This window comes from Ixodes scapularis, unplaced genomic scaffold, assembly GCF_016920785.2.
Source record: "Ixodes scapularis isolate PalLabHiFi unplaced genomic scaffold, ASM1692078v2 PGA_scaffold5__190_contigs__length_132052651, whole genome shotgun sequence".
Taxonomy (NCBI): Eukaryota; Metazoa; Arthropoda; class Arachnida; order Ixodida; family Ixodidae; genus Ixodes; species Ixodes scapularis.
The window spans coordinates 30,809,964-31,085,159 of NW_024609880.1; the positions used below are offsets into that span (position 1 = coordinate 30,809,964).

The window sequence follows — 275,196 nt, forward strand, 5'->3', positions numbered from 1 at the left end:
AAGTTGGGCGAGTTGGTTGATGACCATATTGAATCGGTTAAAACAGCGCAAAAAGACGAAAGACCAGTAAAAGGAAACACACAGACTCAGCGCTGTGCCTGTGTGTTTCCTTTTACTGGTCCCTCGTCTTTTTGCGTTGTTTTAAGCCATTCTTTTTTTCTTTTCTTTTCTTTTTTTTTTGCGGAATGACGAAGTTGAATTTGATGGAACGACTGTAGTATGTTTCTTAAATCATAGTTCGAAGCTGAGTGGGTTACACCTCGAGACGCCGAGCGTCAGCGCTTGGAGTTCACGCGACTTCAGCAGGCTCGATGGAAACCCTAGAATTCGCAGATACCCTCTCGAACTGCAAATTCTGCAAACTATATATAGACACAACTGCGATTTTCGTGAAAAAAAAAATTCAAATCAACAAGGATAAAGAGCAGAGTGATTCTGATAAAAGCATCGCATAAAAGAGGACACTTTAATGTGATGCTTTTATCAGAGTCACTCTGCTCTTTGTGCTTGTTGATTTGACATCATCTTTTCACGAAAACTGCAATGCTTACTGAGTTTCAACAGTGGCACTCTACCAGTTGACATTAAGGACGTCGCAATGGCTCTCAAATTGCCATATTCGATGAGCTCACCAGAATTTTGCTTGATGCACATATCATGAAATCTAGGGGACGAGTTCCACCGCTACACTGCAGGAGTCTGCACACCTACGCCTAGAAAAATTTTACACAAAAAAGAAACAAAGAACTGGATGCATTGCGTACTACTTTTTCACTGCCTAAGAAGGGTCATTTCGGCAGTCCACTGAACCAAAGTTTATTTCTACTAAATAGAATTCCAGAGAGGGTAGAGGATTAAGCTTCGAAAGCCTTCATTTGACACCCTGAGACTGTTTGTAATAAGTTGGTAACAAAGTCTACGTACAGCAGTGAAACCCTCTCTTCCCCTGACGTCACTTTTCCATTGCTGCCAATATAAAGCCTTTCACTCGAAAAAAAAAAAAGAAAAACAAAATGGTTAATTTAAAAACATCGCGAAAAAAAAATATTTCGACCCAATATTTTGGTTACTACTTCAGCGACGTTTGTTGGCGCGTTTAGCAAATTTTCAGGCAAATCGGGGACACTTGTCGACAACTTTTTTTGAGAGTACACATAGTTAATTGCGCGTATATGGTCAGACTGCGGGAAGAGCCACTGTGGGCGCCTCCGGTATGGATGAGAAATTTCCCCAGTGCAGTACTACCGCTATCCTGCTTTAACATGCATCATCCAGCGGTGGTATACACGGCATCACGCCGGTACGATCCAGTTTCTAAACGGGCAGATACCCGTTTAGAAACTGGTAGAGTTGCTATAGGGCAGTGCCAGCTTTCTCTTCATGTGCTCCGAGCTGCGGCCCGCTAACACACCATGAGCCACCGATGATACCCTCGACATGCTCGGGGCGTAGTTTCCACAGTGTTGGAGCCCCGCAATGCTCCGAGAGCACGTGACTTCGACTAACCTCTCGCACGAGTGGCTTTACACAACATTTGGGGCGCTGGGGAAGGTATACACGCCATATAACGCCATACACAAGAGGCTGACGCCGAGTAGTTTCATATTTTTTTTTTGTGTGTATAACAGACAGCTGCAATTACAATGCATCTCGTCGGACCTAGAGTCCCTGCATAGGCTCCCCACGGGAGCCAGAGTTGCGCGTTCATCCCCGTAGCGCCGTCTTTCCTGCGTGGCATGTTGATCCAGCTCCTCATATGGCTGAATTCGGCGAATAGCAGCGCCGCGCGTTCGAGGCGCGTGGCGCGCTCAAAAGCAGGGGAACGTTCGGCGGGGCGCGCGCAACGTCTACTTTCCTGCAGGGCACTTGATCCGGCTCCTCACGTGATCGGATCTCAGCGAATAGCGGCTCGGCGGCACGTGGAAAACAGACGCGCAACTCTGGCTCCCGTACGTGAGGAAACTCAATTTTCGTTTTCTTGTACAGCCATCGCACCTGACGCAATCCCAATAAACATCGTCATCTTCTGTTTTGGTTTTGTCAAAACATGGCGTACGGCTCGTTCCTCGCGGCGGAGTTCTAACATTCGGAGCGAGGAACCCAGGGATCCTGGGTTCGAGCCCCACCCCTGCCCGTTTCGATCTGGATGAGCATCGATCGTACCGGCGTGCGGTCGTGTACCACTACCACTACTGCGTGGTGCACGTTAAAGACCCCAGGCTAGCGGTTGTACTGCACTGGCTAAATTGCTCAATACAGCTGGGAGACTCGTCGCCCCTGTGAGGCAGACCAAGTTCTAGGCTGTAGAAACACACACACAACCCAATTTTTATTTTTTCGGAACGAGGCTGCTCAATGGGCAACAACAACATCGGCTGTCCATTTACAAGACCCGGTGCATGGATACACGCACAACTGACCTTTCCTCTAAAATAAAACTCCCTTTTTTTTCTTTTTCTTTTATCCAAGGGGAATCGCGGTGCATTCGGCGCGCCCGTATACCTTCGAAGACTCGAGACGATATATGACACAGCGCCGGCGGCGCATTATCCGCCGCTTGGAAGGAGGTCGTCTAATATTGCTGCAGATATATCAACAAAACGTTACGCGGGGAATCTAGATTTCGGAGTGGGAGCAACTCGAGCCACGGAGGGCGTTTGCAATTTAATGGCGGACGCCAGCTAGGTAGATTGGTCGCAGGTGCGCATGCGTCGCGTCGTCGCCTGACTATACGGAGCGCGAGTTCGTCTGCTTCTTTTGCGGGGGTTGTGGTAACGTCATAAAGACGCCGAGCTCTAATTGGTTCTGAATGAAGGATAGTGGGTAGACCTCAAGTCAGCTTGTTTTGAGGTCTACCCACAATCCTTCAATCGGAGCCAATTACAGCTCGGCGTCTTTATGACGTCACCGCATCTCCTGCGCAAGAAGCAGACGACTTTGCTATCCACATACGAGTATAGACCTTTTCCACAAGGGCGCCGCCATCTTGAATTGTCGTCACTTCCAGTTTGGGCGAAAACATTGTTTTGCCGTCGCCACACCAATAGAAGACATTTAGGGTATAAGCCTAACCGTCACACATTCTCGTTTTGGCTCCCCTCTATTTTTTTGCTAGTTACAGGTTGAAACGTTTTATTATTTTGTCGTCGCCCATACTGGAAGTGACGACAATTCAAGATGGCGGCGCCCTTGCGGAAAAGGTCTATAGAAGGGAGGCCGGGGGAGTGGCGGAGACGCTTGCGAACGATCAACGCTTGCCTCACCTCCTCGCAGCTCGTATCGCGAACGCGGCCAACACCTCAACAAAGAGATGTTGTCATCAGCGAAGGCCAACGCTGATCACCGATCGGACACGACGATTGCGTCAACGTTCGGCTCAAACTTGACTCGAAGCGGAGCGCCGACGCAGCATTCGTTTCCAATCTGTGTCCAGCGTCCTTGGCCTTCTCTGATGAGGCCATCTCATTCAGCACTACGGCTTTGTTATCTAGGTGGTGTTGACGGGGCCCGTTAACCAGATGACCCCCAACGTGCAGTTGGAAACACCCTGAAATCTAATCTAAGCAGACTAACTTTACATCAACCTTCCGAGATATCCGTATCAGACGCCGTCTATGCTCCGCCGTAGACTTTAAACAACGTGCATGATTCATCCCGCGTGCGTCTACGTCACATGGGGTAGTTTCCCTGAATGAAACATCCTCTCGGTTGGCTAATTGTTTTATTCTTGGGCCGAGCCAGAGTTTCTTTTTACTTTTCGCTTACGGCTGCGACACTGCTCCGTTCGGACTCTGCGTGATGTTTGAAAATGCATCCCGCGTGTGGGATCATGTACGGGGCGACTCGTGCCAAGTATTTCTTTTCTCGGAGTTTGTTTTCGAAGCGCGCACGACCGTGAATACGGGAGGAGGCGGCGAGGCGATATCGTTAGATTCGTAAATGAGGGATCGAACTGCTCGGGGCACCTCTTCGTTTTCAGGTATGGACTCCTCGTCTCCTCTTCACGTGGGCTGCAACACTTTAGAATGTGCCTTGGCTTCGCACGAACGCACGCGTGGGAGCCTTCGCTGCTGGCCATGTTGGTCATCATAGACGCCTGTCCAACAAAGAAGATCCCTTGCCGTGGCGTATATATGCAGAGGAGGGGATAAAGAAAAGCGTTTGGGACTAACTCCTTGACCACCATCACCACAACAAAGAAGTTCAGGGGGGCTATGTTGCACGTTTTGGACCCCCAGGAGACTAGGGAGAAGGAAGTGACGTCAAAGGAAGTGACATCCAAAGAGTGGGTGTGCGCAAGCCCACCCACTCTTTGGATGTTGATTGGTGGAGTCGCTGATGACGCGTCGCGTGGTGCTGCTAAGATTCGTTAATTCACACCTACGTCACTTCCTTCTCCCTAGTCTCCTGGGAGTCCAAAAAGCGCAACATAGGGCCCCTGGTATACTAGCAACGCAAGCAGACAAACGTTTTCTTTTTTTTTTTTTTTTTTCTTTTTTTTTTTTAGGGTGGGCATGCAATTGTGCTGTGTTTTATGAGTATGTTTATACAGCCTAGAACTTAGTCCGCCTCAACTGGCGACTTGTCTCTCAGCTGAAGATGAACAATTTAGCCAGCGCAGTACAAACTGCTAGCCTGGGGTCTTTGCCGTGCATCACGCAGTAGTGATACATGACCGCACGCCGCTACGATGCTCGTCCTGATCGAAACGGGCAGGGGTGGGGCTCGAACCCAGGATCCCTGGGTTCTGCAGCACGAGCTTTCGCTTCACGTGCTCCGAGCTGGTGTGCGTAAGTGTGCGCAAGCCCACCCAGTTGAGTTTGCGCCATAGAAAGATGACCGCAGAATCCACTTTGAAGCCACTTTGAGCTATGAATATATGAGCAACTATAAATGCGGCCTGTTTTATTTAAACTATTACGTTGCCCAGGTGTGCCAAGCAGGGGAAGAGTAAAATACGAAGTTCAGTGCATACGAGTCCTTATTAAAGGAATACTTCTTAGACTGTTTATGAAGAAAAACGGTCTCTTATCTTGCACGTGACATGGAAACTTGGCTTATTTATCACGTAGAACAAGTTATGGTAAGCGAATAATTAAACGTAAATTTCCTAAATTCTCTCACTTTTGAAAATCGCAATGTACGACTAAAGACTAGATTAAAAAAAAAATTAAAAAATGTATGATCTTATTTTCTGCTGATGCGATAACGATTAGATAAAAATTGCAGCGTTTGAATTGATTCATAGTCACACAGTGAAGAATAGTTATTTTTTAATTGTGATGTATATTTTTTATAAGTGTGCTGGCTATATTCTATACTCCGTTTCATCTCATGTTGTACCGCGCAGAGAAGGCTGGAAGCGCGAGCTCACAGCGTTGACAGCTGCCCTTACTGCACGAGAGCTTGTGCCGCCGAGACGTGCCTCAGAGCAAAGAGCTCGCGCTTATAGCCTTTCCTGCGGTACATCATAAGGTGAAACAGAGTATAGTTGTTTTGCTTGTTTTTGTTTATTTGATGCAGAGTGTATGAGCGGAATGAACTGTGTTTCGTGTTGCCTGCACTACTTAAATTAAAAACAATATATGTATTGTGTTATTTTTGGAGAGGAAGAAAGTCATGAAGCTGGTTTTTCTGCTTCCCCCCCCCCCCCTATTTTCTCTCATTGCTATGATGGGAAATAAATGGATTATTCTTATTATTATGTGCGTTAAATAACTTTAATAGCGGCCATCAAAAGCTTGTAAGGTGTGCCTCATGAATGCCTTTCCCTCTAACGTCCTTCTTTTTTTTTTTTTTGCAGCTCCATTGCGCTAATCCTTAACTTCTGAAAATAATAACTAAAAACAAGAAGTTCCCAAGGTATTTTGATCATTCCCCAACGAGGCCGATATCGCTGGATTGCGACCGCCTGAAAGCCCGTAGGGCCGCCCGAGAACGTAGATATCGAAGGAATTCTTGGGCAGGGGAGCTCCGCGCTTGTTGTATCCTAATATTTTATCACGCGAAATGCCTTAATGGGTTGAAAGATACATCGACCGTGCACATTTCACTACACCCTGTTAGCACGAACAAGCAATCGCCGGTTGTCTCTGTTCTTTTGCACTCGGTATCCAAGGACCGACATCTGGAAAATTAACGAGAAAAGAGTCAAAGTACAGGCTAGCTGGTGGAAGTCAACCATTTCGTCGTTTACCCTGAGACTGGGTTTTTTTTGAAGAGCAGAAGTAACAGAAAAAACAGACAGGTCTCAAGTCTCAAACCCAGTCTCAGGGTAAACGACGGATCTGGAAAATGCTCAGTTAGGGTGTACTAATTCCTTAGTGGTAAATTTTGATGCCCGTCAGTACTCTTCCGAAATAAATTACAAAAAAAAATGAAAGAGTGGTGATCGCACCAACGTTGTATACGTTTAATTAAACTGCAAAACTAACCCCTGAAAAAAAAAAAAAAAAAAAAAAAGAAGTTTAAAGTGGAAAACAAATTACATATCGGACCCTTCTTTATCGAGACTTACATTTGGGGACATTTTCTCCTAGGTCATTAAAACATGCACTCTATTCTCCGCTCCTAACCGTGCTCACAGTGTGGTGAAGTTTAGTCGCTCGGGGGACCGGTCAGCCGTCGCTCTTGGATCCCATCTCCCTGTGCATATTTAGGCGCCGAGCGAGCGTGGTCAGGCGACGAAAGGAGGGCGATTGTGTGGCCCGCGGAATCGTATCTATCTTCCACCGTTATGTCAGCTAAATGGTGGAACAGAGCACCGTATTTTCCGCACTCTATAGTTCACATCACACACTATAGTGTTGTAGACGTTCCTCAAAAACAGGAACGAATGCTCGTTCCTCGTTCCTTTGTCAATCTTGGAACGAGTTCCCGTTACGGGTTCCGGTGACTCGAGAAAAAAAAAAAAAAGCGTTTCCGTTACCTTTCGATGGTAGGGACGTGTGGTGACTTGAAGCTTACATTTGCCGCTTATTTTTAGTACAATAGTGTGGCGGATAATCCGTGGATAACATTAAGTGAGCGGGTGACAATATCCACATCGAACTTATCTGTCGTGCCGTCCGTCGCCAGGATCCCATTGATTCCAGTTCTTCGTTTTCGACCATGTCCCGGACACAGCACCAATCCCTTCGAGTCGAAGGTTTGAAATATTTTATAATAACGAGCCTAGATGTAGTATTAAATTCTGAAAAAAAAAAATGTGTTTTTATTTTTTTATTTTTTTTTTTTTCAGGAAGGGGGAGGGACGTAATTAGTTTTTGTTTCAGTTCCACCGATGCAAAATAAAACAGCGACGTTCCTCTGCACGTTCCGGAAATTCTCGAAACGCTGTTCCGTATAACACCAACCTAAAATGTCGGCTAAACACACACACACACACACACACACAAATGTTTTTTTTGTTGTTGTTGTTGTTTGTTTTTTTTAGATAGTTTGCACCCGGTGCATAGTTTACCCCTGATGTTCGGTTCGCAACTAAAATATTATCATGCAACGTATAAACTTGACAAATGGCCGCTTCGTTAGTTCAGAAAGTAGCATGTCTCATTCTAAAATCTTTATTAACATACTCTGTCATTCGGAAATTCCGCCACGTCTCGTTACCACAAACAATCTAGGGGAAAAAAATATATTGTGCGTGGTCACATGATTTATTGAGAGCGCCTGATTGGCTGGGACGAATAGTAGCATGCGCTGCAGTAGCTCGCTTCACGGTTTCCCGGATAGAAGAAATCGACACGCTATGAAAAAAAAAAAAAAAGAAACTGGTCCAAAGAATGAAGAAAGAAGTCGGGACGTTTATCCTCTGGGTTTCCTTCCCCCCATTTTGTACTCTTTTTTCTTCTTTAGACTTCAGTCTTTAACCTGCCACATATTTCTTATCATCACAATCGTTGCAACTTCCTGACAGCGTGTCTCATTCTTTTTGTCTTTTTTCTTTAAAGGAGCTGTGCAACGATATTCAATTGGAATGCTTTTCTCTCTACACGAGCTTACTGGCACACCTGGGACTCAAGGATACTCACACGCAACGCCACTGGCCAAGAAACTCCTTTGTTGCGGTGTAATTTCAAGGACAAAAGCGATCATTTTCATTCAATCTCTCCTTTGCAAAATTTGATGGCGTAACTCGGGGATCGCAGTACACCCAAGTGACGATATTTGAATGCGGTTCATAGATTGGACCCGAGCATTGCGTGGGCACTCGACTTGGGCTCGTGACAATAGCTAGCTCGAGAAGCATTCGGGTTGTGACCCGTGTCCAATCGCTGCAGCGACGACAACAGCCGAGCCATAACAATGTCTGGAACTCAGCGCGTGTCCTGCGCTTTGCCAACCCCAGCGCGTGGCTGTGATCAACACTGGCGGCATATAATCGGCTCCAGATCACGTGGCCACTTGTTCTGGCTGTGAGTTGAGGGGGTGAACGCTGCTCGTTTTTCTTAAATTTCTTTCTGGGACTTCTATTGCGTGGGGTGAAGAACGAACGGGTGTTTCACAGGTCATTAACGTATAGGGATCCGTTTTAAGCGGTATTTGCGCAAAGTACAAAAATTGTTGCATAGCTCCTTTAATGTTCTTGTTAGAGGTACCCGTTGTTCTAAGCACATATGAACTGTCATCGCTCTGTCGAGGGCCGATCGAGTGTCCAGATGAAGTACGTGGATAACTTTGGACAACTTTCCGCGGCGTTTCTGCTGACGACAGAAATGTTTGCTTGCTACGTCGTCCGGTAGCTGAGTTTTAGGTTCGTCTAAGATTTCAAACTTCTTCTTTCGGGCGTACACCATTCCATACAAATCCACGGACCAGCATGCGATCTCCACACTGCCCAGCGCGACCGTGATCGCCACTTCGGAATAATAATAATTGGGGTTGTGTGGATACTTGAACAGCGCGTAGTCGGGCAGCCATTTCAAAGTTGCGAAGAGTCACTCGCTGTAGATGAGTAATTTAGCCAGTGCAGTAGAATCGCTAGCCTGGGAGTCTTTAACGTGCATCACGCAGTAGAGGCACACGACCGCACGCCGGTTAGATGCTCATCTGGATCGAAACGGGCAGGGGTGGGGATCGAAACCATGATTCCTGGGTTCTGCAGCGCGAGCTTTCGCTGCACGTGCTCCGAGCTCGCCACTTCGGAAAGCGAACGCTGAGAGCGTCAGCGGCCAGAAGCCCTTTCATAACGCCTAAACTAAACAAACTTTTTATATTCCTTTTTTAGGGATTGTGTATTTTTTGGTAATTTTCCCAAAGCGCAACCAGGACACAACCTCATCTTCGTAAATTCATGAAAAAAGAATGGACGTCTCCTTTCTTTGAAACGCGCCAGAGTTTTACCAGATGAACTTTGATCACTGAAACACGGGTTGTCGGGACAAATTTGTGTCGCTATTATAGGTCGGGCGAGACTCATGTCATTTTCAAGTAAAACTCATTAAGAAAAAAAAAAAAAGAAAAAAAAAACAAGGTCGCGGAACGTTTATAATTGAAGCTATATGCCGTTGTTTTCGAACGTAGCATGACTCAGACCAGCTGCCGCTCTAACGGACCTCGTGTCAGATTTCCCGGGCACCGAGAAGGATGTTGGGAGCGCACGTACGCACACGCTGCACACGCTCGCTATAATAGGTATAAAAAAAATATCGAAGTAAATGTTCAACATAAGGCGTCGACAAAAGCGCGTACGAAGTATAGAGAGTAAATGGGCACTTTTAGAATAGGGGGCGTCAACGCTTCGGGTCTCCCGACCAGCTCTGGACTGCGCATGGGCAGTGTGAAGCCGCAAGCTGTTTGGGGGACCCAAAACGTCGACGATCCCTATTCTTAAACTCCCTATGGTGTTGTGTGTATATTTAGACAGCGGGAAATGTAACAAAGACCAAAACCAAAAGATGGTCTAGCGGGGCGCAAGTTCCTCTGCCTCTTGCACAGGGGTTGCGGTGACTTCAGAACGACGCCGAGCTGTGATTTGTTTTGATTGGAAGGATAGTGAGTAGACTTGAATTCCAAATTCCCTGAGGTCTACGCACTATTTTTTTTTTTTAATCAGCCAATAAGAGCTTCACGTTCTGACGTCATCTCAACCCCTGTTCAAGAAGCAGACGAACTTGCGTCTTTTGGTTTTGGTCATCGTTGGAGGGGTGTCCCTCCAAACCGGAAGACTCCCCCGGCTTCATTTCCGGTTGCGTCATGTCGCCTCCAGGAGCTCCAGACGTCGTCACTCGTGGATCCACGCAGTGCCGCCTAGCTCGTGCCAGCATCGCCACCAGCGTGTTTTACAGCGTGAACGCCTCAACGTGGCAGACTTGGCGACGCCGGACGCACGCGTCTCGCGGTTTCTAACGTACTCCGATGGAGTTTCACGGGTTGTCGGTGGATCCCGGGTCCGGGATCCACTGGCAATGACGTCGTACGCGAGCCATCTAGGCGATAATGGTTTAACTACACATTCGCAACATGTTGGGTAAAAGGCGTATTCGCGATTGCGTGCCGAGTTATCGCACCATTGCTGGTGGTCATGCCCACTTGTCCTGGACGAGAAAAACAAAGTGGGTATATATAGTGTGAAGTGCATACGCTATATAGCTGCACGAGGCACGCCCTCAACAGCAAAGCCGCCACAATGACCGCGGACGTGACGTCACTGCGAGTCATCCGTTTACTTGTGGTGCAACAATCCTCAGTTTCGTATACGTATACGAAACACATTCGTTTCACCCGCGTACCGTTTCCGCGTGCTTCCGTGACTGCTGCGCTGGTACGCTCCTTCGTACGAATCCGGTGTCTGCGCAAGCGCATTGCACTGGTGGCGACAAACGCGGACTTGTTTGTAAACAGCTGATTGTCTATAGAAGGCGGCGCGGTCAAGACACACGACAGAAAGAAAACGGGCGACCGAGGCTCTGCCACCCGCATGCGAGCGTTCCGCCTAGCAAAAACAAACTATAAATAGAACGCGAGTCACAATGCGGTGCGCAGCGAACGCCTTGACAACGAATTCCTCGCTTCATCAACTCACTTACTCACTCTGTACAAGAAAGTGGCCGAGCCAATCACCGAAATCAAAATGAATGTCTTTTTTTTTTTTTTTATGTTGTCATTGTTTTATTTTCCTTCCTGGCTTTCGCTATCGCTGCACCACACGAGGAAATGAACTGCCTGCTGCTATCAGGCCAGTTACACAAAGGAGCTCGAGTTTCTCGGTTTAAACGCCCTCCCCCGACATTGCCAACGCGAGTGTCAACACACATTTGCATCGAATGCACGCTCGAACGCTCCGCGCGTGCGTTGCAGGCTGAGGTGGCTGAGGCGTCATATATACGATGATGACTCTCTGTTCGTCCTGAGAGACACTCGTATTCGTCATCTGTTTGGGGCACCGTGGTTTTTTCCGCTTTTTAATTTCGACGACTTCGTCGGGTTGGTCCTTTTAGGTCCTATATGTATATATACAGATGTGGCTGGCGTTTCTGGACTTGTCTTTTATGGAACATGTGTTATTTTTCTTCGTACTTCCGTCGTCTTTTTTTTTTTTTTTTTTTTTTAGGCAGCGAAAGACATATCTACATTGGTTGACTATAGACATACTATCCGACATAAATCTTTAGGAGTCGTCTGGGAGTGTTGCCGTCGCTCGCCATATAATCATTCTGAAAAAAAAAAAAAAAATTTCGAATTGTCCGCAACAAGGTGCGCTTATTCGCTTGGCTAAACGAAAGTCTTACCAGGAAAAATTCTTCTTGAAAAAAAAAAAAAAAAAACTCATCTAAAAACTTGTCAATAATCAATAAATCGCGATATGTAGAAAAACAAAACGACAACATTCTACACGACGCTTTTGGTCCTAATTCACTCGTAATTCCCATTCTTTTCAATGCTTTCTTTGCCACCTCCTCTGGTACAGTACGGCAAAGCACCAGTTCTTTTTCTCATTCTTACACAAACTCGTGCTTCCGCTTTTCTTCCTCAAATGACAGCCAGTGATTTAGAATCTATAATTCTTAGCTTGAAAGCAAACGAATCGCCAACATTTTATGGTCTAATAAGGGTGAGTAATACCCACAGAAATTTCAGTTGCATTCGGGACACACTTCTCCTACTGTTCAACAGTATAATCGAATCGTAGTAAGGTTGAATGAAAACTATCGGCGCCTATTTGGAGTTTGCCATGCCTAGTGAAAATTTCGCAATTCTTTCGTTTATAGATGAACACAACGTAATGGCCCTGAATCTGTATGGCTTCATTGCTGGTCGAGGCACACAGCCGCCCCTGGACGCTCACGCCGACCACCTAAATTCTCACGCCGACCACCTAAATTATGGCTATGAACCTTATATACTTGTGCGTGCTTTCATGACGTTTCAAAAGTCTTTGATACCGTTATTCACTCCATTTAACTCAACAAACTTTCGGCTATCGGTTTCCGTGGTCCTTTCTCTTCACTCTTCAATAGTTTCTTGTCTGACCGCCCACAAGCGGTTCTTCGGCATTATATTGCTGATATTTATTATGCAAATAGACTTTTATTTCCATCACAATTTGATGGCGGTGATCAGGGAAAAAAGCTGCATACTCAGCTTGGCGTGTCCTTGACCGCGTACAGTGCGCAGCTTTGGGTTTACAGCAGGAAATGAAAATATAGGGAAAAAGCAGTATATAAAAGTCACCATTACAAGTTCAGGAGATATTAAATTCAACGACAGTATAAATGAAGCCACCGCATTTAGTAAACGGCCTTGTCCCGGACGTGAGCGTTTTGTATGCTTTCCTTCCAACACTCCCGAGGGTTAGTCCGAAGACTCCGAGCAGTGTCGAAGGTGTTGGATTTTTCTCTATGTCGTCTCTAGAGGACCTGCTTGTTCTGGGAACCCATTTTATATGCGAAAATTTCGAGATTCCAATTGATCAAGCGTGCAATTCTCATCTCCAAACGCCTCATTCCCGGTATGTAATGATGGAGGAAATGATTAAAAACCCACTTAAAAAACGCGAGAAAGCGTGGACCAAATTATTGGCTGAATGCACTAGGAAGCCCAGCTGACGCCCAACTTCCAGGACGAGGATCAGACTTCCGGTGGCTTCATCCGCTCCCGGCTCGAACAGCGGCGACGCCATCCATGGTCTCCCAAGCGCCCCGGCCCGCGCGCGAGGAATTGTGGGCGACACTGTCCCTCGCCTGTCCACTCTGCCTTGAGATCGCATTGTCTGGTCGCTTGCCTCCTCTTAATCCTCTGTTTTTCGATTCCATTACCTATTTTATCTATTCCAGTGTATTTTTTACTGCTCCTAAGTGTTTCTAGTCACTTCTGCGCGCGATATTTCTTGTATATATATATATATATTATTTGTGTCTTTATTTTACCTTTTTCGACGGGAGTGCCGACGGACAACACGCCGCTTCGCGCGTCGTTCCCCGGGCGAGCACTACCGTTGCTACCGATTCCTATCGCGCTGTTAGCTGTTCATTTTGTTTCATTCGACCCGCGTGCAGTCGAGAAGAGCCGTTTATGAACACCCGCGCACATGTCATAGGAGTAGGCAGAGCTCTCAATCAACAATCGCGGCGCGAGAGCTGAGTGCGCTGTGATTCGGCCGCCCGCGCTCGCTCCGTTGACTCGCACTGCAGCATATGCCTTCGAGTGCCGCTTAACTTGACCAAGATACAGCACGCCGCTTTGCCGTCACGAATCATTTGTCCGAATGCCTGCGAAACCGTAACACCGTTCGGCATATCCAACGCTGCAGCGCCTGACAACAGCACGCAGCGTCGCGAGCCCTTAGCAAGCGCCGGCGGTTCAACGTCGCGGCTTGTATGCGCCTTTGGCATGCATTCATGATAAGTCTCTTCGGCGGTCGTCAGTTGCCGACATCTTGACTCGAGCATCAGCTGACATCTTGACTCGAGAAATAAAATTATCGAAGGAACTACCAGTTTCAAGATGACTGCCTGGGTGACAGCACATCTCTGCACTTAAAAAAGGGTGTTTGCAACTGACAACCGCTTAGCAGATAGATTAAGAAGGCATACCATAAGCGCATACAAGCCGCGACGTTGGGCCACCGGCACTTGCGAAAGGCTCGCGCCGCTGCGCGCAGTTTGTCAGGCACCGCACGTTGGATATGACGAACTGTGTTACGGCTTCGCAGGCAATCGGACAAATGATTCGCGGCAACACATCTCTGCACTTGAAAAAGGGCGTTAGCAACTGACAACAGCTTGGCAGATAGATAACGAAGGTATGCCATTCAAGACGCGACATTGAGCCGTCGGCGTTTGCGAAGAAATCGCGCCGCAACGCGAAGTTGTCAGGCGCCGCAGTGCTGCATATACCTCAGCTTCGCAAACATTCGGACAAATGGTTCGCGGCGACAAAGCGGCGTGCTGTATCTTGGTCAAGTATAACCGGAACTCGAAGGCATACGCTGCAGTGCGAGTCAACGGAGCGAGCGCGGGCGGCCGAATCACAGCGCACTCGGCTCTCGCGTCGCGATTGAATTGATTCCGAGCTCTGCCTACCCCTATGACACGTGCGCGGGTGTTCATAAACGGCTCCACTCGACTGCACGCGGGTCAAATGAACCAAAATGAACAGCTAATGGCGTGATAGGAATTGATAGCAACGACTCACCCGGGGAACGACGCGCGAAGCGTCGTGTTGTCCGTCGGCACTCCCGTGGAAAAAGCAAAATAATTAAAGACAAATACTATATATGTACAAAAACTATCGCGCACAGAGGAGAATATAAACACTAGAAGCAATAAAAAATACACTGGAATAGATAAAAATAGGTAATGGAATCGAAAAACAGAGGATTAAGAGGAGGCAAGCGACAAGACAATGCGATCTCAATGCAGAGCGGTCAGGCGAAGGACAGTCTCTCCCACAATTCCTTGCGCGCGGGCAGGGCGTTTGGGGGATTTCGCAAAAGGTCTCGCGACGCTCTGCGTAGCGCAAAGTTCGTCTGCTGCTTTTGCAGGGGTTGTGGTGACGTCAGAACGCTGAGCTCTGATTGGTTCTGAGTGAAGGATAGTGGGTAGACCTCAAAGAAAGCTTGTTTTGAGGTACACACCCACTATCCTTCAATCAGAGCCAATCAGAGCTCGTCGTTCTGACGTCACCACAACCCCTGCAAAGGAAGCAGACGAACTTTGCGCTCCGCATAGCGTCGCTCTCGTCGGCCTCCCACGACCGGTCAAACGCTCGCTATGGGGTCTTGAGTATTCGATGAATTCGACTTTCATCGATGGAAATAAGGGGAATGTCAGGCTGTCGATTTTGATATGGGCCTCTGGCCGCGGTGCCATTTTCATCCGTTCCTGCATAAAAATCGCGTTGTTTGCTCGGTTTTCTAAGCGACCAACACGCGCGTGCTGTGCTGTGGAGATCGTACGCTGGGCTGTGGATTTGCAAGGCACGGAAATGGTGTATGCTCGATGACAACTTTTTTTTCTTTTCTGGCATTTCAGAAGAATTTAAGATTAAGCGTGCACACCTTTGACCCGCACTCAAGGTATGCTAGCGCACGGGTAACCCATCGCTTTCACTTTATGGCCAGGAAATTCCTTCAACCACCAAGCACGATCTCGAAGCAGGAAGTGTATACCACATAAAGAAAATACTTCTCCTTCGCAAACTCCGCTATTATATATATATATAAAAACTAGCCTTTTTTTTTTTTTTTTTTGCATTGATGCACACGGTCAAGGTTATCCTCCTCATTCCCGTCGCTGACTCGACTACACACTGACACACACAAATAAAAGCAAAAGGGCAGAGGTCGTGTCACTTCCATATTGTGTTTTTGTGAAATATAGTTTGTGAGGCTGACCTATTTTTGTTGGTTCTGGGGTGTTTAAGACTCAAATAATGTCAATATATTAAAAAAGAGACCGTCTTGTTTGGGAGCTGCGGATCTGCTTTTCCACTCATCCATCACAAGTGAGCGTGTCTCGTGACTCTATAGCTGCGCAACAGGTTCCTCGACACCCTCGAGCGCGCATGCGCAGCCAGAGCACGACGGAAGGCGACAAGCGCGTGCTGGAGTCCGGGCGTATGGAAGAAACGCCCTGCCGTTCTTATCGTGTCAGGGGCGATATAGCAAGTTCCATGGTGTGACCCGATGCACGCATCATGTACCATCGCGAAGAATATGAATTGCAACAGTACTTGATCCCTTCTTAGCGTACCTGCCAATTCCCCCCCCCCCCCCCCCCCCGCCAAAAAAAAAAAAATATATATATATATATATATCAGTGTGTCGAACCGAAAAAAATACGGGTTCGGTTACGGTTCAGGTTCAGGTAAATTAATTGTGTTCCGGTTCAGTTCCGGTTCCATTAATTTGATCCGCGAACCGGTTCGCGAAGGCGCTGAACCGGTTCGCGAACCGGTTCGGAAATTATAAATGACAAATTGCAACATCAAAATAAATTACAAATAAAACATCTGAAATCAGCACATACGAAACGGGATACATCGTAGTGAAAGGCTCAGGGATTTCTACCAGGAATGGTTTCTTTATGTGCACTCAAAGGTTACCTCACCGACGTTTACGCATTCGGACTTCATCTAATTGGGTCCGACGCAGTAGCTGTAAAATCCGCGACCTCCTTACAAACCCACTTACAAGTAGAACTCGCTAACTATCCCGCCACCTCGGCGTGTAAGCAATTGAAGGAACAGTGGGGAGAAAATGCAGCTTTCTTTATTTGAACTAGCCTTCGGTAACTCAAATTAGACCCTTAAAGAAGTTTTCATTAAACAAGATACGGAATATGAAAAACACTTCACCGAACGCAACGCCAGAAGGACATAATAGGATAAATATTAAAATAGAAGAGTTCGCTGTCTCACAAATATGTTGGCTTCTAAGTGCCTCTACGAAACCGGATGCATTATTATCAAACTCCACAGCCTTTTCTTTTCTCATTCCGATGGAAGCAAGCTTCAAGAACTCGCGCGTTCTAGAAACGTGTTATGAAATGAGCACACAGCAGCATTTAGGATTTACGACATTGTAGAAAAATGAAATCCCGTGACGCGATTTTTTTTTTTTTCACAGCCTTCCAATCTTCTTTCTTCCGTGCAAGCCGCGACCAGCGCAATACTGGTTCCTATGTCAAGATTCATGGATGCAGCGTTTGTCAAGATTCATGGATGCAGCGTTTATATTCCTAAGACTGAGTGGAGAAGAAAAATATGTAAGCGAGGTGTGTGTCAGTTGACGGCACTTAAAAAACAAATGGCATTCATAGCACATTCGTTGTCAACAGCGCGTGGCCGAACCGTTTTGACATGAGCCAGTAACCGTTATTTTTTTTTCCGGTTCGGTTTCGGTTCGGGTTCATCGCGATAACAATATAACGGTTCCGGTTCGGGTTCAGTTCCGGAAAAAATACCGGTTCGGTTCCGGTTTTCGGTTCGGTTCGGTTCCGGTTCGACACCCTGATATATATATATATATATATATATATATATATATATATATATATATATAGCTTTGTTTTAAATTGTTAGATGGAACGTGAAGCTTAGTTGCCATTCTTTGAACCGTATATGGCAAATCGAGAGACAATGTAAAGTTGTGGACATTGCGGTCCACGCAACCGTAAGAAACGTAAGGGGACGGAATAGAAAGCAATAAAACTGAAAGGCACACCCTTCATTGCTCAAATACTACAGTGTGCAACAACAACACCAAAATAAAGCAAACCAAAAGCACTATTCTAAAGAAGGTTGTCGCTAATCACGGAGCTACTTTCCAAGAGATTTCAAGTTCAGCCAATTGGCAAACCAGCTTCCTGCGTGGGACATAAATATGTCGAAAGTTTGTGCCTGTTAAAGAAAAAAAAAAGTTGATTGTTACATGTTTATATTAAAGATCAGGTCCACCCTACCTGACAGCGCCAGTAATGGGGCCTAGGTTTTTTCTAGATACATTTATATTCACTTTTAAAGAGTGCCCGAAAGTGGACGTATCTTCAAACTGGTTCTGCATTTAAACAAAAAAACACACACACAAAAAAAGCTTGTCCGCATTGGGCTTTTGTCCGTTTTTGACTATCGCCTCTCTTTTATATCCTTCTCTCGCGTAATTGTTCTCTAGATAAGATCAGTTATTAAAGGAACCAGGCCGCCACAGCCCGTTCAAAGTGACAGAAATATTCGATATAACCTTTATTTTGTAGATTTTCTTCTTTGCTTCTTCGAAGATGCGTAAGCAACGCGAGTCTCTAATCCTCGTTGTTTGGCCTTCAAATCGCAAGTCGGTAAACGTGCAAAACTACAGCATAAAGATGGCTCATTAGCCTATTTGATCTGGAGATTTGTGTTCTGTCCTAGTTTCTTCCACGGCGGTGGCACAGGTGGGGCGCGCGCGCGCCCGCTCTGCGGCGTCTCTAAATTTTATCTATAAAGTTACTAGAAGCAATACATTATCAGGTGTTTTCTGCAAAACAAAAGTAGTCCTAGATAAACAATCGCACTATTGAGCATCCAATGGCCGTCTTTAATGACTCCACGAATAAAAAATAAAAAAATTGCGAACAAGATTGAGTGCTTTCCGAAGGAGTGAAGAATGGTTCTCATCAATTCTGCTCCTTCGGCTTACTCGACCACGTTCCACTCCCTAACAAAAAGAAAACAAAAAAAAAGGGTTTGCGGGAATTTTTTTATTTACGTCCGACAGAAATATACACGGCAACAACGCCGTGTGTATACTACACACATGCGGTTGTTGCCATGTGTATTGTATAAACACACCAATTAAGTGTCCCCGCCAAAGCAGGGCGGGGAAATTGATGTCACGCGACCAGGGTTGTCAGCTCAAAAATAGAAAAATAGCCGCAATCTCGAAAAACTGCTAAATTTTAGGTGCAAACAATCTATATTGCTATAATTAGTCTAGAGACAGTACAATATATAAAAGAACCCTTAGGAGGGAGCTACGTTGTTTAAAGCAGATGGTTTCCATGTACAGAACAATTTCCATTGCATGACCTTTGAGGTGTTATCAGGTGTACTGTCTGCCATACCTGCCGACGTGCGCCTCCATCGTTCCAATTTTTAGTGCAACATTTCGTGGCACATCAAAGTTTTAATGACCGAATTCACATATGTTGTCAAAAGCTCTATTTTTTCCAGAGTATCGGACTCGTCAAACGTCGCTTGAAGCTTCCAGTAACCGGCCTTGAAACGTAGAATCCGATTGCCTTCACGTTTTCTGAATTTTTGTGCATACTTCGCTGGGCCCATTTCATCTGGCAGACTCGGAAAACAAATTCATACATCCCGCGTTCACGCACAAAACAGTTGAAGGGCTGCTTCGCGGTTTGCCAACGGCCGCCCGCAAAACGGCCATTTCTCTCGCTAGACGACTCAGAACACCGCCAAATTTAGCGGGAAAACCACTAAATTGGCAACACTGCACGTGACCTGACCTAAGGCGACATACAGACCAATTCAGTTTTCCCCGCTAGATTTAGCAGAAAATTTACGTAACATGACCTGGCGTCACGTGACCTGTACACCAGGTCACGTGACGTGACCTGGTGTACAAAAAAAATAAGAAAAATATGTATTTATTTCTTCTTTTTTTTTGTATGACCATTTTGGCAGGTATGTCGTGCAAGAAATAAACTCGCCTCAGGCAATAGAGTTTCAGGGAATCGTCTTTGCACACCCTATCGTACGGTACTGTGGGCCCTCCGGTACGCACTGCGCATGCGCAACCACGGAGGACTCGCTCGCACATGCGCAGTTCGTATACCATAGGGCCTATCGTACAGTATCGGACGTGCAAGAACGGTTCCCTAAAACTCCCTAGTAGAGAGTTTTAGGGAAGCGTTTTTGCACGTCCGATACGGTTTAGGGAAACATTATAGAGTTTTAGGGAACCGTTTCTGCACGTCCGATACGGTTTAGGGAAACATTAGAGAGTTTTAAGAAACCGTTTTTGCACGTCCAATACGGTTTAGGGAAACATTAGAGAGATTTAGGGAACCGTTTCTGCACGTCCGATACGGTTTAGGGAAACAGAGAGATTTAGGGAACCGTTTTTGTACGTCCGATACGGTTTAGGGAAACATTATAGAGTTTTAGGAAACCGTTTCTGCACGTCCAATACGGTTTAGGGAAACATTAGAGAGCTTTAGGGAACCGTTTTTGCACGTCCGATACGGTTTAGGGAAACATTAGAGAGTTTTAGGAAACCGTTTCTGCACGTCCGATACGGTTTAGGGAAACATTAGAGAGTTTTAGGAAACCGTTTCTGCACGTCCGATACGGTTTAGGGAAACATTAGAGAGTTTTAGGAAACCGTTTCTGCACGTCCAATACGGTTTAGGGAAACATTAGAGAGCTTTAGGGAACCGTTTTTGCACGTCCGATACGGTTTAGGAAAACATTAGAGAGTTTTAGGAAACCGTTTCTGCACGTCCAATACGGTTTAGGGAAACATTAGAGAGTTTTAGGAAACCGTTTCTGCACGTCCAATACGGTTTAGGGAAACATTAGAGAGATTTAGGGAACCGTTTTTGCACGTCCGATACGGTTTAGGGAAACATTAGAGAGTTTTGGGAAACCGTTTCTGCACGTCCGATACGGTTTAGGGAAACATTAGAGAGTTTTAGGAAACCGTTTCTGCACGTCCAATACGGTTTAGGGAAACATTAGAGAGCTTTAGGGAACCGTTTTTGCACGTCCGATGCGGTTTAGGGAAACATTAGAGGGTTTTAGGAAACCGTTTTTGCACGTCCGATACGGTTTAGGGAAACATTAGAGAGTTTTAGGAAACCGTTTCTGCACGTCCAATACGGTTTAGGGAAACATTAGAGAGATCTAGGGAACCGTTTCTGCACGTCCAATACGGTATAGGGAAACATTAGAGAGCTTTAGGAAACCGTTTCTGCACGTCCAATACGGTTTAGGGAAACATTAGAGAGATTTAGGGAACCGTTTCTGCACGTCCGATACGGTTTAGGGAAACAGAGAGATTTAGGGAACCGTTTTTGTACGTCCGATACGGTTTAGGGAAACATTAGAGAGCTTTAGGGAACCGTTTTTGCACGTCCGATACGGTTTAGGGAAACAGAGAGTTTTAGGAAACCGTTTCTGCACGTCCGATACGGTTTAGGGAAAGATAAGAGAGTTTTGGGAAACCGTTTCTGCACGTCCAATACGGTTTAGGGAAACATTAGAGAAATTTAGGGAACCGTTTTTGCACGTCCGATACGGTTTAGGGAAACATTAGAGAGTTTTAGGAAACCGTTTCTGAACGTCCGATACGGTTTAGGGAAACATTAGAGAGTTTTAGGAAACCGTTTCTGCACGTCCAATACGGTTTAGGGAAACATTAGAGAGCTTTAGGGAACCGTTTTTGCACGTCCGATACGGTTTCGGGAAACATTAGAGAGTTTTAGGAAACCGTTTCTGCACGTCCAATACGGTTTTGGGAAACATTACAGAGATTTAGGGAACCGTTTTTGCACGTCCGATACGGTTTAGGGAAACATTAGAGAGTTTTAGGAAACCGTTTCTGCACGTCCGATACGGTTTAGGGAAACATTAGAGAGTTTTAGGAAACCGTTTCTGCACGTCCAATATGGTTTAGGGAAACATTAGAGAGCTTTAGGGAACCGTTTTTGCACGTCCGATACGGTTTAGGGAAACATTAGAGAGTTTTAGGAAACCGTTTCTGCACGTCCGATACGGTTTAGGGAAACATTAGAGAGTTTTAGGAAACCGTTTCTGCAAATCCAATACGGTTTAGGGAAACATTAGAGAGATTTAGGGAACCGTTTCTGCACGTCCAATACGGTTTAGGGAAACATTAGAGAGCTTTAGGGAACCGTTTTTGCACGTCCGATACGGTTTAGGGAAACATTAGAGAGTTTTAGGAAACCGTTTCTGCACGTCCGATACGGTTTAGGGAAAGATTAGAGAGTTTTAGGAAACCGTTTCTGCACGTCCAATACGGTATAGGGAAACATTAGAGAGCTTTAGGGAACCGTTTTTGCACGTCCGATACGGTTTAGGGAAACAGAGAGATTTAGGGAACCGTCTTTGTACGTCCGATACGGTTTAGGGAAACATTAGAGAGCTTTAGGGAACCGCTTTTGCACGTCCGATACGGTTTAGGGAAACATTAGAGAGTTTTAGGAAACCGTTTCTGCACGTCCGATACGGTTTAGGGAAAGATTAGAGAGTTTTAGGAAACCGTTTCTGCACGTCCAATGCGGTTTAGGGAAACATTAGAGAGCTTTAGGGAACCGTTTTTGCACGTCCGATACGGTTTAGGGAAACATTAGAGAGTTTTAGGAAACCGTTTCTGCACGTCCGATACGGTTTAGGGAAACATTAGAGAGTTTTAGGAAACCGTTTCTGCACGTCCAATACGGTTTAGGGAAACATTAGAGAGATTTAGGGAACCGTTTCTGCACGTCCGATACGGTTTAAGGAAACAGAGAGATTTAGGGAACCGTTTTTGTACGTCCGATACGGTTTAGGGAAACATTAGGGAGCTTTCGGGAACCGTTTCTGCACGTCCGATACGGTTTAGGGAAACAGAGAGTTTTAGGAAACCGTTTCTGCACGTCCAATACGGTTTAGGGAAAGATTAGAGAGATCTAGGGAACCGTTTCTGCACGTCCGATACGGTTTAGGGAAACAGAGAGATTTAGGGAACCGTTTTTGTACGTCCGATACGGTTTAGGGAAACATTAGAGAGCTTTAGGGAACCGTTTTTGCACGTCCGATACGGTTTAGGGAAACATTAGAGAGTTTTAGGGAACCGTTTCTGCACGTCCGATACGGTTTAGGGAAAGATTAGAGAGTTTTAGGGAACCGTTTCTGCACATCCGATGTGGTACGATGGGCCGTCCTGTCCCTTGTATGATGTACGAGCAAAGTGCGAAACAGGGTTTGAGCCGCAGTCGTACTGCTCGTATACATCGCACAAAAGACGCGGTAAACACGCACACCAATCACCGCGATTATGTTCCGGCGCTTGTACATGCCGCAACTTGTGCGCGTGCGCTGCGGGATGGAGTATACGAACGACGAGAATTAAAGTTTTAATCGGTTCCACGAAGTTCTCACTCCAGCTGCAGGGAGGACGGTGCGGCGTTTAAGTTCAGTTATCAAGCTTTTATGATCGTATTAAAATGCCGCAATAATCACTCGCAACGGCCGTGCACGTTTTCATGACGCTATTGAATACCTCCGTGCGTTTTGTATAAAGTCGCGTCACGTTAATAAGAACCTCGTTAATGTGGACGCCCCGCAATACGAATATAGATAACATGTTTGGGGGGACGAACTGGGTAAATACGTACATATTTGTCGCGTTATTCTAAGCAGCTCATTATATAAACTCATTTGTGTGTGTGCGGGGGGTGGGGGGGGGGTGTTTATAATAATGATCCGCTACTGTATCGCGACATTTGGAAGTTAAAACGAAGCTTTCGCGGGTAATTACGAGAAAAGTAAAATACTCCGTCTCGCACAGAATTTTCAATCATCGGCTCTCATGCGTGCCAAAAAAGAAGTGATTTTTAGCTAAACTTTTTCACCTTGACGGCGACTGGACAACCCTCGTGATGTTATTAGCTAATGCTTGCAGGCTAACAAAAGCTTTTCATTTCAATTTCAATATTTTTTGGCTAACAACCGTAATTGAAAACGCATCCTTGACGACTCGCCTAGCCGAGCCGTATTGCCCAAAAAACAGTATAAAAAAAACTGTAGAGGGTTATACGAACCAAACCGGTTAAATCACAACAAAAACCTACCATTGTCATTACTGCTAATAACGCGACTGCGTAAGGAGAACCCCCTCGCCCATGGCTCTGTCTCTATAGAGGACATTTCCTCAGCGACGAAAACATGCATGGACTGTGATTATGGCAATAATTGATAGTTCACACTATGAGCCCGCGGCATGCAGGCCTGCCCTAGTGCCTGGGATCAAGTGCTGCGAAAAAAGAAAAAAAAAAAAGAATTGTTCCCAAGTAAGAAGTTATCCGCCGCGTGTGCACGGGTGTAGACATTGGTAGACCCCTCTCACTTCGCGTGTCAATCGCGCTCCATCGCTCCATCCATTTTCGTGTCGACCTCGGTTTGTCTGCTCAGGTCAGAAAGGGCCTCGCCCGAATTTATTGCCCATATAGGGCGGGTGTACATTCATCATGTCAGTATCCGGCAGATGGGGGGGCGCCTGCATAGGTATGTATATCGTGCGCATGCGTTGTTCTAGATTAATTTTATAATGACTTCGCCTTTATGTATAAGCCTTTCAATGAAAATCAAGCAGCCGGTCGCACATTTGTCTCGGTCAAAGAAGAATGATGTTGAAAACGACGATAAGGGCAAAAAAGATACTGCCATTCCTAGGTATATTTTAAAGATGGTCTAATTCCATAGCATTTATATGTCTTCTGTGACGTCGTGGCGCCACGTGGCGTTGTGTCACGTGAGAACGTAACGCGACGTCACAGTGTCGAGTGTCATATGGTGTCACGTGGCGACCGTCACGCTGATGGTGTCACGTGAACACCCCGACGTCACAGTCAAGGCTACATGCCGCGGACACAAAAGCACTATAAGCTGGCCCTATAAATGCTAAACAATTTAAAAAAAAAACACGGGCAAGTTGGTGAGCTAAATTTAGCATAAACCTTATCGACCTTTTTATCCTCCGTCGCATGGGCGCTGCCATCTTGGAATCATGTGACGCGGCCGCCATTAGGTTGCTTTGACTCGTCGGTCCGAGCCTTGGCGGATGTGTTGTATTTTTCGTCGCGTTTCACCGCGCTTTCTTGCCTTATTCTGTAAAGTATAGTTTGATACTTATATATCTACGACCTAATTGCGCTGCATCATGATGTGCATAACTTCTGCCGTTAATTTTGTAGCACGATTTGACTATTTTTAGCGTCGGCGAACCCAATCCGTGAGGATGAGGCACGGGAATCAGCGTTAGCACTGAGCTACACTGATTATGTAAAGGACTAAGACAGCGCGAGGGTTAAAAGGTCAATTACTTATGTAAACTCAGGTTTGTTTATTAATAGGGGCGGAACATTCGAAATTAGAATCGCGTATATATTTATGATTTAGGACTGGAAGGATAGTCAGCGTAAGGAGCCTATATGTGTGCTCTTGAAAGCATCGTCCTTTGTATCATCCATAATAGATCGAAAACAGTTTTTGTTGATTATTTGAGGGTGCTCGTGGAGAAGATAGGGAACGCACGTTTCACTCGCATTTTATCTGGTGCTAGGAATAATGGTACGTTAACATCAGGCGATTTCTTTTGTTCGTAATATCACACCGACATGTGTATGACGTTCCTGCGCACTAACAAGAAAGTATCTAGAGAAAGACCGTACCTGACGCGCCATAACAACTTGCATCTGTCAAAAAAGCAGTAACCATGCATGCCGGTACCTAAAGACATTAGGTGGAGATAGGTTTTCGTACTCAATCTTATTTTGTTTGTGCAAGTTTGGAACGCTAGGTCCCGATTGAGATAGACTGCTACGGCGCAAGTGCTCAGGGAGATTCTAACGTACGGAATATTTCGGCGTGCCCTACGTTGTCGTAGCCTGAAATCTTACACTCTTTAGATAGCGTGCAGTGGGGTGGATATGAATTATCAAAGGTCACTGTAATCTAGTCAAATACGGCAGACCATGACATCATGCCAAAAGAGGCCTATCTATTATCTATCTATTGTCTATTTAAAAGAATGGATCCCGTCACTTCCCTGTCGATCTCATATATCTGTCTTACTTTTTTTCGTATTGTTTCCTTCTGCGGAATCCTCAATAGGCTCACTGCAGAAGCGTAACTCTGCGTTGAGCAATACAACGCCCTCTATAGTGCTATATTTAACACCCCCCCCCCCCAAAAAAAAAAAAAATATATTTTTTTTGGTACATTTACTGCGTTCAAAGTAATAATTTCACGGATGTTACAGGAACAACAAAAGCGATTCGAAGATTACTGCAAAGGTAGTTGATACCATGTGCCTTGTTCGATGTTTGTTAACTCCTTCTGAACAAAGGACGAAGATAAACGGTCTATTATGTTTTCGTGTTTTCTTTCCCCAACTACACAAGGTGTATATATTTGAAACCTAACAAACTGTAAACAAAAAAGATAAAAAAACAAAAACAAAAAAACAGTGAAAGTTACATAAATGCAGTTTGGGCAGGTGAGTTATAGGGCTTCGGGGGGGGGGGGGGGGGGCGGTTATTGGTCGCGATAAGTTGAATAATTCTACGAGCGATTCCCATATAAGGCAACGCAATCAGGCCGCCCCTGATATGGAGGGCTTGACGTCTCCCCGTAAAACGCATACACCTTGTGTAAGACCCCTGAGCGCGTCTTGCACGTGAACGTCCTCCGTCACGTCATCGTCGAGCGCGATAACCGCCGGAGATAAGGGTCATTGTAAAGATCCACATATTGCGAGCATCCGACGCAAGCCGAGAACACAGATAGCGACCGACGTCGTATACCTTTACGTGCTCTGCTTTCTGCCGAGCAGCGGTGATTCATTGTACTGCACGCTGCCAGCTTGCAGTCATTGTCCTGTCTGTGCGTTGTGAACGGGAAGTTTCGACTTTGCCGAAGCGGTGAATGGGGGCCGACGCGCTCTTGCGAAAGCGGCGCGCATCCATCACACGGTTCGTAAACGTACGCGAAAAGGAGAGCGTTGAGGTAGCCGTTAGGAAGGATGGACATCTGGAACGCCGATTTGTTTATTACTGGCTTCCCTGAATCGACCGGAGCGCTCGCTGCGGCCCAGAACGAAAACTGCGCGCCGTTTTACACGTATACCTGACACGCAGCGAGGGCTGTGGGGGCGAGGTCATCGCTCTAGAAGGTGGTCAGATCGCACGAAACTTGAACGCGATCTGCGTAGCATGTTCTTCGGTAAAAGTCACGAGGTTTTGTTTCACAGTGTTGGCGCCTACGAATAACAAAACCAGGTGTCCTTGTTACAGATCCAACGTCCTTACTGCAGACTCGGTGTGCTTGATTTGATTTTAAGGCCGAAATTAAAAAATAATAAGAGCAAGGTTAGAGTGCTTTGATGCTATAAAATTCATACGCGAGTCAAAGATTTCACCTAAAATAAAATATAGCTTCAACTCACCTTCGTATATTCACAGGGGCACTACGAAATACTACGAAACTTTGAAAGATGTCCTGTTCTCGTCCTCGTCCTCTCTGTTTTATACTTTCAAGTTTTGTACGAAATAAAGCAGACACTTGTCAGAGACTGGCTTGTTGATTTTGTAGTACCGAAACACTTTCGTATTTTGATATATTATTAACTCATTCATTCATTCATTCATTCGGTCATGCATTTTTTAAAGTTTTTTTTTGTCCTCATCAATAGCAGATGCCTAGCAATGATTGTATTTGTGTACTCTGGTAATTTTTATACACAACCATTAAAAGATCATAATCAAACTTTTATTTATTAAATCCTTCGCGTTTTGCACTGCATTTTTTTTACCGCTGCCATATTACCAATGTGATTAAATGTGATTGATCCACGCAAACGTTTCGGCACCCATCTCGCACAATCTTCTCGAAACGCATTTGTCTGACGTGGATCTTTGCGTAGGCAGAGGCTGATTTGAGAATAATTTTCCCCGTCGTGTACACCTCGCCTATTCGACAGAGCCAGATTCAGGTGCACGCCCAACGCTGTCATATCCATCGTGGACGCGGACTGACGCCCGGCTCCTTCGTGGCTGAACCACTCAAAACACACTTCTTAGCGACAAAACACTTTCTTCGTAGTGTGCGCAAAATGTCGGCATCACCAGACTTGTACATGTTACTAAAGAAAAGTAATGGATTATAATTACAATTACTCTCGCTTCAAAAGTATCCCATTCACCTACTAGCTCTAGAAGAGTCGTAATTTGACGATACTTGAAAAAGTAACCGCTACTTCTCCGATTGATTCCGATCTTTCAAAATGACAGAGTTCTTTGTCGGTTTGAAAACGGGTTTTTCGTACAGTCCATTACTGTAGTGACAATCACCAAATTATGAACGAATTATCTTTATGAATCCACCAATTTTGGTAAACCGTCCTTCGGTCGCAAATTTGTTTCGAGGATTTCTTGGTAGAAAACTTGTACACAAGAGGGGAAAAAAAAAGTTACCGTTCCACGTAATTTTAGTACTTCCAAAAGCAATCAGATTACTGTTGTGATTACTACCTAAAAAATGTAATCAAATGATTACAGTATTACTAAGAAAAGGAATCGATTACAAGTAATTTGATTACTCGTAATGGCGGGTACCGTACAAGTCCGCTCCAGACCCCCCCCCCCCCCCCCCCCCCCCACCTTATACTACAAGAAACGAATCACCGTTATAAGATAGTAAGGGTGCAGGCGAGCTGGTGAATGTTAACCATGTTGAAATCAAGTACCTTCGACTTATTTGTTCACTTCTGCCCCAGTCTCAGGTTATTCAACATGTCGAATCACTGTATACGTTGCTCTTTCGTGCGATTCACAATTGGGGCAGCCATTGTTTCTCGCACACCTTGGCCACAACTTTATATACAGTATTTTATTTATCCGACAATACTGCAGGTACGGTCAGAGAGCTGAGGCAGGTGGGGAACACATGAAAGGGCATCATTATGTAATAAAATACAAGTGACACATCTTAAACACAATACGTGAGCAATAACAAATAAAAGAAACATTTAAAGGGGCAAGCTCCGTGAGTTCATTAAGCTGAAGAAAAAAGTTTTCGTGCGATGGGCTGTCAACGGTCTCTTTCGGTAGGCGATCCCATTCAACGATGGTTCTTAAAACAAAAGTGCTTTGAAAATGTTGTTGCTGTGGCATACTTCTAAGCAGTCTAGTGTGATTAAACAGCGCGTGGTTTGGCGTGAAACAGCAGTGATTGGAGTGAACGACAGGAGTGCGGATAATCGTTTAATCACTCTTATATTTCTGTAATCTATTTTCGCACTATCGTTATTTACTACGCAATTCGATACTACAAGTGTGTACTTTTTTGCAATGTTTCTCCACTAATTCATCATTATATTACACTTTTCTACGCTATTCGTGCACTATTACGAAACTTTTCAATTGTGCGCTTTGAGAAAGAGGTAAATAAAAAAAGAAGGAAGAAGGTTGTAAAAACTACCAGCCTCTAAAACGGCGCAGGCTATTAATTAATGCGCTTTGATATTTCGTGAAATTCATTTGATTTCTGTTACAAGATACGGTATATTCTTGTTGTTCTAAAAATCGATCATTAAGTGATTTGTTATACGATAGACAAATTATAAATTACATGTTTTAAATTATTCCTACTTTCTATACATTTCAGTACTTGTATGTACAGAAAGGTATTGCGTTTAACAATTCAGCTTGGGCGAATTGGTGAATCATGCTTACACTTCACAGCGCACAAAAACAACGCACTCTAAAAAATACACACACACGGAGAAATAAGTCTCACGCAGCGCTGAGTGTCAACTCTGGTATATATTGAACATCATCTTCGTTATGTTCTACTCCTACGCACTAAAAAAAAGGAAATAAAAAAATATCCGAGGAATTTGTTAATTTCCTCGATTACATTTTTTATTTTATTTTTAGTACGCAAGAGTACAATATAACGAAGATTATGTTTAATATATAAACCAGAGCTGACAGTCAGCGCTGCGTGAGACTTATTTCTTCGTGTGCGTGTATTTTTAGAGTGTGTTGTTTTTGTGCGTTGTGAAGTGTGTATAATCGTGCATAAAATAGATTTCATCATCAATGACAGAAATATGGCGAAAAGTTTTGAATGGTTTCACCCCCATGGAAGAAATACTATTCTAGATCGCCATAAACTAGCAGCTGAATTAAACAATAAATATTCCAGTCAGTTTTTTATAATGTACGTAAGATTGCTCATACAAGTAATGTATTTTTCTTTTTGTGATTTGACTAGCCAACATGCGGAAGGCACCTTACAAGTACAAGTTTGGGGGTAATGTAAAAGCATTGTAATGTAAAAGCAAAGTTATATGTAAAGGCAAAGTATATTTGCCCTAAAAATGACCTAGGGTGTTCCGGTTACTAGTCTGTACGAACACAGCCGTGGCCACTGTCCATCGAGGGGGTTACTATTTACAATATTTCCTCGTACACATTGATTAGCTTATAATGTGCAATAAAATGTTACTTCTTATACGTGACATATACAGAAGTTCAGTGATCAACGAAGAAGAGAAATTTATGAGGCGCAAGTCATAGCAGCTAAAGGGGATACATGCATAAGTGCACCGTCGGTAGCCTTATCGGCGAAGGAATTGCACTACTTACAATATTTTGTGTGAGAACTTCGTTTAACTAGATTGATTTTCAGAGTTCTCTTTTTTCTATTTTTTTTTTTCTTTCATTTATTGGAGTAGGTTTTTATTTGAAATTTTTTTTGTGTATTTTTTTTAATTTTTACCGTACTTTTTTCTTATTTCTTAATTTTGAAGTCAAAGATACTTGTTGCTTTCTTTCGTTTTGGTTAGTCTCCTTTTTCATTTCGTATATGTCCTTTCACTTCTGCTTTATCTTCCTTTTATTCTTCACTAAATATCAGTTGCGAGTCAGCGCCTGTCCGTGTCTGAGGGGGGATCGGTGGCCGAGTGGGCTAGCGCACACCAGCTCGGAGCACGTGGAGCGAAAGCTCGCGCTGCAGAACCCAGGGATCCTGGGCTCGAGCCCCACCCCTGCCCGTTTCGATCTGGATGACCATCGTACCGGCGTGCGTTTGTGTATCACTACTGCGTGGTGCACGTTAAAGACCCCAGGCTAGCGGTTGTACCGCACTGGCTAAATTGCTTATCTACAGTGGGTAACAATGTCGCCATGTTCTGGCAGACTAAACTCCTGCTGTATAAACAACTAACGACTAATTTGTTTTTGTTTTTGTCCGTGTCTGTGTCTGTGTCCTCGTCTTTTCGCTACTTTTAAAGTGTCCTCGTCCTCGTCTTTAGCGCTACTTTTAAATTCGTAATGTGTAACCAACTTGCCCGTCACATGATCCTTATGACATATATAGTGTTGCGAACTATGGTGTAACTTTATTTTTTCGTAACCCGGAGAATTAACATCTTCATCATCACAAAAAAAAGGAAGGAAATTTTTTTTTTGTTATTTCAACATTATTTGAACGAATAAGTATTTATTTTATATAACGAAATACTCATTCGGTGTCAGAAGAGTTTCGTTATATGAATGAAGCAGCATTTCGTTTAAATAATTAATTTTTCGTTCGTTGTTAGAAGTTTTTCGTTATAACTAATATAAATGAAGAAGTATTCCGCTCATAAAACCAATTTCTTGTTCGATGTAAGAAGAGTTTTGTTATACAAACGAGGTATATGCTAATAAAAAATGCACCCTACCAAAAAAAAAAAGAATGCAAAAAAGCGGTAAGAGAACACCAGTGTGGGATATGGACTGAACTGAAACTATCCTAGGCACGTGCCCTTCACACAGGAAAGAATCGGAGAGTAAGTTGAGATCTAACGATGACCCTCGGGGAGTGGGACTTCCTCCGCCAGCCACCGCCATCCAAGTTCTTCCGCTCCGAAGCAAAAACGCCAACACACAAAGACGGAAACTACGAGTGAATTATAGATTTAAAGATTTCCCCGCCACTTGTAACAGAACGAGAAATGTATCCATTGCAGTAGTACGTCTTGGTTCCTCGTTGCTGGCGGCGTTATCGTATATATGCAAAAGGAGATCGAATGGCCTCCAACAATGTAAGAGACCCGCTCGAAGCTTGTCACCGAGGTGAACCCTTTCGTGTTGCTTTGAGTCGTAGTCACACTGCTTAGCACATAGTACAAAAGACAGTGTACAGACAGTCGAGAGTTTTAGGGAACCGTGTTTGGCACATCCGATACGTACGATGGGCCCTACCACACGAACTGCGCATGCGCGATCCTCGCTGCGCGCAGTTCGTACCGGAGGGCCCATCGTACGTATCGGATGTGCAAACACGGTTCCCTAAAACTCTCTACTGTCTGAGGCGTGTGCTCCTGCCTTCTGTGAAGCTGCTTTCACACTGGCCCTGTGCAAAGACTGTCTGTGGACATACATGTTCCATTCATAGGCGGAGAGCAAGTCGTCTGCTTCTTCTGCAGGTGTGCCGGTGACGTCAGAACGACACCGAGTTCTGATTGGCTTTGTTTGGAAGGATAGTGGGTATGTATACGTCAAAGCAAGCTGCCTCGAGCTCTACCCATTTTCTTTCCAATCGAGCCAATCAGCGCTCGGCGTCGTTTTGACGTCACCACAACCCCTGTAAAAGAAGCAGACGAACTTGTATACTACGCATAGATATATATGTGCGAAGAAGAAACACGTATGATTCTAACTTGCTTGAGATGTGTGTCAGCAGATAATAAACCGATCTCACCACGCGTTCGGCGCATGCGTGAAGCCGCCATAACTTTAGTTCATGGAAAGCAAGTGGCGATGCCCGAGGTGGCTTGCGCCATCTCGTGTACGAGCAGAAAGACTGAAGTTCCCTCGATGCATTGCAGCAGCGGTGGCGTAGTCGAACTGGCTGGTGGGATAGGTCTATTATATCATGTCGAGACCTGTAGCGAACAACCTGTTTTCTCGTTTGTTTGTTTCGTATCTTTTGTGAACTTTTAATATTATTTTTTGATGAATTAAGCGGTCTGACTGGCGGCTTTAGGGACTGTATACAGTCAGCGGCAATACTACCTATAGCTGCCTCAGTTTAGTGTTAACCGAAAGGGCTGAAATGACACACGGTGTGCCTCCTGCAGGCTCTTCTGTGAAACCGACAGCCGTATTTGCGACAATGGGAAATGTGGCAATTCATTCCCACCTTTTTCTCTTTTTTTAGCAGTTTGGCGCATTTGGGGTGTGCCGGGTATCTCTAGTCACACCCGGGCCTGGACGCCACTGGGCAAGCTCATACCGCTGCACTTTGTACCTATACGATGATAAGTTCGGGCCAAGTTAAGTGTGGTGTGACTACATAAAGACGGCTATGTTTATCCATTGAACTAAATTTGATACGATCCCTCAATGGGAGCGGCAGTGCGAAATATAACGAGATTTTTTTTTTTCGCTGATGTAAGATTATATGCGTCGTCGATAACATATTTAAACAAAATATAGCCTAATTAAAAAAAAAAAGAAATTTACGCAGAACCAACTGCTGTCTAATTAAGCGATTAGCTGCAGACCTAATTAAAGGAACCGCGGCCAATCACGTGTAGATATTCCGCTAAATTTAGCGGGCAAAGTGAATTTGTGGGCAGGTCACGTGGCATCAAACCAGGTATGTGACGTCCTTTTCTCCGATAAATTCAGCGGGAAACTGAATTGGTGTTAAAATCATGTGACATCAATTTTTCCGCTAAATCCTAGTGAGGAAACTGAATTTGTGTATAGGTCATCTCACATTATGTGACGTCATTTTTCCCGCTAAATTTAGTGGACAAAATAAACGGCCGCAAACAACTCAAAGTGGTCTGAATACCCTAAGAAAGCTAATCACTTTTAAAAAATGTAATCGGCCATACGAGCGCGGTAGAAGTGGGATGCTAAATAGATCTCACGTTCCACCTTCGGGAAGCGCTTGAGTGACGTGTTAAACGTGAAATTTCTTCCTCGATTGGTGTCGCACAAGCTGGCTTCTGATACCAACGCGAAACTTCTCCTGTTGCTACCGTTGCGAAACACCGTAGCCTGTTGTCTGCCGGCGCCCAACGCATTTCTCAAGTCTCGTAATTCCCGAACCCTCTCTTCGAGCATTTGGTTTCGTACAGACGTTTGTAAACAGCCGCGCTTCGAGAGCTAGTCTGGCCACCGTGGATGGAAAACGTTTTGTTTGGGCACCAGTCTGGAAACCATAGGTTGGCCTCAGCAACGCTTGACTATCAGACAGATCGTTTGATAGTCAAGCATTGCTGAGGCGAACCCACGGTTTCCAGACTTGCTCCCAAACAAAGCGATCCACGGTGGCCAGACTAGCTCACCCACACCAGCAGCAAGATGGCGGCACCCAGAGGCCGTACTTGCAAACGTTTCTACACGGAGTTTCAGCTGACTTGTGTCAAGACTTAAAAAAAGCTCCCGCACGCTACACGTGTTGAACCTCCGCAGCGTCGTTCAGTCTGCCCTTTGTTACCCTTTGTCGTTTGATGGCGCCATCTGGTGTCGATCTTTTTATACAGATTTTAACGGAGAAATCCGCCACGCATACATGTATTTTTTTAATATATTTTAGAATGCTTAGAGTCCAGATATTGAGTTATGACTATAAATGGACTATCGCAGAAAATGGTTTAGTGCTCGTTTAAGGCTGTAAAGGAATTTAGTGAGAGTACACACTAAATTGTTGTATACCCTTAAAGGGTGTAAAACTATTTAGTGCGTACACTCCCTAAACTTTTCTACACCTTTCAACAAATGAAGGCTGTTCTAGAAAGCAGCACCCTGCTCTACAATTAGCGTATATTACTCGAAATATAAGTGAATGTAGCCATTCTTGCAAGTCTCTTAATGCTCTATTTACACCCTGGATGGTGTAAAAGTTCTCAATGTCAATCAGGGGTTGCGCGGCGTTGTGTTGCGTATGCGAAGCGCCGGAGCAAGCTCCGCGTGGGCGTCAACCCTTCGGCGTCGACCTGGGGGCCAGTGTCCTCACGGGCCCGAGTCCATGGAAGGGCTGCTGCCCCTTCCCACGCCGCGCCCGGAATTCCAAGGCCCCAGACGTCAGCTGAGCCCACGGCGCGTTTGCGTCATCGGCGACGAGGCGGGCCCAGACCCCGGAGTCGAGCCGCCGTCGAGCGCGAGCTTCCAAAGCGGGTCCAGCGGTCCGTCGAGGAACCCGAGCTCGAGGAGAGTCCTGCCTTCGGACCGATTCGGGCCATCGGCTGTCCCCCGGACACCAGGTTAGGACCACCGATGATCGATATAGGACAAGGTAAGCGTAAAATAGTATCGGGATGAACCTTTTTTTCTTTTCTTTTTTGCTCTTTGGGTCTGGGACGAGTGTATGCCGGGGAGAGGAAGACGGGAGCAGAACGCGGCAAATCCTGAGCGTTGACATCGGGAACAACAAGGAGAGCGACAGAAGAGGTGATAAAGAACTATAGACGAAAGGGTAGGTGTGTTCGTTTTTGCCGCCACGAGTGGAAGTTGCCCGAGCGCTTGTCAACTTTATCTTTATTATGCACGATTCTAATGTTTTCCGACAAAAAAAAAAAAAAAAAAAAAGGCAAATAATTTACACGCGATGAAAGTCCGAGTCTATGCCCCGCCGTTCCAGAAACGGCCCTCAATACCGAGTTTACGCATGCTGCCGGCGCCCAGTGTGTATTCTCTCTGCGGGGCACTGATTCTTCAGACCCGAGACCGCTGAGAATAAGGCCGGTGCATTCTTGGTGTATTTTTCCCACGTCGTCCACTTCTTAGCGCTATGTAATTTTTTATAAGTCAGAGTGTAGTGAAACGTCACGATAGATACAACGACATCGTTTTCTATCCATAAAAAAAAAAAGGACGAGTTATTTTCTATTGAAGCAGGAGTAGTAAAAACTGACTTGTTTTTTGTTTTTCTTTTCGCGGGGGGGAATAGGTCGACTCACGTGCTTGTCACAAGCGAGGTAACTGCACTCACCTCCCCTATTAAATGCGCTTCGTGATTGGTTTTTCGGGGCTTATATCGGTTAATGCCAATCTCGGATTGATTCGGAGTGATCGCATGAGATTGCCGGCACTGGCCTCGCCTCGCGTTTCTTAAAAGGGCCACTAAAGATGCTCGTTTTATGACACACCTGTCCGCCCCAAGTATATATCATATAGAAAACGCAAATTTACAACCATACGTGGACTGTTTTTTTTTTGTTTTTTTTTTCATTTTTTTTTTTTTCAGAACGTGATCGAACATCGCGACACGCCCCTTTTCCTGAGATGATCTCAGAGAATTGACGTGTCGCGATGATTAATCGCGTTTATTTTAGGACAAAATAAAAGGCCACGCGCGATTGCATATTGGAGTTTTTATATATAGGATGCTTGAAGAGAACGTAAATTAAGCTCGCGCCATAAAAAAAAAATAAGAGACCATCTTCAAATTTATTTTACTGCCCCTTTAGGCTGTCGACGACTCTACAATGACGCCGTTTTCTATCCATAAAAAAAGGGGAGTCGGTGGAAACTTTTAGCAGATCATACCGATAACTCCGATAACGATAACCGATATACTCCGCCAACAGCTTTACAAGTGCATCGATTCGTCGTCGGTATCGTTATCCAAGTTACCGGAACGATAAACGATATACTAAAGCTCCCTGTTATACTATACCAGTGTTTTCTTCTTGTCGATCGAGACATACTATTGTGGTTACTTTTCCTTTTGTGTGTGTGTGTGTGGGGGGGGGAAGGGGCGCTAACCGGTCTACTCGGCTGTTGTTTGTTACGAGCGAAGAACCATCCCTCATCAGATGCGCTCGACGCAGCTATTGGGAACTCGGTCGAACTGCTTACTTTGAGAACGGTAAGTGCGCAATCTCCTAAGCTTCCAGGTGCCTCTGGAGTCGCGCGCTCACTGCCAGAACTAAACGCGTAATTGTAGGTCACATCGAATTATCAATCGCAAGTTAAATACCGCGTAGCGAATTGTCAGCATCATGCAGGGTGACGCGCCCGATACAACTGTGAATACGCACAGCTTCCCAGTTCTCCGGCAGAAGCTATATAGAGAGCTATAGATCTAAGAACTCAGACCACGAGAAGAGCTTCCGATGCCATGGCGGACGCGTCTCGCGCCGATGAATCGCAAGTGCGCATGCGCTGCACCGTCACGTGACAGGGAGGAAAGCGGGCGGAAAGGTGGAGGCGTTTGCAAACGATCTAAACGCTTTCGTCGCTTCCTCGCAGCGCGCATCGCAAACGCGGCCCGTAAACCACGTGACACCAATCGAACAGTTTACACTCTCAGAAAAAAAGGGTGTAGTCTTACACCCCTTATCCTATATATAGTACACCACAAAAACTTCGGTTCGACGAAGCACAGCGCGTTGACGTCAAACCGCGACGGTACCAACTTTCACGAGGGGCTTGATAACCCGAGTGGTACAACTTATTGAAATAGCTAAGGTACGTGTTACTAACTGAAAATTTAAAAAAGGGGGGGTGGGGGGGGGGTTGCCCTAGTGCAAAACTTTATAAGTTATGTCGCATCGTTGTCAAGCTCCTCGTAAAACTTTGGACCGTCATTTCGACGTGAGTGCACTGTACGTCGAACTGAAGTTTCAGAGTGTATTACATGGGACCAAAAGGGTGTAAGACTACACCCTTCTCTCCGAGAGTGAATTAGGAAGAATCTGTAATCTAGGGCGCACCACTAATGGAAGCTAGATGCGCTCGCCGGAGCAATGAATCCCTCCTGGCGCGTGGGTATGGGCGCGAGCTTGATGATCACGAGGAGAAAGATATAGCTGCGTGACCGACCCAACAAGCACGTAGGTTCCACCGCACTGGCAGCTCAGTAGGGAGTTTTAGTGGATCGTTTCCAAAGCCTCCCGCTACCGCTACGGGCACGCGCTTCACAACATGCGTCGGAGTGGCAGAGCGAGCTCCCACTGCGAATATCGTGGCCTGAAAACACCATCTACTAAAACTTTCTAGTATATACGCAGCGGACGTCGATTAAAAAAATTAAGCCGATGAATAGCCACCTTTTAGTTGTTTAATGTTTAACTAATCAATTAATCGGTATCGTTAATTTCCACGCATAATATTTTAAAAAGTCGAAATTAATTGAATTTGTTTTGCCATTGCTGAATGTATATGTGGTAAAAGGCGCAATATACAATTTTCATTATGAATCAACCTCGATCTGTAGTTATAGGACAGTTCAAAGACACTCACACTCACAGATTATTACTTCAGTTGCATGCATGAGGCCAAGAGGTTCGCTGATATTCTCCTGAAAAAGGGACCCCCTTTACATCAATAAATCAATCAATCAATCCGAGCTTTATTGTGTCCCAAACTGCCTCATGAGGGTTACACTTGCACGAATTATTCACAATAGTCTCTGCAGGGCTAAACGGACATTGGACCGGCGTTAAACTGACCCGGACACGTGTAACCTTCTAGACCTTGTGAGGAGTTACAAATCGTGCCCCTACAGTTGACTCTATGGGCTAAAATTTGACCTCAAGTTTGCCCAATTCATACAGGTGTACTCGCCCGCGTCTGCGTGGTGAAAGCGTGTAATTTTTACGCTCTTTTCGTTCATCGAAATTTTACCGGCTAACCGGTTTAAAAGGAATCGCGTTCAAAGTATTAATCGATTAATTGGTAGGTTAAAAGATCAATTGCCCAGCCCTATAAATTACCCAGGCATCGAGGAGAATGCTGGGAATGTAATTCTACGCGCCGCACGCCCTCGCCTTCCCCGTATAAAAGATTCGAAGTGAATAACCAGAATAAGGCGTTGACAAACGCGCGTGCAAGTTGAAATGTATTTTAGGCTTTTTGCTTTAGAACATTTATACTACTGCAGACGCCATCACGTGCAGTGCGTGTAACTACACTGATGCCCCCTGTGCTTGGGTAATTTAGCGAGAGGTCTATTGGCTGCGACGACTCGTGGGCTAATCTCCGACCGATCGCAATGTGAAACGAAGTGTATACAGCCGCGAGACGAGGAAAAGGCTCCTTGGTGTGCACGCTTCTGAAACTCCGCGCACTCTGAAATTCCTCATTCCGAACACGATAACGCGTTCTCCGAACCGCCGATCAATTCAGGGCACGCGCTGCCCGACGCAAGTTTCAATTCTCGCGGTACTCTTTTACGGTTGGGTGTTTTGCGACACCGTCGAGGGGTGCATTGCTGGGGAATGCCTCCCTCCGGTATCCGACAAATGCTATACACGAAGTCGTAAATATATATATGCTGTTGCACCGTGAAGCAACAAACACCCCCCCCCCCCCCTTTAAAAAAAATAATAAAGAAAATTTTTTTTTTCTGTCGCCTCAGAATTTTATCATCTTTCATTACGATCTGTCACCTCTAGAGCTTGTCCGAGCGAAAAAGACATGACCATATATGGTGAAAGACCTCGTTGTAAGTGTACATTCCACGCCGACATTGTCGTCGCGAAAATGCCTTCTTCAAGCTTCTCCTTGTGCGTTCCTTTCAAGAGATCGACCTTCCTGAAACGAAATGTACACCCCGTTACCGCTGACAGAGCTGGCGCAGGGATCCAGAACAGGGTTCAAAAGCCCGTTCCAATGAAACTCCATACTTGTGTGTTTATCGTGTCATGCCAGCAGCTCGTGATGTCTAACTAGTGCACCAAAAGATTACAGTCGACGAACGATTTTTGTTTACCGCTTTTAAGCAACGAGGATGCAATTGTCGAACGCAACAAAGATGGAAGCGCACAAAAAGTTGCCAGACGTTCGATCAATTTCGCAAAAAAAAAAAAATTGGGTTGTGTGTGTGTTTATACAGCCTAGAACTTGGTCTGCCTTACAGGGGCGACGAGTCTACCAGCTGTAGATGAGAAATTTAGCCAGTGCGGTACAGCCGCTAGCCTGGGGTCTTTAACGTGCACCACGCAGTAGTGATACACGACCGCACGCCGGTACGATGCTCATCCAGATCGAAACGGGCAGGGGTGGGGATTGAGCCCACGATCCCTGGGTTCTGCAGCGCGAGCTTTCGCTCCACGTGCTCCGAGCTGGTGTGCGCTAGACCACTCGGCCACCGATCCCCCGATCAATTTCGCACAACACCTTTTGAGCAGTGTGCCAGTTATCGTCAGATCGTTTGCCCTGCCCTTCTCGGTTATAGTGACTACGACAATTTGAATAACGTCACAACAGGAGGAAATGCTCCGCTTTCCGCTAACATAAATTTCAACACGGAAATCGACTGAAAGGAATGCGACAATAACTGGCACGCTGCTCAAGAAGTGTTAGAACACTTCTCGCCTTTTGGAGATACGAATGTTTATTTGATTTCGGGCTGATTTTTACCTAATCTTCGAAAAGCTCCAGTTTGCCCGCACCCCTGTTGTCCTTTTCGTATGTCAGCTTTTTGTTAACAAAATAAAAATGGTAATGTTTTTTTTTTTTACAATATCAAGGCACGTCTTCGAATGAAAAATAATAGCTGACGTCAGTTTTTTGTTTGTTTTTTAGTATAACAGTAATGTTAGATTGCACATTCCCAAAGTGACTTTTACTTCGCTGTGGCTGGTGGAGGAACGCTGCCGTGGGGGGGGGTGGGGGGGGGGGGGGGGGCCTTATTTGGCATCTAGCTGAAAAACAGTGAGCGGTACAAGAGACCTGTGATACATGCGTTTTGGACGGCTTCAAGAAAAGGTATTGGCACGGCACACGTGAGTCTACATTTCCTTGTTTTTGTCGACATTTTATTTGTGTTTTATGAGGGAGCCTCTGATCTTTGTGTTCGTTATAAATTCATAAAAAAAAGCTACATCCTCTTATTCACCAACGCCTCAGCCAGGTCTCGAAACATGTTCAGAGCTAATGAAATATTAATATACAGGGTGTCTAAAAAGAAAATTTACGCGGTCTTTTTTACCACAAAACTAAAATAAGCATCGCCGAACGCTCATTCTCCGCCCAAAGGTAGAGCTAGAGGTCACAACCAGATGCCAAAGTTTCAGCCCGATCCGATAACTTAATCAAAAGTTGTAACTGATTTTCTGAAAATTTCAATGGGAAAATGGCGGCCGACGGAGTTTTCAAACACATGGGGGTCTATGGCACCAGAAACCGAAAGCGGGCAAAAATGGGCTCCATTTTCTCATTGAAGTTTTCAGAAAATCACTTATAACTTTTGATTAACTTATCGCATCGGGCTGAAACTTTGACATCTGGCTGTGACCTCTAGCTCTACCTTTGGGCGGAGAATGAGCGTTCGGTGATGCTTAGTTTATTTTTGCGGTAAAAAAGACCGTGTAAAATGTTTTGGGACACCCTGTAGAAACGTGATTTCAAATTGAATTGTTAGGCGTACTAATTACCGGGTGTTGCTATTTTCCTGTACCTCCGTTTGGCAATTATTGGCGGCTGAAATATGTTTAGATTTACGTGCATTGATTTTATTCCAGTGTGAATACTTGTATGACAAATTTTGCAGCTTTGCGATTCTAACAGCGTCGAACTCCGACTGTAACAACGACGCTTTCACGTGTCCCATCATTCGCCAGAAGTGCGCAATGAAGTGCGTCGGGCATTCGCGAGTGCCTCAAATGTAAGGCAGTTCAGCGTGGCGGACATCTTGATTCAGAAACGATGCAAGATGTCCGACGAGGCTTTCGAGAGGCAGCGGTTGCTCAAGGTCACAAAAAGTGTTACTGGCGGCAACAATAAACGCTTCCATAAGACTCTTGTGTTTTGTGTCTTATTCCAGGACAGCAAGGTTCAAAGTAACGCCGCGAAAGTAACGAATTACTTTGTTGAGATAACGGTCACCTACTTTTATGCAAAAATAATTGTAACTGTAATTAGTTAAAATTTAGCCTTGGGCGATTGTAAATGTGGTCACTTCCTTCTTTCTGTTTAGTAGCGTTTACAAGTCTCTGTGTAGGCTCTGTTTGATAATAAAACGGTGAGAAATAATATTTTCTTTACTAATTGTAATTAGTACACGACGGCGAGCCGCCTGCAATGACAGAAAAGCTGAGACAAGTACCTAACATTACTAGTTTTGAATGCTACCCCCCCCCCCCCCCACACACACACACACACACCACACTTTCCCACTCTCCCTCTCTGTCTGCATAGTCTCGAACCAACGCAGCACCAGGTCCACAACCACCGTAGGCCAGCTCGGGAGAGGCCGGGACAAGGGTGCTGAGACAGCTTTCGGCTGGAACTCACAGATTTGGCACGAGTTCTGGCCTATAACGCTCGATCGTCTCCAAATTTGTATGCCCCGCTTTGGCCTCGAGAAGACGCCGTACAAAAGCCAGCAATCTGCCCTCGGTATCTTGGAGGGGTTGTTTTGGGCGAAGACGATCGATGCACGTTCTAAAGTATCCCATCTCGATTTCCTTTATAAGTATATACGGGCGTTGTTTCCCGCATAGTTTCCCGTCGCCCGACCCCTTCCTCCGGACATGTGCACCCTCTCCATTTCTGTTTCCTTCCTTGCCGCCCCTTCATTTTCTGCCATCCTGTCCCCCACCCAAAAACAGAAAAGTCAGAGAGAGAGAGAGAGAGGGAGAGAGTTCCTGTTGGGACGCTTCTATCGGAGAGCCGACAACTGCCACTCGAGCATTTCCGATCGCGCGATTTCTACGGAGGCGCGCAACTCATAAACACCACCCCAGGGAGCGGGGTGCCGATCTCAAGAACGATGCAGCATCCTGCTGGGACGATGCCGCGACCTGCAGGTAGGTGCCAGAGATCGAGGGGTGATCCGTTACGCGTGGTGGTCGTGTCGTGAAACCTCCGCAAAGAGGACATTATTCGAGCACCGGAAGGATAATATCTACTAGCAACATCATAATAAATAGCTGATTCTGGATTGGTTTATACCTGTAAATCAAACCCCTCGCGCTATTCCCAGCAGGAGGATATAGTTACTATTTCTACTGGCTGATCACCAGTCTTGTTACTAGAAAACAAAAAGTAATTACAATTACTTTCGAGGAAAAAGTGTTCAATTAGATTACTCGATTATCTGAGAAGAAAGGTAGTTGGCTGTTACGTTTCCGATTACTTCATATTTTCTGCCTACTCAAAAACTGGTATTTCGCACTGTCCGTTACCAGCAACAAAAGTTGTATTTTTTTTTTCTTTTTTTTTTTTCAGATTGAGAAGAAACGTTTGTATTTTCGGGTGAGTTTTCTCGTATGTTTGTCAATGAGAGCGGTCTACTTCACACAATCCCTTGCTTACATTTATTAAATCATAATGATAATTAACCCATACCCTCCCCTTCGCCTCACCACGAACGGGATCCTCCGTTATCTTCTCCGATCCACAAGGAATCCGCGAAACACCGGTGATTGAGAACCCCTGTATCAAATATTCCGTTGAAGTCGACCGCTTCCCCCGTCTACACGTGTACTATTTCTAGTTGTATCATGAACGAACTCGTCTGCATCGCCGCTTTGATCCTGGAAAGAGGACAAAAAAAAGAGAGTAATATATTCACGAGTAATGTTGGTGGTTCCAAAAGTAATAAAATTACTCTCCTCGCTACTTCCTGAGGCTCTGTTGGAATCATTACACAATTACTCCAAAAAGTAATCGGTTACAAGGAATTGGATTCCTCGTAGTTACTACCGTACGAGTCTGCCGATCACCTATGGACGGCTAGGCGTCACCGTTCGGCTGACGAATGTTCTAGGATTCGGGCAACACGTCCAACAGAAGATGACAGCGTCATAAACTCGTAGAGCTATCGACCAACACACTGTATACAAACAAGCCCGCCTTTGTCCACACGGGGTGTGGGCAATGCGCGTGCGCAGAAACAAGATTCGGGCGAGGCCAAGCATCTGCGCATGCGCAGTTCAGACAGCAGCGCCACCGCAGTGGCGTGACGTCAGAGAGTTGAGTATCTACGTCACCTATCGTAGGCTAGTGCGGGGCAGAGATTGCACACAAGTAGCGCTTCAGCGTTCGGGAATGGGACTCGCGTCCTCGCCGATTGGATCCGAGTTCCAACCGAACGCTTTCGTAGTACTCTCGTCCAATGCTGTCCAATCAAAAATCCAGCGCCGTACTCGCAAAGTGTCGCTAAATATTTTCCGATCTAAAGTTGTCACGTGGTACCTTACGGTTTCTCACAACGGACATCATACACGAGCCATCGCAGCCAATCCGCAGCGCGGAGCGCGTCTCCTGACCTTCCGGCTGGGCGGAGCGAAAAGTCACGTGGCACGCGTGCAACTCTGAATCGCTTAACAGATGCTCGCATACAACGGTCGCGGTACAGCAAAAGGTGAATGTGATCATGTTGAAGGAACTATAAAATTAATTTCTAGCTAAACTAAACAATTTTATAAAATAAAGAAAACAGAAAAAAAAAACAATTTACGCGAGGGTAGAAGGCCAAAAAGCCTCCTTTCCTTAAAAAGCACTGGGCCTTTTCACTGGTGATCCATCCACGGTGAGCCGACCCCAGCTCACGCCATGGGCGCAAGCACTGCGTGCACTCGGACGTATAATCAATCCGTCGACGAATATTTGAATTCGCGATCGTGGCCAATGAGTGCCGTGACGACACCTATCATCGCTTGCGAATGACAAACAAGTTCCATGGTGTGCTTAAAAAAAAAAAAGAAGAAAAACACGGTGAAAGTAGTCATCGCATCCGGTGCCCAAGTCCGTCACGACCACGTGACTTCTCATTTCGTCTTTGAGTTGAGGAGGAACGCTGAAAAGGAAGAAGTTGAAACACCATTTCTTTAACGTGCGTCTTTAGCGTTCAGCTATTCTTATCGACATGTCCAATAGACCAATCACATTGTCCAGTTTTGCGACGCCGCCGCTGCCGCGACGAATTGAGAGAACTTTATACGGGTACAAGTTGAGGGAGAGCGCGCGGGGACGTAAGAGCGCCGAGCTTTGATTGGAATGATTAGAGGCTAAGCTAGCTGCCTTCGACTCGCTGTTCCAACGAGTTCGAACGCCGGCGTCCGGCATTCCGCGTTCGCATTCGAACAGAGCAGAGTCTTGCGTCATCCCACTAATCATTCTAGTCAGAGCTCGGCGCTCAGCCGTCCCCGTGCGCTCTCCTTTCCTCCTCTCCCGCAGTTTCTCCCCGCATTGGGAGCGCGCCATTGCGGAGAGCCAGTCGTCTGCCTCTTGCGCATCAGTTGTGATGAGTCAGAACGGCACCGAGCTGCGATTGGCTCTGATTAAAGGATAGTGGGTAGAGCTCAAAGAAAGCTTGTTTTGAGGCATACACCCACTATCCTTCAATCGCAGCCAATCAGAGCTCGGCGTTCTGACGTCACCACAAATCCTGCAAAAGAAGCAGACGAACTTGCGCTCAGCATACGGTCGGCGCTGTGTTGTTTGGTACGAGTCTCCCCCTCAAAGGTCTATAGACCTTTTCTTTGTACTCTCGTCCCCAGCCACCTAATAGGCGTATCCGGTATGGGCGACAAAAAAATACTAAAACGTTTCAATCTGCAAATAGTAAAAAAATAAAGGGGAGGCAAAACGAGAAAATGTGACGGTTACGCTCATATCCTAAATGCCTTCTATTGTCGTGGCAAAGGCAAAACAACGTTTTCGCCCATACTGGAAGTGACGTCAATTCAAGATGGCGGCGCACTTGCAGAAAACGTCTATAGATGGAAAGAAATCGAGCCTTGGACGCGACACCCCGGCGGGGCGGACCCAGGCAGACCGGAGGCGGTGCAGTTCCTGCGGGCGCAGACACAGGACGGACGCCCGACGACCGCCAATCTGCGGGCGTTTTCCGCCGGCGCGCACATGTGCCGCCGCGCCCAGAGAACATCCTGCCTCGGACGGAGTTCGTTGCACACCCAGAATCATCCACTCCTACTCGCGCGCCGGTGGCAACCACCCGCCTGCACGCGACACTTGGCTGTACTAGGTGTTTCTGAACTCTATTGGAAGCGCTAAAGAAAATCGTATAAGCAAAATTGAATTCCAAATCGTGCAAAAAAAATTCTTGTTTTAAAAATTTTTGAAAATAAATATTGATACGCTTGGCAAATTTTTCTTTGGGACAAAACTAAAAAACGCTTTTGCGTTTCTTTTTTTTTTTTTTTTTTTACTTTTGAAGGACTAAAAGGATTTTGGGATTTGAGCAAGCGTCACAGCTGTCGCGTATTTGGAAGCTTCTCCATGTTCAAATGCCTCACGCACAACGAAGAAACTTCTCACGGGGTTTTTAAAACTACGTTTAAAGCGCTGTATCTTCATAATATATTTGTGTTATTTCTTTTCTAAAAAATCTAGAATCTAGCCCTTTTGACGATAATTTACCAGGTTTGGATAATGATAACTTTTGTAACAACCGATATTATGACATAAATTATATATCAAATAAACGCTTAAACAAATACCTATTCAACGAGCACAATATTGTTATAATAAAAATATTATCGTGGTGAAAAACGCCTTTGGATAAAAAAAACACTAAAAGTACAAATTTCAACGCAACATTCCTAAAAAAAGTCCCTTCTAATATTTTTTATAGAGCCTTTGTATGGTCTACAATGTTCAATAAAAACCAGATGTAATGGACATATAGATTTGTACATTTAAACCATATAAACATAAACTGCCGCTCGCTCCCAAGCCGTGCAAGCGTGCCTTGTGTGGCCTACACCTGACTCGTTTGTAGCGATGGCTTTCCTGCTGTGATTTGCTTTCTTGTCATTGTGTTCCCAATAAACATATCCGGCAAAAATAAAAAAAGAACACAAAACTGCTTTGCGTGGCTTAGGCAGTAGCTTGTCTGGCTCACAACCGATTGGCCGTGGGTTCGAACTTTGAATCCTGCCAAAAATGCTTCAATTTTTCTTTAATGCAAATGAATTACTTGATAGAGTGAAATCATTTGACACGCGGCATGCATCCATTTGACATGCATTCTCATGAGTCATGACATGTCTTGTTTTTTAATCACTTGCATTCCACGCGTGACGTCATGTTTCACGTGAGCGTTATGGGTTGTTTAAAATTTCCGCGAGAGGTCATGTGGCTGTGACGTCATAACCCTATCGACCAATCAGGATTTTCGCGGCGCGCTACCGACGCCGGCTTTTGAGCCACGCCGCCGATTTTCCGCGACACGAGCTGTCGCGGAAAGTAGCGCCGGCCGATAAAGGTCCATACGCACATTCGCGTTTGAACGCGTTTGAGTGCGTTGCGGAGTCCTTGCGGCCAGGCCGGGGCTCCCTCTACGCGGCGTACGCCATCTGTGGGCAACACTTTTCACTGTGCGTGCATCATCATCTGGGAAGTGGCAGCGTATAGAATACCGAAAACAGCTTTACGTTTCTTTTTTTTCTTTTAAACCAGGTAAGTTTGCTTTTCGATTTTGTCACTATAAACTTCCACCACCTGATTGCATCTCTGTAGTAAATCGCAGCGCGATACGTTGAGAATCCGATTTTTGCACGTCGTCTAAAGTGCCTTAAATATATTTACTTTACACGCGCTAGGTCCGCAGCCTGCCGAGATCCAAGTTCGAACAGGTTCGACTCTACGAACTTGTAACGTGAAGTGCTACAGAAGTTCGACTGAAACTCGACTTTTGTGTGCATGCGTGAATATTGACAGGCTTGTAGAGAAAAAGAGCAATATTTACTGGGTATGTTTTATTGTTTCGCGTGAATAAACAAACTGAAGAGAATATCGTACTCATGATTGGTTTTATATTATGTAAAAATCGGTAGTCATTTTATAATATGTAAGCTCAACTGCTTTATAAATTACTGTTTTCTTAAAATTTGGCTCGCGCGCGCGCGTGTATGTGTGTGTGTAATATAGTCCGGAAGCACAAACCATGTAGGCTAAACCGAACTTCATCGAATTTCGCTAAAAGTTCTAAAGATTGCCGAAGCAGTCGAACCTCGACCTTCGACGTCGCCAAGTTCGCGACATCACTACACGCTGCTGGGCGTTCGCACACTCGACTTGTCAAGGCCGCGAAAGATTAGCCCACAAAGGAAACTCGCCTGATGCCGCGAGAGCCTGCATTACGTCATCTAAAGGGCGTCTACCAAACCGGAGATACCCGCTATTCAACGTCGACCTTGCCCGCGAAAGCGCCACTCTCGTTTGTTGACACAAGACTGTTTTTCTTTTGCTGTTGTTGTTTTTTTTTTTTTTTCGTCTGGACATTTTTTTTTAAGCGGCGTTTTTGCGTGTCGGAAAGAAAAATCCCGCGTGAAAGGCAACAGATTGATGGTGGTTCGCATTAAAGAAATATTACCGCTGATCTTGCTTTTTAACGGTAACCCCCCCCCCCCCCCCCCAATCTCTGTTTTGTCCGTCCGCCTGTGCATTTCCCGCTAAATTTAGCGGGGAAATTGATTTCACGTGACCTGCACACGAATTCAGTATCCCCGCTAAATTTAGCGGAAAGAAGGGCGTCACATGACCTATGCAGCAATTCAGTTTCCCCGCCAAAATGTCGCGAAAATTGATGTCTCAAGATGTCACTAACTGTTTCCCCGCTTAATTTGGTGAAAAAATGGATGTCTCACGACTTTTACGCATTTTCAGTTTCACCGCTAAATTTGGCGGGAAAAATGATGTCGGGTGACCTAAACACCAATTCAGTTTTGTGGGAAAATGTTTTTAGGGGGAAATTGATTCACGTAACCTGACGTCACGTGAACTATGCACCAATAACGTTTTGTTTATCTTTTTAGAACTCAAACATGGTGAAATAAAAACACTGGTTTGCGAGCTTGTCCCCAGGTGGTCCTCGTTCGTATATTTCTCCAAAATTATTACTTGCCGCGATTATCCTGCTCGTCGCCAGCCTCTACTATAGCGTTCTCGGCGTTTTTGCACCCAGCAAGCCTCCCGGGAGCGAGCTCGCAAATCAGTGAGCAGACGACGAACAGGCTGGTATAGGACACGGGAAATGCACGGCCGCCGTTTTTGTTTTATTTTTAATATTTCACCACATCGGAATTTAACTAGGAAAAAAAAAGTTCAGCATTTTCATTCTGGTGAAGAAGGAACAGCAGCGGAGCTGTAGCTTGTGTTCTCAGCGGTGGCTTTCCAGGCGAGCGATCTGCTCTTCTTTCGCAAGGGAATCTGAAGCGCTCGACGGCAGTGTAACTTTAGGCGATAGCGCGGTCTCGTTGCGGTTGCGGAACCATTCGCGCTGCTGCGCACATTGCCGCTCGTTCCGTTCCCGCTCTTGTTCCTACGAAGAAATGTTGCCGCCATCTATGAGCGACGGCGGCAACCAGAGTGTTGTGTCGACATTTGTTTCGTACCGGACACGATCCTGGGGAAACTATTGGCGACGTGCGCGACCGAAAGCGTCGCTGTGGTCGGCCTTCCACTATTAACGGCGAGATGTTTTAGTGGCGCCCTCCTATGGTTACCTTTCGTGACGTCATTACCTTGCGAACAACAAGTTTGATGGTGTTTGTAAGGAGCATGGTGGAAGCTTGAAATCATTGAGATCTTAAAACAACACTATACAACACCGTCAAAATTGAAGTTCTTACATTCCTCTTATTTCCGTTGATGAGAAATCCTTTGCTGACGTCATAGTCAGCATTCGGCCAATCGCGGAAGGTCGACCACAGCGACGCTTTCGATCGCGCACGTCGCCAATTGGCCCAGAAGCTGACTATGACGTCGGAAAGGGTATACCATCGACGGAAATAAGAGGAATGAAAGAACTTTAATTTTGACGGTGTTGGCAGTGTTGCTTTGAGAGCGCAATGATTTCAGGCTTCCACCATGCTATTTACAAACACCATCGAACCTGTTGCTCGCAAGGTAATGACGTCACAAGGGGAACCATAGGAGGGCGCCACCAAAACATCTCGCCGCTAATACTCCGTTCCACCTTATGTTGTACCGCAGCGAAGGCTAGAAGCGCGAGCTCATAGCGTTGGCAGCTGCTCTTAAGTCACGAGAGCTTGTGCCGCCGAGATGTGCCCCAGAGCAAGGAGCTCGCGCTTGTAGCCTTTCCTGCGGTACAGCTGTAAAAAAGTAGGCATAAAACCTGTAGCAAAACAACGTTCGCGCGCCCAGTTTCAGGTACGTACGTTTAGAAGTTCTAACTTTGCAAGGCGTGCCAAATGTGCTGGCCCTTACGACCTAACCCAGTACGCATTCTAATAAATAATAAATAAATAGATTGCACGAGAGCCGAACTTTTAGGGGCCGTTAAGGGCTTGGGGACTGACAGGCTGGAGATCGAGTTTCGGCTATATGGTGACGATGTTTAATGAGACACGGTTTGATGGTAGCGCTGGATGGTAAGTCCCATTTTGTATCCCTTCCGATCCAGTCCTGGTCCAGCTGACAGGTGGCTGTCGGCATCGATGACAATGAGGTCCAACAGCCCCTGTCATTGGCCCGGAGGTTTATGGCTTCGCTGCAGCAGCCTTTCTCGATGTTAGAGGAAGACGAAGACTTAATGGATGTTGGTCCCTTCGGCAGATGTCCGAAAGCCTTATGGCGAATTCCACTGGGCGTTTTGGAGCGCGCCTGGATCAGCTGACCAGATCCGGACTGGAGCAGACGATCCGAACGGGGTCGCGCCGCCTACGGATCCCCTGGAACGTGACCACTGCTCCGGGATCGGCGGATGCCTTCCCGTCATTCGACTGCCCGGGAATCCCCTTTCCGCGGCCGCCGCGGTCGTTCCGAAGACGTTTTCGCAATCGCGGCGCTAACACGCGTGTTCGACGCACGAGCGGCAGGAATGGCTCAGGCGCTTATAGCAAAGATTGCCGGAATGCCCGTAGCGCGGCAAATACCATCTCTTCTCCTTCCTGAAAGACGAACCGGCTGTCGAGCCAGGGGGTAAGCAAGCGGCCAGTACGAATTCTTCTCATGTCGAGACAATCTAGGAGCCCAGCCCGCGACGTGCTTCTTCTTCTTCTTCTGAGGCGAGATGGGCGAGATCAGGCGAGATGCCCCACGAGAAAGGAAGTCATGTGTGTGCGCCGAGGGCTGGCCCGGCTGGCTTCCGGTTGAATCCGCCGAAATCGTGGGAGCGACTTTTCTGGGATCCAGATTGAGATCTGGAGCGGGAGCTAATCCAAAACGACCAGTGAAAACGTCGGTCTTGATCCCGATCGCCCAGTGAAATAGGCTCGCTACAGAAAAGTCGATCCGGGCGCGCTCCAAAACGACCAATGGAATTCGCCATTAGTTCCGGGTCTTCGAGTGATTGTGCATGGACCGTCCCTGTAAGTGTGGCATATATAGACGCTTTGCACACGCGCCAGAATACAGCCGCCATTGCTGACCTTCTGTTGTTTTACCGAGATACCGAGCCACTGAAATTGGTGTGGACGAGCCTCCACAAAGGCCAATGCTGGGGAGAAAGACAGAATAAAATCTAGGATAGCAATGGCCTAGCCTGCTATGATAATAATGAAGGGAAGTAAACGTAAGAAGGGGAAACAAAAACTGAAGGTCAGTTATGGCGGCGCCCATGCACAGCAGCTGCAAAGCGTCTATACACGTTTGCAAGTCCGGCTTCAGGGCGCTGCCATCTTGCCTGTCTGGGGTGCGCTTGGACCAGTCATAATCCGATTACGAAGCCTTGCTAAGGCGTCGTAATCGGATTATGGCCGCTCCCGAGAGCGCACCCCACTGAGGAAGATGGCGGCGCCCTGAGACCGGACTTGCAAACGTGTATACACGTTTGCAAGTCCGGCTTTAGGGCGCTGCCATCTTGCTCGCTGGGGTGCGCTTGCACGCGTCCTAATCCGATTACAAAGCCTTGCTAAGGCTTCATAATCGGATTATGGCCGCGCCCAAGCGCACCCCACTGGGCAAGATGGCGGCGTCCTGAGCCCGGACTTGCAAACGTGTATATGGAGCACGGTCTCGCCGGGGTTGGGAACGTAACAGTGTGTGGATAGGCTGAGTTTAGCGTATGCGCGCCCATATCCAAAAATACCATTTTCATGAATGAACCATTATAACTAGGATTCCGTGGTTTCGGAGTTTATTTCTCGTGAAATTTGGAGGGTGTTTTTCGGAGTTTATTTTTAAATGGGGGATGCGGGGTGTATCAGAGTTTGTTTCTGTTAGATTCCCAATTCTTTAAAATTTAATTATTTATTTTATTGCGTAAAATTTAAAAAAAGAAATTAAAAAAAAAAAAAAACTAAGGTCCGGGTATTATTACTCGTTCTCCCGAAGGAACCTCGACGTGCTAAAAGGCAAACTCCTTTTGTCAGTAGTTCTAGATTTCAAAGGAAACTGAAGTGAACTCTTCTCGGGACCACTGACCTAGTGCTCTTATAAAGTTTAGTTGTTGCTGTTCATTTTGTCGCTGTAACCTCGAAATTCGGAGTTTTTCAGATAAATCCGAATTGACGGAAAATTTACCGGCGAGTGTTTTTCGAACTTATCCGAAAACCCGGAACCCTACGCATAACGTTTTACAAACATGTTCCTCATTGAAGAAAGCGCAGGTCAATTTGACTTTTGGCGATTGTTTTCTATCATGCGCACTTCCAATCAGATGGCCTATAAATGGCATTATTTTCTTCCACCGCGTTCTTTAATAAATTTCTAATTAGTGATACATTAACTAAACAAACATGGCACAGAGCACCTACAGTATTTTTTTATGTATATATATATACGTATAAAACAAGGGACGTTGTCAACGTAGTCTCGAACCACTTAAAAGATTGGAAGTCCGCACAACATATTTTTTAAACCCTTCTTCATACGGGTCTTATAGGGTACTATGGGTCGTATCGGTGCATATGTTTGTTTTATTGTTTATAGTAAGTAGGGCAAGCACGCTACACAACCGGAAGCTTTGTCGCAGTGTGATTTGAAAGATAAATGCAAAGAAGCCTGTGTCGACCACCGCGGTGACGCAAAAAAACGCTAAAGTCACGAAATTCGACTTTTTTTGTGTGTGTGTGTGTTTCCGTGGTGGGGAAACATCCGGTCCATGAATCAAGGCAAATTGGAAGTGGTCAAACAGGAGATGGCAAGAGTGAATGTCGACATTCTAGGAATCAGTGAGCTAAAATGGACTGGAATGTGTGAATTTAACTCAGATGACCATTATATCTTCTATGGTGGGCAGGAATCCCTTAGAAGAAGCGCGTCCCCGGTTGTCTCGCAGCCCCTTCTCACCCTCGCAGAGGAAACGAAATCGAAATTTTCGAATATCGTATTACGCCCGTCTGCACCTTGTACCCTCGTACCGCTTGGACCGTCACTCACGTCGACGAGGTAGCCCAAGTCTTGTGCGCTGTCGCTTGGCGGCTACCAGGCCTGGCCAGGCCAGCTGGGCGGCAGGCGGTGCAGTCAGTGACAGTGTGCGCGAAGACTTGGCCAGGGGTGAACATGCTACTGATGCTACGGGCAGTGCTTTGGTGTTGTTGTTGTTTTGGGGGTCGACAGCGGTATCGATCGTCGGTTCCCGGCGCGCGAGAAGAACCCGGAGGGGGGCATCGCGGTAACGTCAGGCCTCTGCAGCGTGTGCGCTCGTGGAGGAGTGTTGCGCTGAGAGGCATCTGCACAAGGCCCCCAGGCACGCACGAACTCTCCGGCTACAAGTGGCGACGCACGAGTCCGCGCGACCACGACCCACCTCCCTGAACCCAGGTTCGCGCCTCTAACGCGTCGTTTTTCCTCTCTTTTTTTAAATTTTATTTCTGAAGAGAATTATTTGGCGAGTAGATAATAATTTCTTTGTTGTGTCGGGATTGAGCACAACGTGATTTTAATTTTATATATAAATTGTTCACACTTGTTTGTTTTCAAAGATTTAAGTGAGTGCATCGATATTTTTGTTGTATTCTTATTTCTTTTGGATCAGCACCTTGGCTCTGTTCAAAACAAGGTTTTTTTGTTTGTTTTTATCTCTGTGTGATGTGTTTTTACGGTTCTGAGTGTCGCGTTGATTTTTTCTTCTTCTTTTAGTAAAGAACGTTTATTTCCTAACAACGTCTCTGACTCCTTCCTCTCACCTCATGGCGTGGACCTGTCCCCCGGTCGCGTATTGCCGCTTGCTCAAGGAGTAAAACCAAAGAACAAATCGAGGGCCCTGATTGGCCCATTTGAACGTCCCGCTCTGTAGTGAGCGGGAGGCGAGGGAGTTTTCGTAGATCGTTTTGGCCGTCCCGCAACGCTCTCCGCAATCCGATACGATACCCGGAACTCTACAGCCAAGGCCATGGGCGCGCAGGCGCAGTAGCGGCTTCTTCGTTGCGGAAGGCTCAGCGGTGGGGGAAACGCGGCCTACGAAAACTCCCTTGAGACCCTTTCCCGCTCGTTGTTTGAGATATGAAGACAACTCTCAATGAGGACGGCGGCATCTCTGAAGCGCGTGTTAACTTTCCCTTACCCGATCCCCTCGTTTACGCCAACCTTAGTTCACGGCACGCTGCTTCGCGGCGACAGTGTACGGCGTTACGTTACAAGGCGACACGATGAAGCGCAGCGCGCGATAAATATTTGGTCGTAAACAAAAGGAGGCTAATTTTGGCGGGGAATAGAAACCCCAACACGGCGTGGTAAATTACTATAAATAAGCGTCTCGGGCCTAACCCACGTGTGGAAGCAAAACGCGAAGATAATGGCGTCAGTTCCTGATAGGGCCGCAAGCAGCCGACCCAAGCCAGAGTAGAAATCCAAGCAAGCAGCCAGCCAGCAAGCCCAAATCTCTGGCGCTCGTTTTAACTCGCCGGAGGCGCACGCATTTCTGATACGTGCGACAAAAAAGGACGACCAGGGGCCCGCGAATCGGCCCATAGTTTGTGACATTTAAGAGTAAAGTGAAAGCTCCTCCCAGCTCTCTCCCTTTCGGCAGAGCGAACACTGGAAAGGAGGCGACTGTCTCTCCAGCGTTCGCTCTGCTAAAGTGGAAAAAGGTGGGAGGACCTTCCACTTTACTCTCAACCTGTCATCGATTCTATACGCTGCACGGTCTATCGAAAAATAAATTTGTTTTCATTAGAATATTTTTTTCTCTCTCTCTTAATTCTTAGCAAACTTGTGACAGCCAGCAATGTTTGGAGCACTTTCCCTGCGGAGTGCCAACCCCAACACGTGACTTTAGAGAACATTCGCGGCATGTAAGACGAAGCTTCTTTGCAGAGCGGAAACAGATTTACCGCTCGCCCCTTCGACGCTTGCCCACCCGTCGGATGGCTCCGGAAACACGAGACAGAAAATGAGAAACTGCAGTGGCGTAGCCAGAAATTTCTCTCCTTTGAATTCGCCGGTAGAATTGTAAGCAAGAGGGGACGCGTTCGAACACCAAACGCCGGTGTTCGCGTTCCCGTTCCAACTGAGAGTCGAGACAGAGGCAGCTGGCAGCTTTGCGTCTATAGTACAGTCTACCCCACCAATCATTCCAATCAGAGCTCGCTGCTTTGACGTTTCCCCGCACTCCCACAGGCCATCCTCCCAGGACGTGGACATCGCGGGCGTCTGGGATCGAGTACGACTACAAACAGGGCGGCTCCCCGAGATGAGAGACACTTGGCGTGCGTCGATATTTCGGTGCCTGTCCCCAGAGGACGCTCGGGCAGGAGGACAAGACACGCTTCTCGCTCCCCACCCTCCGATGCCTCCGAAATGAATGGGAGCGCAGCCACGTCTTCGGTCACTTGCACTCTCCCTGATTGCGGAAGTCAAATTTCGATAATCCGATCGCACGAGCGAGGGGCACGCTTTTATAATTTCTCTAAAAATATAAAATCCCAACTTTTTTTAAAATTTTTTTCACGAGGTTTGGTTAGATTGCGTGGCACGTCGCTTTGGAATTACCGTATTCTCCGGACTGGAGTCAGCGGGTTATATACGTTTACAAGTTTGCCTGCACGCCGAACAGGAGAGCAGCGTGGGAAAAGACACGGACTCACCCCCAACATGTGGTCAACGTATAGGTTGACCACATGTCATATAGGTGATATGTCACCTATATGACAAGGCAAAAAACTGTATACGCACGCTTCTGAATTTTAATCACGACGCTGGCTTAGAAGTGCATATACCGAATGTTTTTCTTCAGTCTTACTTTTTTTTTTTAACTTTCAGCCTTTTCATTTTGGTGAAGAAGGAACAGCAGCGGAGCTGTAGCTTGTGTTCTCAGCGGTGGCTTTCCAGGCGAGCGATCTGCTCTTCTTTCGCAAGGGAATCTGAAGCGCTCGACGGCAGTGTAACTTTAGGCGATAGCGCGGTCTCGTTGCGGTTGCGGAACCATTCGCGCTGCTGCGCACATCGCCGCTGATTCCGCTCCCGCTCTTCTTCCTTCGAAGAAATGTTGCCGCCATCTATGAGCGATGACAGCAACCAGTTGTCTGGCTGCCGAGGCTGGAAAGGTGGCCGCAATCTATGAGCGACGGTCGTAAGCAGACAACCGGCGAACACAACACTCTGGACAGCTACCGCCATCTATGAGCGACGGCGGCAACCAGAGTGTTGGGTCGACATTTGTTTGGTACCGGACACGATCCTGAGGAAACGAGCCCTTAACAGCTCCGCTGTAAAAGCCGTTGTAAAGCTGCGGAATGTTTACGACCTTTGAGCGGGAGAAGCTGTGCGCGGGGCAGGGAGCCCGTGGCGCGGCGGGCCGGGGCGCGTTCCGCTCCTCGCTCAGCTGTCTGCGGCTGGGAAGGCTTTCCGCCTAAGTGTTTTTACCTGGTGGTCGGCCAGTGCCACGTGCCACTTGGGGTTGTGCATGTTTCGAGAGTCGTTTGTTGCTCCCCTTTAACAAGTGTAGATTATTCCTTAAAAGTGTCTCGGGTGCTGTGCTTCGTCTGTCCGCACATGCCCCTCCAGTCGGTGTTCCGAGTACCAGGGATGATTTGTTGTGTCTGAGGGCCAGACCCGTCTGCGCCGTCTCGCCCCTGGGCTCGGAGCGCCGGATGAGAACGTTAACCCCCCACGGGAAATTGGGAAAGAGGGACAGGCTGCTGTCAATAAGAGCACAGGCGAGACAAGATATAAGTATTGGACCCATTAACTTTAAAGCAAGTTGTCCCGCCTGACCCGCTCACTGCCACCAAGGCCCAGCGCCCATCTCCCCTCCCTCTTCCATGTGGTCCTCCAGACCACCAAGGAGGAAGAACATCCAATCTAAGAAGCGATAACCTTAGTGCCGTGGAAGCTACACTAATGCACTCTGTGGAGGGGACCATAATATAACCATAGGGATAATTAACTAATATTTTCTAATTAACCTTTAGATAAGTGAAAATAAACATATGGTTCCAAATTAAAAAGCTTGCTCAGTGTCACCACTAAGGAAGTAAAATTTAGGAGATTTGGTGCGCGTGAGAAGCGCAGAGGTGCGCTAAATTTACTACTCGTGTAACAGGCGCAAAGCTGGCGGTACCAAAAACCCGAATGATAACAGACGAAAAAATCGCTCGCCCCCCCCCCTCCCCCCCCCCCCCCCCCCCCAGCCCTAGTTCTCACACCAAGAGCTTTGCGACAGTGTTGCACGAGTAATAACTTCAGCGCTTTCCACGTGTCCCGAATCTCTTAACTTTAGTGGTTTTCTATGATGCTCAGCAAGTTTCTAATTGATTAAAAAACGTTAATTAACAAACCTTAGTTAATTTACTGACCTGTCACGACGATTAGCACCCTATCTTATGTCCCCCTGGCTGGGTATAACTCAAATGCGCAGACCGCATTAATGTAGCTTTCACAGCTTTCTTCTAAAACAAATCTGACGAGTCAAAAAGTGTTTTGTACAGTTCTTTTCTTCTTTTTTTTTTTTATATACCGCGAGTTTAGGTCGGTCCAGGCCTCGGTGCAATCGACTCATTCCCTCCGTCCATCCTTAATAAACATCTTCTATACGCGTGGACACATCACCGCGTTGTAGGGCATCGTCAGATTCTAGCTGACCGCGTGCGTGAACCCGAACGTTGGGGCGGAGCCTCAAGAATCATTCTAGTTTGAGGCTCCGCCCCTTCTTTCTCGATACGTCACAACTCGAAAGGTTTCGTTTGCGACCAGAATAGCACCCCAGTGCGAAAGCCGAGTGTCCGGTCACCGGTGCCCACATTCTCCGCCGGTGTGACCACTCATTCAGTTCCCCCCCCCCCCCCCCCCCCATCGTCTCTCCCGTCACGTTTTCAGTGCCGAGGCTGGCATGGTTCGCTTGTTTACTGTACGTACATCCGTTGGTGTGAAGAGGGAAGAGGCTCTCGCCCGACTGATGCCGTGCGCTTCGAGGGGTGGGGGACAAGGGGGCTCGGCATGACCACGTGAGCAGGCAGAGCTGGTAGAGGAAAGGCATGCACGTCCTTGTTCGCGCTGGCCTAAAGCCGTAAAACTGTGAAAAAAAAAAAAAATGTTAAAGAAAGCATGTCTACAGAAGGCATGCCGTATTACTGTACGTGAATTTAAGACATTTTAAAGCACAGCAAGATCCATTGGGAATGCCTTTGGGAAACGTTAATACTGACCCCTACACTTTTGTTTCGGCTTTCGATTTTGCTGCCTCATTTTGGCTTCGTTACGGGGCCAGTGCTACCGCTCCCAAAGGGGGAACGTGTGGCGTTTCCCAAGGGTCATGCTAACACATTCCCTAAAAATCCACGAATGGATCTTCTGTTAATATTTTTCCCGGCGAAGCGGGCTCGCCGAGCCCGCTTCGCCGCAGCCCGCATTTCGGCCGTCCGAGCTAGGCCTTGCCTCCGTTCCTCTGTCTCGTTCGCCCGCCTTGCACGCTTATGGCGAATTCGGGTAGTCAGTCGCCGGCGAGAACGAGCCGGCGGAACCGGCAACCAGAAACGCGCCGGCGGCACACCACGTGACCCTCACCACCCGAACACGAAACGCCAGACGGTGGCAGTTTACTTCGCCTCTTGCCCGCGCGACACCGCTAGTGAGAGCCTGTCGCACCTGTCGCCGCCGTCACTCACGTCCCAACGACTTGGATTGACTTTCGTAGCGGCTGCTAATGTTACTTCAAATCAGTTTCCTTCTTTCGTTCATTTTTTTTCTCACTGACCTTCTCTCTCATTTCGGAAGTGACGACACCGGATACAGTCTGGCGCCCACTCGCCCGGCCGTTCGGAGCTCGGGCGGAAAAAGCGCCGGAAAGTTGCCGGTGCTTGCCGGAGAACCACCACCCGAACGGTGCGCGCCGGCCGGAAACTGACCACGCGAACACTATTGCCGGTTTTCCGGCAAAATAAGTTGCCGACGATTGACCACGCGAATCCGCCATTAGTAGCGGCATTTAGCGAAAAAATTTCGTGCTAGGTTTAGCGAGCAACCTTTTCTGCTGAATTTAGCGGGGAAAATTTTCCGCCAGATTCCGCGGGGAAATTTTTTGCTAAATTTAGCGGGAAAGTTTTCCCGCTATATTTAGCGGGAAATTTTTTCCGCTAAAATTAACGGGGAAAATTTCCCCCTAAATTTAGCGGCGAAATTTACCCATAATGCAACGCGCGGTGACGTCACGAGTGACCCTCGTGACTTCATCTGTGACCCCCGTGACGTCATTATGGGGAACATCCCATAACGCACCACGCGGTTACGCCGACGCCGCTCAAGCCGGGAACGGGTGCCGCTCTTCCTATGGAAACCCAGCGAAGCCATTCGCACCCAAATAAAGAAAACACAAAAAAGTCTAACAAGCGAGGGAACTAGGGAAGAGAAGAAATGGGCATCAAGTGGGGCGGTGTGCTGAAAAAGCTAGGTCGGCAGTTGGTTCGTAAAAAAGGGAAGACTGGCGGAGAGGGGAATAGGGTTGAAAGCAGAGACCCGCAAAAGCACATCGGAGAGTTCGCCGATTCAAATTGGAAAGAAACGTACGCTCAGCATCAAGAAAGACTATCCAAGGTATCGGTACTTGCATCGCAGGTTTTCTCGTAATTAAAAAAATGCAACTTCCCATAAGCTTTACAATGATTTTATGCACCAAGACAGCAGGAGTGTCACACGCTGAAACATACCTTACAAGGTGGCTCCAAGTGCTGAGAGTCGCAGAAGACGGCAGAAGAGCCGGAAGCAGAAAAGGAGAAACCAATGTTTATTCGATAGAAGAGCCGGCCACGAGCGGGGGCCCCTGCACGATGGCCGCGGTCCCCTCGTACAAAAGAAACGCCGCCGCGACTCGGCTCCCAAACTTGCGCTGGAATGCATGTCCCACTCCAACAGACCCTCAAGGCCCAGTGCAACAAACCTAAGGGGAAAAATGTCAGCGGCAGTAGCTCCCCACGCTTTGATCGGGTGAACAGACAAGGGCGTTCCTGGCTAAACTCTCTCCGTACCCCTCTCCCCAAAGGCTCGCAACACACACGCACGTCGAGGCTCCGTCTGGAAAGGAGGCAAGCAGCGGTGCAGCAAGCAGAACCCAGGTCGACACTGCGTTAAGTAGTGGCCAAATTGCAGACATTCTACCGTTGAAAGGTGCTCTTGAAGTGGCTGCTACATGAAGTGCCCGCGAGCTAAAAGGGAGGAGCACTGCATCCGTGTCGGACATGCCCAACACGCCGCTCGGTCGTCGCGAATACACCGCGCGTCGCGATTTCGGGGGTAGTACGTTGGCCGTTCTGCAAAGGCGGGAGCACAAAGTGTGCCAGCGTCCCCCGGGGTTCGGGGGGGTCAGACTCCGTCGAGAGAAGCACGCCGCTGTTGCCAACTTTGCAGCAGAGGCGGACGTTGCACACGCACGAAAAAGAACACATAACACGATACAAAAATAGTCTTTGGCTCAAATCTCGTCGCCCCCAAACCTATGGCCTCCCGTTTCGAAGCTTCCCCCGCGTTCCGTACGTTACGCTTCCACCCCTGTCTCCCGAGGTGAAGGCGCGTTACGGGCTGCCCCTCTGTGTCGCCCAGAAGCATGAGGTTGCTCCACTTTATTAAAGGCAAGCAACCAACTAAAAAACAAAACAAAAAAAAAAACCAACGAAAAAGTAGGGTGTAAAAAACCGTGGACAGGGAGGAAGCCGTCGAGACTCCGGCCGCCACACGACCCGGTGGCGGTTCTCCGAAGGCGCCTTCGGACGAAGATGGCTCCCTCCTCCTCCCTCGAAGAAGAGAGAGTCCGTGCTCTTGTCTAGTAGTTCGCTTGTGCCCTGACCAGAAATCCACCTCGGCGCACGCACACGTGGTTGCCGGACCGTCCAGTGGCTCCTCGCGCCTGCCTCCAGCGGCTGCCAGAAGCCCCCGGTCCTCTCGGCAAAGCGCGGCTTGTCACCTGCACCCCCCGCCCCCCTCCAGGCGCTGAGCGCAAGAGGGGAGAGAGGGGCGACCTTGCCTGCCGCGCGGCCGAGGGAGAAGGCCTGTAGGCTCCGCCGGCGACGACGGAAGCCGAGATTGCGCCCCTGCGCCGCCGTGCCAGGTGCTTGCGACTCGGGCGGAGTGGGGCGTGGCTCCGCCGTGCTCCGCAGGCGGTGGGGGGCATCTCCCTCGTTCTAGTCCGCCTTGCGGCTCTTGGGCCTCTTGTGGTCTCCGGCCTGGAGCATGTGGTTCTGCAGCTGACCAGGGGACTCGTCGCTGTCACTGCTTGATTCGTCGTCGCTGCGCAGGTCCTTCACCTGCGAGGGGACAACATGGGGCGCGTCAGCGCCGATCCCAGTCGCATCCGCCAAACTTTGCTCCCGGCGCTGGTACCGTTACGCCGACCAAGCCCCAAAGCTGCAACCTCGCCTTACCACGGGAATGTTTTTGAGAAATAATTAGCACCTGTCCATAAAATGCCCATCTCTTATTTTTCTTTTAGCTATCCCCAAATGTGTAGAGGATTATATTTCAAAATGCGAAGGCAAAACCTGCGTCCTAAGGTGCTGTTGCTCGACTTCAGAAATGAGGGTAATTTGTCCGTCCATTAAGAAAATTAATGATGAAAAAGCGCAACAAGACTAGGGACACAGCAAGAAGACACAGACACGGCACTGTGTCTGTGTCTTCTTCTGTGTCCGTTGTCTTGTTGCGCTTTTTAATCATTATGAATCAACAACTTGCCCTCAACTTGCTATCCTTGCAAGAAAATTAATTCCAATGTGTCCAAAAGGAACTAGGCTCATGTCGGCAACCCGCATTGCAGCATACTAGGTCGATTTCTGTACGAAAAAGCACCACTATTGGCGAGGGGTTCAAGCTACAGGAAGTGCTTTGTCCAGCTTGCTTTCTGCACAGCTCAGTGTTTACTGAACACAAGTAGTGTGCACTTGATGTTTATGCCACCTATCTCGACAGAGTGCATGTCGCACATTATACACGAGCGCTGCATTTGCAGTCTCCTGGGGCTCGAGTTCGATCGGTGCTTTGCTTATTGAGCATGATTCCCTGCCAAATGTTGCGTCAGAAACAAACATGTGGTTCGTATTCCCTACAGCTGAAGTGAACTGCAATAATCGGACAACTGTTCAACCTCCTGCCCAACATTAGCCCGAAACATAGCACACCTCTACCGCAGTCGGCTTCATATTTTTTTGAATATACAGGGCGTTTGATTTTAATTTTCAGATTTATGTTAAGAGAGCCCCAGAACGTACACTAATACGGTCTGTGCAGGCGAGTTATACGGCCAGAAGGGCATGATGCAGGAGGCTAATCATCACGATAAGTCAAATAATTAACTACAGTTTGTTAATTAGCCTTTTAATCAGTGAAAATAACCTCATGGTTCCAATGAGAAACTTACTGAGCGTCATCTAATACCATGTAAAAGTCAATTTTCGAGAGACCTGAAGCACATGGTAAGTGCGGGGGCACGTTACAGTTTCCACTCTAGCAGCAGGCACAAGACTCATCAGTGTTTTCAGACAGACAGTGTTGTTCCTGTTGCATGAGTGGACCCCCGCACTTACCATGTGCTTCAAGTCTTTTCAAAATTGACAAATTTAGTGGTTTCAGGTGACACTCAGCAAGTTTCTTATCGTAACCACATGCTTATTTTCACAAACTGAAAAGTTAATTAACAAGTTTTAGTTAATTGTCAGACTTATTCTGGCAATGAGCCCCCTATATTATGTCCCCTTGGTCAAGTAACTCACCTGCACAGACCGCATTACTATACTGCCTTTCGCAGCTTTTTTTTTAATAAACCAGTTTGAATTAAAATCAAAGACCCAGTATAGTGTTAGCAACCACAAGCAAGCAGCAGCGAAGAAGAGGGTTGGCAACTAAGACAACGATAAGATAGTGCAAGCATACATAGAACTGGGATTCTTTTTTCCATTATTAAATTTAGAAACAAAGTAAAATTAGTGGCAACTTTCAAATTTCCCACACTATTTTTTACATCTAGTATTTACTCATTTAAACACCATGTACCGTTACACGACGGTAAACAAAAAAATCTAGGGAAACTTGCTTGTAGCAGCTCTTCGTGTTGCATACTATTATAGCAATTATCGCAAAGTAAAAATTCCAATAAAATAGTGTGCCCTAATTCCGTTGGAGCCATAGACCAGCATCTTATTTATTACCGATTTATTTATTCACAAACACCACTAGATCCAATCAAAAAGTCATAGTTGGAGTGGTTACAGAATGTACAAAACAAAAATGCATAGCCATAACTCAAAAATTGATGAAAGTGCAATCTTAGAGCCGTAACAAAATTATAGAAAGGCGTTATAAAGATAATAATGGTTGTTAGTTGGTTGCAGTTTTGAATCTCCCAAGAGAAGAAAGAATAAGCATCTATAACAGTCAGTCCTGAGCCCGAACTGTCTTATTTCCTTGATTGTTTTTTAGTGGGCACCTGGATAATAGAGGTTTCAAGTTATTGGAACATTCGATGTGGAGAGTGCCGTTTAGGATCATGTACAAAATCTTTTGATCTATCCATTCATCCACCTGTTAGCAACCTCCAAAACTGAGCCCTTCTAAGTAATTCCCTCCAAATTGCCCAGTTTAGAGCCCTAGCGTATTCTCTTTTAGCCGAGAATATTCGTTCGAGACTTTACCGTAGAGAGGAGCTCAAAGTGTCCCCACAATTCCATTCGCAACACCAGCTTTAGCACCGGCCATTGCCGAAGAACCAGACGGCATTTGAAGATTGCGACGGAAATAGGCTCAAGGGTAGAATTCAGTTGGCCATTGAACACTGCACAAAGTTTGGCACTGTTCCAGGTCGTCCAAAAGCTTGAGCGTCGATTTCTTTCTCTGCCGCAGCGCAACACTAGGCATGTTCGATTTAGCTGCCCCACCCGCCCTATCCGTGCACCGGTGCAATTACCGAATTCCTCGAGTAATGGCCGCACTGTTTGTAAACAAGTTTCATGCGTGTATTTCCTACACGGCTCACATGTAGAGAATCACTGTGTTTTCGGCAAAAAACATTGCAAGTATTGAGGTTACAAAAACCGCCCCAAGTAAACGTATAATCCATGCTGAATCTTGGGCACGTGAAACATCATGTGCAGTGTTGCGGCGCAGATAATGTTTTTGGTTGTGGATGTCATCTCGCGAAGCACCTGGTATTTTGATGATTGTGATGGTTCAGTATTTGGGTAATCTACTAGAGATTATGTGACCAGACGTCAATCGCAAACGGTGCAGCTATAACTCTAGTAAAAACGGTAAATGGAACGAGCCTCTTTTGTCTGGCATATCCAAGCCGTTGCCCCGTGGCACCCAAATAGAATCTACATCATAGTGCTACCTTCAAAGGCCACGAGCCAGTGGCAACCCATAAAAGGACCTCGACACCATTGCCTGTCAACAGCTCACATCGCCATCAATAAACTCTCGAACTTCCAACAGGTAAGACCAGCACGGCGGGTAATGTTTCAACCCCAAACGTTATTTAAACTGCTGCAAAGTGTAGCAGCTCAACATAATCCGCTACCGACAGAACCGATTGCTGCTTTTGTCAATAGTAGTGATCGGTTCCTGGCCAATCTCTTCTTCGACGGCGATTGGCTGGGAGCCGATCACTATAAAAAGCGACTGGTCGAATGTGCTTTAAAAGCTCTGCCTCCAACACGTGCTCGTCGCCTTCCGCCAAGCTTTGGCCGTGCTTGCGACTAAGCATCTTCAAAGACGGAAAGCTTGCGCTGGAGGCCGAGCATTTGCCGCATTCTTCACCTGTCACCGATTATAGGCTCGTTCGAATTACCTACACTTTCTCTACCAGCTACACTCTGTGCACACAGCTGCATTCGATTTAGGAGTGCAGTACGGCACATATCAGAAGTACACTGCCCCAGTGGCGTCACAAGAAGGGGGGGTGCGGGCGGACCGCCCCGGGTGCAGTGCTCAGGGGGGTGTCGCGGCAGGCCACGAGAACGGGAGGCGGGGGTGCCACTGACCCAAGTGATGCCACTGCACTGTGCGCTACTCTTCTCTGCACCAGCACAGGCCAGTGCGGGTAAATCGAACGAGCCCACTGTACAACGTCATGAAATCGCGAATCAGATATTGCAATGCTATACCGCGGAATATTCTTCATGATCCCAAATCACGGCAAACTGGCAAACTGTAACGCGGACAAGCGGGTGAAAACGGTGAAAGCATTTGTGGTGCACTGACCCCGTTGCTCGAAATGGCCTGCAAGGCTATTCGAGCAATCATCCAGGTCCAGACGATGTGCAGGAACTGCAGCGCGGTCAGCAGCGAGTTGAAGATGTAGTAGGCGGCAAACATCTCAATCACCTTCACTGCTTCAAACATGGTGCTGTAGATGACCCTGCAAGCGAGAAGAGAGCATTCCATTGAAAGGCATTCTCCACAAACGGTTTAGTATTTTATCAATATTCACACAAAACCACCGCCGTGCAAGGATCGGGCAATCCAGGTCTGCAAAACACACGAGGCTTCCAAAGGCTTTAAATTTTAGGAACCCTAATAGCTTGATTAATCTTTTCAACTCTTTAGTAATGTCGAGACTTGGATTTGCATACGTGATACGAGTGAGATTCGCTATCAAAAATTGAGCCTTGAATATTGAGCACGTTCAGAAAGAAATAATTCATATTTCAAATGAAGATTATCATTATGACTATAAGGGCATTTTCAAGGCATCTATGTGTAGGTTTCAAATTTTATTTATATATTTACAATAACTCCAAAGAGCTAGTTCTGAACTTTCCAATGACATCAAGATCGTCAAGAAAACCAGAATAGGAGAGACAAATTTCAGGTTCCGTGACGGCCGTTTAACTTGCAAACAGTACAAATCTGCCGATTTTTTATTTTTTTGTGTGTTCTTTATTTTTAAAAATGTCCACGTGACAATTTTTCGTAAAAGAAAGTTTAAATTTAAAACCAAGTTTCTGCCTGCGATGAGATGAAAATTTCCAAATGCAGTAGGCTTTCGTTAGTTCACAACTGAAAAAATCAGTAAATTCTCTTACAATTATGGGAAGTTTGAATTATAGAAATAACATACGAAAGAGCCTCGTTGATACAATGTCTTTAGTTAAGACATTTCCCTCTATGCCATGTTCACAGACACCGACCACGTTGGATTCCCATAGGGATGACTGCATGAACTTCCCCGTTCGTTGCGTTAGCTTTATTAATCGTCTAACAACTTCCGCCCGTCCGGTAGCACACTCCTGTTGTATTCAGTCCCCCGGTTCTGCTAGGTTTGGAGTTTGTAATCATGCACTGCTTGTTGCATGCCTCCGTCGTGCTTCACAGTTTTGCACAGGCACACGTGTCAAGCTACACCCCTTTGCACTGGTGTGCTAGGAGCAGCACCAGCTGATGCGAGGGAGCATCTGGTAAAATGAAGCAACTTGGAACTGCACCATCGAAAGCTTTTCTCAGCAAAGAAGTAACGTAAAACTTGACAAACAACAAAGTCATTGGAAGTGCTGCCAGCGTAGCACAGAGGAGCCGAAAGAGTAATATTAAAGCTTGTTTAAAAAATACAATGTAGTTTCATTGGTGATTGTCTCTAGAATAGTGAAAATTTAAAAAAAAAGCCTAAAAAACTACGATTCAGAGGATCCAGGACAGAACGAAAGATAGTGCATTAGACCTCTCATCTACGGAAGCAGGTGTCTTCCGGTTGACCGACAGATCACTATAAGCTATTTTAGTGGAAGCCTCTAGGCCGTTGTGGTTATATTTAAATTTTGTTTACCACAATCTCGTTTAGCAACAACCTAAGCTACATGATCGTGGTTCATTTATTTATTTACTTATAATTTAAAGTCTCGAAGGCCCTAGGACAAAGCATCATAAAAGGGTTGAGTGACAAATTCATTTGCACTTCGATTCAGCTCAAACTTTTTTTTCTGCAAGTGACATTGGTTTGTGGATTGATTGCATTGAGGTGTGCAAGAACTGATGCCTGACACTCTATTGTCTCAATGCTTTTTCAGACATAGGTTGTCAGACTCTGTGTCACAACTTCTAGTTGTAACACTATAGTCCGGTGCAACTCAAGAAGGTAAGGTGAGGGAAAGGAAGGCTGGGGAGGAGGAAGCAGATGGAACGCTGGAGAGAGGAGGGGGTTTCCCAGTCCCTTCTCTAACATTCCATCTGCTTCCATCTCCCCGGCCTTCCTTTTCCTCGCGATTCCTTCTTGGGTTGCAAGGGACTACAGCTATGTGGCGCAAGCTGCCACCCGATTTGAAGAGAGCAGATGAGATCTTAAAAAATTCTATGTGACCAAGGGATCTGACATTGCAGTTTGCTGGTGAGTGGTCACTTGAGATTTTTTTTAAAAATCTCAAGCACTTAGTTTAAAGTTATAAAAAAAATCAAACACCCGAAAGGTTTTTTGATGGAAACGACACGATGGGATGCTTTTAGGGGCGAAGCTCCTTAGGGTCTAGCCTTGTCCGTCCGGCGTCCGTGCTCACATCAATCTTGTTGGTGCTCGTGCTCACATGTTTGTGTAAAGCAAAAAATAAAAATGATGAAAAAAAAAGAAATGTTTGCGCAGTTGACAGGATTCGAACCTGTGCGGGGAGACCCCAATGGATTTCTAGTCCATCGCCCTAACCACTCGGCCACGACTGCGGGACGAAAAGGGGGCTGTGAGATGTGGTAGTAACTCAAGAGCTGGGGATGTCATGGATGAAACGTTGCATGTAGCCGCTCAACGTCTATACAGGAGAGGGCGCTGCGGTCAAATGCGTATATAATCGCATTAAACTTTGCATGCATTGGCTCAACGTTTATAGACGAGAAAATGCTGCAGTAAATGCTCAAATGCGTATATAACCACGTTTCATACCACAATCCTCTTCCTGACATGAATGAAAATGAACTAAAGGCTCGGCATGCTGCGGCTCAGCGTCTACGCAGACAAGCACCACCAGAGCTTCGCCCCAATCAACATCATTCACCACGTGGAGATACGGTCAGTTTTTTTGACAAGCACTACAACTCCCATATTAGAAAGTTTGCACACAAATTAATATGTAAAAAAAATTAATCTACATTTATTAGCCAGCTTGACACGTCACATAAAATATCCACACTTCCGAGAGGACCGAGAACAACGCTGCATTGGTTCGACACCCGTAGTGTGCACCAGCTTTTTTTCAGTCTTTGGCCGAGTTATCTAAAACGCCCTGCATATCGGCAGTCTTCCTAAAAAAACTCGAATCTATTTAAAAAATAATCTAGCGCTGGTGTGTGTGTGCCGGCGTGGGACAACGTACAAACCTGACAACACGGCATGCTGTCGAGTTCACTGGAAGCAGAAAATATTGGCTTTGTTAAAGTAAATCCTACTCGACTCATCATTAAGAAAACAATTCTCTTTTCTTTAGTGTCAGCTATGCTCTGTTTCACACTTAGCGTACAACGTTGCCAAAGCTACTGGCGTGAGCATGAGGCTTGATATCGCTGATCATTTGCACGAGCGCTCGCGCGAATGAAACCATAGACAAAGCCACGCACTCGTGCCAGTAGCTTTGACAGCGTTGCATATTAAGTATGAAACGGAGTATAGAAAGTCTGCAACTTGGATGTCACAATCTAATTCCATCCGAACGCTTAGTACGTAAAACGGGCAACCCACCTGTACGGGTAGAGGCCCAGCCTGGAGATAAGCCAACAGATGGTGAAGACGGCAAAAGTGGCGTCCGCCAGACGCTGCCGCTTTACATACTTCGCCATCTTGGCAGCCTGCAACCAAACGGGGGGTGGGGGGGACAGTCGTCAAGCACGCCATAAACAGCTTTTCCCCGGTACGGTGTTTAGATTGCATGTTTGACTGGTGTGTTTGGTGTTTCACACCGCCCATGCATCCAAATTGGTCTCGAAGTGGCAACATATGACGTCGCAGGGACTGGCCAGCCATGCTGTCGGATCTCGCGATCCCCGCGGTTTGTCCTAGAAGTTCCGGCAAAAAGAGCGAGCAAACGAAAGTGTCTCCGTCATCACGGTGTTCCCGCTCGTGGCCACAGAGGTTTCCGTGGACTGCAAAGCCGAAGAACGACCCACAGCAGAACGGCCTTTTGCCGCAACTACCTCCACTACCCTGCCACCACCAGGATTGCGACGGGCACCAGCACCAAAACTGCTACGGCATTCTCAGGCTACAACCGAAGGGCCCCAAACGAGGACGTGACAAACACTCAAGCCGGAGACACACCGTTCCAGGCATCATACTGCCGGTCCAAACAAGAAGGGGGGAGGGGGGCGGCGCACCTCAAGGGGAACGTCCGCAAAGTCATGTACGATGAGCACCAGGCTGCCGATGCGGTGGAGGTTGCACGCCCAGGAGAAGGACAGCAGCAGGATGGTGAGGATGTGGTGCACAAACATCTGCCAGAAGTCCTGCAAGGGAAGGGCACGGCCAAGCGTCAAAACCTCCCGGAGCGAACACCCTGGACAGCCTCGCCACAAGGATTACATTGTTCGACGTACAAAAAGAAGCAGACAAAAAACTGTTTGTGCTGGGCTGAAGACTGAAGTAGCCTCGTTTGTTAGAACTAAAGTCAGTACAAAAAAATGATGCCTTGGGTACGAGGGTACAGCCGGTCAGGTTAGTACAGGGCCAAAACAAAATGTTCATTCTGCCTTTTTTTTTTTTTTTTAACTTCTTCAACCTGAATTAGATTTGCAGGGCATGTTGGCAATCATATAAAAGAATTTCAGGCAAAATTTCAGCTCTACGAAAAAATCTTGGAGGTACAAATGAGAACCGTATGTTCATCTATGGAGTCAAACATGCCTGCTATCCGAATGGAATTTGCAGGGTATGTTGGCAATCATATAGAAGAACTGCGTGCAAGTTTTCAGCTCTATAAAATAATTTTGTAGGTACTACTGAGTTCGTCTACGGACACAAGCATGCCTGCTTTAGAAAGCCATTGTTTTGAAATTGCGCTGATAATCAACTGTATTTCAGGTGGAATGCGGACTAAAATACTTATGGCTGGTTGCTATAAAAACTCATGTCCCGAATTTCAGTTGTAGGGTGTCTCCGCACCACAAACGCGTGGTGGCACCCTGTCGGGACGAGAAAAAAGTTATTTTTCTTGAGAAATACAAGCTACCGCAGAATGTGACTGAGGGAAGACGGCTCAGTCTACCTTTCAAAATGAATGTGACTGCTGGCGACGCCACATTTAGGAGAACCAAACACACGAAAACGCAAAGTCTTTCTGGGTCGCTTTGTGTGCCGTGCTTCAAATGCGTATTTGACTATTTTCGTGATTACTTTTGGTCCCGATAATTTTTTATACATAAAAGATGAAGAATCAAAAATGTTAAAGCACCCAAAAGCCTGATGGCACACTTTTTAAACAGAAGTTGCCCTTTTGTTTTTGTCCCACACCTCCACTTAAAGGGAGATTTCTTGCTCTGCCAAGTTCAGAGTAAGTGCCACGGCGAACATCGTCAACAGCACAGAAACTCAACGCGACCAGAGACACAGTGGGGATAAAATAAGTGGCGTAAGAGTGATTTACTGTGTCCCATCTTTTTTTTTTTTTTTTTCTCTTTCCTTTTGTGTCCCAACACTCAGCCTTCTGATAAAGACTCACTTTGTCCACGGCAGTGATTGGAACCATCAGCTAGGTTGTAACGAGTGCGCAGAGATTATATTACAACCTTTCAGCCCTGCCACTTGGAGGGTTATTCTTGGTGCATTTGGGACCTGCTGTGCCTTAGAGGTGCACTAAAGTGAATTTTGAGATTGCCTCTTTATGGTATAACTCAACCTAAGCATCCTTAAAACCCAAAATTACAATCATGCATTTTTCCCCCATTAAAAAATTGCAACCAAACATTGTGACATGCCCCTTTGCCACAAGCATCCCATAAAACTCAACTATCAAGTGCAACCTTTTCTTTTTTCTATTAGAAATGTGACTAACATTTTAAATCTCCCCTTTTATATCTACCTCGAAAAAAGGGGCGTGTGGAAACGTTTGGTCGCATTTGAATTATAGAAAAAGGCCCCACGTGATTATAATTTTGGGTTTTCCAAGATGGTTAGAGCACATAAATTCAGTTTATGCCAAAAATCAAAACAAAAACACCTCAAAGCCCATTTTCGAGTTCTTTTAAACTTGACTGGTGTGTACTACTTCCTCGTGGCATTCCAAAACAAATACCTTTAATGAGCACGTCACAAACATTAGCCATTGCCACAAACAAAAAGAATCTAGAAATGGAAGCAAAACATGGTGTGGTGTGGGCCGGCGAACGCGGCCGGAAGGCCGCAGAGCAATGACTGACACGAGACAGGAGCTGCACGCTGACTGATCTTTATGCCGATGGTGATGCCCTTATATACAATTGGTAATACATGAATTCAGTGCTCCCTACACACAACACATGGATAAGTAAGTGGAGATTTAAAAAATGCATCAAACAAATAACAAAATTTTGGAGGGTCCTTTTCATTCGCGGCACATTCAGACAATGAATTCCAGGTGAGACAGCAAGGAAGAAGCCGCACAATCGGCCACATTTGCAGGTACCTATCAGTCCAATCTGAACAAGAGTATCACCATCCTGGTGTAATGTAGAACAGTGATAGTTAGGTGTTGTGTGACCAAAAACTCAATTTCCACATACGTTAGGTTAACCAACTATTTGATTAATCGGCGCATCCATTCTCATCCGACACCAGCTGGAGTTTAACAAATTACAGCGATGGAAGTGAGAGCTCTTGTAGCAGATCCTGTAGCAGGCAAGATATTGTTTTGGAGCAGATGACACTTTTGGAGCAGATGAACATGAGTTTGCACATGACTTGAAAATAAAAAGTGATGGCATCACTAAATGAGTTTGTATTTAATAATGATTGAGGGTTCCGCTTTGATACTGAAGCACATTACTTATTACCTTTGTAAAAAAGAATATATGGTGCAAAAAGAACACAGAGCCTCCTTTTTTAGGAACAAGGCTTGGTCAGAGTAGGTTCCACTGACAATCGATACTAAAAAATGGCTAAAAACTGAATCATAGCACAACACTTTAGTTGGGATAAAGCCACTCTCCCCTCCCACTTTAACACCATTAGTCAGCCTGTAAATATGATTTCTCTAAAATTCCATTAGAAAAACAGCATAACCGCAAACCAGTCTATCAACAAAAAAGCGCCCCTCAAATTTTATGAATCTACCAAACTCAAGACTAATATTATAAACTGCAAAAGTAACCACCCACAAATATTATGAAATCCTACACTGGTGCTTTAAAAGTGACACTGCTCTTTAGTGGCGTTTAAACCAGGGTGAAGTCGAACTTCGCTGCTCTTTCGATCGACAGCTGCATGGGAACAAACTTGACAACCGTATTTATTCAAATATAGACCCGTGTTTTTTTTTTTTCCTCTCTCTCCTTCTTGACGTAGCTTTTTAAAATTAGAGATCAACCTAGAAGCAAGACCAAAGAAGGTAGACCTGTAATAGTACCGAGCGTAATTTACGAGCCTGTCCCGCTAACCCAGGTGCTCACACGTGGCAGCCACTGCTCCTAGCACTCTGGTGCAAACGGGTGAAGCTCGACACGCGTGCGCGCTGGTATCATTGACGGCATGGAGGCATGTGGCAGGCATGATAATCAAGTGATCTCATGAGGAGTAAACGACCCTGGTTCTGTCTTATCACAGCAGTCGCCACTCTACTACAATGCAATGTTTTCTCCAGACTTTTAGCTTCCGACATGGCCGACGACGTCTGGAAATTAAGACGAAGTCTGAGATCCACGCGCCAACGCATTAAACGGCTTGCGCGCTTGACGAGCAATCTCTACGCTTCGTTCCATCTTATTTCAAGGTGCAGCCGATGCCACAAACCAATGGGACCAACCAAAAAGCGTCAAAGTGCTGAGAACATGGCATTCGTTCATCTTCCTGCACGCGTTCTTTCACCGACTGACTAAATTAAGTGCAGTGAATGTCCCGTGACTCACGCTTTTAGTATGCGTGTTTGCGGTTGTATGCATTCGAGCCTTTGGCTGTGCTCCGACTTCAATTAAACAAACTATATGGTGAGTAAAGACGCTGCGAAATACATATTTGTACCATTTCCCTTCCTCCTACTCCTCTAAATATTAGAGTTGACCAATAATAAAATATCTTTATTTTTTTGTTTGGCTTAAGCCCCTTTTGGTGCGGGTGTGGCGCAATTCTTAGCAAAAATGGCACTTTGGTGCAAGATGTAGTCATAATTTGGATCAAATGGCGCAGCACTTCAATCACTCATTAGGACTATAGGTTGGTTCCCACATTCGTATTTCAGTGCGATCGACTGGGTTGCAACTGCTTGAAACCACTTACGAGAAAATACACTGGTGCTATCTATCAGGCAGTCTTGGAGCACTCTAAACTGTGATAACTAGTTTCCCCCACCCCCAAGGGTGCACAGGGGTGCCCCCAGATGTCGCCACTTGCCTTGCGCTTGGTGTCCATGAACTGGGACATGGTGAGGGACATGTAGAAGCCCAGCTCTATCATGTAGTACCACCAGAGGTCGTTAGTCACGGACTGAAAGCAGAACGACAGACGTCACCTCACAGCTCACTTTCAAAAAAGCAAAACTACTCCCAAACTCGACATTTAGCAACAAAGGTTCTGGAAGTATCGTCCTCAAAGTGCACAGGCGGCTACAAAACACCATAATTAAAGATAATCCGGGGCCGGATTAAAACAATCTTACAACAAAAAATGTGCACTTGACGGCCAAGAACAAATCAGTGCTCCCGAAACAAAATGGTTTTACATTTTGCGTAGCTTACCATGTGCATAATTTACAAACTTCTTAGTTACAATGCTGTAGCGTAAGATTTGTAAACCTGGCCTCGCAGCATGGTGGTCATCCCCCCCAAGGACACTTGTAGTAACGACTGCTGAAAGGTCATACAAAGACCGAAAAACATGCAGGCACAACCGGATACAGAACGCAAGACAACATGTAAACAGTCAATTGCAGGTTTCTGTCGCATTTTTCAAATACAACCGACAGACCGTCGTGATTACTAGTGTTGTGTAAAGGCCTCCTTTGGATCAAGAACCTAAGCGGTAAAATCTGATGCTCGTTATTATCCTGCCAGAGAAAATATGACAAAGTGCCAATGTCATGCTTGTACCACGAAGCACAGTGCTCTCTTGAAAGGCGCTTCTGAGCCTGCTCCTTCCACGATTCCGCAGCAGGGTATAGAGATAGTTCTTCAAACTGTTTACCTCCTTAGACTGCTTCAAAAAATCCTTCACATTACAAAACTGTTTCCCAGACCCACTAGTGCCATGCTAGTTGTGCCTACCACGATGCAAAGAGACTTGGGATTGCATGGTTTGCCTTTATACTATGAATGATGCAACACTCTTTGCTTTAAGACACTATCCGCACACTTCTACCTCTGGACTTTTCACTAGACAAACGCACAAGGTGTCAGGCAAGGACGTAATTAATAAATTATCGTCCGCTGAGTTTTGCACGCGACACAGTTTAGTGTGCAAAGCCGAAGAGTAAAAACGAGAAAAGACCGGGTACAAGTAAGAACATTTGCTAAGCCCTTCCGAAGGCTTTCACAACAATGCACAACCAAAGTGAAGCAAATAGTACAAGGGTGGGTAGGAATGTAATGCCTCCAATTTTTTTTATTATAAAGCACAGCACATTTTTGATAACATAAGGTACTGTAAACAACGTAATTTTTGCAAGAACCTAATTTTCGCGAATCGCCTACATTTCGTGAAAATTAGGTCCTGCATACAATTCCGGTAAAATGTAAAACGCATTGGAATCCATATTGAGATCCCACTGCGTCGCGAAAAGTTGAACCCGCCAATTATTCCCAAACTTCAGCTTTGACCTAAATCGCAAAATATTGAGCCCGCGAAAAATAAGTTGTTTACAGTATTTGGATTTCTGCTACATTTTTCAGAAAAATTTAGTAATTTTTCGATAGCCTCCATTATCACCCATGTTTTTTTGTTTTTTTTTTTTGTTTTTTTTTTTGTTTTCTTAGTCACTAAATAAAATGCCCAATTCCGATTCTGGAAGAAAAAAATTGCGTTGCCTGTATGTTTAGACAGTCTTGATGATAATACACCTCCACTGGCAAGTTGTCTATTAGCTGTAATGAGAAATTTAGCCGGTGCAGTACAAGCACTAACCTAGGCGTCTCATCCAGATCGAAACGGGCAGGGGGTGAGGATCGAACAAGCTTTCGCTCAACGCTCCTGGCAGAGACGCATTAGCCCACTCAGCCAAGAATCCCCCCCGTCTCCCCCCCGACACTGTTAACGGCGTTCACTTTGACCGTATGAATTGCCATGCACAGATACAGCTTGTTGCACGAAAAATGGCATCTCATAATAACAGTGCAATCCACTTATAACGATACAACATATAGCAACATACTGCTTATAATGATCAGTTTCTAGAGTTTCTAGACTAGAAACGATCGGTTTCTAGACCAAATGCAACATAATCGGTTATAAAGATTGAATTTTGGGCTTCATCATTATTGTTATAGTACCGTAAAATACTGGGGGAGCGCCCTCCCCACTTTCATTGAAAATTAGGTTCATCTAGAATCGGGTGCTTGTCTGGTCAAATCGGGCGCTTTACATATAATGTGCAGGATTCCCCAGTTTGGGAAATGTTAAAGGGGCCCTGCAATGACTTTTTTTACTGGTTTTTAATTTGTGTCGAACCTGAGCGCACTGAAACGTAGTAACTTAATTAAACTTTTCTTTTCTCGAATTTTGCTTTAATTTAAAAGTTATAGACAAATTAAAATAACAAAAAAAAGCAAAAAATAACCTCCATCATGACGTCCTTGGTTGTTTGAGTGACCGTGAACAAGAGGAGGGGTATTGAGCTTAGCGAGCGTTCACAGCTGTCGCACTCCGTGTCGACGGCGCGAGAGGATGCCACTAAAGCATGTTCTGTATAGGCTGTATGCAGCAAGCAGCCAGGGTGGCTCACACTGCATTGGCTGCGCAATTAAACACTAATTTTGCATGACCCTTCATTGGCCACAAACGACAGCAAACACGGGTAAAAATAAGTTCAGAATGGGAGCTGTATCATGCCGATATCCTACCGCATGCCAATCTTATCATGCTGCTTATGCTATGTCATCTATAGCACTGAGTCATGCCGCCGGTACCGCCCCCCCCCCGTTTTCGGCTATATAAACGATGCCAAATAAACCTTGGTTGTTGCATTCACGAAACCAGCAGTGTCGGACTGACTTTCTTATCATCCGAGAGCCGGCTGATACACGAGCCACTTCGCGCTGCCATACCGCGAAACGGCCAAACCGCAAGACGAAGCTGCTCGCGGAAGGCCTTCAGAACGCTCGGAGCCGGTCAGATCCTCCAGTCCATACGACCGCAGCGCAGTGCGTACATCCGGGACCTTTCCGTGTCGGCGCCTGATCTCACTACTCCTTTCTAGTATGCGCCGCCTTTTCCACCGCTTGGTGGCGGGTATGTCGACGGGTCATTTCTTGTTTCTGTACTTTATGAACTGCATTTACTTTTCTGATCTAAAATAGTGAACAAAAACCTTTATAAATAAGTGAAATGGTTCGCGCCACTTATATTTTGTTTTTCGACTAAAAAGAAGCTTTTAGCAGCTCTGACCAGTAGAAAGCCCAGGACCAAAGACGTCACATATTGCGCGCTTTCGGTGTTGCGGGTTCGCCCCCGTCGGTGGAGGAGGTTTCCACATCATCCGGTTTACATATGATGCACTGACATTTCGTTACACTCTCCGTGCCCGCTGGCTTGCCCAAACCCCAAAAGACGTGGAAACCACAAAAAAGTTAGACGCTTAAATATGATTGCAGGGCCCCTTTAATAGGGGGCTCTTAATCGAAGTGGGCGCTTCTGCGGTATTTTACGGATGTGGATAGCACTGTCTGTGCATTTCTTAAGGAACCAAACACGGGTGCCGCTTTTTCGGAAGACGACGAGCTGAAACCTGCCAAGCCGAGGCCGACACTCCGACGGAACAGGAATTAAGTATCTTGCCAAATGGTTGCAAAAAGAACAAGAAAAAGAGATAGTAATGAGGTTTTTACTGCAAAATGACTAAACATTAGTGAGGAATGCGGCAACAATTCCGGTTCATGTCATTGTTGAATATACTATAGTTTGTGAAATCTAGAGGCATTTCTTTTGTACCGCACCATCTTGTATCTAAAAAGATTGCATAACTCAGACATTCCATCAAATACTGTGAAGGTGTTCCTACCGTACTGCACTACCCCCATTCTTACATAGGAAGGGGGGGGGAGGAAGGAAGTGTTAGTGCACTCCCCCCCCCCCCCCCCCTTATTCTTGTGGCACAATGCCATTTGTCACACCTGATACGACGTGAAACCAGGAGCCGCATTCTGTTGCCGACTCTCTCCTATGGCCGCGCTGTGGTATGACACAGACCAAAACGAAAAAGTAACATCTGTGCAGGGTTCTCATACAAAGCCATCACTTAAAAACTAGCTGCAACGCGAAAACAAGCTACGAACGCTTTGCCCAGTGATCGGTTCAAGATGACTCTAGTCGATACAGGAGTTTAAGGACGTCCCGTAGTTCCACATTACGACCGTATTTGTGTCGCTTCAGAATTAAAAAAAAAAAAAAAACCTGCACAGTGTATTGTGCTACAGTACCTCCAAATGAAAGCATTCTTTGCGTAAAGATTTTTTTTATTGGCTTCCTTTATCAGCTCGATGCCCAACATTAATCAAACCCTTGACAGCAGCGTGCCTTTCACAAACAAAGCCACCTGTGCGTTTTGTGTGCTCGCAGGTGGTCGGAGAGTGCCCTTTTGCCTGAACGGTTCCATCGTCAATTTATCATTGTCACTGGTGCTTTATCTCAAAATTCTGTTTCATTGAAAAGAACGCCTATACAGTATTTCTTGGACTAAAGCGTTGCGCAAGAAACCGGGACTATTTGCGAAATAAAGCTTTTTAATTAATTACGGCATCAAATTATGGAATGAACAAACCAGAATAGCTGCTTGGCATCCATAAGCCTCCAACCTTTGCGTGACAAGAGATGCCGAAGTAGATTGAATACCCTATATCGGGGTGTCTCACCTACAATGACGCCTCCAAATACCCCGACTCTTCCGTGTTTCGCCCAACTTATCTCGAGAAAAAAAAAATGTTCTCGGTTTCTTGCAGTGCCCTGCAGACAAACTACAGTAACGGTTGAAGCACTGCACGCTTACCACAATGTCATACGACGTCAGTGTGTCGAGCGAAGTCACGACGACACGTGACAATCCTATCGCATGCCGCAACATCACATTTTGTAATGTCATGAGACCCCACAATGTCACGTGTCACACGACGCCATTGGAACGTTCTCCGCTAAATTTAGAAGAATTTTCTCGCGCCATTTGGCAGAGTAATTTTATGTGTCGTCTCACGATAATAGGACGTCGTGGCATGACTTAAGGCTGGTTCAAACACCCATGTTTGGCTGGGACAGAGTGCATTGTGCAGCCTCATGCTCCCCCCCTTGCAGTCGCTTCTGAATATTAAATATATTGTATTACGTATATTTGCCAATTTTTTTTTTAATATTTCTTTCACCACAGAACTGAAAACTTCTGACAATGTTACAATTGACCATTTCTTGTAGATAGTACACCTAGATTTGATCTCGCAAATTCTGCAAAGCCTTCACTCTAGTTAAACACAGTTTCAGAGCCACCCCAGAGATGGCACCAGCGTGCTAGTGTGTCCTCTCGTAGCAAAGAAGCACAGGGCTGCGCAATTCTCACGGTTGCAACCAAACGCAAGTGGGCAATGATTTAGCCTTTGCACGAAACACAACTTGGGATCCGCTGCAAAACCTCTTCAGTAACGACTGTCGCAGTGAAAAAAATCTGAAGCCACCAACAAAGATCTAGTTATGGTGCCTTTGCGCTTGAAGCCCTCAGACACTTCTACACTCTTTTATTTGCAGATAGGAAACCATCTGTATACTGAAAAGACATCTGGGTCACCTGAACACACGTGTCAAAGAAAGCACGCAATAAAGCGACATCCGTTAATATCCCTCTCTCTTTTTGTGGGTGTGATCACCGCATCACACGTGTAATACAATGGTATTAACTTCATTACTAGGGATATACAAACGTCACTTTAAATTCACTGTGTCATGAAATGTGCAATCGAATCAATTGTGTGATGACTATTTTTTTTTGTTTTTACTAACTGCAATTATTAAACTCAATATTTTTACCTTTATCTTTGAATGTGAATGTCTTGAGACATAAACTTTCATGCTATTGCTTACTTCTGATGGATCCGCAACTAGCCATCAGTCACAGATACATTTGCAAGATTATCTGTATAATTCACTTTCTAAATACTACTCTTAAAAAAAAAAAATCACACTATCTTGATTATGCTGTTGAAGACCAGGGAGCACAAAATATGTTGTGAATGAGCGAGGCACATACTAAGTGTATGTGTGTGACATCACGCTATGCCCTGAGGTCAAATGTCATGATGTCACATGACAACACAATATCATGTGGCTGTGATGTCATGTCACATGACTGATGTCAGTGTCACATGACATACTGTCATGACACATCATAAGCAACATGATGCCAGTGTCACATGACATCATGGAACATATGACACCAGTGTCACATGACACCAATGACACTCAGTCATGCCACGGTGGCATCAACATTTCAAGAGCGTTTTCTCATAAAATTTGGCTAAGAAAACACATTGTTAAAAAAAAAGTTGCGGTTATATTAAAAGATGGTTTCTCGAGCCTCCCGGGAGTCATTAAAATTCCCCGACAAACAATATCCCCTTCCCCCCCCCCCCCCCTTTGATGGTAGGCAAGGAGTCAACATGCCCATTTGCTGCTTCCTCTCGACAAAAAAGCAAAAAGAAATCAAAGCAAGGTAAATCACAGCCAATGAGCCATAACTGTCTAAAAACAACATCCACGAATGGCAAAAAAAGAAAAAAAATCTGCCAATCTAGTTGTTTTGTCAATGTAACGGCACGCCTAGTCAAAGCCACTCCTAATGAGCTTCCAAACAATCCCCTTCCTGCCCATCTTGCCATATTTGTGCACCAGAGGCACCCCTAAGAGAAATTATTAAAAAAAAAACAAAAAAAAAAACAACAAGATAAACAAGAGGATGCCCTTTCTCTTGTCCCTCAACGAGTGCCTGCCTGCCTGCCTGCTTGACCGCACAAACTTTCCTCCAAGCAATTTCCCAAGGGGAAACTGTCTTCAAGTTGGACGGCAGCCAGGAAAGGGCCACACAAGACCATTTGCAGAGGAGAGGAGTGTGCGTGAGCGGACAGGGCCGCCAAAACACTCACGTGGTGTGGGTAGTCGTACCAGCAGTGCATCGTGTCCCACAGCCAGGGCTTCTGCATTTGCACGACAAAGGAGGGCATAAGAGAACATGTCATGTCACCTTTGCACCGAGAGAAACCCCCATCCAAAGCCTCCTTTACCTTCCTCTGGAACCTATGAAGGCTCAGGTGGCAGTTACCATATTTTCCGGTCTATATACGTCTTTGTATAAGTTACACCCCCTATAAAGTTTGTTTTCACAAAAAAAGTTGGTATACAAGTGACAATTATATATTTGTACAGGAGCAGCAAAACTGCATCGATAAGCTTGCATCATATCTCGTGATCACAATGTATGCACAAGCAGGAACCGGTTTCAATATTCTCGCAAATGAATTGAACGAAAAATATAAACCTTACGGCAGATCTCCACATTTAAGGTCAATACTTAAAAAAAAAAGGGCATCTAATTTGCACTATTGTACAACATGCATCAACAGAAATTTGAGAGAAATAACTGAGACTTCTACGCTGGAAAATATGGCAATTCGAAAACACTGCCTCTAGGATCGACCCCCTATAACTTGTAGCGTATGAGTGAACATAACTTGAGAGTAAATGCGGAGCGACTGATCATACTAAATACCAACAAACCCACGAAAAGTGGCATGCAATCAGGCTCAGTTTAACAATTTGCATGCTCTAAGCAATCGGGGAAGTTAGAGAGAAAAGGTGAACAATTAGAAGGGAGTGATTACAAGCTCCATGTCTCAAAGTATATACACATATTTTTTATGCTCATATACAGATTATTATAACCTAAGAACTGTACAAAAAAAAAACATTTTTATACGAGTGAGAAGTTAGGTCACTAGGTTATATAATGCCCCTCCAATTACAAACTGAAGACAGGTCAAATGCTTATTCTGCCAAACTTTCGAACACACAGAACAAAGTAGTAAATATCCTTTATAGCATATTAATTTGCACTGGCATGCCACATCCACTAATCCCTCAAGGGTTATTATGGCAGCATTAAACTGAGGGGTACTCGTAAAAGCTTGTGGAGTAAGTCAACAGGTTAATTTTAACACTGGTGCGTTTTCATGCACGTCAGATTGTACGATTTACGGGAAAGAGTGGAGGGGGGAGGCTCACGTAAACATGTCTCAGTGATTCGAGTGCTAGCCTTTAGCCGGCACCCAGATTTGCTTGCAGATATCAAGTAAGCAAATCTGGGAGCTGAATAAAGACTAGCGCAGGAATCATAGGCATGTTCATATGCGCACCCCTTCCCCCAAAAAAGCTAGATGACCAAAAAAAGGTATGGTAATGAGCTGCCTGCTTTTTAAAGGAAGAGACCCTGCCATTAGAAGAGGACAAATTTTTACAACTGGTTTCACTCGGGCTGACCTCGCTATGTTGATACGGCCACGACATACTGACAAGGGCAGGAGGACAAGGAAGGCATGAGGAGCATGTGTCCACTTACATCCGAGAGGGCATAGAGGCCGTAGCAAAACACACTGAAGTAGAAGGTGAACCGCCACCTGCAAGGTCATGCACACGCACATGGAACACATGTCGGTTGCAAACACCTCCCAGCCCCCCAAAAAGGGCTGCTCCGGCTGCACTGCCGAAGGCTGGACAAGTTGGAGAGACGAATGGAAGACCCCAAACCACAACATTTCGTTTTTGCCCTCGAGAGCTTCGCATAAACGTCTTCAAAAATTTAATACTTGCACAGGCTGCAACTTTGGCTTTTATGTCTTCTCCCTATTAACCTTTATAATGAGCAACATTTTTGTACATTAAAATTTGGTTACATAGTGCAAGTTATTAAATTTATGTCCCGTGTAAGCTGCCCTTTCATCCATTTCGTGACGTTCCTTGCACGAGCCTAAACATTGACCTACAGGATTTCCTAAAAAAAAAGTGAATCCGCAGGTATTTAACTGTGGAAGTGAAGTCTGTCCGCCATTAAATTGCAGATGCCCTCCGTGGTTGGAGTTGCACGCTCTCTTAAATCTAGGGTCTGTAATATCTCTGTTGGACTGTGCCCACTCTGCTCGTGGCTTGGTGAGATTGTGAGTGCCCTGGTCGGGATTAAAACCAGCCATTAGCAGAATTGTGGGGCAGACATGCTGCTCCGGAGCCGCCGACGCAGCTCGAGGCATTGTCTACACGCTACCATTGTCGCCGACGGGACAAAAGGTACGGCAGCTGTTCCCGTCCAGGTTTTACTCGTACGAGAGCATGTAGCGGTTCGTTGTTCGCGTTGCTGACGTTACAGTGCGGAGTCGGAAACTGGGCTCTCCACACCGCAGGGGCTTCGTTGTTACTTCAGAGGGAAACCTACAGCGGTCTTACGATGTTGATTTCATGTACGCAGGCAATGCAGGAGGTCGGCCTAAGTAAGCGAAAGTTCTCTGGGATGTACAGAAAGAGTGTGGGTATATGATAGGGGCTAACGTTATCAGATCGACTCAGCCACGGAACGCCGCTCCGGAGTGGAGCTTCTTCGTGCATCGCCTAGAACGGGGCACACGCTCCGCATTAGGCAACGTTATCGTCATCGTTGGCTACCCTCCTTCGTGCTTTCTAACAACGAACTCAACAACAAACTCATTTTCAAAATGTATGACACTACCATTTGTGCTGCAACGCATTAAAAAGTTGCTCGTCCCATTAACAATGTGTCTCCTTGCGTTGCCCAGGGTATCTAAATGCGCTCGAAATTTCTGCCTGCTAAAGTGGCAAAAAGAGGGGTGCCTCCACGCGCGACGCACCTGTGGTTGATTTTCCCCAAAAAAACCTACTAGTCGGCGACATCCAAGAGCACAGAGCTAATGATGTGCAGTTTTTTGCGCAAAACTTGCAGCTAGCAGAAGACGGGTATCTATACTTTGTTCCAAGTCAAGTTTGACCGCAGCCAAGGCCACAATTTGACGGGGTCGATTGAGCGGCACCAAAAGCGTATCATCAAGACGCTAGTAGTCTGTGCATTTGCTATCATTGGCTCAACCAATCGTACACAGTGAACACGGCATCATCCCATACTCTTTTATGTATGATTGGTTCAGCCACTGATAGCAAACGCACAAAGACAAGGCACTTTTGGCGCCGCTAGATTGGCTCCGTCGGATCGTGGCTCTGGCTGGCTGCAATCGGACTTACTATCAGACAGAGTACAGTCTACACTACACGTCTTCTGCGCCAAAAGCACACTGTCCGCCCAAAGCACAGTGTCCTAACTCTTGTGGCACCACCACTACAAGAATTCGGACATAGTTTCAAACGCTCTTCGTTGCGCAGTGTCTATGGAAAGTTTCACAACCGATGTGATCTGGTAACGCCGAGTCAACCCCGCAATGCAAACGGCTCTGGGTTGCACAGAAAAAAAAAAAGGAGCGCACGTGCCGGGGACCGACGACTCACGTGCTCTCGGTGAACTTGGCCAGGGTGGAGGGCTTCTCCTGCAGGACCCGCTGGCGGATCCAGCGCTGGACGCGGCGCTCGGTCCACTCAAGCTGCCTGGCCAGGCCCTGCACCTGCTTGTAGCCCATCTTGCCATTGCTGAGGAAGGCCTTCTCCAGCAGGTGGTTGTCCGGGGCACGCCGGTTACCATTGTGCGCCTTCAGCCCCAGCCGCACCCCCAGTGGGCAGAACACCACCCTGCGCGGGCCGCCGTTCAGTCACATGTGGACCCTTGCCATGCCGGTACGCACACGGGCAATCTAGCAATACCACCGGAAGACAAGATTTGCGCTTTTCCTCCTCTACCGTCATCACTGGGCTCATTCGATTCACCCACACCAGCCTCCACTGGCAAGGGGAAGTGTAGCGCGGTGCAGAAAAGTGTGAGGCAGCGTACTTGTTCGATTGATTGGCCTATTGGGTTTTAGTGGCACAAAAGCAACAGAGGCTATAATGCACCAGGTACAGAAACCACTGTCGGGAAAGGGCTAGGGAAAAGGTAGAGCTCTAATAGCAGATGAGAGGATAAAACTAGAATGTCAAAACAAAAAAACAAATACGAAAAAAAAAAGTTATTTGTGAAATGAAAACGTGATTGAAACAATATTTATTGTTTTGCTCCGGAGTGAAACCGAAAATGTTCCCGAGTGGTTTTCAGTTTAATACTGAAACGAAATTTGGACTTTGCAAAGTAAGGCTGCAGAAGTGTTGAACCGGATGCTACGAACCCCAAAACATCACTCGTACATCGATATCTCAAACGGATGGCCATACTTTTGGAAAAGAAGGGCGTAATCAAGCGAGTTCTTTGACGTAACTGTCCTCCGGGAGAATTTGAGAATGAGGAGAAGCGGCCTCGCTTCTCTCCTCCTCGCTTCGGTTCGCCAGCTTGAAGGGGCATAGCGAAGAGGAGAGAGAATGGGAATCGTGACGTGCCTTGTCTCGTCGGCCGGGTTCAATTGTGCACTTCTTTTCCAAAAAATACAACGAACCGTTAGATATATCGCCGTATGAGTGATATTTTTTGGTTTTGCAGCTTCCCGCCTATCTGCCCGGCCTTGTGAGCTCGAAATTTTGGTTCAGTATCCCTTTAAGGGGAAGTTCAGGTATTTCAGTATTTGTTCCACGCCGCGAGGTAGGAGACTGCCGTCGGTTTGCTGCCATTATTGAAGGCCAGCTTCATTATTAAAAGCAGATTTATGAAAAAGAGAAAAAGCTGAGGCTGGTGCACACCCTTATTTGACAAGCAAGCTAGGCCCACTGGACATAGCATTAGTGGTGCAAAACTGTTAACAGTGATGGAAGCGGCATTCAACATTTCGTAGCAGGTTCTGTAGCAGGCAAAATATTGGTTTGAAGCAGCCACTGACGCTTTCGGAGCAGATGTCATCACCTGTTAGCACGTTACTTGAGAATGAAGAAGTGATTGCACCTCGAAATGAGTTCAAATATGATAGTGATCGAGGGTTCCTTTTTTGATACTGGAGCATATTACTTGTTAGCTTTTGTGATAAGAATAGATAGGGTTCAAAAGGATCACAGAGCCTTCTTTTTAAAAATAATCAGTCAAACAAAAGGTCCTATTAACAATGGTAAGTATTAAAAATGGTTGAGAAATGAATCATAGCACAACACTTTAGATATTTATACTCGGCAGTTTATTTAGCTTTTAAATATAATTTCCGCAAAATGCCAGCAAAAACCAGCATATCCGCGAACACTTCTACCAATAAAAACAAGTCTCCAAAGTTTAATGAATCTACCAAACCCGACTACATTATGATAACTGAAAAATGACCACCCACCAATACGAAAAACTACACTTGAGCTTTAAAAGTTAGTGTTCTATAGCGGCACTGGAACCAGAGTGAAGTCAAAGTTCACTGCTCTTCTGATCAACAGCTGCAGGGGAACTACCTTGACTACCTCACCCAAAAATTTCAGGAAAGAACTTTTTCTTTTGTTATGTTGCAGATATTAAAAGCTAGAGATCAAGCTACAATCAAGACCAAAAAAGATAGACCTGTAGTAGTACCAAGTGTGATTTCTGAGCCTACCGCGCTAACCCAGATGCTTGCCCACATCAGCTGCTGCTCCTAGCACTCCGGTAAAAAATGGTGAAGCTCAACAAGTGCACGTCGGTGAGGAGGCTGCACGGAGGCATGCGGCAGACATGATAATCAAGAGTTCCCATCAGGAGTACAAGACCCTGGTTTTGTCTTTTCCTTTTGCAATGTTTTACAAGACCCTGGTTCTTCCTTTTGCAATGTTTTGTCGAGACGGTTAGCTCCTGACATCGCCGACATCGTATGGCCGGTTGTCCTGCCAGAGCATCAACCGGTCAATCTGGTTGATGAGCCATCTTAGTACTGTGTTTTACCTTAATTACAGCGCATCCGACGCTACGTGCCAATGGGACCAACCAAACAGCATCGAAGTGAAACATCATGGCATTTGCCCATCTTTTTGTATAAGTTCTTTCATCAATTAAACCAATCAAGTGCAGCGCATGTCCAGTGCCTTGCACTTTTAGTATGCGTGTTCGTGGTTGTATGTGCTCGACGAGCCTTCGACCGTGATCTAACCTAAGATGAAACTAAACGGCAAGTAGGGACACTGTGAAATGCATATCTGCACCATTTTCCTTTCCTCCTACTTCTCTAAATACAAGAGTCAACCACAAATAAAATATTTTTATTTCTAGCTTTTCTTGAAAGGACACTACACCCCAAAGGTCGTATTTGTTTTTGTTGTAAAAAATTATGCAAGTTGTAGTCATAGACACACAAAAAATACCAGGACACAAAACACAAATTTCCTCATGCGTGCGCATGCTTTCTTTTCTTTTTTTTTTCTTTTTAGTTTTTACCTCCTCACTTTTTATTTGTGACTTAATCGATTATGAAATTTAGAAGCTTTCTTAGCGACATTTCTATCATATTTAATAACAGCATTCGTAAAACATGTTTTTTTAACGCAACTGCGAACGCATTACGGCCCTTTTTGGAATACCGAAAATTGGAGTCCAGAGTGTTGTCGCCTTTTGGCCTTTTATCTTCCCTCAAAAACATGGCGGCACTCGACAGATGTAGCACTAAGGATGATCGAGGAATCGGGGGATCAAACGAAGTTCTCCTCTTTAGGTGTCCGACGACATCTCCGAGTTCGAAAAGGAAATCATCAAACGGTCAAAACAACTGGGTCTGCGTATTGTAGTTTTGGTTGTGACTCCGCCGGGGCAGCCTTCCACGCACAACCAGCACGACGTGGCCCCCCACATAGCTCACAAAAGTCCACTGCTCATTCTCTTCCACCTCAAACCATTTCAAAGAATTTGAGATCGCTGAAAGGGCCCTAAAAAACATTAAACTCGAAAGTGAAGCGTCGTCTGCTCACAGCAATAGGCAGCACGCAAAGAGCGGTTGATCGGGGGATTCAGGCGAACACAACACAGAGCTGTGAGAGAAACTTTACTAGCAGGATGACTCAGTCTTTGACGTAATTGCACTGGATTGTGCGGGAACTTCAAGTGCATCTTTTTGAAATTGTTTTCTTTTTAACTTCACAAATGCCGAGTTCCCAAGTTCCGAATTTTGAGGGTAAGGTCCAGGTATCGTTTTTAATCATTGCGATAAAAAAAAAAATGATTTTGACCTGTCAGTGTTTTTCTTAAATTACTGTCTCGGAGCAGGTGTGGCACAATCCTGAACGAAAATTGCGCCTTGGAAAAAGATGTAGCAGACTTTCATTCGTGGCGTTAAAGTTGGAAGCCAACTTTAACTATCGATAGTGCTATTGACAGTATACTATCTATACTCGACTATCGATATTTATAAAAAAAACTATCTATAGTCGACTACTCGAAGGTCACAAAGTCAAAAAGAAAGACTGCGCAAGGCAGCCTTCTCGGAGATTGTCCTCGCGAGTGTGCTTCCTCGCAGGGTATGAAGACGGCCACTGCTATTTAGAGAAAGAACAGGGCAGCAGTCGATGTTTCGGGCATAACGTGCATCCCGCTAATCCTGGTTCAGACATTTGCTTTTGAGTGTGCAGGGCGGGTCGCGGACTCCCGTAACTGTTGGCACGCTGGGCACTGTCTGTCGGGTGGGCGCAGAATGCTTTTAAACCAACTCGACCCAAAGTTTTGCACTATTTTCGAGAACAAATCCATGCACTATTCATGACAATAAGTCACTCGTAACACTGTCTGAATTTTTTCGAGTCCACAGTGAAGGCATTGTGCACGGGAAAATATTTACAGTGTAGAAACTGTTATGTTTATGCTAATCGTGGAAAATATTTTTTTAAGAACTAAAGTACGAGTGATTCTAGCTCCGTCTGGTTCTAATGCTTCCGATTAAGGTTTAGTTGTTTTGTTTTATTCAGCCTATTCCATGGAGGTTATAAGATTTTTTTTTTCTTTTCCACTTCTGTCAAGTGTATGAGTTACTGGAACTAGTCAAGCTTTTTCACATGTTTGTTTCCATTTTCAAGCTCTCAACTTGAAATAAATTATGATTATTTGAACGCAACAAAAAACATTAAGATTCACAAAATATTCCACCCCTTCAAAAAAAAAAAAAAAAAAAAAAAATTATTACCTAGTATTAGGCGCCTAGCCAGGGGGATGTTCAGGTGCCAGAACACCCCCCGAAATTTTACTTTGCTTTATATATGGGCGGTTTCATTTGGATTAAGGCAACGAGTGGCAGCCATTTTTTATTCTGCTTCAAATTTTTATATTTCATGGTGCATGTTCAAAGAATAACAATACTTTTTTTATTTTAATGTCCTGACATGTTTAGTTTCTGAGAAAACAAATCTCAAAGAAGCGGGAAAGAACGACGAGGTTTTGACGATTGTCGTGTGTGGTGTTTTTTAATTACTTTCAATCTCAAAATATTCAAAAGAGAGCGTCTATATTTTTATATTGCGATATATATGCAAGTCGGTAAAACGACATTTGAGCTGCTATTTATTATTCGTCGACCCAATCTTTGTAAAAATCCCCAAACATGCCTCAGCAAACAACTGTGACCTAAACTGCGGATTTTTTTGTTAATCGACTATGTTTAGTTTTGTTTTTAAAATAAAACCACATGTAGAACCTTTCATTGCCTTCCACATTATGTGAAGTTTGTGTCTTAATGACACACGAGTACTGAGAAATAAATTATGAAACAGAGAAGGTTTTCACTTTTTGTTAAATTTCAACACGCTGTATAAAGAATTTTTTTTTTTTTTTGCTTTTTTTTAATTTTTTTATTTACCTAGAATACATTCTGTTAGAAGTATATGCACTGGTTTTAAGTTTTAAGCCTCTGAATATGCTAAAAAATGATTCGGTTCTGTTATCAACATGAATTTCGCAATAGAAATATAAAATTTCGCATTTAAAAATCTAAGTTTCCAATAGGAAGAGTATTTTACTCAAATGTTCTACAATATTATACTTTGATATTTCTAATGTAGTATAGATTATGTAGCGCATAGGGTTTAGGCTTGAGGCCCCTCCAATCATGGCACCGGCGGAAATAGTCTTAAAACCCGCTTTCGGCAGTTGCGATTTTATAGTGTTTAGACGTTTGGAATTGCAAACTTGTTATTATATACCTAACGACATTCATGTCTTTTATATGAGTATTTATTCAACGTCCCTTAGATTATTATAATAAAGAATAAAATATACAGCTATAACCTATAAACCCACCATCAGCATTTGCTCTTTTTAGCATATTTAGAAGCTTAAAACTAAAAACTAGTGCATATACTCTAACAGAATGTATGCTGGCTAAAAGAAAGGCGCAAAAAAAACGCGACGCAAAAAATATTTTTAAAGCTTTTTTTTTTTTTTTTTTTACAGCGAGCTGAAATTGAACAAAAAGTGAAAACCTTTTGTTTCATAATTTATTTCTCGGTACTTGTACGTGATTAAGGCACAAGCTTTACATATGTGGAAGGCAATGAAAGGTTCTACACGTAGTATTATTTTAAAAACAAAAAATAAACATAGTCGACTAACAAAAATATCCGCAGTTTAGGTCACAGTTGTTCGCGGAGGCATGTTTGGGGATTTTTACAAAGATTGAATCGACGAATAATAAATAGTAGTCGTAATGTCGTCTTACCTACTTGCATATATATCACACTAAAAAAATATAGACTCTCTCTTTTAAATACTTTGAGATTGAGAGTGATTCAAAGACGCCACACACGACAATCGTCAAAACCTCGTCGTACTTTCCCGCCTCTGAGATTTTTTTTCTCAGAAACTAAACATGTCCAGACATTAAAATAAAAAGGATTGTTATTCTTGGAACATGCGCCACGAAATATAAAAGTTTAAAGCAAAATAAAAAATATGACTGCCACTCGTTGCCTGAATACAAATGAAACCGCCCATATATATATATATATATTCTTTGTGTGTGTGCGATTGTCTTAGCACCTTGGAACACCCCCCGAAAATATTTTCTGGCTATGCCACTGCCTACTATTACCAACTTGAAAAAAAAAAGAAGAAAAAGGTTTGTGTACCGAGCATGTTTAATCATGGCAACACGGAACTCAAATTCACTTTTATTTTATTTTATTTATAACATACTGCAGATCAAGATGGTTAAGCAAGAGGGAATATGAGAGAGTAAATCACACTCGGTACACGACAACATACAAGCAATAGCTTCGACAGGAAAGAGAAACAAAGGGATTTTATACAGAACACAAAAAGCCACCAGCACCAGAAGGTAATGTAGCAGCAGTGAGGACCTATGCATTCATGAACTGGGAGAAAACGGCTGACTCAGTGGGAAGAGAATTCCAGTCACTAATTGTCCTAGGGAAAAAAGAAAATTTAAAAAGGTTGGTGCAAGCAAAGTAAGGAGCCAGTAAGTGTGGCTAATAATGTCTGGTCTGTCTTGTAGTAACGGGTTGTAGATATGAGTGGCGATTAATAGAAAGTCTATCATTATTTTGTTTATCTGCATTAGTGAGGAGGGAGAGTTAGATCGTTTCAATATATCGTAAATAAATGCCCGCCTTTGAACTCTTTCTAGTTTATATATTTTTTTGGCATATGCTGGCATATTCAAGTCTAGGTCTTACAAGTGAGTTCTACGGCAGTAATTTTACATTAGAGGGTGTATTCTGTAGTTCGTGCTTAATCCATTTAAGTTTCCTAAAAGCAGCAATGTTGTGTTGTCTATATGTTTGGACCAGCTCAAATGTTTGTCGAATGTCAGCCCAAAATATTTATAATGATCTACCTCAGAAACATTATAGTCCCTTATTTTGTACTGAAAGGAAAGCTTTTTCTTTTGTTCGTGATTCTAAGAAACAGTTTTCTCAAGATTCAGGCACATCTTCCAATGGTCGCACCAATCCTGTATAGAATTTGAACTCAAATTCAGTGCAATTTTATCACTTGGACACATTACTTCACATTACTTCTTTAAAAAATATGCATAGTCGCCCACGAATAAACGGATGCTCGCACTTGGGGCCAACAGAAACAATATCATTAACATATATCAAAAACAGTAATGGTCCGACACTTCCTTGTGGTAGTCCGGAAGTCACATCAACATCTCTGAGCAGCCAGCACCAACCTCTACATACTGTTTACGGCCATGTAGGCAGGAGCCAATTTATTCTACTATGGCTGGATCAAGTTCAAACAATACTTTGCAATTTTTGCAATTTTAGGAGTAGCTTTCCATGTGGTATTCTGTCAAAAGCCTCGCTGAAGTCGAGGAATAAAACATCCATCTGACCAGATTTGTACAACATGGAGGCAAATTCGTGTACTGTGGTAACAAGCCGAGTTACTGTTGAATACCCCTCCCGGAATCCGTGCTAAGTCAGTTCCCATATTTGAAATCAGATCTTCTAGTAGCTTACACTGACCACTTCAGCGCAACTATAAAATGTTCTCCCAAAATATTACAAAATACGGCGCTCTGACAAATCGGCAAAATGTTACGCCCACAAATGTACCACTGTTAGCAGTTGTGAACATGAAAATGAAGACTCGTGTTTCCTGATGGCAAGTGAGCCGAGCATGAGTTGCAACTTGATGATCTGGAGTGATGCCAACTAAGTTTGGAGATTTCTTTGCCATCCTTCTGTAACTCCACATTTGTACAACCCATACGAAGGAAGTGATGCAAAAAGGATTACAAGAGTAAAGGAATGCAGCAGACACCGGTGATAAGGCAACCTTGAAAGGACTATGCCACGCAACAGTTTAGAACGGCAAAGCTGCTAAACCAGACAGAACACAATTTCGCAATTTAATGCATTAATCTCGAAGGCAGAGTTACAAAGCACGCTTTCAACCTCTGCTTTCAGAATTGCCACTATTGCAGAAGATGCAGTTAACGTTGAATGAGATGCAATAAAAAGAAAGACTAGGGTGATAGGGAAGGGTAGGATACATTACAATTTAAGAAAGCCTCTAAAGAAAGAGACTTCCTTTAGAGGAGTACGGGCCGTGATAGAGCCTACGAAAACAGCATGGCAGCTGTACGTCGCACCTGCATCATTGCACATGCTAAAAATAAGCCACCAAAAAAAAAAAAAAAGCCTAAAATATTTTTAAAACATATGGCGGTTTCTATAAATTTTGTGATATTCTGCCAGCTAAAACATACCTAGAAAGACACTGTTAGTGAAAACAAGCAATCGCCGGTTTTCCATTCTTAGAATTTGAAGGTTGTCATTAAAACTACTAACATGGTAGAAAGAGCTTGTTTTGGGTGCTAATCTAACAGGTAGAATTGTATGCAAAAAGAGAAGAAAACCCCACAAAATGACAGTATTTTGTTTGTTAATTGTGTTGCACAGTGTGCACCAGCTTAGTTGCCTTTTTATTTTTTCCGTTCCTTTATGTTTGCTAAGCATATGAGAACTGGTTAGAGATTTAAAAACATTGAGTTAAATACTTTTTTTTAATAGTTATTCGACTTTGGTTCACGAGAAAAGCAACAAAAAGCATCGCAACAGAAATGTTTCGCAAAGAAAGTTGGCATTCTCAAAGCCCTACAAAAACTAACTTCGCTTTGCGAAATGTCAGGAGTCACACTGAGGGATTCCCAACACACGTGCCTCCAGAGGCTTGCGGCAGAATTTAAAGCAGGACGAAAAACGAACCTTCAACGCTCGTTTCAAACAGTCCCATAAAGGGACACACAAAAAAACTACAATCTCGGTACATGCCACGGAGCGATCGCTGCTTTCTGCATTTCCTTGACTCTCGAGCATTCCTTCGAAATGGCACATCACGCGCTTTTTGCAATGCCACGCATTTCTCACTTGACACAGCTCCAACAGCCGATCACTCATTCGTATGGAAAGTTGAATGTGTTGATAGATGATTGTATGTGACAAACGAAAGAGAAACACGAAAGAGCAAAAGAGAAAAAAATATCTGTTATATTGATTTTATTCATGTGTTTCTTTTTCGTTTACGAACACTTGTTTGTGTTCATTCATGCGTTCGCTACAAATTATGCCAATACATTTGATGTTGGCCGATAGCGATTTCAACTAACAGCTCGAAAATAAATCGCTGCTTGTATATTGTAAAAAAAAAATATTGTTAGTCAGATGATGACAACATTGGGGGTCTTACGGCGCAAAGAGTTTCGTTGGCCAAAACCATTATTGTTAGCATCACAATGCTTTGTGGCCGAAATATTTCCAGTTCTAAAACTTGAGCGTTCTAAGCATGTAAAGTTAAACTACATACTAATTGCCATTAACTTGCACACTTCCCTGCACAATCTTACGAGTGCACCACCAAGAGCAGCAACATGTAAAAATATCTTGCGTGACTTTGTTGCATAGTAACAGTTTGTGAAAAAAAAAAAAAAAAGCATTCTTTTGACTTTTTTGACAGTAGAGGTGGAAATACGATGATCCCACGCGATGGCTAGACAACTACAGTTACCTGGCTTTTTCTACATTTTCTGTTGCCGAGCGAGTGTTTCCATTTCGTAAAGAGCTAGCGTCTGCTCTCTGTAGCTCGACACACAAACCCGTCTGGCTCGCCATACCTTTCTCCGGATAACTCGTTCCAATGAAGACACAATGAAACATTGCATTTTCGCAGCAAAATCCCATCGGCAAAACACCAACGAGAAACCTGGCCGATTTCTCAAATTCTCAAAAAACATTCCTATCATCATCGCCGAGAACATATGACCCTCCTCGACCATACCCAAGATATTTGCTGTCTTAGTTACAACTAAAAGTTAACTAGTAAGCAAGTACTACTTACTTTCTGCAAGCTTAATAGAGTCACATAAGTGATTATCAGTGCAGCTTCTCGAGAAGCTGTTTTTTCTCTCTTTTCCGACAAGCCTTTAGTGAAGGATATCTGCTCGCTTATAACTAAAAGTTAACCAGCATACTTGTAAACAAGTCTTACTAAAAACTTTACCGAGCTACATAAAAGCAATTATCAGCACAGCTTCTCAAGAAGCTGTTTTTTCTCAATATTTTCTGACAACAATTATTAAAACATACTTAGTCACCACCAGTGTTGGAAGTACTTTTAGTACATTACACTGAGTACAACTTCAAGAAGGTTTAAAAAAGCTTGTACTTTATTTGAAGCACATTATCTGAGCATGTACAGGGTTGTCCCTCAAAAAATTTGCAGGGTTTTTTCACGGCAAAAATAAAACTATGCATCACTGAATGCGCATTCTCCGCCTAAAGGTAGCGCTAGAGGTTTGAACCAGAGCCAAAGTTTCAAACTGAACTGACATCTTATTCAAAAGGTATGCAATTTTTCGAAGATTTCAAAGAGAAAATGGGGCTTATTTTTGCCTGTTTTCGGTTTCTGGCACCATAGAGCTCCACGTATTTGAGAGCTCTGTTGGCCGCCATTTTCCCATTGAAGTATTTAGAAAATCACTTGTAACTTTTGAACAACATTTCTCAAATTCTAGTTAATTTTTGTGGTGAAAAAAATCTTGTAAATTTGTTTTTGGAATGCTCTGTACTTGTACTTTAAATAAAGTTTTTTTTTTCCTGGTGCTTTCCAAGGAAAGTACAACTGCCTACTTCAAAATACATTCCCCAAATTAGATCTCGTTATTTTTGTATAGCTAAATGATGATCTGTCAACAAATAAGTGCCTTAAAATTGGCCGTGCTAAACAGTTTGTCAGCGAAAGTAAAACAATGACTCCGCTGTGGCCACTACTTTATTCAATATTTGCCGCCATTTCCGGAAATAACTGATGCACCCCCATTACCCCTTGGGCAATGCATACCAGTTAAAAAAATAAGTACATTGTATTAATAGTACTTGACTTCAAGTACATTGTGCCTGGTTTACTTACTACTATACTTGAAGTACATTAATTACCATGATTGACTTCATACTTTAAGTACTTTTTAAATTTATTTTACCCAACTCACGAAAAAAAAAAAAGAACAGCTTATTTTCTTAAATAAAAAACATAGTAAAGAAAAACGGGGGTCAGAGTAATAAAGAGACGCAGCAGCTACGTTGATCATATATACGACCTATAAAGTCGACTGGGCTGCTTTAGTTTTATCTTGCGGAAACCATTTACAAATTCTGGTTTTCGTACCCGCTTCCAAAAAGCGTGATTTTGCGGGCGATATCCCCTCGCAAACGTCAGTTGTCTTGAACGCGATAACGACCTTCCCGGGCTATCACCGCACGCGCTTGGGAGAGTCATACCAGATTAGACGAGCACGGGGAAAGCAAGCGATTTGACAGGCATTACAGATATCGGCAGAAAACATTCCTCGCACAATCTCTGCCGCCCCCGATAAAAACGGGGACATGAGACTGCTTTAGAGAAACAAATGAAACAAGATAGGAAAAAAACAAACAGGCCCACTCCCCTAAAGAGCAACAGGGTGATCAAACTAACTTGCAAGTAACAAAGCACTTTTTAAAAAGTGCACTTCATCAGCCGCAATTTATTTATTTATTTATTTATTTTTAATTTGGAGACGATTTTAGAGACGGGACGGTCTATCTTAACAGTTGCGGGATAAATTCAAAACACACGACGGTCAGTACAAACAGGCCGAATAGCCGAGTTTTTCGTCGTTTTCGGCCGTCCTCAGCCCGACAGTGCAACGACTCTCGCCTTCGCGACCTCTCACGCGCACTTGCGTCGAAAAATGAAGCAATATCTCTCGCGTGCCCATAACCAGCTTATGTCGGTCGGTAGACCGCCTGTTCGCCTTCCTCTCACTCGCCCCACTTCCGAGGCGCTACCCCACGAGACAACGCATACCGGCATAAACCTCAAACTTTTTTATTTTGTCTTTTTTTTTTTACGCGCAACGTATGATAATACTATACTAATATCTTTATTCAATCCTGGAGGGTTGCGACACCACAGAAAGGCCACTGGCCCAGACCTGAGGCCTGTGTTGTCGCACAACTACAATGTTTTGCACACAACACAAATAACAAAACGACAATGAAGCACGCAAAGAGCAACAAATCGCATCGGCTTGGCGGCGGGAACGCTAGGGGAATACTTGATCGCGGCGGAAGTCCGGAAGGGCTACCGGCCGGAGCCGCCTACATTTCGGCCCCCCCGGAGGCAATGCGTAATGCGGGGATGCGAAAACAAACGAACAGCATGAAGAAAGTGGAGACTGCCTTTTTGGTAGCAGCAGCAGCAGCCGCCAACACGCGCGAGAGGGAACGGCGGCCACTCCCTGTACACCCCCGCGCCGTGGTGGTGACCCCGCCGCAAGCTGCGTGTTGTTCGGGGTGTTGGCCCCTACTACCCACAAGGAAAAAAGAAAGAAAAACCCCGGCCGCGATTCCCACAGCCGGTGGCTCAGAACCAACACGAGTTCGGTGTGCTACTGCGCAGACCGCGCGTTCGTTGTTATCACCACAAGAAATCGCGGCACGACTCATGTCGATAATCCGGAATGAATGACTCAGTTCGTCCGTCTTTCGACTCGCTGAGGTAACTCGGGGGCAGGCACTAGCGATGTTCCGGTCACGCACGCTGAATCGGAAATAAAATCGCGGTCACCAAACCTCGTCAGCCGAATCTCCTGCGAGGTTCTTTATTTATTTTTTTTATTTTTTCGTTTGCGCCGAAACGCGAGAAGAGTTGAGTTTGCCGGCCCTTGTTAACGAAACCCGGTTGGGTGTCTTTGAGGTGAGCAAACGTGAGCGTTTGCACGTTGCAAATCGTTCACCGCGCCAAATCGTAGAAACGAAAAAAAAAAATGTCTTTTTTTTTTTTCGGTTAAACACGGCGGCGGAAGCGAACTTCCATCGCGGAACATATCGCGAGGCGAGCACATTACGGGAGCTGTTGCAAACTTAGGCCTTACCTTTCAAGCGTATACCGGATTACGAGAAGTACTAGAGCCACGACGAAGCCGTAGTAGAGGTCGTCGAACTGGGCATATTTCACTTTATCCGTCTTCTTAATGTCCGCCCAGGTGGTGTTGGGAGGTAACCAAACATCTTCGTTCCAAAACCACTTCCCAAAGCGCTGCATAACACCACCCCCCGCCATTTTCAAGTGAAAGGCCGCTGGCGGCGCGCGGTGCGGCTTGCGCTGGGGAAACTTTTTTCTCTTTTCGCCGAATGGGCAAATGGGATGGCTCAGCGGCTCAGTGTGTACCACGTGATCAATAACGTCATGTTGACGTTTAATTCGTTTGATTTATGTTTTTGTTCATTTCTATAATTAAATTAAATGACGTTTTGTCACGTGATGTGCTCCTTGTGCCGCCATCTTTAGGAACCGCTTGGAACACTCATTTTTTGATACCGTTACGTCGTTAAAGATCCATATAATCGGCTCTGATCAGTGGTATTGTCATAAAATTTGTCAAAATTGACCAGAATATATAATACTTAATGAGGTAGGTAATACTGCACTCCTAATATTTCTAATAATTTATTATCCCGCTGCCTTTATAATGCACAGCTGGACTATTATGTACATTTAAAAGTATTGAGAACTTTAAAACGAGCAATAATATAAACAATCAGGGAAAAAAAATCTGCTCCAACGATAAATACGGTAACGGGAAGCGCCAAACGCGCCAAACCGAAACTACACATTTCAAGCAACTCCATTACTCTCGTTAGTTCTCGTACCACACGAGAATCCCGCGAGACGTCTCTTCGACCACAGATCTCCGGGAGGGGACACGGCCAAATAAACGTAGGTACGATTTTAATCCAAAATAATCGAAAACCAGCGTTATATGATCACCCCCGCAGTAAGACAGGACTGTAGCATAGATTCATAATAAGTTTGGCAAAAACATATATTGAACAGATTCAATACATGACTTAAGTTCGAGATGTTTTGTGACACCGGTGAAGGCTTCGCTCGGTCATCTGCACGCTAAGTGCGAAGTGAAGAGAGGAATATTGATGTGCTACACGGTATATACACGAGGCTGTGCTTTTGATCATTGCATAAGGTGTATGTTTTCTTAAATCCTGGAGAGTTCTCACAGTCTTGCGTGTTTTGTGTTCTAGAAAATGGGGAAGATTATGCGACCCAACAAGGTGGTGCTGATCCTCAGCGGCAAGTACGCGGGGAGAAAAGCCGTCATCGTCAAAGTAAGTGCCTTGTCTCAACCTCCAAACGATTCGCTCTCACGAGGTTTTAATTTGCCAAGCTTATTGCTCCGTCTGCCATTGGCAGTGAGGTATCGCTGGAAGTTTGCAGTCGTAGTCAGAGTGACCAGGAACTCCGTTAATCTGGTTTTCTTAGGCTACTCGTTCATGATCACAAATGAAAACATTTTATGCATCCATGTTATTCAGATTTATAACTGCTATTCACTGGTGGCGAAAGCTGAGTTTCTGGTTGCCGGGTGAGTGCAGAAACGACGAGCTTGCACAGTGCTTTTGCTACGTGCATTCCACGCTGAGCACGCACTGTAAACGGCGCACTGAAATGTTGCATACTGTGGGTGTTCCTCAAGTTTTCCCACATTTTACTCGCGGCCTCCACGTGAAAACTGTAAGGGACTGTCGTGGCAAATATGAGTGCTACTACACGCACTGGTGGCACCTGGTTTTGCAGAGCGTTCATTACTACTTTGCATTGTTGTTTGTAGGGTCGTGCTCTTTCTAGTTCCATGCATGTTGTCGTGGGGAATGCGAATACTGGTCATAACGTTCATGATCTGCACCCTGCTTGGACCCCTAGTTGCTACTAGACTCGTTTGAAACTGCAAAGCCTGAAAGTGCTATACTCTATCACTCCCAAAACTGTGATTAAATAAAAAAAAACACTGACTTCTTTGCAGGGCGGTGCTTTTATGTAGTAAGTTAGATTACTTCAGACCTGCTTAGTTATGTATTTGATCAAAACATGCACATTTTAAATGCAAGAACATTGGCTCTTCCTTTGACAACCAAATCTCGTAAGAACTCCTTCACGCAACGCATGTAAGCGAAACATTAACATGTTCGGTGACATGCAGGGGGGGCTATACATATTGGACATCCTTGACTGCAAAATAGGATTTTGCCAAGAGCAGCATCATAACTTGCCACTGCCGCACACGTCATGGAGTTGGCCATGCTGCGGCTGCCGCACAAACTTCGAACCTCACCGGACCCGGGTCTTTACTTTATTTATCCGTACCCTTGGGAAGTTGCAGCCCATTCTCGGCTGTAGTTGAGTGTGCTGGTTTGGTGGTGCGGCCAGGCCATTAGTATTCATTGAATATATTAGTATTAAAAAGAAAAAAAAGTAACTCACTTTACTTACAGGTTAAAAAACAATACACTCTTTTTTAGCAGTCCACAAAACCGTCTCACAAAAGGCACTCTCCACTGCCCGAGGGACGCGAGAGGCTTCTCCCGTTTTTCTTTGCAAGAGCCCCCATTGCTGTCTGCCACATATCGCCGCCTCAGAACTTGAGGATGCCTCCACTTTTCTGGCGTGTTGAGAAAGTATTGTTTCGCAAGCACGATTTACCTATGCAAATCACAGTTGACAAGCCTTCTCCTTCCCAGAACAACGACGAGGGGACGCCTGACAAGCAGTACGGTCACGCGCTGGTAGCCGGCATCGACCGGTATCCCCGCAAGGTGACTCGCAAAATGGGCAAGAAGAAGATTACCAAGCACAACAAAATCAAGCCTTTCCTCAAGGTGTACAACTACAACCACCTCATGCCCACGCGGTGAGTCCGATGGCTTCTCTCATCGTCTCTGGAGTGCGTGCATGCCCCGCCGCTTTAAGGAGCAACCGCAGCGACTAAGCCCGCTTTGCATATCTGCGTCGGGAGTTCGATCGACAGTAAGGAGGGGCTTCGGTCGTCCCAGTCTCCAGCGTGTGCCGTGGAGACGTTCTAGAAACATTCCCAGTCGTCCTCATTCTGTCGGCAACGATAGTGACCACATGCAATGAGAGAACACGCTAATGCCACCTATTGGGTTGACCTGGAAACACTGCAGGCCCGTGTGTGACCAGTGGAGGTTTTGCGGTATTTGCAAGATTGAATCTACGCCGCGCCGTCGACGAGAAATGGTCGTCGCTAACATTGTCGGAATTGTTTCAAGCCCACGGTGAAAGAATGGTGCATAAAAGATAAGGAAATACTCTACGTGGGTCTGGGATGTTCCAAGAATACCAAATGGATTGTGCCGGCGTTTTCACATGGTCGTTCACACTTTGATGCAATCCCACGAGACGGCCTTATGACGATCCTCAAATAGGACGAGTCGTTGCTCATTCCCGGCTGCTTTCCTGCATCGTGGGTGTTCCCTTTGACTGAGGCGGCGCCCTCTGTCGCTCGGTCAGCCGAAAAGCTAGTTTATCCAGGCATTTTCGTGGGTTCGATGTTAAAGGTTTCCAAGGTTCTCTTAACAACTTTGGGCTGTTCCTCTCGGTTCTAGTTTATCCGAAATCATGTTAAATGAACAATCTCTCAGAGACATCATTTATTTTCTTTTTAGCATTCAATTATAAATTAACTTTAATCACTTTGTGGCCTTAAAAGGGGCCCTGCAACGACCTTATGACTGGTTTTTAATTTGCATTGAACTTGAGCCTACTGAACGCAGTAACTAGACAATTTTCTTTTCTGTGACACAAGCTCCTCGACGCCATCATGTTAAAAGTGATGGTCGTGGGTATTAGGGAACACCCGAGGATACTCCGTGGAACCCCTGTGTTGCTAGTACAGTGCCTGGAATGCATCTGACTGGTGTGTTCAGCATCCTATTGGGTGCTTCTAGCACCACAGTTGCTAGGAGCCCTGAACCAGAGGGCAGTGGAACGAGTCTCGATTGTGGCATCCCCCGTGTTACAGCTACATGGTCGAGATCCAGTTTGACAAGTCTGTGGTGAACAAGGAGACCTGGAAGGACCCGGCCAAGCGGCGCAAGTCCAGGCGCGAGGTCAAGGCCAAGTTTGAGGAGAGGTGAGGCCACTGCTCCGCTTGGCAGTTGTTGCTCGCCCGTTAAGTTGCGCTCTGCTTGAACCAGGGGGGCCGAGTTCCCTCGACGTTAAAGGCAACGATATTAATGTTGAAGGAACTTGCAACTTGTACTTTTTATATTATCTCCGCACAGATGAGAGAAAGTGTGCCATCCTCACCTTAAATACTGCGACTCCGCCGTGTTGAAACGTAGGAAAGAAAATTTTTTTTTTCCCCATCTGCTACTGCGTGTAGCGGTCATCGAAACTGCAGTGTTGCGTTGTTAGGAATATGCAACTTTGCGTGACGCCATCTATCAGAAGTCATCAAAACCACTACCTCTCAGTCACTCTCATCTTTGCTATGGGAAACTGTCTCTGTTTCCCTCTCAATCACTCGCCACAACCTTCAACGATGCTAAGTGGGTGTGGTGCCCCATTGCAGCTGAATCGCACCTTGCAAAGTTTACAGTCGAGGGTGAAGGGTGGGGTAGACCAGGTCATCCACAACTGTGTCCTTCAATTTGTTTAAGTTTTTTTATATACTGTAACCGACGTAATTTTTGCGGGCTCAAATTTTTGCGAATCGGGCCAAAGCTGAAAATTTGAAATTATTCGCGGGTTCTAATTTTCGCGAATTGAGTGTAATTTCCGTAGCGTTCACATTATGTCCGAATTGTTCGCGAGACATATTTTTCGCAAATTGTAGGCGATTTGCGAAAATTAGGTCCTCGCAAAAATTTTGGCGTTTACAGTATATATATAGAGAGAGAGGCTAGCGCATGTAAGAAAAACTGGTCTCCTGGTCCTTACTCTGTGACATAGACAGATTCCTGCAATTAATTGGCCAAAGTCCGAAAATTGTTGCAGTGCCCCCTTTAAAGAAGGCAATGCATAGTTTTAGATTTATGAAATGGTTAGGGCACATAGGTAGGGTTTATGGCTTAAAACAACAATCTCAAAATCCACTTTAGTGCCCCTCTGACAGAAGAATTCACTAGTGTTGTGTTATACGTTCGAGAGGCTTGCATGTGTTAAGTTTGTCCAGCCGTTCTGGCAATCTACACAAACTCACCAGCACACTACCATTTTGGTACTTCTCCCATGTTCAAAGACAACCATTCATGTTTATGTAACGAGTGAAAGCTGGCTGGCAGAAGATACAGTTCACTGTGGTGGTTTGCACCCTAGCGGGTGACATTGATTTAAGGTCCCGCCTGCTCGGTCAAGAGCCACATAGGTGACAAATTTATATGCAGTAATCGAGAAGTCAGAAATTTAAATGTATATTAATCCAAACAAAAGGCAGGAAAAAATGTTCAGCATGATTCAAGGCCTTCCCACTATTGGGGTGACACATTTTTGCACCAACACAAATACACACCAACTGTAACCATGCCAACTTAAGCTACTTTGCACCAACACACACACACACACAGCAAAATAAGAACTAAAAAAAAAAAGAAAAAAAAAAACACCCTCCGAATTTTACGAAGAATAAACTTCGAAAACACTGAGCCCTACTTATATGCCACCATAGCTAACTAGCCGCATTTATGCCGAGGCGGTCATTGACCCCAACACTACTGTTACTAGAAGTTGGCTATCTTTCGGTGTTTAAAAAATATAGCAAGTGAAGCCAAAAATGGGGTGGACTATATTTTGGGGGTCTGACATTTCGAGATATTACGGTAGTCGTATCTAGTTCACCCCAGCACCTTCCTGCTGTGCATTGTTGCAGGAGCAGTATCATATTTCACTGAACTTACAAGTCCAACTTCTTGTGTTTTCAGGTACAAGACCAGGAAGAACCCCTGGTTTTTCCAGAAGCTGCGCTTCTAAGTGCCCAATAAAAGTGTACATTTTCCTGCACAATGCTGTTTGAATCTTGTATTTGATCCAAGTCCAAAGTTTACATTGCATCTTGCAAGGTGCACTCAGGGTCATTTCTTGAGAGCAGCAATCTTTCCTTCGAGCAAAGTCATGTTCTTGTTGATGGTTTCAATGTTCTGGCCAAAGTTAGTCTGCACCTGTAATGTAAAAAAAGAGAATTCACAGGCATTTTTTAAAAATATGATGGTATAAAGCAAGAGTCAGCAACCCACGGCCTGCGGGGCATATGCGGCCGCTGGCACGATACCAGAAAATGACCTCTCCCTCCGCAGCTTCCTCACACAAAACAGACTTGAGGACCATGCGACAGTTTTGACATCAAATAGGGCTAGACAGGAACAATTGCTGTTGTTTTGCATCCCCATACTTGAGCAGAGACTGTCTTCCTTTTTGCCTTTTCTTTGTCTGCACCTTCCCTCCATCCCTCCACACACATACACTTTGCGACTTGGCTTCTAGTTCCCTCCGTGTCACTTTCGTAAGGACTCTACTTACATCTACAAAAAAATTGTCAGCCCCTACCATACAGCCATTAAAAATACCAGGTTCTCAATGTTATTTTCACCAGAAGCAAGGCCATTTGCAGCATAATTGGCAAATCTGCATGATGGGTTGCATTTTGACATAATTTGAGTGTTGGTTAGTATATACCTGCACAAATCCTGCATGTTGGTGATAAATGTGCAATTAGTTTTCATTTACAACCGCAAGTTGGCACAAAACGATCATTCGCAGTACTTGACCGACGTAAGGAGTTATCCAATTTCGGTCCCCTTTGCCATAAAGTAATTTGAAACCTGGAGCAGGGAAATTTTAACAGTTCATCAAAATTGCATCTGCTAAAAATAAAGCTAAATTTCCTAGAATTTAGCCCACTTGATTCTGCTATATTTACTGTATTTTTCATCCTACATTGCCTGCAGTGCAGTGATGGAAGCGCCATTTGACCTTTTGGAGCAGGCCTTGTAGCAGGCAAAATGTTGTTTTGGAGCAGGTAGTGGCCCTTTGGGAGCAGGGTCCGGCATATGTTGGCATATTACTTGAAAATGAAATAATGCTGCATTGCTATATAAAGCCCATCTCTGTCACACAGCGCCTGTCGCATTTCTAAGACAGGATATATAAGATTCAACAAAGTAAACACAAAAAAAAAACATTTTTTTAAATAAAGTTTATCTGCTCGTCAGATAAAAAAAATACAATTAAATATGTCACTGAGTTCTGATCGTACAGGATAGTTAGTTCTATCAGCCTGCACTTCTTTTAAGGTATCTGGAGCAGCATCTAACGACCCTCACTGTTGTGGAATGTTTTAGTTCAGATTAGAGTTGTCTTTCGGGCAGCAGCTTCAAATATTGCGGTATCTGATATTCGCTTTAAAAATTCCGATTCATTTTCGATGTGCTGGCGAAGTCACGATCAAATCACGGCAAGTTAACCCGTTGAGTGCGCTCCTTGGCATGCACCGACGCGCTGCAGAGAAGCGACACCCGCAGAGCAGACACCGCAGTCGCGCGAGTCGCGCAGTGCTTTGTGCTCCGAAAAGGACGGTGAGGCTTTACCAGCACTACATCCAGAGTTCGGTGCAACTCAACTATACTTTGTTTCAGCTTCGGTGCGAGCGCAGCCGAAGCTACAAGCGCGCGCATGGAGCCCGTAAGGTGCCCACACTGCACGAGCCCATGCGCGAGTCAGGAATGCACAGAGCATTGGGCTCGCGCTAGCTTTGACTTCGCTGGTAACTAGCGCACGGGAACAGGGCGAGCCAACATTGAAAACATCCACAAACTCTGCCTTTTTTTTTTTTTTTTTATAGGCTGTTTAGCGGGATGGTTTTTCGCTTAGCCTCTGCGGCTTTGGTCTCAGATGTTGCTAACGTTGTTCCTTTCAATGATGATGATAATGCACCCTCGCAGTTTCAGTTTGCGTAACAGTTGCGGCACGGAAAATACCGCAGTAGCGCCACGCGCTCTGATAAGACTTCATTTTTTTTTTTTTTTTATTGCTACATTTTATTTTGGCGCAGGCGTGGCGCAATTCTTCGGTAAAATGACAATTTGGCGCTACATGTAGCAGAATTGCGTCCTTGGCGCAATTGGCGCAGCACTTCCATCACTGGCAGTGTCTTCATTCGCAATATCCGACAATATCTGTTAAAAGTTGGCTACATAATTCACAAGCAGGAAATTGGTATGGGCTGTGAAGGCTTCACCTGTTGCTTCGTAATCTGAACACGCTGCCATCAGAATCTCCTTAAATTTGTTCCATTCGTCGAAGGTGCCTCCTACTGGAACCATTCCCTAAACTTGTACCATTCTCAAAACCAACCACCCACTCTAAAATACAGAGCCCACCCCCAAGTTTGAAATGTAAGCAAAGGATGTATAGAGTGCCCGTCAAGATAACCGAAGTGTTCATCTGCATCGGCTGCTTCTCCATTTTTGTGCGATCATCTCCGGCTGTTGGTGGTGTTGGTGCTTGGCTTTCTAAGGTAAAGGAGTTCAGTTTGCTCTTGTTGACACACTCCTGGAGGGAAGAGATGCAGAGGCCACTGGTTTCATTTTGTTGCATAGCTATACTTTGTTTCACCATAATTTGGCAAGAAGCAAACGCCACGGCTCCATCGAGCCAATCTGAGTGATGTAGGTGAAGCGCACGAATGCCCTTACCGAGGGTACGGGGGCAAGGGCATAGCCCAAGCAGTTGGAGAACAGGGGAAGGAGGAACTCCTTTTACCCACACCCTCTTTTATCTGTTTCGAAAGTCGCTCTCATTCCCCTTAGAGATTAGCCCATTGGTAAAAATTCGTACAACGGCGGCCTTCCTCTTTCCTGCCCGTGGCTTCGACGGCACTGCGCGCAACTAGCAAGATTGAGTGTAGTAATGTCTCTCTTTGTCGCATTTATTGGTGCAATGAGACTGTGGCTTTCACCATTTGCCGAGTTACGGTGAGGTGGAGTATTCCGGTACTCTGTCGTTAATGAGCTCACCTCTGTCAGATGTTTGTCATTGTTTTTGAGTGCCAGGGAGAGGTGCTGTTGCACCTGATCCAGCTGGGACACTGCCTTCGAGAACTGGAGTGCTGCGCAGAACACGGGAGCATGCACTGTGAATCCTGTCGATAATCGTTTCGCAACAAATAGTGCTGCAACGGGACCAACATGAGTGGATGTTTACACAAATTGCAATTACCATTTGTTCGCGCTTCTTTTTACTGCGCCAACGTAACACGACAGAGTTGGCACATGCATGCAATTCCTAATTTGTATAAATTCTTTTTTAAACGCGGATATGCATTCTGAACAAAGCCAACAGACCATTTGCTGAATTCCCATGAGCCCCAGGCCTGCACTCAAGGAATCATGGGAACGGTGTTCCTTCAGCTCCCTAGTGATCGGTAATTTTGACCAATTCCATGGATACACAGTTTTGAGTGTAATTCGGAGTCGCCCTGAACAAGCGTATAGAGTCCAAGGACCTGTCATATTACTTTTAAAATTTCTCATCAATGTCAGCATTTCTGATACTGTGCATGCAATCCACCTTTCAACTTGGCTGAGCTGCACAAATCTCTTACAATATTATCACTCTCATGATTGTTGTTTCAGCAGGAATTGCTTAAAAAGCCGAGAATCCACAACAACAAAAACCAGGATTTAGCTCGGAGTAAGTGGGGCTGTTTATACAATTTTTAGCGTTTCTAACTTAATATCAGCGTCTTTGAAGCTGTACAAAAATGATAATAATGTAAGAGATATGTCTGCAGCTCTGCCAGGTTGAAGGGCGGACAGCATGCACAGTATCAAAAACGCTGACATGGATGAGAAATTTTAGAAGTGATATGACAGGTCCTTGGGCACTATGATACTTGTTTAGGGAGACTCCGAATTACACCCGAAACTGTAACCTTGGAAGTGGTCGAAATTACCAATCAGTAAGGGGCTGAAGAAACATCGTCCCCATGATTCCTGGAGTGCGGGCCGGGGCACTTCGGGAATTTAGCAAACGGTCTATTCCAATTTCACCTTGAAAAAGTGAGTGAAGCGTGGCCAGCTGCGAAACACTTGATTCTTCAAACTGCTGGTCACATAACAAAAAAAAAAAGGCGGGTGGAGGATTTTGAGACACTTGGAAAAGGCTTTGTTGGCTGTGAAAGCTTTGCAATCAACAGTAAAAAAAGAAAAGCATATGACTTTTTAATCAATAGACTGGAATAAAACAATTTTTTGGCTGAATGGTTGTCATAAACAAATATTGGCATATAGTGCATTCTGCTTATGTGGGTCACTATCTTAGTTGGTAACATCTGTTCTAAGCTAAAAAATGTAGAAAGTGAAAAGCATGTTTGTTTTTGCGTGGTGGCGTACCACACAAATATGCCATTTTTCAATGCTTGTAGGATCCGTTTAAATGTGATGGAATCTCGAGTGAACCCTATGCACTTTTGTGCCCATTGCTTGGTTTGTAACCAATGAAGCAGGCGGCCAGACATCTGTTATATACCTACTTCAATTTTGCATACAGAAGTAATGCACCCAATTAACTAATGTGATGTGGCATATTAGCTCCTGAATGGCAAATAGTTACTGAGGGTCTTATTTTATTTATGTAGATATAGCAAGGGAGAAACATTTGATTTGCAGGAATACTATAACAGAAGTCGTTACTTGGTTGCGGGATGTGGGCAGTAGACAGCTGGCTCAGAAAATTATTTGAATTGGTTTTAAATGTTATTGCAAATGTATGCAAAATCTATTACTAGAGTTTCCAAGCAGTTTCATAAAGGAAAATTTGCGTGACGATATAAAATGCTGTCACGTTTCAACGACAATCTGCGCAGCGATTTCAGCGACAACATTTTTGTTTTCACTTGTTTACCAGTCCAGGTTTCTACATCGTGTTCTAGCAAACTTTTGCGATCTCAGGTGTTCACGTCACTTTAAATGGTTTTGTTGCTGGTACCATGCTAGTTTTCAGAGAGTCGTCATAGGATAAAAAAATATGGAGTCATGGTGGGATAATAATGGATTAGAACACATTAAGCCATGCCAAAACAAAAGCAACTCTAGCTTGGCTCGGGACTCAATGATAACAAAAGTTATACCAGCACCGCTTGTAAATAGTATCACAAGCACCAACCACTTGTAGTGACCATGTTTAGTCAATGGTGGCTGTGTTTTCTCCAAACATGGCTCAGTCAGAACACTGGTTCACACACAGCCTTCCTTTCCAGCTGCATACCGTAGAATACCGTACATTCGGCCATTCCACACTAAGCACCCATTCCCAAATTTGTAAGATCTGAGAAAATACGCATAGTACATTTATATGTAAAATTGATGACCGGACAAGCGCCCATTCCCCAATTTTTTGTGATTATCTCCAAAGTTTGAGTGGGCGCTTGCCCGGTATTTTACGGTAGTTTTGATCATCCATGACCATCCCAAAAACAACTGACACAACTGCCAATGACTCTGGGGATGATTGGATGAATGGCTTCCAGTACTTGTAGTAGTGGCCCCTAAAGGGATAGACCTCTCGCAAGGATCCCAAAGAGGCCTTGCGCGAAGCCCAGTATGCTCCTTCTTGCCACAGAAGAAAGAGAGGGGTAGCGCGGTTGCTCACTTTCCCTTGCCCACTTGCCTGCATATCCTCTGTGGTCTGCTACAACCGGTTCTGTACCCACCATTCCCCCCGTTCCTTAGGGCGCCAAACACAGCACTGCAAGTTTTGCAATGGGTCTAATGGTAGGACTGCCAATGCAACTTACCCTGTTCATGAAGTTCTTGAAGGCAGACAAGACGCTCCACAACCTGTGTCAACGAGCTGCCCATGGCATCCGACCTCTTCAGCAGTTCGTACAGCTCGTTCACCTGCATCACGTGGGTCAGGAAAGCATTTACTCCATGGGCAGACTGGCTACTGTGGTCCGCGCAAACCATAGGTCCATAGTCAATAGCTAAGAATAACAAGGGGTTTCAGTTTAAACACCTCCAGCGCAAGCTTGCTACCCTTGACCACTTCAACGCCTAGAGCATGTGCACGCTGCAAAGCATGGCGGAAGACACGGAGCGCGTGTTGGAGGCTGGGCATTTGGCGGCGCCCCTCGCAATCAAAATAGAATATTTTAAAATTGCATTCCCGGTCGTGCGTCAGCCAATGTGAGCCGACGTCCACCTAGCCTAACAGCATCGCCAAAACGAGAAATTGCATTATAAGTGCCTGTAGCTGAAAAAAATCTTGTCAACAAGAGAGATTACATTTTCTTTTTGCTGCCAAGTGATTTTCCACTGGCATAAATGCCACAAGCATCCACACACCATCATTTCTTGTTTTGACGGTGCGTGGATGACGGCCTGTAGAGAAATTTTGTCTTTATCTTGCATTTTTTGATTTGAGCATTGTCACATTTTCAAACTTGTGCATTCTATTACCACCACTGGTATTGTGTTCTTGCAGGGCTTCAGCTTCCTGCAGTGCATATCATAGTTTATTTATGTGGGCTGAAAAACACGGTTCACTTTTCTCCCAAATGTTACAGTAATGTCTCATTAATATGGACACCCCGCCACATAAAAAAAAGTTTTCTGGGACAAACTGGGTAAATACAAGTAATTTTTGTCTCATCAGGAACAATCCGCATTACATAATGAAAATAGGAACGGATAAGTTAATGTTAATGAGACATGACTGCATTTCAGAGGGCCCAAAAGGAGAGGGAAAAAGGCGCCTGCCTTGCCCGCCTTGTCGAGCTCCTCGAGGGCGCTCTTCTTCTCGGCAACCTGCGTCATCTTCTGCTGCAGCAGGGACAGCCTCGCCTCCACCTGGTCCAGGTGCGGGGCCTCCAGCAGGTACAGGCGCGAGGACAGCAGCTGGGACACCTCCTGCGGTCCAGAAGCCCCTCAAGTCACTCTCTCGGGAGCTCCCTCGAGTCACCGGGCACCCGCAAGAGACACTCGTAAACCCCTAGGACCTCTACCAATACTGCCTATAGATGATTCCACTAAGGGCACTCTGGGTGGTGCCATTTTGTCCAACTGCGGTGCCATTTTGTCCAACTGCAGCGCCATCCACATATACATCTGGGCATTTTGATGGATTCGGCGAGGTAAAAGAAAGGTATGCGTCCGATTTCATTAGCTGACAACAAACTGGTCGCTCTTGACGACTTTGGAGGGGTAAAAGAGGGTAAGGTCCCAATAGCAGACGACTAAACGGCCGTTCTCAACGTATGGGCAGTTTAGGTGGGCCGTTTGTCCAGAACTGCCCAAATGTCACAGCTCCATTTTTCTCTCTCCTCTCACCCAAGTGGTCAACTGCAGAGCCGTGGTCTATTGCAGAGCCGTGTATACAGAGTGCGAGTTTGGTTAATGCGAGGAGCCGGCAGAGCCAAGGTCTGCACCAGATGCAGAAAGAGGGCTTGACATGCTCTCTTGGCCAACCAGAAGCCGAAAAGAATCCTCTAGTGGTGGTTTTAATGGTGGTTATGTGGTTTTAATAAGCGCGTAAGAGTTAAATGTACTCACCCTTCATGGTTGAAATAGGGTACACGTGACATTTCGATTATCATCATGCAGAAAGATGTAAGAAATGAATGTGCCGCTCGAACTCTGTATTGCTCGGACAGCGTGTGACCGCTCGGAGGCAGATTCCCGGCCCTCGGCGCCTGGCGTAAGGATTATCTCGATCGTTCCGCTAGTCGCTCTCTTCCGCCATGATTTTGGTTGACCGTGATTGAAACATCACATGCAGCATATTTCAGTCGCCAAGAATTACACCGACGCACTTATTAAGTTTGTGTCTCACGACCAATGCCAAGGTATTATTTGTGGCTTCTGGTTGGCCACATTCGAATTTGTGAAGACGCCCTCGAACACGCCCAGCACGCTTTCAGCCAATGGCGTCTCCACATTTGACTCCCATACTTCCCAATAAATGGCCAAACTCTCTGTATATACGGCTCTGGTCTATTGGTGCCACAGTGCGGCACCTAGCAGTGGCATTTTGCATCGAACGCAACCAGACTGGCATAGACATCCTGAGTAGCAGTCAACCTTAGTTTCTAAGGAATCTCAGCCTACCCGAGCCCAGCGCTATACAAAACGTTCGGGGCCACACTCGGTGCTAACTTTCTTTACGCGAGTCGCAGGAATTGAAAACACAGCTCCCTTTCACGTGCCAGCAAAAGCCGCCGTGATCATCTCAATCCCATCAGGTCTGCCCAATCCACCGGCGAGCGAAGAGCAATCCGATAATGAGAAGAGAGAGAAATACTTTTGCATAGACTTTATCGATTACTGGCACCGACGAATGTCATCTCGTAGCAATTTCCGGACCGTCAAACAAACACACACTTTTCGAAAGGCATATTCCGGCACAGATAAATGAAAAAACACGGAGGTGCATTACCCTCGTAGCCACTTACTACAACTGTGCGACGCACGACTGAACCTGAGCTCTGAGCAACTCCCGAGGATCGAGTGGCGCGAAGACACTTACGGAGTGACGCTGGATGCGGGTAGGTTTCCGAATGTAGAGGTGCCAAACCTTTACTTTGAAGCAAGATAAAGAAACGCTGTTGCGGGAAGGCGCGGATGCGGTCGAGACGATGCAAGCGCATGCATCTTCCGCAATGATAGCAGGCGGCGACGTCAAGACACACGCATCTGCTGCACACTCTCGTCAAACTTGAGCTGCTTGAGGCGGGTCAGGTATCCGCTAACGATGACATAGTGGGTGGGCCTTGTCTTCTACGCGGTACTGCCTCTCTTCACTAATGGCTGGCAACAATATTGGAGTTCCCGATTGTAAAGTCAGTTTTGTTAAAGAAAGGCTTTACCACATCATTATCTTCCTCATAGTGATACCTCATGGGACACCGAAGGTACTAGCATACCGTACGACGCATCTATATTATACTATTAGCAGTTTTAACATAAAAGAAAAGGTCACATTTACGACGCATCTATATTATACTATTAGCAGTTTTAACATAAAAGAAAAGGTCACATTTAGTTGCACTCTGCACTCCAAATGTGGTCAGCAATAAATTCTGGCCATGCCAATGTTGTATTTCCAACCCAAGCGCAGTTCGATTATTTGGCCTCGTAAATAGGTTATCTATGTTCGCCGGCCTCTTTTCATAGATCACAATGATTTGTTCTCCACTTAGCTCAGTTGATCGCATTAATATGGCTGACACAGATCAGTACATTGAGAAAAGTAGATGAAAACCATCAAATCACAGCTCTAGTGTTGCCCAAAAGCATTACTTGGAGACTATCAGCTACTCTGGTAGCTCAGAGGTGACAGAGTAAAATTTTAGCCGAGTTGTTCCTCGATCCAACGAAGGTTTATCACTGCCTACGTGCAAATGAGCTGAAATTCTGGCTGCAGATTAAAGGGCCTAATTCTCAGTCCTTTGCCACTGTGTCTCAGATGTCCTCCATTGGTTTTGAAAGCTAACCTCCAAAATTTACTTGTTAAGAACAAAAGATAGTTCTACACTGTGCGGGAGCAGACGTTACTTACCATCAGGCAGCTACTGTCGGTATGGCTCGTGAGCATTGACTGCAACAAAAAACACCGCATGGCTGTCACAAGGAGACTCCTCCCATCTACAAGCATTCAACACACAATATTTATTTGAATACAGGTCTACATTTTGTTCTGCGACTGGTCTTCAAAATGAGGGATTGACCTATCACCCTAACCGAACAGGTCAAGCTATAATACTGCTGCGCAACATTTCTGAGCCTATTAAGCTGACCGAGGTGCTCTGCCGTATCAGCAGCTTCTCAGAGCACGCTGGTGAAGCTTGGCGTGCGTGGACCGGTACCAAGCGGTGAAGCTTGATGCGAGTGGCACAGTGCAACCACCAGAGTGTGGAGGCATGTGGTTGGGTCATTCTGGAAGCTCCAACAATGACGTGGCCAGTGCCGTTCACAATAGAGTTTTAGCTAGGGCGACTAGAAATGCCGCGAAACAAATGTCTGTGCAAATTTCCTTCTCTTCCACTTCTTTCAAAGTCAGGGTCGACCTGTATCCAGATATCCTTATTGATCTTTTGCAAGTTCTTTAGTGTAGATGCAGTTACGCAGAGCCTGCCAACCAAGAAAGGTCACTGTAGCAAAATTATGATATTCATTCTTTCGTACACTCGGTGTCCACTTTTTGTGCGCCACATACGAGCACAACTTACCTGGTACTCCAAGAAAAAGGAGGTTGTAGGGAAAAGGGCAGGCTAAAACAATTTCCTCCTTTTATCTCCAAATGATGTTAGCATTACTATAGGTTAGAGAGGAGTTGGGATCAAGTGATGAAAAGTCTGGCAGAAGCACCTTGGCAGAAAGCTTATAAAGAGATGTTTTTTTGTTTCACTTACTGCTGTTTTCTTCCTCCCTTTTCTCTCCGTTTTCTCCTCTAACCACTACACCATGCACCACCTTAACGTGGTGCAGAAAGCAGCTAGCAAGAGTTTCTCTTTTCCTTTTGAAAGAATCTCTGTTTCGGTGCAACATAGTACTGCCAGACATTCTCCTAGCTAGCAGGCCATAGGCATCTCTGCTCTGTGTTCTGCCATTGTAGTGGAAAACTGGGAAGGAGCAGCTGTCTCACTCAGTCTCTTCTTTCTCTGCAATAGAATGGGGCTGCAGAAGCCACTCCGACTGTGCTACACTCCCGTTTTACTCTAAGTGCGAGCAATAGAGGAGCTACAAGAACGAGCACCAGGGGTTGCTAAGCTTGCACGCTTGCGACGTGAACATTGTTCGAGATAACATCCTTCTGCTTGCAGCATTGGCTTCGGCCACACTCGAGGTGGAACGACATATAGTGTTGCCAAAAAGAGTTTACATCGAGTACAAAAGACGCTGAAAACTGCATTCAGGACGTGTTCTCACCAGTCTCTGGCTGTCGGTGCCAACCAGGTTCTCGAGTTTCTTGAGACGTTCCTCCAGGCTTGCAATCTGGCCAAACAAAACGGATGTCACCATTCTTTGTGAGAGTGGCAGATGCGACATCAAATATTGGAATGCGGTACGGGAGAGCCTCTTTAACCATGCAGTTGGGGATGTGGCCTTGGGTCACATCGCTTCAGAAGGTAATCAAGCTAAGAAAGTAGTTGAACAGGGCTGTATGTAGGCATAGGGCATAAGCTAGCTGTATCACGCTGAAGCATCGGCAAGGTGATAAGGAATTAGATGACGAGTTTTATCAACTTCATGATTGTGGTTCACGAAATGACAGCATTTTCTTGATACTTCTCCAAGACATTTGACAGGGCCTCTCATAAACTCGCTCAGCTAGTGTAATATAGAACTGAAGGCTCATTCCCACAGTAATGTCAACTGCGTTGCGCCGCATTTGCCTGCCCATTGATTTGTTGTAAGGGTCGCCATAGCAACGGCTCGATGCAAGCAGCCTTCATGAAACGCAAGTGGTTGCAGTCGCTCTTGAATGCAACTGTGTGAACGGGCCTTAGCATACTTTCTTTGATTCACTAATTTCTGACAAATTCCTTACAATTTGTAAGTTGTACGATCCGGAGTCTGTCAAGGATCTGTGCTCGGTCTGTGACTCTTTCTTGTTGATATTGCAGCATGCCCATGGCCAAATGGTTATTGTGCTTGGCTCCAAGGCAAAGGTCTGAGGTTCGATGCCTGGGAGCAGACTCACTTTTTGGCTATTTCTGTGAATGTCGTGTTCTGTTCGAATATTCTATGCGCCAAACATTCTACGCCGATTGTTTCGGAAGTCCACCCGTGTACAAAAGGGCCCCGCGTGGCGAGCCGGGGCACACTTTCACCTGCGACATCTGTTATTCGCCATTCATTCTTATTCTGTTTTGACACAAGTTCGCCACATTAAACGTTTAGCTGCTCCAGTTGTTCACCGCCTCATCATTTGCCACTCATGACAATATTAATGATCTTATAATGCATGTACCTACCGTATAATACCGCGCATCCGCCCATTCCACATTAAGCGCCCATATCCAAATTTCTAAGATCTGAGAAAATATGCACAGTACATTTATATGTAAAATTGATGACCGGACAAGCGCCCATCCCCCATTTTTTCGCAAATATCTCTACATTTTGAGTGGGTGCTTGTCCGGTATTTTACGGTACTTCTATTAGTTTATTATTCACCAATGACCATGTTGTATTATACTGCAAAAGAGCTGAGAGCTCCAACATCTCACTGCTTCAAGGTGACCTTAATTCCATCTCTTGTTGATGCAACCTTTGGCATACGTCGTTCAATGTCAATAAACACAGATATTTGACCATTTCTCACCGATATATTTCATTTCTTTCCTATCTTTGCACTAACACATTGCTATAGAATATGCACATACTGTAAAATTTTGTGTGAGCGCCATCCCCTGAGAGACAAGCTAGCATGTGGCGAGTTCCCACGTGTTTATCGCATGATAAGACGCGATACAGAGTGCGTAATATTGACTTCTGTGATATGGAAGTTTGTAGCGGTTTCCTGTGGGTTCACCGCACCATGAAATGCGAATCTGCTGCGTCCACAATCTGCAGGGAATCGGTTTCTGTTTGGGTGGTTTGTAGCGGGTGCCCCTACGCTTATCAAGAATTTTTTTATAAAATTTTAGCTGCCGCATTTTAAAGATAGTCCACCCCCTATTTCTTACCATTTATCTTTTCATTTAAAGCGGGCATTTTTATGGGATTTTACATAGTTACAAATGCCTCGCATTGCATAGAGATTCCCACAAGACATGAAAATATGTCTCCAAAACCCAGTGTTCAAGAACTATGCTATAGCATTTGGAGCAGCCATATTAGATTTGCACTTGGTTCACTAATAAAAATGATGAATTTATGGGCACTGAAACAACTTTCTTTTTGCAGGCTCAATTTTATGGAAATGCTGACTTTGTATTTATCCTCAACTGCTGCGTCCTTTGATAACAACTTGTTTGTCCAAAAGCAAGGGATATGCATTGGGTCACGAGTTGTGCCAGTGTTGTGTGACATATATAGAAGAACTTCTGGACGTTATAGTGTTTAATCGATAGCAACTTTATGTACACTGTCAGAAAAAGGACATCGTAGCTAGGCGAAAAACAGTTGTGGTCGGCTCGTTCCCCCCACTCCTCGTGCCCATTCGGTGGTGCTCAAGCCTTGGCTTGTTCTGTCCGCTGTTTCGTAGTCTTCTAGACCGACGTGGAAGTTTTTACACACTGCCCCTGAAATGAACTTTGTTCATTTTACATTTACTTAGTAGAAACTTCTAAAGGAAAAAGCAGTTGAATGGGTCTTTTTACAAATAATCTGCCGGGTAATCTGATGGTACCAGATCGTATTTTTCCATCTCTTCCGACTCACAAGGGAATTCTTCCTTTAGTATCGTCCTCGGGGGCTACGTTGCTTCATTCATTGTAATCCAGGTGGGTCCTTTCCACCACAGCTGATTGGTAATTAGTTGCTCTGCTCAGCGGATATTCCCCGTGTGATGAGATCCGCTGGATTGCCCTTTCCAGGACAGTGTCTCCAGTTTTGGTTTGTTATAGCTTGGATCTCGCGCACTCGATTCTGAACAAACTGCTTCCATCTGTTGGCGTCTCCAAGGATCCAGCACAACGCAATCATGGAATCCGTCCAAAAATGTGTCTCCTTCAATTTCTCTTGAAAGTGAGTTCTGATGTGATCATAGATACTCGCAGCCACAAGGCAAGCCAAGGATCGAGCACCGCCGAATGAGCGTGAGGAGCGGGGGAAACGAGCCGACCACAACCGTTTTTTGCCTAGCTACGATGTCCCTTTTCTGACTGTAAATAGTGTACATAAAGTTGCTATCGATTTAAACACCATAACGTCCAGAAGTTCTTCTATATGGTGGTGTATTCTTGTTCCGCGTCGTCCCCCAGGAAAGGCTCGATGGCGACATCTGTTTCGGTCATTTGGGTATGCAGACTACCCAATCGTTGCCTGAGGATTTCAATATCCCGTTCGATGATCGGACCACATTGAAGAGCAGCGTCAATGTCTGGTATCAGCCTTGTCAGTTGGCTTCGCAGGGCCTTCCGTTTCAGTTTAAGACGATCCATGAGTAGTCGTCAGCCGTGGCTTGAATGGAACGTATCAGTAGTCCTGCGTTAGTTGCTGAAGATTCGGTAGTTTCCTGGTCCAGGTTCCTCTCGTTGCGGATACCAAAGGCATCCAAGGAAGGGATACCTCGTAACGTTCTCCGTTGCTCGTTATCGTTTCTTCGAAGGACGTTAGTACGGAGTTGTTCGAACTATCGCTTTCGTCTTGCTTCACTCCTATAGCCTCCAGATCCCAGAATTTCGGAAGTGGATGGCAACATATTCTTGGGGCTTCTGCCACTCCCCCACGCCTGTAACGACAACATTATCAATAGAACAATAGATGTTTTTTCCTCTAAATTACATGGCCTCACCTTCACCCACCAAACTATGGTGTCAAAACGGCTGCAGTTCTTGGATTTAAATTTGCATTTCGACAATGCCTGCGTATGCTGGAAGTACCAGCCACGCTCGAAGAAAGGTGTTTTGCCTTTTTTGTCTGCCCACTCCAAATTAGTGAAATGAGGAATTGTGTCATCGTTGATCAGAGCCTCCCTAGACAAGTCGTGTAGGCATAGTATGGGCGAAAGCTTTCTTGATCAGGTATGATGTTTTAAAACGGCGGGCTATCCAGAGCGTTTTTTGAAAGAAGTTGCAGAAACCCAGGTTTCAAGGTTAAAAAAAAGAAGCGGAGGGGAAGCGGCCGACCAGACTAAAAAGACAAGACCGGTAATAATCCCGTACGTCCACGGGCTGTCCCACAGCCTTAAAAGAGTCACCGCACACTTTGAGGTGCCTGTGATGTTCTCTGCGCCGTCAAAATTGTCCAGTCTTCGCTTAAGAGTTAACAAAAAAACTGAGGGTTGTGCCAAGAAACATGATGCGCAGTACATTGGATGCGCAATGTCAGTTGTCTACGAAATACCTATGACTTGTGGAAAAGCGTATACAGGGCAAACGGGGAGATGCATCAACGATAGGGCATGCGAGCATGCCCTATCTGTTACAAGTTCCCCATCGGGTAATCTAGCAATTCCCTGTGATAGGTGTCTGTGCGTGCCTAATCTTGACAAAAACAAAAACAGTTGGAAAACTAAAAAACAAAACTGAGAGAGAATTGTTTGAGGCCTACTGCATTAGAGTAAAGGGCGAAGATAGCTGCGTAAGTGCACCGTCAGTGCACTTACTGAGAAAGAGTGACTTTTTGTATTGCGAGCCTGAATTTGTGTACAAATAGTAAGTGTGTTTCAATAAATGTTCAGTTGTAAGTTAGTGCTTGGTCCTGTCTCGTCTTCCTTGTGTCCTCGTTTTTTAGGCGCTTTACAAGTTAAACACATACCAACTAGCCCACTTTTCCATTTTACTTCAATATTTCATAATGTTTTCAAACTGGAATTTCGGAAAATATTTCGCAGGCCCAAAAGTTTTTGATTTGGAGTGATATGGTGATGCATTTGTTACCCTGAGATCTGCATGCTAAATTTTTGGTAAATGTTTCCAACTCACAAAATTTGCAAAAGTCAAGTTGTTTACAGTACCTCCTCCAACCAATATTTATCCTTCTGTCGATAAACAGTAGCAAATAAAACTGAAGCAAAACTACACAATTACTGTCTGCTGTGCAGAAAGCAAAAAAAAAAATAGTTTGTAAGTATGAGGGCCAGAAAACTGCAAGTCTGGTCGTCATAACTGGGAGAAGTCTCGACAGATACAATGGCCTGGAAACCAGAAGCATGCATTTAAAAGTTTCAAAGATAGATCACTGGTTAGAACAATCAACAACAAAGCATCAAGATGATGGAATTGGGAGGCCTCACTTCAAAATGTGTACATTATAAAACGTGTTTCTTCAGGCTTTACAGACTGTTCTTAAAAAAAGTCTTGAAAGCTACACTAATGTGATCTCTGCAGGTGAAGTACATGGCCAGGGGAACATAATATGTTGGTTAAATGTCATGATAAGTCAACTGATTAAGTAGAAGTTGTAAGTTGATTTTCTAATTAGTGAACATAAACATGTTGCAATAAGAACTTGGGGGTCATTAAAAAGCACTAAATTAATAAGTAGACTCATTAATTCAATTTCCAGGAAGCCAAACATTTTGCGAAAATTATCAGAAGTTTGAATTATCAGAAATTCATCTAAATATGGTGCAAGATAAAATTATGATCTGCCTAATGAACACATACAAAGCAGATATTTGATGATTTCCTCTACATAAGACTAATAATCATAAGCAGGTATGCCACACTTCAAACATTTATGGAATGTATGACATAAGACTATTTATCTCTTAAAAATGTTGTTTATTGTGGACCGTTGAGATAGCATATGATAACTCAAAACCAAATTAAGTTTGTTCATCAGGTCAATTAGTAGTCTACTATAGAGCAGGGGGCACATAAGCGATGAAAATGGGAACAGCATGGCAGTTTTCACAATTTGCATGGATGCTGTGATGTGGATCTACGCCATGCCGCCACGTAACAGCATCTGCGCAAGTTGCTGTGAAAATATTCGCATGGTGCCCGTTTTCATAGCTCAAGTGTGCCCTGCTTGAGCCCCATTGAGTGCGCTTCTCAACGGGCACCGGTGCACTGCAAAGAAGCAACACCCGCAGAAGCAAGCTCCGCAGGTGTTGCCTCTCTGCAGTGCACCGGTGCTCGGAAAGAAGCGCACTCAACGAGGCCGCGAGAACAAAAAGTATGAATTACACGAAAATGTCGTTCGAGGTAAGTGGCTTATGAATACACTAAAAACATAACGGGACAGCCAAAATTTTTTAATTTGTTTGAATTAAATAGAAGCAAGAAATACCCGAGTTTGAATTATCATGAGCCAACTTAAATTATAAAAAAGCTTGTAGGATGTGGGAAGTGTGGTAGTGCACTAAAGTGATTACTCGTGCAGCAGGCTGGCAATGCGAAAAATTGCCCCCATATTTAATTTTTTTAATTTTCGTTTTCGCACTGCCACTTTTGTGCCAGTTGTACAAGTAGCAAGTTTGGCACACCACCACGCTGCCCATGTGCTCAAACTCTTTCTAAAGTTTCGTGATTTAGTGGTTTTCGATGACGCCAAGCAAGTTTCTAATTGGAACCATATATGTTTATTCTCATTAATTAAAAAGTAAATTGACAAATCTAAGTTCGTTATCTGTTTATTGTGATGATTAGAACCCTTTATTATGTCCCCCTGGTTGTGTAACTCCCCTGCACAGACCGCATGAGTGTAGCTTTTCTGGCTTTTTGGCGGGTAGCGTTGAGAAGCTTGTGTTGCAGAAAAGCAGGAGTCAGCGTCGGTGGTGCTGCGATGGGGAAATCCTGATTGGATTGATAGGGTCATGACGTCACAGCCACATGACCTCGTGCGGGAATATCAAACAGCCCACAACGCTCACGTGAAATGTGACCCTACGATTGGAAGAAAGTGATTAAAAAACATGACATGTAATGCGAACGGAAGGTCGCTGCATGTCTTAAATTATTTCACTTTATAAAGTAACTCATTTGCCTTCAAAAAAACATTTGAAGAATTTTAGCCGCGACCCTTTACTTGTGAGCCAGACATGCTACTCACTAGGCTATGTCCACTGCACTTCCTGCTCACTGGCAGGAAGAGCGTGAGAGAGAAGAAAATGAAAAACGTTTACAACTCCATGTAATGCCGAATATGGGTACGGAGGAGAGGAGGGTACACAGGAGAGGAAGGCATGCCCCTCCTCCTCCCTCCTCCAGCTCTCCTCCTCCTCCTCCTCCTCCTCCTCCTCCTCCTCCTCCTCCTCCTCCTCCTCCTCCTCCTCCTCCTCCTCCTCCTCCTCCCTCGTGACATCACTCGCGACCCTCATGACGTTACTCATGAAGGTTGTGACCTACACTCGTGACCTCACTCATGACTCTTCAGACGTCACACGTGATGCCACGTGTGATGTCATTATGGGAAATGTCCCATAATGCAACGCGCGGTTACGACTCACGTCACTCGTGACCCTCATGACGTTACTCGTGAAGTCCTCGTGAAGGTTGTGACCTACACTTGTGACGTCTCTCATGACTCTTGTGACGTCACATGTGATGTCACGTGTAATGTCATTATGGGAAATGTCCCATAATGCAACGCGCGGTTACGAGTCAAGTCACTCGTGACGTCATGTCTGACGTCATTATGGGAAACATCCCATTACGCAACGCACGGTTACGCCGACACCAACGCCGCGCAAGCCGAAAAGGGGCGCATAAGAGCTGCGCTCTAAAAGTTAATGGGAAGGCAATGCGAACGGGGCCCGATAACGCTATCACATTTCACTCTTAAAGGTGAAGCTGAAGCGTCTGCAAGTTTTTTAAAACAAATCTGTAAAACATTCCAATAAACACCCTGTATACGTAAACAACAATGGCACTTCATCACAGCATATGTACTACTACCCTTGACATTTTATTTGTTTATTTATTTGCGCATACTGCGACCTCATTTGAGGTCAATGTGAAGAACATGTGGTGCACATAGTTGCATGCTTTAACCACGGGGGAGTGGGACCGCTGGCACAAAGATGCAATTGGACAGGAAACCAAAACTTCAAAACGCATCCGAATTGAGTGCTTTTCGGAACATCGTAAAATGCTCCATGCAACATTAATTTTTGTAAAGGGAGCAGATTTGGCAGTTTTCAATAAATGATTCCCAGAAGGTTTCCAATTGAAAGGACACCTTTAAATCTACTAATTAAAAGGGTAAATAAACAAAGGTAATTAAGAGCTTAACTATATCGAACAGTGTTAGTTTTCTTAAATAAACCTTTTGGCAGAGCCATAAGACATCAATCTTTTTTCTGCGCGACAATGCTTTTTAACATGTTCGCCATCCAGGAACACCACCTTGTTGCCTTGTTTGAGGGAGGCTGGTTCACAAACTTGCAATTGCTTACTACCGTGTGCCTTAAAACCTCTTAAAATCTTTTACAAGAAAATACACTGGCGCCATCTATTGGGTAGTCGTGCAACACGTGCGGTTAACGTGCATATCATTTTTCTTTGCGCATTCATTTTTCTTTCTTATCTTGAAAATCTTTTGACAATGTCATAAACAACCATTTCTCGCAGATAGTAGGTACATTTGATCACGCAAATAGTAAAAACACCTTTGCTTCAGTAAAATGCAGTTCCAGGGTCACCTCATAGATGACACCAGCGTGCCAGAGCGTTTCTTGTCGTGGGAGATCATGAGAACTCGGTTCTAAGCGCGCAAGTGTGTGAACGGGCCCCAAGTATTACCTTGACCGTGGCCTGGACTGGATCGAGAGCGGGTTCCGCAGCTGCCTTCTGTGGCGCAGCCGGCGTTGCTGGAGCTGGACCCTGGCGCAGTCGCTCCAGCTGGGATTCCAGGGTCCTGAAAGGCCCAGCAACACCATTCTGACTTCAAGGTCTAGATAGGGTGGAAACTCCCGAATCCTACGTCAAACTTTTTAATGCGGAAGCATCAACTGTACTAGGAGCGAGCCGACCTCATCAGCTTCGAAGCCGCGCCAAACGGCACCTAAACTCCTTTCTCCAAGTGAAGCTGGCTCCCAGCTTTGAAACCACGCGCGAAGCTTATCCAAACAGCACCTGGTTTCCCCGATCCCAAAGGAGCGGGGTGATGGTGATGGATTTCGGCTTCAGTCCCATTAGCTGGCGCACGTCATAGTTTCAAGAAACGAGGATCCCATTGGCCGCTGCACTGTCTCTCTCAACAACTGCCACCCCATGGCGCTGCATGTCCGCGAGGCAGCGGCTCCACCGCTCCAGGCCCAAGGTCAGTGCGCCGAAAAGAGCTAGTGCGCACGCTCGACCGTCGACGCAAGTACGCCGCAGACGGAACGAGAGAGCAGAAGAGCGGCATGCATGCTTTCGCATTCACAACTGAAAAGAAGTGCTTAGGTTTACCTCGACCCTTTTTATTTATATATTTATATTTATATCGACACATTCAGGAACCACAGGGCATTACAGAGAAAACAAACAAATACGTTCACACACAAAAAAAAATCACATACAAAAAACAACTAAAGTAAGCAATTTTGTTAGAATATAATCCGTTTGGCGTGATATTAGCAAACGTCATTTGTCACCACATCTTTGAATAAATCCATGGACGGTATGTTTACCAGATGTGCTGGAAGGTGGTTCCACTCGGATGATATTCTTGGTAAAGGGAGCTGTTGCATGCCGACATTTCGCAACAGGGTATGCCAATTTTATAATTGTGATTGACTCCCGCAGAAATGTATGGTGGGCTAAGGAATAACAAGAATAAACCTTGGAGAAGGGGAACAAGGGGGACAAAGGACAAACACAAATCTCCAAACACAGCTAGATGACTGGTACGCGACCGAAAAAATCCGCCTGGTCCTGGTATCAAACCAGGCACCTCTCCATTTCCAGTGTCCTTCGTCCCCCTTGTTCCCCTTCTCCAGGGTTTATTCTCATTATTCTTGCACAGCTCACTTGCGCCTTTGCATTATCATCACGCTAAGGAATAGTTTGCTTTTTAATGAAGCATTTGGACTGCATATTTTTTAAAAAAAGACAAACAAGATGCTGGAGCAAGAACCAATTGTCCACACCCCAAATAAAAATGACTTCAGTCTTGTGCCCGGATCTAGATTGGTAACACGCACTGTCGTCACTGACAAGAAGAGACCGGCAGGGCATCTCTTTCGAATGCCCAGACTCCAGCACACGCTCGTTGCTTTTTGCCGTACTCTGCCTGCACGTGCATGCTCGAAGCTTATGCTTCAAGCATGCACGGGCAGGCGGGACAACTGAAACTCCTCCCCATTATTCTCATCATGTCAGGGACTACAATGTGTCTTGCTCCGACGGAAGCCAACTGTGTTTTTCACGCTGCATAAGTACCAGACTATGCATCGGTGAAAACCAGAAAAAACACTACAACACTGTCCTATAGTGAGTGGTAGAGACCCTTTCACTGTTTACAACCACGAGCAATGTCCTGTGCCCCAGGAAACTTCCGGTTGTTCCGTTACGGCGATCTTTTCAAGCCCGTTGATGTAGAAATTTCTGGTAAGATGAAGTTCTACAGAAATCGCGCGGTTGGAGATCTATGGAGGTCTGTCTGCTGCACCATAAAACAGATAAGATGCGATTGGTCGTCTTATGTTATACAGTATTTTCTTTCACCGCAAAAGTAAGCTATGAATCACTGAATGCTGTTTCTGCCCAAATGTAGAGCTAGCAGTTTGGACCAGACGCCAAAGTTTCAGAATGAACCATTATCCAATTAAAAAGCCATAGGAGATTTTCAAAAATTTTAATTAGAAAAATGTTGGTCGATGCAGCCCACGAATATGTGGAGATCAATGGCATCAGCTACTTGGAATGCGAAGTGCACGTTCGTCTGCTTCTTGAACAGGGGTTGCGATGATGTCAGGACGCCGAGCTCTTCCTTGCCGATTGAAAAAAAATAGTGCATAGCCCTCAAGGAATCCAGCATTGAGGTCTACCCACAACCCTTTCAATGAAAGCCAATCAGAGCTTGGCATCGTTCTGACGTCACCGCAACCCCTGCGCAAGAAGCAGATGACCTGCTTTCCGCATAGGCTCCATTTCCCCTTTGAAAAGTTCATAACTTTCGAAAAAGGTAACGATTAGTTCTGAAGGTTTGGCACCTGGTCTGCGTTGCTAGTGCTACATCTGGGTAGAGACCGAGCATTAGGTGCTGCATAGTTTATTTTTGCAGTAAAAAAAAGAAAGGCTTATATTTTTTGTTTAGGGGCATACGTATTCTCTCGCACAGGATTTTTCGTATCTAAGGGCCACTAGACTAACCAAATGAAGGAGACAGAGTATCTACTTCCTCTTCCTCTTGCCGCCAACTCCTCATTGGCGGAGGAGACGTCACATGCGCCAAACATGCCCCAAGCACTTGCGAAGAGGCGGTTTCAAGGAGCGCCGGGTTCGGGGCGGGACATATATTTTGTTCTGTGTTCGCAAAACGTAGATCTTACACTGAAGTTTGACGAGCAGGAAGCTTCTTGAACATCGAGACACTGGGTGTGCCACTTAGACACGTGCAATCGCATTCTTTTGATGATGCGAGTGGTGTTTCAAAGCGGCCGTGTACGGGCGGACAACACGACAACTAACAACGCAGCCTGCGCATGCTTTTAGGGGACTTGGGAGAAGCTTGACAGTGCATGCGTGGTGAATCGCCAAGTCATGTCGTCGCACCTGTCGCTTCTCCCGCAATACTTGGAAGCTAAAGTTTGAGATTGTTGCAACACTCAACTCTTACCGCAAGGGGAGCGTATACAGCAATTCTAGAGGTCACGCGGTCACCGTCGCATGCTTCGAGAGAAGGGCGGGCTCACTTGCGCAGCGCGCCCTGGGGGTCGGTGAGCGAGAGCAACGTGTCCGAGCCCAGGGTCCGGTCCAGGTCCAGGCCCAGGAGCATCTTCTGCACCAGGTGTGCCTGCTCCAGGAGGCAGGTCGGGTTCGCCAGCGTGCTCAGCGACTGGTCTCCCTGCTGGGCACCGGTCTGCAACAGCACAACAGCCTTTCCTCAGCCTGGCGGCGTATTCAGAAAAGCTTGTGAAGTATATCAATGGGCCAATTTCGGCAATCTGATCGGCGCATCTTCGTGGACGCCAGATCGTCTCATTTAAGGGGAGGGGGGGAGCAAGACTTAAATAAACACGCTTTAGTGATCCACACCCTAGCCTATAGCTGGCTGCCAGATTTGCTAATGCTTATCGGGTAAGCAAATCTGAGAGCCAGTGAAAGCTAATGTGTGAATCGCTAAAGGGTGTTTACCTAATAGCCCTGCGGTTATAGCCACTCGGAAAAGAAGAACATCGCATGGAATAAAAGAACCCGAACAGTTCAATCTTGAATTTCGTTTGACGCAGTTGGTTTTCGTCTGTCTCTCTACTTGGTGACCCGGACAGGATACACAGGAATCGGTTCACTTGCCAAGCGGATTCACGTGCCCCTCGCGATGTGCGAGCGACCTCTCTGTGTGCCGCTCTTACATCTGGGAGCAGTGGACCTCTCGCCGAGCGGCTCCAGCCGATCTGTGCGAAAGTGGCCAAGCGCATCGAGCTGTCCGGAGAAGTTCTCTGCGCCGCTTTCTCCGGAGAAGTTTGATCCGTGGCCACTCACAACGTTACAGTTTCGATATCTGCGTCAGCGTCGGTGTCGCAGTCACGACAGTAATTTGCACCAGCAGCATTCGACAGCAGAAAGTTACGAGAATATTAGAGGGATAAAGTGGTATCACAAGCCTAGTTTCGAGCTGTTCCAAGGACGGTGAAGCGATGCGACGTGGTGCAAAGGTGTTGACGTTCCCACCAAACAGTTGGAGTTGAAATCAAGATGTAAAAAAGTCACTCTTACTCGGAGGTGTGCTTATTATTCCGGAAGAAGGGTACATTGAATGGTTGCCTTATATGCTAGATCAGTAAATATGAGCCGAGCTCGTTCAGCATGATGACTTTCGTGCCGAACATGGGGCCGGCAAGGCGTCGGAGTGCGGCGGTGGGGGGGAGAGTGTCCGGAACGGCGCCATAGCAACCGAAGTGGCGGCAGATTGGCGGAAATGCCAGCAAGCAGGGCAGCTCTGTATTGCTGCATTCTGTGCGCTCGACAGCCGTCACTCAGTTGCTCTGCCAACGAGACCGGAAGCTCCGAGTTCCATCTGCGTGGCAACTCTGTGGCAACTTGAAGTGTCCACAGGCTGCAGCTGGTTATGCAGTCCACCTCGGACAACACTGACGGCTCAAATACGACCAGCACGTGGTTGAATCCGTCGGCTGGGTTACCTTGAGGGCCTCCACTTCGTTCAGCAGTTCCTTCACCTCAAACTGGAGCCTCTGGTACTTCTGCTGTACATTTTCTGGTTCCTTGTCTCCAGCCTGTGGGGACAGAGTAGCCATTAGGAAATCACTAAACTAGACTTGCTCAACCTTGAGAAGTCACTTGACCAAACTCACCATCTCCCACTCGCCGGAGAGGACATTGTAGCCCTTCTTGCGGGGTGTCGAGATGCCCTCCGTAAAGTCTGCGGGACGTAAGAGGAAATACCCACTTGACACGCTCGAGATTTTGAAAGAAAAAGATAGAGTAAAGAAAGCACCAACTAACACAGTCTGTATGTGTACATAAGAGGAGACTGTTAGAACAAAGAAGCAATAAACATTTTTTTTAAGTTTTTTTTCTTTAGAATTGAAAGGCTTTTATCAAGGTGCTCATCTGGGGCACTAACATAAGCGATAAAATTTGGGTCTTTGAGGCTAAATATTAAAAAAAGTGCCAATGTCATGTTTGTACAAACAGTACCTCGCAGTTTACTATGTGTAACACCCTTGAGACTGGTTCACACATTTGCATTCGAGTGTCATCGACTGCGTTGCATCTTCTAGTGTATGCTTACGACGAGCGAAACCACTGGTGCCATCTGTTGGTTAGCCTCAGAACACTCCCAATCTGATTATATTTTACGCATCCTTATTTCGCCGTGGACCCAAAATAATTCCGACAACATTATGAGCGACCATTTCTCCTAGCTAGTGCAAAGGCTCGATCTCGCAAATACTGCAAAACTCTCAGCCTAATTACACACGGATCAAAAATGCTCGATGGCATCCAAACACAAGCGACATACTAGATGGTTTTCTACAAAGGTAACGAGGGTAAAAAGTTGAGCAAGTTGGTGATTCATAATGATTAAAAAGTGCAACAAGACGACGGACACAGAAGAAGACACAGACACAGCGCCACTTACAGCTGAACTTTCTTTCTGCTGCAGCTCGGTATATATTACCGGCAACAACACAAACAAGTTAGGAAGATATAAGGTACACTACGTAAAAATCATAAAAACACATAAAAAAAAGGCTAAAAGTCCTGCATCACTCATCGGCACCCACCCAAAACTAGTCATTTTTGGTCAAGAAACTGCAATTCTTTTTAAAATAAAGATAAAGAGGGTGCGCCGACACATTGCAGCCCTAATCTAGCAATTTCTCGAGCCTCGAGTATTTTCCTTGTGGTTTTGTTTAGTACAGTACAGTCTGTGAAAATCGGAGTACAACCACAATCCCGGCAATGCACACCGAGGTGTCCTGATATGACGGCATCGACGTTGTAACGGTGTTCCTTCAATCTTTCATTTAGGCAGCGACCAGCGTACCCCACATAATGACGCCAGCACAATAATGGCACGGAGTAGACAACCTCTTCTATACACTCAACAAAGCAAGTTTTGTTCTTTTTCATGCAGCCGGGTCTGCTTATGGTGTTCGAGGTGGAATTTATTTTTTTACATAAACTAGCCAACTTGACAGGTGCTGAAAAAACAATGTTAACCCCTGCGTGCAAGCCCACTCTTTTCAGGTTATAGGACACTTTATGTAGGTATGGTATGACCACTGGCTTCTCTTTTTTCTTCCTCTGTACTTCCGTACTCTGCCTGTTTACATTCTTTAACGTCTTGAGAGTGTGCTCTGCTGCGGCTGATAGAGGAGAGACTGGATACCCCAAGGACTTCAGTCTTGACACCCGATTTTGAAAACTTTCGTTGATCTTGAGAGTGCACGACTTCTTTAGAGCGTTACTGAAGCAGAGATTGATTATCCCCCTCTTCACGAGTTTTGAGAGCGCCGACGCAAATGGCAGGATTGGCTTGTTCCCCCTTAGTTCATAAATCCAACATACATGCCCCGGTCGGAAGTCAATTTGCTCGGACAGAATGTTGACGAGCCGTAACATTTACTGCTTAACTTCCCATAGGTTTTAGCTAGGCTTAGGTAGAAAAGGACAGAAAAAAAACAGTGACCACTTGTTAGCCCTTATAATGTCCCGCTGCACACATCTCTGTCTCGGCGTGGTCAGAGCCTTTTATACTGGGAGAGTTCGGCGGTTCTTTGATCCAGCCGCCAGTCTGGCAGCACTGATCAAACAGTCTGGCAACTGTGCGCATCCGCCATGATGTGCCTTGCCGTCTAGCTTGATTGCACCTTTGCATTTAATTGCATTATAATTATAACCTTAAATTGCAAGGTTCACCCTTGTTTGGTGTAAGGCTGGTGGCGGCTGATAAAACCCGTTTGCCCTACTGACTCGAGCCGGCAGTCGGCTCGCTAGAGTCCATGGAGTGAGAGACGACGATGAAAATTATCGTTCTGCGCTGCGCTCTGCCAGACGTTAGATGGAAAAGAAATGGGGGGCTGCAGTGCCGTTGGGTGCTCGAACAACGCAAAAAAGGGTTCAGGATGTACCGGTTCCCGCAAGGAAAAGAAAACCGTGCAAGGCACAAGATCTGGGAAACCAAGAAGGGCTGACTGGAAGCCGAGTTCTCGATTGTGCGAGGTAAGTTTATGATTAACGTATGATTAACGTAACAAAATGCTCGATTTTTCGACTTTCTCCTTATGCCAACAAAAGCGCAAACGGCAAAACCTACACGCGTATACATCGCATGTCAATGGGGACCCACTCGCCGGGAGGCACATCATGACGGAAGTGGCACCCGCTGAGTCCGCTAGACCTAGCGGACTCAGCCCCTCCCACCTGCCGAACTCTTTCAGTATAAAAGGCTCTGGGCGTGGTGACACCTAATCATTTTGTGGCACAGTGCCAACTCCTTTTCTTTGCTCTGCAGCATAGAGTGGGCATCTTCTGGTTTCAGCTCTCAGCTATTCACCACTGTTTAGGATCCCAGTCATCTCATTGGTATTTTTCAGCAATTGCGTGCTGTCAAGGTACTTCAAAGGGTGACACCACCGTAAGAGCGTTGTGGCACCCTAGCTCAACAGAGAAACAGTCAACGGTGCTGCGGTGTGTTGCTCGCTTCCTGCAACAGACGTTGCTCGCTTCCTGCGGTAGTGGGCTAGCCTTTATAGCGATCTCCAGGAACGCAAATCTCACTCTACCGATCGCCGAGGAACACCTCCCTCTCGGGGCATTGATACCATAGAGCAGTTGAGAAGCTTACAGACCAACCGTGAATAATCCACATGTTGAGGAGTGTTTGGCTCATAGTTGTGAATCCATGGGCGACTCAGGTTTGCTAAAACTGTAGAAATGCTTACGTACTGGCAGGGACAGTTGAGGGACAATTGACAGCTCGGGGAGAGGGTACGTTAGGGAACCGGACCCATGGTTTATGGGGTGTATATCTTAAAAAATCAAACCGCGTTTGTTTGTTTGTTTTTAATAATTAGAACTTGTTTGTTGACATTAGCATCGTGAGACTTTGCAAGCACTAACGATAGTGTCTTGCTGTAAGACCGAAGGGCCGACTTACCCACGGAAGAGGCGTCCACCAAACATCCCTTAAACTTGTCGTAGGCGTCTGTCGCGGATATCGTCAGAGTGCTCACGCTGTCAGACTGGTCCTGTGGGATCAAGCGAACAGTCATTATGCTTGCCTCAGTTATTCGGCTAATTAAATTCGTTCGGAACAACATACCACGGAAGCTTCAGTCACGATTTGATCGGATTCCGGCAGCTCATCAGTCTCGTACAGGTCGGGCTGGTCGTACGCCTGCGATAAAAACCATCGGTCGTGTCTCCGCAGCTACCTACAAAGTGCTAACAGCTCTCTTCTAGAGCGAGCGAGCAATATTATTGCGTTAGGATGACACAAACTTTGCCTAGATGATAGAATGACGGGCGCACGCCCTAGGAATCCACTTACGATTCCCGGCAAGTCGGCATACTTCGGGTTGGCCATGTCCTCCCGCTAAACTTACGGTCGAATTAATCGTTAGTTGGTGACACAAGTCAAATTATTGAGCGATGAACTCGCCGAAAAGAAAGTCGGGTACACAGGTCGGTCTGGTCAGAGCGCTGCTCGTTTTTTTTTATTATTTTTGTTGTTAAACAAATCTGGATTGGATTGTGTTGGCTATGCAAAAAATATAAATATGTCCTATTTAATAAACTATAATTATTCGAAAACAACTTAAGCGTTAATTAATCAAACTAAAAGTGCCGAGTTTTTTGTTTTATTTTTATAAAACATTTATATACCTAGCCCAATAGTTTTTAAGGCTTTATATTTTGCTAGGAGCGCTAACGTCAATTTTTAAGAAAACGAAACTCAAATAATTTAACAAGAAACGAGCATGCCTGGCTTGAGCGGCAGGCACACAGGCATGCGAGCGCCTATCCACAGATCTGCCCGTGCCTAGATCTGGGGACAACGCCAGCGTAGGGAAAACCGCTCGTAGGGAATCCGTTCGGGTGGTGGTGATGATGATGATAATTATGTCGTATAACACCTGAGACATTTTAGTAAAAAGATCGGACACAAAAAGGGACGTCTCAAACCCAGCTAACTGGTTTATTTCTCGACCATCCTATATCATGATAGCTTCACGAATGACTTGCCCACTGGCGCCACACTGGCCTCGCTGTTTTCAACGGTTCTCAGGTTGCCGGGGCGGCTTGTTTGAACTGTTTGAACCACAGGTTTGAACTGTTTCAACGGGAGTCATGGCAGATCCACTTGGAGGCTTATTTAAACCAAAGTCCCGCTGGCGGGAAAAGATAACGGACGGAGCAGCACTGCGTGGCCTCGCAATCCCAGCGACCCGACGAGCTCGCAGTGGTGCTCGGAAGACGACCCTCCCAAAGCCGACGACGCGCACTCGCGCGTACATGCGCAAGCGATCACCTCTGTGGACAGCGAAGAAACATCGTCGCACTGTGACAACTTTGTTGGCGTTCGTTTCATAAAACCCGTTCTATAAGGTATGTGTTCAATCTTCATTATTTTACCTGCGCAGTAGAACCGGCCAATATCTGAAAGCTAAATCAGCCTGCGCGTTAAAATCGTGAAAACACGGCAAAGCGAATCTGCTGCGTCCTCAACCCCTTTTACCATGACACTGGATGTCTTAGCAAAGTCTTGTGTGTTTATCGCATCTTAAATATAAATGTGCCGTGTCCGCAATCCGCGGTATCAGTTCCCGTTTTATGTGGTTTGTAGCGGATAGCCCAGCGGCTTATCGCGTTTTTTTTAATAAATTTTGCTGTCGTATTCCCAAGGATAGCCCACCCCATGTTTTTCCCAATTTATCTCTTCATTTTGGGTGGGCATCCTTACGGGATTTTACGGTAGTTTTGCTTTGTCCTATGCATAAGTCAATGTCCTTTCCACTTTTCAGGAGCTTGTGTCCACCCTGAAAGGCCTGGCGAGCCACGTGCTCGTATTCAAGCTGGTGCCACGAGGTGGGCCTTTCGGGCATGCCAGGGAGGATGAGAGGCTGTCCCTGAACCGCCTACTAGTACGGAAGGTGTTGCCCTCGGCGTTACCATCATGAATGTCGACGTAAGTACATGGAACCTTCACCCCTGGTGCACTGTCCTTTTGAGTTACATGTGACATGCCCCTTGTGACTAGATGTCATCTTCGGTGTTATTGGTAGCCAGGTATTCATGATACCTCTGGAATGCTGTTCATTGAGTGACAAGGTTGGGCAGATATAACCTAAAAAGCATTTGAAATGACGAATACTGGAATACACAGCAGTGACAGCTAAAGTACTGATACTAAAATACATTTATAAAAAGAGCATTGCAAAACGACTCAAATATGTGTGACCAAAAAAATAGGTGACAAGGTATCTTTAAATATGTTTTATTTGAAGGAGAAATCCTGATACTGAAATATGGGGGGCAGTCAGTTCATTGAACGACGTTTCATTGACAGTTCGTTTCATCGACAGTTTGTTACATCGACAGCTCAGATAAGCTTTTTTTTCTGTAGTGACTCCCTGCAGAATGTTGCCGCTCAGCAGCTTGAGTGGGTGGCCCCACTGATCTCTACTATAGGGGGCTGGATGGCGCTTAGCTGCTGTCCGAGCCTGGCGCAAGTGAAGCCACCGGAAGTTTGATTCTTGTCCCGAAAGTCGGGCGTGCGCTGGTCTTCCTAGTGCATTCAGTCGATATTTTGGACCATGCTTTTTTGTGTCTTTGATTGGGTTTTAATACTCCCGTTCTGGATTAAATTCCGAGAATGAGGCATTTGAACTTGAGACATATTCACAACTTTATCAACTAGAATCTCAAAATGTTTACATTGAATGGCTTCCCATGATGCTTCTGGGGTCTGCATGCGCTCTTAATGCGCAACAAGCAGGCTCTCTTGAGGGAACAAGCGAAAATCCAGCGCCCTCGACGCTTTTCGAACCAGCACTCGGAAGGGTTACAAAGCCTGCCAAGCGCTCACTTCCGGGACAAGCCGCTCACCTCTGGTGGCTTCATACTTGTTTGCTCAATGCACCATCCAGCCCCCTCTAGTGGAGATCAGTGGGTGGGCCAGGTATGTTAATATTTCTGTAGTGAGCCGCCACAGACGGTCGCTGCGAAATGACGTAGACGGGCGGGCCGGGTAAGTTAATGCGTGTCCCAGTGACATGCACAACGAAACATCAGAACACCGTACGGTTAGCGGAACGATTGTCGATGGCATGTCAGTGTCGACGAAATGTATGTCAATATGTCGTTTGATTAAAAGTTGTCGATGAGATGTCTGTCGATGAAACAAAACAGATCCCAAAATGTAGGTTGCCACAGTAGCGGGGTTTGCTGTAAAATGAAGCAAAAAATAATAGTCTGGGTGCAGCGAGCTTCATATTTTGTCACAGGTGTGTTGCAGTGGTGGATGTTACCATGTGAAAGTTAAAGGCACTGATTTGTTTGTGCGAAAAATCGGAAGAATATATGCAAGATTTTCAGTTATCGGTGGAGGGTTGTGTTTCGTTCTCATGTTGAGAGATGGCACAGCACATCACGGAAAGTAGACCGCACTGTGGAGCAACGGGTCTATGGCAGGGTGTCTCGACCCCAATTGCGTTTTTCTGTTGTGGCTTTCATGTCTGCGTGCATGGCTATATTGTCACGAATAACAAATGGTGAGGCGGCGAATAACTGACAAAACTAAACGCTGAATGGGGCAAACTTGTGCCCAAAACAAAATAGAGAAAGGCTAGCGTCGCAGGCGTCGAAGCAGCAGGATTGAGCGCTAGGAAGAGACTGACTTCGCTCGCCATGCGGAGTCCCTTTTGTAGTCGCGTGGGTCTCTGGAACATTCGGCCTAGACATTTCGGTGCGTAGAACATTCGTAGCTTGATCAGACAAGAAATTTCTCGAATTTGCGAGAACGCCAAGTAGAAAGAATAAATAAAAGAACATTCCGCTGCCTGGAATCAAACCCAAATCTTCTGCGCTACAATCAAGTGCAGTAACCATTTGGCCACGTACGCGCTCGCTCAGCGACGTGTGTGGCAATATTAGAAGAAAGCTGTGTTACAGCAAGATTATCTTCAGCCTCGTCGGACTCGCCATCACGGGTTTTTCTAATTGCAGCACATTGCTCCATCTCCCAACAGAAGCACCAAACATTGCTTTCGGCCATCTGCGTCCTGACGCAGGTTGCTGATGCTTTGCAAAAACAAAGCTGCACCTTTCGATTCCACAAGGTAACACCCATCACTAATGTAGTTTGACAGAACCTTCAAGCTTGCCTTGTGCAGGTGTTACTCTTTCCAGAGAATTCTACAGCTAGCTCCGCTACTGGTATCACATTATGCATACTTTGAGATATTCTAAATGTCATATTCTGTGTTATTGACAACCAGGTATTCATGATACCAAGAAAGATCACTCCAGCCATATATATTACTTTTTACATATAGTATGCAAGCAACACAGACCAAAAGAACAATTGCTACACTCACTTGCATTTGTGGATGAGCTTTTCAAATGATGTCCAATCAGTTAGCACCTGTCGATTTGGGCGGAGGGCCGTGGAGCATTATGTTAGTGCCTGTAAATACGCTCTCGACAGTTGCCGATAAAAATGGTGTTCTGTGGTTTGTTTGTCTTCTAATCTTTGTCCATGCTTTACGCATTGCTTCTTTTACTATGGTCATCCAGCTTGCACAATTGTCAATGTTAACTTCATCTCCACATCAGTTTTTGGTCCTCCTAAATTATCTTGAGGTGTCCCCATGCTCTGATATGGTGAGGTTGCCTTTTCAGTAATGATCTTGTGACGTCACGATGGAAGGAATCGCTGTTCTCTTATCTATTGATAGTATTTGAAAGCATAAACTCTGCTCCCCTCCATCGATATGGCACGAAAGTGCAGAGCACACCTGTAAAGCTTGTGCTTGCAGTGCCTTAGATGTTCAGAATCTAGATGAAGTTTCATGGAAAACATTTGTTATTCTTTTAAAATAGAAAATAGCATCTCCTGTTGATTAACCTTATAATGCTTTACATTTTTTAAGCAGACCTTATATGAAACAGTTTCTTATATTTATTATTCTATCATAAAGATAATTCACACTGTTTTTATTCACTGACCTTGTTGCAAACCTTGCAAAAGGAACAAAACAGTATGTGATGAGGTGCACTCGTCATAAACCACAAAATGGCAGATAACTCATGGCAAGCTGCGCTTATCATAAGCCGTTAAGATTTTGCGTAATCAATTAATTATACCCTGAGGGTCCTCATGTACAAAGACAATGTTCTGATCAGATCCTGGTCTGCAAGGTAACAAAGCCTCGATGGCCTCTTCACAACAGTCTCCACTCATCTAAAGCAAAAAAAAAAGGCTTTATTTTTAGTTTCCAGTTTATTGATTAATTGAAAACATTAAGGAGCTACATTGAGTTTTGATTGTACTTTTATACCACAAACACACCCAAAATGAATTTTACTTAGTAAATATAAATAACCTATAACTAGGCCGTATATCCTCCGGTGTTTATTTATGAGAAAAATCGGCGGATGTTTTTCATTGTTTATTTATTTTTCAAACATTGGTGTCTTTTGACCAGAGTTGGGCCAAAGTACTTAATGTACTTGGGAATACAAATGCTGGGATACATCAAAATAGCTAAAATAGTGATACTTATATATATCTGTAAAAATGTATTGTGATATGCATCGGAAATACATTTTAACAAGGAGCAAAATGTATTTGGAAATACAAATGCAGGAATACCTCTTAGAGATGGCAGAAATACAGATACTGAAATACATTTTTCCAATTTGCTTGAGGTGCCAACTGTCATATCATAGGCAACAAATTAGTCAGGAGGTGCAATGAAAATCATTCTTGCTTTGTCTGTTGTTTTACACTGAAGCAATACAAAAGAAAGACATGCAAGTGCCAAACTCGGTTACACTTGAGGAGCAGGAGCTTCTCAAATAGCCCACCTGTGAGCCATTGCCCATTCAAATGCAACGTCATGTTGGCAAAAAAAAAAAAAAAAATAGCTGCTCAACAGTTGGTTCATATTAAATCAAAGAAACAGTACTTTCACAGCTGGGAACCACATTTCTTCACTAAGAAATGCGCCGCTCACAGCACATTTTTTATCTTCGCAGAATAGAGAAGAGGTCGCATAGACAAATGTTTCTGGGAATTGGAATGAACGTTGGTCAGCATAGTAACAATGCCCCAGCGTCCCCTTAAAAAAAAAAAAAGTCAAGATTTTTTTTTTTTTTTGGGGGGGGGGGGGGGGGTGTGGCAGAAGCATGGTGGAAAACATTCTTCAGTTTTGCAGAATAAAGAAGGGGGTTGCTAAGATCCGACACAAATAGTTCCGAACAAACCTAGGTTCGCATGATAGCAAATGCACAGCATACCCCTCATAACGCTCTCTGGCCTTCTCTAGCAAAACAAAAAAAGTTATCTTCTTTATCCAGAGGTGGGGGTTATTTCTCAAGAAATGTAACGAAATACATCCCATCTTGATTGTATTGCGGTACTGAGAAACATCCCAAATGCATTTCGATACAGAAGTACAGATAGTGGTGAAAAAGAAAGTGTTGCAATACAGAACTACAGACACTAAATGTATTTCTGAAATACTATTGCAATACATTTGTATTGCGATACTGCACAACCCTGCTTTCGACTTGTTGTATGATGTAGACGCTAAAAACAGCGATGATCGGTGAAAAAAAAAAAACTGGTTTGGGACAAGTTGCTTTTTTATCTGCCGTCCTCTGACATGAACCAACAAGGGCGTTGTGACTGTTGGTAGTAACCGTCTAACCCACCTCTCGGGCCCTTGTGCTCCAAGGTCAGCGATCCCGCTGATTGGAGACCCCAGTTTGCTTAATTCTTGGTAGCAAAACAGGCTCAGCAAATGCCTAGAATTAGGGGTTTCAACCAAAATAGTAATCGCCTAGCGCTAAATCGTCCCCAAAAACGGTGTTTTTCTGTTATAACCGATTTTGCATTTTCGTCATCGGCTGATGTTTCTCAGTATTTTTAGGTTAAAACTGGAAAGTCACAACCTACCGATAACTTGGGTTCTGTGTTTTCTGAGTATTTTTTTTCTCGAATTTGAGGGTACTTGTTTTTTTTGGGGGGGGGGGGTGGTAATTTTTTGTGCAGATTCGGTGTTGTTTGTGTAAATTGGTTATGACTTCAACCAATTTACACAAAAACACAGAATCTTTGGAAAAAATTAAACATCGAAAAAGAAATACCCTCGAATTCGAGCAAAAAAAGTTAACTCCGAAAACACTGAACAAGATCAGCGTTTTCGGTTTTTATTTATTTATTTATTTTTTTTTGAATTCGGCATACATTTATTGGTTTTTATTTCGAAATCCAATATTTGGTAAGGTACGTTGTTGGGCTAGTTGGTTCATCTTAGTAAAACATATAAAATAGCGCAACAGAAACAAGGACAAGAAGTAAACAGGACAGGCGCTAACTTTCAACTAGTTTTATTCTGGAAAATCGAACACATATATACACACGACAAGCAAAGCAGCACCACGTAAAAGTTGATTAATTTTTCACCCGATCATTCAAAAACTGAAATTCATTACAATGAAGAACAATAGAAGTGTCGCTGACACATGCCGTCCCACTTTTTTTGATAAAGAAAGCTTCCAATAGCTCTCGAGCGACCGTCTCTCGGCTTCTTCCTAGTATCCAATATTTGGTTTTTATCAGTTAATATACGCCAGAAAATTTATCTTTTTTCTTTTTCAGTGAAATGTATTCTATTACACCTGTTCTTTTATAAGCACTCAGCGATGGATACAGTTGTAGACAGGTCAAAAAAGCATGTGTTTAGGTCGGTAAGTTCCTTGAAAGTTCGAAAATCCAAAAAAATAAGTAATTATGTCAGGAATATAACAAGATAGATTAAAAAAAGAGTATACCATTTGTGAAAGTAACATGTATAGAAGGCAGTTTTAAACTGACAGAGTTTGAAACTGCCTCTATGCATTGGGAAGTTCTGAAACATTTTTGATAAGAAACTATTCAAATCACTTCTTAAAACCACAGTGAACTTGGCACACGAGGACCGGTCCCCAAGGAGAACAGAAATTTAACTCAGAAGGCGAGCGCGAGTACTGCACCTTGATGTCTGTGTTTACAGTTAGATCCTCCCCTGACTAAACGAAAGTGGACCCCAATAATAAGCAACCAGCCCCATAAAACATTTGCAATGAGTTAACAACCCCACTCCCTGCACGTACACACCCACACACAAAAAAATATAGCTGCACAATTAGATCTAAAATACTGACCCCTACCTAAACCTATAATGTTCATTGGCTGCTTCCCAGTTAGACATGTGTGTCCTGTGTGGTTCCAAGGAGTGGTCACAACCCAACTTTGTTTTATGCTATGAATTAATTCATTCGCTGATGTTTCAGTACCTCTTCTCAACCGAGGCAACATGGTCAACCTCGACAAGCTGGCTACTGACCAGTACCACGTGTGCCGTGTCCGCGGCATCTAGCGTCTTGCATTTGCGCTCGGCAAGGCACTCGCAAAACTTTATGGTAATTCTATCCTTGGTGGGTGCTGTGCCCCATTCTAACCTTTCGAAGGCCACAGGTGTTTAAGATGTGGAGCCTGTGGCCAGTGGGGAGGTGTATGTCTCCAATTTGCCGGACCCTAGCACTAGCTAAGTTACCGCCGAATTCACAAACCTCATTTCAATTGAGGCGCCCCTCCACTTCCTCAAGGAAGGTGTGAGGGCCGGTGCTGGGGAGGGGCCAGTCGCGACGACAAATAGGCGGCCTAGGCTGCTTAGCCGTCCTCGCGATTGGCCAGTGCCGTCCCTCGTGCCTTCCTTGAGGAAGTGGGGGGGTGCCTCAATTGGAATAAAGGTTTGTGAATTCGGCAGTTAGTGTCTCTTTTCCCCTATGTGCAATCCCAGCCATTATGAGCTAGAATGAAGAGCTTTCCTACAAGAACCTTTCTAATCCGTTATTTCAAAGTTTGTTTATTTCTAAAGAGCATCTCAGTGCCTGCATTTTGATGTCATAATACTCTACTCTAAGATCTCAAAAGGTAGTCCACCCCTATTTTTGGCTTGATTTGCTTTACTTTTTGAACACCGAAAGATAGACTACTTCTAGTAATAGTAGTGTTGGGATCAGTGATGGCCTCGACACAAATGCGGCTAGTTAGCTGTGGCGGGATACAAGTGAATGTTGCTGACTGGGAAGTACATACCTCGGGATTTTATGGTTTGTGCCAAATAGCTTTAAAAATGAAGGGATCTGCAGAGATGCTTGAAAAATCATCACTTTTCTCGTGGTAAGGAACGAATTCAGGGCCATAGAAGAACTGCAACAAATTGTGTAGTTGGGCTAGTTCGTTGGTCATTTTGAAATGGTATCTGTCTGCTTCTTTTTATGTTTACTTACTGTACCATGCAGAAGTAAAATTTTCAGTCGTAAGTGAGCGCTGTGTCTGTGTTCTCTTCGTCTTTTTCAGCCATAGGGGGGCTCACACACCATTGGTTGGGTGGCTTGCAAACCATGTCGCTGATTTCCATTGTTGATGTGCACTTTTTCCCATAAAAAGAAACAAAATCAATCAAAGCATCAAGCGAAAAGTTCAGTGCCTAATCATGAATGCTACAAACGGAATATTTGGTAGCCTTTTTCAGCTTGGGCCATTCTAGATGGTTCAGTTTTATTTTCTTAAAACTTGCTTTGAGAAGCTTTTTACAGACAGGTGAACATTATACACCCAGGGTTCCCAAACCAGGTTTCATAGGCTGGTCTTTTGAATTCCGCAAGCACCCAAATATATATATTTCATTTTTTTATGGGAAAGTGAAGAACTGCATATTTCTACTCAAATGCTATGTATACCATGAAATACCCAGCATCCTCTGATTGTACACTAAGCGCCCACCCCTAAATGTTGTAACATCTAAAAAAATATGGACAGTGGAAATAGAGATAACATCGATAGCATATCAAGTGCCCATCTCCTACTTTTTTGCAATGATCTCCGGATTTGTAGAGATGCCTGAGCGTTACTTTACGACATATTTTAGGGTTGTACAAATATTCTAAAATTCAGAATATTGAAGCGAATGACGCCGTAGTCTACTCGCACTTTGAATTGGTGAGGGGTATTCGGCAACTTCAAATATTTTCAAAGTATTTCTTCACTGCTATACACTGCCGCAACGCACCGGTGTATAGCGGTGAAGCGTGATGCATGCGTGGCGGAGCAAAGCACTGAAACTTTTGTGAGCACGATGGTACAAAGCGGTAAATCATGACGTGCCTGGTGCAGCATGAATGCTGCAGTATCAAGGAGTGTGGAAGGGGCGCAAGGGAAAGGTGGGTTCCATAGCACCTTTTGAAGGTTGCTAGGATTCCTTGTCACCAGAAAATTCGAGAACACTTGTTTGTAAAGGTTGAGTCAAGGTGCCGGATAATGCATTATCCGGCAATACAATTGGCGCCTCCATGTAACAGGCCAGCATTTCACCATGTTGCTCTTGTCGCCCAGGGGCAGGGCCAGATTACCCATATTTAACTGCTCAAATGAATAGGGCCCTCTGTGAGGGTATCCTCCCCTGACAGGGGGCGTGTTCCAAACCTTACTCGACTGGATCCCAGCTACTCCTGCGGGTCATGTCACGGGACATTTCAAGCTGAGCAACGCCAGACGCAAAAAGGTTTTCGAACACCAAGGTATGAAACTGTTACTCTAGAGTGAGATTGGGTAAATTTCGGAACACGGCCAGGTTGATCACAACCTATGGCCATTGCTGAATCAATGGCAGCTGGCGTTGGCACGAGAGCACTCGACACAGAACACGCACAGTGGTCTGTGTTAACCGTTGCGTACAGCGTACATACATTTTTTTTCTGCGTCGACCCTTCGCCGGAATATTCTGCAGGCTTGATTTGAAACAGAGTGATACGGTATTCATGCCCATGCGACTCCAAGACTCGTGGTGGTCAGCCCGAGCGGATGCTATGAAGCTCTGTTCGCTCAAGAAATTAGGGTCGCCTTGAGGGTCTGAAGGTTAGGAAGAACTAGCAGAGACATGGGTTATGGTTGAAGACTATGGGTATGACTGCAACAGTCGTAGCTTAATTCAGGGATAGAGTGTTGCAATGCTTCAATGCCATCAGAACGCTACATAATCAGACGCTCACATTGAATGAAGCTGTAAACCTGACGAAATCATTGAGTGATTATGTATCCGGTTTAAGGAAAAGATTCAATGAAATGAAACAGGCAGCGAAGGAAACATTGGGAACTACGTACAAAGCAACAATCATAAGAAAGCAAACCGATCGGCACAAATGGCAACCTTCACCCTCAAGATGCCTTACTGAACTTGCACTGTGATACCAATATTGGCATGATTGACAACCTTCTGCATTCACTTAAAACTCGTTTCATTGCTTACAGCAAAGTCTGCCTACAGTTTACTTTTTATTGCCGACCGCGGCACACTTTCGTTGAAACAGTGGTGATTCCAGGCAATGGATAAATCTGGTCTGTCGGACGATTTCCCCGATGAACTAGAATTATTTTCCGAAAAGGAAGGCTTCTGTAAGAAACATTCCAAAACTGTAGTCTGAGAAAAGCTTCAAGGCTCATTTCTAGGTGTTCATGTACCCATTCTAGATTTTTATTTTTTTTATGTTTACAAACTGCACGGGTGAACAATCTCTTTGTAGGCCCAGATTGACATAACACAGACTTCGATCAATGATGGCCAATGACCGCCTCAGTGAATTGTCCTTGCGGAGTGTGCAGATGGATAGTTTCCGTTGGGTCGAAGTCCAAAAGTTTATAATCACGATTTGAACAAAAGATTCGGAAGATCCCGTGAAAGGTAGACATGATAGCAGCTTCCTTGTAAATTGTAAATAATGCTGAAGACAACGGTTGTGCAAATATTCATAACTTTTAAATATTGAAGCGAATAATGCCGTAATCGATTCACACTTTGAATCGAATAGGACTATTCGGTAATTTTGAATATTTTCGAAGTCTGAAAATACCGGTCTGCAAAATGTTGAGCCGCCCCCCCCCCCCCTCCCCACCTCCCGCAAAAATTAAGATGCTTTGCCGTAGTGCTGTCGTGTAAAGTGTGAAGCTTCATGCAAGCATGTCTGGTGAAGCGGTGGAGCTTTGTGCGAGCGCGCAGTGCAAAGCAAAGAAGCTTGGCATCCCCGATCAAGCTCGAGGGCTACACCGTGGAGGCATACTTGGTTGATATGATAATCTTATGTTATATTGTCTAAAGGAAACTGGCTTTGTAGTATCACAGAAGCCGCCGTCCTGCCATTTTACAAAGTATCTCCTCACGATCTTTTAGCTTGTTCTCAACTGGTGTCAGCTGCTTGTGCAAGCTGATGAAGCATTTGGTGAAGATAACTATTTCGGTAGTTGGGACGATGACATGACAAGCCCAGTTGAAAATGTAACGAGATACATTATTCCCTTGAATGTTGCGAGACCAGGAATATATTTTCACGTGTATTTCGATGCTGAAATTCAAGTACTAACCCACAATCTGGTGTCCTGTATATTGTTACAAAGGGAATGGAAGACCTGCATATCATAGGTAAACTGGGCTTGTGTTGCTGTACCGGTTCCTTGACCTCCGCTATGGTTCTCTCTAAGAGTAGCCTGAGGCAGTTGTGTTCAGTCCCCAGAATATCAAGTAGAGTCACTGCCTGCACTTTGATGGTCTCACACAGTCCATTCATGAGCGTGCATTGTTCTTACCACGTGAGACAACGCCATCAATTTTCTGGCAATGAAATGAACTCGCTAGCATTCCTCTTGCCATTGCAGATTTTTCAAGTGTAACTAGCCGAAGTAGGGTGGTAGATGGGGATAGTTGGTAAGAGCGAAACTAATCATGATGGAAAACAACCTCTCTTACAAAACAAAGTGAAAAAAAAAAAAATTCTTTATTCATAAATTGGAGTTTAGCACTGCCACATTGTAAGGCTCTATCCCTCTGATTGCCAGCTGCCTGGTTGGCATGTGTGTTTGTGTTAATGTAATAAGACTAAAATGCTTCCTTTTCATAAAACAAACTACACATGAAGGTCATCCATTGTTTTGTTGTGTTAGTGCCTTTACTTCATCCTTGTGTCTGAGGCTGCTTTCCAGTATTTTTATTCCATAATAATCATTTTTAACTGACTTTGTGTGCCTTCCTGGCCACAGACAAGCCACCCCCACAACCAATACCTTAACAGTGCATATGTACTGTATTGTCGGAAGGGGAATTTGGACAGGACATTTTCACCTGTGCCAATGCCAGCGAGCACCTTTCCCTGCAATACAGCGGTGTCTTTCGGTGAAGCAAACCTATGCTGATCTGCGAGAGTATGAGAGTGTGCTTCATTGCGAAGTCATTAAGCTCTCAATTTAACTTAAAGAAAAAATGGGAATATATATACTCAATTGATCAAGCTATCTACGTTGCGAAAATAATTTTAAATATGCTAAACGCATTTTTGTTTCGAAACCGGGGAACCAGAGCACGGTAACGAGAGTATGTTTACAAACATCCCGGCGCCATATTGTAACGGTTCTCCGTGGATTTTTTCCTTGCGTTCTAAGTTTTGATGACGCCTTTCCCCGCTGTTATCTTCGTCGTCGCACCTACAGCCCTCAGAGATGGGTAAGTAGATCCGTGTACCGCGAATGCAGTGAGCATGTAACATCTACATGTGTGTAGGCGTTGTAAAATAACATCTACACCGTGGTGTGGAACTACAGTCTCAAGAAGCCGAATGGTTGGGCATTCCGCGCGTACAGTGGCCTCGGAGCTCGAGATAGCATCTGCGTCGTGTGCAAGGAACATGGTTATTCGAAACGTTCAATTGAAACTGAAGATAGCGAAGATCTCTGTTACCTTGATACGGCTACGTGAAAGTGCTTCGCTTATCACGTTGGTCGTAGCTACCAAGTGCGGGAGGTGCGCTGAGACTTTCTGACCGAGTTGGGCGCCTATTAGGACGCAGACGAGTTGATTATGATCACTGTTCTTTTTCAGTTACTTAGGTACGACGGGAGACAGACGTTTAAGCGTTCCGACACGTTATTCCCGGTGCCTACCGTGTTTTCAACCTGATTGACGCGTGAGACGTAGCAATACTTTTAATCAATTTCCAAGGCGATCAGAAAGCTCCAGTGCAACAGCTCCACGTTGGACGACACCTCAGCGAGCTGCAAGTCTGTGAAAACGACCGTTTTTTTTTTGTTTTTTTTTTTCGTTTGAAAGGCCTCCAGCGTCTGCGGGGAAACTGTCACAACATGTCGTCTGGGTTCAAAGAAATACTCTTCATACAAATCGTTGCTAAGGGCATTGCTATGGGCTAATGCATGGAGGCTCCACATGAGGCTAGATTTTTGCTTACAAGTAAGTCAATAATTTTTTTGTAAGCAATCTAACTTCTTGATATCTAATTATGATGTTCTTGTCGTCTCTGTGTCGTATTGCAACGAGGAAAGCCATTTCTGAAGTATGACATTCCGCTTTGCTTTGATAGCAGACGACACTGTTGCAGCGAGCGTCTTCATTGAATTGCTTCTGTAAACCAGTAACAAAAACAAGTGCATCATCATGACCGTAAAAACCTCCGCAATGTGCCTTTTTTTTTTTTTTTCCTTGTGAAGAATATAGCTTTGTTCGGAGGGGTGAAAATGCCGTAAAATCAACCTACCTCATGCAAATCAGTTACGACGACGACCCGAGGTGCATTACCGGCGTAGTGCAGGCCACCATGAGAAACAAATCTTACGCCTTCGAGGTAAGTCGTTTTTATTATTATTATTATTGAGGCTTGTACTAAATACTAAATTAAAAAGCTAGTCCAAACAGGAGAACATATGAAGAGCACAATGAAAAGAAATCATTAAAGATATTTAAGCATAAACAAAATAACCGGATAGCGTATGGACACAAGCATACTTCTGAACGCCGTTTTACCATAAAAATATTAAGGCACATTCACACTTTTGCGACCTCTTAAAACTGGGTTTCTTGAAACCTCTCACGAGAGGACACACTGGCGCCATCTATTGGGTAGCAGTGTAAACTTGACAGTCCGGCATATTTTCTATTTGTGGCGCATTATCCTTTCTTTCTTGGCTCGAAAAGTTTTGTCAACGTTATAAACAAGCCTTTCTGATAGACCGACACGCTGTTTACAAACAAGCCCGCATTTGCCCACACCAGGTGTGGGCACTGCGCATGCGCAGACAATTAATTCGCGTGACTTGAAGCGTCTGCGCACGCGCAGTGCCGTCCACAGCGCCACCGCAGCTGTGGACGGCACCGCAGGTATTACGCACATTTGACCTCGGAAATACCGCAAAACCTTCGCTCTTGTTAAATGCAGTTCCAGGGTTGCTGCATAGATGGCGCCAGCGTGTTCTCTCGTCCCAAGAAATTTTAAGAGGCTTTAACAAGTCTCGTCTTTCTCAGTCGTACTCGGTTGCAAGAGTGAACGGGCCTTAAGCGCCATTCACAGTCTTGTGGCCGAGTAAGACTAGACCGGCTTTTGAGCCTCTTGCGATCTCTTAGGATCGGATGCGCTGCAGCGGAGCTGGTCCCAAGAGATCGCAAGAGGCTTAAAAACCGGTCTGGTCTCTCTTGGGGTCGCAAGAGTGTGAACGAGCCTTTAAGACTACCAAAAGTTTGATCTGGATTTTACTCTCACTACTAGTTGCATGCAACTACTTTATCAATATTACAGTATTAAGATATAAATATACCGCCAGATTTTCAACAATATGACCGAACAGAATATGGGTTTTACATGCTCTTGGTTGTGTTTGGCCCTTTTTTTTACATCAAGGCAACTGTCCGCCAGTGCTACATGTACTCACCTTGTTTTTTATCCAGTTCTCTCACGCTTTGGGGTCTTGCGGGAATCTGAAGAAATTGCAAGAACCTCTCTTCACGCGATGGTTACAACCAGGTATGAAGCACTCTCACATAGGGCAAGTCCGCAAAAAAAATTTGGGATCTCAACCGATCGCCTGAAGTGCTTTTCTCACAGGTGTAATGCAACCTTTTAGCAGACAATCACCTCGATCGACGACTGGACTTTCAATGAACCATATTTTGCATTGCACCCCACTATGAATTCTTATAAGTGTCTGAAGGTCATTATATTTCAAACAAATACAACTTCAGAATATAGTCTTTATTCACACGATTCCAACGATGGTGCCAGCTTGTGGCAGACGGCATACTTCTTGTGTTCGTAGTCCGCTGCAGGCATCTTGAGGACTGGAAGTTGCAGTTGTAAATATTCCAGAAACAAGCAATTATTGGCACACTTCTGTCTAAACATATAAGACATTCAAGCTTTCTGTATCTGTGAATTTTAGAAGTTTAAATCGTACTCCTGATTTTTGAACAGTCGGGTTTCCGTAGCAAAACCTAGCCACATGTATTTGTCCGCAACATCGACCCTAGCAATGGTTTGTTTGGACTCATGACGTCACAGTTACGGAGTCAATTGCTGGCATCCATAGCCAATTGGCCCATTATTTATTACTTGTTCTACAAACCCAATTTTTTAATTGTACTTTATTCGCTCAATATTTATCGTAAACATACCCAAATCAAGTGAAAATAAAACATGACTCATTAATTATTAAGATTGCTGATATGTGTTTGCAGTGAACAATTCTATGAACCTCTTACAAATATAGGGTAGTCCAAGTCGCCAGGCTCGATCTAAAACGGACTGTAAAAATCGACGCCTGCACGTAGCAATCTAAACTTTTCGTCAAAGGTGTATTCCACAGGTCAGTTTTTTCTTGGAAAATTACAAAGCATAGCCAAGAAATTTGCTAGGGTCTACGGCAGGCAGTGGCGCAGAAGACAGGGGTCCAGTAGGGGGTGTTTGGTGTTCGTGTTGACAGATGGCGCTACCTCCTCATAGCGACGGCTCGCGACCACCATGGTTTATTAAAATTAAAAACCTTTTTGAAATGTACCTTCGGTTAAAAAATTAATGCCGATAATAAAAGCAAAACAAGTAAAAGGGAAAAAATGCGTCTGCATAACGACGGTGCTTTTGCTGTCAACGGATATTGTCTACGTGTCATCTGCTTTCTTTCACTGGTCGGCTGCACTTTCGAACGCTGCTCCAGACGCCATCTATCAATACGAACGCCAAGCACAACCCGCTAGTGGACTTGGTCGTCCGGGTCGCTGCCCGCTGCCCGCCGTAGACCCTGGCAAGTTTCTTGGCCTTATTTTTTGTACAAAGAGAACTACGCTTTTTAATTTTACAAGAAAAATGAAAGCTGTTTACAACTCCCTGTAATGTCGAATTAGAGTGCAGCTCTTGAGGAGGAGGAGGAGGGAAGGGTACTGGGGGGGTCAAGTGACCTCGGGTGGCGGGGGGTCACGTGACGTCAGGGGGGGGGGGGGGGGGTCACGCGACGATGCTGATGACGTCATCAGTGACCTTCACTATCACCTTCACGAGTTACCTTTGTTACCCTCACGAGGGTCACGAGAGTTGCCCTCACAAGGGTCACGATGGCTATCCAGGTCACGTGGCCCCCCGGGGTCACGTGATCTGCGGATACCCCCCCCCCCCCCCCCCCCCCCGAGGTTACGTGACCCTCCGCTGACGTCATCGCCACTGATGACGTCATCAGTGACGTTACTGATGAGGTCACCGGCATCCGCATCGTCATCATCAGCGATGGTGTCATCAGTGACATCACTGATGACGTCATTGCTGATGATGATGACAATACGGATGCCGGTGACGTCATCACTGATGATGACGATGGGGATGCCGGTGACGTCATCAGTGGCGATGACGTCAACGGGGTATCGGCAGGTCACGTGACCTGGATAACCATCTTGACCCTCGCGAGGTAACCCTAGTAACCCTTCTGAGGGCAACTCTCGTAACCCTTGTGAGAGTAACTATCATGACCCTCATGAGGGTCACCCTTTTGAGGTTAACTAACCCTCGTGAGGGTTACGAAGGTTAGTAACCCTCGTAGCCCTCGTGAAGGCAACCCTCGTGAGAGTAACCCTCACGAGGGTTACGCCGACGCCGCTCGAGCCGGGAACGGGCACCTAAGAGCTGCACTCTAAAAAGTGAAAGCCATTTACAACTCCCTGTAACGCCGAATCGGAGCACAACTCTTGAGGAGGAGGAGGGAAGGGTACTGAGGGGAGGGTAGACCCCTCCTCCTCCCCTCATTCTTTAATATGCTCCGGGGGAGTCACGTGACCTCGGGGGGGGGGGGGGGGGGGGGGGGTTGTTCACTGAATATAGGCAGAATATAAATATTGCATGTTTGTCTCCTGCCTTGTCCCTAGAAGTCCTCTGTGCCACACACTAATGACTGTAATGCATCCATGTCCCAGTGACTTAGCAGGCTTGCGTCTATTGCGTAGCTGGTTTGGGAGATGAACCAGTCACAAATGTTCATCCCCATGGCATGACAGAACCTTCCAATAAACTTTTTGCCCCACCAGCCTTACACTGTTCAGTCGCCATGGATATCTCCGAGGTGAGACACTAGTTCCATGCCACTAAATTTCACAGCCCTGCGGTGAACAAATCACCCTGTAGCCTTGCTGACATCTCCAAGGTCACCGGTCTCGAGGTCCAGGTACCTGCACATAATCAATAATTGCTGTAGCAAAAGGTGACAGAATCCACCAGCGGATGCTACACCACAGGCACTCACTACTAATTGCCAACGGATGCTACACCACAGGCACTCACTACTAATTGCCAACACTTAAATGTACAAAACAACTCGTCTTGAAGTACAGAACAGCGAGCGGAACAAACAGAACTGCAAAGGAATCGCACGGCAAACAAATCCCGTAATGCATTTCGTCTGCTGGGCGTGGAAGAAAGAAAAAAAAATTGCACGGTCAGGTGTAGCCACGCGACTTCCGCCACTCACTTTCTCCTCTCGACTTCTCCATGTAATGCGGGGGTTTTGGTTTCGAGCAGTTGCGTTTTTTGGCTTGATTAATAAAAATATGGGACTTTGTAGCACAATATTAATTAAATAGTATTCAAACGCCTAACAAAACATTGTAAAAAAAAAAATGGGGGGGGGGGGGGGGGGGTTGTCAGTGTACCTTTAAAGTAAAACAGAGTATAGGTACTGCCCATGACTGGGTAAGACAGTTAAAACAAATTCTGTACAAATTTTTTGGAGCAGTTCAGGAGCAGAACATGTACATTTTGGAGCAGCTTAGGAGCACAGAAGTCCACATTTTAAGGCAACCTAGAAACAAAACAATAAATAAATAATAATAATTTGGAGCTACGAAATTTAAAGTAAAACATGTCGCAGCAAAAACTTACTATATAAAAAAAAAATTGTAAAAAAAAAAAAAAAATTTATGGAGGTATTTTGGTGCAGTTTCGGGCAATTTAAGGGTGATTTTGGGTAACATTGACCGAAGGATGGCTGGTCAACATTTGCAAGTCAATTGATATTTTTATGTCATTGCCTAATGTCCGGTGTAAATAAACATGTTTATTTTTCATCAGAAAAAGAATCTGGGCGCGCAAGAAATCTTAGATCACATAAAGGTAGACGGTCGCATTCACGCGCACTATTGGAGCAGGCATCTTTGAAATTAAATAACTAAAACAATAACATTAAGAGAAGACTAGTACTGTTTAGAAACAATCAATCCGAAACAAAGAAAATTATTTTGACATGGTTGGTGTAACCATTACAAATTATTTTGTTAAAGGGACACTCAAGTGGATTCTGATACCGTCTATTTATTGTCGTAACTCAATCGATAGGCTTTAAGCATCCTAAAAAACCCGAAATAAATTCAAGGCTGGTTGATTTCCCTATCGAAAGTCCAATCAAAGATTGTGCCACGCCCGTCTTTCTGCGCCGTGGCGCAGAACACCAGGGGGTGCCACCAGATTGGAAGGCAGCAGGGGAGGGCATGCGACAGCCAGTCACAAGTGACGGCTTCTCGCCGAACTAAATTTTTCGAATATGCGCGCCTTCGAAAAGTCAGTCCGCCGGGAAACCGTCACTCGTGATTTACTGTCACGTGCCCTCCCCTGCTGCCTTCCCGTCTGGTGGCACCTCCTAGTGTTCTGTGCCACAATGCAGAAAGAGAGGCGCGGAAAAATTTTTGATTGTACTTTTAATAGGGAAACCGGCCGCTCTTGAATGTGATTTCAGGTTTTTTAGGATGCTTAGAGCCTATAGATTGAGTTACAACAATAAATAGACGATCTAAAAATCCACTTGTGTGTTTCTTTAAGGTACAGGCTCCCATATTTCGCAGGCAATCGATCGAGCAGGCCTGTTTAGCATTTTTTGGAAGAAAAAGTGTATTGTCATGAATTGATATTATTAAACTTTCCAGTAACATGTACCCATAGATTGTTCTTTTATTTCAAAGGTGCCTGCTCCAATAGAATGCATGAATGCGACCGTCCACCTCAACATGAATATGGTTTGCTTTGTGACCCCAGCTTTTCTTTTTTCTGAAGAAACATAAATGTGGGTTCATTTATTTGCAATGCCAGCCCGCCACTCGCCCTCTTGCGTATGAACAGAGAACCAGAGGAGCGGGAGCAGCGGCGGCGGCGGGAAAAGCGGTGGCAGGGACTGTCGGCCTTCATGTGTGAAGCAGTTGTAACGAAAAAAGTGAGCATGTTAAAATAGGAATTCTTGTGTTCCGCCTTGCAACAACATTGCACAAAAAACCGCGATGTCTAATTTCGTTAGGGACTTTTCGTACATCGCATCCGCTGCGGATTTCTAGTCTTGTGCATGGCCGCCAGCTCAATCTATGCTCAACCTGATTGCAAACGCCCCCGCTACTAGTGCAGAGCTTCAGCATACATTCTACAAAAAGTCTATTCTTTGCCCTAAGTAGGAAAAATCTGGTCACGCAACAGTATGTCAAGCAATACACATCAAGAATGGGTTTGCGTTTCAAGTCCGTTGCAAGGAACATGACCATTTGTTTCAAGCCTCTCTTGAAAGACAGGATATGCATACTTGGTTTCAAGTAATTACAAAGGAAATAAAGAAATGCTCAAAGAATTTTAAGTGTGTCTGTGTTAGCCAGCCGTTTGTGACAAGAGTCAATGATATTAGATTAGCTCAGTTAAGGAACTGCTCATAGACGCAATATGGACGAGCCGTACCTCCCCTCACTCACCACGACTCACCTCTCGTCGATCAACATGCCACACGGCTGCTATGGTAACTGCAGTGTATTTTATGGAATACATGTGTTTTGAAGCTCAGCGTCTAGATGGAGTTCCACAGCCCTCTATGGAGCACACAGTTCGTAAACGAAAATCTAGATGGCGCTTCGAACGACGGGAGGCGGACTGAAGCGAGTGTGGGGAGGTACCTCCTTCTACGAGCGTTCCACAAGTGAGGTAATCTAGTAACGTTGACAAGAGCTTAGGACGGGCAGTTTTGCCGAGAGGGACAGCAACGTTGCAACACACAACAAAAAATGTATGATATATTAAAATATATATTTTTTAAAGAGCAATAAATAAAACCCCTAAACACGCCAATTATGTTAATAGGCAGTTTCAGCATAGCGTTACCGCATCTACCGTGAGCACGGCAACGCTCCAGGCGTGAGCTGAAAATTGTTCTTGAAAGACGCAATGCGAGCTTCCGGTTGCAATGCTACACCGCACGGTAGCCTGCGGTAACAAACTTCCTATCAATAACCATACAGCCGTTTGATCCACGTGTTGCAATGCACTAAAACCTAGAAGGTGAGCAGCAGGTTGCGAGCCTGTGACACGAAGAGATCAATACTGTGAACGCTGCTCTTCCGGAGCTTGATGGTCACCGTGCACGGCTCACTTTTTAGAGCACTAATGGCCACCATTATCTTCATCACCCTCAAAAATATGTTGCCACAAACAGTGACGTGGTTGGTGCCTAAAACGCGCTCGCACACCACAAAGCTTCGCAAGTTGGGGTTTTTGCAACTTTTAAATATCAGTATGCTCGTTTTTCTACCACGCATCAATATCTCCGTCACCTGTAATATAATCCTGCCCTAACTGCTTCGCATTTGTAGACAAATGAATCATTTTTAGCGCACTGACAAGCGTGAACAAGCAGGTGCATGTGAAATCCTGAAGAATCTATCTTCGTCTCTTCCGCCATCTTGGAACTACCACCGCACCACATATGGGGCGTTGGAGTTGCAAATACCGGATATTAGGCAATGACATAAAAATATCAATTGAATTGAAATGTCGACCAGCCACCCCTTGGTTGATCTTATTTGAAATCACCCTTAATGTTTTTGGCACAATTCAGCAACAGCCGATATGTTTCAGTTCTGTAGAAATCTTCATCACATAAATTACAAATTGGCAAGGTGTATACACCGACGTGCGGCGTGTTCTGTTTACCAACACGGCAGGAAACCTGCGCATGCGCAGAAGGTATGTGGACAGAAGCGGCCGAGCTCTGTGTTTTTGCCGTTGCAGTATGGGGTGTACGTTTGTTGGTTAGGCTGCACAAGGTGCCTAAACTTCATTTGTTGTGGCATTTTGTGCCAACGAACCTCGTATGTGATGCTAGACTATTTGGGCTAGCTACCGGACCTTGAACGGCAGTGATACAGACAAACTGCATTGATGGCGTTGCATAGACAAACTGCGTTGATAGCGTTACCTTTGACAATTCTAATGGGCGCTTCGACAAAAAGTTGGTGCCACTAAAATCGATGGCTCATGTTGTCATTTATATGGCGCCTTCAACAAGCTAGTCATACAAGTCTCTTGATTTGTAAAACTACAGCAGGAGTATGATTGCGGCATAACCCTTTGAAGGAACAACATAAATTGCTATCTTGACCTATCGTGGTATGATTTACTACAGAAGTGATCTAGATGGTGCATTAATTATATAAAAGTTTGAGCCCCCCACACTAAAGGAAACAACACTTTTTATGGGTGAATGCCTACTCCTTTCTGTGCAATATCATCAAACAGCCTTTTGGGCCACCGTGGCGTTTATTACGACTGAAAAACTGAGGGAATGGGAAGGAAGTAAACTTGGCTTATGTATTTTCTGCCTCCCTTTGCCAAAATAGACAGTGGCCTAAAATGTAATTTGGTTTTCATGCGTAAACTACAAAAAAAGTAGTTTTTTTTCTTTTTTTTTGTTCACTAAGGTGAGCTCTGTTCAATAATATAGCTAAAAATGGCCAATTTTATTTTAAAAAAGAAAATGGATCACGTGCAGGCAAGCTGACGGTTAAACCTGAGACTATGGTCAAAAAAAAGAAAAAAAAACAAAACAAAAAAACTAGAAGAGATAGAAAAAAGGGACAGGCAATGTCTCAATTATATTTAGGGTTCGGAGTTTTCGGTTTAAACCGATAAAAACCGATAAAAGTACGCCGAATTCATTTTTGGAAATTTGGTTTTAACCGAAAAAGGTCAGTTTGTAGGTTCGGTGTTTTAGGTTTAAACCGATAAAAGTACGTCTGACCCGTTTTCTAAAATTCGGTTATAACAGAAAAAGGTTTGTTTCTTAGGGCTGCGTCGAGGTGGGTGGGGGAAGGGAGAGAGGGCTTTGCAAGATTCGACGTTGTGTGACGTCTTCGTGATTGCCCTCTTTCAAGGTTCAACGTGCAACAAAACAGGTCGTGGATTGGTCTTCGCGGGACATCTGTGTCCTTTCTGTGATCGGGCTTAGTTTGTCAAGTTCCTGTTCCAAAAAAAAAGCTCAGTTGTCATGCACTTCAGAAAACATTGAGAAAAGCCGTTGATACCTTCTCATCACCGCCTCTCAAACTTCCCTGTGGTTAAAAACATAAATACAATAGATTTTGTTTTGCCATTTCACTGGTTTCTGTACGGTCATCACCTCGGACGGCCACGCCGTCAGAATGGGAAGGAAAAAGAAGCGTGCTAAAGATTATGCCAGCGAATTTCGCGATTTTGAGGTGTGTCCTGACGGAAGTCGTAGCGAAGACCACGTATGTATATGTGCCGTTATTCTTTAAGTGATCATCTGATCCAGTGTACGATGGTGTTTCTTTCATGTTCCCCGAAAAAAACCGGTAAAATTTTTTGAGAATAAATATACACCGAAAATCGAATTTTAAAATAAACACCGAAAAAAGTACGCCGAATTTCGAAAAAATAAAAACCGAAAACGCGGATCCCTAATTATATTCCACCTGTGTGCTAAATTACATTGGTCCGAGCTGTGCACGTTATTACTTTGTACAAATATCACCAATGACGAGTCACATTCGTCCACCCTCATGCTGTGCTGCTCTCTGCGTCAAAGACAAGTTACGGTCAAAAATTGGTTTCGGTTTCTGTTTTCATCCTAAAAAGGCGCCAGAAAAAAAAAAAGAAGTATTTTGAGCTTTTGCAATGTGTTTAGCCTGACAGCAGTTGCTGGCCTGGCAACGTGGATTTAAAAATGGCGACACGCATGAGGAATGCTAATGGCAATGATGGTCCCCAGAAAAAGAGCCGTTTCTTGCAGCAGTTCGGCCAGCAGCGATGCTGAAGACCCCGAATTTGTCTTCAGAGTGAGTCTCACATTGCCTGTGAAGACAAGACGGCCTCAGACAACGACGAGAGTGACCATGATAACGTGCTTCTGAAGACTTCAGATAAAGTAGGTCGACTCCTTTTACAAGAGATAGAACAGGTTGCAGGGAAATGCATAGGAATCCTGCCACTGAATGTCAAGAAGGTAGTGTTTATAATATTCCTTTGGCATCTGGGTTTTCATACATAGTTTAAAGTGGATGTTATGTTAATGAGTGCATCATGGAGCATAAAAGTTGTGTTCTCCTGCTGTCCCCAAATTCAGAAACTAGTACATTTACAAGTTTGCAACAGTTGTCATCCCAAATGGATGGCCACCACGGTGATAAGCCAAGCGAGATCAGTTCAAACGTCTGGTAAAAGAAACTCTTAGTATTGGATCTGCTGGAAATTGTGTAAGTGTCTTGTTGATGGTGATTCACAAGCAAGTACAAACTTTTTGACCAATGCAATTTTTTTGTTGTCAGTTGGTTGACCTTGGTATGTGTGGAAGCGTCGAGTGCATTTCTTCTTTTGTTCGCCCTTGCTGACAGTCTGGGTGTGTGACTTGGTGCAAGGGTTCTTGGCGTTGACTGCAGTATACCGCTATAAAAGGGTGTGGTTTTAGAATAAACCTTCAGCTGTGTTCGAGACAGTGTGTGTGTGTCATCCTCTTTTTAGTATCCTTTTTCCTTCCGGTGTTTCAGGTTTTCGTCTGCAATTCACCAGCTTGCCTGTACTTTTACTCTCGCTTTTAAAATGCTGGCAATTGAATCTCACCTAGCCCGTTACAAACTATCCCATGCACACAGGGATGATTTACATGATTATGCTTCCTGTAGCAGATCCTCATGCTTGTGGTCGCCAGTGGTCACTCCCTCTTGGCTCACAAAACAATGAAACAGTGATTATAGGCACTTATTAGCAAGAAAACCATTATATCCTAAAGCATATAAGTCACAGACTAAAATAATTTGGTATGTCCCGGGAACTGCAACTTTTACATTCTTGTGCAGCAGTATGCAAAATAAGAAATAAGCATGTAACAGGCAACTTGAGGTAAAATGGTTACACATTAACTTAGAAATAACCTGTATAATTGAAATTAAATTGGCAAGCTCTGGCCATTAAAACACTTTTCCAATTAAGACCAGCTGATAACATAAGCCACCTGTTGGAGAATGGCGAACTCGAGCACCTCTTGACATTATCCAAAGTGGAAAAAGCTGCATATTCTCGTACAGTAATATCTAAAAAAAAGTGCCAGTTTCAGCGAGGGGCACGCTCATAAACGAGCATTTCGAGGTGCTATGGTTACCCGTTAATTTAGAGACAACCGTTCTGCATCAACTAAAATAAAATTGCCAATACCTGGTTGTTAAAAAAGCGTTATGATTAAGGTCAGCATATAATGTCTCGCCTAACGTAGCCTGTTGAAGGATGGCAAGAGATGCCCCTCTTGCCTTTAGCTCAAGCATCTCTTGACATTCTCCAAAGTGGAAAGAAATCCAAGCTGTCTAACACGCCATTCCTTTTTGCAAGAGGAACACTGCCCCTTTTTTGTAGTCCAATTGTCAAAACTACTGATTTGCAAAGTAGCCATGCTCCTTGAGGGCGAGCAGACATGCTCGGAACATCCACAGGGGCCTGAGCGGATGCTGCTCCTTCTGTAGGAACTCACCTGGCTACAAGGCCCTCCGTGATGTGCTGCTGCTCCAAGCTGGTGGGAGGTTTGCCATGCATGGGACCAGAACGAGGGCGTTTCTTTTTGGTGGGAAAGCACCGTGGTTGTTCTTCCATCTTTTTGTTGTGGGGGACAACCCTAGGTTTCGGAGAAGTCTCATCGGGAGCAGAGTCAAGTACTTGGGCCTTGGTACGGTATTTCAGCACCAGGGAGCTTGAAGAGCTTGTCAATTTCTTCCTGGAGAGGGACTTGTTCAGTCCACTCATTGCTAAACATATGTTGTCCTCTGAATTTGGTTGAGTCTTCTTCATCCCTACCTCAATACCCTGCCGAATGTCATCCAAGAGGGACTGTGGCTCATCATCTTACGTAAAGCCTGTTGCTTCACATGATGTTACTGGCATTTTTACACCTGGCTTAATGTCAACCTCCTTAACTGTCGTCACATGAAGCCCCAGGTAAGCTACAGCATGAATATGCTTGCACATTGATGTTGAAATCAGGCTGTCATTGCAAGTGCACTTGTAACTGTCGATAAAGATGTCACAGTCCTTGCAACGGAGCATGCAACTCTGGCAGGGGTCGCCCTTCTCAACATGGTAGCTTCTCTCTGCCTGGGACTGAGACTTTACAAGCCAGCCATTGCCATTTTGCAGCTGCTCTACATCTGATGCTGGAATTTTCATCCTCTCCTGGTGCCTCCGAAAAAGGGCTGCATCATGCCAATCAGTTTTTCCTTTTACGAGCGACTCGAGACGCTTGTAGAGGCGGTACTGGGTCAGTTCGAAGAGGGTCATCAACAGCTTGTCGAGCCTCTGATTGTGAGTTCCATGCAGGTAGTGTGACTTCAGGTCCTTATACGTTGCCTCGAAGTGGTTTGTAGTATTAAAAGGAATGCCCTTTCTGAAGCAGAGCGCCCACTGTTCTGCTCTGCCACCATGGTAGTGCCCAAAGTACTGAACAAACTCCTGTACTTGTTGAATTAGTTTTGGGTCAGCCTCTCCACTTACAGTAGTTTCTCACAGAGGAAGCCCGTCAAAGCTCGTTGGAATTGACCCTCATCTTTGCAATTTCTCAGCGCCCACAACTCGTCGCAAAGAGGGTCACGGGTTTGCTTATACCTTGGACCGACTGCAACTTCAGAGCCCAGTTGTGGCTTACATGCCAAGAGCAGAGCATCCAATGTTGGGCACAGCCCATCACTTCCTCCCATGCATTACCTTTATGGCCTTAAGGAGCGTTTCATAGTCTTGGTGCCTAGTTACATTGAGATCAAATATGTGCATGGCATGCCTGACTGATCTTCTGCAACTGTCATGAGTCTTCATTTGCAGATTGTGGCCATGTGTATTATGAGTAGAGTCAATGCACAGGAACTTCGGGCCAAGCCAAGCTTTGTGAGGAGTTCTTTCTAAGGGACAGTCATCAGGGCAAGCTCAAAGCTCTCTTTGTTTTCCTTCTTCCATGTCAGTACAGGACTGGGGAATCTGACTTTGTTCAGTTCCTCCACTGATTCTTGTGCCGTAGCTCTTTCGTCAGAATTTCATGCTCGACGGAGATGTTGCCAATGTCTTTCATTGAGAGCAAATGTAGCCTGCCCACCTCACTGCCAGCGGAAGAATGTGCGTCTACCAGAACGTTACGGGCGGGGATGCCTTGCTTTAGTTTATCAGCTAAAGCCTCCTTCTCAGTCGTAAAGAGGCGCTGGTGCTTCAGTCCCTTCAGGTGGCCGTAGTGTTCTGCCTGCTACTCTACTGTCACCTTGCCATCTTTCTCTGTTGCTTGAATTGTGGCTAAGCATTGCACATTAGTCTTACAAGTGCCCTGGGCTCTCAGTTGTCATTTACCCCTTGCTCTGAAATGATCCAGAGCGGTGGCAGTAGCAATACATCTTCAGGACACCCTCATCTCGTCCCTTGGGCCCGTCGTGAAGAACGAAGTGAACGTGCTCTCTGCCTTCCTCAGCCTCCCTCCAGTCACTGAATTCTGGCAGGCAGAGAAGAAAGAAAGCTTAAAATGAAATGGCCTGAATTAAGAATGGTATGTCAGTCACATCATATATTCCCCTGCTTTAAAACATCTTCATGTTTGTTTCACTAAATGTACATCCCGATCAGACTTTTAGCTGTAGCATGCGGTCCATGGTTTTTTCGTGCTCTTAATGCCCACATAGTAGGTGCACTCCAAAACCCTACGGTCTGCAAGAACAGGTTCACTGCACTCCACATGTGTGGTGTTTGCAAGTGCACCTGCTATGCAAGTGACGGGAAAACAAAACAAAAAATGTTTTTCACATTCATAAGTTCAATGCAAGTGCGCACTACAACGGAGAGGGAGCACAAGTTTCATTGGCTCCGTGTCGACCGCGCATCTTTCACAGAACATATTAAATCTTCGGTTAACCAAACACTACGAATTTTATTCGCGAATCGAATTATCCTAGAGCTTACTATTCAATTTGTATTCAAATATTAAAGTATTCATACACCCCTAGAAAAGAGTCAAGTCCCATCATAGTGGCAGTCACAAGAGCAGCTGAAAAACCCCAGTGTGTTGGTACCATGTAAACTGTAGACGCGAGATATATGCTTACCGTAAAATTCTGAGATGCCCCGGCCCCGAAAGGTAAGCCACCCCAGTTTTTGGCTTCATTTGCTTTTTTTCTTTTAGTTAGCTATGGCGGGATATAATGTGTCTAGTTATAGTGTCGAGTTAGCTATGGCGGGACATAATGAACCGTTGCCGACTGGCAAATAGAGCCATTATTGCTTCACACTGCAAGTGAGCACACTCCTTATTTTGAGCCAATTTTTTATTGATTTTAGGTGGGCTATCTCTCGGGATATTAGGGTAACACTATAACCCCTCTGCTCCACTCCCCAGGTAGCCATACTCCCATCATACATACCTGTGGCAACAGCCAAAGCCGCTACAATCAGGTGTGCCAGGTTTGTGCTGAAGCTTATGTCCTATCCACAAGCTTTAGCGTCGATGCACGAGAACATGCACTAGCTGAAAGAATAAAAATTTACATTAGATTTTGTATTAGAAAGGGCTCACACGTTCATTCAACTCTTTCTTGACCTACCATACCGTAACGTAACGAGGAAGTAAGTTACCGCACAAACAATTCAGTGCTAAATCAATTGCATGTGGTAAAATCCTCCTCCAGGACGTTATAAGGTAGGTATATATGCTGGAAGTATGGCTATTCCCATGCACAGGTGTGCTTTAGGAGGTGATCCTGTTGATGTCCTGATGTGAAAGTCGTGTTTGTAAAGTAACATGGCTTAAAGAAAGCTGAGGTGGTTCCTAAAAATATAGTTGGAGGTGAATTCTTGCCTGGTTTTACCCCATGAATTCAAATATGACAATTATTTGGTGAAAAATTATTGGCAAATGCAAGATATCCATGTTTCCCATTCACCAATTACGACGTCAAATATAGGTTTTCGGCTACACTGCGTCAGAGCCGTATATGGGGAGAGTTTGGTCAGTCTATGATCTCGCCGCCGTAACGCCCTCCTCCCAAGTGAGCCAATCAGCACACGGCGCAGAGCGAGAGGCATGAGCGCATGCATGTGAACACCCGGCTGCTCCCAGCTGAGCGGGGAGGGCCGCCATTTTCGTTCATTCTCCCAGCGGAATGCATGGGATCGGCATCTATATCACGATTATTTCCTTTTATATCGCTGGCTCTGGCAAGAAAATGATATACTGTTATTCCTCAGTGGGTTAAAAAGCTAATAAATGAAGTTTTCTCACCGTAAGGCCACAAACGTTTATTCAGGCGAAGAAGAAGTTGGCCCGTAGCAGACGACGCATAGCCTCAGCAGTGCTCTTCTCTGAGCAGTCTCCGACAGCGTTGCGAAAAAATGGCGGTCTCCTCTCTGCTCCCTTCTTTCTCTCTCGCTCCTTCGGCGCTCTCTTCCTTTCATTTAATTTTCTCCTTTTCGGCGCCTTCGTTGCCACACCCACTGGCCAAACTCTCTCGATATACGGCTCTGCACAGCGCATGCCACTCCATAAGGGGTCCCTTTCATTTCATTGAAACTCGCTCCGTAAAAGAATGTTTCGTGGACAACTTTTCATGGACACGCGTTTCGTAGACACAATCGTTTCATTGATGCTTGTTATGCGAATTGCACGCTGCAGGGACATTTCATCTTGCGTGTATCACTGGGGTATGCATTAACCCACCCACCCAACTGCCTGCCTGCGTTCACGCCGCTTCGCAGCGGCTCATTACAAAAATGTTAACCCACCTTACCGACACTGCACGAGACTGTCGCGGCGACAGTCTCATGCAGCTTATTACAGAAAAAAAGCTAGGTAATCTGAGCTGTCGATGAAACATTGTGTGTCGCTGAAATGTCATGCAATGAACTGATTGCCACCTCTCCGGGAACACGCTGAGCGTGCATAGCTTTGATTAGTGCAGTTGGTGTGCAAGCTTTTTGAGGACCGTGCACCTGCAGAACAAAAGAGCTCTGAATACGACGTCACAAACTACCACTTTGAAAGCACCTTTCAGAAGGGAACGAAAGAATAAACTCGTACCGCACAGCAAGTTTTAGGCATCTCGAAAACAATTTGCACAAAAGACGAGAGAGGGACAGGACAAGTGCTGCTATCGAAAAGAGTGCAACATTTTGAGATTCAAAGAAAGGCAATGTAGCATTTTGATGCTCCAGAAAGATGAACGAACCCCCTAGAAGAAAAAAAAGGAAAGAAAGAAAATTAACAGACCGACTTTCTTCTCGTACTTCTCTAAACACGCATTTAACAGTCAGTCGATACTAGATGGTAATGCTCGTTGCGTTTCTGTTCTTATCCTCTTATTTTGCAATGTTTTCGAGATGATCAAACTAGCCCAACAATACTTTTGATTAATTTCCTGTACGAAAACATATGCTGGGATTTCATGTGCCAGCTCGTGCTAATAGAGGAACAAGTGCATTTTATCCCTCTGTTGGTGCGGATGCTAATTTGTGGTAATGAATTGTCGTCTCTTTTCAGATTTTGTAGTCTTTAAACAAGAGCTTGAATTATATCTTTTCTGCTATAGGCCCACACCGTGTTTTGTAACAGTGGTAGACATTGTGATCGATTTTTCTTTTGTACAAAAGTAAGCGAGTGCACTTACCTTTCAACAAATTGAACTTTAACTTCTCACGCCTCGCAACGAACCCGTGTTTCGCTTCAAAGTGGCGCAGCAAGTCCCCAATGGAACGCAAAAGCCGTTGGACACAGATAGCATGCAAGGCGGCAGCGGACAGTGTGATCCAGCTCGTGTCAGCGTCCCGTCAATGCCGTCAACCTCCTTTAGGTGCCTCTTTAAGTTGTAGATCTTCTTGAAGCACCTGTCACAAATCATGCACTTGTACTTATCTGGGTCGGCGTTATGCCTCTAACATTCACAAAAGCAACGGAGCAACCACATCCGAAGTTCAAACTGAGAACCGTTGAAAACAGCGAGGCCAGGGCGGCGCCAGTGTGCGAGTCATACGTGACGCTATCATCATCATCACCACCATCCGAACGGATTCCCTACGAGCGGTTTTCCCTACGCTGGCGCTGTCCCCAGATCTAGGCACGGGCAGATCTCTGAATAGGCGCTCGCCACAGGCATGACACCAGCCGTGCAGCAGCTGACGACACGCCGGTAGAGGTGTCTCGGTGTATTGCAGTTGTTTCGCAGGTCGTGTGTCATGAGGGAAGCCGCTCGGCTGCTGCTGTGTTGGCCCTCGAGTCGCTAGACCCCTCGGAGTTTTGGCGGCGCCGCACTCGATGCCTTCGAGCGCGTACCATGGGCGGCCGTGAATCGGTGGGTTGGCGCGCCCGGCCGCGATTGCTGGGCTGCTGATCGCGCCAGCATGCCTTCTCTGGGCCTCAACACACTCTTCAACATGGGTTGTTACTGCACCAAGGAAGCCGTTTGCATCAACGGCAAGCGGTACATCGTCAAAAATAGGCTCGGCGAAGGGTACGTAAGGCGGTGCTTTTTTCACGCAGGCTCGCGCTTTATGCCGACTTGCATTGCGTCATGAAATCAATCGGTTGAGCTTAAAAACGCAACCCTACGCGTGCTCAAAGTTCGAAGTGTCAGTGATAAGTCTAGAGGAGGCGAGTTACAGGGCGTTTAAGACTAGCTATGCAGATTCAATGAAATGGTCAACTGGTTGGCTCGTGGAAGCGATGGGCACCGAGAGTCAACACGAAGCATCACGCAAACTTGAACAACGAATACAATCTTAGAACTCTCATAAATAATGTTAGCGAAGCAATGGTGCAGTTAAGTTTTCTCTGGCTTAAAGTTGTCTTGTCTTACAAGCTATATCAACAAACCACAGGGGAAAAACCAAAGGGAGGAACAAACATCAGGGTGTGAAAACTGGGACCGTCAATTTTTCCAGGTAATTTTGCACGCGACGTCTCTATCAGTCGATTTGTCCTCCCTTGTTCTATCACTTTCTTTTTTTTTAAATTTCTTCGTACAAGATTATGGAAGAAAGCGGCATCAATACCGACGTAGCCTACAACCGTGATATTCATGGCCAGTTTCCCCACTGTCATTTAGTCAAAGGTTTGCAGCTGCAGCAACAGGTGTTTCAACCACTGCACGTAATATATATGGCTTGCACGTGACATCATCTGATGCTGGCATTTGTTGTCGTTGACAAAAACAAATTCAGTGGTGTAAAATTAATACCCTGTTGCAGCATAAGAAGCTCCTTCCCCGCACCTTTTCCACTTTAGCTGGAGGAGGAAGCCACCAATCAGAGCAAGCAGAGAGCTTTGAGGGAGGGACTTGTCCCACTTTTCTTAGCCTAGGTACCATACAAAAGGTATGTGCTCATGGTGATGTCAGTGCATGTCATGTGTTGCAGTATGATAAGGATGTGCTCCTACAGTTATAATAACCTGCCACTTATCACAGCAACAAAAAGCGAGAAAAAAACTGAGGGGAAACAGTAATTTCTTTGTAACGTTTACGACTCCTAAAAACAGCAAGGCTTTCTGGTCCCAAGCTGTTTGTTGTTGAGCACATACTAACTTTCTGCTGCATGCATTCTCAACGGGTGAGCAACGTTGGCTCGTTCTCGGCATGCTTGCAGTGATAACAGACGCAAATATTTTACGGCGAACATAATATGTCTCTTTTACGGCTAGGACAGCTTTGGAAGTCGTATAGCTTGGAATGTGTCTGGGTTAGAAAGATTACATTGGTCTGTTTTTTCGGTCGAGTCACGACCTAGCTGTTTATCACAACAATTTCGTGTGCAGTACGAACTGTTGAAGTGACAAATCATGCGCTTGATTTGATTGGGATAGCGTTGAGCAAAGCTGTCCCCAAACTACATGTACTGACAGGGAAAACATTTGGAAAGCACCGCACTGGCAGGAAATTCGACCCCAAAAGCAGATGCGGTAAGGTCTGTGAAAACCTGGATGCATTTCCTTTTGCTAAAATACCCCTTGCTTTTGGCACCCAAATTAGTGCCCCGACTGCTATCCACTAACCACTTTTTCCTCAAGGGTGCAGCCATCTTGAATATTGTCACCTCAGGTATGCGGCAAAACGACGCTTTGATCTCTCCACGCCGCTGGAAGGTGTTTACAAAAAATGTGTGATTGTCACACATTGATGTTTTGCCTCACCTATATTTTCTCGCCTATTCCAAGTTGAAGTGTTTTAATATTTTCTCGTCCTGCATACCAGATACGTAACCGACGTGACTGAGAACGACAGGAAACAGAACATGTATACAATAGGCTCGCGATAATTCAAATTCGGATATTTCGTACTTCTGGTTAATTCAATCGAATTTCAAATTTTTGGTTGCCCCAACTATGTTTTAATGTATTTATAAACTGCTTAATTCGAACAGCGTTTTCGTGCAATTCATACTTTTTGTTCTCGTGGCCCCGTTGATTGTGCTTCTTTTTGAGCACCGGTGCACTGCAGAGGCAACACCCGTGGAGCTTGCTTTCGTGGGTATTGCTTCTCCGCAGTGTACCGGTGCTCGGTGAGAAGCGCACTCAACACGGTCCCAAGCGGGGCCAGCAGGGAACACATGACCTATAAAAACCGGCACCACGCGAAAATTTTCCTAAACTTGCGTAGACGCTGTACTGACATGGCAGCATGGCATATAGGTCCATGTCGCAGCGTCCACACAAGTTGCTATGAAAACTGCCGCGCGGTGCCCATTTTCATTGCTCGGGTGTCCCCAGTTCTTGGCCTGATGAACAAACTTAATTTTGTTTTGAGTCATCATGTGCTGTCTGAACAGTCCACGATAAACAACATTTTTTAGAGATAAATACACATATTTCATAGACTTCACAAATGTTTCATGTGTGTCCTACCTGCTTATGATCAGTAGGCATACGTAGAGGAAATCATCAAATATCTTCTTTGTATGTGTAGCCATTCATATGGCTAATTATAATTTTATCTTGCATCATATTTAGATGAATTTCTGATAATTCAAACTTTCTATAATTCAAACAAAATGTGTTGCTCCCTGGAGTTTGAGTTAATGAGAGTCTACTGTAGTCACCGATAAGGCGAGAATGGCAGACAAAAGTTCCAGTTGTCCCGCCTTCGGCTCTAGCTTCCAACGTTCGACAACGCTTGGGGCGTCCATGAGCGATGCCCTGTCGTTCTTGCCCCATCGGTAACTATAGGAGCAAGTAGGCTTTTGAACGTCAAGGTACGAGACAGAAAAAAACTGGCGATTGCTAGCTCTCGCTAACTGTGTCGTGTAGCATACGAGACTTCCGCTTTGGAGCAAGACCGAATAAATTTTGAAAGACGGCCTGCGTCTTGCAAAACAGGGGCTTCAGCATCGTGGACCTGGTGATAGACCCGTCGGGCCACGGCACATTTGCGCTCAAACGCATTCCGTGTCACACCCGTGAGGCCGAGCACGAAGCCCTGCGCGAGGCGGAGCTGTACTCCGCCTTCGAGCACCCCAACCTGGTGCGCTGCGTGGACACCGCCTTGGTGCCCTGCCGAGACCTGTCCAAGCCGTTTGCCAGCGAGCTCCTCATCCTTCTACCCTACTTCAGGGTGCGTCACACTACGGGGACTGCTACGTGTCTCCGACTGGCGTGCTCGGCGTCCTACGTGTAGAGCAAGTCATCTATCTGCTTCTTGCGCAGTAGTTGCAGTGACGTCAGAACGACAGCTCCAACTGGCTTTGATTGGGAGCATAGTGGGTAGACCTTGATGCTAGATGCCTCAAGGTTTACCGCAAGGATCCCGGCATGTGACGACGCGACACTTTTACGACGCCGTCAGGCAGAAATCAAGGAACCACTCTTTAGGGTGCACTAAACGCACCAGTCAGAGGTGCATTCACCATAGTAGTAGTACCAACAAAATGGAGGAGCCCATGAGGTGTTCGCATCTGGACGTACATTGTGCATAGTATGGGCCAGTAAGCACCGTGGCGACGCCAGAAAAATAAAAGGCTCGAGGTACACCTAAGCATTTCTTATGCGTTGTGAATGCGAAAGCATGCAAGCTGCTTGTCCGCTCCCTTTGTCGTCTGCTGCATACTAGCAGCTCACGCTTCAGGATCTCGGAGGCCATGGCACAGCGGCCAATGGGAGCCCCGTCGACGCACGCCAGCTAATATGGAATCGAAGGCATATCGCTCCTATTGGGATCGTGGAAACCAGGAACCGTTTTCACTTTTCAAACTGATGACGTCAGCTCGCTCCATGAGACAGTTAATGCTTTCAAATTAAAAAGCGATAAAGAAGTATAAACGCTTCCAGCAGCAATTTGATTGATTCAAAGATTGAGAATTCGGGAGTTAGAAGTAATATATATGGAGAGTGTGGAGAGAGTTCCCCAGGTGTCCGCTCGGATGTAGAGAGTTGTAATCCGAGAGTATGGGAAATCGAAGGCCGGCTCAATCTTCTCGCGAAGAGTTAATTTCTCCTGCAGTATTGGTTTTTGTTGCCCTCGTGCTTAAAACCCTTAAAGGGATGCTGCACCAATAAGCAAAACATCACTCATACAGCAATATCTCAATGGATGGCCGTATGTTTTGAAAAGAAGTGCACAATTGAACATGGCCAACGAGGCATGTTACATCATGGTTCTCATTCTCTCTCCTCTTCGCTCCGTCCCCTTGAGCAAGTGAACTGAAGCGGAGAGGAGAGAAGCAAGGCAAATCCCCTCATCCTCAACTGTTCTAAGAGATTTGCGATGTCACATTCTTCGCTTGATTGCACCCTTCTTTTTCAAAAATATGGCCATTTTGAGATATTGATGTGAGTGACGTTTTGGAGTTTGTAGCATCTCGTTCAACACTTATGCAACCTTATTTTGCGAAATACAAATTTCGATTCAGCATTCCGTTATCATCATATCACTAGTGAAGCTCAAACTCTGTTTCGCCTTACGGTGCACCGTAGTAGACACTATAAGCCATTCCAGTTAATAGGATGCTCTGAAGGTATTGTGCAACTAGTTGCATACACATCCCCTTCACATTGCTGCACCCCATTCGAAGGCAATTAAACACTTACTGAGTATTGAATTGGCTTCGATGGCTTGTAGTGTCCTCTTTGGTCCATTGTAATGGAATGGAATATAGACGTGAAGTGGTAGTATATAAAAATTAATATATTTGTGGTGTATGTATGAGTCATGTGTATTTTCACAAACCTTTGTGTCCTTGTGTCTTATTTAACAGTACGACTTGTACACATTCTTTTCCACAAGTATGAACCCTAATTGCAAAAGATTGCCTCGTGGGTTATATTTTTTGTTTAATTTGTTTAAAAGAACATCAGAACCGGTTCCCACTTGCACATATATCACAATCGTTATGCAATATATATATATGTGGCTTATCAATGCAGTTCTGCCGCACCTGTCGTACAAATTTATAAGTGCGACTTAAACGAAAGAATGACTTACATGCAGAATCTTTTGCAGAAAGGCCCATTTATAAGGGGTGCAACTTCTTGACTCAAAAGTATAGTAGGGCTAGATATGAATTATTTTAAAGATTCCATATATTTTCGTGCCAGTGAGACATCAACACATGCTTTTCTTTAATTGAAGAAAAGTTGCAAGTCGCAACCGGCATTTGTGAAGAAACTCATCTCTCCGGTGCAGAGGGGTACCCTGCAGGACGAGCTGATGATGCGTGCCCGTTCTCGGGACCACATGGGAGAGACCCGCCTCCTCGACCTCTTCCTCGGCATGTGTCGAGGGGTGCAGGCCATCCACAGCGCCAGCCCCGTTGCTCTGGCACACAGGTGAACCTCTCTGAGTGCACGCTTGCAGTACAAGTAGCACAATCATTTGGGGCACGAACCTAAGAAGTAACATGTGGTGCTCGTCAACGTCATGTTTGAGCGATATGCACAAAAACACCAATGTCGTGTTCGGACCCTTTTGATGTTGTGATACAGTGCAGTCCACTTATAACGATATTGAGAAAACCGCAAAATCCAATCGTTATAGCCGATTATCGTTATATCTGGATCAAATCAAATCTAAAAAAATAGCGATCAAATCTAAAAAATTTGATCGCTATAAGCGATATATCGTTATATCTGGTATCGTTATAAGTGGATTACACTGTATGTCACACTTTTGAGCTAGAGGGATTACCATATTAGCGTGCATCCGACCAGTTGTGCCCCTTGGGTGCACAGCTATGTGAGAAACTTGCGTCGGTTTTGCACAATGGAATTTCCACACCAAACTTGTACTTGAACGCAAGATGTTTTGCCCAGCCCTGTGAAGTTTGTCATGAAGTATTTGACTTTATAATGCGAAAGCATTAACTGTCCCATGAAGTGAGCAGAAGTCATCAGCTTTGAAGCCGCGCCAAACGGCACCTACTCCTTTCTCCAAGTGAAGCCAAGATCTGATGACTCCCAGCTTTGAAGCCATGCAAAAAGCGTAGCCAAACGACACCTAGTTTCCCTGCTCCCAATGGACCGCAGTGAAGCCGAAATCTGGTGGATTTCGGCTTCAGTCCCATTGGCTGGCGCACATCACAGTTTCAAGGAACAAGGTTCCCCATTGGCCGTTGCCCGTCAGTTTCAATGACTGCCACCCCAAGGTGCTGCGGGTCCGCGCCGCCAGCGCGCCGGTAAGACCAAGCGTTTGTCTGCCGATCGAGGCAGCGGCTCCACGCACCACGTCAGTGCGGCAAGGAGAGCACGTGCTTGGCCGTCAACGCAAGTACGCCGCAGACGAAATAAGGAAGCGGAAGAATAACATGCATGCTTTCGCATTCGGAACTCATAAGAAGTGCTTAAGTGTACCTTGAGCCTTTTAAAAACATCAGGAGAAATGACAGTCCTTCTGTACAAAAAGTAGCGACAACTACAAACCCCTCTTTTGGACGCATGCAATTTTCGTATACCATAGAATATCGAGCATGCGCCGATGTCGCAATAAACACTCACGCCCTTTTTGGAACACTTGAAATATAAGGAAAGAATATAGCAAGCGTCCAACCGAACCAACCTCCAAGCCCACCAAGCTAACTGGGACGTTCCTTCGCATCACCTACTTCTGAGCAGCAGGTGCCAAACAGTGAAGCTTTAAGCGCGTGCTGGAGTTAAGCAGGTTTGACGAGAGCGGTGCAGCTGCTTCAGAAATCAGGAATCCTCCCTGGCTCCTATACTGCTCTCATACCATTTGTTTACTATTTATTTATTTCAAATACTGTCAGTGTCACGAGATAAGTGGGCTACAGCTATACGAAACACAAACAAAAACAATAAATACTAAGAATTCAATCAATAAAATACCAAAATACTGACATTGTTAATGCAGTTTTAAAGGCGACACCACCAGATAAAGTTACAAGCGTTGGAAGGTGACTCCCATGAAACTGTGGTTCGGGGCATGAACGAACTGAAAATTCATAGTTTTATACGATGGTGTCCCTATTTTGCGTTGATGATCGAGACTCAACGATATATAAAAAGAGGATATTAGCAGCCTTTCACTCAAGGGGGGATTATAATAGATTTTTGAAACACACAAAAACAAGAACATTTAACATGAAGCAAGGTTACACAAGTTCAAACTAGGCGTCATAGATTTTATGCCAGTGCCATTCTGTCAGCTTAGACAAGGGCCAAAGTAAGGCAGCGTGGCCTTTCCGTTTTTCCGGTCTCCGACCCAACAAGTGCCCATCCCCGTAATTGTGATTATCTCCCACTTTTGGGTGGGCACTTGCTCAGTATTCTTCGACAGTCGAATAGTGTTCCGGATAGAAGTTGTGGAAAGACTTGAGCGGAAATGCCACCACTGTCCAGGGACCTCAAGCCTGCCAACGTGTTGATTGGAGATGACGACACCCCGGTCTGGATGGACTTCGGGTCAATGGGTCGGGCCCGGCTGGACATTGGCCGCACCAGCGAAGCCATGGCGCTCCAGGTCCGGCGTTCCGTGCTTCCGCCGTTAGATCTGTTCATTTCACGCATTGTCCTTTCCAGGACCTGGCCACGGAGAAGTGCAGCATGCCATACCGAGCCCCCGAGCTGTTCAACGTGGAGAGCCGCACGTCCATAGACGAACGCGTCGACATTTGGGTGAGGATATCTTTGCTGTCGAAAGGCCTTGTCTCAAAGGCTGTTCTACCGCCAGAACACAATGTTTGGTCTACACTTTGAAGATTTAAAAAGAATTGTGCGTATAATTACATTTAAAAAAAAAAAGTATTTAAGGAAACTGATACAGGCAGCAATGTACTCTTTTTCCCCTTGTCAGCACTCTATTTCTCTTTCACATATCAGCAATGGGCCTTCTTGCCGACACAAAAGAGGAACTGTGTGAAGCGTACGACTCTATGTCGCACCTTGTGTGGAGGCCGATCAGTAAAAAACGGGAAGTTAAGGATAACTCAAACGAAACATGAATTGGGAAGTTGGAAAGCTTGTACCATAGGCTACGAATGCAGATTCAAGTTATATTCGGTTACCCAGTATTTTGTAACTATGCTGTCACAAATGACAATTGGTGAGACAAAGAATGACTGATAAAAACTAAACGTGTGGCATCAGCAGCCCACAGACAAAAGTTAGTTCCGTTGCCACCAGGGCCGGTCTACTCTTGAATGTGGGTACCTCTCCCGGCACTTTAAATACCCACGAGAGGGATTTTGAAGTGGGCTTTGTGGGGGACAAAAAACTAAAGGTACCCAGCACTACGAGCAAATGGCTGCCGTAAGTCCGTCCTCCTTTCGATTATTCAAGTCCGACTTTTTGTGGAGAACGAGGGTGAGCAAGCTTAAAATGCAAGTGAAAAGAATCGCATTCGTGTACTTTTGAGAGCGACATGTAAATTTATATCTGGCAAAGGTTGTGTTAAGCGAGAACTGAAGAAAACAACAGGCAAGGCTTACGTCTGCCGAGCGAAATCGGCTGGAACGCTAGGTACTTTCTCACCAGAGAGCTGGTCACGTGACCTCAAAATCCCTTTACGGCTATTTTGACCACCAGGAGAGACACCCACATTCACCAGGGTCGCTAAACTCATCAAACACAAAGATTCTTTGTGTTCGAAAGAGCAACACAAGAGAGCGCGCGGAGATGGCCGTGGTTCATACGTGCGACTTCACAACGAAGATTATCGGCTGTGACTAATATGTTTGATGGTCTCTAAAAAGCAGGGCAGAAACTTGGGATAATTGCATTCTAAAATCAACACCGTCGAAGTTGACAGTCTGATATTGTTCTTATTTCCGCGGATAAAGCACAATTTACTGAAAAACGTCCCTGCCATTCCTTTTCCTTCTCTCGGCCTTTTGGATATGATCAAATGTTTGCTTTTGGGCGGATTTTGCCTCCAGGCAGTTGTCCCCCCATTAGCAGAATGAAATCATGTTACTTCTTTTTTTCTAAGTAGTGACTATTGGCTACGTAGGCTACCAAAAGCATTGCTGTAGTCGGCTTGCCAAGATTGGCCAAACTGGGATTAATTCTGCTTTCATCAACGGAAATACAAGTAATGTCAGGCTGTCAATATTGTTAATAATGTTTTAAGAACGTGATGACACTAAGCTTCCAACAAACACAAACTTGTCACCATCCGTTTGAACACACACTGTCGAACTTGTCGTCCACAACCAATGATCATGACGTCAAGGGTATGAACTAGAAAAATATGTCGCTGAACGTGCCTGCACACTACGAGCCTAGCACAAGCCTCTCACTTAAAAGTCTGTCATGACCCCTCGCTATCCTTGCTTGAAGCGGTACTCCGGCAATATGTTTTAGCTACCCATACCGACTATATCTTCTGAATATCCGGCCTTTACTTTTTTTGGAATGTTACCTATCTAGTTTCTCTATATTGAAGATAGTTATTGTGAAATCATCAAATGGAGGCGGTGCCAAAACCAACTTCCAAATATACTGACGTCTTCAGTGCCGCGATGTCAGTGGAAGGCAGGCTTGCAGGTAGAGCGGGCAGTGTAGAAAACGCAGCATGCCGATCATTTGGGACCCGTGCTGGTGCACGGGTCCCAAGGCGAGCTTCCAAAGCATTCATTCGACACCATGAAACTGCTTGTAATCGGTTGGGAATAAATTCTACAGCCAGGAGTGAACCCCTGCCCGACCCTGGCGTCACTTTTTCATTGTTGCCAGTAGACTGCTTAAAGAAAAGACGGTGATGAACAAAATGAAAAACCAAGCTTCGCAAAAACAATTTATTTGGGCCCAATATTTGGGTTAGTAGTTCAGTGATCTTTGTTGGTGCGTTCAGACAATTTTGAGGCAAACCGGAGGCCGCGAAAAAAATGGCCAAGTAGCCCTCCGACGCTTGTGCCAGATTGCACGAAGCGTCTACATCGTGTCAGTCATGTCCTGCCGGATGCAGTCCCTGGGGTGCTGCCTGTACGCCATGTGCTTCTTCCGGTCTCCCTTCGAGGCGGCCCACGAGCGAGGCGACAGCGTGGCTCTGGCCGTCCTCAGCGGGCACGTCGACATTCCCGAAGACAGTCCGTGAGTGCCCCGCGGCCACTCTTGACTAGACACTTTCCTTCCTTGCTCATTTTTTGCTTCCCTTAAAGACTAGCATGCACTTTGCACTTCACAGGTTTCACTTTGCCCCAACCAACGCCTAGATAATGAGCCTGTAGTGCTCAACTTTCTACATACTCCAAGTCAGCACGAGACAGGTTATACATGAATGCTGCATCACTGTTTGGCTGGAATTCACGCTCTCCCCGATTGAAAATAAGTCCCAGACGAATACCGATGCAGCAGTCGTGTGTATCCTCTGCCCCGTGCTGGCCTTTGGTAGGAGACAGAAAATCCAGCACTACGGCCTTGTTCAGGCTGAAAATCCCCCTCGCCACACTCTTTTCGGGACTATCTTCCCTAGTGATTTCCACTGTCGAGAGACGAATGAAAGAGGGCAAGGGAATATCAGGATCAATGGCGGGTGCATTCAAAGACCAAATTATCGACGACTGTACCTCTAGTGCCATCTACTGATAGGTGCAGCGAGCAGACGACCAGGCATGCCTGCCGTTGACTCTGGCAAGTTTGTTGAACTCCTTTTTCACAGGAAGGGAGCTGCACCTTAAAATTTTGCTAAGACCCACCACCAAAATATGCAGACAAAAATTTGAGATTGCTACATGTAGGCACAGATTTTTCTGGCCGATTTTTGAGCGTGCCTCGGCGTTTACGGTACCCGATAGATTAGTAGTTATTGTCATTGTAGTCATCTGGAGGGGTGACGCGCGTCTTCCGCGCAGGTATTCCGGTGGAGTGCATGCCCTCATCCGCACCATGCTGGAAGTGGACTGCCTCCAGAGGCCCTTCATCGAGAGCGTCTTAGAGCAGGTCGCCAGCCTCACTGCCTCTGCACAGCACCGGGTGTGAATGTGCCACTGCTTGCGCCCACATTAAACACTTCTGTTGCTGAAAAGCGTCTGCAAAATGTACCATTCGTGCACATTGCTCCATCCTTCTCCCCCGACTGCCAGTGCAGTACGACTGCTAAACCAACATCTAGGTAAGCCAGCGTCAGGCACAGATTGGACACGAGTGCTGCTTCGGCATTCAGCTGCGACTCCAAATTCTTGCCAAAAGAACACGAGTCCCAGTCGAATGCCGACACAGCACAGATGTCCAATCTGTGGTCCACGCAGACCTATAATAGATGACTTAGACAATATAGCACTATGACCTTATTTTCTAAGACATGGGTCCTCAAACTGGGTTCCTAAGAACCCAAGGATTCCCTAGAGTACCCTCATGGGTACCCTAGGGAATCCTTCATAATGGATGGATGGTAATGGCTATACCCTTAGTAATGGGCGGCAGCTTGCGCCACCTAGCCTAACATTTCGTCATCCCTTCTACTATTTTTTTTTTAATTTGTATGAATTTTGTTATAATAGACCCCCTCTCTTTTAAATTAAATTTATTGCCTATTTTTATACGTTTTTTTTTATCCTTCCCTAGATCTCTTCCACCAATCTTCCAATCTCCTCTTAGTTACCGCATTTCTTTCCCTATCCATTCGTCCATCCATGTCCGGAAAACCCAGTGCCCCCTCCAAATCCGTAGTCATCCCCCCCAAGAGGGTGGGACGAAGCCCCGTGCACCTTAAAATTACATGTTCTATAGTTTCCCTTTCGCGGTTGCATATGTCACACAGAGTGTCTACTTCCTAAAATTTAGCCCTATACGTTTTCGTTCGCAGCACCCCCGTTCTAGCCTCAAACAACAAAGAGCTCCCCACTAAATTATCATACAGCTGTTCCTTCTTTATTTCTTGTTTTTGTGCCCTGCATATTGCTATAGCTGATTTCCCCTGCATTCTCTCTTCCCACAATTTCCTCTCTGTTTCCTTTACTCCGTTTGCTACTGACATGCTCCGATCGGTTCCATCTCGCTGAATGTATTTAAGTCTCGGCTTGCAAGTTCGGTTTGTCCACCTAGTGTTTAAACTTTTCATATATGGATACTTGTACACTTTCGCTGCCCACCGTGTATCCTCAATTTCAGCTAGTCTTTGTTCAAATTTTACTTTACTCCTTAGAGTAAAGTAAAATTCCTTAGTTCCTTAGAGTAAGTACCCTCATGGATCCCTGAGCACCCTCATGGGTTCCCTAGAGTACTTTCATGGGTTCCCTGAGCATTTCCTCGACTATCCCTCCCCCTAAGCAAAGACTTTTTGCAGTTCGAGCCGTATCTTAGCAGGTCTGGGTCACCCATTGATGCGTAACTATGAGCCCAACACCCAACACTCCCTAGTATGCACATTATTGTTTACAAGGTCCGAAAGCTTCTGCACCACCTTACTAGATCACTTCTGAGATCCGAGGAAGCTTCTTGGCTGCTGTTCGAGGCGAATGAGGGTTTCTCGTTATTTAAAAATTTTAGAACCCCATGTCCAGGTGGTGTTGACTAACCTTGGGTGTTCAGTCGTATTGCCTAAAAAATGTCAATTCCTTATTCAAAGCTTTCGAAAACCTGTAAGGACCCCGCGAAAACCAGTGTGAGAAGGTATCAAAAAGAAACGAAAGATTTGCGTGTTTTTTAAAAACTTCATTTAAATATATCTCAAAACAATTCGCTTTCCCAGATCTCTGCCTATTTCGAATCGCTTCCGCTTGTCACACTTCCATGGCCTCCTCCTCCTCTTCGCTGTCGCTGGCAAAGCTGTCCCCCTCCCCTTCTCCCTCGCCTTCTACGTCGTCCTCGGAGGCTGTCCCGATCTCGGCCAAAAGCTCTTCGATGTGGGCCAGTTCTTCGGAGTCTTCGAAATGCACTTTGCGGGCAACCTGCGCAAAAGATGTGTGTCGAGTATTAAAAGGTGAAGCTACGCACCAGAGTTGCCAGATGCTCAGGATAACACACCGGCTAGAGCCACTACATAAGCTACACTTCAGCCATTTTAATACTTACAAACATGGTTGCCAGTTATACAAGGCTTTATCTGAAATGGAGGGACTGTTTTCCGTCCTCCAGAAATCTTAAAAGGGTCTGTAATTCAGCGAAACAGTACTGCAAGAGCTTCCTGGCATCATATCTAAAACTGAAGAAATATGAAGGTGAACGAACCGTACTGATCAAATGGAATAAAGGTTACAAAGTTGCCTAAAGACAAAACCTTTGGCGGCGCCAGGATTAAATCGGCAAGTCATACTAAGAATGGTAAGAATCTCCGCTCTGCACTAAGCATCAAAATGGTGGTACCCATGAGAGAATGGGGGGAATGGTGTGCTGAGACTCTAGGCATAGCTTAATCCGTGGCTCTGATATACCTGCTTGGGATATGCTCACTGATGCCCAACAGCCATCCCTAGGACCACCGGATGGTTACAGAAGCTCCCAAGCTTTGCTTTAGAATAGGCATGTGCAAATAGTGAATTTGGCCAAATATTTTCGAATTGACTAGTTTCTCTAAGCCTTTCATTACTGCAACAGGCTTAAACAAAAATCCAGCTGAACTTGTGAAGGTTGTTACCAAGCTTCCACTTACCCATTTGTAAGCTAAGTTAATTTTAATCTAGCTGTAGTCTGGCCTTCGACAGTCCAATGCTTACATTGGGAAGGTATGTAAACAAAACATGAAATTAAACCTATAGAGATGCCCAGCTATACCTAACCAAGGTGATTTATAAATAAACCTTGCAATATGCCAAGATCTTTTCTTCAATTAGGTATGATTAACGCAGGCTATATACTCGTGCATGCCAGTTTAATTTTAAAATTTTTACTGCAACGCAGACATTAACATTCGTAAAGTTTCCATTTCTTTATAAATACAACAGGTGTGCACGTGCACCATCCTGCTTTGGAAATGAGCTTCCCTTCTAAGCATGCAGCTGCAATATTTGTAGTTTTCAAAGTTTTCATCATGGTGGGTTAGCCCCGTTGAGTGCGCTTCTTACCAAACACCGGCGCACTGCGGAGAAGCCTTGCCCACAAAGGCAAGCTCTGCGGATGTTGCTTCCCCGCAGTGCACCGGTGCTCAGTAAGAAGCGCGCTTAACGGGGCTAGCCTGCAGCAATCGACATTCCGAAAAACATGAATATCGCACTTCATTCCGAAGTGGATATCAAATAGCGCAATACAGTGGAATGTCTATTATTCAAACTCGCGGATAATTCAAACTACCTAACATGCAGGTCCCGTCCTATGTGTTTCTAGGGAGGAAACTACCCGTAATCTAAACTTTGCATTATTAAAGCAAAGTTTTTGTCCACTTCAGGTTAAAATTAACACAAGATTTTACTGTATTCGAATATTCACACAACACTATCAGAGCCATACTGTGCTGTTGCCGCATCGTTTCAGAACTTGCCATAGATTGAATTTGATGGCTAGAAAACAGTGTCCCTGTTCAATTAAACCGAAATGGAGCAGGCAAATTCGGCAGGCTTTGCTCTTCAGTGGGGAAATGGGATGGCATCCTCCTTTTGTGACTGGATAACGGGATATTTAGAAAATGATAGTGCTAATCAATTCATCTGCCCCTTTCTGACCAGTCGTAATTTCCAGGCATAACCGCACGGCGCATTATGGGTAAATTTCCCCGCTAAATCTAGCGAAAAAATTTCCCCGCTAAATCTAGCGAAAAAATTTCCCCGCTAAATCTAGCGGAAAAATTTCCCCCGCTAAATCTAGCGGAAAAATTTCCCCCGCTAAATCTAGCAGAAAAAATTTCCCCGCCAAATCTAGTGGAAAAATTTCCCCGCTAAATCTAGCGAAAAAATTTCCCCGCTAAATCTAGCGAAAAAATTTCCCCGCTAAATCTAGCGGAAAAATTTCCCCCGCTAAATCTAGCGGAAAAATTTCCCCCGCTAAATCTAGCAGAAAAAATTTCCCCGCTAAATCTAGTGGAAAAATTTCCCCGCTAAATCTAGTGGAAAAAATTTCCCCGCTAAATTTAGCAAAAAAATGACCCCCGCTAAATCTAGCAGGAAAATGTCCCCACTAAATCTAGCGGAAAAATTCCCCTGCTAAATCTAGCGGGAAAATTTCCCTGCTAAATCTAGTAGAAAAATTTCCCCGCTAAATCTAGTGGAAAAAATTTCCCCGCTAAATCTAGCGGAAAATTTTCTCTGGGGGGTCACGTGACACCCCCAGGTCACGTGACCTTGGGGATGGGGTCATGTGACCCCACCCAGGTCACGTGACACGACACCCCCCCCCCGAGAACACGTGAACCTCAGTACTCTTCCCTCCTCCTCAAGAGCTGCGCTCTAATTCGGCGTTACAGGCAGTTGTAAACGGCTTCCATTTTTTATTGACCCAACGATAGCCAATGAAAAATGTTAATAGACCTTTTCCATAATCAAAGCTTGCAGTGTGTTCTGGGTACCAGTTGGGCACCGAATTTGTTTCAGCCAGTCAACTTCACAATGCAAATGAAACTTGGTTCATGACATCACCTCCCGATCAAATACGCTGCTTGTGTCTTTAATTAGCTAATTTGAGACAAATGTAGGATACCATAGGCGTTGCCACCCAACATCAAAAGAAGACTGGGGCACTTTTTTTCTTTCTCGTTCCCAAACATGCCGGATTGTGTGCATTGGCAAATGTAGTGAGACAATGACTTACCAACTTTGCCGTGTAACTGTATCACTGAGCTCAACACTACCAAGCCTACCAGAACTGGTGCACCACAATTGAAATTAAGTGAGTTAGTGCTGCATCTTATTCTCATGGGATGGCGCATGGCTTGTTTTGCACATGTTTACCCAGCAATATGTCTATGGAGAGGCTTCAGAACACAAAACAACTCTGTTGCTAGTGTTGTGAAGCCTCCATGAGCAGCCATCCATCGCGCACGCAGGTCGACTTATGGTTCTGACAAGACACGCTGGCAGAGGAGGTGGAATAGTGTACACGACATTATGGTAGTCTAACTCACCGGGAGAATAAAGGTATACGCCTCGCAAGTGGGCTCATTTTCGTCTTCTGCGCATAAGAAAGGAAGTAGCGGTGACGTCAGAACGCCGAACTCTGATTGGCTGATCGCGGCCCCCTATCTCAGCGTCGTCTGCTCCTTTGCAACGTCGTCTGCTCGCAACGTCGTCTGCGTCTGTCTTACCTTTCCTGCGACTTTCGGAGCGAACTCGACCTCGCCTTTAAGAGAGGGCATACGAAATAACTCGAGCGGTACATTGTTTTTGTCTAACAACTAGCAGACGCGCATCAAGGAGGGAAGTCAAAGGACTCCCTGGCGAGGTGTCCCGGGGTGCCGCGGTTTTTTTGCTTAGAACCGAGGCAAGTTTTCTCCCAAATATACTTTTTCCCTTCATTCGTGTGCGGCGAGACCCCTCACTCTTTAACGGCGTCGGCGGGTTGGCGCAGTTAACGTCGTCTGCTTTACGTCTGCTAGTCAAAGCGGTCAAAGCGATGGCTGCTTTACCTTTGCTGTGTCTGTCGGAGATTCACCGCTTTTTCATCGGCGAGAGTCACCGTTGCCTCGGGAAACAAGGAGATAACAAGAGGAAGAAATTGACATTTTAATCTAAAACTGAAGTCAGCAATCAAAATATTATACGGGAAGGGTTCACAAGGGTCGCGCGGGCATATTCCACTCAGCACGCCAGCCGGTCGTGGGCAGACGGTCGCCGAGTCGCGGAGAGCCTGCTAGGCCTAACTGCCCAGCTCGTTTGGTCGCGTTCGGTGGGATCGTGGCCGTGGGAGCTTTTCCCGGGTGTTTGTGGATCCAGCGTTCTTGTTCGTCGTAATCTGTTTCAAGTACTTTTTACTTTTTTCTTGCTGCTTGAAGTCGGGACGTGTCAGAACCGCACGTAAAAAAATAAACGTCCGTGGGTCGTCGCGACCGCGACGTTGTCGGCCATGCTGATTTGATCGTAAGAAGTGCGTAAGACAGCTTCGGAGCTGTCGTAGGATTTTGTCGTAACCTGCGCAAAACTTACGAAAATTTCGTTTCGTGAATACGAATTTGCTCTTAAGCTTTGTCTTACGCACATTTTTGGCGTAAGATCGTTTCGTGAATCTGGCCTCTGCACTTCCGAAAGTCGCGGGAAAGGTAAGAGAGACGCAGACGACGTTGCGAGCAGACGACGCTCAGATAGGGGGGCGCGATCAGCCAATCAGGGCTCGACGTTCTGACGTCACCGCTACCCCCTGCGCGAGAAGCAGACGAACTTGCCCTCCGCATATAGTCTCGCAGGTTAAGAATGGCAGGACAAACTCATCCCGCCACGCCCGCCATCCTTTCCGCTTCAGCAGAGTGAATGCCAGAGAGGAGGCAAGTGAAGAGGAGGAAATAACCAGTCATGGCAAGCAGAGAGCTTTGCGGGAGTGACTTGACCCGCTAGTTTTAACCTACAACATCCATCCTTTCTTTGGTCAGCCTTGCAGACAACAATGTTAGGAGTTTGAAGACAGTGGCACCAGGACAGACCCTTGTGATGCTACCGTTGCCGTATAGAGCTCCAACAGTTTCTCTTACAGTATCCCGTACCACGCTGGGTTAGAGTGAGATGCCAGTGTATACCACACTTACCTGTTTAGCCTTGGTCAGGTAGAAGCGAGCGTTGTCCATGTACTCCCCGGCCCTCAGGTAATTCAGCCATCCCAGCAGGTACCAGACATCTACCACCTCGTCGTCCTCTTCCACCAGGCCGTCCAGGACAGCATTGGCCTCCTGGATGGAATATAATTGTGCAATTGGTTAGACCACGGGTTCTCAAACGTTTGGGACTCGGGAACCCCAGCAACCCTTAAAGAGTGCCAAGGAACCCCCCCCCCCCCCCCCCCTTTCCCACTGTTTTGCTACCTGGATACACTTTCAATAGAAGAGTTAACAAAATATTTACAGTTAAACCTGGATATAACGAAATTGATAAAATTTTGCAATAATTCATTATATGGAGGATTTCGTTACATGCAGTTTTCGCGGAAAAACTCGTAAAGGACACGTGGAAAGAAAACAAAAATTAAAAATCCACTTGGGGAAACTCACTACATCATTTATTTATAGTGGAAAAGAAGTCTGTGAGCTTGCTTTGTGTCTTTCGCACGAGCAAAGGCAGCACGCACCACTCAAAAGATACCAAAGCGTTTAGAGCGCTGTCGTCGTCCTAAGAGCTGGCGACCTGGCGTAATACATCGATGGCATGCAACGATCAAATCGGACGCTGTCGGCTGCTCCTCTGTGTCGCATCGCAAAATTGTGGCAAGTAAAGTCGGGCTTTTATTCGTGGTGACTTTTGTGTAGTGACGTCAAAAGGCTGCTGACACCCCCAGCTGCACGTGAGGCTGGGGGTCTGGCGGCACCCGGAAAGCGCAACGGCTTGCCTCTGCCGTGCCCGCTCGCTGCCATTACCGACGTCTTTTGGTCGGCTGCCCGCCTTTGGTGGCAATTGGACGAGAATATATCTGCATTTTAGGTAACTCAAAATAAACACCGATAAAAAAAAAAAAAAAAAAAAAATGGAGATTGCGGCAGAGCGAGTTTGTTAAATCAAGATTATCCATCGCAAGCACTTCGTTACATGGAGTTCACAAATACAAGCGCTTCTATGAAGATCGCGTCGGGGAATTGAAAAAGTTCCTTAAATAGAGGATTTGTTGTATACACCAACTCATGTTTACAAACAAACCGGAGCGCCCCTAGTGGATGCCACCGGCGCCGCGCATGCGCGGTGGATGGTGGGCAAGAAGCCCGCCGTCGCCCATAAACAAACCATTGAATTGCGTTGTTGTCGGCGTCGGTGGGAGTCCCCGTGCTCTTTTTCGCGTTGGAATTGTTGATTCTACGTCCTCCTAACAATGTCTGACTACTTGAGCGGCTTCAGCAAAACTATCGAGGCAAAACTTTGCGTGAATAATGTGACGTGCGGCGATTCATTTCACGTGGACGCCGCAGAATGGGCGCTAAAGCCTGACTCCCACGATGAGATTCTGCTCGCTATTTACAGTCGCGACGTCGCTCGGACTGCAAAAGCGTGGACCGTAGCCGAGATGGTGGACATCGATACTGAAAACCGCAAGTAGAATCGGGAACTACAAGTCGGTGATGGCCACTGGTAACAATGATCAACAACTTATTGTATCTGTTTACACTTAGCCTACCCCAACCAACCTTCAAAAGTGTTTTTGGGCCTGCACTTAGTTCTTATCGCAATTACCGGGTCAACGTTTGGTTTACGGGCCGCTGTCGTTTGAACGAATTGACGACAAAAAGCAGCCAAGTTTGAAAGAGCAGACGACAGTTCGAACGCACGCGCAATGGATTACGGGCAAGAAGCACCGCGTCCCGCGTAAACAAACCATTCGAATGTCACGTTGTCGGCGTCTGTGTGAGTCTGCATACTCTTTTTCGCGTTGGAGTTGTCGATTCTACGTCCTCATCGCAATGTCTTACCACTTCAATCGCCTGAGCGAAGTTATAAAGGCTCGTTACGCCGCTAAAATTTCCGTAAATAATTTGACGTGCGGTGATTCATTCGCATGAACGCTGCAGAATGGACGCCAAAACCATGATGAGATTCTTGTAGCTATTTTCGGTCGCGACGTCGCTCGTGCTGCAAAAGTGTAAAAGGTAGCGGCGATGACCGACGTCGATACTGAAAATCGGAAGCGGGAACAGACCAAGCGTAACAAGTAGGTGATGGCCACCGGTACGAATAATTAACATCTTGTATCTACTGTTTACACCGAGCCTACTTAAGTCTTTTGAGGCCCGCAGTTACTTCTTATTGCAATCACCGGGTCAAAGTTTGGTCTACGGGCCGCTTTTGTTTGAACGAGCAGACGACAAAAAGCAGACAACTTTGAGAGAGCAGACGAAAGTTCGAACGATCAGGCGGCCGTGTGAATTTGAAGACGCACTGAATCCGTGGGTAGTCCGGACAACTTGGGGGTTTTCTTTCGTTCATGTTGGAAGAAAGCAAATACATCTGGTGTAGTTCGACAGCGTCTGGTTTGCCCTTTTCACGGCTGCTATCCACGTTCTCGGGCGAACGGAGGGGACAGAAACACATGAAAACTGATCTTCAAACCTGTCCAGATTCTCTTGGTAAAGACCCCATCGCAGCATTTTGACGAGAAGGCAGGTTTTTGTCTCGTTTCTTCCAAAGGAACACAGGAATGCATGTCTCGCACGGCGACTTCTGCCCACCGACCCAGACCGGAAGTGCGTCCGGCGCGCCACCACCGCGGCGTGACGTAGGAGAGTTGAGTTGGTGTATACAGGTTCGTTACATCCAGGTTTAACTGTATTGCACAGATAAAACAATAAAAAGCAGAACACACATTAGACTGAAGGGTGGGATTACAATGAAAGACAGTATAAATATTAGTGTGAAGGGTGGAGTTGCTTTGCTCGCAACAGCGAATCGATGCATGGCTCAGTCACGCTTAGAGCCAGCCTCATATCTGCTGCCGGGTTCAGTCGGTTCCTGTGCTTGCTTTTCAGGAAGGCTAGTGCTGAGAATGCCTGTTCACAAGCATATGTAGTTGCAAAAAAAGAAGCATGTGCATGTAGGATTGGGGGGAGGGAGGGGAGGGGACTGACTCCGCAGAACCCAGTTTGAGAACCCATGGGTAAGACAGCTGAAAGTTAGTTGGTCTCAGTCTCCCATGTGACAAGAAATTTAGCCAGTGCAGTACTACACCCAGTCTGGGGTTTTGTAATGTGCACCACGCAGTAGTGATGCATAACCGAACGTCGGTACGATGCTCAACCAGATCAAAATGGGCAGGGGTAGGAACTGAACTCGGGATCCCTGGGTTCTGCAGCGCGAGCTTTCGCTCCACGTTCTCCGAACTGGTGTAAGCCAACACACTCGGCCACCAATCCCCCTAAATGAGGTGACAGACAAGCGCTTGTCAATGTTACAAGATTAGTTCAGCTGCTGAACTGCCCATAGACGCTACTTGCACGAGCAGTACCCCCCTCTTCCACCACAACTCGCCTCCCGTCGTTCGACATGCCACCATTTGGGGGGACAACTGCTATGGTAACTACAGTGTATTCATTGGAATGCTTATGTTTTGATGAGCAGCATCTAGGTGGCATTTCACTGTAGTCTATGGAATGCACAGTTTTGCACCAATGATCTAGATGGCGCTTCAAACGACGAAAGGTGGACCGGAGGGGGTGAAAGGGTGTACCCCCCTCTGACCCCACAACTGACCTAATCTAGTCACGTTGGCGCATGTCAAGCAACCCACAGAATGGCAGTGGCCACTCAATGTCATAACTAATGTTTGACACCATATGCTGTGGTTCGATGCTTTGAAACCATCCACGCATGACACAAAGTTTGTTCCTTACATCCATCATCTCCAGCTCGATGAGCACCTTGGCACAACTGACTCTGCAGCTGTAACTCAGCGGGCACACCTGCGTCAAGGAACATTGGTCGTTACACAATGAGGTATGCCTGCCTTGACTAGTAGTACCTATACTAGGCGTCATCCACTATTTTGCGCTACACTATCAAGGCCAGCATAGCTTCCACAGTGCAGCAGCCTCACACTGCTGCGAGAGGATGTGGCTTCGTCTTGTGCCTCATTTGCACAAATTCTCATGCAAAGGAGCTTTGAGAGCGTTAGAGCAGTGCGGAAGCTACATTAGTTTCGACAAAGTAGCACTAAATGGTTGATGATAGGTGTAGAGTGCCTAAAAAAGGCGCAAGGAAAGCTAGCCCACTCTTCAAGAAACCAAAGCTGGAGCGAACCAATAGTAACCCTCTCTCAGTGACTTCCCTCCCACCGTCGTAATTGTGACAATCGTACGAAATGCACTTCGTCTTTTCCCGACGTCGTGTTCATTCTAGCGATGCACTTCTGGCTCGACAACTTACACGGTTAGACTGTTTGGTTGTCTGGATTATGGCGACAATTTCTCTGAGAACCATCTCAGAAAGTTTTAGAAGCCCTTCTAGAATTATAGGACTACACTCAAATTACCCTCCTTAATACGAAGCAAATCCTTCAAACCCTTTTCACTTTTAAATAGGAGTCTGGCATCTTTCTCATCCAGACAAAAACAAGCGCAAAAAACTACAAAGTTAGCTTAATGACCGGCAGGCAACCTCGGTCCTATGGAGGGTATCCGCTTAGTGTCCTCCCTCAAACTGCGAGGGTAACCGAGACCTTCTAGATGGAGTGAGTGAAAACAGAAATTCATGTTGGGCCTCTGGAGCAACATTAAAGTGCATCTAGTGAAAAGATAGGATGGCGGAATGCTGCTTTGCACTTGCCTCTACCGGGTCCTGCCCATCCTCTTCGCCTTGATTTCCCTGGCAAAGTCGCTCGTGCTGTGGTAACCATAGGTCTAGGCTCCTGCGCATCGCTTGCTGCGCCCCCTACGAGAAACAGATGACCTTGAGTGGCACGAGTCACCCACAAGCAAATGCATGGAAAGAAGGAAGCTTCTCGGTTATTCAAGCTTTTTACATGTCTACAATATTTTTTTTTGTGCGCAGGTAACAATATTTAGAATAAAAAAAACTTTATGAGTTAATGTCTAATGAAGTAACAAAAACTAGCATATTTTCCAGCGCAGAGGTCGAGGGATCTTCCCAAATTATTCATCAGTGCGTCCTATACAACGGTGCGACTTGCATACAACCTTTTTTTATATGTACGGTCTTTAATTGCTAAGATGAAGGTCATATTTCAATTGACAACCAAGAAGGAAAATCAAAGCACTAGCCGATAGACTGCTTTTTGGTTTTAAAGGGATACTGAACCGAAATGTGGATTTCGCAAAAAAAGGCTGCAGAAGTGTTGAACGGGACGCTATGAACTCCAAAACATCACTCGTGCATCGATATCTCAAACGGATGGCCGTACTTTTGGAAAAGAAGGGCGCGATCAAGCGAGTTCTTTGACGTAACTGTCCTCCGGGAGAATGTGAGAATGAGGAGAAGTGGCCTCGCTTCTCTCCTCCTCGCCTCGGTTCACCAGCTTGACGCGACGTAGCGAGGAGGAGAGAGAATGGGAATCGTGACGTGCCTTGTCGCGTCGGCCTCGTCGGCCGGGTTCAATCGCGCACTTCTTTTCCAAAAAATACGGAGATCCGTTAGATATATCGCCGTATGAATGATATTTCTTGGTTTTGCAGCTTCCCGCCTATCCGCCCGGCCTTGTTTTGTGAACTCGAATTTTCGGTTCAGTATCCCTTTAAGCATGGCAGCATCGCTCCACGGCTGCAGCGACTTTCCGACCCAGCCCTCGCAGCACTGCGTAACTATATGCGATTTATACAAAGGTGCGACCTATAAATCAACATTTATTTTAAAACAGCCGTTTATAGGGAAATGCAACTTATTTAAAGGTTTGACTTATAGGCCGGAAAATATGGTACTGGCAATACCACCTTTATTTGAAGTATCAAAAGGAATCTGAGGAAAAAAAAAATAGAAATGAAACATAATTGTTTGCAATACACGAATAACAGCCACTGACTATCCTTAGATGACTGGGATTTTGAAACCCTTTATCACGCAAACAGAACTTAGCATTCGGGGTGTACCGCTGTGGAAGAGCGTCACATCAGTGATGTGTCGGCGTTCGGCAGGGACTTGTGTTCAATCGCTAAGAACAAGAGTTCCACCGAACGCTGACACAGCATTCGTGTGACGCTATCTCATTACAAGAGCGCATTACCAGAAACTAATAGGAGCCAGCAACATAACGCATCCTGTGATAAAAACAAAAAGCCCCTTGATCCCACATGCCTCAACACCCGACACATGCCCGACACATGCCTCAACTGACCAGTTACAACGAACCCGGCCCGAGCCCGAGTGTTTGGTCACCTCTGTGTCCTGCTTGACCAGCAGGTAGCTGGCTTGACACTGCAAGGCCTCCGGATTCTTAGGGTCGGCCGCCAGGCCCCTTTCTATCAGCTCGGCGCACTGCGTCTCGGCGTCTCCTTCGAAGCTGCAGACACCACGCATAATTGTGGACAGAAATCCTCCTTAGTGAAATATTATTACCTACAAGTTTGCCAAGAGCCCTAAGACTGCCAAGTGGTTAAATTGGAGGCGTGCACTATGAAACTATGCAGCCAAACACATATGTGAATTGCACGGATAAAGAAGTCGTGAATTTGCAGTTAGAAAGCACAATTTCAGGCTTATACTTCGATTCTAAGTAGCATAATGCGGTAGTGACTTCAAAATGTCTCGATGAACAAAAATTTGTTTCTCTCCTATGATCATTATCTGACATGCCGAGATGCAATATGAATGACAAGAACCGGCTCTGCCCTCCCTACTCCTTTGAGTGACGATGAGAAAACCAATTTCAGAGCTGGCACCTGGTTGGCAAGGTTTTAATCGTCTGCCCCTCCTATTTTCATCTGTCTTTTGCAGACATGGTCTCTCGCAAAAGTATGTTTGATGGCCTATCTGCTAAACCAGAGGCCCCCAGAGTTGCATGCTCTGCTATAGTCCCAAAAAGAGAGTGGGTGAGAGATAATGTTATATAAATTTAAAAAAAAAAAGGACAAACTTCGGTGGGAGTTGTCCTGCCTGCTACACTACGCTGATAATAAGCTCCACTTGAAGAGGATAAAAGAAGTCATACCAGCAGTCAGTCATGTAGATCTCGGCCATTGCACAGTATGCAGAAGACAGTTCACGGCTCAGGTGTCCACTGCCCTCTGGATCCTGGAGGCCAGAAGCAGAAAAAGATTCCATACCATCCTTTGGAAAACAAATGCCTTAACAAAGTGAATAAGCTCTTAGGACTAGTAGTGCAGGCTCCAGCTACATCGCCTTCCAGGTGTTTACAGTCATAAAATATGTAAAAAAAATTAACTGCGCGTCAGCTGGTTAGAACAATTGATAACTCATAAACACCCCTGAAACTACCCCAATGAGAATATGTGCATATACAGGGTGCCCTGCAAATTCACCTCTACCATCAGATTAGTGCGACGACGCTGATATCTCCGTGGTTTTTACAAATTGTGCCTGCTAGAATTGCCCATCCTGCTGAGCGACATTTGTGCCGTCATTGCGGAAGCTAATATATGTTATGTACCTAGTAACCACAATTTGCGAGACCAAGAAAGGTCACCGGCTTGCATTTGTTTTCTACTGTTCTAATGAAAAAAAAGGGAATCTATGAAATGTTCCTTGCATAAGTCTCATGCTATGTTGACTACAGATGCAACAAGGTCTGTAGTTGGGCTAGTTGGTTGATCATATTGAAATGATGTTAAAACAGTGCAAAAAGGACGATGGACCAGTGGAAGGAGAACAAAGACGCAGCAAATTTTTTACAAGTTGTAGATGCAACTTGTATAAAATTATGTGTCGCGTCTACCATAACAGCTAGCCATAACTGACGTTCACAATCAATTCATTTACATTCATCGCTGCAAAAGAATTAAGGAGGCACTCAAGTGGATTTGAACATTGTCTATTTGCCATCATAACCTAATCTATGGGCTCTAAGCATTCTAAAAAAAACCAAAATTACATTCAAGGGCGGCCGATTTCCTTATTAAAAATCCAATCAAAGATTGTGCCAGAACCCCCTTTCTGCGCCGTGGCGCAGAACACCAGAGGTGCCACCAGACGGGAAGGCAGCAGAAAAAAATTTAGTCCCTGCGGACTACATTTTCAGAAATGCGCGCCTCAAAAAGAATATTGTCCGCCGGGAAGCCGTCAATCATGATTGGCTGTCATGTGCCCTCCCCTGCTGCCTTCCTGTGCAATGGCACCCCTTTGTGTTCTGCACCACGGTGCGGAAAGAGGGGCACGGCACTATCTTTTATTGGACTCTTATTAGGGAAATCGGCTGCTCTTGAATGTGATTTAGGTTTTTTTAGGATGCTTAGACCCCGTAGATTGAGTTACGACAATCAATAGACAATCTCAGAATCCACTTGAGTGCCCCTTTAAGGCTTTTACGACAGGCTGATTGTGACGCAAGATGTCTAACGTAGGTGGAGATAAGAGGCAGGCAGGCACATGGCCAAAGCCGCAGGAGCTCAAATCCAAACTCTTCACACACCAAAGCAAATCGCTGGCCGGTTGGCAGGGCCGCAGCCCTGGGCTGGCAGGGAGTCCCGTGACAGGTGGAAACAAAACTGAACCTTGTCGCACATTGACTAATATGTATCGGTCATATTGCTAGCAGGTAAGACCCTATAATGCTCCCACCTACAAATTTTGTGTTACGCAAGATGGGATGTTTCTGCTCGTAGTCTTAACGAAATTATTGTGCTTGTTGCACTTTAATTGGCATGTGTTATGAAACACTGACGCGTTGCATCAATAGTGTGAACATGTCTTCAGTGTCTGAAGGATTTTAGGGTCTGGCCATAAAATATCAAGCTCCAGTGGTCAATGCTCACATGATATTCTGCACATACTTGGCAGTAATACACCCCAGAAGCATATTATGTGTAGTCAAGTTTCAAAGATTTCTCATAATACACCCTACAAACACTAGTTTCACCATTTATTATTAATGATAATATTAATGATGATAAAAATTTTTATTCGCACAGTTCGATTTGCCTACTCAGCAGCGTGCAAAGCTAGACAGAAAGGTGAGGACCCATACGCAAGTGCGCCTGCTAGCCCGCCACCCAGCGGGTGGGTATACACATACACATAAATACAAAAACAGAAAAAAAAGAAGCTAATTTCCTTTAATTTTTTTGACGCAGACCACAGCAACGAATACAACCGTGAGTCCAGTGCAGCTGGCACCTCGACTGCAAGCGTTAGCACCACTGTCAGGTCGCATCTGCATCGTAGACTGAAGAAAAATTATTGGAGGCCGTGGGGTGTTCTTTCGAGAAGGCAACGGAGGTGTCGAACAGGTTGTTTGCAAAGTCTGGCACGGAACAAACCAGACATTACCACGGGTCGTTCCAAGAGCTCAATTTTCAATACTGCGGCAGAGACACATAAGCACACGGACGGTGATATTAAACGTCACACGCGTTGCAACATAGCACAGCCTGGCAGTCGAGAACACGTTTTGTGCAGCGAGTGCAAGTGGTGTGCCGAGGTCCCGGGTTCGAAGCGACGTCCCCGGAGAGAAGGAGAGCGGAGTCTGCAAGCCACTCAGCACTGACACAGAAGAGCAAGCAAGCCGCACAGTGCTTCCACCGCTGGAGCACAATCCCCCTAGGCCTAATGCCCAGTCCATTTCGGCATCTCATACACACATCGGACGCGCTCATGGTGTACAAGTCGCAGCCACGAAGTCCAGGAGGGTTTGATGAAGAGATGTATGTGTAGGCACGGTAGAAGACCAGCAAGAAAAGCAGGAAATATACAAAAACAGTGCAAGATGGGCGAATTGCAGCTGCCATGCTACACATTCGGGGACAAAAAAGATGTTTTCAGCACATTTAGTAATTTCTGTAACAATCTACTAGGAGAGTTAGCGATTAGTTAGAGCTCAAAGTTGAGCAATGTGTAACATCAAGATGCAAAAATGGAAAAAAAAAAAAAAATAAGACTGAAAGGTTATTGGTTCCACGTTCTAGACGTACCCGATACAGCTGAATGGGCCAGTTCTTTCTTTAAATCACCCCCGAGGTTACCCTGTCTGATGTGCGTTGCACTTCCGGCACCAAAGACGAATGTCTTACCGCTTCTGCAGAGGCACCCTGCCTCTCCCCTAGAAGCCTCTGAAGAATTTCGACACCCTTGGAATAGTGTCTCAGAGACTCTTTGCCATCACAAAGCTGTCCCATCGACAGGTACTTCCGGAAACCGTCGTCTGGCTCCAGCTCGATCATCCTCTGCAGCAGCTGCCATCGAAACAAAATAGAGCATAATATGAGGAGAGCAAGTTGTCTGCTTCTTGCGCAGGAGTTGCAGCGACGACAGAGACGCCGAGCTCTGCTTGTCTCTCATTGAAAGGATAGTGGGTAGACCTCAATGCTAGATGCCCTGAGGACTACCCACTATTTTTTTCAATCAGCCAATAAAAGCTTGTGTATTCTGACATCATCGCAACTTCTGTGCAAGAAAACAAACTTGCGCTCCAGGCGAATCATAACTTCTAGCGTTGAATGGGCCACACAAAAGGTATGTAGAACTTTGATATGTGCTCTCAAGTAACACACGTTGCGAGATGGCTTAGAAAACTTAATAGTTCGTGATGATCGCAAATGTTTACGAGGGTGCACCAACCTGGGACGCCCCAGCCACGTCTCCCATTTCAAGCAGAAGACCAGACAGAACGTCCAGGGTCTTCAGATTGTCCGGTTCGAGCCGCAGCGCTCTTTCGCCCAACTGCCTCGCCTGGTCAAACTGAAGTTCGTCCATGGCACTTTCCACCTGAGGATACCAAAGGTATGGTACGGCTCGTTCAAACTGACAGGTGTCAATGCATGGTAGCAACAGCTACAGGTCAGCAGCTTGTGGTTCACTTACCATCGAGAGGAGCTCTTCAACGCTGCTTTCGGCATGCTTATTTTCCTTGGTCTCATTTTTCTTTGAGGCCCGTTCTGAAATAAGGCGGGATCAGAAGCGAGCCAGGTTTGATTGCGTTGATCCGCGGTCAGGTCCAATCTAAATGAAGAGTTTAGACTCACTCGTTTTGTGCGATTGTTTGGCTTTGCTCCTTCCCATGGCGAGAGCCACCAAGAGTTGTTGATCAAACGCAATATCTGTCTTGGTCAAACAGTTACCATCCGAGAAACACGTGTGAAGCCAGCGATGCCCAAACAGAAAGTAGACTTCTTGGCTTTAAATCGGTTCCAAGCCGTAAACAAAGCACCAGTCAACAGCAGCCAAACTAGTAGCCGTTACCTGCCAAAGCGAGTGAAAGTCACAGCCGGTATCGCCGTCCATCGGAGATGGGTGAGCTCGAACTTCAAAAGTCCATCGAGCTCAAGAATGCAAAACGAACTCAGCTGTCGCCGTTTCGTTGATATTACTCAACGATCCAGGCATTCAGGCAAAGCACTCCGCTAAAACTCTCATCTTGGGGGTCGCGCCCAGCTAAGCACGATCGCTTTCTTCTATGTTCACCCTCTGCCGAACAGGGTCTCGTCGCCGGAGGCGGCTGTTCTGGCTTCTGTCGGCCTGCAGCGTCGTGTACATCTTGGCTCTCCTGTCCTTCCGAATCGAGCCCACTTCCTCCAGGTTCCACGAGTTCTACAAGTGTCCCGCATGTTACGGAGACGGCCTGTGTCCCCTACTCGGGAACCTCGAACTCGAGGGCTGGTCGAGCCGCGCCGTTCTGAGACGCTTCAACGTGAAGAACGTGTTTTACGGCAAGTGGAACAACACACGCGTCGTGGCCAAAAAGCTCGCCCACGACACCGAGTTACTCGATGCGGACTCCAGGTTGTGCGGACGAACATCCCACCGGTGCAATGTGGCGGAAGCTGTGCGCGACAAACTTGGCGGCGGTGACCGGGTCGCTGCACTCCTCGCGTTTATGTCCTCCGTGCGGACAAACCAGGACATCACGACGTGTCCTTCGAAGAGACTCATCCGGCATGTCTTGAGTGCCGTGGACGCAAACGCCATGGCCGTCGCTCAGCGGGAGGGCAGACTGCAAGCAGCGCACGTAGTTGCGTACACTGCTAGCGTCAACCCGGAGCCCTTGATCCTGCAGGTAGTATTAAAGTCTGTGACAGGTTAAGAATACCGCAACAAGCACCTAACACAGCTTTCTGCTCGCTGTGATTGGTTCTTTCCCCTTCTCCACTCGCCCCCTTTCCGGCATTCACTCAGCCAAAGTGGAGTGGGGGGCTTTGATTGGAAGGAGCTTGTTTCAATATTTTTAACCCGCAACTGACAATAATTATGGCCCGATCATGACGCGCTGAATGTAAGGCCGACACTAACATAACGGCTATCTCTCCTGTAGTTAGTTCAGTGCGATGCCCGAATTAGACACTAGCGCCAGGTCAGCGTTTATTTTGACACGCAGAATCTAGAGTTTTACTCGGGTAGGTGCCTCGTACAGTACGTGTTATCATTGTTGAAACCAAAACAAATTGAGAAAGAACCATGCAATGAACACATTTCCATCTGCCGTTGACCTACGAGGGCGACTGCGCCCGATAGGATGCTATTTTAAATGTCGTTAGCACGCAAAAGGTTAAACTGATATCCTCGGTTGCAGGTATAGAATTTGTGTCTCCAGTTACTTGCTCACCTTTGTATGTCGATGGTATACAAAGGCAAGCAAGGCTGAAATTGGCAAAACGACAGTGCTTAAAAATGAAAGAAACTAAATGTTCTCGGACAATGTTTAATAAAAAAAAAAAAATCTGTTTTTTTCTTCTTTTTTGGGGGAAAGGGGGGGGGGGGCATTTGATTTGGAAGAATTGGCAACAACTTCGGAAGTTTTGCTGATTGTCAAAAGTCGCAACTTTGATAGCACCATATGCTTAACCCACAATTAATGCAATTTTATGTGAATTTCTAGATTAGCTAGAATGTTTTCATTGATTTTAGACTATTTTCATTTTATAACTTGTTCATTAAAAATTCAGCAATTGGCACTCGTTATAATAATTTTCACACTTTTGATTGCCATACTTGTTTGTGCATATGAAATTAGATTGTAAGCAACAAATTGTATTAGAGCTTGAAAAACTATGTGTTAAAATATCTTCATTATTATTAATACAAATTGTGGCAATGTAGGTTTCCAGTAAATGCCACAATAAAAAAAATATGCAATCTAACCAGACTAGTATTTTCAGAAAGGTCTCATTTCGTTTCCTTTTTTGCATATGAAAAACTGACATTGTTTTCAAGATATACAAACAGCCAAACACTGGATGTAATGTAACAGGGGTAGCCAAGCTGCGGCTCGCGAGCCGCATGCGGCTCTTCGCGTGTTAAAATGCGGCTCACAGCTTCCTCCCCTAACCCCTAACCTCCTCCTCCCCCCCCCCCCCACACCCACACACACACACACTCCCGCGCCTTCATTCCGGTTAAACGAGCACTTCCCCAAAAGGAGAAATGGAATGTGTTTTAAATCAAAAGACAGGCACAGGTTGCAGTTTGGCAGTCCTGTGCATATGCTACCTTACGTACAGTTGGACAGTTTTTGACTCGGGTAGTTTGAAAGTAGTTAGAGTCTCGTTTATTGTTCTAAACAAAAGTTGCCCCCCCCCTGCGGCCCTTGAAAGTTTCGAGGTTTTGTTTACGGCTCTTAGGCCGGGTCAGCTTGGCCACCCTGGCCACCCCTGTAATATAAAGTTGTAAGCATCATGCATTGCTTTAAAAAAACAAAAAGACATACACAGCACACTTCTACTGTCTGACTTAGATACCGTCTTTTTGGTTTTTGTAGTGAGAACAGCGTTTCTTAATTTATATGTTTTGTGAACATATTCTGAACTCATCACCCATAACAATTTTTTTGTAAAATGTGGATTGATTTTGTTATTCTTGGCTGGGAATAATCTTAAAGCAGTTAATCATATATAATTTCATATGACAATTATCTGAACAAGAAAAGGCAGCAAGAACATGCAAATATCAGCACTGATTTTTGCAATAAATAGTACAATATTCTATGTTACTTCTAATGTGTATGAAAGACCCTGTCTTTAAAGTGACACTGAACTTTCCAAAAAAATTTTAAGTGCCTGGATCGGACACGTATTTCACTAAATAAAGTTTCCACAAACAACTTTTTTTAGCTCAATAACTATGCTGCGAGACACATCTTAAGTTACGAAAGAATCCGAAATTAACACATACACTGAGAAACAAATCCGAAATAGAGGTTAATTTTGGTTTCGTTGCAGAATTAAAACATACGTCCTGGTGTAAATAGTATCACGCTAAACGCCATCTTTGTTTTCAGGATAAAGAGGTGACCTGCACTCATGACACCCTACACGCAATGACAGGTTAAGAAAAGTATTCGAGGGAAAGTAGGGCTGGGGAGGACGAAATAAACACAATGCTAAAGAGAAGAGAAGGAGATGTCCTCTCTCTCCAGATTCTGTCTGCTTCCTCCTCCTCAGCCTTCCTTTCCCTCAAAAACTTTTTTTAACCTGTAACTGACTATAGCTTCCTCATATAAGCGGGAATAATTTGAGTCGCTCAGTGAAGCCAGCACACTAGACAGGCTCAGCAACCAGTATACCGGCACGCATCTCTGGCCCTCGCTATAGCCGCCATTTTGAAGAATGAGTGGCGTCACCTATAGTGAGTGTGAGTCGTGAATAGCACAAGCCCCTTCCGCAAAGCTCTCTGCTTGCCATGATTGGGGTTTTTCTCCTCTCCACTCATCTATTCAACTCGCCTCCACTCTAGCTGAGCTGCCCGTTGTAAGAACGGCCGACTGGTCGTAGGTTGATGAGGTCAACAGCGGCGTTTATGTACAGGTGTTTACTTTAGGATTGTCCGCTCACAGCCAGGCCTCTATCCCCTCCACATGCATTCTTTTTCTTGGGATCCTGCCTTTGCTTCCCCTTTGTCGGGATGCCCGCTTCCATATAAGAAGTTATAACACTGCCAGATGGCACTGAGTTTCAGAAAGCGCCTATTAGAGTACAACTCGAAGCATTGCTTGCCATTGAGCAACTAATACAAACTTGCTCCTGATGCCCGCAGGCATTTCCCCGCCGGGACGGCTGGCCATTCCCGGAGTTCCGCGGCAGCTGCGGTCGGCTCGTCGTCGAAAGCTACGAGGGCACGCCCCTTTCTCAGTTCGAGCTGCTTGATTGGTCTGTGCGGGCTCACTTGGCCAATCGGCTGCTCGACTTGGCCCAGCTGCTGACTGAGAACCCAACCGAGTTTGCGCTGTACCTCACCGACGTCAGCATGGACAACTTTGCCGTGGATGCAATGGGCCAGGTGACTGTCGTCGACGCAGAAAACGTAATCGTCGTGGATCAACGAGAGGTCAGAGAGGGTGCGTATTTACGGGGCATTTGTTGAAGACAAGTTATACCGGACAAATTCAGACTGACCGGAACGAGTCCCATACCTCAAGAGTGCCGAGGTACTGTGCCGGTACCGATCAGCAAATAGAAGAAAGCATGATGCGCCACGACTCGATTGATTGGTCTAGTTCATTCATACCGAAAACTAGTGAAATAGTCCAAATTAAACATAGACGAAAAATGGGCATGCGTGTCTGTGTGTATGTAATTGTGCAGGAGGTGGTTTAACTTGCATACTTGCCAAGTCTCCCGTATTACGCAGGAGGTTCCCAAACTTGGCCCGCTTCGTACTGTTGTACGATTGACGGAAAAATCTCCAGGAAAATGCAAACTCCTCCTTTCCTGCCGTACGGCAATGATGGTAGCAAGGCCCAGCCGGATCTCGCTAGCATGAGTGGTGCAGTACAACTGTAATGAAGGTGCCTTCATGTAAATTCATTATAAATATTTAAAAAAAAAAAACGCAGCCCACCTTTTGCCTCCTCCCCCTCCCCCTTCGGCTCAGAAAACCTCCTGGATTCGGTTTTCTTCGAACTTGGCAGATATGATATTGTTTGGATTGTCTTTTCAGAAAAAATTAATTAGAAGTTAGAGCGTGTGCCTTTTTTTTTTCCGCTCGTCTCGTTTGTGTCACTAGTTTCAGACATGCTGCCCCTATTCATAGCGTAAAAAAAAGTGAAAGCCGTTTACAAATCCCTGTAACGCCGAATTGGAGCGCAGCTCTTGAGGAGGAGGAGTGAAGGGTACTGAGGGGAGGGTAGACCCCTCCCCCTTCTCCTCCTCCTCCCCTCATTCTTTAATATGCTCCGGGGGGGGGGGGTGTCACGTGACTTCGGGGAGGGGGTCACGTGACCTCGGGCAGGCGTGACCTGGGGGTGACCTCAAGGCCACGTGACCCCAAAGGTGACCCCCACGTGACCTTGGGGGTCACGTGACCTTGGGGAGGCGACCACGTGACCTCGGGGGTCACGTGACCTCAGAAGGGTCACGTGACTTGGGGGTCACGTGACCTTCAAAGGGTCACGTGGGGTCATCTTGGGGTCACGTGACCTTGAGATGACCTTGGAAGGGGTCACGTGACCTCGAGGGTCACGTGACCTTCAGGGGGTCACGTGGGGTCACGTGACCTTGAGATGACCTTGGGAGGGGTCACGTGACCTTGGGGGTCACGTGACCTTGGGATGACCTTGGTTACGCCGACGCCGACGGCGACGCCGCTCAAGCCGGGAACGGGCCCCTAAGAGCTGCGCTCTAAAAAAAAAAGAAATTATGACTCGCGATACTAAAAATGATTGGGTCTGTTCACAGTAGTCATCTGCCACCGCAAAGCATTTAAAGGTATAAGGTTGAAGGTTGCCCCTGCAACGTTTGTACACCGTAGCAATGAGGACCTCATTTCTGCCAAAACTGCATTTATACATTTTTTTTATGCGTGAGGATCAGGCTAGGCTAGAGCAAAACTGCGTTCACCGCTAAGCTGACACGACGGTGACACACTCGCCAGACCTATCGATTGCCTCACCCCACTATCTGCGCCAGTTGTCAACTCGAACTATCGCGTAGCTTGCTCTGCCTTGTCAGCCTGGCAGGGAACAAAGCCTATACTCCATCTAGCAGTAACTTGGCAAGTGGCAAAGGTTATGGTCCCAGGAAGCCAATCGGCGCGCAGGGAAAGGCGCACGACTACACTCTACCTCGCAAGTTGCGCGCAGCTCCGTCGAAGCCGCAGGCGGGAAACAGAGGAAATCCACTTTTGTACGAATTTTAAACAACAAGCTAATCTTCAGGGAGAAAAAAGTGACGTCCAGGCACGCAAAAGGGGGTGTCCGGACGAGGGGGCAGTTCCTCCTTCCCTGCCTCTTTGATCACTCAGGTTACGATCTTACGCCCGAACCTTTGTTAAGAGCACGGAGGTAGGGAGCTTCCGGAGGTGACACGAGGCCACCGGAGGTGAAGCCACAAGTGTGGAGGGACACGCCCCCGACGACGCCCGAAACCAAGAGACACTTTTAGACGAAAAGAAGAGCTGACTTGGCACCAAAACAGCTATTAGTACAAAATCAGCTCTCCTTTTCTTCCAATAGCGTCTCTTGGTCTTGGTCATCGCTTGAGGCGTGTCCTTCCACGCTTATGGCTTCGCGTCTGGTGGCCTCTTGTCACCTCTAGAAGGTTCCTACCTCCATGGTCGAAGGTCATCACGTGCCTCGCTTCCGCTGCTCCGATTGGCTCGAAGGGGTCGTAGCGTTCGCTCCTTCGTTACGGCGAAACGAAATATGGTACGTGTGCGTTCTCTCCAATAGGCCAGAAGCCGGGCTGGGACAAGCGGTACGAGCACCTGGAAGAGGCGTGCCACGACTGCCTGAGCTTCTCGTCGGAAGACCTGTGCTCGCACCAGCTGGCCGACCACAACTACTTTGCGGTGTGTAGCGGCCTGCTGGCCCCGAGGGCCTTTTACTCGTCCGTGGGAGGGCTGCTCCACTCGGTGCCGCCGGACGTGGAGAAGCAGCACGGCCTGTCGGCCCTGTTGGCCGCGTGCGACCGGCCCTCAGACCACGGTCGGACGCGCTTCGAAGCCGCCTCCGAGCTGCGCGAGGCGCTAGCTCTCGTGCTCGAGGAACGTCCCGCGTCGGCGTGGCCGAGCGTGCCCTGAGGTCTGCGGCGGTGTCTGGAAATGTGTGTCGGCGTTCTACGGTTGCCTGTAATCAGTGGCGTCCATTTTGTGCTACGTCGTCGAGGCTACCGTAGCTTCCGCGGCGCTGCAGCCCTGCACTGCCACAAGGACGCACTCGTATGCACGTATAGCTTCGACGGCGTTGGAGTATTGCGGAAGCTGTGCCAGTCACGACGACATAGCACAAAACAGATGGTGCCGAGTTTACAGATAATTTACTAGGGGACTACAGGAATCTCTTCCTTTGCATTAAACAGAACAATGGTTGTGCCATAAACTACCCCTGGTGGAATGGTTTATTTGGCGACACCTCTCTCCCTCGGCACCAAAACACGTGAAGGCGACGCCTCGGAATGCGGTTGACGGAGTCGCAGATGCGAAGACGGTACCGCTGCCGCTGTCAAGCTTGTTTCCGCACATCTTTGTTGTTGACTTTTCTTTTATGTATTCAGGGGGAGTGTCCTACATTCCCCTAGTAAAGTATTTGGGCACAGATAGGTATATGGGAGTGGCAAGGGTCTTTCCGTCGCCCTGCCTTCGGCACTAGCCCTTTGCATTTCGTGATCTCGACCGTGCGTGAAAGCTTGATGCCCACGCGACACCATAATATTGTTAGAGGTGGAAAAATATAAAGACCTTGTAAACTATTTGTGACCATATGAAGGAGTGATCACACCGTGCATCCTACCACTGCTCCCATCATTATCTGAATGAGGCTCTTCTTTGTGGCTACTATAATATTGTCGTAAAGGAGGAGGCTTTCAGACCCTACATCATTGTAGTGTTGGGGCTTTCTGCAGGAGGAAAGCATCTCACCTTTGTGGTTGAGTAGTTATGTGTGTTCAGAACAGTGTGTTCAGAACAGGGTATACGGGTATGTCACTATTGCATTTGATATGAATTGAAACAGTCCTTCATGCTTCTTGGGCACATCTACCACTTTGTAAGAGAGCTGTGGAGGGTCGAACTAGAAATTACATGCAGAGTTGACAAATTGGGAGATAATAGAGCTTGTGGGAACTGCAGATGCAGAAAAAGGCAGAATCTAGGGTTACCAATCGTCTTGGATTTTGCGGGACTGTGCAGACTTTTCATGAAGCATCCAGAGTCCCGCATCATCCCTGTTCGGACAGTTGTATGTTCCGAATTTGGTCCTTACAGACTTGCCTCTCATTTCCTTCTGCCATATGCTTCTCACATTACCTTCTCGTTTGAATTTTGCCTCAGGAACAATACTACCAAAAGAAGTTGACTTGTCAAACTGCTTGCCATACGCCTGTAAAAAAAAAATTGGGGTGTGTGTACGTTCATACAGCCTAGAACTTAGTCTGCCTCAACGGGCGACTTGTCTCCCAGCTGTAGATGAGAAATTTAGCCAGTCCAGTAAACGTGCAGCACGCAGTAGTGATACACGACTGCACGCCGGTATGAAGCTCATCCAGATCGAAACGGGCAAGGGTGGGGATTGAACCCAGGATCACTGGGTTCTGCAGCACAAGCTTTCACTCCACTGCTCTCAGCTGGTGTGCACTAACCCACTTGGCCAGCGATCCTCCTCATATGCCTGTATGCATGCAGGATCCAGTCTGTCCAGCACCACAGCTGGAACTCAAAAAGAATCGCACAGATTTGCTACAATCTCTCTACTGGACACCTTGCTACCACCAGACGAGTTAGTAAAACTTAGATCTGCCAAATGCTTTGGCACCACTGTTTCATTTGAATTTTGCCGAGGCAGTGGTACACCAAGACGCTTTGTCCGACTGCTTGTCAGATGCCTGTTTCGGTGCAAGATCCAGCCTCTCCAGCACCACGACAGGAACTTGTAAAGGGTCGCACAGATTTGCTACTATCTCGCCAATGGGTGCCTTGCTAGCTCCAGTCCAGTTAGTAGAACTTCCATGTGCCAAATTCTCCTGCATTACCATTTCATTTAATTTTTGTCGACAAGAGAAGATGCTTTGTCCGACTGCTTGTCGAACGTCTTTCTGGATGTAAGATCCAGTCTTTCCAGCACAACAACAGGAACTCGTAAAGAGTCGCACGCCAAAAAACGCGCGTCACGTTGAGAAACAAAAAGTTAGCACAAATCGCACGAAGCAATGCTGCGGTGGCTATCGTTGGCTGTGAGAGGCTTGAAAGGGATGGTGAACCGAAATTTGGATTTCAGAAAAAAATGCAGTAGATGTGGGCGGACGCTACAATCCCTACAACACTACTCGTAAGGCGATATCTCTAATGGACGGCCGTATTTTTGGGAAAAGAGGTAGAGATTGAACCAGGCCGACGAGGCGCGTGTGGACCTAGTTTCCTCCTCTCTTTGCTTCGCTCCCTCGAGGCGGCGAGGCGGAGAAGACGCGAGGCCGTTCCCTCTCCTTCTCAGAGAAACATGACATGAACATTTCTGTCAAATGTGCCTCTTTTTCTTAAAAAATATGGTCATCCGTTTGAGATATCGCTGTATAAAAGATGTTTTGGTGTTCGTAGCATCCCGTTGCACGCTTTTGCTGCGTGCTTTGGGGAATCCAGATTTCGGTTCAGCATCCCTTTAACTACTTGAGCACAAAAATCCATGGCAGGCCGGAAATCGGAGAGTCAGTGGTGCCGCTGGAGCCACAGCAAGCACCGCCTGTTACCCTCCTCCTCTTTCTCCTTTCCCCCCCCCCCCCCCCCCCCCCATCCCAACCTTCTTCAGTGGAGAGTTGGTAACCCTAGCTGGATCGGGCATTTCAGGCCATATTGATTATGATAGTATACGTGGAGTGCAGCATTCCTCATTCAGCAAGCACCGCAAGGCTAAAGGCCTTGCAGACAACACAAGTTGCACATGGCTTAGAGGTGGGCACTGGTTACTTTAGTAGTAGTAGTAGTTGAATCTACCTGGTTACTCTGAAATGATGCTTGGAGAACAGTTGAAATTGCTCCAATGTAGCAAGCTACTTGTTGGAGCTATGAGGGTTGCTCAAAAATAATGCCCCACATTTCGTTTCTCGACCAAAAATAAGGGCAGCAATGTGAAAATTTACAGGTTGCCACATTGATGTTTCCTGCATACGTGTAATTTCACTGCCATTGCATGAAGGAGGCTCTTGTAATAGTTTGTGAACATTGAGTCTGTGTCTAACATGCGCCGCAAGCAACGATCTGTAATCGAGTTTCTGGTGGCGGCAAAACGAACTGTGCGAAAAATTCATAACCATTTATGTGCCATGTATGGAAATTATACAAATCAATAAGAGCACGGTTGGATGCTGGGTGAAACGACTTAAACCTAAGGTGGAGAGAGAGAGTTGTGTGAGCAGTAGCAGTCGGAGTGTCCTGCCTCTGTCGTCAACCCAGACATGTTGCAGCACGCCGATGAATTTATTTGTGCAAATCGGTATATTGCAAGCCGACCATTGGTCCTAGAGCTTTCATTCAGCAAAGGAAGGGCATTGCCAATTATCAGCGTTATCGGCGTGTGCGGCATAAGAGGAATCGGAGACATTTTTTTTTCTCCAGCTTTACAATGCCCACCTCCACAAAAATGTCAAACTCGGGAGGCAATTTTCAACCTTTGTCTGCCTGTACGCTCCCGTTTCCCCAATTCCTGATTCGGCACAATCAGATTTGATCTCTTCGGGCCACTAAAGGATGCACTGCGCTAACCAACATGCGAAAACAACACTAGCATACCGTAGCACACCAAGAGATGCCCCATCATACCGTAGCACACCAAGAGATGCCCCATCCCCGAGAGATAACGCACACCTTTTTTTGGCTTGATTTACTATTTTCTTTTAAATACCGGAAGATAGCCCACTCCTAGTACTCAGTATTTGGATCAATGATGGTCTCGGCGTTAATGCGTCTAGTTAACTGTGGCGGGATACAAGCGAACATTCCTGACTGGGAAGTACAGTCATCTTTGCTTCATTGTCCCTTGCCAGGATAACAAGTTTGGCAGAAAAACATTATCTAAAAATAGTATTCTTTTTCAACTTTTCCTGATTGTACACCGAAAGTTAGCCCACTCCTTATTTTCACCCGATTTGCTCTCGATTTTACGTGGGCTATATTTCGGGATGTTAAGGTAATTTGTGGAGTGAGAACATGGCTACACGAGTAGAAAACGAGCTGGTACAGGAAAGGTGTACATGCCCTTGTTCCGCACTAGCATAAAACAAAACAAAAAAAAAACTGAGTAGGGATAATGTAAAAAGTAGCATGTATGTAATATTTGGTGCGATTTTCATATAATTTAAATAAACAATTTTCGGGGACAAAAATGTCGGACATTATTGTTCGAGCAACCCTGAAACATTTTTCGCACCTAGTTGGTTGCACATCCTAGTTCAATTCAATTGTCCTATATCCCTTCCTACCTTGGGGCACAGAACGCCGTCCGTGGGTTCGGACGAAGCTTCCGCCACATGAGGATGCGTGCAGCAGAAGCAACTCTGCATCTGCAGCTTTACATAACTAACACACTTCCCCTGTGCAACAGTTTGGAGAAACAGTGTGCACGACATGTGTGTTAGGCTCAACAGGGGAGACCGTAGTGCTTTGGCACCTTTCGTCAACTTTTATTAACTTATAACGTGATTTTCGAGTCGCTGTGAATCTCGCAACGAGCTTTGCACTCCAAAGAGTCGAGGTCTGTGAGCCCAAGCAACCTTGACTCCTCGTGGGGCCGCTACCTACCTTCATTGCATTAAGATTTCTTTCGCATTAGAAATGTTCCACATCTTCCCACACTGGTTATGACAACCGCCGCACACACCCTCATAAATCGAAGGACGAGCAACACTCCGGAGACAAGGCCACAATGCCGCAGTTTGTCGGACACTAAAATCGCTGGATCCCCACGGACTACCGCGCGGCTTTTTTGTACAAGCTCGCGTACACGTTCGTATACTCAGTAGTGAAAGCTAGGAACTAAAACTCCAACGTCGTCGAAGCGAACTATCAAAACTAAATCTGTTTTCGATAAAAAGGAGAAAGCTCCTAGGTAGGATAAAAATAAGTGAGACTCTTTCGTATTTACACGTAATCGGACATTGGCGTACAATGCTTCGTGGCTTGGTCTAGCTTGGCTAGCATCAACATAGCCGCGAAATTAAGAAGTCAGATTTGTTGTACACAGAAATTTCGACAGCAGGAAGCGAGTCGGCCATTAAAAACGACATTTGGGATCTTTGCTGTAGATGGTTAATTTGACCAGTGCGGTATAGCTGCCAATCAAGTCTTTAATTTAATGTGCACCGCGATGTAATAATCCCACGACTGCGCGCCCGTACGATGACTATCTAAGGGCCACTAAACAAGTTACGCTTTGGAGTGACAACACCTTGGTTATATTAGTCCATAGAATCAATAATTGCCAGTCGTCACCAGCTTTTGCCAACGTGCTTCACAAATGATGATCTAACACCGTGAGGTACAACGCCTCACGTGATGACCTAACGTGACTATCGAATGCCGTACGTAATGTTAAAAAGTCACATTTTAAAACAATAACTGTCGCGGGCGGCTCTATACACCAAAATGGCGGCGGCCATGACCCGCTGGCACTTGAACAGATGTCGTACAATGCGAATGGACGAACAAACATTGTGCCGGCGTCGGGCAGGGGGTGAAAAAAGTGCCAATACTTCGAGCACATTTTTCTAGCAACTCTAGTCCATCCGAATTGAAAATGGCAGCACCGCAGCGAGCCAATCGGTGAATTCTATCCACATTCTCGGCGGCCACGACGGAACACGGTGTTCTGAGAGCGCGCTGCGACTCTATCGGGCGTTGGCGACGGGCCTGGCAGCGTGGCTGCAACGGCCATCGGACGTTCAGGCTTCTGAGATGACCAACGACTGGTCGCAGGCTCCGAGCAGCAGGTGCTGTCGCAGCAAGGCCTCCAGACGATGTCTTGCTTGCCGCTCCTCGTCTAATGCCCTTGTCAGCTGGCTCGTTTCCTGCGTGTGAACGTCGACAATGTACCGCATTTTCGGACTGTAGTCTGTGGACTATACGTGTTTAAATTTTACGCGGTGCGTTCCATACAAGGAATCGTTTTTTCTGGATCGCTCATTACAACGAGACGTGGCATATTTTATGATTGAGAGAGTTTGCTCATTTTGATTTATACGTGATACAAGCTTCTTTGCGAGCTAATAAAGCGTGCATTTGTCGAAGACTGTCTTGTATGAGAAGTTTTTAAGTGTGGACTGGGCACCAAGTGCGGACTATGCACTGAGCGTGAACTACCTACCGTGAAATTCCGAGAGATGCCCCAACCCCGAAAGATAGCCCACCCCTATTTTTGGCTTGAATTGCTATTTTTTTTTAAACACTGAAAGATACCCGACTTTTAGTAATAGTAGTATTGGAGTCAATGATGACCTCGGCGTAAATGCGGCTAGTTAGCTATGGCGGAATATAAGCGAACGTTGCTAGCTGGGAAGTAGTCATCTTTGCTTCGTTGCCCCTCGCCACCACAACAAGCTTGAAAGGAACACGACCTAAAAATAGTAATGTTTTAAAATTTTCTTAATTGTACACCGAAAGTTAGGCCACTCCTTATTTTCACCTGATTTGCTCTTGATGTTAGGTGGGCTATCTCTCGGGATTTTACGGTAAGCAAAAACATTTTTTTTTTTCGACTGACATTTGTTTTTGGAGATTACGGACCATTCTACTAAGGCGAGAGGAAGGAAAAAAATTAGCTTCAGTGTTTGGGCTGTTCCGGCAGCACAGCCCAGCCCGGAACTGCCCAAACAATGAAAATGGTGCGTGTCCTTTCCCTCTTCCACCCCACCGAATTGGCTGAAATGCCCTTGGAGGACAGCCAGTTTGTCGTCTGCCATCGGGACCGCGCGTGGGGCCTTTCCTTCTTTTACCCCGACGATTCCGTTCAACTGCCCAGATGTATGTAGATGGCGCTGCAGTCAAACAAAATGGTGCTGCCCAGAGAGCTCTTAGTGAAATGGTCTTGTGGTGCAGACTATAGCATCATTAAGTTAACTTAGGCACTAAAAGTATATATTTTTACTTTTATATTGTGTAAATATTGGTAATCATTCGATAAAATAGTATCAAAAATCTACTTCACCAAATTTTGTTTTTCCCAAAATTTAGCATCGTTGAATTTCGGTTGATATTGTTCAAGCCATTCGATGTCGAACCCCAGGTTTGTCAAAAAGTTTGTGGCATCCCCAGTCACTACAATGTGGGTACGACCAATAGAGCCACTCACGTTTCTTAGTTCTTTGACCTGATCCCTGAGGGCATAGACTGTGTCCACGAGACTCCTGAAAATGAAGGAGACCGACCAATGTTAGTGTTATATGATCTGCTCAACGGCCATTGCTCCATCCAGCCACGCAATACAAGCAGCTTAAACGTAAGCTCTCCTTTTGATGGTGTATCTAGAATGGACGGCGGAGTAGACCCAAAACTGACCGAAAGTGGACCTAAAATGAAGATCTCAGAAAAACGGGGAGTGAAAAATAAGTATCGCCTACTTTCCTTGAATCGCGCTCCATCGTCTTCTCTCACAGGAGATGCGAAAGAAAGCCAAAACCCAATTTTTAGTCTGCATCTCTTTGGAAAGAAACAATTCTTTTGTTTTAGGGGCGAAGCTCCTTAGGGTCTAGCCTTGTCCGTTTGGCGTCCGTGCTCACATCGATTGCCATCCCATCTGTCTTAAAAAAAGAAAAAATGCTTGCGCAGTCGATAGGATTCGAACCTGTGCGAGGAAACCCCAATGGATTTCTAGTCCATCGCCTTAACCAGTCGGCCACGACTGCGAGACGAGTAGGGGGCTCCGAGATGTGGTAGTAACTCAAGAGCTGGGGATGTCATGGATGAAACGTTGCATGTAGCCGCTCAACGTCTATACAGAAGAGGGCGCTGCACTCAAATGCGTATATAATTGCGTTAAACTTTGCATGCATTGGTTCAACGTTCATAGACGAGAGGGCGCTGCGGTCAAATGCGTATATAACCACGTTCCACACCACGCATTCTATACCAACGCAACCTGGAACTCGGCACTACCTATGAGCATTGCAATAAAAAAAAAATCAGCACAATCAGCACTACCTATGAACAAAATCAGTATCATTAGCACCACCACAGCTTCGTCCCAATCAACATCATTCACCACGTGGAGATGCGGTCATTTTTTTAATCATCTTTTTGCTTAGAAATGGAGGCGGTCCCGTTGCAGAGGTGGGTATTGAATCTTAACACTGCAGAATGTAAACTAAAACCTAGCGCCACCAATAGGATGTTTCCGCATTCCTTTCTTCTTGCTGGTGTGGGGTGCAGAGCGTGTCTCAGAGTGGAGATGTGTCTCTCGTTGCGTGGAGTGCCGCTAGCTCGTGCTTGGGCAAAAGTATGAACGACGGGCACACCCATCGGGGTGCAACACCAACAAGAGCTAAGAACCAGCATCAAAAGACACCGGAGTATATACGTGGCAAAAGTGTACAAAAAAATCGTTCAGCCTTTCCACTGTCGTGAAGAAGAAAGACCAGCGAAGCTGTACTCGATACACTGTGTGCTTCTTCTTCGTCGTCGTCTGTTTTTCGCACTGTTTCCTACGATGAATTCCCACCAACGTGCCCAACTATCCATTCTTCTATTATAATTGGAAAGGTTGGCGCCATCTGCGAGCAACGGCGGAAACCATACTCGTTGTGTGCTTGCCGCCGTCGCTTATAGATGGCGGTAGCTGTCCAGGCAGGCTTGTGTCAACAGACCGGACACGATCCTGGGGAACCTAGCCCTCAACAGCTCCGCTGTAAAACTACCCTTCTTTATGGTGCCATCCCACATGACGAGATGTCGGGTCATGTTGCAGTAACGACGTCACCATGTCGTGCGATGTCATGGCATCATGCGACGACTATCACGCCGACAGCTTCGTGCAAACACTGCGACATCATTTTGTTTGCGCAATGACATCGCAACGCACCAATTAACATACCGACGAAGTCGCGCGAACGTAGTGAAGTCGTCGACATGATGTCACTATCGAGGTCACGCCCCACAGGCACAAAAGCGCCAAGATATGGTCCCATAAATTCCATGAATTTAAAAGAAACCGAGCGTTAAAACGTCGAAACCCCGTCAGTTCACAAAAAAACGCGGGTGCAACGATGCCCTCCCCCCCCCCCCCCCCCCCCCCCCCCCCGCTCGGAAAAGTAGGGGAAAAAAAAAAAAAACGCTGACTCGCCTCTCCTCCAGGACAGGCATTTTTCCCCGGGTGTCTTCCACGATGATCTTCTCGTCTTCTGCCACGATCACCTGTGGGCAGTCCAGGAGGGCTGCGGCCGGGGACACATGCAAGGAAGGTGGGCACCTTGAGGCTCTCGCTCCGAGAGAAGCCCCGAAGTACGGCGGTGGGAATGTGACTTTGACCGGCGCGTCTACCGCTTCGTCCCTCCTATGCATCGAAAGTGGTCCCAAAGCGGCACAGACAACATCGCAGAAGCCAACGTGTCATGCTGTCGGATGTCACTTCCCCGGCAGTTGGTCGTAAAGATGCCATTGTTGCGGCGTTTCATCTTTCTGTCTGCTTTGGTGTCTGCCGACTGTACGGTGGCAGAGCGACCGATGGCAGAACGTGCGTCTGCCGCGCGCACCTCAGTTGTCGTCGGGCGGAAATTGAGGGACCGCTTTCGAGGACGCGGCGAACGCGGCGTTCGGAGACACGCTTTATTCTCGAAGGCACTCACCCGAGTTCACCGTGTGCCTGGTGCGAGTGGTGCTGTAGCAGTAGGCCTCGATCACCTGGAGCAGCTGCATGTCTTCCACGTGGGGCGCCCCGTCCCCCTGGGGACCTGGACGTCGAATGCGGTACCGCACCTTGTTAAAGCCGAATTGCCAAGCGTCAAGGACAGTTTCGCAAGTGGGTATTAGAGCGCTAGCGTCTGCGTCGCAGTCGCTCGTAACCAGTTGCGAGAAGAGAATGCGCTGAAATGATTTATTGGGTAGCCCCGGAATGCCTCCAATGCGGAGCGCAAGTTCATCCGCCTCTTAAGCAGGAATTGCATTGATCTCAGAACGACGAGCTCCGATTGGCTCTGATGGAGGGATACTGGGTAGATTGGAGCTCAGCGTTCTGACGTCATCACAACCTCTGCTCAAGTCAATTTTACGAGTTGGTTTCTACGAAAAAATGTTCGCAAACGAGGGACCCAGCAAGCGTTGTGACCGAGTGACACGCCGGGAGCGTTATAGTTTATATACAAAGTTGGAGACGCCCCGGGGCTCGAACCTAAGTTGGTGCAGTGGGAGTCGGTTACTAGAGCCAACAAGCTGTACAGCGCGGCTGTTTTGGCAGGGTAAATGATTTTATTTGAATACAAATGTGCCGACGAGAGCCTAAGGTTTTGGATAAAAATAAGGAAATAATAAATGAAAATAAGAATAAAACAATGAAAACATGAATAAAGATAGATAAAAATAAAATGTAATGAATAAATTAAATAAAAACAATTATTATAAATAAAAAAAAATAGACAATAAAAAGAACGAAAAATGCAGCCCAAACGACTTGGAGTATGGTTTTTGTGGGACGCACTCTGTGCTCCAGGCCTTTGTCGGACGTATCGAGCCTGTATCGTTTTTTTTCACTGCGACCTCAAAATAATTCTGGCAACGTTAAAAAAAAAAAAAAACTTTTTGCAGATGGTGCGTAAGTTTGCGTATGACTACACCATCGGTCTAGTCATACGCAAATCGGAAGTACTATGGAGGTACCTTGCAGACGGTGGCAGCGATCACACTCAAATGTGTGCACGTAAACCAGCCTTCGCATTACCTAAGTGAATGCAACTCGAGGGTGGACAAACAATGGCCTGTGATGGCATCAATTTGACCTGCCGACTGCTCAACACCCACACTGTCGTTTCGCTTGTGTTTGGGTGACATTTGGTAGAGGCATTTAAACTACCAATGAGCAAACTTTTACCAAATAAAACATTTAGCATTGCTACATCCATGTGTGATCTCTGCAAAATGAAGGCGCCATAAAAAAGAGGCGAATGTAGTAATACGACATAAGCGAAAAGTAGGGATGTCGAAAATACAAACCTCATTTTCCAACAGCCAAAAACAACTGCCAGTACGAGGCTTTCTGCACTACACTGCTGACAACGAGAAGTGTAGTTTAAAAAAAAAAAACTTGAGGGTTCATTAAACTTAATTTTCTATAACCGGACAGCTCCTTGGGGCAGGTGGCCAAAAAGTGTAACTAAAATATTTATGTTAGCGAAAGAGCTGTCACCTAAAGTCAAGCGCAAAGTATACTACAAGTAGGTTACTTCATGTTATACACATCTGTATAACATGTGTGTTGCTCACCGTAGAACACGGATTAATGTAAGCCAAATATCAGAATCAATAACTGGTGTGAGAAATGGACACTGGAAATCAAGAAGACTGTTTGGTAGTTTTATGCCTCATAATACCGAAGTAATTTGTAAATACAAGACCTTGGTTACAGTTTATTTCTAAAGATGTGCAGTCAAAAAGTTTAACCAGAGGAGAAGCTTTGCATTTAACATCACTTACACTGCTATTGAACTTCTGCAGCGGATCCTCGGGTGTGTTGTGCGAAGGGTCTTGGTGTGGGAATGCACAAAGCATTTTTCCACTAAACTTGGTAGAGGAATTTTTCCTCTAAACTTAACGGAAACATTCCTCTGCTAAGTTCATGTAGTATACACCAGTGTTGGCTTCCAAGCAACATGTTTTTCAGTTAAATGCACTAAACTTTCATTACACGGGTCAGAAATTGACAATCTGTCGGCGCATCACAGGTAGAAGCACATGGAGCACACCACTGATCTCTATTGTAGTAGGCTGGATCACGGATCGGGAGGCCGTCGGTGTCGCCGCTGGCGGCCATTGCTTAACACCAGGCAATACACGCAAGTCTATGGGAAAGTATGCAAGTCTATGGCACAAAAGTAAGAATATTGAAGCATATACGCTGTTCTCGGAGGCGAGTATTTTATGGTGCGCTGCAATCCTTATGCCGGGTGTTTGGAGGTCGAATCGATATTTGTCAAACGTTCGAACGGCGGTTAAAAAAATTGGACGTACCGGAGCACCTACGGCTGAGCTGGCAAAGTTGCTCTTGTAGTGAAGTAAACAAAAGAATTTGCCGTCAATAAGACCGTCCTCGGGGAAGCCTAGAAGTTGATGAATGTTGAAAAAGTTCCACATTGACAGCGGTTTTCCGGGGGCGAGCAAATTCCGCGTAGCAAAACTTGTCGTCTGCTAAACCAAACTTGTCAAAACCACCACCGACTCCGCAGTAACCCTAGGTAACTCTCGTCTCATTGAGCTGCACTACATTTCTCGCCCAGCGGAGTCACTCTTGACCACAAAACACTTATTTATAAGAACTGTGAAGGCTGTCAGTTTTAATGTTTGTGTAGATGCTATTTGACAGGCTTCTCGAAAAGCAGCCAAAAAGTTTCAGAGGTGACAACAGCTTAAAAATGGGGGAAACGGCACTTTTTCTTGTTTTTCCCATAGAGTCCCATGCATTTGGTGGTGTCAATCAATGGCCGCCGGTGGCGACACTTGGCCCCAGCTGCCGAGGCCGCGATTCGCGATCCAACCTACTACAATAGAAATCAGTGGAGCAAACCCTCACTGCAGGACCCAATGAATACTTCCTGCCCCTGCTTGCCTCTGTCTGGATGAGCATTGTACCAGCATGCAACAGTGTAATCGCCACTTCGTAGTACATGTTAAAGACTCCAGGCTAACAGTCGTGCAGAACATCTACAGTGCAGACCCAGACACCCACCAAAAAGTTTTTTAAGTACAGGGACATGACAGCTAGGTCACAAAATAAAATTTTTCCAAATAAAGAAAACCGTTTTTGCACAATATTTGCATTGCAAAACTCATCTTGAGTTTTGCTTCTGTTTTGAGATGTCAACCTTGAAATACAGTCAAACGCCTCTACTACGAAAACGGTCGTCCAACGATGTAAAATAAACGTCTTGGCCAATCTCCTACGTGTTCAATATGTTTCTCTGACCACAACGAATTCCTGTTAAACGAAGCAATCGTGCGGCCAAACAAAGCAAAAGTAACCGTCATTATGCATTTTCTGAGTGAGAAGCAATCGATTTCACGTAAACTGTCGCTCTCAAGTGACATACGTGGAGAACAGAAATGCTGCGGCAGAAGCGACAATTCATACCGCGGCGGTGCCACCTGCTCCATTGTCGTGCCGCTGCTGCCGCGCAGCGCGTTCTTGGTTTAGGGCTTTTGTTAGAGTACAACCCTTGTGTCTAAATGGAGCTACATGATTACGTTGATGCTTGCAGAGCCTAGATAGAAGACAGGGTTCATCTCAAACTGTGGGGAGCATTTGCGTTTTATGGCGGACACCTCCCGCGCCGATTGATTGCAAGTGTGCATGCGCTGCCTTTATTGCGTCACGAGGAGGAAAGCAGACAGAAATGCGGACTTGGGCGGACGCGCTCGCTCGACCGAGCAGTTGGAAATTTTCTGTAATGCAGGCTGTCTATGGCTGCAAAATGCACACGCACGCTGGTGCGCATTTTCGTTTCGCATGCGTTGTTGAGTTTGCGCCACCCCGCTCCAAGACGAGTTGGCACCATCTTCCCAACCCGAAGCGCGAAAAAGATTGTGGTGTGAGGCCGGTAAAGCGGCTACAGTTTTCGCTGGCAGACAGATTGGCCATCATACAGAAAGAAACGCACCCTCCTCTTTGTGCCGGACAGAGGTGAAGAAGAGCTCAGTCGGCTCAGTTGTGCGACTCTCCCCATCTTCGCTCCTCGCTGCGCCTCGCGCTGCAGCTGTCGCATACCGAGTGCATGGCCGACTGTACTGCAGAGTTCTGCAGCCGCTTCAAGAGCCTGACTGGCGTAGTGAGCTGCCGCCCTATTTATAAAAGGCCTAATATACGCAGTTGGCAAACGCCTCTCGTTTGCTGCATGATCGGGGGTTGAAATCAGCTGTTTAGTGATTTTGAAAAGTCGGTTAAGTTTGTTGTGTGGAAGTTTGAACAGCGGGAAATTAGTCTGCAGCAAAGAGCACCGGGTGTCTCGGCTGTAGATGACAAATTTTGCCATTGGCAGTACTGGCAGTATGACCACTAGCCTGGTTGCTTTAAACTGTGCCACGAAGTGGTGAGCACACGAACGCAAGCCAGTACAATTTTCGTTTAGAGAAAAAGGAGCGGTAATCGAGCCAAAGATGCCTGGTTTCTCCAGTGCAAGCTTTTGCCCCACCCTTGCGTGCTCCGAGCTGAGACACGCTAGCGGACTCAACCACTGTTCCCCTTTTCGAAAATGTACAAAACCTCGTTCACGACAATGTACAAAACCTCGTTCACGACGTCGCTCATACCATATCTGGCACTATACTATATCCTAATACCACTCGAGCGTTGAGGAGGTACGTCAATATCTGACAGCACAAATTCAGTTTCGCACAATAAATTTTTAGCACTCAACTACCACAACGAAGTCACCCATACTACGAAAAATTTCGCTGGTCCTGCGAACTTCGTATAAAGGCGACGAACTGTAGAAGAGCATTCCTGAATCGCTCAAATAAGTATTGCAACATAGATAAAGTTCTAAAAAAAAATTCAGAGGGTTTGGGGTTTCTAGAGAGACTAAAATCCAATAGTCTAAACCAGTGGTTCTCAACCATCAATGTTTTGCAGACCCCTCGTAGATAGGCGGACACGATGGAAGACCCCATGCGGGGTGAGGGGAACAGAAAGGTGTAGGTTAATTGTGATAATAATTTAATAAATAAATATAACTTATTGCTAGTGTAAAGCAGACTTATCTCACTGATGTTCAGTGGAATCTCGTTAATGCAAACCCTCTTAATTCGAACTTGCGGATATTTCAAACTAACATGCAGGTCCCATCCTACGCATCTTTATGGGAGGAAACTCCCCGTAATTCAAACTTTGCTTTATTCAAACAAATTTTTGGTCCCTTACGAATTTGAATTAACGAGATTTGACTGTACACACAAGAAAGAACTCACCCGAACATTGGAAAGTTTCTTCTCAATGCGAAAAAAGACAACTTATATTGCCGGGCTTGACCAATGAGACAGGGCTTCGCAGACCCCTAGAATGCCTTTGCGGACCCTTTGACCCCCCATTTGAGAACGACTGGTCTAAACCTTCATATAACCGGTTGTGAGTTTTATTTACATCCATTTCATCTTAGCAAATGAACACTGGTCTAGTTCTCACTCAAAGGAAAGAAAAGCGAAATTACCGAGCACTGGAAGTCCTCGTTTTAAACAATAAAATCGCCAACAAGGCGAGGACGGCAGGGAGGAGCTTCGGTCGTCCCGCCTCCAGCAAGAACTCCCAACCTTCGACGATGCTTCGGCGCCTCGCGCACCCAAAGCACAAGGGAAGGCATACGGACAGCATGCTGGGGGCCGCGCATTCGAAAGACGCGCCCTGCCGTTCTCGCTCTGTCGGTGGCTAGAAAGAAGAGAATGGAGGAAGGCAGGACCTTGCGAAGCACGAGGCACGCCCGGCCTCCGCTGCCTCTGCCTGCGCAGCACCACGTGGGGGCGTGTCTTGGAGGGTGGGCACGGCCGCAGGGGTGGGTGTGGCCTCAGGCACCACACCGGGCCGGGCGCCGGGGGTGCCGACGGGACGCTCTCGGAGGCCGGGGGCTGCGAGTGCTCGTTCAATTTATTCGCGAGCTTCGTACCGTAGCGAGAGAAGGCTCTGCCAATGTTTCCGAGCAAACCGAATAAAAAAAGGTGCGATAGCTTCTAAGAAACTTAAAATCGACGCTCGATCGGAAAAGCTTCTCGCCTGTCAGAGAAAGTTTGCTGCTAACATGCGGGGCGTTCCTAGCACCATTTGGCTGTAAAGGAGCTGCATGAATTGGCTGACTAATGAACTGCGACGAAACTTTTCCTGAGGGTGTCTTTAGGTGGCGCGTTTATCGCGCCAAAATTTCGCGGACACAGGGCTCCCTAAAAAATGCGAGAAAAGAAAACTGTTCTTATGCAACTGTCTGGTTGAATTAAGACTTTGGTTCGACCTAGTTGGTCCCCGTCCGCTGAAAAGGCTTTAAAAGTGCAAAAAAAGCAAAGACAAGGAAGGACCTCGTACAACACGGACGAACGCTATTCGCGTTGCACATGTCCATTCTTCGTCTTCGTGATTTTTTGCGCTTTTAAACCTTTCCAGTGTCTGGCGCCACATCTGCTCGGTCTGCTGGATCCGCTTTAGGGCGTTCGTCTCACATAAGCTTCCAAGTTTTTGTTTCATGTGGTGCCATCTGTGAGCAGCAGTGCCAACCAGATGGTTTGTTTCTGTTCTTCTCCCGGCGCTTAAGAAATAACGCATTTTTCTTTCTTTTTTTTTCTTTTTAGTTATTTCTCTCAGAAACCTGTACTTGCGAATTTCGAGTGTGATAAACGCGGCACTCAGATGCCTTCGTGCAAAGTTTCGTCGCACTGTATTTATGGGCGCACTCACATGGCTTTTTTTGCAACAAAAAAGCGCTCGAGAACACTCTCTAGGCGTTAGTTGAAACTGAAAATGCATGCAGCATAGTACGAAGCTTTTGCTTAGTGCAGGTTTTAAAGGCCAGCGCAAAACTCGTTTTCTGCGAGGCAGGAGCTCCACTGAGCTTCATTTTTCCCTAAATGAAGAGAATAACCGGGAAGGAAAAGAAAGGGCTCAAACGGGAGGACGCTTTGCAGCTTCTCTGCTCGGCGACGGCGAGACCAAACTCTTCGGGGAGGAAGGGTGAACAAGGGAGATGATGTGGGAGAGGAGGGAGTCACACAAAAGGGAGAATGCACCAACTGTAATCCGGTGAAGCTCGGTTACAACTAAAGAAGTCGCAAGCCTGCCACAGTTTGACTTTAACCCAGTCTGACTTTCTCTAACTTTAAGCTCGAAGCTCGACAGAAGTTTCATTATTACTCGCAAGCACACAGAATGAAAATGAGCCAGCACCGCCTGGCAGAGGAGTATTGCAGCTTTTAAAAAACTAGCTAAATCATTCAAGTTTTGTGCATTTCCATTTCAATCGTGCAAACATTTGTAATCATTCTTCAAAAACTTAAAACCGGGTATTGTAAAAATAAAAATCTTCCTAAAATTTTAAATTTTATGTTTAAATTGGGCGGCACTCTTCACAAACTTTCACTTCTTCGAATTTCGTAACAAGCTCGAAGGCTCGCTGAACCAGTCTGACCTCCGATTTGACAAAAGTCTGCAATATCCCCATAGTTTGTTGCAGGTTAACAACAGCGAGACAAGCCCCAGCCACAAAGCTCTCCGCTCGCCATAAACCTCCTCTCCAGCGTTTCTTCTGCCAAAGTGGGAAGAGTGGGGGGACTGTGGGCGGATCTTGTCCCACTTCTTTTAAGTTGCAGACTTTAATTCCAGCCATGTGGCCTGGACGAAATGAAAGAAAGTAACGTCTTCAACGTACCCTGATGCGATCCTCTATTGGAGGTCGGACGACGTCCACCCTGGGGACGGGAGCCACGAGCGGCGTCGGGTGAGCCGGCGTCAGGTGAGCAGCGGTCGGGTGAACAGCCGTCGGGTGAACAGCCGTCGGGTGAGCAACCGTCGGGTGAGCAGCCGTCGGGTGAGCAGCCGTCGGGTGAGCAGCCGTCGGGTGAGCAGCCGTCGGGTGAGCAGGCACGGGTGTCAGCGCCCTCCGAGTGGGACTGGGCGCAGGTGGGGCTGGCCCTGGGGGGCCGAGCTTGGCCTTCCATTGCGACGCCTCCTCCGCGCTGCGGCACAGCACCGTGGTCCGAGACAGCGTGGGACCTTGGAAGATGGACGACGCGAACGTTTCACTGTGCACCGCATTTTTCGAACTACGCTCCGCACCCGGACTATAGACTAACGCGCAGCTCCGACGTCTGCCGAAGCGTCTCGGTTCGGACATTCGCCAAGACGCTTCGTCTCCCGCGAATCCGGTGTTTGTGCAAGCACACTGCCCACATCTGGTGTGAACAAACAGGGGCTTGTTTGTAAACAACTCGCTGGCCTATAATCGGAAAAATCAAATTTCAGTTGAAAAAAACTAGTTTTTTCTTGGATAGTTTTCACCTGCTGCATAGTCAGCACTTGGCACATAGTTTGCAGCTGACGCTAACTTCAGCCTCAGCCTTCGAGGCACGCGATACTGTGTTGGTGTTGCCACGTCCTCTTCATGTTTCATTTCCACTTTTCATTTCTTGCGGCACAGATTTTTGGCAGCCAGCCAACTCTCTCCGACCGTGGCAGGCTTCACTTTTCAAGGCTAAATCAAAGTTAGCTTCAGTACAAATGAAATTCTGCATTAAAAGTATATCGGCAAAAAGTGTGCAGGGCCTCACCCTGGATATCAAAGGCACAACCCTCGGCTGGATCTTGAGCCGGAGCCAAGACAAGCCCAGGTACGGGAAAGTGGCCCTGCGAAAAATATGACCAATGACCGTTATTGGAGATGACGGCACACAATTTGTAAGTATCCAGAATCATTGTGTCCCCCTATGACATTTATCATAAAAAAACGGGAACCACTTCTGTGCTCCCACACTTAGTACCTCTCTTATGCAGTGAGTGAAACATAAAAATATCTCTTAGACAAACTGTTCTGCCCTTAACTGCGCAAATAATTCCGAAAATTGTTTATTAAGAGCAATCTTTCTCAGTTCCTCAAAGAAGAAAAAAATATCTATTTCCTCAACCTCAACAGTGCCCGAACAGTCGTCCATAGTTTCTAGAGAATGCTGGCACACGGGAGCTCCAGTACTGGGGGCACGGTCGACTAACCCATCTTACTCTAAAAATGAAAATTAAAAACACAAATGCAATCACTAGTGAAAACTAAAAAAAACGGTTGGCAGCTCATGTAGGCCAGTTGGACTACTTGATATGCGAGTGAGTGAAGAGCCATAAAAAATAATAAAAAGTCACTGATCACCCTCATGAACGTTATCCCGCGGTAGTTTCTGGTCCATCAAACACACAAGCACTTTGTAGAAGCATATTCCAGCACTACCAATCTCGAGCGGAGATAAACAACAAAAATATAGCAGTCCTGCGTAGAGTCACAGCGATAGCTGCAACAAGTCACAGTGAAGTCGTTGGATATCGGCGTCGTGTTCGAGTGCCGCGGTGTGCGTGAACAAAAACGTTTGGAACAGAACAGACATCCGACTATTTTGTTCTGAATGCTTGTTTCTTTTTTTGTTCTGAAGTGCGTGAAAGCACATCTCCCAGCATAAGTTCTTGGCATTGACAGTGCTACAATAACATTTTACTACCATTTTTTTTTTTTTTTTTTTCAGACAGTGCGTGCAATTGGCACCGAGTACCACAAATAAAATTATGAGCCGTTTCACTCCCTGAAGGTGGATGACCAGCAATGCTGTTTAGCCCACAACACAGACCCACCCCAAGGAGCCAGAGGAAACTAGACACGCACGACGGGACCGCCACCTTGAGAAAGTGGAAGGAAAGGAAACTAGGCATGCAAGCGCTTGGAACGAAGACAAAGGGAGGGCGGTGCGAGCGTAGACATGGCCGACGCGGGTCGCACAGCGGCAAATCTTTGAGAAACCTTCGTTATTTACCTGAGTCTACTGATCTTGAAAATGGTGCCTATTGATAACTAATCTACTGAATAGGCCTATTACTAAACTACCCAAGCATCAAGGAAAACTCGAAAAATAGTGTTCCACTTGCCGCATGTGCCAACGTCTGCAGCAGTAGCTGTTCTAAAGCAAAAGCCTAAAACAAATGGCATCTTGCACAAACGTTTGTCCAAGCTTTGTTTTTGTTATTTTACTTTGAATCTTTTATACGGGGAAGGCGTGCGCGTGCGGCACATGCAGCGGTGCGGGCGTAGAGTTTTTAGTCACTGCACACAATAGATCCACGGAACCCTAGCCATAAACCACTTCGCTGTAAAACGGAGTGTTACCATAGAGCTACGCTGTGGCGTAGCTCTATGGTAACACTCCGCTTTGCACGTCGCGGACCCAGGTTCGATTCCTGTCGCTGATCTTCTTCGAGGATTCGAAAACATGGACAACGGACACCCTGCTGTGCCAACTACAACAGCAACAACGGACAACGTTTCCGGTGCTGGAAAGAACACACAAGAGCTACCGCTGTAAAAAGTGGTGCAGTGTTCCTGCATTCACTGAATCACATAAGAACGTACAGGGGGCAACGCTAAATGCGGGCAGGTTTTTGAACGCCAAGGTATGAAACTTTTAGGCCGGAACAAGATCGAGTAAATGCAGGCATATCCAAAAGTAAAAGGAGCGGGTGGCACGTCGGCACACAACATAACGTTGACACGACCGTGGGCCGACAAGGGTCTCAGCGGGGTCGGCGAACAAAATATGACCGAAGACCATTCTACTCAGGTTATGATAATGAACAATCCCGCAAAAAAACCCGAATCGGCCGGCGCTCTCCCGATACAACGTACGCCATCTGTCGGCAACACTTCCCACTACGAGTGCATCGTCTACAAAGTGGCGGTGCAGATTGCCTAAAACAGGTTTCTGCTTTTTGTCTTTTGAATGAGGCAAGTTCATTCCTCGATTTTTTTTCACCCTAAGCTTTCACCCCCTGCTTGCATCTTTGTACAGTGCAACCTACTTATAACGATATGAGAAAACCCAAAGTTTAAATCGTTATAACCGATTATCGTTGTCTCTGGACTAGAAACTGATTATTTCCAGTCTAGAAACTCTAGAAACTGATCTTTATAAGCGGTACATCGTTATATGTGGTATCGTTATAAGTGGGTTTCACTGTAGTAGGTCGCCGCGCGATACCGTCGAGGAGAGGCCCATTTTTCTGGGCCGTCTAAAGTGCCTTGGAGGCGCTAGTTTACACGCCGTAGAGCGACGCCGGACGAGACTTTCGGATGCCATGTTACAAGACCTTTACTCCAGAGCGAGGTCGAGTTAATTTTCGGAGCACGGTAAGAGGGGTCGGCATCCCGCAACCCGAGGTATTGATGCTCGTAGCCAGTCACGACGGGGTACCACGGCACGCACCTGATAGGAGAAGCGTCCGTTGGCCAGAGAGAGCTGGACCAGGCAGGAGTGGAAGAGGGCCAGGTAACGGTCTCTGCGGTCGTCGCCCGACACGAGTATTACGGGACCCACGTGCTGCAGTTCTCCCAGCGACTGTAGCTCCTGCGTAAGGAACGATGCACTTGAAACGGCCCTTCCGGAGCAGCCACGAGTGACACACGCGTCCAGGAAATTGATGCAACAGATGGTTTGCTCGGAAGCAAGAGCGGACCCCACCTGCATCATGCGTCCACGCGCAGTGCCGCCCTCGGACGACAGCAATAGACCCTTTCGAAAGTTCCGTCAAGCAACACTGGCTGTTGCCGTTCCTTGGGCACGGAGCGTGCGATTGGATCCGAGTTTGCGCTGAACGCCGACGCAGCCCTTGTGTGCAGTATGCGTTTGGGGCGCGTCCAAGGAGAGGTGCGCTAGGATAACTGGTGGTACAGTCACTACATGGTGAAAACTTTTGAAAAGGGTCTATCCTCCAGTCAGTACCGGACGGGGCTTGCAATCCGTCGCTCACCTAGCCGCGGCACGTCCCTATTCCAGTAAACATTCTCGAGTCACGCTCGTCAGTCGAACAATGTTCTTACATGCTATATGTCGACGGCGACTAGCAAACCCAGGTGTGACAAAAGCTTTTCTCGTTGTCGTCACGCGGTGAAACAGCCTTTTCGTGGGCTTCACGGTGGACCTAACCTAACATTAGAACATAAGGCAATTTTAAAAAGATTTGCCTCTTCCCACGTTAAAAGGCCCAATAATATAGTACTGCTAGTAGAGTGGGCCTGACCGACTACAGTGAAGGTCTGAAGGCTCAATCACGCAATTGCAAATACTTACAACTAAGCTCTTCCGATATCTTACGACAAGAGTACGCACTGGCACGCTGGCGTCATCAATGAGGTGGCCCTGGAACTGCATTTCACTAAGCGAAAGTTTTGCAGTATTTGCAAAAGCAAATGTATGGTGTGTCCTCCAAAAATATTTGATGTTTTTTTTTGTTGTTGTTTTTATTGCAAAAACATACTACATTGCCCAAATGTAAACTAAACCGCCCGAATGTAAGCTCTAGCGGTCCAGAATCAAATACCAAAGTCTTAGAAGTAACCTTTATGTCGTTCAAAAGTTTATAAGTGATTTCCTGAAATTCTTTATGTTAAAATGGGGTCCGTTCTTGGTAATTGGCACCGTGGAGCTCCATTTATTCGAGGGCTTCGTCGGCCACTATTTTCCCGCCGAAAATTTCAGGAAATCACTCGTAACTTTTGAATCAGGTAAGGGTTAGTTCCAAAACTCGGGCACCTAGTTCAGACGGCCGGGGCTACACTTGGGCAGAGGACAAGCATTTGGTTGCGAAGTACCTGGCACAAATGAGCAGAGCTGGCAAATGGAGCCAAACCCCGCACTGCAAAACCCGGAATCCTAGGATCCATCTTGGCCCCCGCCTATTTCGACTTAGACGAGCGTCGTACCGGCACGCATTTGTGTATCTCTACAGCACAATGTGCATTAAAGGCCTAGGCGAGTGAACGTACCATGTCGTTTCAAATTTTCATCTACGGTCGAGATGTCGGAAGCCTCTTGGGGCGGACTAATTTCCTGTTGTTTGAACTTTGATATACGAAAATTACCTTTTTAGAGAAATTTAAAATGTATGGCTGCAAGTATACATCGCTATAACGTAATTTTGTGCCAAACGTCCCAGACGTTGCGCTCGACCATTTCTGATTTTTAAAAGAAAATTTGTGGCTTTTTAGCCCCCCAAAGTCTGCAATCTTTTCCTCAAATATTTTTGCCGAAAAAACATTGTCTTATGGTATGAGCGTGGTTTTAACTTTTAAAATGGGTGAAACCAGGCATCATTCAATAATTGAGTAAAAATCTCTTTTTGTTTGAAACGCTTCACAGTTTATTTTCTGAAATTCAAACAGATTTTAACCTGCTACGTTGTGATGATTATGCAAATTTTTATGGTTAAAACATGTTTAAAAATTTAAACAAAATGTAACTATGCAACTATCCTCATAGTTCAGAAAATAAAACAATCCTACTTACCCTCGCTAGCATCAGCATGAACCACCGAATGACTCGCCTGTGCCGAGTGACCCACTTTATCCTTCAATATGGCACCGTACTCCGACAAACAAATGAACTTTCTTGGGTAGATTCCCAACTCCAACTAGTCAGTGGTCATTCGAAACAATACCCCTCCTTTTTCTGCCCTTTCTTACGGTTGGTCCTTGTTGTAACCGTTGACCCGATAGGGGGCGCTGCCGCGCCCCTGACAAATAAACGTGCGGCAGCAGTTGCTGCAGGGATTCTGCACTGAGACTCGAGTTGGGTGTCGTCAATTATGACAGTCCTTTCCTTTAAAAATGCCAGTAGGGATGTTGCTTTATCGTTAAAAAGTTTCCTGAATAGGTGAAATCCCCTTCTGGTGATGCCAATGCCGTTAGGCATCAAGTTTCAGAGCGAGGAGAGCTGACATCGGTACAAAGGGCGCAACGAGTCTGCTATGCAGTGGCGGCGCGTACGATTATCACACGTTATCTGCTGTTGTTTGCGTTACAACCGAAAAGATGGATGAGTGGAAGTGGCCAGGCAGGGCCGTGACAAACTATGGTGGTGGGCAGATCTTTAGCTGTAAACACTGACTGTATACACAAGGCAATTGCCAGCGAGTCAAGAATGCACCTGCGCAGAACCCTCGGCAAAATTCACACTCCCAACCAACAATTACCTTGCATGAGCGCAAAGCTGCTCAGTTCTGGTGTCAGATGGCGTACTGTGCTGTGAAAGTGAAGAGGAGCTAAGAAAGAATGCCAGGTTGTGACGTGGGAGCTCAACTTCAATGTTTTTTTGTTTTTTTGCTTTAGAAATAGATTATTTTGATGAAACTTTCAGAAATAAAAAAGGCAATAAAATCTTTTTTAAAAGTCTTTATTTTTCGTATTTCTACTTGGACCACCTCAGAGTAGAACAAATGGCTGTTTAGGCAACAAAACAAACTTTTTCACAACATTATAATTTTTTTTCTCTTCTGCAACATCTTTCATTGTTTGGCTTGAAACATTTTTAATTGTTATAAATCTATGGTGCTTCCAATAAATCTTTTATAATTGCCAAGCTCAATGCAATAGTCAAACAAAAAATTCAGAAATGTCGTAAATTTTTAAAGATATTTCAACAATAAAAATTTGACAAACAATAAAAATCTGCACAACCGTCAGAATGTAGCAAGCTAAAAGCCATTAAAATTTCAAAACATAAATTGCGAAGCACTACGAAAAAAACAACAGATGTTTACTCAATTATTGAACAATGCCTGTTTCACGGCCATTTCAAAAATTAAAACCACACTCGCGCCATAACAAACACTTTCGACCGCAATATTTTAGGAAAAGGTTAGGGTCTTTGGAGTAGAAGGCCGTGAATTTCCTTTTAAAAATCGTAAATGGTCGAGCGCAACGTCTGGGACGTTTGGCGTGGAACGACCCCCCAGTAACCAACAGACCGACAGGGCGTCCCTTTCGAGCGCCCGGCCTCCTGCACGCGTTCTATTCTTCCAATGCGCATTGGCCGCACGAGACGCCAAAGCCTCGTCGATGGTGGGATGACCGAAGCCCCTCCCTGCCGTTCTCAAAGAAATGTTTACTCGTGCTCACCTCGCCATCACAGCCATCCACAGTGCCTGCTAGAACCTCCAGTTCCAGCTCCTTCTGGCGACGCATCGCAGAGCAGCTTGCCTGAAAAAAAGTGGACCTTCCTTTTCTGTCCATTTCCCAAGGGCTTTGTGTCGTTTTCTTTAGCGTTTCCGAAAACACAAGGGCCAAATGTGCGGGCCAGTACACCCCGCGTAAGCGAGAGCCGCGACAAAATGTAACAACACAAAAGCAGCAGTGCCAGGAACTGAAACCGTAATCCCTTGGTCATCAAGCTCGACGTCAACATTTCTGTGGCGCAATGTTTAGGCCGGTGTAGTTTCCGCAGGCTCGTAGCGCCATGGAAACTAAGCTAGCCTAGATAGCGTGGCACAAAAAAGCCAACGCCAAGTATAGTCTTGTCCGACAGCCGCAACGCTACGCCCATCAACTTCAACCACAGCCATCAACTTCAAACAACGGCAGAGGGTTTCTAAAACGATTGGCCAGAGCTTTGTGTGGCCAGAACATGCATTATGTGTTGGGTTAACCCTCCACTTAAACACAGGTGGGGCCTCCTCGTTACATTGAAGCTAAAAGACATAACAGCATGAGAAGAGCATCTGAGAGCTGTAGCGGCAGCTGCACTAGATTGGTCATCCAGGGGCCGACTGTTCAGTCCCTACTGCTAATAGAGAGAGAGAAAGAAAGTAGATGTTTCTCTTTGGAGAGGTTAGCTGTTGTAGAAAGGACACTGACAACTCCATAACAGGAAAAAGACAGAAAGGGAGGAAAGAAATAGCGAGATAAGAACTGTAAACGTTTATGCGAGAGAGAAATCGAGGCACATAAGATAAGAAATACTAAGACTTAGAACAAGGGCATAGTAGTGGGTTGTGAAATATCCCAGCCTTATTTCTTGCTGTTTTACCGTTTCTCCCGTAGATTATATATTCACCTATACATATTTCTGGGCTCTAAACACCGACAACTAGCTTAGTCGGACCTCGAGAGGTGTGTGCAAAAAGAAGTGCGGATAAAATCCGAAAAACAGGCTTCATGTGGGCCAGCGTTCAGCACTGTTTTCCTACCGCCATTTCCTTGTAGACAAAGACGCTCCGCTGCGTGTCCCCCCTGTCCAGGTGGCTTTCCTGCGAGGAGACCAAGAGAAGGGGCGCAGGTCAGTTCAAAAGGATGCTTGTCCTAGCTTCGTTGCTACAAGGCCACAGCGGACGATGCAAATACCCGCAGAAGGGGAAGCTAGGATAAACAAAAAGTAAGTGTGCAAATGAGCTGGCGACATGAGTTGGCCTAGGGCAGAGATTACCAGAGAACACATCCAAGCCCTCTGCTCATCACAACATTGGGCTGAAAGGAAACTTTAATAGAAAAGGTCAACTCGGTTTTACTACAATCGTCGCGACTACAATTTTCCTTGTTTAAATTTGCTGCACTTGGAAATGGAAAAAAGGCAGCGCACTGTAAATGACTACATTTTCGTGGACTCAATAATTTGCAAACTTTACGAAGTGTAAATCTCAAGAATATTTTGCAGACACAAAATTTTGCAATTTAGAGTGATGCGATATGTATTAGTTCCAATGGGCTAATATATTCGCACTATCAAATTTTCGCGTTTTTTTCAATTGCGAAATTTGCGAAACTGAGATCCTCACAAAAATAAATCCCTTGGCCGTCACTTTTCCAGCCACAAATGTCTCAAAGGAAGGTAACAGGTCAATATCCAATATGTTCTATATTTCTTCTTTTTTTTTTGCTTTTACAAGAGTTGATATTACCGTAACCCATCCTAACTTGTTACAAATTGGGATGTATTTTAACAATATTTGCTGTTTATAGTTTAGGGGTGGCAGCAGACTGCATTTGTCTTCCTGCCTACGGTGCTATACCTATCTGCTTGACGGATTGATGGATAAATGTGCTTCGTTAGAAGTCCATTTATCCACCACCTTCGTTAGAACCAATTGCTGCAATCGGTAATAGAAATGACAACATTTCACATGCAAGTTCCATCTATGCTATGACACCTATCCTGATATTTTATACGCTCAAACTTCGGCGCAGGTTGTAACGAGCATTTTCTGGGAATTGATATTCACAGTGACATCTCACTAATATGAATAATATAATGAAATATAATATAATATAATAACCCCGTTAATGTGAATCCCCCGATATTTACAAAATTTCCGAGGACAGACCGGGTAAATACATGCGCTTTACAGTAGATTGTAAGAAATGGCTTTCATTATGCTTTAACAGAAAAACAGATGCATGGACCTCGTTCAGTACACTTATTAACCCTTTGATGGTCAAGTTCTTTTTCCAAAAAATGTTTCCCGGCAGCCGGGTTTTGTTTTCAAAGGAACAGTATAAGGAAATGGTGAATTCACATGTTTCTTTCTTCCTAATTATCTAGCGAAAGCACGCACAGTGCTTGCAAGCTGTTCAGATATAGAAGCCTTAAATGGACAATATTAAGAAAGAAAAGTGGCCACTTTTCTTGCATTCGGTTTAATTTTGGTGCGTCCGCTTCCACAACGTTCTGGCGGTTTCAGATTCTGAACTGGCGGTACTTTACAGAGCTTCTCCGTCGGATGCTAAGCTCTCATAATCTGAATTAGATACTGACAAGCGTTAAAACCTTAGCCGGAAGAGCAGGCGCTCCGATTGCCGCTACCGCTAGAGCAGCCAACATGAGAGGCAACCCTCCTGTGTGTATTATGTATGCAGAGCGTCGAATTTGAAAACTATACAGAGCCCCAGCAAAGTCAAACGCTGCATGAATGTAATGTTTATAGTTCGCCAAACACGTAATAAATAGCAATATCCCTCGAGGTGCACGAGATTTCGCGTTTCGGCGGGCACTTTCAAAGTTGTAATTGCCACCATACATGTACGGCGATGACCGTCAAAGGGTTAATAAACAAGACGTTTCTTACCGTGAAATTCCGTGAGACCGCCCACCCAAAATGAGGAAATAAACCGTGAAAAACGTGGGGTGGGCTATCTTTGGGGATGCGACAGCGAAACTTTATAAAAAATTAATGATAAACACCGGGACAACCACTAAAGACCATCTGACATGGGAACTGATACCGCAGATCACAGACACGGCAAATCCGCATTTCACAATGCGATAAACACGTGGGAATTCACTACAAACTCCTGTGCAGATGCAGCAGATTTGCGCTTCCCGGTGCGAAGAACCCGCAAAAACCCGCCAAGAACTCGCATGTCACAAGAACGGATCGCAGATCGCGGTCGCAGCAGATTCGCATTTCACAATGTAATTTACACGCAGGAAGAACTCGCATGTTACGGAAGCCGATATTGCGCAGACAAAAACGCACAAACCCGCTATGAACTAGCTTGTCAGATGTACAGCTACTGCAGATCGCACGGTTAATGTGATTTCTGTCAAACATCGCGCGACGTTTGACGGAAATCGTGAGGTGGGCAACATTTTGGAATCTTTGTTACGGATATTTAGTCAGCAAAACGGGAAGGGCGACCTATCAGGGGAGGGCGTCCTTGCGTGATATTACAATAGCTCTTTTAAGGGCCGACAAGCAGCCAGAAAGACGGAAACTCTACCTAATTCCTCCTTTCTATTCGAGAAAGAGGGAGACCCTCATCCTTTCTGCGGGGAGTAGATCAGAGACCCACTCTCGTGGAGAGAGTAGGAGAGAAGAGTGCGCGAGAGAATGGAGAGAAGGAAACAGAGAACCCGTTTTCTGCCCGGCAGAGGACGATACTGCAGGTCGGCCTTTAACGGGATGTCACTAGACCCCAGTGTTAGCAATTCTCTCCGGGATGAACTGCACAACGGCCTACTAACTTGTCCGAATGTTACCCAGCTCTGCTAAACAGCTCGTCGCAAGACAGGCCGTTCTGTCGACATTAGAGTCGGAGGCTCACCTCGGTGTGCCTCTGGAGTTCCGTCAGAAGGGCGGGATACTTGTCCAGACGACGAAACGGCTGACTCAACCCCACCGTCAGTGCCAGCAAACTGCCTGGTGGAGACTGCTGCTCAAGCCATCGACTTAGGGTGTCCCTGGACGTCAAAACAAACGCTCGTCAATCACTGCGTATCCCGAAGACGGCGGAAGGAGCACGGTGCCCGGTACATGTCTTCAACTGGCGCGTTTACCAACCCATCCCGCCCACCCGTCGGGTCTGCTAAAAGTCTCGTTTACAAGTACGGACGGTGTACGTAAAGCTTTGCAGAAGCCAGGAAATGTCATACTGTAAAACCCTTTATTTTCACGACCCCTATTTTTTGCGAATTGGTTATAGAGGACATAATAACGGCCACTAAAATTCGTGAATTCCAGATGCCTGCATTTAAACTCTCAAAAGACCGAAATATTTGCGTGCCGAAGGTTAGGGCTCGCAAATCTTTACATGCCGAAAGTTAGGGCTCGCAAATCTTTGCGTGCCGAAAATTAGAGCTCGCAGACATTGAAGGTTGCTTTTACAGTATATGATATTTTTCAAAAGATAGCAAAGAGCTTTCTAATCAATGAATCTCGTGCATCTACTTTTCTGGAGAGCAAGTCGAAGCTAATCATGGCGATCTATAAAACGAGGGCAGCGAATCGCGTCAGAACAGTAATACCAGAGCAGGCCACCCTTTCAGGTCCAAATGTTGTCAGTACGCTGCTGTTTGCGAGGCCTCTCCCGCCATTGGTTGCGACTGGACCTCGGCACTTTCCTCGAGAAAGTGGACCCACGAGTTTGGTCGACAAGCTCCAGCGTGCTTGCGGAAAAATATGGTAACTATGGTCGCTGACAAAGAAAGGGTTAGAATGGCAGGGCGACCCTCTCTAACGCCCAGCCCCTCGCAAGCGCTCGTTGCCCTTAGCCTTGTCGCCCTTAGAAGGTAAGGACGACGGGGTAAGGACGAGAGCGGCATGCGGGACAACTCCTCCCTGCCGCTCTCGTCCTGTCAGTTACTCTGCAAATGTCGCAAACCTTCTGAGGTTGGAGTTCGACCGGGTTCGAGTTCGACCGGGTTCGAGTTTTTCCACCATTTCGTTTAAAGCTTGACAAAAGCTTGACTGAAGTTCAACCATTATGCACGTACACATGAGCTGAAAACGAGATGAAGCCACCCAGCGGAATAAAGGGTGCAATATTTGCCCAGTCTATTGCTTCACGCTATCAAACTAACCTACCTAATCATTAAAAGTTTGTTTTCTTTTGTATTGCGAGAAAACCTACCTGCAAATAACAAGACTGAGGGGCAACATATTACAAAATCAAATCTCTTGACCCGCATGATGCTTCGAGCAAATGGGAAAGAGGCAAGACGTTTCGAGGCCAATGACCTCTTCTTCGGCGTCCTCGACACATATTTCGCAAACTCTAAAACAAACTACCGTATAAATTGCTTTTTCCCGAAGCTTCGACAGTTTTGCGTATGAGTCGGTCCACACTGTCTAACAGTCGAACTTGGTCCAATTCTACTTAAAGTTTGGCAGTTCACCGAACCAGCCGAACTTCGGGCCCCACAGAAGTGTGCGACATCCCTAACTTATGCTCCAAGCTCGGTACGTGAGAATGTTTTTCTCCTCAAGAAAACTGGGCTGGAAGAGCGGAGAACCGGGGCACCCCTCACTTGAGACTGTCCAGCAACTGCACGGCCCGGGGGTGGTTGGCGCAGTAGTCGAGCTGCGCCGCCTTCATGCGGGGGGCCAGCTGGAGGAAGGCCCCCCCCACACGCTGCTCACGACCGTCCTGCCTGCACGCACACCGCAAACACTCAACTCAGCGCAAAATTGCGAGCGCATTCCTCAGCATCGCCTTGGACTCACTATCACGGCTAAAGTGCCAAATGTTGGTTGGCACTGTATGCAATATACAATAGAGTTTATGCATGCGAAATGTAGAATATACCAAGACTACGAAAACAGATCTTCTTTGTGTGCAGGGCCGGCCAACCAGCAGAAATGTATAAACACGCAAAAGCATAAACATTCACAGTTGCCAGATAGTCGTCAGTAAAAAGGGAAAAAAAGTCTAGTCTACAATAAACGAAACAAACACATTCTCGAGTATGCACCGGAATATACTGAGCATCTGCCCATTCCAGAATAAGCGCCCCCCCCTCAATTTTGTAACATTCGGAAGACACACATAGGACACATCTTTACATAATGATGACCTAAGGAGTGCCCGTCCCCCAGTTTTACACGATTTTATCTCCAAATTTTGAGTGGGTGCTTGCTTGGAATTTTTCGGTACACAGCCATCAAAACACTGCATAAAAGAAGCCGCCTTCAAACTTTGTGTGCAAGTATTCAAATGCAATACGACAAAATTTCGACAAAGCCATTTCGTCAAAATATGTGGCTAAGTATGTAAAAAATAACAGAAAGAAAATAACAAACGATAACCCAGATGTGTATGTTGCAGATAAAAATGATGTCAAGTATGTGCAGAATTATGAATTGCAATACACAGTTACGTAAAAACTGGAGCAGGGGTTCTCAAACTCTTCTATGTTGAGGAACCCTTATGCGGAGAGCAAGTGGTCTGGTTGCAGTTCCCGCTAAATTTAGCGGAAAAATTTCCCCGCTAAATTTACCAGGCTAGCTTTCCCCGCTAAATTTAGCGAGGAAATTGACGTCACGTGACCTCAAAACCAATTCAGTTTCTCCGCTAAATTTAGCGGAGAAAATGACATCACGACTTCGTGTCACGTCACCCATGAACAAATTCAGCAGCAGGAGGAGAGGGGTGGAGGAGGAGGATGAGCATTCCCTCCCCTCCGTACCCTCCCCTCCTCCTCCTCCTCGAGAGCTGCGCTTTAGTTTTGCACCACAGAGATTTGTAAACATCTTTCATTTTTCTCTCTGTGTGGTGCTGAAGAACGGGAAAACACATTTGGACTACCGAAATCAGCTACATTCAACATGGCAAGACAAACGAAAGTGCTAGATTTGTGCCACCACCGCTAGGGTATGCATCTCATCTCCGAGTGGCGACGTCAAAACATCTGGGATCGCGACGCTTTTTTTTTTTTTCTTCTTGGAACGTGTGAAACGGCGTCTCTTGACTGACGCTTTTAGCGTTTTAGCTTTGACCTGTGCTTTGACGGTGTTCGAATTTTTGTTGTTTCCTTGTATTTTCCTCCTGATCTCGCGTTCTGCACCAGAGCAGACACACTTACACGAGTGACAGTTTGAAACGCTCAAGTTTGTACTACCCAAAACAAGTCCTAACAAGTTGCTTTTTGCAGCGCCCCCTGGGCAACGCAGGAGGCCTATACTGCCCATTCTAAAGAATGTCTGGCTCATAGTTACGCATCACCGAATGGGTCGTGTCTCCCAAAAACGGTGCCCAAGCTGGAAAACTGCGTACTTAAGGCTGGGGAGGGGCAAGGAAATTTGGGAGCTTGAGGGAATCCATAGACCTGGGCAATCCATAAACTAGAGAAGGAAAGGAATACTGCAGAGATTCCTCCTGTCAATTGCTACGATCACATTTCCAAAAAAAGACACCACGAACAAAGATTGTCTAGACTTTCTGGTCGGCCGTGGAAGGACCAGACCCACAGGAAAGTGTCTAGTGACAAAAGGTGAGGAGGGGTGTGACTCACTCCTTGACTGCAACCAGGGCAAGCAACAGGTCCGAGTGAACCTCGAGCACCACTGACAGGTTGCCCACCAGTTGGTTGAAGTCCTGCTCACTCAGTCTGGGCAAGGACAAAGGGAAGCCAGATGTTACCACAGCTGCTGTTCAAACAGTTTGCAGTATGTCCCACATAAAGAATGGCACAACTGGATATAGGTAGGGTTCCGTGTTTTTGGATAAATCCGGAAAACTCAGAAAAACACTCTCCGTGCACTCTCTGGTCAAATTTACATTCATTCAAATTTATTCAAAAACTCTGAATTTCAATGTCAGGATGGCAAAATAAAAAATAATAAAAAGCAACAAATATGGTGTTTTACTAATAAATTACAAGAAAGCCCGGGTCAGTGATCCCGAGGAGAGACCACTTCAGTCTCCCTTTAAAATCTTACTACTGGCAAAAGAGAGTTTACCATTTATCTCGTCAAGGTTTGTTGAGAACAACGGGGATTGTATTCCTGGAACATGACACTAGCCCTTGTTCCGATTTCCAGTTTGGAACATACCATCTGTGCTTCTCAGAGGAAGGAGGCGTTGCGCTTTTCTAACAGTGAAAGCTATGAATCTGCAGATTTTATAGGAGGTTTCAAGGCAGGGCAGCTGGAGCTTCCCAGCGACTACGTTAAGGCGCTTAGGTTATTTCAAAGGACTGACGTTAATTGAAACACAATATTTTTGCGATGTTTTTCGTGGGACAGTTAGTATTGACAATGGCAAGGGCACCAATACCAAATGCAGCTGCAGACATATCATTTGATAAGGGTGAGTTCTATTATATGAATTTAATGCATGTTTGTATCCAGATGATATATATTTTTTTAATTTTGAAAACATTAAAAAAGTAATATTAAACTCTGAATTTCAATGAATTGGAAATATTAAAAAATAAACACTGATAAACCCTGAATTTTTAGCGAAAAAGAATCTGAAAAGTACCCTCCAAATTTAATAAAAACTGAACTCTGCATGCCACCTCGACCCGCGTTAATAGCACGCCACGCACGGACGCACGCATGTGTGCACCAAATAAGAAAGCTGCACAAGGGCCTGCTTTTGGTGATTGACAATGCGCCCAACTTGGCCCGACGCCAAACTGTTTGTCAACGCGATCGCCGGGATTCCCACTTCCCCAGGATCGCTCTTTGTCGCTTCTTTCGCCAGCTCGCTTGCTGACTCAATGCACCTGGCTGGTTTTCCTACTTTCTTGCTGACCCTTTTTCTTGCTAACGAAGAGAATGTAGAAGAGAACATAGTCGTGTTAGAAACATGCTTTCAGGGAACAAACGTTTGCGCTGCATGTCGACTAGCGGTTTTTATGACGTGTAGGACTTCGCAACGGTAAAGCATTCTTTCACAGCATTTTTTGTATAAAACGATGAAACTAATTCAAGTTTTGAGTTTAATGTATCTCCCGTGCAGCCGTGCTAGATACGTACAAAAAAAATAGGCTTTTTTCTTCAGCTTTTTTTAACCCTTTTGTGCTTACCCCCCCGAGGCATGGCCCACCCCACTTTTTTTATGAATTTCAGGGGGCAGAGGGGTGGGCATCGACTCAGAATATTATAAATTGACTTGTTTGTAAACCAAGACACATGTGTCGGCTTTCCCACGGAACTTTCCCACATTCTAGAACCGAAAAAGGTCCGGCGCACTCACAGCTTGGCCTGCTCCAGCGGCTGCAGATAGCCAGAGAAAAGGCTCTTGAGCTCGTGCAGGTGGTTTGCCTCCGTGTCAAAGATGTCCTTGAACACCTGCAGCCGGACAATGGGACAGAGACAATGGTGCTTCACTTCAGAACAAGCAGAGCTAAAGTGGCAACAAAAACTAAACAGCGCACAAAAAACGAAGACGGGAGAAAGGAGTGATACACTTACAAGCACTGACTGTGAATGACAGGAAAACTCTAACCAAAAAATAATACGGAGCCTGACGTTTCAAGGCCAGTTCGGCCCCTTGTTCATGGGCCCAGAAACTTCGGGTTCCGTATTATTTTTTGGGTAGAGTTTTCCTCTCATTCATTGTCATTCCTAACCAGGTGGATGTTCACCGAAATGTTTACGTTCAAGCACTCACTGACAACGAAAATTTTTATTGAAAAGCAAAGCGACAACAAAATCATATTAAAAAAAAAAAAGAAACACATTTACAATCCCCTGTAACGCCGAATTAGCTCTTCAGGAGGAGGAGGGAAAGGTACGGAGAGGAGGCTATGCCCCTCCTCCTCTCCTGCTCGCCTCCCATTTAGGGGAAAACTTTCCGCTAGATATTTGGCGGGGAAAATTTTCCGCTAAATTTGGTGGGGAATTGTTTTCGCTAAAATTAGCGGGAAAACTTTTCCACTAAATTTAGCGGGGAAATTTTTCTGCTAAATTTAGCGAGGAAATGTTTCCGCTAAATTTAGTGGGGAAATTTTTCCGCTAAATCTAGCGGGAAAAATTTTCCGCTAAATTTAACAGGAAAATCTACCCATAATGCACCTCGCGGTTACGCCGACGGCGACGGCAACGTCAGCACTTCTGCAAACCACTCCTCTCCTGTTTTTATTTTTTGTGCATTGTTATATTTTCCTCAGTCGTGAATTGTCTCCCTCGCATCACCACGTTAATCCAAGCAGCAATTCTAGAACCAACTTTAAGCTGAAAACCAACATTTTTGTGTTAAATTACTGTAAAATACCGAGCATGCACTTCTATTGCAATAAGCTTCTAGCCCCCCCTCTCCCTGAAACATACAAAATATAGGCGAAGGGCATATGAAGTGACCATCCCAGCAAACATCAGAGCCACTGAGTTAAATGAGCTTCTCAGAGAAGGCAGTGCAAAGTGGTGAAGCTTTACACACGCTTTAGAGCGAAGCAGTAAAGCAATGCGAAGCAGGACAGATGCAGTGATGTGATTGGCCCAAGCCGTTTTGGAGCACCTTTCGGAGCAGCCAAAATAGTGTTTTGGAGCAGCAAAAGTGGCTTTTGGAGCAGCCAAGGCAGTGTTTTGGAGCAGCGAATGTGGCTTTTGGAGCAGCCAAGGCAGTGTCTCAGAGCAGCAAAGGTGGCTTTTGGAGCAGGTATTCTTCGAAAAATAAAATGATTTGTTTTAAGTGCTGTATAAATGAAGGGCACTTTGTGTTGTGTTCTGATGTGACGTGTTGCTTGTGTTTTTACTGCTGAGACATAGACATTGCTGAGCAATTCCATAAAACCGCTTGCCACTGTTTTACTGGTTCCCGACGTGCCAGATATTCGTCAAAGGTAAGCAAACATAAAACTATGGATTGCAAGCGTCCCGGCTGGTGCCTCTGTCATGCAATCATGTTTGCATGCACATGAGGGCAACTTCGGCAGGCTTGCAGTTGCGTGTGCTTCGTCGCGCGAGCGGAGGAAACGGCTCTTTGATTGAAACCGAAACCACTCCACTCCGCTCCGTCACTAACCGATTCCCTAAATTGTATGCAAAATGTAACTGTCGAGTATACAACAAAAAACAGTCCAGCGGCGCGAACTTGCCAGGCCGGCACTGAAAATACAAGCTAAACACACGCACAAAAAAAAAGAACCTGAGCACATTGATGCAAGACATTGCGAGCCAGTGTCAAAAAGTTTTTGAAGCACTTTGTGCAACGACTGAACTCGAGACAAACAAGCGCGCTGTGCGGATTCAGAATGCAGACATTGCCTTCTTTCCTTTAGCTCACTTCTCTTCACCAACTTTCTTTCGCGGAAGATTTTTTACGTACCGGGGTCCCTCTCGAAAAAAAGCCCACCGGGAGAAACCTAGGTAATCAATACTGCGACACAGCAGTCTTTGAGTTAAAGAGGGATTTTTGTAGTAATGTATGATTTAATTAAACAAGAGCAGGAATGTTGATGAACATGCGGTGGTACTTGGTTTAATTTTAAAAAGCGCCATATCTGCAGCGACATGGGGACGGCAACACCTGAAGTTGCACGACCACGGTGACTGAAAGGCAGGGACCAAATATAGTTTTCCCACAGCCCTTGCTTTCAGGAGCAAGTGCTTCAGCTCAGAAAGTAACTCCCGCCGCGAAAAAATATGGTTTCGCTTCACGGCATGACTGCATGGCTGGTACCCGGCATGCTAGCGTCGGAGCGTCCGCACAGACCCGCGTCTATTGGGCTGCTTGCACCACATAACACGCGGTACTCAATTATGGTACTCAGTTTACTGTTGTTCTTGAAAGGCGATCGAAATTGGTTTTTTCGTGCAGGCTTGGCGCAGATTACCCATATTTTGACAAAAATGTAGCAGGATGTAGCAGGGTTAGTGCCTTGGTGCAGTTTGGCACAGCAATCACATCACTGCAGGTGAGAGCGGCGAGGCTGCTTTAAAAATGAAAGGGGACTGCTCCTGCGCCGTCCCATTGGATAAAACAAGGACCTATCCCGCCATGTGGACCTTCTGATTTTCCGTTCTCGGACACATCCCTATCTCTTCATGATTGTCTACAAGTTCTGCCTAGACACTTGCTCAGTTGCTTTTTTTCACAGTAGCTACCACCAGACCAGAACAACACTGTCCCAAATACGCAGCCCGATGCCAATATTTCCGCATGCTTGACAGAGGTAGCAACGTATGCAGAAGGCACGCTTGGCCCAGTTCTTTCTTTTACCAATCTCCTGGAAGGTTACATCCCATTCTCAACTGGCACGGTGTGTTCTAGTTCAGAATGTTCTTGAATGTATGGTGTGTATATAAAAGCAGCAGTAAGATGCTGTCTCGAGTCAGTCGTCTTTCCACCGCCGATGCAGCATGTGCGGTAAAATTTTCTTTTAGTCGAGTGCATAAGGTTGTTTTATTAAACATTTAATTTCAGTTCCGAATTCACCTCCTTTCTTTTTATTTGGGACAAGAGAACTTTAAAAATCAGGCCGGACACTGTCCAAACCAGACGGTCAAACCCAGCCTGAGCCCCAATGTCCGTTCCAAAGTGCAGCTTAGACAAAAAAAATACCGCTCGATTCGGCGCACGCGTACGATTTCAGCGAAAACACGAATCACGCTGTTGAACAGCGATACAACGCGACTTTCCTCCTCACTTTTGCCGTCGTCTCCCCCATCTTTGTTGTGCCTGGACATTCGGGATCGATAATGGCGGCGGAGGCCTTAGCCAATGGCCAGCGGAGGGCACGAGCAGCCGCATCCCAAGACCGACATCGCGAGCACGTCCCAAAGGATGCAAACAGGATGCGGCTATACTACCGACAAAAATCGTCCTAAAGCGGTCCGGAAGTGGAGGAAAACCTGCATACTTCTGTCCAGCAAAAGTCGCGCACAACTTAAGTTAGAGTAAATCGTGTCCCGCGTGGACAGCCCTTCAAACCCGACGTGGACATCGTCTGTGTTTCTCGTCATCTAATAACTTTCACAAACCATTCCAGCATTTTCTTGAGCCCTTAGATGTCCAGCCCAGTAACCGCAGGTGGGTATAGTTAAGCCAGGTCCAAGGGAACTCCGAGACATCCAAGCCTCACTTTTGTGACAGTATTAAAATTACCTCGTTCCTCGAAGTTTGTACAAAAAACATTTCTTCTCCGTCCAGCCGACGAATGCGACGGAAAAAGACCGTCAGCCTCGCCGAAGAAGACTTTGCAGGCGATTTCTTTCTCGGAAAGCCCACATAAAAAACAATGCACTTACCATGCTCCGGTAGAGCTTCATGCTGTTGTGCCGCGAGCTGAGGGAGAGGTCCACGGCCTTGGGTTGTGCGCTGGTTACTTTAGATGCATCTGTATTAGAAATATGCAACAAGATTTTGCGTATGTTTAGACACCGAGAAGTTGGTCGGCCCCAGTCGGTGTCTGGTGCACCCGCTGTACGACCGCTGGCCTGGGGTCTTTAACGTGCATTAGGCAGTAGTGATACAGAACCGCACAACAGTGTGATTCTCATTTAGGTTGAAAGAGACAGGGGTGGGGACAGTGCCCAGGATCTTTGGGCTGCGCAGTACGAGCTTTCGCACCATGCGCTCCCAGCCGCAGTGCACTAGCACGCCTGGCCACCGATCCCCCAGAGATAGATACAAACTCTGTAAGGCAGAGGAAATTTCTCATCCGACCGCGACACTGAGGGCCTGCCGCGGCAGATGCTACCTTGATTGGACGAGGAATTGGCTCGAAATAAAATATGGCTCCATATATATGCAACATTTTTATTTTGTGCGAGTACTGCTCTCATAAATTCCGCAGAAAAAAAAGGAAATGGCCATGTTTGATGTTGCAACACAACTTGTTGAGGCACGGACATTGCAAAGTTCTCCTTACGATTAGTATTGTTGCATTCTCTTCCATGTTTATATAACTAAGTAGAGATGTCGGCCGGTTTTGCCATTTAGTCCTTCGTCATTTTCAATTTAAAGTAAAAGTGCGAATGCCGATATAATGGCTGGCATAATGAACCAAATTATATTTTAAAGAATGACACAGTATGCTGGTATAAATAAACAAAATCTGGATTGAGAAAATTTTGTTATTGGCTCAGAAATGTGATAGCTATATTTTTTCAATTGAATTATGCAATATAGTGAGAAGATATGTATTCTCAGTGACAAGACCTAAGATAAAAATGTAACATCAGAGAAAAACTCGGAGCCAACATGGGGCACATTAATATCTGAAGCAATGTGTCATACCAAATAACAACAAAAGAATAACATTCGTTACAGAGATATCTCCAGAGTGATGTGAAAAGGACATTTAACTGCCTCCATAAATTTAAGGAAAGATTTTTTTTTTTTTGATGGATGAATTTTATTTTTAGAAATACCAACATGTCAACAAAGACCAGCCTAGAACAATCGCTGCAATATTAATATTTTTGCGAGGAGCCAACATGGTTTCAATTTTAGAAAAACTGAAGAGAGCCAAAAGGGAAACAGAAAATGCTGCCACAGAAATTCCAGTGCTGCAATGTGGCGAAGGAAAGAGCATGATTCACCGGTGTTAACACGTCACTTTCACGAACACTTCCATATGAAGTGTACAACGTCCTGACAGCCGCTGAAAAGTTCATTTTGTCGGCACATGTGGGGGCCACCACTCAGATGCGGCAAAGGGCAGCAGAAGTTTGATTGGTCCTTGACAGCATCACTCTCTGCCAAAAGTTTATACCTAACTTGTTCACAGAAATTTGTACCTTTTGTTCATTTTGTCGGCACATGTGGGGGCCACCACTCAGATGCGGCAAAGGGCAGCAGAAGTTTGATTGGTCCTTGACAGCATCACTCCCTGCCAGAGGTTTGTACCTAACTTGTTCACAGAAACAAGCTGTCCACTACGCATGAACTGTAGCGTTCCAAACACGAAGGAGGGCTAGGGTTACAGTTCTGCAGCGTCATGGATTCTTTTATAGGTGTATATAACATCTGCTTTTATGGATGTGTATCACCTGTAATGCTAAAAAGTTAGTGTTATAGTTCTAAGGCATCATGGACTTTTTATAGATGTATATGACATCTGCTTTTATGGATGTATGTAACACCTGCAATGCTAAGAAGTTAGCGTGATAGTTCTCTAGCATCATGGACCCTTTATAGATGTATATAACACCTGCTTTTATAAATGTATGTAACACCTGCAATGCTAAGATGTTAGGGTGATAGTTTGAAGGCATTATGGACCATATATAGATGTATACGACATCTGCACTGCTAAGTTAGGGCGACAGTTTTGCAGCATCACAGACTCTTTGTGGACGTATATGACATCTGCAATGCGAAGATGCACTGGTTCCGCCTCTGGGCATGTGACTGCCCTTGGGTTGCCCGGGGCACTCTCACCGGGCCTGTGTTCCTTGACGTAGTTGCTGGGAAACCAGCCTGTGTTGCCATCCAGGGTGCCCTCCCACCAGCCCCCTTCCAAGGCCTGGGTAACTGTCAGGATGTCCCCCTTCTTGAAGCAGAGCTGTGCGTGCAACCACCCCAAGTGACTTGGAGATGTTCGCCACTCAGCCACTCCACCACACACACAGCCTCTGGCTTCTTAGGAAGCCTTATTGCTCTCAACTAAACATATGCACTGTGATCAAATAATTATCGCTAGAATCAAAACTCTTTTTTTTACAAACAAATTTTTGAGAGATTGTTGCAAGCCGTGAGTGAACCATGCGTGAAAGGTGTGAACCAACATGTGACTGAAGATTAAGTGAGATGAAATTAACTAGTGAAATGGAACTGACTGAAGTTGCATAGTTTGATGACATCTCCATTGTGCCAAACATTATACAATTCACCCGGTCAACTCAAGGCGAAACAGCTCGAAAAACGAAGACTACAAACTACATTCACCCCTGCAAGAGCCTTGGTATCAATTGTGACCAGAACAGAAGCTTGGCATATTATGCCGCTGCAATCGGCGAAATTTCTATTTTCGGCCATCTCAGTGCTTTTTGGATCAAAAGAAAACCCGTGGGGCCAGTTCAATGTCACAGCTTGACAGCAATGGCAAACACCTGTGAGTTACTCCTGCGGCACTTAAATTCAAATAACATTATCGAAAACACTTCTTTACAAGAACAGCATTAAATTTTTTGTTGCTTGTTCCAGCACTCAAGTTAGCAACATATCTATTAGATTCCGTCTGTGATTTTGAGCAACTCATGCAGGCCCAGATTATTTTAATGTGGATATGGCCCCATTTAATTTTCAAAGTGGACCTCTCGCTATTTCAATTTTCAAGGAAGCTGGGATGGGGATGGGGATAGGGAAAGAGAATAAGCGGGCTTTAATAGTCATCAAGATGTCAGTAGTCGTGGCAATCTTCTGGAGCTGACAGTGAACAATCCTGCAACGTTTAATTTCAATCGTCAGCATAGACCAGCTCATTCTAACAGGTAGTAAGCAAGGCTGACTTGTGGTGCTTGGTCAGTGGTCTGCAGGTCATAGTAGTATAGAGTCTGTATGGAAAGTATTTGACTAGAACAGTGGTTCTCGAATGGGGGTCCGTGGACCATTTGGGGCCCACGAAAGCATTCTAGGGGTCCGCGAAGCCCTGCCTCATCAGTCGACCCGGCCATAAAAGTTGTCTTTTTTCAGGTCGAGAAAAAATGTTTTAGTTTTTGGGCGAGTTCTGTCGTGTGTGTCAAAAAATAAAGGTCTTTTTTTTTACAGTTTGATTAGCAGAGAGCCAATGGTCCTGGGAAAATTCCACCATAATTATCTTTCAAATCTCGAACCGTTGTCAAAAGGGGTCTTGCCGCTTGTCTCTTCAAGGTTGAATCAGGGTAACAGGTCGTTCGTTGTTCATTCGGGTCACGACAAAAGCCACTCTTTTGGATTGTGATTTAGAGATGGGAAAGGGTATGCTTTAGTAACAGTGAAAGCTATGGACCATAGGGATTGTATAAAATTGGGAAGAGGGACAGTTCAAACTCTCCGTTACCTCCTTAAAGGCCGAAGTACACTTCGCGCTTTCCACTCTTGCTCGCCTCCTCCTTTCCTATATCATCTCCAGTTTTTACCTCGCTCCAACTTGGCTCCCCTCGCAGCTTAGGAGAGGAGGAACGCTAAAAGGATTATCTTCCTTGCAGAAAACCGAGGTTGTACGTCGGCCTTTAACCACTACACCTCGCGCGGCCACGGGCCAGATTGATGGAATAGGATGGGATGACTACGAGTATCCTAGCAACTACCTCCGGGAGTTCGTTGATTTTAGGGTATCGGCGTTTATCGAAGTGCCACTTGTGTGTGACTTTTGTCGTGGGAAATTAGTATTGCCAATGGCAATGGCACCAATGCCAAATTCAACTGAAGATATTTTAATTAATACAAGTGTGTTTTCTTTTTTTATCTGGCATACATTTACATTAGGTTATTATTTATTTATTTATTTACAATAGGAAACACAGCAAAATTAAACTCCCAATTTCGGAGAATCGGGAATAAAAAAAATTTAAACTCCGATAAACTCTGAATTTTCGGCAAAAAATAAACTCCAAAAAACATCCTCCGAATTTGACGAAAAATAAGCTCCGAAAACACGGAGCCCTAGTTATATCCATTTATTAAATCATCATTATATTTAACCTATACCATTCCCCTCCCCTCGAAACGAACAGGGTACTCCATCATCTCCGTCGATCCACAAGGGGTCGGCGAAACATTGATGGTTTAGAACCACTGGGCTAGAGTAAGCTCAGGCTCATTCAAGCTTGTATTCCATGCAAGCTTTAAAAAGTGAGGCGATTTCTTACATTTTTTTGCAAGACTCGTTTATCTAGAATGGGCGCTTTTCTTCTGCACTCATTCACAGGCTCCATAGGTCTTCCAACCTCTCATTAATTTTTATTTTTAATGTCACCCACAATTCGAGACTGACAAAGGTATTTGCTAAAACTTTCACATCTGATCGTCGTTACCGAGTTTCCTGCAGGCATTGTTTCACCCTTCCGCGATTATGAACAGCAACTTCGGCAGTTCTTTGTCAAAGTCTAGCAGTCCTCGGTCAAATGAAATTCCTAGCTAACCACATTCATTAGCATTTTGCAAGCTGGTATGTTTGTTGCGCAAAAATAGGCCCTGACATCTCCGGAGGTGCTAACGCAGCCTATGATACCACAATTCTCCAAACCTGAACATAGGCCACTCAGTCAAACCACATTGTTCGAAGAGGGCCATGGAGATCATCTGACATGTCTCACAGCCAACTTGCCATGTCACACCAAAAGGAATAGAACTTAGCATCTAGAAGTGGGACCATACAAAATCGGCAGCGTTGTATTCTCTTCGGGTCCTGTCTAGAAGCTGCGTTTCCTTTTACTTGAGGTTGTGGCGTTCCCACATAACCGCTTACGACGAGTAAACACACCGGCATGCTGGCACAATCTATCGGCTAACACTGAAACACTTCTGATTTGTGTAACTAGGCTGATGGTTTTGCAGTATTTGCGAAATCAAATCTATGCATCACCTACGAGAAATAGTCGCTTATAACACTGTCAGAATCATTTCAAGCACACAATGAAAGAATGAAGCGTAATGAATTATGAAAGTATACACACTGTTCGGAATGGTTCCAGGGCTACCTGATAGGTGGCACCAGTGTGCCAGTAGCTATGGGTGGCACAAGCCACCGCCCAATTTCAAGGGTTCAGCCGTATTCATCCATTCGTCGTTAAGCGGTTACATGGGAACACTCAAATGCAAATATGTGAACCAGTCCGAAGTCCCACCTGTCTGAATGCCGAGCAGCTAAACAAAAACTGTTACGTCCTCCTGCCAGCGAACCAGCTGACCGAAGGGGTTCACTTACCTCGTCATTATTTTTGCCCTTGAAATTGTGGATCGCTCGAACAAGCCTCGGTGCCAGCTCGGACGCCATGTCAACTTGTCAGAATCATAGTTCGCTCGATGTTCTCCTGGCTGCCGAAGCGGGTCACTTCAAAAACAAGGGGCATAAACAAACTCGTCAATACCAGACACACGGGTTCTCACGGTGACTTCGCTCGTGTGAAAGAAACTACACCTTTAGAGAGCAAACGTCGGCGTTTAAATTGTGTTGCACGCTTTAATTAAAGTGCAGCTATTGCGTGAGGAAAGATAAATCAGTAAATTATGATGAGGATCCGCGATACGCCACGTAGAACTAATGTGTTCCGAGCCGGCTGTGTCGGTGGCATACTGCGGTAAAGAGTAACTGCCGACCTCAGTCCGTTCAACGGTCTTCACATGGTTGATCTGTTTGCACGTAGCTTACACCCTCAGTCATTCGTAATATGCAACTGGTTAGGAAGTGGCACTCGGTATTACGCGAGCATCTGACCGACGTGACATTGAGTTTGGCATTCGTGCGTCTTGTAATAAGCATTACCTTCGCGCGGAAGTGTGCAGGGTAGGCCGCGGACACCAGTTGGGTCGGTCTGCGTTTCAAGATAGCACTAGAATTCGCGAAACAACAACAACGGCTCGGTTACGGCACTACACAAAACACACCCGAGCTCACAACACCACAACAGCACACGAAACAGCAGAGGCAGAGAAGCAAACGGTGATCGAGTTGGTGATGTTTGATGATGGTGATAGTGCACCTGACCGGATGGACAAACAAATAGTGGTTAGTAGGTAGGCGGTCGCTTGCGCCATCTTTCCTCTTAATGGGAAAGGTTATTGCGGGTCGTGAAAGTAAAAAAAAACTTGGATACAAAAAAAAAACAATGGAGTAGCAAACAATTATTGATCATTAGCACATACCGCCAGCATAATGCAGAAATGCCTGCTTTAATTTCTTTTGAATTTCTTTAGCACTGACAAATGGGTGGGTAAATAAATAACTAAAACGTTTTATTTGAGCGGTAGCTAGCGCCATCTAGAACGTTTTTACGTGACCACAAAACAATTATTTTGCAAAAAAAAAAAAAAAAAAAAAAGTCCTTTTGGAGCGTTGCGGAGGCTGGGTGGCAGCGGTACTGACGACGCGTTTTCTGCTCGTTCATCGCCATTCGCCAATGTTTGTTTGTTTTAAACCTTGTGCAAACGGTGAAAATTGCCTTTGAGAACACCTGAACATTTTTACAAAAGTGCAGCACCGCAGGAAAAAGGTGCAACTTGTCAAACGCCAATCTCGCCGGTCGCGGCGTGATCAATAGACCCCTTTCGGAATTTTGGCAACACTAAAAAAAATTTAGCCGGAATAGTAAAACATCTAGCAACATTGGGTGATCGCCGCCATTACGCAGGGTTCGACTCGTCCGACCGGTCGGCGTGTAGCGTAGCCGCCGTAGCGTTTTGAGCTATGGCTTGTGCGGGTGTTTTACCGATCACCTGTTGGTCTAATGATCTATCGGTACTGCCACATATAAGTGACAGAGAGGTGGAGCAGCTCTACAGGAGCCGGTCAGGCACAAACCGGTGCATAAAAAGAAGCTGCAGCTTCTTCGTCGAAGCATACGCGGTCCCCGCATCGACCAGGGCTAACTGCTCACGGAACAGGCAAGTTCTTTCTTGTTTTGTGGTGATTTTTTAGTAACATTTTATAATTTTAATACATTTAATCATAGTGATCGAGCTTTTAGCGTGGCCACTCCGAACGACCCGGTACGCTGCCCCCGTCGTGAGCTTGTCGTTCGGTGACAGCCGAGAACTCGCTCGTTTCGTTTTTCGTACCCCTCCAATAAACTTACGACCGCGTACCAGTAACTGCAAAATGTGCCTCACGAGTCACAACCTTGAGTGTTCAAGAAATCGCAATCGCAAATCGTACAGAACAGCAGAAAAAGTTGTACGGGTAGGTGGCAGGCAGCATTTTAAATTCCTTCCTCGGTAACCTTTTAAAGACTAAGAAGTTAAGTGGTTTATGGCATTGCTCACAAAGCTACAGAGTAGTCTTTTCAGAACCACTGATGTATTGGGTTTATTTCACGGCGTTTGTAAACATACCACGTTTGTTTGAACCCACTCAAAATGCGACATTGCAAAAAAAAAAAAAAAGTTTGCTGGAATTGATCTTTACTTGCACAGAAAATATGCACAGCTGTTTGAGTGTAAAACCGGTGTATACATTTTTTTATCCCATTCAGTGCAGAAAGTTTCTTCATCAAGTGTTCCTGCTACCAAAGCAAGAGGAAGACCCAAGAACAACGTACAATGTGTTCAAGAATAAAAACCGTTGAACAGAATAACAATAGTTGAACATGCTCTACACACCAACTCTTTGGCTGCATTCTCAAAAATTTCCAAACAGATTGGTAGCGTAACGTCCTTAAACGTCTAACGGTACGGTCTTGGCATTCTGTTCAGGCCACCACTCCAAAGGTTCTCACGATTGCAAGGCGGGTTCAAGCGATCTTCAGATTCGGTGTACACTGCATTTAGTCTGTACACCCCCTCCACCCGACGTCTGTTTTCTGGAAAACTCTTTACCGGCGTGAGTAAAGGATATGAACTTGCGGAAGAAGTAATCATGCATCTACACGCCGAAAAAGTACCTAAAATGGCCTTGGTTGCAGTGAAGAAGCACTGAAGGACGGAGCCGCTCGCGCATGCGAGCCGCGCACTGAACCGCGGCCTAGTTAAAGACTGGGCTCGACACACGGCCACACTACAACATATAATTGTTTGCGATGCTTCCGCTTACGGATGGTAAAAGCGTTTTCTTGTCTAACCCGCGAAAGTTTTGTAAACAACACGAGGATTCGGTCTTTTTGAACACTTTAGAACTTGTCTGACACGTACCTTTTTTCCGACTCCGTCAACGTATCCATCCTGCGTAGACGAAGGTACGCAGCAATGCGATGGCATATTGATGCGGCGCGCGCAGACTGGGACTCAAAGTGTAAGCAGCACCGTTGTAGGCGGTTTTGGGAGACCCCTGCGTGATGGCGGCGGACCTAGTTGCAGTTGCGTGCAACAGGTGGCGCTCTACTCCGAAAGGGGTCTATAGGGTGCACATGTCCGTCTGCCTCAGGGTGAAGACATCCATTGTTGCTGTTGTGACCGTAGGCGCTCGAGTGCGACCACATGGTCGCCAGGCAGAAGGAACACAACCACCCCGTGTGCCCCGTGTGACAGCTCGCCCAAAAAGTGCCTTTAATCTTATGGTGAATTCCACTCGCAGATCTCGAGCGCTCCAAAACCGCTCCATTTGGAGCGCGCATATTCCGCTCGCAGATCTGGCTCAAGTTGGTCATCTTCCGCTCGTAGATCTCTGGCAGCGCCCGCTCCACGGAGCGCCCCAAACTCCGCCGAACTTGCTCTGCGGGATTTCACGGATCTCTCCGGAAACTGACAGAGCGGCCCACGTGACTTCCGTCTGAATCGGCGGTGCGCATGCGCGGCGAGGTTGGAGAGATCGGCGGGCCGGTCGGTCGTGGAGTTGGATCTGTTCGGGTGCGTCGGTGTTTACTCTGGATTGTGACGGCTCGAACGCTTCTACCTCGCGTAGATCAGGGATAAAAAGCCGGGAATGTGGAGCGTGGCAACTCGTAAGCGCTGACGTCCGTGATCGTGAGAGGAAGAACGACAGAAAAGCCGGAGGCAGACGCAAGGTTAGGCCTATTCATTCCGCAGCCAGTGATTGTTTACCTTTTTACACTGCATTCCGTCGGCTTTTTCCCGTGAAATGAAGCAAGAAGTGGTTAGGCAACGACCGCGCAAGTGATGGTTTGTTACCTCTGTGTTTATTAAAGTCGTACTACAAATCTGAACTCCACGCTGGCAATCGCTGTCCGTGCCCCGCCGCTTCGAGGCGGCCGAAAGGTATGTGACGGTGCCGAAGGCGGACGTCTTCGTTATTTGTGACATGGGCGCCGCGGTATGTATAATTTCGCCCAGCCTGTGTCGCGTGTTACTTCTGCAGCTAAGCAGTGACAGTCGTCACTGGTCGTTGGAAAGATCAGCCGGCTGCGTTGGTGGGCAGGTCAAGTTCAAGCAGCGGCCATTTTGTACGGCGGAGGGAGAAGGGGTGGGGAGGGGGTTTGGGGGAGGTCGCTCCAAAAATGCAAGTTTATCTTCCCCTCGTCGATTCGGAGCGGGTCCCACGGAGCGGAATTTTGCCTCCCTCGCGGATTTTGGAAAGCGCTCCAGATCTACGAGTGGAATTCACCATTAAATCAACAACCGGAATAAGCTCCGTTTCCGGTAGTCCCGCAGCACAACACGTATGGTGCCATCTATTGCCAAGTGTCCTCACTACATCTCCCCTTCCAGCTCGAGGGAACTTTACCTCGTGCTTTCACGAGTTCAGTCTTTGAAAAGGCTTGACTTGCCACCCCAAACGTGTGACGCGTATACCCGGTGGGAGACCCTGCCGTGTAGAACTGGGCACCACCGCTGAGTCGCCTGTTGGTCTTTCGGCAACAGGAACTGGCCCGTCTGAAGTTGCAGGCTGGGTGCAAACAAAGTCGCTTGGCTGGCTGGGAGTACTGGGCCTAAATGGCACCAAGTGGCGACGGTTGCACTGGACAACACCCCTTGACGTCTTGACCACGTAGGAGCGCGGCCGCTTGGCCGAACTAAACAGCCTAGCAACACATGGTATATCTTGTACCTGTTGTGTCCCGAAGTGGACACACGGAACGACGAGGAAGAAGCGAGCTCGAGCGACTGACGCGAGCCAGCGAGCCAGCCGAACGCTGCCGTCTGCCGATACCGGAATCACCTTGATTGTAAATAGTTGTTCTATATGTACTAAAGGTTTATTCGTAACGGCTGCGAGTACTCCATGGTCTTAGAAACACAACAAAGTGGCGACGAGGAATCAACCTAGACCTGATCTACCAGGGCAAGAATCGACCGAACCAGGTACTGTGCATCATGGACGACCTATCGCGTTCGATTGGACCTTATGAGGAAGGAACAAGCTGGGACGAGTACGAGGAACGCCTTCAAGAGTATTTCGAGTTGCAAAAAGAAAACATCAAGACCAATCGGATGAAAGTTTCTGTTTTGATCACTGCCATCGGACAGAAAACTTACTCCAGACTTCGGGATCTTTCGTCTCCTGAGCAACCGAGCAAGAGGACTTATGAAGAGCTCGTACAACTCCTAAGTCGATTCTACTCGCCTAAGCGGTTAGTGATAGCCGAGCGCTTCAAATTTGGAAAGCGGGATCAAAGATCAGGTGAACCTTCAACCACGTATTTGGCAGAACTAAGACGGCTGGCGGAGACCTGTCAATTTGGAGACAAACTCGAGGAGCAACTGCGCGACCGATTTGTTTGTGGTCTCAATCACACGATGGCCCAGAAGCAGTGCCTGACAATTGAAAATCTGACTCTGACACGAGCTGTGGAATTAGTAGCGGGATTGGAAGCGGCTGAGGATCAAATGAAAATTCTCAAGGATGCGCGCGCCACCGCTGAAGACGAGGTGAAACAACTAGCAAGTACAAGCGCTGCCTGCTGGCGTTGTCTCAAAACCAACCACACTCCTCAAGATTGCCGCTACAAGGGCTACGACTGTGACGCATGTGGACAAAAGGGTCACCTGCGGAAAGCCTGCAAAAACAGCAGCGTGCAACAAAGAGGGAAAACGTCAAATCAGCGTGGAAAAGGCAAACGCAAGGGACCAGCCAAGAAAGGAAAAGGAGCGGTGCAACAGTTGAAAAAGGAAGAGAGAGCGGACGAATATTTAGTCCTGCGAACAAACGCGGAAATACTGACTGTGCCACCCCTCAAGAAAAGCGTCTTTATTAATGAAGTGACTCTGGAGATGGAGGTGGACACCGGAGCTACGGTGACAGTGATTCCAAAGCGGCTGCAAGGAAAACTGAAGATTCGCACGCTGGAGCCTTTCAGGACCAAGCTTCGCACTTGCTCAGGACAAAGCTTGAACGTCTGTGGTACTGCGGATGTCCAGGTCACAAGCAATCAGAAGACCTGGACGCTGCCACTAGTCGTGATTAATGCAGAGGTGCCACCACTGTTGGGAAGAAATTGGATACAAGTCCTGGACGAGACATGGATGCCAGCACTCCAGGTGAATACTGTGAAAGATGCGCATTGCTTAGAAGGCATCCTGGCCGAGTGTCAAGAACTTTTCAAAGAGGAACTAGGGTGCTTCAAAGGAGTTGAAGTCAATCTGCAGCTGAAGCCAGACGCCCAACCAAAGTTCATGAAAAGCCGGAAACTTCCCTATGCACTCCAGCATCTGATCGAAACACAGTTATGGCGAATTCGCGTGGTTCTTTCCGCGCGCTCTCGAGCGCTCTTTCCAGAGCGCGCAAGATCGGGTGGTTGAAAGAGAGTGCTGTGGCCTGATCGGGTGGTTCATTCCGAGGGCGCCTCTCCCTCTCAGAGCGCTCTCTGGCACTCCGTCTGTAGCCGTCGGAGTGCGGAGCGGCGCAGGCGTCACGTGGTACTTAGGCGGGGATCACGTGGTTTTGTTGACGATGGCCGGCAGTGGTCTGTGGTGGTGTGCGGGGTACGGCATGACGGCGATTGATATGTGGTTCTACGAAGTGCTTGTGCATTCGACGGTGCGAGGATTACGACGGACGGGACGACATTCCTTTGTGACCGTAACAGGAAACGTGAACGTATGAAGTATTCCCACTGCTTTCACGAGATCGTTCATCTCACGGCGGTGAATCCGCTAAGCCTAACCGACGAAGAAACAGCTCGCAGAGCTCGTCGCTGTTTTACCGGGTGTTGTGGTCGCTTCAAGAAATTGTCAGGTTTGGTAAAAGTGCGTTCAAAGGTTTGTGTTATAAAATAAAGGGAGAGCCGAATATAATGCACTGTCATCTGTGTCTCATGGCGATGCTTACACGATATTTCGCCGTGAGAGAAATGCGGTTTATTATTATTATTAACCATGTTCTGTCGTACGCATGACCGCTATCGCAGCGCGTTCACTGACGAAAACGCGATGAGTTGACAACTCTTTCCAAGCGTTGGCTTTCGTTCCGTTCTGCGAAAATCAATTCGCATACTGCTGTTTTCTTCTTTTTTTTTACATGCCGATGCGTAAAACAATTTACGTCACAAGAGTTATTTCATCATGTTGCGAGCGTAAATTTTGCTCAATCGTCCACCGTACGCTGTAAGATCGTGTTGTTTTTAATGCATTACCAATGTCTAGAAATTTTAATTCCGTGACTGGTCTGAGAATCTCGGAGCGCTCTGAAGCGAGCAGTTGTGATCGGCTGCAAAGGATCCCGAGTAGCTCTGGCGGCGAGGAGGGGGCGCTCTGCTGAATCGAGGTCAGAGGAGAGAGGCGACCACGCGAATTCACCATTAGATGACATGGTAAAAAGAGACGTCATCGAGCCAATAAACTACAGTGAATGGGCAACGCCTACAGTCAACATTCCAAAAGGAGAAAAAGAGGTCCGGATCTGTGGCGACTACAAGCTCACGGTAAATCCACAACTTGAAGTGGACCAGTACACTCTGCCAACAGCCAGTGACTTGTTCACGACTTTGAACGGTGGGCAGAAGTTCACTAAGTTGGATTTAAGACACGCCTACGAGCAACTGGTGTTGAATGAGAAGTCTCGCCAGTACGTCACCATACACACGCATAAGGGACTCTACAGATACAAGCGTCTACCTTATGGAATCGCCTCCGCCCCTGCTATCTTCCAGAAACAAATGGAGATACTATTGGGAGGGATTCCAGGTGTCTGCGTGTTCCTGGACGACGTTTTGGTAACCGCAGAGGACGATACAACGCACTTAGAGAGACTGCACGAAGTACTAACGCGCATGAAGGATCGTGGACTTCGGCTAGCGAAAAAGAAGTGCCTGTTCATGAAAGACAAGGTGGACTACCTGGGACATACAGTTAGCGGTTCTGGAATAAGCACAATGAGGAAAAAGGTCCAGGCAGTACAGGAAGCACCGGTTCCCAAGAATGTGAGCGAGCTACGATCGTTCTTGGGACTTGTAAACTACTACGGACGTTTCGTGCCCAAGTTGTCTACGATTCTAAAGCCGCTCACGCTTCTGCTGCATGAAGACATGCCGTGGAACTGGTCACCAGAGTGCGACAGGAGATTCCAGGAACTCAAGGGAATCTTGAGCAGAGCCCCAGTGTTGGCTCACTATGATCCAGAGCTACCACTGATTTTGTCTTGCGACGCTTCCCCAGTAGGAGTTGGAGCCGTGTTAGCGCACGTGTATCCGGACAAGACAGAGCGTCCTATTGCTTATGCATCAAGGACACTTGCTCGAGCAGAGGAAAATTATGCTCAACTGGAGAAGGAAGCTCTAGCGATCGTCTTTGGAGTGAAGAGATTCCATGACTACATATATGGACGTAACTTCATCTTGGTAACCGACAACAAGCCGTTGGCAACCATCCTTGGACCCAAGAAAGGCATTCCAACAATAGCAGCTGCAAGATTGCAACGTTGGGCAATGCTTTTGTCAGCATACCAATATACAATGGTCTGCAAGAAATCAGAAGACAATCTCAACGCCGATGCCCTATCTCGCCTGCCAATTGATGGACAAGAAGAAAAGGTGAACGACTATGCCACAAGTTTTTACATGGGACAGCTAGACCTGTGTCCAGTAGACACGAAGACCCTGCAGGAGGCAGGAGAGAAAGACCCACTGTACACCAAGGCACTGAAATTCACTCAAACCGGATGGCCTGAGAACGTAAGTCCAGATATGGAAGTATACTTCAAGAGGAAGTTGGAACTTACGGTGGAGGAAGAATGCTTATTGTGGGGCCGAAGAGTTGTTATTCCAGAGGCATGCCGAGAAAGAGTACTGCACGAGCTTCATGCGGTACATGACGGCATTGTGCGCATGAAGAGTCTGGCAAGACTGCATGCTTGGTGGCCCAACATAGACAATGACATTGTCAGAACAGTCGAAGAGTGTTCTCTGTGTCAGAAGTTTCGGAACCAACCAGTTCAAGAGTATTTCCACTGGCCGACACCCGAACAACCCTGGGAAAGACTGCATATTGATTTTGCTGGCCCGTTCCTAGGGGAAAGGTTTCTAGTTGTCACCGACGCCTTTTCTAAGTGGCTAGAAGTGGAAATAATGTCGAGCACGATTGCGGAGAAAGTCGTGGAAGCTTTGCGGAAGTTGTTCGCACTGCATGGACTACCGCGAACTATTGTCTCGGACAATGGACCACCCTTTCATTCTGAGGTTTTCGAAGAATTTTTGAGGGGAAATGGAATCCAACACAAGTTTTGTGCTCCGTTTCATCCCGCAACGAATGGTGCAGCCGAACGAGCAGTACAAGTGCTCAAGCAAGGACTGCGGAAACAAACCGAAGGGTCATTACAAACGAAGCTTTCCCGAGTTCTGATGGCTTATCGTTGCACACCACACACATCCACTGGTTTCGCACCATCAGAACTGTTGTTCAAGCGGAGATTTAGAACGAGATTGGATCTACTTCACCCAGAGAAGTTATCGGAGTTTCAAGCTCAGAAAGAACCGAAAAGGAAGTTTGAAGAGGGAGACGGGGTTTTGGTGCGAGACTACCGAAAGGCAAAGAGAAGTTGGATTCCAGGCACGATTCTGAAGTGTCTTGGGAGAGCGCACTACAAGGTCAAGGTGCCCAACGGAGTTTGGAAACGACACGTCAACCAACTTCTTCGCCGACCAAGCCAAGTTGCAGGCACCGGGGAATCCGAGTCAGATACTCTGTTCAATCCCGAACCGGAGGAAAGTACATCAGCGGAACGTGGGAAACCAGATTTAAAAGCAACTGTCCCTTCTCCGGGTGCCCGAACAACGTCTGAAAGCGCTGAACGCCGATACCCCTCGAGAGCACGCAAGCCGGTGTCTCGGTACGGACTGTGATTAGTCTGAGGGAGTGTTGTGTCCCGAAGTGGACACACGGAACGACGAGGAAGAAGCGAGCTCGAGCGACTGACGCGAGCCAGCGAGCCAGCCGAACGCTGCCGTCTGCCGATACCGGAATCACCTTGATTGTAAATAGTTGTTCTATATGTACTAAAGGTTTATTCGTAACGGCTGCGAGTACTCCATGGTCTTAGAAACACAACAGTACCCACACGTCTTCCCCTGCTTCCAGAGGGCGCAGTAACTGGGCAGCGTGACGCCTGTTGAAGTCCTTGCACTGACGTCCCCTCACCCTCTGGTCCCTGCTCTTGACGAGCTTTGGCGACGGCCACTTTGGCATCAGCGATGCGTGTAACCCTGGCAGCCTGGTCCGGAGACGAGGACCCATGAGCAGCTCCGAAGGGCTGTAGCCGGTCACTCCGGGTGTGTCCCGGTACACCAGTAACGCCATGTGCGGATCCTCTGCCTTCACGAAGAGCTCCTTCAGTGTTCGAACCATGCGCTCTGCCTCGCCATTCGCTTGTGGGTACCTCAGTGGGCAAACCCATACAAGGCTGCGAAAGAGGCAAATTCCGTTGACGAAAACTGCGGACCGTTATCCGATACCACACTCTCCGGAATCCCAAAGCAGGCAAAGGAACTCTTCATAGCCGCGATGACAGAGCTTGATGTTGTGGTCGCAAGACTGACCACCTCGGGGAAACGGGAATAGCAGTCAACCATGACCACGTAGTTGCGTCCTTGCAGCTCAAAGAGGTCAACCCCGATACGTTGCCAGGGGCGATCGGGTGTAGGAGTCCCGAGAAGCGGCTGCAGTCCTTGCTGCCTTCTCTCGGGGACGACGCCGAGTCTCGCTTGGGAGATGTCTTGGGGGCCGGTTTCTGTCCTTTCCTCAAACGTGCTTCATCCAGCTTAAGCTGCTCAGGTGCGACGGCAGCTGTCTCGTCAAGAAAAACGGTCGCCCGCGCCTTGACGGCGTCTTTGTGGATGCGTGCTTGTAGCCGGGCCTCGGCCATGGTGAGGGTTGGACAGCGACAGAGCTTGTCAGAGTCTCGAGTCAAGAAGTCCTACGACGAAGCGGTCTCTAACGAGCCTGTCCTCGACCTCTGTGGACGGATAGTTGCACTTGCGGACGTGTGCTCGAAGGGCCTGAATGTCCTAGCGCGTGACGCTCTCGTGCACTCGGTGCGTGACTTGGGCGGTAAAATGGCGCTTATGCATCAACCAAAGCTACGCGCTCGAGCTGAGTGACACCGGATTGCGCGCACTTCAAAATAAATAAGAAAACGATTGGGCGTTAAAATGGCTGAGATGTCACCACTCAAGCAAAAGTGCACGTGCGTATGAAGGCACTCTATTCCTTGGCACGCCGAAGTGCCGAGTCTCTGCCTTCGCACGCTTGAATACTGATCAAGAATTGACGCCGTGTGGATTTGTTTCGCGAGTGCAAGGTGCATAAAGGCCTCCGAAGCAGCATTTTATTACTCGGACGACTGTATTGCAACTTGTGGCACTCGCAGTCCAGAAACAAGCTTGATACAGTGGCGACAGGAGTAAGGAAGAGGTACAGCGGCAACGACAGATTGCACACGACCATATGGGCTGCGTTTCAAAAAAAAGTTTGATCTCGCAATTTCATACTTTTGCGTTCGAAAACCTACCTTCCTCCACAGCGTTGCTCTATTTGTGCTGCTATGTGATCCATTCAAGTAGATCTGGAACATTGCCATGGTTAAAGGGCGGAGGCACTCACTTGATCGAATGACGTTTTAGCAAACGCCCACGTTTCACCAAATGACGTTTTAGCAAATAGACGGACGCCGCGAAGCGGCGTTTTCGGGTGGGCCAAGTGGGTTCACATTTTTGTAATGAGTCGCCGCACACTGTCGCCGCGAAAGCGCAGCGCGGCGGATGGGTTAACGCGCGGCCCCGTTCACTAAAACATCTATTCGCTCAAATGTCGCTGCTCGCTAAAACGTCATTCGCTCACGGTTAAAGGGCCCATGAAACAAATTTCGGGCTGGAATAAATCAATTTATTTGGGGATTTTACTACCGTAAAATCCCGAGAGAGAGCCCACCTAACATCAAGAGCAAATCGGCTTAAAATATGGAGTGGGCAAACTTTCAGTGTACAATCAAGAAAAGTTTTAGAAAAATTGTTTTTAGGTTGTGTCCCTTCCAAGCTTTTTGTGGTGGCAAGGAGCAACGAAGCAAAGATGACTGTACTTCCACGTCAGTAATGTTCGCTTATATCTAGGGTGTGCATTTTCCGGTTTTAACCGAAAAACACCGATAAACATCCGTCGGTGACGAAAATATAAAATCGGTTAAAACCGAAAAACACCTGTGGTTGGATATTTTCGCCCTGGTTAAAACCGAAAAACACCGGTCGTTGCTAGTTTCTGACCTAGCGAAACCCTTTCCCCGTAGAAATTCGTCAAACGTGTTATCTCGTGGATCCTGCATTCTTCCCGTGTTTATACATGGCTTGCAGCAGGTGGCGTCAGTCCGCCCCCCTTTCTGGGGGTCACAAGCGTCTAGTGAACGCAGTGGAAGCTAAGCTCTCATACGCCTTTCCCCCATTGTGTCTCCCATGGCCCCCTTTTGTGGAAAAATTAACACAGTGGAGGGTAGGCTCTCACGTGCCTTTTCCTCATTGTGTCTGGCCAAGTGATGTCGGTGCAAGCCATGTATTCAGAGGCTGTTGTGGTTCCTGGAAGAGACTGCCAACGTCCGTGTCGTACAGGAGCGTGCGTTTTCATAATTGCGGGTTGCGAACCGCAAGGAACGTGCTGTCATGACGGCAGCACGTTCCTTGCGTGTAGATGCGAGCATGAAAGTATGCTTGCATCTACTATAATAACCAAGTGTTAGAAATAGTTGCTTCCTAAAGAAGAAGTGTATGAACTATGTGAATGAAATTGGAACTCTCTGTCTGTGATCAATCGCTTTTTTCCCCGATATTCACCGATTTTAGCCTCGTCGTGAGACGTTCCACCGAAATACACCGGTGTATTGAAAATAAATAAACACCGAAAAACATCCGCCGATTTTTCTTACAAATAAACACTGGAAAGTACACACCCTACTTATATCCCACCATAGCAAACTAGCCACGTATATGCCGAGGCCATCACTGATCCCAACACTACTACGTTTCTGTCCCTTCTACGTTTTGATGTTTCTTCTCTACCCCAGTCTCAGGTTAATTCAACATGGTTACTACTACGTTGACTATTACCAACTATTACTAAAAGTGGGCTAGCTTTCAGTGTTTAAAAAAATTAGTAAATCAAGCCAAAAATAGCGGTGGGCTATCTTTTGAAGGTGGGGCATCTCTCGGGATTTACGGTAGTAGCACATAGTTCAGTGGGCCAAAAGGACAAAGGTAGAAAGTCAAAAGCCTGACTTTTGGTATGAAAATTTGAAAACACAGCGGACTATTCCATACTTCCTTCCCTTCGTAAGCTCTTTGCCTTTTCAGTGCGATACATCCGCGGAGCCCGCAGCGGTTACCGGGCCCCAAACGCACGTCACACGACGCCGGACCTCACTTATTCCCTTCACCCGTAAGCCGACATTGTGGTGGAACCTACGCACTTGCCGGACCAATCGGCTGCCTTCCTTTATCACCTGACCTCATTGTCTGCGCGAGAATGTGATCACGTGGCAAAAGTGTGGCTGGCCCAAGGAGCACGTAGCTTCCACAGCACTGTCAGCTTCTGGGTGAACGGGTGGGGAAAGCAGCCTTTGTCCGAATTTTGAGCGATGGACTAATCTTCTTGGGGGAGAATGGCTGTGTCCGGTTACACAAACGAGAGTCCGGGCAAGAGGGGACTCCCCCCTTTCTGTCTTCTTGAACTGTTTGGTAGAATGAGCAATTTATGAGTTGAGGAGGAAAGCTAAACAGGAAAAAGTTGGAAAAGCATTTCACGACTACTTTAGTAGTGCGCAACAGCAACCACTGATTTTTGTTTTCCTTTATTGATAGCAACTTGCCGGAAGAGCTGGGCGGTCCAGAAGAAATCTACACTCCGACACACCTTCAAAACTTCTGCCACAACGTCGATTCTTGATAAGTATCCAAACATGCGAAGGTACAGACGCAGCAGTTCGGCGTGCCAAGAAAGCTCCGATCACGCCGAGAGACCAGCAAGACTTGCGTTTGATAAGTTAAACCTTTTCCCTGAAGTGCTGCGCTTTCATAACATTTTTCACGTTTTTAAAGGAAATTCTTGCCATTTACACATTTTCAACAAACTTCTTCGGCGAATGACGACGAACGAGCAGAAAATGTCCAACACGCTGCAATGCTCAGAAAGGTATGTTTTTATGTTGCAAGATGGCCATCCGGTGGCCGTACTCGCACTGCAGCGACCAACTGGTTATGTGCAATCCAGCAAGTCATCATAGAGATTGGTGGTTTTTACTTAACCTTACACTGAACTGCAGAGGACACAACGAGCCGTCAAACCCAATCCCATGCCCTGCGAGTTTCACGTGACCCATGGCATCAATCTGAAAGACGCGCAGTCACGTCTCAAGTTTACAGTTCTGGGTTTCTGGATATTCGAGTTGACTGCTTTCAAGGCTGACGACTCACTGAACACTTACCTGTTCCTCTCCAGGTTGTCCAGGGTTGGGCACATTCTAGAGAATGCATTCAGCATCTTGGCTAGCCATTTCACGCGCTTGCTGAGAGTGATGAGCGTCATTCCCCACAGACTTTCCGAGCGACAACATGCTGCACCCTCATGCATCGAAGACAGATTCCAGCAAGAAATACCGTGGTCGCCAAACGTTTTTCAGTTTTCCTGCATTGCGTGGACGTGCTGGTACGTTCAGTGCTGCAGTGCAAGAGGAGACATTCAGTTTTCTCAAAGGTGCTGTGGCCTATGTCAACATACGGAAATGCTGTACATGGCTTAAGAAAGTAACGCAAACCAAGAACAGGAAGTGAACAGTTGAACTGGAACTTTTATTTGCTTAGGTGTTTTTCAATCACGTTAAGTATCTCGGCTTGGCACCTGACCAGTTTCACTGGTTTCATTGGCCGTAGGAGTGCTGCAACAACTTTTGAAAAATGTGTTGCAGCATCGTCTGTCTCAGACAGCCGCTGAACGGCATCTGCTATTTTTTCGAGGGCAGTTGTTCTCGCAGCCCAATCGTCCGCCGAGGGCTGTGAGCTCCCAACTTTTCTTGGCCCGATACTACTGGTGGCCGTACTTACGGCCGCAGGGGACGGCTGTGGGGATTCCTCGATGCCAGCATCTTGTTCGGCATCCTGGTCAACCTCTTGCTCGGCATTTTGCTCGGGTGACTGCAATTAAAAGTTCCGTACAAATTAATTTTATTGGTGCACAAATTGAGGGGGTTGCGCCAGTCTGCCTGGACATTGCGAAGGATTCCTTGCCCTCTGTTGCAGGGAAGGCTGAGAAAACAAGCCTCAATAAGACCAGAATTATTTCAATCACGAGTTGACCAACATCTAACTGCATTTTGTCACTTAGGCTGGTAAAGTGGGCGTTTTATATTTACTTTCTTCATAGACTTGAGAGTGGAATACCTTATGACAGTTTAAATTCCCTCCGTGTAGTCAAATATACTTGAGCGCAGTATAAGGGGCGTTCAATAATTAATCCACCTGTGCATAAAAGAAAGTAGCGAGCATGTTGAAACCAGTTTAGGGATGTTATGAAGTGTCTCAAGCAGTGCTTAAAGACTCCTGTAAGTTGAGGGGGGTCCCTCCAAGAAAGTAGGGGGGGGGGGGGGGGGGGTTCTGACGATATGTACTAGATGCATATAAAATACACCCTACTGCTGACTCTACCCATGCTGTGCATGCAACCCTCAAACTGCTAATCCCCCAAATGCCACATCCCTGAAAACAAGCTATTTTATTGCAAGATATGATTTTGATTTCACTAATGCTGGGGCTATGGTGGAGGGGAGGGTCTCTGAGCATCCTTTAAAATCAGTGGGGGGAACGAGACCCTTTGAACCCCCCCCAGACTTTAAGCCCCGGTCCCAAGGTTAATCCTGTGCGGTTGCAGCCTAGTGCGAGTCTAATGTTCCAGGAAACTGGATTTAAGAAAAGAGTCCTCGTGCAAATCAAGTAAGAAAATGCTAGATTGGAGACAATGTTGACTGGCAAACATTCCAGTAAAAGAAGAGAAAAACCCAAAGGGGATTTACAATCATATGACTGCATGTTTTTTCACACAGCTTCGTTCTCACTCGGTTTATGGCAGGTTTGGGCCGTTGTCCTATGAAGCAAAAATATTCGGAGCAAACAGTTTAAGTGAGATAGAGAGCCCATTGAAGATTACCTTTACACAGGACTGCCTATGGAGACAACTTCTACAGAAATGTGCGAGAGAGTCGAAGATTTAATTCTGTCAGACGGATAAACCAAGGTTCTCTGAATAGCCAACAAGATGGGACCTTAGAAGGTCCAGTTTGGAAAATAATTTATGAAAAGTGTGACATGTCACAGGTTAGTGCAAGATGGATTCCAAGAATGCTGACACCATGTCAGAAGGCCACGGGGCCCCACTGCTGTCAGGACAACTTGGAGGCGCTCCTTGAGGTCAAAGTGAACTGTTTTCTCTGTTAGGTAGCTTGGGATGAGACTTGGGTCTATCACAAAGACCCAGCGTCCAGAATAGAGTCAATGTGGTGGAAGCACAAGTCATCCAAAAAGGTTTAAGAAAAAAATCTGCAAGAAAGGTCATGGCAATTGTCTTCTGGGACGTTAAAGGACTTTCACTTATGAAGTTCATGCCACACAAGACAACCATAGAAAGGGAGAATTCCGCCAACACAATGATCACTTTGCGGGAGTTAATCAAGGATAAATATGGGGAAACCTCATTAGAGAGGTGCTCTTTCTTCCCGACATTACATTAGTTCCCAGGTCACGTCAATCACAGGCTGCCATTCGAGACTGTGGGTTCCAGTAGCTGAACGATCACCCTACTGTCCTGACTTGGCTTCCTCAAATTATTTTCCGTCTCAAGTTTTAAAAAAAATCTCTCTGCGGACAGCGGTGTTCAAGTCATGAAGACATCAGGCAGCTGAAACATTCTGGTTTTAAGGTATCGCAGAAGACTGTTTTTGTTTTTTTTTCCAGAAGAGTCAAACTCATTGCAGGAAAAATTAATGAAGTGAAGAGAGCTATTAAAAAACTAAAAATATATATATTATAATTTTTAAATCTTATTTTTCTCTTCCGAGGTAGATACAATTATTGAATGTCCCTCGTATTAGGCATTCCTGCTTCAGGGTGTCTAGCAAATTATTATTATGAAATTCCCTGAATTTTCCAGATTTCCTTGACAATTTCAGGTGAAATATCCTGACCACTGTAGAGGCAGTTAAATATATGCGACCATTACAACACAAGGCATTGAGCACTGTAAGGATCATTTTGCATGGGTTCAATCCAATTTGCATATTCCAAGGGGGATCGGTGGCCGAGTGGGCTAGCACACACCAGCTCGGAGCATGTGAAGTGAAAGCTTGCGCTGCAGAACCCAGAGATCGTGGGTTCAAACCCAACTCCTGTCCGTTTCGATTTGGATGAGCATTGTGCCAGAGTGTGGTCGTGTACCACTACTGCGTGGTGCACATTAAAGACCCCAGGCTAGCAATAGACTTCTTGCAAAATCAAAGCGCCCCATCGCGGCAAACTACCACGTAATGCACTTTGGGAACTAGTTGGCCACTTGGTTTCGGTTTCGATCGAGCAGCTTCATTTTATGCTGGCACGCCGTGACCGAATGCGCTGCTTGCGTTTTCGATTATCTTACTTTTCACGAATGTACGATACATTCATTTTCAAGCGATACAAAACGAAGACTGGGGCACTTTCCTTGGTTCCCGAAACACCGGAAATTGTGCGTGCATATGCAAACGTAAGACGTGGCTCAGTCACCTCACCCACGAGTGCTTGTATCTTTGAGCTCAATTTCAACAATCCCGTCTAGTACCAGTAAACTTCAACTGAAACTTGGTCACCTTGAGCCTTACACCGTATTTTGTTTCCAAACATCCGCTTCTTGTTATTTCACTGGGCAAAAAGCAAGCCGCATCCTCACAGGTGTACCAAAATTGAGACCAGCGTTGATGCATGAACTGTTAAGGAAACGCAATAAATTCGACCTCACTACTGCACAAAATTTATTGCTATGTCTTCCTCGTGTTATCATATATCTCCCACTCAAATATTATACTAATAGGAGATTAAGTTTTCGCAAACGCCGAGATCGGCTAGCTACGACGCAGCTCTAACAAGCGTCCCCTACTCCTCGCTAAGCCTTTTTGTACAAGCTTTTACTGACGCCCAAGATCCGTGTCTGAACGGTGTGTTCGAAATTATCTCGGCATACTCAGTCAGGAAGAAAGCAAACACATAACAAATATTATGGCCATTAGCAAAAGTCAAATAAGCACTGAATAATTTTGTTCGTTTGGCGCACCGCATAGTTCACGCCCGTCCGGCGTACGTGTCGATCGAAACCGAAACCATATGCCACTCTCCTCCCTGGCCAACTAGTTCCCAGAGTACAATGCGTGCCGTGTTGCATGCAGGGGTTTATGGAAGTAGTCTATTGTACCACACTGGCTATATTTCTCATCTACAGCAAGTGACCGTCGCAACTTTGAAATCGCTGACCAACTACACGCTGTCGAAATATCGCCACAAACCCAATTATTATTATTGCATATTCCAAAATATTTGGGTTTGTCCAGTCCGAATTGAACGAGTACTTTCTTGTCGCCGATATCATCAGTGAAGAGGCCACTTCCGGAAACACAATGAAAACAGGACAATCAAACACGCACGTCAATAACCTAATGGCAGCATGGCCACCAGATGCACACTTTCAGATACTTTCGGCTTAAGGCTTGGATTGGGGTCTGCGGCTTTTCCATTTGTAACTAAATCTAGTAGCTCTAACTGGATCTTGCCTAGTGTCGCACCCTCAATCCAATCCAAGGCTCGGACTGGATTTGCCTGCCGTTCCCTTTGCATCGGGTAGCACACTCTACATCGGGTGAGCAGAGCCTGTGCTTTGTTCCAAGCAGAATTTATTGCCTATTTTTCTGCCCCCAAGTCCTCAAGTCTTTGCTCAGGGCACTCAATGGCATTTCCGGCTCATTTTCCCTGACTGGGCCCACCTTTTGACAATCTCCCTGACAAGAGAACCTTTCCGGAATTCAGTGCCATCTGGTGACTCAAATGGTAGTTTAACTTTTATTGTACTAATGGCAGCAATGAACCTGTGGTCTGCAGTATTTTATGGGTAGTGTCATTTTCACAAGTCAACCTTAAACGAGAATGTGTGCTTCATTGCACAGTTCTTTTTCAATCTCTTTCAGTGTTGATGGTGAAAAAGATGCAACCAGTTAGAACGAAGCGCCAGCCCAGATAGATGCCTTGATAAAATTCTATACATCAAGGGGCTTCGAAGCCCGAGTGTGTACTACTAACAGATTGACTCGGCCCAAGTTAAAAATGAACGCTTACACAGCTCTTGCATCCAATTCCTGATTCACATCGCGCTAACGTCAAGAATGTATAGGCCTCAAATCGTCTGCTCAGAAGCATCTTCAACTTCATCAGTAAACAGAAGGCCACTATTAGTATAGCACATATGCCATTTTTCAGATGATGATAGTGGTCAAAGTGGCCAGACCGAATTCTGGAAAGGGTCTCTTCCCCGATTTTCCCCGGCAATTAAAATTTCGCTGACAATTCCCGGTTTTCCTTGTCGCTAGACACCCTGCTGCTTGCATCCCCAGGTTTGTGTACTTGTTCTGTGTGTGCAAACATGCGCATCGTTATTCACAACAACAGTATATAAAGTGTCTACACGTGTACGAGTGCCTTTAACAAGCATGAGTGCTTGTAAACATGAAAATAATTAATAAAGATGGTGGCTGTACTGCGTAAGGTAACTTTATTATCTACAGGGGAAACATAGACACCCCTAGCCCCAGTCCAACTTCCCGCTGTCAAAACTTGAATGCAAAAAATTACTTGCATCTATAGGCATTCTGCCCTAAAGCTTTGAACAAACTGTGGCTCTCTCATGTTGGGTAGTACAAGCTCACCCGATTGAGCCTCGCACTGCTTATGGCACGTTGACCGAGCTTTTTTTTTTATGTGGTGCTGAAAGCGGTAAAACACCTTTGGACATCCGAGACAGGCTAGACTCAACGCCGCAAGACAATCGAAAGTGCCAGATTCCTGCCACCACCACTAGGGTGTGAGTCTTTTATCTCTGGGCGGTGACATCACAACATCTGTGTCACAACAATTTCTTTCCGTTTCTACTTCAGAGAAATGGCGTATCTTTGCTCACGCTCTTAGCATCTTAGCTTTGACAGGGTGTCTAGCAAATTATTATTTTGAAATACCCTGACTTTTCCAGGTTTTCCCTGACATTTTCAGGCGAAATTCCTCGACCACTGTAGAGGGGGCTAAATATATACATAAGGCCACTTCCGGAAACGATGAAAACACGAAGCTCAACCACACACATCAATCACCGAATGGCAGGATGGCCGCCAGATGCACGCTTTTGGATACTTTCGCTTAACGCTTGGATTGGATTGGGGGTCTGCGGCTTTCCCATTTGTTACTAAATCTAATAGCTCTAACTGAATCTAGCCCAGTGTCGCACCCTCTATCCAATCCAATCCAAGGCTTGGACTGGATTTGTCGGCTTTTCCTTTTGCACCGGGTAGCACACTCTACATCGAATGAGCAGAGCCTGCGCTCCGCTCTAAGCAGAATGTATTGCCTATTTTTCTGCCCCTAAGTCCTCAAGTCTTTGCTCAGGGCACTTGATGGCGTTTCCGGCTTATTTTCTCTAAATGGGCTCGCTTTTTGACAATATCCCTGACAATTCCCTGATTTTTCCTGGTAATTCAAATTTCTCCGACAATCCCCGGTTCTCCTGGTCGCTAGACACCCTGCTTTGACCTGTGCTTCGACGGCGTTCAAATTTTTGTGGTTTCTTTGTATTTTCCTCGTGATCTCGTGTTCCGCACCAGAGCAGGCATGCTTCTGCAGTGTGACAGTACGAGACGCTCAAGTTTGTAATACCCAAAACATGTCCTAACGAGTCCCTTTTTGCAGCGCCCCCTGGGCAATGGAGCAGGCCTATACTGCACACATCTTGCTTGAATGTTCCAGACGTCGCCATAGTAGTGCAGCCATAACGGGTCTAGTCACTCAAAACAGAAATCAACGCAATGAATAGCAGTGTTCCGCAATGGCCCCCGGAATGCCAAGTAAGGTAGCTCTAAACTTTACCGCCTCCGACTCCACCGCCTCTGGCTCTGCTGCCTCGAATGCCTCGCTGTAGGTCCTTGCTCCTACTGGCTTGGCAGCATCCAGGAAAGTCAGGCAATGGAAAAACTTCCATCTGCCTCTGTAGCACTCGCCGGAAGCCTGGCCGTTTTTTGGTGCCCCCAGTTTTTTCTTCTCTGTACGGTATGTTCTCCTCTTGTTAGTGAAGAACAGCCTGAGTGCATCTGTAACACAAATTACGCTTCACTAAAGGATGCACGAGATGACGTTCACTTAGATATAAAATTCCTTAAAAATCGCAAGTCAAAATCAGTCTAAGCGAGGTTGTTTTTTTTTTCTCTCCTGCACTATATGTCATCTAGGTCGTATAAGGTTAACATACGTAGCAGAGTTCAACACCGTTAAATGCTCCGTGCACAAGTATAGATCCCTGTAACACGAGTTCAAATTGGGAACCAACGAGGCTTGCTAGGAACAGCTTCCTATTTGAAAACTGGCAGAAAGCACAGTCAAAGCAGTGCTTGCTTTCATGCCTTCTATGCAGAGATACTGTTGGAAACTGGGCCACCTTGAAGCAAAACTCGAGTCTCCCTTAGGGTGACCACCTTCCTTTTAACGAAATGCGGGACACGCGGGACAAGGGGGGGGGGGGGGGCGTCAGAGGAAATATATTAAAACGCACACAACGGACCTGGGCTCTGTTAACACATTTATTATCCTGCACTATTTATACACCTGCTAACTGTATTGCAGCAGTTAAGCTAAAATAATTTCTACCCCCAGTTATATATTTGTTTTAATGCCAAACATGTTATTAAATGTGTTGAAGTTGAAAACATACAAATCGACGATACCAGAACTCAATGCATGAAATATAAACAACAGGAAATCTTTTTCGGGTTGTTGTCTCCTGCCAAAGCTTACTTATATCAACATGTTCATACACAATGTTTTAACATTATGTTCTTTTTCGAACATTACAAATGTGGCTGCCTTCACTAGAAAAAAAAAAAAAAAATCCACAGAAACCCTTTCGCATTGACACAGCAATTTGAAAATTATTACAATATTTTATATTTAAACTTTTGGCAAGCAATTTTTCTTACGATATTTTGCCACCAAAGGGAGAGGCACAACAGTGCATGCGCGTCGAATCTCCTGCAAGAACAAAGGTCGCTTCCTGCAATGCTTGGCTAGAAAATGGCATATCATTGCGATTCACGTTCGGTAGCACCATAAGTTTGGGAGTGAATTTTACGACAGTGTGAGATGCGGGACATTTTGATGATTTTGGAATTTCTCGCGGGACACGGGGTTCGTGAAGCCCTGCCTCATCAGTCAAACCCGATAACAAAAGTTTTTTTTTTTTTTTTTTTTTCGAATTGAGAAAAACGTTTTAATTTTCGGATGCGTTTACTCGAGTGTTTGTCAATCAGAAAAGTCTACTTCACGCAGCTAGTCCATAATTATATCCGTTCATCAAACCATTATCATAAGTAACCGCAACCTTTCCCTTCCCTTCACCACGAACGGAGTCTTCAATCATCTCCATCGATCCACAAGGGGTCCGCGAAACATTAATGGTTGAGAACCACTAGTTTAAGCAATCAAGAATGCTGCACGTGTCTATGGCGCATGGAACACGAGGAGGGGCACGCCGATCAAAGGCTGTGCCCCCTCTTCAGCATTGACGGGGTAGCCACGTGAGTGCTGTCACTGACCCATATCTGGGGGAAAACAAAAGCACGTGGTCGTACTTGGAGGGTAAACAAACGCACGAGGTGCGCAAAGAGCAGACGAACCTGCACGATGCGTAAAGTCCCCGATAGAATGAGAACGACAGGGCGTCTCTTATCGACTCCCGGCGTCCCGGCCTACAGAACGCGCTCGTTGCTTTCCTCCGTGCATTGGCTGCGCGTGCAGTTCGAAGTTCACGAAACGCCGGAGCAATATCGAAGGCAGAAAGCTCACGCTCGACGGGAAAAGATCAGAGGGTGAAGGGTTTTAAAAAAGAAGAGTACACCGTGGCGCGAGTGCTTTTGAAACGTTTTCGAGCATGCTTGGACGTGGAGTTCATCGTAGTTAAACGTACCGGGGACGTACGGTCCACATTCTGGAAACCGGTCTTCCATCTTGTCCGCAACTTGCTGCCACAGCGTACATTTTAGGAGACTGTTCGCATATTCGCTCACGGTTGTGTCCCACAACGCTGGCAAGTGCTCGACGAGAGAAATGAAAAAGATAGTCGCTTCGTCGCTTAGTTTAGAACCGTACAACGGGCCAGGAAGAACCCCAGCAACGCTCGCGGAGAAACCACCCGCCATGTTTAGGTAGTGATGTATCATGTATGCCGCAAAAAGCGCGCCATGCTTAACGCCAAGCGTGCCAAGTATTGGGAAGTAGCTTGCGCCACCTAGTATAAAGACACTTGCATCCCGCCTTTTTTTAAATTTTACCGGAGTTTGCGAATCTGGTTTCTGCACTTGCACAGTGCCCGCCCCGGGTGCGAGTAAATGCACACTTGATTGCAAAGAGCGAGTTGGCTTATACTTCGCGACAACTTTTCTTGGCAATGCAGTGGAAGGTACAGGCCCGCGTCCCATCTCCCATTTTGACTCTTGAGTGTGCGCGGGCTCTCCTCCTCTCTCGGAAATGGGGGAGGAGGAGAGCCTGCGTACACTCAACGATAGACTATTGCCTCATGTCCCACAAACTGTATGACAGGCTAGGAAGTATGGAAATAGATGAGGAAGGTACAAAAAGCTTAGGGAGTGACCACAAAAGAATTAAGATTAAATTCGGTGGAAGACGGATGCGACATCGCGACGGATCTGCTGCGTAGCTAAGTAGCCTTTGATTTTTCATTTTCACTCTTTGCAGTCTGTTATCCAACTGTGTATGGGGTAGTAGCGCAGAGTGTGGGATATTGTTTAGTTGGGGTAGTTTGGCTAAATGTGGCGGTAGCGACAGGGAAGTTGGCTTAGCGGGGCCACGTGGTGCTAGAACGGTGCCGTTTGAATTTTTGGCGGGACACGTCGCTGAAGAGCGACGAATGAGTTTAGTGTTTGCTGTCATTTAGTCTACGCGTGTGGTCACGTAGCCGGGTAAGTTCCCGCGGACGTGGGAGACGCAGAGGCATGGCGAACGAGGAAAGAAAGAAAGAAGGGAATGATGACCCGGAAGTGCCGAACGTCGAGTGTGGCGGCTGCGGTAGGTGGTGTTTCCTCGAGGAGACCCCTTTCAGCTCGATCGAGGAGGCTACGGATAGGGAATACCTATGCCGGATCTGCGTAAAAATCGAGGGGCTGACTGAGGCGCTGCAGGAGATGAGGCAGGAGCTCAATCAACGCCGAACGGAAAGAGAGAGAGAGGCTGGAAAGAGAGGCGAGAGAGACCGCGACTCTAAACACGCGGCTAGAGGAGATGGCGGAGGCCATGAGGAAAGCAGTGGAGAAAAGGGAGGCAGAGGAAACCGGGGAGGGAGGAAGGATAGCCGAAGTGAGGCTGGAAGAGATGCAGAAGGAACTGGAAATAGAGCGGGAGGAACGTGGGAAGCTTGAAGTGCAGCTTATAGAGCTTGTAGTCCTGAAGGCGAGACTGGAGGAAATGGAGGGGAGATAGAGAAGCGAGGCAGAACAAAGAGAGGTGGCACAGATCGAATTTGAAGAACTGAAAAGGAAGGTGGAGAATAACGTACAGGGGACAACTGGGATGAACCCCACAGTAGAAGAAAACAAGGGCACAGAGCCCCCCATTCCCGCACCCAGATCGGGGTTGCGTGTGCAAGTCAATGCGTCCGCACCCAAAGGCGTGGGAAATCAGGGGAGCAGCAGCATGCAGGGGCAGGGACTCGGAGAGTACTAGTTATTGGTAGCTCTAATGTCTCCAGGTGTGCCACAGGGGCAGCGAGCAGGGTGAGTGGAGACGATAGGGTGAAGGTGTTAGCCCACCCTGGAAAGTGCATGAGCGAAGTGATGGAGAGCGCAAAGGACATAGTGTGGGAAAATGAGCAGGGGAAAAACCTGGTGATCGTACACGCTGGACTAAACGATGTCCTCAATGGGAGGGGCCACAACTTGGGAAGGCAGATAGAGGCTGGGGTGAGGAAGCTTAGGGCTGTCTCTGAGCGGGTGCACATCTTAATGTGCACGATCCCGGAGGTGGAGAAACAGTCGGTAGCAACCGAGAAAAATGTTGTAGCAGCCAACCGAACTATCAGGCAACAGGGAGAGAAGCTGGGCTATGAGGTGCTGGAGGTGAACAAGGGAGTGTACCAAAGAGGGCCATCACCCCGATTCGAAAAAGATGGGATACACTATGGACAGCACACGGGGTGGCGTATCGGGGCTAAGATGGGAGACAGGGCAAGGGTTTTTTTGGACCCACCGAGGGCCCGAAGGTAGATGAGAACTCGGGCAAAACTTTGGTAAGGGGGGTGGGAGGGGGGGGGGCAGGAGGAAGCCTCGTAGGAAAAAGAAAAGAAAACAGCTAAATATAAGCTTTATCAACATGCAGGGGTGTAGAAACAGGCTAAAATGGGAAGAGATCGGGGAACAATTAGGGACAGAAATTTCGACAGTCTAAGGTGTCGCAGAAACACATCTTAGGGATGAGGAGGAACCGCCCCACATACCAGGTTATTCTTGGGTGAGTTGCAACCGGAGGGCAGGGGAAAGGAAAGGCGGAGGCCTAGGAGCGTTGGTAAAAGGACAGGACTGGGAAAGGGAGAGAGAAGACTGCAGGGAACATTTATGGCTGAAGGGTAGGGTAACAGGTCTGAACACTCTTCTGGGGTTTGCATACTTAAAAACAGGAAGTGACTCAAGGGAGGAAAATTCACAACACTTTGCACGTATTTCGAAGGACATTAGGGAAATTGGCCTTAATCAGGAAATAATTATCATGGGAGACATGAATGCCCACATAGAAGAGTTTGATGGATTCACAGATACAACCGGAAAAATGTTAGAAGATTTCTGTGATGCCCTGGACCTAGTGTTAGTTAATGCACAAGTAAAATGCGAAGGGAAAATAACGTGGGAACGAAACAACTCACACTCAACGATAGACTATTGCCTCATGTCCCACAAACTGTATGACAGGCTAGGAAGTATGGAAATAGATGAGGAAGGTACAAAAAGCTTAGGGAGTGACCACAAAAGAATTAAGATTAAATTCGGTACATCTGAACCTGAACAAGCCCAGGAACGAGCGGGTAAACAAAAACTAAGTGAAGCACAAATTCAAAAAGTATCTAAAAGTATTGAGGACGTAGAAAGAGTGGACATATGAGGATTTAATAGGAATCTTTAAGAGAGAATTAGAGAAGCATTGAATTAAACAAAGAGGAAAGCAAAACCAAAGACACAAACCAAAAAGCTGGTGGGATAAGGAGGTTAAAGCAGCCATATTGCGGCGCCAAGAGGCATCTAGGGAGCATAGGTGGGCAAAAAAAAGGGGAGCTCTGCCAGCTGAGGTAACATCAAAATGGGAGAGATTCCAAGAGCGGAAAAGGGAGGCATCAGCTTTAATACAGGCCAAAATTGGGAGGGCAGGAGTGCAGTGGATGATGGAAATAAATAAAAAAGATAAGAATGCGGCAAAAAGGTTTTGGGAGCACATTAAAGCACAGGGGAGAAAAACAGAGGATTTCCAACACTCGCTGACCACACAGGAGGGGAGAAGAGTGCAGGGGGAAGAGGCACAGGTATATATTAGACAGACAATCGAAAAGGCTTTCTCCCAGCTTGAGCAGAGGGGGACGGTGGATAGCACTGTCAGCAGCACTGTAGAGGAGGAGCAGAATTGTATAACAATGGAGACAAACACAAGAGAATGGGATAAGGCAGAAAGTAAGGTTCCAGCAGGTACAGCAACAGGCCCCGACAACATACCCATGGAACTCATAAAGACACTAGGAAAAACAAGCAAATTGAAGTTACGGCAGGTGATTAATCAAGCAATTATGAAAGGAGAAGTACCCAATGACTGGAAACTAAGTAGAATGAGACTAATATATAAAGGCAAAGGAAACAAAGACAGCATTAAGTCATATCGCCCGATAACGGTAACCTCAGTTCTTTACAGATTAGCTATGCAGATTGTAAAGCAGAAAATGCAGGAATGGGCAGAAGATACGCAAATACTGGGTGAGCTTCAAAATGGATTCCGAAGAGATAGAAGACTGGAAGATAACTTATTCGTCACCACTCAATGTATAGAAATAGCAATCAAGAACCAAACTCCGTTGTGGTTAGCTTATTTGGACATCAAGGGAGCATACGATAATGTGAGCCAGGAAATACTTTGGGGTCGGCTGAAAGGGTATAATTTGGATGCAAATTTGGTTAGGTTTCTGCAGCAGGTGTACACAGACAATAAGGTAGTTATAACATGGGAAGCAGAAATTACACAACCCGCAGCAATAAAAAGAGGGCTCCGGCAGGGTTGTCCACTGTCGCCTCTGCTCTTCATGATATATCTCAGGGAAATGGAAAAGAAATTAGAGCAGAGCAACTTAGGTTTTGATGTGAGTTATATGGAAGGAGGGAGAAAGGTAAGACAGGTAGTACCAGGACTGATGTATGCGGACGACATATTACTTATGGCAGACAACCAGGATATGTTACAGGAACTAGCCGGCATGTGTGGAGAGGAAGGGGACATCTTGGGCATGAGCTTTAGTAGCGACAAATCTGGAGTAATGGTGTTTAATGATGAAAAGGGGACCCCTGCGGATACAAGACATTTTAATAGACCATGTAGAAAAATACAAATATCTGGGAGTCTGGTTCAATGAGGGAAAGAAATATCTAGAAGAACATGAGGAGAATATAATTAGAAAAGGGAAAAGAAATTCATCTATTATGAAGCTCAAGGCACTATGGAACTATAACAGATATGAAGTGGTCAGGGGTATATGGAAAGGAGTGATGGTACCTGGACTGTCTTTTGGCAATGGGGTGCTCTGCATGAAATCAGAGGTTCAATCAGGATTAGAAATTCGGCAAAGAAGCGTAGGCAGATTGGCACTGGGAGCACATGGAAACACACCAAATGAGGGAGTGCAGGGGGACATGGGCTGGTCGTCTTTTGAGAGCAGGGAAGCAATCAGTAAGTTGAAATTTGAACAAAGGTTGACTGAAATGGATGATACGAGATGGGCACGTAAGGTGTACAAGTATTTATACATGAAGAGCATAAACACAAAATGGACAAACCGAAACCGAAAGCTTACATTTAAATACCTACTCACTAATGATGGGGCTGAGCAGACTACTTCAGTGAAAAAGGGAGTGAAAGAGGCAGAGAGGAAAATGTGGGAGGGAAGAATGCAGGAAAAATCGACTCTAACGGTTTACAGGTCACAAAAAAAGGACATACGAAAGGAAAATGTGTTTGACAACTCGCTGGGAAGTTCTTTACTTTTCGAGGCGAGAACGGGAGACCAGTGTCCGCGCCAATTCCGGGGCGCCGCCATGTTTATCTACGCTCGCGCCACCACGCGGAAAGAACTGGCAGGCAGGGAGGGGGGGGCTGCGTTGGCGGCGTTGCTTTGGGTAGCTGGATGCGGCAGGCTGTCCGAATGCACCGACACATCGTGAAAGATGTCTTCACCAGAAGCCTCTGCGGCCCGTTCTTCAACAGGCAAGATGTCGTGAACATTCGAGAACCCATCTCGATCAAGGAAAATGAGGGAAAACCTTTCTTGTCTTAGATGTTCTCGGTGTCTGCTGACCCTTGACATCCGCGTTTCAGTCCGGGTTCATTGCGTAGTAAATATTTCGCTACTGCTTTCAAATGCTTGATTGTTGGCTTCTTGTATACGACATTACATTCGTGGCACGTTTGAGACCGATTTTCGCGATCTGCTTGCCTTTCTGCGGCAGCGCGGCTCTGCCAAGCCGAAATAAGTGCGAGGCGTTCACTTGATCGAACGCAGTTTTAGCGAATGAAAACGAGACGACGACTTTTCATCGAATGACTAGCGAATGGGTCTAGTTACATAGACAGCTCGGATTAGCTTTCTTTTGTAATGTGGCGCCTTGTCTGCCGCTGCGAAGCGGCGTAAACGAGGGCTCCGAGTATGTTAGCACGCGTCCCCCCCCCCCCCCCCCCCCCCCCCCCCCCCCCACACACACACACACAAACACACACTGCGAGCGTCTGGGTTCGAAACTATTAATTGCCAGTTCTAAAGGATGGTACTTACTTGAAGTGGGAGCTGGAATTATACGAGGTACCAGGAGACACTATCGGGTAACGAAGCACGGTGCCTGTGGGGGCGGAGTCTAGGAACGCTACTGATTAATATTGTGACAGGCGATCAGTTATGATAGCAGACGAAACTGCGACTCGTTTGTTCAAAGTTCGCGGTGATATTTTATTAGCCCTCGTTACAGCACACCAAGGATCTTAGGCAGTGAAATTCACATCACGCAGGCTCGTCCGTCGTAGTCAAATGAGCGCAGTCGACGATGAGGTGTAATGAGCTACAAAGCTTCACAAGGAAAATGCGCGTGAGAAAGAGTTTTGAGGAAGTCCAAAACACCGATCCAGCAGACGCACGTACGTACGTTTACTCCGGACTTCATGAACCCGACGGCGCAAGATCAAAGAGCACCGCCGCCATCGCCACCCCGGTTTTCTCTGCACTTTGCGCGACGACGGCACTGCAACGGAGGGCACTCGCCTCGGCGTTAACAATCCGCGAAATAGATTAATTTACCACTCTTGAAGCCATTCCAAATGATAAATGAAAATACCTCGGCGTTGTTGAACATCTGACGACACAACCAACACAACTGTGCCGCTGGCTGCGTGAGCCTGACACAAATGTGCCGAGCGCCTGCTCGGCACGGTTGTTGCTCGTGAAGGCCTGCTTATTTGTAGTTGAGACGATGATTCCACATCTTTCGTGGTGCTTGCAATAACTTCGAAGGGCAGGGGAACCTTCTCACGAGGACGTTGAAGACACTCAACACCGGAGCCACCAAAGCAATCGCACAAACCGTCGCCATGTTTGCTTCTTCTTCGTCACTCGCGGCGCGGTCAACTCGTCGCGAGATGTTTTCTGGCTCGGCTAGACGAAAACCAACAACGGCAAAGTGGCGTATGGACACACGGTTCTCACATTACGGGCACTATACTCACATACCGCGGTAAACAGGACCGATGCCGGCGAAACGGCAGTCGGCACACCAGCGAAGAAGCCTTCAACGGGAGCCGGCGGCGCAGGCCGACGCAGCCCCCCCTCCCCGTGAGCGTCTGGGTTCGAGATTATTGTTCGCTTTTGCTCCTTGCGGTCGAGGCTAAAAAGAGCACTTCCGGACAAAGGTCTATACACCAACTCAACTCTCCTACGTCACGCCGCGGTGGTGGCGCGCCGGACGCACTTCCGGTCTGGGGCGGTGGGCAGAAGTCGCCGTGCCAGACATGCATTCCCGTGTTCCTTTGGAAGAAACGAGATAAAAGACCTGCCTTATCGTCAGAATGCTGCGACGGGGGCTGTACCAAGAGAGTCTGGAAAGGTTTAAAGATCAGTTTTCATGTGTTTTTGCCCCCTCCGTTCGTTCGAGAACGTGGATAGCAGCCGTAAAAAGGGCAAACCAGACGCTGTCGAACTACGATTGCGTGTGCGGGCCACAATTTGTGGTCACCAGATGTATTTGCTTTGTTCCAACATGAACGAGAGAAAAACCCCAAGTTGTCCGGACTACCCACGGATTCAGTGCCTCTTCAAATTCACACGGCCGCCTGATCGTTCGAACTTTTGTCTGCTCTTTCAAAGTTGTCTGCTTTTTGTCGTCTGCTCGTTCAAACAAAAGCGGCCCGTAGACCAAACTTTGACCCGGTGATTGCAATAAGAAGTAATTGCGGGCCTCAAAAGACTTAAGTAGGCTCGGTGTAAACAGTAGATACAAGATGTTAATTACTGGTACCGGTGGCCATCACCTACTTGTTACGCTTGGTCTGTTCCCGCTTCCGATTTTCAGTATCGACGTCGATCATCGCCGCTACCTTTTTGCACTTTTGCAGCACGAGCGACGTCGCGACCGAAAATAGCTACAAGAATCTCATCATGGTTTTGGCGTCCATTCTGCAGCGTTCATGCGAATGAATCGCCGCACGTCAAATTATTTACGGAAAGTTTAGCGGCGTAACGAGCCTTTATAATTTCGCTCGGGCGATTGAAGTGGTAAGACATTGCGATGAGGACGTAGAATCGACGACTCCAACGCGAAAAAGAGTATGCAGACTCACACAGACGCCGACAACGTGACATTCGAATGGTTTGTTTACACGGGACGCGGTGCTTCTTGCCCGTACTCCATTGCGCGTGCGTTCGAACTGTCGTCTGCTCTTTCAAACTTGGCTGCTTTTTGTCGTCGGTTCGTTCAAACGACAGCGGCCCGTAAACCAAACGTTAACCCGGTAATTGCGATAAGAACTAAGTGCAGGCCTCAAAACACTTTTGAAGGTTGGTTGGGGTAAGTCGGCTAAGTGTAAACAGATACAATAAGTTGTTGATCATTGTTACCAGTGGCCATCACCGACTTGTAAATCCCGATTCTACTTGCAATTTTTTAGTATCGATGTCCACCATCTCAGCTACGGTCCACGCTTTTGCAGTCCGAGCGACGTCGCGACTGAAAATAGCGAGCAGAATCTCATCGTGGGAGTCAGGCTTTAGCGCCCATTCTGCGGCGTCCACGTGAAATGAATCGCCGCACGTCACATTATTCACGCAAAGTTTTGCCTCGTTAGTTTTGCTGAAGCCGCTCAAGTAGTCAGACATTGTTAGGAGGCCGTAGAATCAACAATTCCAACGCGAAAAAGAGCACGGGGACTCCCACCGACGCCGACAACAACGCAATTCAATGGTTTGTTTATGGGCGACGGCGGGCTTCTTGCCCACCATCCACCGCGCATGCGCGGCGCCGGTGGCGTCCGCTAGGGGCGCTCCGGTTTGTTTGTAAACATGAGTTGGTGCTAAATTTCAGGAGATAGACACATTATGCGCTGCATGCCGTGATGAGAGTGAGACACTTGAGCACCTAGTTTTAAGGTGCACGAGGCTTCGTCCTGCCCCTCCTGAGGGTGTGACGGGTTTGGCCGGGGCACTGGGCTTTGCTGGCGACGATGGAAGGACGGAGGAGAAGAGGATCTCAATAACAAAGAGGCGGTTAGAAGATTGGTGGAAATTATCCAGGGAAAATTGAATGATGCACAACTAACTAGCACAGCTGGGGACAGGCGGGACAGAGGAAAATTGGGACTCCCTCCCGCGTGGCTCAGACCCAAAGTCTCAACCCTGTCCCCCAGTGGGTTGGGTGCAGGGGTAACGCCGACAAGGTTTGACCAGAGGAAAATTGGCGACTCCCTCGCCGGGGGGAAGAGGCGGGGGGTGATGTTTTTAGTTTTTTTGCCCGATCCCCCAAAGGTCAGCCTGGCGATATCCCGCACTACCTGGTGATAGTTAGGGGGGGAGAGAAAATTGGCTTAGAAGGGCGGGGGAATCAAATGTTTGTCTTTATTAGACGTAGGCTAGGTGGCGCAAGCTACCGCCCGATACAAAGGGTATAGCCAGTAGCATCCATCCATCCATCCATCCATCCTCAAAATGGGAGAGGGGACGCGGGCCTGTACCTTCCACTGCATTGCCAAGAAAAGTTGTCGCCTCGGGAGTGTAAGCGATGCAAGAAGACGACCACACCTAATCTCAAACATTTTCTCTGGGAATGCACTTCGCACCAGATTAGGGGTGTCGTGAACCATGTCGTCAACCCACCGAGGTTTGAGTTCAAACCAGGTTCGACTTTTACAGCGGTAGATCAGTGCGTTTTTGCCGTCCTGATATAT

At 46.0% G+C, this 275,196-nt stretch overlaps 8 protein-coding genes and 2 long non-coding RNA genes across 12 annotated transcripts; 4 read left to right on the top strand and 6 right to left on the bottom strand.

Annotated features, from left to right (window-relative positions):
• Positions 1-59,757: 59,757 nt before the first annotated feature.
• On the bottom strand, positions 59,758-97,528 carry LOC8051766 (ceramide synthase 6). The gene is made up of 9 exons (XM_029977299.3): positions 97,269-97,528; positions 83,875-84,111; positions 81,929-81,986; positions 80,460-80,510; positions 73,525-73,617; positions 69,324-69,452; positions 68,692-68,798; positions 65,238-65,394; positions 59,758-61,291 (listed from the first exon to the last, which is right to left on the bottom strand). Exons 1-9 carry the CDS (start codon positions 97,454-97,456, stop codon positions 61,169-61,171), a joined length of 1,143 nt encoding a protein of 380 aa, XP_029833159.1. The 5' UTR covers positions 97,457-97,528; the 3' UTR covers positions 59,758-61,168.
• Positions 97,529-98,014: 486 nt separating this feature from the next.
• Positions 98,015-103,210, top strand: LOC8051765 (60S ribosomal protein L27). Of its 2 annotated transcripts, none has more exons than XM_029977302.3 (5): positions 98,015-98,113; positions 98,437-98,520; positions 99,931-100,100; positions 101,232-101,342; positions 103,132-103,210. In XM_029977302.3, the coding sequence occupies exons 2-5, from the start codon at positions 98,440-98,442 to the stop codon at positions 103,178-103,180; spliced, it is 411 nt and encodes a 136-aa protein (XP_029833162.1). In that variant the 5' UTR covers positions 98,015-98,113; positions 98,437-98,439; the 3' UTR covers positions 103,181-103,210. The 2 variants fall into 2 exon arrangements, with proteins under 2 accessions (XP_029833162.1, XP_029833161.1); XM_029977301.3 differs by having other exon boundaries at positions 98,033-98,117.
• A 3-nt stretch (positions 103,211-103,213) lies between these two features.
• On the bottom strand, positions 103,214-131,173 carry LOC8051764 (dynactin subunit 2). The gene is made up of 13 exons (XM_029977300.4): positions 130,990-131,173; positions 130,762-130,836; positions 130,597-130,687; positions 127,283-127,350; positions 127,112-127,204; positions 125,663-125,829; positions 122,565-122,679; positions 114,133-114,198; positions 112,763-112,801; positions 109,966-110,115; positions 109,002-109,104; positions 106,222-106,313; positions 103,214-103,368 (listed from the first exon to the last, which is right to left on the bottom strand). Exons 1-13 carry the CDS (start codon positions 131,023-131,025, stop codon positions 103,282-103,284), a joined length of 1,182 nt encoding a protein of 393 aa, XP_029833160.2. The 5' UTR covers positions 131,026-131,173; the 3' UTR covers positions 103,214-103,281.
• A 384-nt stretch (positions 131,174-131,557) lies between these two features.
• On the top strand, positions 131,558-140,234 carry LOC115314466. Of its 2 annotated transcripts, XR_006078358.1 has the most exons (4): positions 131,558-132,047; positions 132,464-132,627; positions 134,574-134,577; positions 138,328-139,725. It is a non-coding gene; the product is annotated as an uncharacterized LOC115314466 (long non-coding RNA). The 2 variants fall into 2 exon arrangements; XR_003917543.4 differs by lacking the exon at positions 134,574-134,577 and having other exon boundaries at positions 131,559-132,047; positions 139,002-140,234.
• Positions 140,235-146,784: 6,550 nt separating this feature from the next.
• Positions 146,785-162,335, bottom strand: LOC115318642. Its single transcript, XR_005715177.3, has 4 exons — positions 162,005-162,335; positions 155,998-158,844; positions 149,114-149,248; positions 146,785-146,881 (listed from the first exon to the last, which is right to left on the bottom strand). It is a non-coding gene; the product is annotated as an uncharacterized LOC115318642 (long non-coding RNA).
• Positions 162,336-162,498: 163 nt separating this feature from the next.
• On the top strand, positions 162,499-173,797 carry LOC8051761 (serine/threonine-protein kinase 16). Its single transcript, XM_029977303.3, has 7 exons — positions 162,499-162,844; positions 165,703-165,937; positions 168,005-168,147; positions 170,173-170,293; positions 170,353-170,448; positions 172,739-172,863; positions 173,625-173,797. Exons 1-7 carry the CDS (start codon positions 162,735-162,737, stop codon positions 173,749-173,751), a joined length of 957 nt encoding a protein of 318 aa, XP_029833163.2. The 5' UTR covers positions 162,499-162,734; the 3' UTR covers positions 173,752-173,797.
• A 1,607-nt stretch (positions 173,798-175,404) lies between these two features.
• Positions 175,405-191,547, bottom strand: LOC8051760 (probable assembly chaperone of rpl4). The gene is made up of 10 exons (XM_029977304.2): positions 191,402-191,547; positions 191,241-191,314; positions 190,998-191,144; positions 190,451-190,612; positions 187,417-187,499; positions 186,645-186,768; positions 185,082-185,186; positions 184,151-184,219; positions 180,374-180,514; positions 175,405-175,661 (listed from the first exon to the last, which is right to left on the bottom strand). The coding sequence occupies exons 1-10, from the start codon at positions 191,436-191,438 to the stop codon at positions 175,494-175,496; spliced, it is 1,110 nt and encodes a 369-aa protein (XP_029833164.2). The 5' UTR covers positions 191,439-191,547; the 3' UTR covers positions 175,405-175,493.
• A 59-nt stretch (positions 191,548-191,606) lies between these two features.
• On the top strand, positions 191,607-202,863 carry LOC8051769 (divergent protein kinase domain 2A). Its single transcript, XM_002433971.5, has 3 exons — positions 191,607-192,432; positions 195,405-195,705; positions 198,037-202,863. The coding sequence occupies exons 1-3, from the start codon at positions 191,833-191,835 to the stop codon at positions 198,384-198,386; spliced, it is 1,251 nt and encodes a 416-aa protein (XP_002434016.3). The 5' UTR covers positions 191,607-191,832; the 3' UTR covers positions 198,387-202,863.
• Positions 202,864-202,948: 85 nt separating this feature from the next.
• LOC8051768 (rho guanine nucleotide exchange factor 7) lies at positions 202,949-242,810 on the bottom strand. Its single transcript, XM_029977305.3, has 18 exons — positions 242,607-242,810; positions 242,049-242,174; positions 238,580-238,703; positions 236,443-236,531; positions 232,448-232,542; positions 230,757-230,852; positions 228,774-228,896; positions 227,072-227,207; positions 224,221-224,280; positions 223,154-223,234; positions 219,465-219,605; positions 216,780-216,855; positions 215,882-216,225; positions 213,932-214,097; positions 208,124-208,228; positions 207,622-207,712; positions 205,636-205,690; positions 202,949-204,355 (listed from the first exon to the last, which is right to left on the bottom strand). The coding sequence occupies exons 2-18, from the start codon at positions 242,115-242,117 to the stop codon at positions 204,230-204,232; spliced, it is 1,977 nt and encodes a 658-aa protein (XP_029833165.2). The 5' UTR covers positions 242,118-242,174; positions 242,607-242,810; the 3' UTR covers positions 202,949-204,229.
• A 14,149-nt stretch (positions 242,811-256,959) lies between these two features.
• Positions 256,960-265,680, bottom strand: LOC115317647. The gene is made up of 3 exons (XM_029977306.2): positions 265,427-265,680; positions 263,338-263,558; positions 256,960-257,331 (listed from the first exon to the last, which is right to left on the bottom strand). Exons 1-3 carry the CDS (start codon positions 265,677-265,679, stop codon positions 256,990-256,992), a joined length of 816 nt encoding a protein of 271 aa, XP_029833166.2. The 5' UTR covers position 265,680; the 3' UTR covers positions 256,960-256,989.
• Positions 265,681-275,196: the final 9,516 nt, after the last annotated feature.

Coding starts and splice junctions, on each gene's coding strand:
- LOC8051766 (XM_029977299.3), bottom strand. CDS start 97,456: ATGGCGGGGGGTGGTGTTATGCAGCGCTTTGGGAAGTGGTTTTGGAAC. Junction 80,511..81,928: donor GCCTCTATGCCCTCTCGGAT/GTAAGTGGACAC, acceptor GTGCAAATGCAG/AAGCCCTGGCTGTGGGACAC. Junction 65,395..68,691: donor CTGGGCCTCTACCCGTACAG/GTGGGTTGCCCG, acceptor TCTCGCTTGCAG/GGTCATCTACAGCACCATGT.
- LOC8051765 (XM_029977302.3), top strand. CDS start 98,440: ATGGGGAAGATTATGCGACCCAACAAGGTGGTGCTGATCCTCAGCGGC. Junction 98,521..99,930: donor GAAAAGCCGTCATCGTCAAA/GTAAGTGCCTTG, acceptor TCTCCTTCCCAG/AACAACGACGAGGGGACGCC. Junction 101,343..103,131: donor AAGGCCAAGTTTGAGGAGAG/GTGAGGCCACTG, acceptor TTGTGTTTTCAG/GTACAAGACCAGGAAGAACC.
- LOC8051764 (XM_029977300.4), bottom strand. CDS start 131,025: ATGGCCAACCCGAAGTATGCCGACTTGCCGGGAATC. Junction 122,680..125,662: donor CCCCAGGGCGCGCTGCGCAA/GTGAGCCCGCCC, acceptor TGGGCCTTTCAG/GACCCTGGAATCCCAGCTGG. Junction 110,116..112,762: donor CCGACAGTAGCTGCCTGATG/GTAAGTAACGTC, acceptor TCTGGACCGCAG/GAGGTGTCCCAGCTGCTGTC.
- LOC8051761 (XM_029977303.3), top strand. CDS start 162,735: ATGCCTTCTCTGGGCCTCAACACACTCTTCAACATGGGTTGTTACTGC. Junction 168,148..170,172: donor CCCGTTGCTCTGGCACACAG/GTGAACCTCTCT, acceptor ACCACTGTCCAG/GGACCTCAAGCCTGCCAACG. Junction 172,864..173,624: donor GACATTCCCGAAGACAGTCC/GTGAGTGCCCCG, acceptor TCTTCCGCGCAG/GTATTCCGGTGGAGTGCATG.
- LOC8051760 (XM_029977304.2), bottom strand. CDS start 191,438: ATGGGAAGGAGCAAAGCCAAACAATCGCACAAAACGA. Junction 186,769..187,416: donor ATCTACATGACTGACTGCTG/GTATGACTTCTT, acceptor TGGTGTCTGCAG/CTTCGAAGGAGACGCCGAGA. Junction 180,515..184,150: donor TCGAGCTGGAGATGATGGAT/GTAAGGAACAAA, acceptor TATTCCATCCAG/GAGGCCAATGCTGTCCTGGA.
- LOC8051769 (XM_002433971.5), top strand. CDS start 191,833: ATGTTCACCCTCTGCCGAACAGGGTCTCGTCGCCGGAGGCGGCTGTTC. Junction 192,433..195,404: donor CGGAGCCCTTGATCCTGCAG/GTAGTATTAAAG, acceptor TGATGCCCGCAG/GCATTTCCCCGCCGGGACGG. Junction 195,706..198,036: donor TCAACGAGAGGTCAGAGAGG/GTGCGTATTTAC, acceptor TCTCTCCAATAG/GCCAGAAGCCGGGCTGGGAC.
- LOC8051768 (XM_029977305.3), bottom strand. CDS start 242,117: ATGGCGTCCGAGCTGGCACCGAGGCTTGTTCGAGCGATCCACAATTTC. Junction 232,543..236,442: donor TGAAGCTCTACCGGAGCATG/GTAAGTGCATTG, acceptor GTCCGGCTGCAG/GTGTTCAAGGACATCTTTGA. Junction 208,229..213,931: donor CGTGCCTCGTGCTTCGCAAG/GTCCTGCCTTCC, acceptor TTCGACGTCCAG/GTCCCCAGGGGGACGGGGCG.
- LOC115317647 (XM_029977306.2), bottom strand. CDS start 265,679: ATGATACATCACTACCTAAACATGGCGGGTGGTTTCTCCGCGAGCGTT. Junction 263,559..265,426: donor ATGTGGACCGTACGTCCCCG/GTACGTTTAACT, acceptor TTTGTGTTACAG/ATGCACTCAGGCTGTTCTTC. Junction 257,332..263,337: donor AGGCGGTGGAGTCGGAGGCG/GTAAAGTTTAGA, acceptor TTTTAATTGCAG/TCACCCGAGCAAAATGCCGA.